Source organism: Sceloporus occidentalis, unplaced genomic scaffold (genome assembly GCF_023333645.1).
Source record: "Sceloporus occidentalis isolate IW3139 unplaced genomic scaffold, rSceOcc1.0.p SCAF_2, whole genome shotgun sequence".
Taxonomy (NCBI): Eukaryota; Metazoa; Chordata; class Lepidosauria; order Squamata; family Phrynosomatidae; genus Sceloporus; species Sceloporus occidentalis.
Window position 1 is genome coordinate 123,796,160 of NW_028316982.1, and position 288,358 is coordinate 124,084,517.

The 288,358-nt window shown below is 41.7% G+C and overlaps 1 protein-coding gene across 6 annotated transcripts; it reads right to left on the reverse strand.

The window, feature by feature from the left end:
- Positions 1-53,777: 53,777 nt before the first annotated feature.
- Positions 53,778-216,459, reverse strand: LOC149318974 (paired box protein Pax-2). 6 transcript variants are annotated; one of them, XM_089507932.1, is made up of 11 exons: positions 216,392-216,434; positions 212,959-213,127; positions 212,596-212,748; positions 211,772-211,969; positions 152,060-152,145; positions 137,078-137,197; positions 93,271-93,446; positions 89,640-89,766; positions 66,917-67,018; positions 61,823-61,909; positions 53,778-55,177 (listed from the first exon to the last, which is right to left on the reverse strand). In XM_089507932.1, the coding sequence occupies exons 1-11, from the start codon at positions 216,432-216,434 to the stop codon at positions 55,056-55,058; spliced, it is 1,383 nt and encodes a 460-aa protein (XP_089364058.1). In that variant the 3' UTR covers positions 53,778-55,055. The 6 variants fall into 6 exon arrangements, with proteins under 6 accessions (XP_089364058.1, XP_089364060.1, XP_089364061.1 ...); XM_089507933.1 differs by having other exon boundaries at positions 55,083-55,196; XM_089507934.1 differs by lacking the exon at positions 212,596-212,748 and having other exon boundaries at positions 212,959-213,124; positions 216,392-216,459.
- Between the last annotated feature and the right edge of the window lie 71,899 nt (positions 216,460-288,358).

Here is a 288,358-nt window from a genome sequence, read left to right on the forward strand (position 1 = left end):
AAACAAGGTTGTGCTCATTGATGGTGGGCACCCTTCTTTTTCCTTCCTTTTAGAAGTCGGCCCACTTGCATCTTCATCATATCAGTTACCACCACCATCATCACCACTTTTCCAATAGAAAAAGTCCTTCATGGTTCACCTTATTTACTGTATATATTGATTGGCACCCAGTCCCTGCTATACTGCTGTGAGACCATTGCATTTTTTTCTTTATTTTCTTTATTTTTAGAAAAATGGGTTTTAAGTTATTAAACTTGTGTTCAGGCCCAAACAGATTGTTCATGCTTGATTCTGCCTTTGGGCAGATGACCAGGGTTCATCATGAAGATTATTTTGCACAATCTTCAGATTCAAACAATATTCAGATGTTTTGGGCACCCATAGTCACCAACTAGTTGGCAACACTGGGCCAACCAGCTACCTTCAATGTCACTTTTTCTCACAGCACACTCTTTCTGTATGTTTCCAGGTTGTGTTCAACGTGGTGATTTTGAGTCTTATTTCCCTTAGCCGTTTGGGTATCTAAAGTACCTTCTTTCCCCAAATGAAACTGTTTGTCTATCAAGACCATCCCACAAGGCCACCACTATGTGCTACCACCTCCATATGTTAGGCAGGTGGCTACTGGAGACATTTCTGCATCCAGTCCTGTGCAGGGACCCAAAGCTCTGGAATTCTTTTCCTAGGCATATTCATCGACTATGTCCAATGTTGTCCATTAAGTGCTAAATGAAGTTCATCATGTTCTCAGAAAGTTTTTTTTAACTGGTTTTTAGCATATCCTGGTGACTGTAGCTGCTGTTTTTATCATGTTGCTTCTTTCAGCTTGCATCATGTAATTTGTGCATTTTGGTTGGATTAAAAAAGGTACCAGTGTTTTATAGACTGTAAATGTTATTGTATTTTGCTGTATGGCCAACATGACTACCCCCAGTGGTGTAACTAGGGGGGTGCAGGGGGTACAGATCACACCAGGTGACACCAAGAAGGGGAGTGACACCCAGTTGGACCCAATCAATGGTAGCCCCATGGTCAGATTTCTAGACTACAACTGTACAGGGCAAGAAAGCACTAGGGGAGCAACATTAGCTTTAGGGGATGTACAAGCAAAAGGCTATGAGGACTGGATGAATGCAAGAAATAGTTCAATGTCAATCAATATATTTGGCCAAGGAATGAAAATTAAGGGACATTGTGGATAAAGAAGGTAATTCTTCTTCCTTCTTTCCTCCTGTTGAAGGGGTTAATTGGGAATTATTTCCCCACAGAAGTTCCAATTATATGTCTCCTCCTTGCCAGCCTGCCACCCTCTACTGAGCTCAGGGAATCAAAAGCTGGTTATTGTGAATATTGAGCTGCTATAACCTCTGTCCCCTTTTATTAAAATGGTATTGCCATGAATTTCTCAGTTAATCAAACTTTGCTTGCAAAACTTTTTTAAATAACCACATCAGAAAGAAACAGGTAAAACAGTATTGTGCAAATAGATCCTGACTGAGTCAGACCCTCACCTGGTAAAATCTATGGCAGAAAACAGTTTAGACACAAGCTTTCCCAGCTCTGTGAAGTCTAAAGCTTTCATGGCTGGCATCCATAGTTTTTTGTGTTTTTTTTTTCAGGCTGTGTGGCCATGTTCTAGGATAGTTTATTCCTGACATTTTGCCAGCATCTGTGGCTGGCATCTTTGATGCCAGCCGCAGATGCTGGCGAAACGTCAGCAATAAACTCTTCTAGAACATGGCCACACAGCCCGAAAAAAACACAAAAAACCTTTCCAGCTCTTTCTGCTGGAAAGAGGAAAGTTGGGGGTACTGAGTTCTAATGGAAGCAGAAGAAAGACATCCAACAGCCACCTGGGGTTTCTGGATGTGCATTAGATTTCTCATCTGAGAGAACAGAACAGCAGGCAGATGCAGGATCCAGAGGCTGTACCCGTTGTTGCTAGAGTTCTCCTTTGTGGTTGGTAAAGCAGCTTCACGGAGGCTATGCCAACTGCAGCTTTGGTACTATAAACCATTGGTGTGATTGGTGACAGAGGAAATAATACCAAAGCTGCAGTTGGCATAGCCTCCATGAAGCTGCTTTACCAACCACAAAGGAGAACTCTAGCAACAACAGGTACAGCCTCTGGATCCTGCATCTGCCTGCTGTTCTGTTCTCTCAGATGAAAAATCTAATGTGACAGAGGAAATAATACTTTCCCTCATTCTCTTCAAAGGGGGGGACCCCTGTGGGACAAGGACAATTTTGATACCATCAGGAACTCACAGCATTTCCCATATTGGTGGCTATTGCTATTGTTAAATATGATCACTCACATTAGGCAGTGTTGCCACAGTTTTGGGTCTCTCTAGGCCATATTAGGCCCAGAAAGGTTTTTTTCTAACCAGTAAGTAAATTGGAAGTTGACTTCTAGTTCAGTTCCTGGTTTAAATACATATATATTTGTTTCAGTTTATTGTCATCTCACTTTTCTCCTGGCCTGGGAATCAAAGAAGCATATCTGAAGTTAAAAGAATGTATGTGATACAAAAGTTTTAAAAAACTTAAACAAACAGTTCTATTAATAACACTTAATTACAACAGTTAACCACCCCCCCCATTAAAATGCAGTAAACAGATAAAAACATAGTACACTCCATTAGAGTTCTTTCTGCCAAAGTAACATAAAACCTAAAAGCTCCCTAAATAAAAATAACTTTGCCTGCTGGTGGAAAGAAAGTAGACAAGCGAACAACCAAGCCTCCTATGAGAGGTAATTCCACAAGTTGGGACCAGCTTCTGAGAAGGTACATGAGCCAGCAATGTGCTGTTGCAGTAAAAAGAACTGAATGCTAGTTTAGCCTGGATTAATAGAAGTGTAGTTCCAAGGTGAGGGAAGTAATAGTCTCACTAGTCATCAGCCCTCATCTGGAGTACTGTGTCCTGTTCTAGGTGCCTCATTTTAAGGATATAGGCAAGGCTAAATATTCTCAACTCCCTAAGCCACCTCCCATACCCTATATGAGGTGTCTTGGGGAATTGGGTATGTTTAGCCTAGGAGAAGAGAAGGATAAGAGGGAACTTGATAATCCTGCATAAATATTTGAAAGGGTGTCATATTGAAGATGGAGCAAGCTTATTTTCTGCTGCTGCAGAGATTAGGACATGGAGCAATGGAGTCAAAATATGGGAAAAGAGATTCTATATAAACATTAAGAAGAACATGACAGTAAGATCTGAGAAACAATAGGAGAGGTATCCAATGACTCCGTGGACTGCATTAGAATAATAGAATCATAGAATCATAGAGTTGGAAGAGACCACAAGGGCCATCCAGTCAGACTTCAGAAAGAAACAGATTAGACAGATTAGACAGATTAAACTGGATCATTTTGAGTTTGAAAATACCAATGAAGTGGACAAGCTCCTGGGAAGTGTCAGGAAGACGATGTGCCCCCTTGATCCTTGCCCATCTTGGTTGACCGCCCAGGGTGGGGATGCTGTGATTATATTATTACAAACTATAATCAACGCATCCTTCAAGGATGGTAAATTTCCATCAAAGTTAAAACTGGCAGTGGTCAAACCGCTCCTTAAAAAATCCTCCCTGGATCACCTGGTGAGAAACAACTACAGACCAGTCTCCCTATTACCATTCTTGGGCAAAGTGATCGAGAGGGCAGCTGCCTTCCAACTCCAAGCTGTCTTGGATAAAACTAATTATCTGGACCAATTGCAAACCAGTTTTAGGGCAGGATATGGAGTGGAAACAGCCATGGTCGCCTTAGTCTATGGGGATCGATGGGGAAGTGTGAACCTGTTGGTGCTATTGGACATCTCAGCGGCTTTTGATACCATTGACCATAGTATCCTTCTGGAACGCCTGAGGGAGCTAGATATTGGGGGCACTGAACTCCAGTGGCTCCATTCCTACCTCTCGGGCAGATTCCAGATGGTGAAGCTGGGGGACAGTTGCTCTTCCAGGAGAGAGCTGACATCTGGTGTCCCCCAAGGCACCATTCTGTCCCCCATGCTGTTTAACATTTACATGAAACAGCTGGGAGAGAGATCATCCAGAGACATGGGGTGCGGTGTTATCGGTATGCTGATGACACCCAAATATGTTTCTCTGTGTCTCCGACTGTTACAGTGACTAAAGATGGCATCACTCCTCTGAATGCCTGCCTTAAGTAGGTAATGGGCTGGATAAGGGAAAGCAAACTCAGTCTGAATCCAGAGAAAATGGAGGTACTTGCAATAGGCACCTCAGGTCTGGGGAAGGAAATTTATCAAACAGTCCTGGATGGGATCACACTTCCCCTGAAGGACGAAGTTCGCAGTTTGGGAGTACTTCTGGATCAGTCTCTACAGTTATCATCTCAAATAGATGTGATGGCCAGAAGTGCTTGGTATCAACTTCGGTTGATATGCCAATTGTGTCCCTACCTAGAACGAAAGGATCTTGAAGCTGTGGTACATGCTCTGGTAATCTCTCATCTTGATTTCTGTAACATGCTCTAAATGGGACTACCCTTGTACCAAGTTCGGAAGCTTCAACTAGTGCAAAATATGGCAGCCAGACTGGTCACCAGTTCTTCAAGGTTTGACCACATAACACCAATTTTAAAAGACCTTCATTGGCCTGTTACAGACTGCCAAAATAAAGCTGCTTCGGGTCTCTTTGGAGGTATGCTATTTAAATGATGCATGCATCCTAAGAATCCGGAAGCTGCACCAAAGCCGCACTCCAGTGCTTAGGAATGGAGTGTGGCTTTGGCGCGACCTCCGGACTCTTAGGACCCATGCATCATTTAAATAGCATACCTCCAAAGAGACCCGAAGCAGCTTTATTTTGGCAGTCTGTAACAGGCCATTGGCTCCCAATTTGCTTCTGGGCGCATTACAAGGTGTTGGTTATCACCTTTAAAGGTCTACATGGCTCGGGCCCGAGTTACTGATGCCTGAGAACGCATCTCCCTATATAATCTGCCCACACTCTTAGAACAACGGGAAAGAATCTGCAGGAATTAACAACAACCAAATTTGTTTCAACTTCCCAAAGAGCCTTTACTATAGCTGCTCCAAGATTGTGGAACAGTCTCCCGGAAGAGCTCTGTCTTACTACCTCCCTGGAAACTTTCAGGAGGGCAGTTAAGACGGAGCTCTTCTGGCGATCATATCCACCCGGCTTCATGTAAGACATAGATCCACTTCTTTGAATAGGATGAGAACATCCTTGTTCCACTGTCGCTTTGTGTTACCCCTTTTTAATTGTTAATTTTCATGTATTTTATTGAATCGCTGTACTTCATTTTGTATTGTATTGTATACCAGGTTGTGATCCTGCCTCGATCCATCTGAGAGAGGTGGGAAAATATAAATAAATATGATGATGATGATGATGATGATGACAGTAAGATCTGTTTGACAGTGGAATACGTTGCCTTGGAGTGTGATGGAGTTTCCTTCTCTGGAGGTTTTTAAACAGACATTGGATTTCCATCATTCAGGAGTGCTTTGATAATATATTCCTGCATGGCAGGGGATTGTACTGGGTGGCCTTTGTAATATCTTCCAAGTGTAAGATTCTGTGATTATAAATTGGAGTAAGTTCAGAGGAAAGGCAACAAGGATGATAAGAGATATGGAAAACAAAATATATGAGGAGAATTTGAAGGAGGTGGGCAAGTTCAGCTTGGTGAAGGGAAGACTGAGGGTGACATGACTGTACTCTTTAAAGTACATCAAGGGTTTTCACAGAGAGGAGGGGGCAGGCCTGTTTTGTGCTGCCCCAGAAGGTAGGACAAGGTCTAATGGCTTGGAATTACAGGAGAGTAGATTTTGATTGAATATTAGAAGGAACATCTTGACATTGAGAGCAGATCTGCAATAGAAACAGTTGCCTAGATAGATGGTAGGTGGTCCTTCTCTGGGTGTTTTCAAAAAGAGGTTGGAATGCTCTTGTTGGATTTCTTGCATTTGCTGGAGATCCTGCACTGAGTTGGCATGTGGCGTGGGCTCAGTGGCTCAGGAGACACCCACCCTCTCTATGATTCTATAATACTCCCTCAACCTTACCAAATATACCTGTTATGGTGATAGTACAGAGAGAAAGCCTCCCCAAAATATCTTCAAAATAGTAGAAGATCCCTATCTCAAGCAGTATAAGAATTTAAAGGTCATAAACAGCATTTTAAATTGAGCCGAGAGATAGAAGAGTAGCCAGTGAGACTGTTGCAACAAGGGATTTTTGTGTTCCCTGTAACAAGCCCCAGTAAGAAGTCTGAGAGCTGCATTTTGGATCCACAATGACTTCTAAACAGTTTCCAAAGGCAGCCACACATAGAGTATATTACAGTAATCCAAATCTAATCATGGCATGCTCCACTGTGGCCAGATCTGACATCTCTAGGAATGATCACAGCTAGCATGTTTATGTTAGCTGTGCAAACACACTCGTGCCAAAACATGAACATCCAGACACAGATCCAAATCAAGTATGCTCAAGCTGCAAACCTAACCTTTCAGGGGGAGTGTAACTCCATCCAGTACATGATGAATCAATATTCCTTGATCTGCATTTTGACTGAACAGAAACATCTCTGTCTTGCCTGGACTAACGTTCAATTTGATTTCCCTCATCAAATCCATTACTGATGCCAGAAACTGGTTTAGCACTGAAACAGCTTCCTTGGAGTTAGATAGAGAGGAGACATTGTGTCGGTTGTCAGTGTACTGTTGACATTGAACCCCAAATCTACATACAACATCTCCCAATAGTTTCGTGTAGATATTTGGTCTGAAATGGTTGGAGAGCCAAAAAAATAGCTAATGGACTCCCTGTGCCCTCAAATGGTTTGGTTGTTAACTGCCACCAAGTCAACTTCAACCTATGGTGACCCTACGAATGAGGGACCTCCAAGTCACCCTATTCTCAACTGCCCTGCTCAGCTCTTGCAGATTCATGGCTGTGGCTATTCTGTTTGAATCTGTCCACTAGAATGTGGTCTTCCTCTTTTCCTGTTGTTCTCCAGTTTACCAAGCATTTGCTAGTGAGTCCTTTCTTCTCATGATATGTCCAAAATATGACAACCTCAGTTTAATCATCTTTGCTTCCAGGCAGAGTTTGTGCTTGAGCTGCTCTAGGAGGACCCATCCATTGGTCTTTTTTAGCAGTCCACAGTATTCTACTCATCTTCAGCACCACCATCTGTGGATGGGAGGCATCAGGGAACGCATTTTACTGCACAGCGAGAATACTGCCACTGCCGAGCGTCCCCATCCCCTTCCGGATGTGTTCCCCAGGGGGTGATTTCCGGGAATGCTTCTCAAGCGTTCCCGAAAATCGCCCCCTCTGGGACGCATCTGGAATGGGATGGGGATGTTTGGCAGCGGCGGCAGCATTCTCGCTGTGCAGTAAAATGTGTGCCTTGCCGCGTCCCGTCCCCAGAACGTTCCATTTGGGGACACTACAGGCCCATTCCAGGGCCAATGCAATAAAGTTCTAAGAGTGGCCTTTTGTCCTGAGTACAGATCCATTTCTCTAAGAGCAATCCATAATTTTTCATGGTCCATACATGTGGTATAGAGGAACATTTTGGTCACCTTTTTGGTTTTGTAAACAACAACAACCCAGTTTTACAAAACTGGGTCTTAGGGCTAGGGAATGTGTTTGGCATGCCTGGTAACTTTTGGTTTAGGGCCACATCAGAGTGGTGGATGAGTCTCTGGCATACACAAACAAGGCTCCCTGGACTTGTCTGCATTGGCAATTCAGATTTTGCCTCATCTTGGTCCATACTGATTCAAACCCAATTTGATCTGATCTGAATCTCAAAAATGAATGAAAATTCAGAAACCTGAATCTAATGGTCTTGAACCTCCCCTTGATCTACACTAAGTTCATCCAGCATCCATTGCTTTTTGTTTTTCACAGAAGTGCATGACATTGGAAAACTCAATAAAAATCCCTTTCACAGTAGATAATGATCAGTGACCACAGAAACAAGCTACTCAATGGCTGGAGTACAAATGGCACAAGACTCACTGTGAACCTGACAGAACACGTTAAAGCAGATAATTGAGCCTATTATATGGCAGTACGGACAGCAAAAATTGATTTCTTTTGCTGATTCTGTTGGATCCTCAAGTAGTCATCCAGCAGAACTTGACAGAGGATTATTCATAACCAAGAGGTTTGGACCATTTATTGGCCATTGTGTCCTTTTTTAAAAGCATTTTGAAGAGAGACCCACTTCCTCAATGGTCTCAACACCATTACTGCAGCCAACAACAACAATAATAAAAAGCTCAGCCAAAATGTCCAGTGCTGCATCTAGCCCAGTTGTTTAGGACTTGTCTCAGTTTATGTGTCCTGACAACAAAAACAAACACTTACATTAATGCATGCTGGGGTGGGCCCCAGGGGTAACAAATGCTTCTTTACATAATGGAGTGAGAGGCAGTGTTGTGACCAATGTTTAAAAAAAAGCAATCCTTCATCCTATGGATATTGGCAAGCTGGACAGTGAAGGAAACTAACAGGGGGAAAAATTAACCCATTTGAAAGATGATGCTGGAGAAGAGTCCTAGAGATACCATGGACTGCTAAAAAGACAAATAAATGGGTCCTGAAGCAAATCAAGCCTGGACTGCCAGTAAAAGTGAAGATCAATAAACTAGGGTGAAGCATTTGGCATATCATGAGATGTTGTGGCTCATTGTAAAAGACAATAATGCTTGGTAAAGTGGAGGGCAGTAGGAAAAGAGGGAGAGCATCACTTTGCATGTATGGAAAATTATGTGATCTTGGGGACTGGAACATATATTGAGTGTTTCCAATCTGTGCTATTATTTTGTTTTCCATATTTGTTGGGAGATTTTAGAACTGTATTTGTAGCTTGAAGCAGCTATATTGGTACATCATCTGTGCCTAGTGATTTATTTCATCCAAGGGCTCTGAGAATAGCTTCCACATTCCCCCCCCCCTAAAATTGTAGGTTCATCTTCAAATGGTTCTTCCTTCAACGATTCTGTCACTTTTTCATCTCTTTTATATAGTTATTTCATGTACTTTTTCCATCATCGTTTTAGTTCTACTTGGTCATGTAATATGTTCCCCATCTGGTCTGCTTTCTTCTAAGAAGGCAAGAGAGAATGCAATTTGACCAAGGTCACTCAGTGGGTTTCCATGGTTGAGCAGAGATTTGAACCCTGGTCTCCAGAGTTATAGTCTGATGCTCACTATACCACACTGGGTCACTTCCATAAAACCAAACTTTGTGGATTATCCAGATGATAGTTGACCAATGAACAGTCCCATCTCAGCTGCAGACTTATCTGGTTCCAATTGCCTTGTGATCACTTACCTAATTGTTTCCTTGTGTAGTCACAGAGTTTCAATTGATAGCCTTATCTAGAGAGAGTCGCAGCTGAATCATATTCAGTTTGTAATATAGGAGTTAGTGGTGCTGTGAGGGATGTTCAGAGACTGAGAGATCTATTTTAGAACTCAACTCTAATTGGTGCCTCTGCATAACCTTATCTCAGACTTGTCTGATAGTGCCTTAGTCTTCATTTTGCTTTTTGTTTAGATAAGAAAGCAAACAAACACTGAGGCCTTCCAAAAACAGGTGTCTGTTATCTGAATAGCATGTGGGTGGATTCCATTCAATGATTCTTGTGGCTTCTTAGGGGAAGTTATTTAGGCATGTTACAGCAAGGGGCAAATATTTATACAGCCAATAAATGCTAGTTTATCTTTGTTTACTTTACTTTTGTGCCCCAATAAATATATTTTGCACCCTCACGGTGTTGAGCAGCCACTTGTTCCTGGACTTCCTGGGCCTCTTTGTGCTCACAAATCTCACCATGCTATGTGAGCCTCAGTGGAGCTTCTCTCATGCTCCTCCTTGATATGATAGATGGTTAATTGACCTGTCTTTTTAAAAACCTAATCTCACCTTTCATGTTCTTTTGCTTTGATTTTGCTTCCTGCTGTTCCTAGCTCTCGGAACCAGCTACTTCTATATGGTGCTGGAAAAGGAAAATCTATTCTAACACTTGATCCTTATCGAGTGTTGCCTTAGACAACTGCCTACATTTGGTGACTGATGAGGCCAGATATTACTACTATTTAGCATTTATATAGCACTTTTAACTGACTTTGTGCTTTACCACCTCTATTAAGTTATGGTTGCTCCCAACCCTTTAACCCTAGGGAAGTGGAAAATGTAATGCAGATAGACCTTCACAGTGAGTGTAAAAAAGAAATGAGGAGCTGGCATAGTGCTCAGCCAGGTGGTCTGGTGGCATGCAGGAGAAGAAATGAGCACAGCAGGGCATTGTGGAACAGGGCATCTAATTAACTGCTTTCTCTCACTTTATTTCTCTCAATCTTTCCATTCTTGCATCATTTGTTCCCTTGCTTAAGTGAAACAGCAAGATACTATAAGGAGAGAGAGACAACAGACATTCTTGGGATTAAGCAAAATTCAACAGGTTTCAGAAGGGAAATAGGATACCTAAAGGCATCAAAAACAATGTTCCAAAAACTGCTGCTCCAGAGAACAGGACCTGGAACAATGGATGCAAGCTACAAGAAAAGAGATTCCACCTCAACATTAGGAGGAACTTCTTGACAGCAAGGGCTGTTCGACAGTGGAACACACTTCTTCAAAGAGTGGTGGAGTCTCCCTCCTTGGAGGTCTTTAAACAGAGGCTAGATGGCCATCTGTCGGGTATGCTTTGATTGGGATTTCCTGCATGGCAGGGAGTTGGACTGGATGGCCCTTGTAGTCTCTTCCAACTCTACGAGTCTATGATTCTGTGATCACCAGTAGAGGTGCTTCTGGTCAGTTGAAAAGCAGAACAGGGAATAGGTATTAGATCTTTGTTGGATGAAGTCATAGGCCTGATACAGACAGGCCAAAATAAAGCTGCTTTGAGTCACTTTGGAGGTATGCTGTTTAAATGATACATGCATCCTAAGAGTCCAGAAGTTGCACCAAAGCCTCGCTCCAGTCCTAAGGACTGGAGTGCAGCTTTGGTGCAGCTTCCAGACTCTTAGGGTGCATGCATCATTGAAACACCATACCTCCAAAGTGACCTGAAGCAGCTTTATTTTGGCCTGTCTGTATAGGGCCATACTCCCCTTAAAGTCTCAGGTTGCTATTATCGCTGTTCTAAGCAGACTGAACCCTATATGCTTGGTTTTGCAACTGTACCTATTGCAACTGTACCTATTCTGATGTTGTCAGATCCATCTCTAGTGACAGATGCCTTGCTTACATCCCATTTTGATAACTGCTCAGAAACTTCAGGTGATCCAGAACGCCATGGTCAGTCTATAGTCTTCCAACACAGCTCAAAATGATGCATACAACTTTTATCCAGGCTGTTTCAAAGACTGTGTTTTCCCTTGTGAGCCTGCCTGGATTTGGGGGAGGTCTTTCTCTCAGACTGCCACCATGTTTATTAGAGGTATATCCGAAAGACTACCCTAGTCCTGTTTCCTGCTCTGAAGTACATTATTTTTTGTGAATCTGGGAGACTTTAAGTGTGTACAAAGAAATGTAGGTGCTGGCTAGACGGGCCTTATGGGGTACCGTCGTGACATGCAAGGGGTGGCGTTTTCAGATACCTCTTGCCCCTCGCACGTGATGAGGGTGTCAAAATGGCGGCGCCTTGTACATACGGGTGCCGCCATTTTGACGTGATGGATGCCTAGCGTCCACACATCTCGGCGCCCTTGTGATGCCGCACGTGTGCCATTGGTGCCTTGCGGCGTCACAACCGCGCTGCAGAAAGAACCCACTTTTTGTGGGTTCTTTTTGCTGCGTGAGGGAGCTGCGTGGTTTTTTCGCTGTGGCTCCCTCGTGCAGCAAACCAGGGCAGTGGGAGACTGCCCTTTTGGGCGGTCTGTATCCCACTGTAGTTAGAGGTTATTTCAAGAGACTTAACAAAACTCAAATGCAAGAATCTTCTGGAAGTGATCTTATACATTATACATTGATATTGATCTTACCGGAGTCTTTGGGACAGAGTTGGCTACATATTATCCACACTTCATCAGTTTACACAAGAATGTTACTTTGTTCATTAAAACAATCAATGCTTTTTGGGAAAAATATATTTTCCCTCATTTCTGGTAATGTTGCATGTCCTAACCAAGCAAATCTAACATGTGCTACATAGTGATGTGATGCCATTGTGATGGCAGTGAAGATATATAGCAATGAGCATGTGGCATATGAAGACTTTGTGCATTGTTGATTCCTGAAAATACAAAAACTGAAGATAGAATTTGAAATTATAGCATTCGTATCACTGCAGTTAGGAGCATGGTCTGAAGTTGAATTGCTGTTTTCAGGAACTTTCACTGTGGTGCTCCTTCTGTATTACTTCCTCCTTGTTTCTACCCCTTCTTTTCTCCAATTCAATTTTGCCTGCCTTCTCTCTTTTCTTCTTTCTCCTCTTCTTTCTGAGCTTGCTGCTTCTTGATTAAAATGTTGACTTTAACTTGGAATTAACCTGATTAATGTAATTGAAAGTAAAAGTCTACTGCTCAGCACTTTGGGTGATGAGTGGAGATGGATTGAGAAAGAAAGCTTTCAGATTGAATATACTTCTCTCCCCTGGCTGTTAATTGCTCCGTTTACTGGTACCTGCCTCACTGACCATCACTGTTTAGTCCAGTTAATGATGATACACAGTCCATACTTTCAAGAGATAATTAAAAAACATTTCAGCACCTGTAGTACTGCAGGGAGTTTTCTTCTCAGTCACAGGCAAAAGGTCTCAGAGGAAAGCAGCGGGGCTGGGAGAAGACCCATACTTCCTTCTCTGTAGTGTTTCACTATCTTGGAAAGAAGTGAACTAAGTGCTGCAACCAGCTATCTCGGTGTAGATATCTCTCAGGAGGGAAAGTGAGTGGAAAACAACAATGTAAAAGGATGATGTCCATTGGCCTTACTGCTAATGAGAAAAGGGAGAGGTGACCACTCTCAGAATTACAGGATGAATCTGATGGACATTCATCCCTGCAAACATTTTACTCCAGGACCTCTGACTCACACCCGATAGTACAGGATGTAAGTAAAAGTCCTGGATTAAACTCTTTGGAAGCCCTACTGAGGTGTTTGCCGACAGACATTTACATGCCCTGGCTTGACATGCAGAGGAAACTGAAACTAGTACAAATAAGACATCAGTATGACACCAAAAATATATATTCAACATGTTACGGGTGGGGATGCACTGTTCATGAAGCAACGGGTTCACAGCTTATGAGTGCTCTTGGCTTTGATATTACCTTTAGATCAGGGGGTTTGAAACCCTTTTTTTCCCCAGTGCAGAATTTATTTAACTTTCCTTTTTATTGAATGTGTGTGTGTGTGTGTGTGTGTGTGTGTGTGTGCGCGTGCCTGTGCCTGTGTGTGTGTGTGTGTGTGTGTGTAAAAAACCAGACATAAACATATACACTGATATACATTTTGACAATTTGATATACATTTTGACATAGAACCCACTTACCCCACCCGTAGCATAAAAACATCATAGAAAAGAATTTGAAATCTTCTTCTGACTCTACCAACTCCTTCTAAACCAGTGGTTCCCAACCTGTGGGTCGGGACCCCTTTGGGGGTCGAACAACCCTTTCATAGGGGTCGCCTAAGACCACTGGAAAACACATATTTGCATGTAGCAATGAAAATAATTGTATGGTTGGGGGTCACCACAAGACAAGGAACAGTATTAAAGGGTCACAGCATTAGGAAGGTTGAGAATCACTGTTCTAAATTATGGGCCGTTACAAACGGGCAGAAAATGGCAGCACCCGTTCCACATGGCCGCCGCCATGAGGACATCACAACTGCGCCGCCTCTATACGGGGCGGCGCGGCCGTGACGTCCTTGCTCCGCGCCAGGGCGCTTAGTGCCCCCTTAGCGTGGAGCAGGAAGGAGCTCCGTTTTGGAGCTCCTTCCTGGTTTGGTCCGCTGGGTGCAGCCTTCACACAGCTGCGCCCAGCAGACCAAAGGAGAAAGGGGCCAAGTGGCCCCTTTCTCCTCCTCCTCCTCGCCGCCACGGGGTGTCCTTGGGGCTTGAAGCCCCAGGGACACCCCTTTTCAGGCTACGGGGAAGTGGCCTTTTGCCGCTTCCCCGCAGCCTGGAAAGCGGCAGATTGGGGCCTCCGCAGCTGCCGTTCTGGCCACTGATGCCCCGATACACCAGGGAAAGGGGCGGGTGCAGCCCACCCCAAACAGGCGGTCTGTAACTTGCTTATAAATTCTTCCCAACCACCTTCTGCTACCATCCAATCTTTACCCTAATTCTCTCTCTCTCTTTCTCACTTCTTCCCCCCTCCGTTTCTTCCTTCTGATTTCCTACTCCTACCTACAACTACTTACTCATCCCATCTACGACATGCTAAACCTTGTATCATAATCAGTCTTTCCTTTCTTCGTTCTAATAACAGTCACCCCAGATATTCAATCCTTAAAACTCATTCATTCTTACAATCATCCTAGTACATTCCTAATACAGCTTCTATTCACTTTATCTTTGGTTATTGCTTTATCTTCAACTTAGTCTACATATTGTGTACTTGGAATGCTCTGTTCATTACAGCAAAATATCATGTCAGTAGCTTTAGTTCCCTCTATTGCTTAAATTAAGATCATCATTATTTACCTGTCAATTATCAATCTATCAATTTCTAAATCCTATTGTTGAAATATGACCCCATTTGTTTCAAATATTTTTCAACCATTTCCCAGTCTTTTTCAATTTTTTTCACAATTCCTTTGGAAAGTGATCTCATTAATTTACCCAGTTCAGCAGTTTCATAAATTTTAAGAACCCAGTCTTCTAGTTCTAGGATTTTCTCTTCTTTCCACAATTGTGCGTAGATTATTCTTGCAGCTGTAATTAAATAAAATAGGACACTTCCACTTTCCCCCCCCTCAATATTGATATCCACTATAGTTAATAAGAATGTTTCTGGTTTTAATTCAATTTTTATCTGAAGCATTTCTTCTATTTCTTTATGGATATGAATCCAAAATTGTATTCCCAATTTCTTTTTCAAAAAAGGCTCCGTGGGGGCGATGCTTCAAGCAAGATTTTCCCTCTCAATGTATGGTGGTATCTTAGCCAAATCCTTAATAAAGATTTCCAAAGTGTATGATTATTAAAATCCTTGTTTACTTTGTCTTAATTGTAGTACAAGTAAGTGTGCCGATGGTACATTTTATTTATACCTTCCAGTTGAAGTAATATTTTGTTCGGTAAGGTGATCCATTCTTTCACTCACATTCGACAGCAAGTATCATGATATAGTTTTAGATTTAGCAGCGCCAGACCTCCTCTTTCATGTGAATCTTGAAGAGATTTAAACCTCACTCCAGGTTTTTTTCCAGTCCATATAAAATCAGAAATGTCTTTGTTCCAATTTTTGAAAGGTATTTCACTTACAATTAGCAGAACTCTTTGGAAAAGAAATACAGTCAGCCCTTCTTATACACGGCCTTTTATACACGGATTCAAGCATACACGGTTTGAAAATGTTACAAAAAAGTATAAATTTCAAATATCAAACCTTGATTTTCCATTTTTTATAAGGGACACCATTTTGCTATGTCATTATATTTAATGAGACTTGAGCATACACGGATTTTGTTATACACAGGGGATCTTGGAACCAAACCCCAGCGGATAACAAGGGTCCACTGTAGTATTTTTAGCAAAACTGTCATTTTAATGGCTGCAGTTCTGCCCAGTAGTGAAAGCTTTAAATTTTTCCAATTCTTTGGATCTTTTTAAATTTTTGACCAAATTTTTGTGTAATTGTTTTTGAAGAGATCTGTATTTTCCTGCTCATAATGAAGCCTGATTGTGTCTCCAATTCTCTTTCCTCTTCCCTTGTCATGTTTTTTTTGTTAGAACCTTTGTCTTGTCTCTATTAATCTTCAATCCTGATATTTTCTCAAAATCAAAAATCCTATTTAATAAATTGATATTACTTAGAGATTCTTTGATAAATATAACCAAATCATTGGCAAAATCCTGTAATTTACATTCAAATGCTTTATACTTGATCCCATTTATATGATCATCTATTTGTTTCTTCCTGATTAATATTTCCATAACTAATAGGATGAGGAGTGCAGCAGTGAATTAATTTATTAATTACTCACATTGTCCCCAGTTTGCAACTCAGAGTGGCTTACAACAGTTAAAAGACATAGGAGTTTATCACACTGCCCTTTTTCCTAAGCCAGGCTCAGGCTGAAACCTTTTTAAAGTAGGTGTTATCACACCTGGTGCCCAGGCAGGAGGCATCCTGTACTTAATCCAGACTTCAAAGTACAGGAGAAGTCTGGATCAGGTATGGGATGCCGCCTGCCTGAGCACAGAGGTGTGTGATTACATCCATTTTTAAAACATTTCAGCCAACCTCTGGCTTAGGGAAAAGGGCGATAAACTCCATAGCTAAAAATAACATATAGAAGAGTTAAAAATGTAATTAAACTAACCATAAAATTAAAACCAGCTTTTATAAACAACTATTAAAAAGGACAAATAAACAAAATAAGAGTTCAGAACAATTCAAGGCCCAGTACCCTTCACGAGGCAGTTTTCAAAGTCCTCCTGAAATAAAAATAAAACATAAAAAAGAGAGTCTTAACCTGCCTGTAGAACAATAGCAGGGACAATGCCAGTCTGACCTCTCTTGGAATGGAGTTCCAGAGCCTGAAAAAGTCACAGAGAAAGCCCTCTCACTTGTTCCCACCAGATGCACCTGTAAGGATAGTGGAACAGAGAAAAGACCCTCTGCAGAGGATCTCAATACACAGAGAGGTTCATATGGGAGAATATGGTTCTTCAGATAACTTAGCCCTTAACCATATAGGGTTGTAAAGGCCATAACCCCTCTGTAAAATGGGAAAGGCCATAATTGTGCCTGGAAATGAACCAGCAGCCAGTGGAGTTGTTGCAGCAAGGCAGTTATATGCTTCCTATAGACTGCCTCAGTTAACAATCTGGTTGCAGCTCTTTGGACAAGTTTGAAGTTTCAAAACATTCTTCAAAGGTAGCCCCACACAGAGCACATTACAGTAATACAAATGGGATAAAACTAAGGTGTGTGTCACAGTGGCCAGATTCAACATTTATGGGAAAGGGCTCGACTGGTGCATAAGTTTTAATATAATCTCTTTATACTGTTAATTTTTTGTTCTGGCAGACCTTCAGCAACCAACTTCCTGTTAGACTGAGATATTTTAAAATGCAAGTACTTTACTTTGCATGTGTGTGTGCACGCGTGCCTTCAAGTTGCCTCTCGACTACATGGATTTCATCGGGTTTTCTGAGACAAAGAATCCTTAGAGGTGGTTTGGCCAGTTTCTTCCTATGAAATACAGTCTACAGCACCTGGTATTTGTTGGCAGTCTCCCATCTAACCAGGGCTGACCTTGCTCAGCTTGTAATATCAGATGGGATCTGGTGCCTTTAGGGTATTTAGGCTTTAAATATCTTACCGTTTATTTATTATTAGTGTGTAGTGTTTAATTATTTAAAGTTGTGGTATAATGGTATAATTAATACTTAATTTAATATGCACAATCCATTGCTTTAAAAAATATTGTTTATATATTGAAATCTTTTTAAATATGTTGAAAAGTGGCTTTGCACCTCAACCCTGGGGAAAAGGTGACATGAAAAGAAATTTAATGAATTAATTAATTAGTTAATTAATTAATAATTTTGTGCTGCTCACTATTACATTATCACTTTTTGCATTCCTTGCATTCTTTTGTGAATTGGATCAAATATTGACCAGAATGGAGACTGTAGTCAAGAAATCAGAAGATTAGGAGTGGGAAAGAACTAGACAAAATCCTACAAAGCAAACAAAGGCCCTGTACAGATGGGCCAAAAAGCATGTATTCAGTACGTGCTAGGGTTGCCTGGGAGCATCCTTTTCAGACGCTCCCTAACCCTAGTATGTACTCAGTACATCAAAATGACGGCGCCCTGTCTACATGGGCGCCGCCATTTTGACGTAACGACAGCATTGTGTCCAAACGGCGCAGTGTGTCTGTTACGTACAGCGGCGCCTAAAGGAACTCCAAAATGGAGCTCCTTTTGCGCCACATATCGCTGGTGTGGCCTTTACATAACTGCGCCAGTGATACTGAAGAGAAAGGGGATGAGCGGCCCCTTTCTCTGTCTCCCCGCCGCTGTCGGGTGTCCTTGGAGCATGAAGCCCCAAGGACACCCCTTTCCAGGCTGTGGGGAAGTGGCGTTTTGCCGCTTCCCCAAGGCCTGGAAAAACGGCGGACTGGGGCCTCTGGGGCTGCCGCTGTGGCAGCTCAGGCCCCAATCCGTCGGGAAAAGGAGCGGTCTGTATCCCGCCATATACAGCTAAGCACTAAAGTTAAAATAGTTCAAGCCATTGTATTCCCCATCATCATGCATTGATGCAAGAGCTGGGCAGTGAAGTAAATGGCCAAAAAAAATTCAGATCATTTCAGATGTGGTCATGGAGAAGAGTGCTGATGATATTGTGGATATCCAAAAAGACAAACAAATTGGTCCTAGAACAAATCAAGCCATAATTATCCCTGGAAGCCAAGATGATGAAACTGAGGTGGTCATATTTTTGCCACATCATGAGAAGGCATGGCTCATTGGAAAAAAGAATAATGCTAGGAAAAGTGGAGGGAAGCAGAAAGAGAGGAAGGCCACATGCTATATGGATGGACTCTATTAGGGAGGTCACAGATATGAGTTTGCATTTACTTGGAAACCTTCCTGGTTTTTTTTCTCCTTCAGAAGCTAAATGATTGAATCTCAGAAACAATTTACTTTGCAATCCTGGAAAAGTATCAACTTTAGGATTCCTCTTCCCCTTTTTTCAGCTTCCCATGCAAAACATACTGGAAGATGAGCATGAATGTCCATTTGAAATCCCACCACTGTGCGGGAGATACACACAAAATGTAGTTTTGCTCACAGGAGATTAAAAAAAATAGGGTGGGATGGGGTGGGAATGAAAGATGTCAGTGAATAAATGGGGCCGTGTGCTGGATTGGGAGTCCATTTAGGACACGGGGGTGCTGCGAGCGATGCAGTGTTGCCATTGTGGGGGCAACATCGATACAGCGTCCCCCGTTGACAAGGAATAGAGATGCGATGATGCGCATATGTGGAGATGCAATCAATCGCATGATCGATTGTCAGAGCATGGGCGTTAACCGGTAATCCCTTGCCATCCCGAAGCTTGGCCAAGACCAAGCACTTTGGTTCATCCATTCAGTACTGGGCTGATGGATAACAGATCCAGACCTCATGCATCAGAGCCAACAACATGTCCAAGACGGAGCTTCTTGTCTTTCCTCCTAACCCCAACCTTCAACACTCCTTTTCTGTCTGTCTCTGTGGACAACATCTCCATTCAACCAGTCCAGCAAGCCCGCAGTCTTGGCTTTATCTTTGACTCTTCTCTGTCGTGTATCCCTCAGATCCAGACCACAGCCAAGGCTTGTAGATTCTTTTTGTACAATATTGCCAAAATCTGACCATATCTCTCCGCCTCTACTGCCAAGATCCTGGTCCATGCCCTAGTGGTCTCACGACTTGATTACTGTAATGTCCTCCTGGCTGGTCTTCCTTTTTCTCACCTCCGTCCCTTAATCTCTGTCCAGCATTCAGCTGCACGCATTATCACTTCCACCCACCGCTCTGACCACATCTCTCCTGTGTTGGCATCCCTTCACTGGCTCCCTCTCCCTTTCCGCATTCAGTATAAGCTCCTGCTGTCGACATTCAAAGCCCTCCATGGACTGGCCCCTCCTTACTTATCAGACCTTCTTTCTCCTCACCTTCCCACCAGGGCCCTCCGTTCTGGTAGTCAAGGGTTCCTGTCTCAGCCCAGGATTTCCTCTGCCCCATCTCGGATTCGCCCCTTTTCACTTGCTGCCCCTCACTCCTGGAACCTTCTTCCTCCACAAGCAAGAGCCATCACTTCTTTAACCAGCTTCAAAACGGAGCTGAAAACCATCCTGTTCAGAGAAGCCTTCCCAGGCATCGCATAATTGTCGCTTACTATCTGATGTTCTGTTGTTGGCTGTTTATCGATCCATTTCCTGTATTGCTATGTACTGTATATGTATTATCCTACTTGTGAGTATGTATTTTCCCTGGATAATGATTAACCTTCCATTTTGGAGCGAAGCCCTCCCTCCAGTCCATCTGCCTTGGTCCAGGCCTCGGAGGTAGAGAGGAACTGCTGGACCTCTTACCCTTTCCCGTCACCACTCCCTTCTCCTTCTGTGTCATGTCTTTTCAGATTGTAAGCCTGAGGGCAGGGAACCGTCTAACTAAAAAGATTGCATGTACAGCGCTGTGTAAATTTACAGCGCTTCATAAATAAAGGTTAATAATAATAATAATGGTTGCTGTTCTGTTTTGTTGTGTTAATAAAGTTGTGGCCTTTTTACTTCCAATCGTTGTGTATGGTATTTGTTCCGCGGCGGCTTTCCTCTCAGGCAATATTTAAGGAAGCTGACAAGTATTTTAAAATCCCAAGTAGGACAAGAAGAAAGTTTGAGTGTGTGGAACAAATAAAGAAGAGTGTAGAAGAGAGGAAAACAATGGATGGGTAAAGAGGGCAAATGGAAGTTGAAGAAGGTATGTGAAAGTAGTTGGATGGACTGAGGTGTATAAGTGGTGATGAAGTAAAAAGGGAAGGGAGGAAGAAACTAAGAAAAAAAATAGGAGAGAAATTTAGGAAGGAAAGGAAAGAAGTTTGATGTGACTCAAGGAGGGAATTCAAAGAAAATATCAATAAAGTATCCCATTGAAACACTCTTTTTCATTTGTGACTATGATTTGAGATGGAAAGGGATAGAGATGATAAGATGATAAGATCGTAAAGTAATAGAAGATTGAAGGGCAATATAGAGGATTTAATGTAGATGAATTAGTTGAGAAGACTGTATGATTGTTTGTATATTAACATGAATGAATGTTTATCGTAATTTTAATTAAATAGTCTTTTCAATAATTTTTTTTAAAAAAGCTGTCAGTGAATGACTATAGTAGTGTGGCTATATCCAAGGATATGCGATACATTGGCGATTCACAACTGTTGATGGCATATTTCTGATTAAGTCAGTTCACTGAAAGTGGAAAATAAACATATACCTGATCTTTCAAATTAAACAGCTGCATTTATTTGAGACTGGGGTACGGTTGCTTACTATGGTGCATTTCAGCCACAAACACAAACGTGTTATGACAGAAAAAATATATATACAAAATCTGTACACAGACAAACACAGTGGTTCAGGGTTCGTGTCAGGTAAGTTAGCTCAGTGGATTGAAGAGGCAATCTCACTGAGTAAGAATCTCAACTGCTGCCACATATAACTACATCAAGCTGAGTGGCTGGCCCATTGACTTTTAATGTGCCCACGGTACAGAATTGCAAGCTGACTTTGGTTCTGCCTCATACATTTTTAGCAAATGCATGGGTTAAGTTCTAGCAGTAAAGCCTTCATTGCTGATGATAATGGACAAAAGTGTTAAGAAGCCAGCTGGAGCTACTCATTTCAGGTGCATTGTTTTGTAACACTGCAAGCCAGTGGGAGGTAGTAGAGGAATTGCCTTTTCTGCTGATGACTGAGTAGCTCCATTGGAAGAGTTCTTGAGTGTACAGAATGGATGGCAACCCTTGTCCCAGCTTTCTCCATGACCATAATGACTGTCCATGTTCTCCAGGAGACTGGTCTCTTCATATTGTCTTGTAGGTCTTGAAATCATAAATTCCCTAATTTTAATTTCAGCAGAAAATAATTTATGCTCTGGTTTATTAGACTCAAAACTTATTTTTACTGACTGAGTCTACTTTCAATTCAGATATGTCAAAACTTTTTGGTTTTGTTAGCTAATTTCCTTGTAAATGAACTTCATGTTTATCACTAGGATCTTCAGATATTGCTAGCAATTCAGAGGAAACCTTAAATAGTTTCTCAAATAGTGAAATAAATGAAATTACTGTTGAGAAATCTACAAAGGATGCAAAAACCCCAAACTTTCTGTTTTACAGAACATGCATCTCTTAAAATATGAAGTAAGCTAGTGTCTTTACGCTTTCTTCAAAACATCCTTGATTAATCTTCTTGGGTTTAAAAGTGATAGGATGCTCATTTACATCATGTGCTGGTTAACTTTGTTTAGTACTTTATACTTTGAAAGCTGCTGCTCCACAAGATGTTGTTTATACAGTATAGGTCTGTGAAGAGGGAAGTGAATGAAGGTAGGGGAAAGATGTTATTGTTGGACCACACTGTCCAAATATTTGCTGGTGCAGTGATTAATATGTAAGGAAATCCTTAAATTTAGAAGATAAATGTCAAGAGTGAAGAAATAAAATTGCATTTATATGTGTACTCACTTGGAACCAGGAAATAAGCAAATGAATATAGGTACAAAAGAATATAGGTAAGAAGCTTGTGAAAAGTTAAAATTTCTTAAAACTGAGTATTTTTACAAAGAAGAAGAGGAAGAGATATGACCTTTTGGTTCTTCTGGATCTCTCAGTGACTTCTTAGTATAATCAACTATGATTTCCTTCTAGGCAAGCTGTTTTAATTGGGATTTTGGGTGAGAAGGGCCTGAGTTGCAATGTTTGTGTTGTTTACTTGGGTTGCTAATTCCAGAAGATGTGGGCATTTCTGCAAGAGGAAGAGTCAGCTGCAATGCTCTTGCCTGACACCTACCACTTGCAGATGCAATACATCATTTGGTTCAGCTTCCAGTTTCATATAAGCAGGGACGTAGCCAAGGGGGGGTTCATATAAGCAGGGACGTAGCCAAGGGGCCACACTCAAGCCCCATTATAATGGTGGCACTTAGTCTGGACCCCCCCCCCTTCCTAAAATCCTAGCTACGTCCCTGATATAAGACTGCAGCTAGACAGCTCCTCTGTTATTTTGGATGCCTTGATCCCTCTCTGCTAGACAGCTCCTTGGTATCACTAGTGTGATGTAAAACTGAGCCCCACAACCAGTGGTGGGAGGGGGTCTTATTCCTACCCTTAAGTATATGAACAATTCAATTCAAGAGCAGTAAAACTCTTCTGTTATAAGGATCAGAGATACACCCTTGACAGATTCCATTCTCTGTCTACCAGACTCTCCTATATATTTGTCATAGCTTGATTATGAACACTAAGGCATTAAAATGGGTAAAGCTGGCCAGAATCTGTCTCAGAGACCAGTACTCTAATTAATAGCTACTTTGTTTGTTGTAATGGGTTCAAGTCGTTTCTGACTTATGGTGACTCTAAAGGGACCCTATCATGAGCTTTTCTAGGCAAGATTTGTTCAGATTTGCCTTCCCCTTGAGGCTGAGAATGTGTGGCTTGCCCAAGGTCACCAGTGGGTTTCATGACTGAGCTAGGAATTGAACCTTGGTCTCCAGAGTTATAGTGCAACACTCAAACCACTATGCCATGCTGGCTTTCCCAGTTAAAAGCTAATAATTGTAACCCCCATTGCACCTGCTAGATGTAGTATATCAATAAAATATTTTGTTTGTTTAGTACGAGTGTTTTCATTTGTACATTCATGCATATTCATAGTTTAACATTTTATAAGGAAATGGTGTTTAAATTAGAACAGCTTTATTTAAATAAATTTTATACTTAAATATACACATATTTACACATGTGTAAATGTACGCATACTTTTCCACACACAGCCACACTCACATACACCAGGGCTCACAGATATCTACACAATCTTTCTTTTTTTCTCTCACACACATATTCATTTACTCTCTCACACAGAAACATTCATTCTGTTGTGTATATCAGAAAAAGAACATTACTGAGCGTGTGACAGAGAAGTAGTGTATGAGAGAAAGGCGGGATACAGACCGCCAAAATGTAGAATAGCGGCAGCGATTCTAGGGTTAGGAGCGGCACCATTCAGACGCTCCCTAACCCTAGTATGTCCTCCATATGTCAAAATGGCGGTGCCCTGTCTACATGGGCGCCGCCATTTTGACTTGATGGCCGCACCGTGTCCAAATGGCACGGTGTGGTCATGACGTGCTGGCACTGCTACAGGGCGCCCTTTCAGCGGCGCCGAAGGAGCTCTGAAATGGAGCTCCTTTCGCCACGCGTATTGCTGGCACAGCCTTTACATGGCCACACCAGCGATATGGAAGAGAAAGGGGCCGAGTGGCCCCTTTCTCTCTCTCCCCACCGCTGTCAGGGTGTCCTTGGGGCATGAAACCCCAAGGACACCCCTTTCCAGGCCGCGGGGAAGAAGTGTTTTGCCGCTTCCCCGAGGCCTGGAAAAGCGGCGGATTGGGGCCTGCGGGGTTGCCACTGTGGCCACTCAGGCCACGATCCGTCAGGGAAACAGGCAGGTGCAGGCCGCCCCAAAGGGGTGGTCTGTATCCCGCTGTCAATCACACATCAAGAGAGATACTGTGGGAGAAATAATGTGTGTGTGACTGTGTGAGAGATAGCTTGTCATAGTGTGCATGTGTGTGAGAGAATTAGCATGTGAAAGAGTCTGAGAATGTGTATGAATCAATGTCTGGGATGGAGGGAGAGAAACGATGACTCTGTGTGTGTGTGTGTGTGTGTGTGTGTGTGTGTGTGATTAATAATTAACTGGCTATAATGGTGTGAGAAGAACAGCACAGGAAAAAAAATCCAAAGGAATTTGGATTGAGAAGAAGCAAGAAAGCAAGGAAGTAATTGTGTGTGTGTGTGTGTGTGTGTGTGTGTGTGTGTGTGTACATGTGTGAGGGTGAGGGCAGAAGAGGCTTGTGCATTTCTTTTTGAGACTGAAAGAAATTCCCTTCAGAGGGGTCATTCACACTATGAAATAACACGGTGTGGAAACCAGGCTTTTTCAGGGTTGTTCACACTGGCACTGAGCAGACTCAGTGCAGTGGGAGGGGGGTGGCTGGCAAAAAACCCAACGTTTACCCAGTTCTAGTGGAACCAGGGGTTTTAGCACATCTTTTCTAAAGAACCAGTCTTTTTTTACCACCTGCAAATGGGAATTTACTGTCAGTCCAAATCAGACCATGGGAAGTGAGGAGTTGATGGCAATTGGCACTCCTTGCCACTGCAGCCACTTTGGCCTTTTTTCTCTTTTTCTTTTGACAGCCATACAGTCAGCCCTCCATTTTTATGGGGGATCTGTTCCGGACCCCTGCAAAAATGGATACTTGCACATATTCAAGCCCCATAGGCTTGAATGGGGTGTGCCTCATTGAGGATAATGGAGGTCACCCCTCCATGAATAATCAAGAACACAGATCTTAAGTCCATGTGAAAGGAGGGGCAACTGTAGTTTTATTAACACTTTCAAACTAAGAACTTTATCACATAGGCCCCGGAATGGGCCCGTTGCGTTCTAAAAAGGGTGCGTTCTGGGAATGTGATGGTCCCCAGAATGCATTTTGGAATGCTGCAGCTGGAATGCCGCAGCTGCCACCGGACGTTCCCATTGCGTCCCACATCTGTTCCAGGGGGAGCAATTTCAGAGAACGCTTTTGAACAGTTTTCAGACATCGCGCCTCTCTGGAACGGATGTGGGACGCGATGGGAACGTCCGGTGGCAGCTGTGGCGTTCCAGAATGTGTTAAAATGCATTCTGGGGACCATCACATTCCCAGAACGTACCCTTTTTAGAATGCAACAGGCCTGTTCCAGGGCCCGTGCTATAAAGTTCTAAGTAGCTAGCCTTTCACAGGAAGTGCAGTTCTGTCCAGAGCAGCCAAACTGCTGAATTTCAAGATTCAAAAGCATCCATACCTAAGACTTCCATCCTGCCAGGACTGAGTCTTGGTTTACTATACTTTATTCAGCTCCTACTCTGTGCAGAAATTGATCTATGACCTGCATAGTCTTTTCTTGACTCAGTTGTAACAGAAAAACAGAGCTGAGCAACATTGGCACACTAATGGCCCTGTGCTCCAAGTCTCCTGACAACTGTTTCCAGTGGCTTCATAAAGATGGGGAATTAACACTGGGAAGAAGACACTACCTTCTGACACTTTCTTTCAGGAGGCAAAAAAAAATATTAACCATTCTTTCCTATTCACTGCAGCTAACCCTACAAGCAGGAGTGAAACCACTGAAAATCAATCCCTCCTATCAACCTTTGGTGAGAGTCTAATACTATACCATCATGATCAATATTATCAAAAGCTGCTGAAAGGAGATTGCAATCCACTTTCCCCTGTACTGATTAATTAAGCTTATTCAATTCCAAGAATTCAAGGATATAGCCATGTTAGTCTGTAGAATCAGTACACATTTTTAAAATGTGTTTTATTCTTTTAATAACTATCTGTTTTAATATTGTAATAATTTAATTCCTTTTTAATGTACTTTTTCTATGTTTTTGATTGTGCTGTTTTTTAATGTTGTGACACCGCTCTGAGTCCCAGTTTTGGGAATAGAGCAGGATACAAATAATTATAATAAATAAATAAATAAATAAATAAATAAATTGTGGCACCTTTGAGACTAACTGAAAGAAAGAAATTGGCAGCATGAGCTTTTCTAGATTAAAGTCTACTTCCCCAGATGCAGTTGACTTTAGTCTATCAAAGCTCATGCTGCCAACTTCTTTCTTTCAGTTAGTATCAAAGGTGCTACAAGATCTTTATCCAATACCAAAACCAGATGTGAATCCAGTGCTTAGAAGTGGGCTACTACCATTCTCTCCCCCCCCCTCGCCCTGCCAAAAGGGGGCATTAAACAATTGTTATCAAATACTTCTGGGACCAGAGTGGTTTTCTCTCGGAGAAGCCACCCACCTCTTTTAGGGCAATCGTACCACCCTATTATGCAGTGATATATTTCCCACATTGTAGACCTACCCAAGCAACTCTGTCTCCAGACAGCTTTAATTAGACATGAAGCAAGTGGGGCAGTGTAGAGAGCCTTTATAGCTGCAAGCAACTTGCCCACATCTTTGGGCTGTACCTACTGAAACCAGCCCCTCCAACTTTAGGTGCCGCACTCCACTTGAAGTGGTTTGAAATCTGGCATCTAAGATGGCGTACAGTAAGGTGAGCGATTTTATTCTGAAAGTGCTCTGAGGGCTCATCACAACTGACCACCAATGCCTGAGGTACCCCATTTAGATGTAAACAACTCCCAAACTACATGGAATAATGATTGCCTCTGTACAATACCTTTTTGCTGTATTCGCTTCCAGACAATAGTTATACATAGTTACACATACAGTTGGCCCTTCTTATACACAGATTTTTTATACACAGATTCAAGTATCCACAGTTTCAAAATGTTCCAAAAAAGTATAAATTTCAAATATCAAACCTTGATTTTCCATTTTTTTAAATAAGGGACACCATTTTGCTATGCCATTATATTTAATAGTACTTGAGCATGCACAGATTTTGTTATCCACAGGGAATCTTGGAACCAAAGCCCAGCGTATAACAAGCGTCCACTGAAGTTCACTTTTCCCAAAGCAGTGCCAGTCAAAATGGTGGCCCTTTGTACAGGTCTGTGAGCCATCAGATGCTGTCCATGGTCAGTTTCAGAAAAGAAAGAAACAATTGTAGTCAAAATATGGTACTGGCCCTTGGCACATGAAGGAATATATTGAGAATCACCTGCATCAAATAATATGAGAGCCCCTCTCTGACCCAGGAAGCCTCCTTTTAACCATCCATTAAGAAGCCAAGCCCTTCCTTCAGTCGATCTGCCTTGGTCCAGGCCTCGGAGGTGGAGAAGAACTGCTGGACCTGATCCCATTCCCCACCACCACTCCCCTCTCCTTTTGTGTCGTGTCTTCTTAGATTGTAAGCCTGAGGGCAGGGAACCGTCTAACTAAAAGATTGTATGTACAGCGCTGTGTAAATTTACAGCGCTTTATAAATAAAGGTTAATAATAATAGTAATAATAATTGTCCTAAACATTTTTTATTGCTTTTGTGGCAAGTTCTCTGCCAACTACTCTGCAGCAACATCCAGCTTGTTTAATCATCTGCAAATTTCCTGAATAGCAGTATGAGTTCCACAAGGTCAGAAAAGGAGCCGAGTAAGGATTGATCATTTCAATGGCCCATCCATCAGATTCCCTAAATGTTCAGGGATGGACAATCCTTTTTTAAAAAATAATTTTTATTAAGACACATCAAATTCAAGACATATACAAAGTTACAAGCAAACAAACACAGACTTTACATACAGTCGAAAGTTACTGTAACTATTAACTAGAACAGGGGTAGGCAATCTTTTTGAGCCGGGGGCCGGGTTGCTGTCCCTCAGACAACTGGGGGGGCCGAAGCCAATAAATAAATAAATAATTTTTTAAAAAAAAAATTGAATAAATAAACCGGCACAAATGTAGGACAACATTTTCAAATGGTGGACACTTTTTAAAAAAAAGTGGAGGACACGCAAAATTTTTTGCTTATTTTTAAAAAATGTTAATATAAATGCATGTTTCTGAAGCGTCTATAGACAATTGCCCCCCTTGCCCCTGCACGCGAGAGGCCAAAGGCCCCGGCGGCAATCGGCGGCAGGACCGGGCTGGGGCCGGTCCCAAGGCCTTGCCGGGCCGCATCCGGCCCGCGGGCCGCAGGTTGCCTACCCCTGAACTAGAAGATCCCCACCCACCCCCACTCACCCTATTGTAATGATTGTTTCTTCCTGGGTTTCCCTTTATTTTCTCCATTCTTCTTGCCTTCACTAATATTTTCCTTCTTAACGCCCAGGGATGGACAATCCTAATTGGCCCCACTACACCTGCAATGAAGGGTGTGAGCCAGAGTGGGAAAGCTCTGGGGACGTCCTGCCCAAGACCCTCTGGAGGCAGCAGCAGACTCTGCAAACAAACAAATTAGGAAGAGCAAAAAGGTCTCTCTCTCTCTCTCTTTCTCTTTCTCAGAGCACTTCCAGTTTTTCTTGGATACAATGTTTAGTACAAAGTGCATAGGGCAGCACATCTTGCTTTAGAGGAGAATCACACCACCTAGAAATGTACTTGCTGTCTTTTAAACCCTGAACACTTTTTGGAGTAGAAAATATTTTTGGTCCTGGGGGCTGGGGGTTGAGGGAAATGGTCTTGAAAATTACATGTGGCCCCTGGGCCACTGGTTCCTAAGTCCATAGCTCATCAAAAATTGTCAGACTATAACAATGGGTCTCTACCTGTCTTAAACAATCCAGCTCCAATGCATGGATTCAGGGTTCACAGATTCTGCTAACTCCAAGCTGAAGTCACATCACATATTACTTTATTGCCTCTAGGAACTTCTGTGCAGTGGACGAAATGACATGGCCTACTTTAGAATATTAGTCGGGGAAGAAAACAAGAGTCAACCAATGTTAGCTATAATAATAATAATAATAATTTGTTTTATTTATATACCACTATTCCAAAGATCATAGCGGTGAACAGCAAGTAAGCTAATTAGCAAGTAAGCTAATTTGCCCCCAACAGTCTGGGTACTCATTTTAGCAACCTCGGAAGGATGCAAGCCTGAGTCGAGCTTGGGCCCTTTTGCTGGTCTTGAACTTGCAACCTTGTGGTTTTTGAGTAAATGGCTGCAGTACAGGCTTACTTTTTCTCTAGGAAGGCAGGGATATTAGGTGTTTGGGTTAAGCAAAGAGCAAGTACTACTGATTTTAAAAGCAGTACTTAATTTCTAGGGAGCTTATTGCTCGCCAAAAAACCCCTCAACTTACCCTTTCTGATTTACAGTCGATTATGGGATGCAGTTGGGTATTATCACAGAAAAATGCCACCGATTCCGCTTCCCAACTGCATCCTGCCAAAAACCTGGCTAGGAGCTGTGATCAGCTCGCCGATTTGGAAAGTTGGGAGCTTCCCAGCTTTGCAAATCTGCCAGCTGAGTGTCTCTTGTAGCTGGGTTTTAGGTGGGATGCAGTTGGATGGCAGAATTGGCAGCATTTTTCCTGTGATAAAACCTGGCTGCATCCTGTAATCAGCTGTAAATCAGAAGGGGTAAGTCAAGTTTTTTTGGTGAGTGATAAGCTCCTAGATCTGTTGTATCCCCTCCTAAAATTCCTGTGATACTATGCTTGATGAATGCTATGTGAAGCTCCTATATCAAAATAGCATGCATTGCTTGTAAGCTACAGTGAATATTATTTATGCAAACCCCTTCCAGCATCTAATTCTGTGCTTGTATCTCTGTTCTCTTAAAATATATAACAAACTTTTAGCTGGAAATATAACTTGGAGAGCCAGCGTGATGTAGCTGTTTGAGTGTTGAAACATGACTCTGGAGATCAGGGTTCGATTCCCTGCTCAGCAATGGAAACCCACTGGATGACTTTGGGTTAGTCACACACACTCTCAGCCCCAGAAAACCCCATGATAGGATCACCTGAGGGTTGCCATAAGTCAGAAATAGCTTGAAGGCATACAACAACAACAACAACAACAACCTCCTTAGCTCTTAACTGTGCCTGACTGTGCTAGTTGGTTTTATAATAGCTAAAGGAGTTTTCTGAGCTGCTCCAGGAACCAAATGGAAACATAGACTGCTCTAACCAGTGTAGTTAGCTAGTTCAGGATTCTGCCTCCCTTCTTCTATTTAAAATTTAAAATCTTTGGGAACGCTTCGAGGTTCATCAAAAAAATGACTAATAGAGGACTGATGATGGAGAGATGCCTGGAATGGACTTGAGAGTTGGTTAACATAACAGATTTACCCTCTAGCTAGCTGCCAGTCACCCACCATCCCAGTGCAAGACAGAAAGAACTCTTGTAGATGAGCCTGTGCTGCTGCAACACATAGCCTTCCAGTTTCCATTTAAATCTGGATTCTGATGCCTGCATTTCCTTTGCCTGCATGCTGTGGGACAAGGAGCAGGAAAGGTGATGAGTCCATACTGAGACAGTGACATGTCCCCCTTGCTGTTACATATAATTAATAAATAAAGCACAGGGGGAGTTCTTACCATGCTGGCTGCTATGACAGGGGCTGTCTACAGTGCACTTAAGCATTAAATGACCAATTTCTGTCAGACTAACTTCCCAAGCCTACCCTCTCTCTTCTTCCGTCTTCTTCTCTTCCTGTTTGCCTTTTCACTTTCAGAGCAGGCCTTCTCGCTCTCTGCACTTGGAGTTTTTTAGCAACTGATGGTTCCTGGTTCATTTCTGTGGAATTAATTGGTCCCTGAATGAATTGTTTTGACAGGGCAATTTATCATGTGTTTGGGTTGACAGTGCTGTGTACCAGAGGGGCTGGTGGGTGGGAGGAGGGGAGATGGACAAGGTGGTGTATGTGTGTGCAGAGAGTCTGCAGAGAAAAGACGGCAGAGAGGAGAAGAGAAATGGGACAGGAGAGGCAGTAAAAACAGAAAGGCAAGATTCTGTTCCTCTGTTCCTTATACCTGATGCTTTTAGACAAAGAAAAAGGGGGTCCTAGTTACTCCCCTGCAGATACCTCAGTACCTTGAACTTTCCACCAGAAGGGGGAAAAGAACCAGAAAAAACTCTTGATCCGTAGTAGGCCCAATGATTAAATGGGCACTTACAGCAGATTGCTCTGCAGATCTATCCAGTAGTAAGCTACACTGAATTCATTAGAATATACTTTTAGTTTAATACATATACAGTAGCAGGCTGTGATCTACAGTTTCTGATCTATTAGCCTCTTCTGCTTTTACCTGTGATCACTGATGTGAGATAAGAGGTTGTTTAAAGTCCAAGAGACTTTTGCATGGCAATGAACTTGGTTTGCACCTTGGGAAGGTTTGGCATGAAGTAGAAGCCCTGCATGAAACAGGGTAAACTTCTTTATGGAATAGGTGCTGTGCTTTGCCACCCAGAATGCTGTTGCATGGAACTGATCTGTTGTTTGTCATTCGCTGGCTGTTGTACTGGAGCAGTGTTTTGTAGATGGATGTTGTTGTGCAAAGAATTACTCCTGAGGAGACAAGCATAGATGTGAGCTCAGCCTAATGGGAAAATGTCCAAATAGATAACATTTACATATAGTCCTACTGTCAGATCCATGAAGGTATGGTTTCTGTCAAGGTTCTGAATATGTGATTAATGGAGGGAGGAGGGTTGGTGTTCAAACAATAAAATTATATGCTTGGTTGCTATTGGGGTTGATGGGTAGACTGATAGTTGCTGTGGCATAAGGGATAGTGAGTAGCTATGTGGCATAGAGAGGATGGGATGAGTGCAGCTGGCCAGGATAGTTTTGGGAACGATAGCTCTGGAATGTGTGTGTGAGGAGGTGGCATCGGTGTCTGGTACTGTAGGAATGGGGTGGATAGTGGAAATGCCTGAGACTGAAAGAGATAGTGTTGGTGACTATTCAGAAGGGAGACTAGGCTATGGGAATTGGAGGTGTGTATTAGTTTTGGCACCAACTGGAGTTGGGGTGGACTTTAGATTTTGGGGTTTTAATATACTGCTTGGCTATTGGGGGCGGGGGTAGTTTTGGCTTAAACGCTGACCGGTGAATTACTGATTATGTGTATTCAATAAAGTTTTTCCGATTTCAAAATCCTGGACTGATTGGTGCACATTGGGATTCCAGTCTTTGGGATCATATCACAGGTGCCAAGCACCAGTTCCCTCAATTTACTGAGACAGACTCAGATTAGTACAGCACTGTATTTGCTTATTTTATAAGAATTTGACAAACTTGACAGCTTTTTAAAATTACAGTATTTAAAAACCCATAAAAATTAGACATATACTTTTAGTATGCAATTTTATAAGATCCTCCATATTGGGGTTCCCATTACCCAACAAAGTCTTCTTCAACCTGCTACTTCCTAAAGCCTCTATCATTTCCAGCTAGGATGGCCAATGGTCACAGATAAGGAGGGCTAAGTTGGGGGAGACTGACCTAATATTTAGATTTTCAACATTTAGATTTCTCAGTTCTAGTTCTAGCAATGTCTAGAGATGTACAGACTATTTCTTCTTCCTGATGATTGACTTGCAAATTGACAAAGTAAATGTATGAGACTGGCTTGGTTTGTTTGTTTGCTTGTTTATTTATTTATTTGCCCCATGTGTTTTGTTGACTTTTGCTGCACTGATTTTGTCTTGCTTTGCTGTCTGCACTGATGTTCAACAGAATGTACTGTCACATGAAGCTAGGCTCCATCTTCATTCTCATTATGAAAAATAAAACTAAGAATGAAGCCATATGACTTTGATAAGGATTAAAGACAACGTTCAAGACACCATGCTTCAGTTTATCACCGTCATTTTAAAAATCTTTTATAGCAATCTGAAAAGCTACCCTGATCTTAAGGACCAAAGGTCTCACAAGATTGTAGCCTTGGCTGCCTGTTGGGAACTCAAGAGGGATAGAGCCACTCTGACTTGCTTTCAGAAAGTTTTCCAAACCTGAGGTGCCACTACAAAGAAATGCCCAGTCTTGTTTATTCTCACCAATCACTGGGCACAGAGTAGGTGGGGGTGGCATGCAACAAGATCCCCTCCAGACTGCAGAGCATCTACTCCTTTTGAATACTGACAATACTTTTTTCATTTAAAAGAAAGCAAGAAGAATCTTTTGATACCTGGTGCCATAATGGTAAGACTCTCTCCCCCTCCCCCGAAAACAAAATGGTTTTGCCATAGCTTGGAAGTAAGAAGTGTCTTCATAATGTGTTTTTGCTTTAACAAGGGAATACTGGCTTGGGTGCTTACAACCCTAGTGTTAATGTACAAACAGACTTTGGCACAGCAAAATCATTTGCTTATTATCCAAAAAATTACACCTATGTGGAATTTTTTGTCATTTTTTGCCACTGGTGTCCACTAATGTGACACCCCCTAAAGCCCCCCTCACTCAACCAAAACTGCCATCCCATGCAAAAAACTATGGCCTGTTACAGACTGCCAAAATAAAGCTGCTTGGGGTCTCTTTGGAGGTATGCTATTTAAATGATGCATGCACCCTAAGAATCCGGAAGCTGCACCAAAGCTGCACTCCAGTGCTTAGCAATGGAGTGTGGCTTTGGCGCGACCTCCGGACTCTTAGGACCCAGGCATCATTTAAATAGCATACCTCCAAAGAGACCCCAAGCAGCTTTATTTTGGCAGTCTGTAAATCACCTATATTTCCTTTCTGTTTTTAAAATCTCCTTTTTCTTTCTTAATCAACACAGGCTGTTTGGTGAGCTATATTAGCACTTTAGTAAGCCTCCCAGAAATGGGTGTACCCCCCTATGTCTTGGTACTGTTTCCACCCAACATCCTACAGCAGAGGCAGGTAAATTTTCAGACTTCTAGATGTTACTGAGCTGTAGGGCTGCGCAGTTTAGGGCTGCTGGAAGTTGTAGTTCGGCAACTACAATGGGAGAGCTGCCCGATTCTCACCCATAGCAATCTAGCTTTATAAGCTTCTGGGTGGAAGCAATTGCCATTACCAGGCCCACAAATTGTTGACTAGGTAGATGCTATATGGTCTGCTGGGGCAATAACTTTTAGGCCCAAGCAAGCATTCTAGAAAGTGAACACAGCAGGAGGTGTAGTCGGTGGGATGTTAAGGAATGAATGACAAATGGAACCTGGGACATGCACATCAGAGCCATGTCATGTTTCCCCTCACTTGGAGAAAATCCTCTCAGATTTACCTGATGACAGACACTATCAACACATGCATGTGAAACCTACAGTGTTCCACAGGAAATGGCATCTTGTGCAGTCTCATGTTCCTGGTATGTATGGGCAAGGTCTGTATTCTGGAGAATGATGACAAATGTTCTATAATGTGTCCTTTCTCCTGCTGTGTCTAGAGCTCTTTAACTTCTACCTCACCCTGTTCCCATTCTTTTTAATTCATTTCAATCTCCTTTTCTGCTGAGGCCCAATAGTTCATAGTGGGCTACACAGGATGTCCAGATACAAAAAAGGACAAGGCTCCTGTCTAGAAGAAAGAATTGCAGCAGGTGCAGATCCAATGAAAGGACATCCATCACTTCAAGGTGGTCTCTTCCACTGCCAAACAGCTTATTCTGTAGGAAGGTTTTTCCTAATACTTGAGGAAAACCAAATTTAATGCAATTTGTATATAATGGAGCTTATAATTTGACGCTCTGGAGCAACAAAATTCAAATTTTCTCCATGCAGCAGCCCTTTACATATTTAAAAATGTCCATCATATTTTCTATCAATCACTAGTACTCCAGCCACTAGTCCCTTACTTCTGATAGTACTGTCTTCTAGTTTTCTTGCCAAGGGGCCATTCAGACTACCTTTTACTCCGGATCAGGAACCGAATTATGCACATGAAGTTCGTATTTGCCCCGAATCTCCCACAACCGAATTTGAGTTTTGCACATCCGTTGCAAACAGGCACCCCATTTCCATGTCAGACATGGCTAATGGCCTGTGTCATTTACAGAGGAAGATGCATGGTTAGCAATACAAAGAGGTATTTCTTCTGAGATCCAGGATGTCTCCAATGTTTGTGAGGCCACAGCTCCCTCTGTTAGGCTCCCTCTGTTTTTTTAATTTCAAAAATTTAAATTGAATATATAAAAAACCTCTAGGACCTCTCCTTACCCCTCTCACATAATCTTTTTAGTGTTTTAAACAGATGCAAACACAACACCAAGTGCTGTGCATGAACTCTTTGATCCTTCTGAAGATAGTCAGTCATCAAAATGTTTTTCTTATCCCCCAAAAACTGTGACCATGACCTTTCCTGCTGACCTTTGAGTCCTGAATTTCTTTAGCCAGGGAGAACCCTAATGCCACCATTGCAAGGACTGTTGTTTGGTCTCTGGATCATAGTTACGTAACCAAGTTTCATCAACTGTGACAAGTAGTTCTAAAAATTATCACCTGATCATTCATGGTGCAAAATTGACTTGGAGCTATCCACTCGGTTAGTTTCTGGTCAGCATTAAAACATGTCAGCACCCACATGGCTGAGAACTTCTGTCAGAGTTGCTAGTCATAGCTCCCTATGCCATGTTAAAGTTAGGCCTGCTTAACCATGCTGTAGTCATTATGGGAGTATGAGTGTGAAAGGAGAGGATGAGCAGCTGTAGGGGATTGTTGTGTGTGAACCAATGTCACAGGACGTTATTAGACAAGGGAAATTGGGAGAATAATCCAATGGCAATCCAAACGTAATCATGGGATTTAACGTTATTGCGTGATAGACTACCACATGCTATTTCGGGCAATGGGAAGTCAGTCCAAACACAATCATGGGGTTTCACGTTATTGTGTGAGAGGTGATCACATGCAATTTTGAGCAATGGGAAGTCAGTTCGAACACAATTCGAATTCATGTAAATCTGCTGAACTAGCAAATTCATGTGAATGCGTTCTGGCCCCACTTTCTTCATTCGAAATTAAGAGAAATTCCTCCTGTGGGATTAACTCCACAGAGCTGTCTGGCACTCTGTGGGAAAGGAAGGTGGAAGGGAAGGACGAAGGTGAATCTGGAATGGGTATAGAAGTGAAATTTTAGGTCAGATCTGGCAAAGGATGTGCTGCTGTGCTGATCTTTCTAATAAACTCTTTCTAGTTTCATCCATGAAATGTGTTCATTGAGATAGAGACAGGGTATTTCAAGTTCACCACTTGAAAATACCACACTTTTTGTTGATATGGTTCTATCAATAATCTGAAAAAATCCAGAAATTAGAGCTATGATTCTGCAAATTGGCAGTTTACAACAGAAAATAACAACGTGAAGTCGAAGGCTTTCATGGCTGGCATCCATAGTTTTTTGTGGGTTTTTCGGGCTATGTGGCCATGTTCTAAAAGAGTTTATTCCTGACGTTTTGCCAGCATCTGGGACTGGCATCTTCAGAGAATGTTGGCATAGAAGAGAGCTGGATATACAGTGCGTCCTCGCCTTATGCGGGGGATCCGTTCCAGATCCCTCCGCGTAAGGTGAATTCCGCCTATGCTTGAGCCCCATTGGAAACAATGGGGCTCGTGCACGGTGGCGCGGGTGCGCGCAGGGCGCAACGGATGCGCACGCCCATTCAATTGAATGGGACGCGCCACCGTTCCACCCCGCGCGCGCGCCGCGGCTTAAACACGTATGCTCAAGGCCGCGTATGGCGCGCCCGCGTATGGCGCGGGCGCACTGTATATACAAGCCACAGTGACAAAATTATGGTCAGATTTTGGGAAATAGGTTGGGCTGAGAAAATTTCAGCACTGCCCCATGGGGAGAGTTTGCACCTGATTTGATCTAGGGCCCATCCATTTGTCTATTTAGCAGTTCATGGTATTCATAGAACTCTTTTCCAGTACTACATCACAAGTGAGTGTATTTGATCCTTATCAGCTTTTTTTCACTGTCTATCTTTTACAACCATACATAGAAATGGGGAATATTATAGTGTGGCTATCCTAGCTTTAGTATTCAGTGATATATTTGTACACTTCAGGATCTTGTCTAGCTCCTTCATAGTTGCCCTTCCAAGTCCAATCATAGAATCATAGAGTTGGAAGAGACCACAAGGGCCTAGTCTCTGCTCTGATTGATGATTGAGCTGAAGTATGGAAAATCTTAATTATTGCAATGTCTTCACCATCTGCTTTAAAATTATGTAGCTCCTCCGTAGACATTACTATTTTTTTTAATGTTCAGCTGTAAACCCACCTTTGCGCTTTCTGCCTGAACTTTCTTCAATAATCTTTCCAAATCTTTTATATTTTCTGCTAATAGTATGGAGTCATCTGTATATCTTAGATTGTTAATTTTAATGTCTCCTCTTCCGAGTCTGTTCGTGCTTTACATATGATATTTCTGCCCATTTGTTCCTGGTTACTTACTTTAGACATTCATGTATATGTCTAGACATTTTAGTAAAAAAATAAAATAAATCAGTTCCAAAACCCTGGATTGACATTCATGGGTCAATGTAAGTCCTATACCTTAACTCTTATCAAAATAGGAACAATCTGAAGTAGCATGGTGAAAGATGAGAGCTTACTCTATCCCAGGAGAACCAAAAAGAAGCACTGACCTCCTCTACTCTCTCGGCTGTGGTGCTGCTTCTAGCGTATCTTCCCCAAGCGGGAAAATAGCAACATGCTTTGGCATCTTTTTCCTTTGCTCCATCCTTTACATCATTTGTTACATGCCTCTATGTTTTACACTCGACTTACACACAGGTTATCAAAATCTATAATTTTGGCCCCAAAACCTGCCCTCAACTTATACCTGAGGTTGACTTATTGTTGAGTACATATGGTATTTCTTTCAAGTGATTTGAGTTAAGCTCCCAGTTCACTTTTTAAAACCGAAGATTTGTCCTCATATGAATTTTTCTTTAAATGATTCCATCATCCTTTCATCTGTGTTATATAGTTCTTCTCTGTATTGTTTCCATTGTCTTTTTATTTCTTTTTGGTCATGTAATGTACTCTCCTGCTGGTCATAGACCATTTCCACGCTTGGTTTAAATACATGTGTAAAATGAAACAGGTCAGGTAAGCCTTGCAGAGTTAAACAAAAACATGTTGAACCTTCTAGAGACTATCTGAAAACTTTTTCCAAAATGCATCCAGGGATACTTTTTTTTCTTCCACCAGCCTCCATTTTTCTGATGATTTTCATTTTGATGAGCAAACCTACAGATCTCTGCTTATTCTGGGAGTAGCTGGTACAGAAAACACATCTGCTCTTGCCTTTTCGCTCTGTCTTGCTGTTCACACATAATGAAAGATTCTGGAGGCAGCTACTGTTTATCTTGCTATTTGTAGGCAGGTATACACAGCTACAGTAGCATCAGTAGAAATCCATTCATTCTTAGCTCCAGCTTTAGTGCTTAGTTTATTGTAGACAAGTTGCTGCAATCAAGCAGTGAAATTCTGTGTTTCTCCAGTCCTCCTTCACTGCCCTCCCAATGCCAATCCAGCTAAAAAAGTCTAGCTGAACAGCAGACAAGAACAAAAGGAGGGGCTGGGCAGGCATAAAAAGACTTTGTAAAAAGAAGCTTCTTTGTCAGAGGTTTTGTCAAGTGAGATATTCTAAGATTATTTTCAATTGCTTTTACCTTTATGCTGCCCTTGGCTCTTGTGATATAATGCAGGATTGTCATAAATTAAATAAAATACTTTTTTGAACTGTGCTCTCCCATTCCATTATACCACTCCTTTCTGGGAAACCATTGTTGCTGTATGAGAAAAGCATGCTGCTCAACCATAGCTTTGTTATTGGCACTGTTGTGAGTTCAGCAGATCAAGTGTTGATTTTGAAAAGGAACTCAATGCATACAATTCTTTTCTCTTGTCTTACTACTTACAGGTGACAAGAGGAAAGTGATGTAATGAAACAGCTTTGCAGGTTCCTAGCATCTTTTCTTCCTTGAATCTTTTAATTTGGAGAGAACTCAGATTCCACTAAGATAGTCCATGTGAGCATCAGGCTTTATTGTGAGAGTGGCAGGTGCCCTCGGACATGCCTAAATGAGAAGAGCCAATCAGAAGAGCACATTCCACTATGCTTGTCATCTGCTTTTGCTTGCAAAAGATGCATTTGATTGGCAGTTATAACAAAGTTCACACTTTATTGGTTTTTGCAAAAGAGCCGGATCTGCCAGTTTAGACATGGGAGTGACAGAAAACTTTCCATCTAAATGAACTAATTTTACCATGGGGAATTCCCTAGCAGACCATGCCAAGGCGGATGCAGCGGCCCTGCGTTATTTTTTTTAAAGGAATGAATGACAAACACAAATGACAATTTGGGGTAGATGATACATCAGCATTTGACACTTTATAGGCGAGCATGAAATGAACAATAGGCATTAAAACTGAATTAGAGTCAGCTGAGCATAAGCCCTACTAAGGTCAGGCAGTGAGAGAAGGATAAAGGGGGAAGGGTGGGGAGAGGAGCATGGGCATGAGGAAAGGGTAATGGAAATCAGAAAAGGAGCCTCTGGGTGCTTCTTTCTGCATTTCTTTACCACAACAGAGTTAAGGGTGGCTTGGATTGTTGGAGGAAGTGTCTGCCACTTTGAGTTGTTGACTTTCCATGAATTTCAGTTCAAATTTTGGGAGTCCAGACTGTTTTGTGGGAGATATTTCTAGCCTTTAGAACTGTGTTTGGAAACTGGGTACGCTAGTCTTATCCTGCTGATCTTTTTATAATTCTTATTGTTCTGTCTTAAATATATCCCTAGCTCTATCAATATCAATATCTATTTCATCTGCTTGACTTGAGTTGTGGTAATGAAGTCTGGCAATAACACAAACAAGAAAGAATATATAAGACCAATGTGAAGTTGAAGGCTTTCATGGTTGGCATCCATAGTTTTTTGTGGGTTCTTTTGGGCTATGTGGCCATGTTCTAGAAGAGTTTCTTCCTGACCTTTCTCTGAAGGTGCCAGCCACAGATGCTGGAGAAACGTCAGGAAGAAACTCTTCTAGAACATGGCCACATAGCCCAAAAGACCCACAAAAAGCAATATATAAGACCAATTAAGGCATAATTACAATAAAAACCTTTGAATAAACCTGCAACAGAAGCAAAAATAAAATGAAGCCATAAGGACCCAGATTAACCACATAAATGTTTCCTAACAAGGAAGGCATTTACCAAACAACCAGTAAACAATTCTAAGAGGTAACCTGGGAATCCCTTCTAAAATGCCATTATTACCATTCCTAATAATATGCCAATTTACAAGGGCATAAAGGATATGCCCCTGTTCCAGGGAGCTTATTGACTGTTTCCATAACTACCTGTCATCTCCAGAACTAGCATAAAGGATTCACATTTTGTTTTCACAAAGGAGTTTATCACACTGGGGCTGATTTCAATATTAAAGAGAGATTAAAGCGTATTTAAAACATCCCACAAATAACGCAAAACTGGCGGGCAATTGCATGAATGAATATCACAATCAATTGTGCAATTAAAGCGCTATCAGAAATGAATTGTTGTTGAAATCCCGAAAGTAAGAACATGTGGGTTAATGCTTTTTGTGACCACTTTAATGGCGAGTTTTATGCAACATCATGTGAAACCATTACGCGTAATTACACAATTTTTCTGTAAATATTCACAGGATAACCCCCCGATCTTCTTTGTATGATAAACTCCAAAGTCCAGTTTATGCTATAACAATAAACCATGATTGCAGTGTGTGTGTTTTTTTCTATCTTCCTCAAGAGTAGCTTGCAAAATTCTACCTATTTTGTGACACATGAAAGAAAGAAAAACTTACCACGGTTACTGCAGAGCAGTGTAGAGCTATTCCTTCCTATTGCCTCTTATTTTAATTAATGATATTCATCTTATACCTTTCTTTCATTGAGTTCTATAACATACAATTTATCCCCACTCCATTTTATCCTCAGAAATACCCTGAGAAATAGGTTAGGCTGGGAAATAATCACTGGCCCAAGTGAACATCGAATGGAATAGCGGTATATAAAATAAATTTTTATTATTAACGTATCTCAGTAGAAATATGAGGTTTGGCATCAGGGTTTGGTGTTGGTGGCTCCCTGCTGAGATGTTATAGGGACTCCACTGCCACCACAAGAGCTGACTGGTCTTCTGTTGATGCAACTTCTCATCATCCCTTTCCTTGGTGATGCTCTCTCTTCATCTGCCTCCTTCTCCAGGCAAGTAAGCAAGCAAGCAATGTGAAGAGTGAGGAGATGGAACAACCTCTTTCCTTTATTTTGCGCTTTTTCTTCTGGATAGTGGTCAGGGTTAGCCCCGAAGGGGAAGAGCAATGACCTGGATATTAATGGCAATGATGGGGGAGAGTTGGTGACCTGAGGGTACACCCCCCTCCCAAATATGCCACCAATACTAGAAAAGGATTTAGGTGGCATGGGAACCTCACTTTCCAGTAAAGCCATCTGAAGACAGAGGTTGTGATGATAGCTGAAAAAAATTGAGAGGTGGTAATCTTGAGTAGGAATTATATAAAATAAAGGCAGGACAAGATAATGGGGATGTTTGTAGCTAAGTTTGTATCTGAGGCCTGTTACAGACAGCCAAAATAAAGCTGCTTCGAGTCACAGTGGAGGTATGGTGATTCAATGATGCATGCGTCCTAAGAGTCCAGAAGTCACACCAAAGCCACGCTCCAGCCCTAAGGACTGGAGCGTGGCTTTGGTGTGGCTTCTGGACTCTTAGGACGCATGCATCAGTGAAACACCATACCTCCACTGTGACTCGAAGCAGCTTTATTTTGGCTGTCTGTAACAGGCCTCAGATACATAATGAAAGGGGTTGGGAAGCTAACACAGAAATATATTGTTGGTATGGTTAGAATAACAAAAGAAACAATGAAATGAACTCTTTCCATAGGTGAGAGTTGGCTGCTTCCATAGGGACTACAGGGACTAACCACAGGGTGATCCAAATGCAGCTTGACCCACTGTGCTTTCCTGCATTTTTTTTTAAATGAAGGTGATCTCAGCAAGTTGCGGACATGTGAGCCATTCTACTATGTGGGCCCCTTTACAACATGAACCTTGGAGAGGGAGGAATTATTCTTTGTAGAAGCATGCTCCACTTTTGACAATATGCAATATGTGCACTTCTATGTGGTTACAGTGGAGCAGGCACTAATCGGATGTCTGGCCTAAACTGGGCATTGTGATAACCTGATAAGCAGAGAGGTTCTCTGGCTGCTTTGTTGATTTTTGGTACCTTGTTTATCCTTTTATGGGTCTCACAGTGGTCAGAGGACATTTTGGCTGCTGCAGAATTTTCCTGAGCAGAGCTGGCCTAAATCATTTTTATAAAAAAAAAATCACAATCTGAGTTTAGGATTGCTTCATAAGTCACATATGATGATCTTGAGACTGAGAGAATTGGATTCCATAAGCCTTGCCCTGATTCCATGTGTGGGACCCACATCCCATGGGCTTAATTTTTGGTTGGTTTGTTTATTTTTTCCAATGACTGACTCAATTGTGATTTTAATTAGTGAACATTTGTCCAGGTTAATTTATTTTGTATTTTTATATTGCACCACATGATCCTCGAGAGTAGCTTGCAAAATTCTGACACTGCTGTTTCCACTCCTTGCCATTCTGTGGGAATTTGGTGTTTTCGTGGGTACTCTACATATACCTTAATGGCACCTGAAAGGAAACAGTTAAAGCATACAAGAAAACCTGGGACCTCATCTTCCACCTGCTTTGAAACAGAAGACTAACAATGTGTATCAAAATCTGGCTAAAAGAAACCAAGGCTTAACAATGTTGCCACAGTTTTAATTAATAAGTGGAGACAGAAATGCTCCCCCCCCCAAAAAAAATAAACCAAGTGGAAATGCTTTAATGTTTAATAATTTAATGATAACATGCAGTCCATGGCAAGATTCATGTGAAACTTTGGTTAAACTGGTGAAATAGTGGGAGTTATGCCAACTATGTGTAGCCTTTCATGCCTTGTATGTTTAAAACAGCTTCTCAAACATCCCTCCTTTTTCCTGATATCAAACTGATGTCAAAAGAGATGTTGAGAGCTCATAGCTATGAGGGCACCCCAGTGCAGGAAACTAGCCTTACCATATAAAGAGATCTGGAAGGCTCAGCATGAGGGAGCTCAAGAGGACCTAGCCAGCACCGATAGATCAAGATCAGAATCTTCATAATTCCTTCACTGATAGGAGTGATGGCAGGAAATAGGCCTCAGGTTTACAAGTGAACAGAAATCCAAGTATGCTTCCCTCTGGGAGTGATATTCCTTTGTCGAAGGACATTTGCACTGCTTGTCCAGCCATTCACAACTTTCATTTCCATTCTTCCCTCTTGGAAGCTACCCCTTAATCCCAAATTCTGCCTCAGGACAGAGTTTTGCACTATAGGTATGTCCACTTGGGCAGTACCAATTTAATCGCGCTTGAGGTCAGACAGACACTCTGTGTGTATCTCATTTGACACCTCATCATTGCTGGCCATGCCACGATCCAAAGGCAGCTTGTTGAGCCACTTCTCTTCCCAGTATCCTGACTGGTGTTCTGCATCTGGAATCAGTACAGTATCTCCCTCTGCAACCCTACAAGTTGTTATCTGCGACGACATTTTATTTTGTTAGTCCTTGAACGTGTGTGAGAAAGAGTGCCTTTGTGTGGATGGTGATTATCTCTGACTCATAAATAAAAATACTTTTGAGTTCTAGAGTTCTGTCTCTTGGATCCTCTATACACAAGCTTGATCCCCAGGCCTGTTGGCTGATTTTAATTGAGATAATAAACCACCCACCCACCTCCACTGAATATTAATTGTGGGTGCTCTCCTGGAACTCTGGGATTTGGAGTAACACAAGGAAAGATTTGTGTCATGCACTCTAGAAAAAAGCATTAGCAAGCATCGGAAAGCTAGGGTGTCTCCTCTAAGATGTTAGATTATGGTAGAATCACATTGATAGCTATGGAAACTAATTTCCACCCTTCTACTAGTGGAACATTTGGATTTTTCACAACTACAGCTGTTATCACTTTAAATTGATGAGGATTACATAAATCAATCTTGACTTGGTGAAAGGAGGTATTGTCTGCAAAACATTCTTCTGCTTTTCTAGGTATCTATTACATATATGAGCTCCCCACATTATGATCCCAATAAATTTGTGAGATGTTCTGTTTTGAAGCATGTACCCAGTGTGTTTAGTGGCTGGGTAGAGATTTGGACCAGACTTTCCCCAGTCAAAGTTTAGCTTCTTTCTATTATATCACATTGCTTCTTTAAATCCTTGTGGCTCACATATTCCATGGGTTGGAGACTTCATTGGAATAGGGTGATCATGGAGAATCCTGGAATTAATCATTTATATGATATCGTTGCAGGAACTGGCCATTTATTTGTTGACTTTATATATCCCACCTTTCTCCCAAGACAGGATTCAGACTGAGCACACAAGCTTGCTTCACAGTCCTATCAGGGATAGCTCCTTGCCTCCTTATGATGTTTCTAGTGGAGAGGAAATTTATTATTATTTTTATTGAATTTATATCCTACCTTTTCTCCCAAATGGGATTCAAAGCAGCTTACAACAATTGATACAAAGGCCACTGCAATATAGTTTATGGCAGAAAACCTGAGTCCAGTTGACCAAACACTGCACAAAGGCCACCTCATGGACTGTGCTGTGGGGCATTAATCATGGCAAAATGGGTTTTCTTTTCTGCTGCCATTGTATTTGCACAGTGGCATCCAGCATAGCTGTCTTGGGTACTGAATTCTATGTTTTTCCTTACTTAACCGCTCAAGTACCACATCATCTATAGTCTTAAATATTTTTGCAATATACAGTCTTAATTAAACTGCTTGCATTTGATGACATGGATGGACCAAATCCAAGACTGTATGGCCACTAAAACCATGTGATATCATCACTTTAATCTGTTCTTTTTTTTGGGCGGGGTTAAATTTTCCTGGGGTAAAAGAAAGCTGAGATAAGCCCACAAAATAATGTATTGATACATTTGTCATGGCGTCTTTAGTTACTTGATTAATTTTCTGCTTCTGAGCCAAAGCTGCCAGTGTGGCCTGTAAGGGTTATAAAAGCCAAAAAGGGTTATGGAAGCCCCTTCATTTCTCGCTTAAAAAAGGAAATTTTCCATATACTCTCAAGATGGCAAAAATTATTCCTCTGTTGTAAAAGCCAGCTTTACTATTGGATGATTCATCTATTGCACAGTCTTTAATGTTCATCTGTTAAGAAAATGGATGGATTGTGTGGCTGAAGTTCTAACTCTAGTGTTCTGAATGACGCATGAGTCATTGAGCCTATTGATTTTGTTTTCAGTTTAGGACTAAGTCTGAGACTGCTTTGGGGGTCTCAGATGAATACTATTTTTCTGGAGATTGGCAGGGGCAATACTTCTCTGCTGGTTTTATCGGATCTAGCAGTGGCTTTTGTATCAATTGGCCACTGGATTCTGTTAAATTGGCTGAGGGATCTGATAGGATTTATGGGAAAGGCTGTGCTGCTTTGCAGAGACTGATGCTAAAGGACTATATAATTCTTGAAAGTTGTCACATGTCTGTATTATCATTATAGATGCTAGGTGACTACTGGGGGAGGCTATCTGGAGGTAAGGAGTTGTCATACAAATGTTGGTGATGACCTATTTTTCCCCATTTGCCATGGATTTAAGAATGGTGGGTCTCCATAAAGTAGGATCTGCACCTACACTGGAACATTTCAGAACATATTCACCTTTTCTAGTGCAAAAAAATAATAATAATCACAATTTTCAACTCAAAAGTTGGTTGTAAGACATAGATCCAAGGCCTGTTGCTTGCCTTTAATCCCTAACTGACTAAAACAGTGATAGCAAATGTTTTCGAAGCTGAGTGCCCCAACAAAATGTTTTTCTGGCATCAGGGGGCAGATCTTCTGATCTCTGGGGGCAGGACTTCCAGGGTGGGACATCTCTCCCAGCACTTTTCCTGGCCTCCAGCTGTTTAGAGAGCTGGAGGCCAGGAAAGGTCTGGGAAGAAGAGGGAGAGGCACATGCTTGTTCCTCCTTCCCCTTCTCGTGCCTTTCCCAGCCTCCAACTGGCTCTGCAGAGGCAGCAGGAGGCTGGGAAAGGTCTGGGAGGAGGAGGAACAGGCGAATGTACCTGTTCCACCTTCTCACCACTGGGTGCTGGGCCAAATGGCATCGCTTGCCATCTGTGGCACATGTGCCATAGGTTCGCCATCACGGAACTAAAACGTTGTACCATTTATAGAAAACACCTTGATTGCTATGATTTTAGTTCTCTTCCATCTATAAGTCATCAGCAAAGGACCTCCAAGCTAAAATGCATCCAACTGTGGGGAGGATGCAAAGAAATATTTTTTTTTATTTATAGCAGTTCCAAAGCTTTGGAAAGTTACCTCATAATTTCCAACTATTCTCCAAGCCTCTAATTTCCAGGCGTTACCTCAAAATTTTTTGATTGGGGCAAACATTTAGAGATCCAGTATCCAGCTGATTCAGCATAATTTAAGGCCAGTCTTATTAGTGCTGTATTCTGTTTTTATATCTGGCATGTGTTTGTGTGTGTGTTTGTACCCACTGATTTATTTGATACGAATCACAAACTTGGACGATGGAGGGAATGTTGTGGAATTAGCATATCTTGATTTCAGTAAGGGCTTTGACAAGACCACCAATTATATTCTTGCAAACAAGCTAGTAAAATGTGGGCTAGTCAATGCGACTGTTAGGTGGATTTGTAACTAGGTGACTGACTGAACCCAAAGGGTGCTCACCAATCCTGTAGAGAAGTGACTAGCAGGGTGTCACAGAGCTCTGTCTTCAGCCCAGTGCTATTCAAAATCTTTGTCACTGATCTGGATGATGAAACACAGGGCATGTTCATCAAATCTGCAGATGACACCAAATTAAGAGGCTAATACCCCAAAGGACAGGATCAAAATTCAAAATGATCATAACAGATTAGAGAGCTGGGCCAAAACTAACAAAAATTAATTTCATCAGGGAAAAATGTGAGGTACTTATTTAGGCAGGGAAAAAAAATGAAATGCACAAATATAAAATGGATGACACCTGGCTTGACACATGAAAGGGATCTGGGAGTCTTAGTAGACCACAAGCAGGACATGAGTAAACAGTGTGATGCAGCAGCTAAAAAAGGCAATGCATTTTAGGCTGCGTCAATAGAGGTATCATATATAAATTGAGGCAAACAATAGTACAACTCTATTATGTGTTGGCTGACCTCACCTGGAGTACTGTGTCCAGATCTGGGCACCACAATTCAAATGACCATCTGGATTGTATCTAAAGGAGCGTGACCAAACTGATAAAAGATCTGGAAACCATGCTCTATGGGGAACATCTTATGTAGCTGGATATGTAGCTTGGAGAAAAGAAAGTTAAGAGATGACATGATAGACATATTTACATTTTTACAAAGCTGCCATACTGAAGATGGAGCAAACCTTTTTGCTGCTGCTCCAGAGACTAGGACACAGAATAATGGTTTTCAAACAAGAAAAAAGATTCGACAAAAACATTAGGAAGAACTTTTGATAGTAAGAGCGGTTTCGACAATGGAATACACTGCCTTGGAGAGTGGTGGAGTCTCCTTCTTTGGAGGTTTTCAAGCAGAGGGTGGATGGCCATCTGTTGGAAGTTCTCTGATTGTGTATTCCTGCATGGCAGGGGGTTGGACTGAGCACTCTTTGAACTCTATGATTCTATCATTCTATTGTAAGGATAAAATGCAGGGGCCAAAGGACTTTGAAGAAAGGCTGGAATTTGTCTAAAAGGCAATCAGACTTGAAAAGATCTTTGAGATTGCAATATTTAGGAAATTACATCCTTTAAAATTTGTCACCAGAAGTTCTGATCTTGCATATGGCCCTACCTTCTGTCCCACCTTTTGTCCCCCTGCTGTTGTGCTGCACTGCAACTCATATGAAATACCCAACCAACCATTGAATCAATCAATGAAAATATCTAAAAGAACATGAATAACATGGCAGAAAAATAATAAAAAGAAGGATCATTCTGCCTTTTAGGGTTTGGGTCCCCCCCCCCCCCCCCAATATGTTGCTTGTTCAGGCTCTGCAAGTCTGAAATATTTTGCATGCCAATTCTAGAAGGGAGCAAAATCTTAAATTTCCTGGAATCTCTTGTCTAGATGCATTGTTAAAGACATGGCATGGGGCTAAATGTATTATAGTTCTTATTCTGTCAAGCAGTCCCTTCTCCTGGACCTCTCAAAGATGAATCTATAAACACAAGAAGCAAACAAAGAGAAAAACAAGCTATGAGTCTTTTTTTTTGTCATGGACTGAAATTTTAAAAAACCCTATTAATCAGAAAAATGAAATGCAATAGCTTTGTGGGTCATATGGATGAAATGTCCTCAAATCCATGGCCGCTTTTTAGTTAAGTTTCATAATGCCTTTCCCTGAATATATGCAAAATATATAAGGAAAGCCCAAGTTAGTTTAGTCGTATGTTACTATGTCCCATTTATTTTTCCTACCCCGTTCTCTAATTATGTTCACTGAGCTGCCATTAGAGCAAAGGAACTTATGACAATAATTATAATTGATTTCCGAAACGTCAACAAAGAGAAAGTAGTTTAAAAGTTTTCTTAAGAGGGAAATATTCTAAAAAACGGGAGACAAACCTGCAGTTTTGTTTTGTCTTGTCTGTGTAAGATCTTCATACTGGTCTGTAATTAGTGCAGAAACTTTCCTTTATTTTAGCTTCTACTATCCAAGGGTGAGAAACCAGGAAAGAACCTTGTCTCCACTCGGGTTCATCACCACTAAATATACTATTTTTAAAGGAAGATTTACAACTTGCAGAAGGTGCAAGTTGTTCTAACAGAAATCGTCTTTCAACTCCAGTCTTTTAAAAACATTTTAAGAAGCTTGGCATGGAAGAGCTTGGATACATCAGAGCACTTTAGCAACATACTGAATTCTGGGAGGGAATGATGTAGATGTCAGCAAAATATAGGAAAGAATAAGCAAGATAGAAAAATGTGAAAAACAGATAACCGCATGGTAAGAAGGAAAATTCCCTGCTAAGAGTTCTCCCCAAAGACATCAAAATACTCAGCCAATATCATCAAAAACAGAATGACAACACCCCACCAAGTAAGGGTGTGTGTTTGTTTTTATTATTCCCATTCCCACTGCACAGCTGGGGGTAACAGAAAGCACAATGAGGCAAGGCATGGCATGTCCAAAGAAAGACAAGGGAAAAACATCCCCAAACCTTGAATCCACCTATTTGTGTTGGACATCAGTCAGCCCTCTGTGGAAGGGGAGCAAAACCAAGGAAGGGCAATGGAGGAAGACATTGTGGTAGTTAAAGTAGCAGAATCCACAACACATGGGCAGAGCGGCAAAAAACACCAAAATCCTTTCACCCCTCCCTTTTGCATAGAGTTTTATTATTTTTTTTCCAGTATGTGTGTCTTTGTATTTCTTTCCCTGCATTTTTCTTTTGCTTTATTTCAAAAAGGAAAAGCAATAATGAACCACTTTGGGGGCTGCTGGAGGTTGCCAGGGAAAAGGCCCTGTCAGGAGTGGTTCTTCCCACAGATTCTGAATTTGTCCTGTGCTTTATTGAACACAGAGATTTGCTTTCAGTGAGCACAATGAGATTTGAACAGTACAGACAGTGTGTGCCTTATCTACATGATGAGGTGAGTCTGTTTCAATCACTAGCAAGATGAAGACGCAGAATGGGCTTATATACAAGAGGAATTGCCTTCACATTACACACATCATCTTCCTACAAAGCAGTAATTTCCCCCCGCAAATAACAAAATATTAAATAATTGATAGAATCTTTGTGTTTTTCTGCATAGTCCAAACCAATGGGATATATATGGATATTGATGGTTATCTTTTGTATAATATAATCTCATAAATCCCCATGTCAATTGCTAAACTCAACTATAATACTGTTTTATAATGCAATTCACCATCCATAACTCAAAACAACCTGGTGCCAACACTAGACATTCTTTGGCAAATGCACTACACACATTCACAGGTGGTTCTTCAGAAGAGGTGGTGGAAAAAACCAAGGCACAGCCTGGTCCTTTGCATAGGATGTTCTAGACAGAACTGCTTACTCTCCTTACAACCAAGGCAGGCCAAACCAAGTGACATTTTAATGGCCTTTAAATTAATCCAGCAGTAGTGAAGTGATGCACATTCTCCCTCACCAGTGTTAAGTGAAAGACCATGAATGGTAAAATTATTTTCTTTCCTTCACTTATGGTTTTCCGAACCAAAGAATTTTAAGCAACTGAGATATACCAGTATTTTTGTAATATTCCCTGTTTCAGGAATAAGATTAACAACAGCTGAACTTCAGGGGTATGTTACAATCTAACCGTAGGTGCTAATGGGCCCAACCAGCTATTCTGCTTCTAAAACATTTGAGGAATTGTCTTCAACACTACTCAATGAACAATTTTAAATGTTCCTTTTTTTAAAACAGGATTTTAAGTAAGCGCATGAACAGTGGCTTATGTTTTTAAACTTTAAACAAATCTGACTTTGAATAAGGTGAGGCTGAAATTCTTTTCGATCACCCCAATTGTGTGCTGTGAAAGAGATAAAACAGCAAATATATTGACAGAAGGATTTTTGTACTTCATCATTATAATTTGGAGGATGATAATGGCATACATAGCGCAAACATGAATATATAGACTAGTGTGGAACACAAAGTTTTGTTCTTGTGAGCATCCATGACTCAATCGGTGTTTGAATCCTATGAATTACAGTTAATTTTTGAAAAAAATTCTGAGACTACATAGAAAATTGGAATGGTGACATTGGGCTCCTGTTTATCAACATGCTCTGAGAATCATGTGGAATAGGCCTGTGAAGCAAACAGACTTTCCCCTCTATTCTGGGCACAATTATTTATTTCCACACAGTATTGGCAATTTGTAGAAGGGATGAAATGCAAAATCTCCTTTTTTTACTTGTTTGAAAATGAATTCACACTCTGTGTCTTGAAAATGTATTAACACTAGGGAGAGATGGCAAGGATTTTTTTTTTGTCTTCTCTGGAATGCTTACTTCTGCTTTACCTTTGGAAAACTACTGACCTAGAAGAATTCTCTTCAGTGGTCTTGACCTCAGAAATGTGAATACATTGCATACTGCCATGTTCTGCTCAAACCCCCTCCCCCCAACTCCTACATATCCTGCATGCAAAAAATTGGATTTCATTCAAAATCTGCATTATGTGGGTGGAAGGGGTTCTGTGTCCAGAAGGTTTCTGAACCAGTAGCATATGTCCACTGGTAGAATAAGGAACAGGGAAGGAATCTTATCTGGACTGATTGCACCTATCTCTGCAGTTTCTTATTTCTGCTCCGGAAAGATTGTTCCAGGTGCTTTTTGGGGATCCTCTAGAAGAATGCTGGAGATGGTGCTGAGGCTTCAAATGAGGAAATAGCAAAGATTGTTCATCCCCACTGGCTGGAGCATCTTGAGCATCAAGAACTTGGCTGGAGGCAAAAGTTTCTAAACCAATACAATCAATGCAGATATCCCTGTTTGCATAAAGTTGTCCTATCTGCATGTTTATTTTGATTCTGACATTTGAGAGTTTGCATAAATTATGATATTTTAGCAATAGTATGGTTGCAAAAGGAGATATAGACAAAGGAGACATAGAATATTAGGATGTATATTTCTGAAAAGCTATATTCAAAAAAGAAGAAGCCCATCAAGTTTTGGCTGTTAAGGTGGAACAATGAAGAAACTTTATTACAAATCATGAACTGAAATAAATAAAACAATACTTATATACAAATGCCATATATTAATGAATTAAAATGATTGATAAAGCAGCACCTGATTTGTTGTTCTTAGTATTCCTGAAAGAGTCCTTAATGTTTTGCCTATGTATAATTTATTGCAGGGACACTTAATAATATAAATCACAAAACAAGCACGGAGAGAAATTGTATTTGCACATTTGTGGGTTCCAGGGTTATGGGGTTTTTGGGGTTTCTTTTAGTATTTATAACCCACATACTCAGTCACCTTTGAGGTGTATCTATAGTACATACAGTGCTCATAGGGAAGATAACCTCTGATGAGAAGAGAAATAGATTGGATATTGAGGGCTGAAACTGCGTCTTGTAGGGCCGTTATTAAGATCTGGATTTTATATCTATGCTTTAGAGTTGATTTTTACACAATCTTCAAGTTCCTTCTCTTTGTCAAGTCACTAGTTTAAGATGGCTTTAATATTTTTAAAAATGTTATAAAACTATAATTACTCTGCCATCAAATCTTATAGAATCATAGAATCGTAGCATTTGCAGGATTGGAGGCCCACTTTTAGAAATCTCTGCAGATTGCCTTGCAAGTATGTCGAGTGCCTTCTTTTATATGCATGCAACTATTTTGTTTATTGTAATAATCTTCATAGATATCATTTCACATGGAGATTAATATAAGGCATATGTATACCTGTGACATTTTTAATCTATTCAGTTCATGTTTTATATTAATGTTTATATGTCTTCCTTCTTTTACTCTTTAACATCCTCTGAGGATAGTCATGTAAAATATTTATTGGCTTGAAAGCACTGGGTTTTTTTGGGGGGGTGCAGGGGGTGCTAGTATATGCTTGAATAATATCAATTGCATACATCTTAAGTTTCTGTCACTCCTTTACATCATATTCCATTGGATGTTTTCAGTCTCCTTTGCTTATGAAACTTGCATGAATACTATTATAAAAGAGCAAAGCAGAGGTACACATTCTGTGTCCCTCAGACATTACTTTTGCACACCCCGAAGTTGATAGAAGCCCACCCACATCTCCTCAATCCATTGAATGGTAGGGGAAAATACCATTCCTAGTTTTCAACGTAACTCTTTTCCGGCTGGTCGAAGCAAAAGCCTCTCCCATTCCCCAGTGAATCTGCTTCTCTATGTTTGTATGCAGACATGTGCCTCACATTCAACATTGGATATGGCCCTCCAGGCCAAAAAGTTTGTGTACCCCAGGATATAGAAAGATTTATCCCAATCCCTTTCACACAGCAACTTTCTGAAGAACACTAATTGTGTTTTCATCTGAGCCCACAAAGGTAAAAAATTTGTCTCTAGAAAAGCAAGTGACATTGTTAGGGATCCAAATTCTGACCAGTTGTTATTCACGAAGAAACAGGAAAACAAACAATCGTAAGAACAGGGAAAGTGCTGCACTGAGTAACTTAAGATTTGGTTAAAATATAAGAGTAAACTGAAGGTTCAGGGAGTGAAATATGTTTTTTCTTTCTTTCTTTCTGTGTGTCACTTATTTCAGAATATTACAGCTTCATTGAGAGAAGAGAATCCCATCTAGTCCCTATGTGTTAACATGTATGGCAGAAACTGGTAGCTAAAGAACCAAGAAATTGCCTCGGTTCAGTGCTATTTGCCGCAAAATGCTTCTGCAATATTTTTTTCAGTGATAACTTGTTAAAGAAATTTGTAGGGTACGGTAGCAAATTTAAGTTTTCCCCCTTCCTAATTCTTACTGGAGTTGTGGACGGTATGGCCAACTCCCCAGAGAATGCACTGACACTCTTCTCTAGCCCACATATACATTCCAGTGCATAACAGAAAAAGAATATATGAAAGGGGAGAATTATTGTTCAGAAGGAACAGCATATACCACTGAGGTTGGGATGGTATTCAGTTTAGTTCTGTGGGAACTTCTTGCTTTTAGAAAACTGGGGATTTGTTCATTTTTTCCTCCTTTTTACAGACCTTAAGGACAAAGCATTAAAAACAGTTATTTTTTATATATCTATTTATATAGTTCTTCATTTTGCCATTGGCTGGTTGACATCACTCCAGTCTCCTGTCTGATTTGGCTCTGTTATATTCATGTTATGTATGTGACTTTCCCCCAAACTTCAGCCTGTAAAATTACGACATACTGGATGGATACAGTCAGTCTTCAGATGAAACCATGAGGAAAGCAAGACCTAATTGTTTTAACCAACCTATGGAGAAATAGGAGTGAATGGGTCACAGAAAACATTGTGGAACTGAGAGAGAATGACACAGGGTCTTTCCTCCTTAGAATAAGAAAAGCCCTTGGTGGCTTCAGGAACCTGTTATCATTTTGAAGTGTTTTTCAAAGATGAGCCTTTCTTGAGGACACAATGAGTTGCAAGCAGTACTCCTTTGCTAGCTCCTGTCTGTATCGGTCCCAGAGGAGGACAGTGCAGACTATATTGCTCAGACTCCTCTCACAGTCAGAGGTTAGGGAAGCCTCATGTGGAAAGAATTGAAGGCCAGAGAATCAAAGGACAATTCGTGTAGGACAGTCTGAAGTATTGTTGTGGCATTAGCAACAACAGCAGCAGGAGCAATGGCCACAGGCTTGTGTTTGCCATCCTCTAATAAACTTGCTTGATTGAATCACAAAGGACATGAAGTTTTCAATCTGGTGGTAGCAAATGTATGACATTCCAGTATGTTCTGCAATCTTAAAGATGAGGGTGGGGTAGAAGGGGGTGGTTGATGGAAATGGAGAGAGTTTCTTCATCCTTCCAAGTGGTGCAGAACGTTCATCAGACAGGTACAATATGGAGGCCTAGGCTGTCACCCTGCAGTTTCATGTGGTTCCCATGGTAACTAGTGGCGGTCATAGGCAGCGGCAGCAGTGGGAGGTGCGGAGCCCCGGGATGTGGCACTATAATAATAAGGGGAACCTGAAAGTTAACACAGGAGAAGAATGGACTGATTGAAAGGACATACAGTAAAATAAAATAAGAAAGAGAGAGAGAGAGAGCATATTAAAAGAGACTAGAGGCAGAAATCTGAGGATGGGCACTTGTTAATGGTCTATATGGAGAACAGAGAAGAAAAGAAGACAGGCTATATTTGTATAACATGTTAGAACATGGGGAAACTATGTACACTGAATTACCTACTGCTGGGTACATAGAAGGAGTTCCAAAGTAGTGGGTTGCATCCTAGATTCCAATCTGATTGCGTACAATAGAAACATCTAGCTATACTGTATTACAAACTATCTGCCATGCATCTACAGGAGTACTGTATATATTCATGCATAAATCTAGAAATTAGGTTAAAAAAATTGACCCAAAAAACCTGATTTGATTTCTCCATGGGTCAATGTAAATACTGTAGTTTAACTCGTGTGTGTGTGTGTGTGATATATGTATATTTAACTATTCCCCTGGTGAACAACAACAAAAAAAGGTTTGATCTGCCCTGGAAGCACTGACCCGCTTCTACACTCTCATGAATCAGTCTTTAGTATGAGCACAAATAGTTATGCCTGCAGGTTTATGGTATTGTTTTCTTTTGCTTTGTCTTTAATATCCTTCATTACATGCCCTTAAGTTTTACCCTCGACTTACCCACGGGTCATATCAAAATCCATAATTTTGGCCCCAAAACTTATATATGAGGTTGACTTATAGTCGAGTATATGTGGAATTCCAAAGGCCATGCCACAGATGCAAAATATCACATAGGAAGTGACCCCTAGTTTATGTCTCTGCTGGTCCATCACACCTAAATTAGTACTGTTTTGTTGCTACATCAGTCTTATGGGTAGGTCCCATATTTTCTTCTGCCAGTAGGAATCCCCCTGAACAGAACTCTGCTACAGCTACCAGACCAGGGACATCTTTGCTGTTTCCCCCACCCACTGAAGTCACCAGTACTCCCTCTATTCCAAGAGCTCCTCTACACTCCATAACAGATCTTGGGGCACTGGAGGCTGCAGAAGGGCAAGGGAGACGGTGAAGATGGGTTTCTCCCTTGTTTCACCAGCTCCTCCATCCCCAGAAGGCAAATCGTGGACCCAACCCTTTAAACCTCTGGAATACCTAGGCTGCCGTTTTCATTCTGGGGGAGAAAGAGTTATAATTTGGGCTTTATTTTTAATATTTCTATATTGCACCAAATTTGTTGATAGCCATACCTATTAAGTGAAAACTGCTGATTAAGCCATCAGGATCCTTGAAGAAAAGCTTTTTGTTAGCAGTGCTGAGGACAAGATGGGCCTTTAAAGTTTCAATTTTGGCAAAAAAAATAGAAAAGCATAAACTGTGTAATATACAGTAGGAACAGCCTATTTAAGATAATAGTGCATGTACACAACACAAAGCTGTCCAAAGTATAAAAATACCCATCTAGTTTTAGGGAACGTGTAGGGAAGATGTGCTTAATTGTTTACATCAGTGATTCTCAAACTTATTCACCCTTTACATCTACATGCACATGTTGGGGAGCCCTCCCACTTGATACAGTATATGAATAAAAATATTTTGTTTTTTAGCGTGCATATATGTATACTCATATTTTAACATTTCATAAGGAAATAACATCATTAAAATCAGAACATTTTTTATCTCAATAAATTCAATATCCAACTCAACACAACGTTTATACCTGATGTGAGGCCTACATCATTAAGTATGAGAGAGAGAGAAGAGCCCTAATCTAACCTTCTCTCAGATGTCCTGAAATAGATTACTATGTGCAGTGTATTCATGTAAAGTAAAGAAATAAAGCACTGTCTCATGTACAATATGAACAAGACAGAAAGAGTTTGCAAGGTAATTCCAAATGCTGCTGATGCTGCACCGTATTAAAAAGAAAACCATCATTCCAGTTTCTTTAACTGATCATGGCCAGCTGTTTGTTCAGAGCAGAGTGAAGCAAAAAGGAATGCTTAAGATTTGGAAAGAACAACAGGAACATGCTTCTTCCAAAACCAGAAACTCTACCAGCTGTGGGATTTTGGCTTTGGAAAGAGCAAAGGAGAAGGAAAGGAGGAGCAGTGAACTTTGCTCCATCCCTTCCCAAACAGCGTCCTTGCACACACAAGCCCCTGCCTCCCTACCATACCCTGACATTCACTTTCTTCTTTTCCTCTCTCTTTCCCTGCCACATGGTCTGATGCTGAAGGGATACTGAAAAAGCGTTCCAAGCACCTTCCCTCTCTGGAGGGTCAGCTAATCAGTGCCTGTAGTCAGTGCTCCTCTTGAGATACTGTCATGCCTCCCTGGGGCTGCATCCAACGCGTGAGAACCTAGGACTTACACCTTTACAAGAAACCATGGTTCACAATAGAACTTGATCAACAGTTATCACAGTAACTTAATGAGTAAAAATTATTTTTACAGCACTTTAAGAGTAAAACATATTGCATAATCCAAAATGTCTGATTTTTGTAACAGCCCTGAGATTGAGATAATTAACTTTTACATGTTAAAGAAGGAAGAACTGAGGCAAGAGGAAATGTCTAACATCCCATGGAAATCCATATGCATCTCAATTTTAAACATGCTAACCACTTCATACAGTTTCCAATCAGTGTCATGGGGCCAATGTTCCATAGAATGTGGGAAGTGGAAATGGTAAGGACTGGTCAGGACTGGACTAGAGATAGGGAAAAGACACTGCATGGCAGCCTTATTAAGAGATGAAACACTGTGAGTTGATGAAGAAGCATCCATATAGGTGGACAATATCCTTCCTTCCTTTTGTTAAGCCTATTTTCCTAGGAACACAACTGCTTAATGAGGTTTTGATATGTTTACATGATCAAGGGGATAATTAGATGCAGAAAAGAGAAGAAACCAATGAAAAAGATTTATAGAAAATTAAAAGCTCTCAATTCAGATCTGTTTATATTAGGATAAATGCCTGCGTAAATAACTATGAAGCAAACCAGCATGGTGTAGCGGATTGAGAGCTAGACTATGACTCTGCAGACCAGGGTTTGAATCCTTGCTTGGCTATGGAAACCTACTAGGTGTCCTTGGGCAAGTCACACTCCCTCAGCTTCAGAAGGCAATGCCAAATCCCTTCTCAGAGAATCACAGAGTTGGAAGAGACCTCAAGGGCCATCCAGTCCAACTCCCTGCTATGCAAGAACTCACAATCAAAGCACCCCTGACAGATGGCAATCCAGCCTCTGTTTAAAGACCTCCAAAGGAGATTCCACCAAACTCCGAGGGAGTGTGTCACTGTCAAAGTGTTCTTACTGTCAGGAAGTTCCTCCTAATGTTTAATTGGAACCTCTTTTCTTATAACTTGCATCCACTGTTCCAGGTCTTATTCTCTGGACCAGCAGAAAACTAACTGGCTCCATCCTCAATGACACCCCTTCAAATATTTAAAGAGGACTATCATATCACGTCTTAACCCTCTCTTCTCCAGTCTAAGCATACCTAGCTCCCTAAGTCTCTCCTCATAAGACATGACTTCATGTATATGTTAAATCGCATGGAGAGACAAAACATAACCCTGAGGGTCCCCACAAGTCAACAACCAGGGGGTTGGAGTTCCTTAGCACCATCTTCAGGGTTTGCCCCTCCTGGAAGGAATTATTTTATTTTATTTATATCTTGCTTTCCCCCCTAAAATAAGCAGCTTACAATTTGAAAGAATACAATTAAAAACATAGAAAAGTGAGCATTAAAATAATAATAATAATAATAATAATAATAATAAATTTTATTTGTATCCCGCCCCTCTGAGAACAATCGGGGCGGCTAACAAAGTTAAAAATACAGAACATATAAAATCCCTACTACCCTCCCCTCCTTAAAAAAGTATTAAATCCAATACAGTATTAAAAAGGCACAAAACAAAAAATACACAAACAAACATACAAGTTAAAAACTGACCAAAAGGTCAGCAGCATCACACCCGCAAACAATCAGTGGGAACAGCAGTATCTTTCCCAGACATTCTTCTAAGGCCGGGTTCTCTATTCTGGGAAGGCTGCCGGAAGAGATCCGTCTTAACAGCCTTTTTAAAGCTGTCTAAGGATGTAAGTAGACGGACCTCATCTGGCAGGCCATTCCACAGTCTGGGGGCGATGATGAAATAGAATTAAACTGTTACAGTATTAAGATACATCACTGATTAGAAGAATAAAATTGAGTTAAAAAGATAAAAGTGCTTAAAAACAGTACATTTAAAACGGTACAACATCCCCAACCATTTTAAAAAAAAAACTTTCTGTTTTAAAAGCCTGTCTGAAGAAAAATGTCTTAGCCTGCTGACAAAAGGACAAGGAATGGGCCATTCCAACCTCCCTGGGAAGGGATTTCCAGAGTCTAGGGGTAGCCACTGAGAAGGCCTTCTCTCAAGTCTTTGCCAACCATGCTTGGAATGGTGGTAGAACTGAGAGAAGGGCCTGTCCTGATCTATATCTCAGAGTCCAGGCTGGTTCATACAGAGAGATATGGACTGCCAAATAGCCTGGCCCTGATCTATATCGAACACTGTAAATGTAGCCACAGTGCTTGCAAATCCCATCCCAGTGAGGTGGCCCAGAAAGATTCCATGGCTGATGGGATCAAAAGCCACTGAGATGTCCAGCAGAACCAATAGCGACACACTCTTCCTGTTGAGTTCCCTATGTAGGTCATCCACCGAGGTGATGCTGGACATCTGTCTCTATTCCATAGCCAAGCCTGAAACCAGATTGAAATACCATTTAGGTAATCCATTTCACCCAGAAATACCTGGAGATCACCAAACACTCCAATACACCATACCAAAAATCATATTTTTAACATTGGCTGATAATTATCCATTATAGATGGATTCAGGGATGTCTTTTTCAACAAAGGCCTCACAACTGCTTCCTTTAGGCAAGGCAGAACTCTGCCTGGTTATAAGAAGGTACTGACTACTCCATCATCCATTTGGCCAGTCCTCCTCTGGCCTGTTTGCCAGGAGAGGCAAGGGTCTAGCACACATATGGTGGCTTTGTTCTCGCCATAAATTCTGTCCACATCCTCAGGCAGTACAAATTGAAAAGTATCCAATAATACTGGATAAGCAGGAGCTAAGGCTACTGGAACTATATCAAATTGCAGCAATCTGAATAATTTTACCTACAAAATGTCATGCAAATCTTGTCTGTCGAGTTGTCAACATTTTCTGTTTGAGGACCAGTGTGTAGTAAACCTCTGAGCATGCGAAACAGCTCTATTTGTAGATGTCATGGTGGCAGCAAAATTTTTTTTCTTTGCAGCTTGTTCTGTAGGTCTTTAGGCTCTAGCCCTTGTTCAGACAGGCTTGCTCTAAATGTTCTACCAGCATCACTCTAGTCTCTGCCTCACTTGCTTCATTGCTGGTCTGACTTAAGATGCTCAGGTGTGATTATGCCCACCACCCTGGCCATTTCCCCATTCTAGAGTCAACCAGAGCTTCAACAGAATTGCCTGCCAGGAAAATCCTCAAGAGCTATCAGAAGTCAGTTCAGAAACATCAGCCTTCTGGGGTGGACAATCCTAAACAATCCCTCAGCCCTGTAGAGGTTCTGAGTCCCAGCAACCAGGTAATGATTTATCTATGACAATGGAACTGCAGAAAGTTCCTCCACACCAAGATCATTCTGACTCGACCCAGCACAGTAAACAAGGTCCAGAGCCTACCCAGCACCATGAGTAGCACCAGACATGACTTGTAACAGACCCATGGCTTTTATGGAGGCCATGAAGTCCCAAGCCATTCTCAACAGGGCAGTCTCAGCATGGAAAGACTTCAATACCAACCTAGAGACCAACCCAACTAGCTCATGAAGTTGAGCAGCACAATGGACAATACACCAACAGGATCTCTATTCTGTCCTGGAAGACTGGGGGAGAACAATGCTTCAGTGACATTTTTCCCTTCAGCACCCAACAAGCCACTTCGTTGTTGAGAGATCAAGTTCTTCAAGGCTCTATTTGTGTGTGTGTGTGTGTGTGTGTGTGTGTGTGTGTTTCATTGCTCCTCTCCGGAACATGGGATTCTAGGCAAAATTGTCCTGAACAGAGTCATACAGTCTGGCTGCATACAAAAATATGTCTATGATTGCTTGCAGCCAACCTCAGTTGATCTTAGGATCTTATGAAAGCAAAACAATGCCAAAAAAGTTATCTTCATGACATTCTAATCCTGGTCTATGTCAGACACACCCTGGGAAGACAGTTGTGCTATAACAAAACATTTTGATCATAGGAAGCCAGCATGAGAGCTGGCTGAAGAAAAGGCCCCTCTTATATATATAAATAAATCCTCCTCCCCACCCATTATTAACTGCCTGAAGAAATTAGGTTGGTTTGCCACTGCAGCCCTGGGGATAGTATCCTAGAATTAGTTCTGTGTATCTCTGGATGGGGAAATCAAGATATTCTTCCTCAAAATCTAGTTGAGAGTGGAGCTGGGAGGAATTCAGGAGGCTGAACCATCCTTCACCAGTTAGTAAGGAAAATAAGAAAAATAAAATAAAGACAAACAGAAGAGAGAGTGTGAGAGATGGAAGAAGAGGTGGTAGGTCAAAAGAAATACTCACTTAGTAGTGCAGGGTTGCTGAACCTCCAGGCCTCATTGTAGGTTGTGTACTGAGGGTGGCTGTAAGGATTTCCTGAGAATTCACTCCCTAGAATAAGCAAAAGAAGGCAAGTGATTCATAAAACAAGTCACACACTGAGGGAGGGAGGGAGGGAGGGAACACAACATTTTGGCATTTTCTGACAATCTATTCACTAGTCACATGAGTATCCTGTGAGGTAGAATGACTGGCCCAAAGTCTCCCAGTAGGTTTCATGGCTCATTGAATGTAACAGTTCTTCCACATTGGCTGTCAAAGATAATTGTGTGTGACACCACAGTAATTTGTTGCTTCTCTGATGCATGCATGAAGTTCAGAAATAGACAAACATAGGCCCTGTGTACACTGCATTTCCTATAAGGCCAAGTCAGTATGGTCAGTAGAGAATGGTGGAGGGTGCTGAGGTCCGATAACATCTGAAGAGTCACAGTCACTCCATATACAATTTAATGCTGCTTGATGTCAACAGCTACATTTTTGGGGGCTCCTTCCTCTCTTTTCACGTGAACTATAGTTTCACTTAATCTTCGTCTGTTTGATGTAACATAACACAAACATGAACAATGTTTGTTGCCAGAGTCATAGTATTCATAAGGATCTGAGTATCTGTATAGTACTGACAAACTGTGACTAGGAAGGAGTGATTTTACAAGGGATTTTATGGGGAGAGGATAGTTACATCTCAGCAGAGCTGCAGCAAGAAAGAAATATGCTGGTCCAGCAAATCAAATAGCACTTTCTTCATAAAACGTATGACTGTCTGTAAAAAAGAGGACTCTCTGGCTTCCTTTCCCCCATCTGTATTGTCACAATATTATAAGGCATGAGATCTTGTCTGATCATGGAAGCTAAGCTGGATCAGTTCTGGTTAATACTTGGCTGGGAGACTGTCAATGACTACCAGGTGCTGTAGGCTATATTTCTGAGGAAGGAACTGGCAAAACCACTTCTGAGTATTCCTTGCCTAAGAAAACCCTTCACTTGAAGCCACACACACAAGTTGTCATTCTAAATAGTTTACAGTGATTCTGAAGTGCAGGTTAAGTAGAGGAGAAAGAACTACTCTCTCTCCAGAGCAGTCAAGTGGAGCCTGGAGAGAAAGGGAGGGAGGAAGAAGCAGTGGGTGTGAAAGGTGTTTATTGAGGAGGAGTGAAAACGTGCCTGCAGGATAATGAGCTTTTGAGCTCAACTGTGACCAAGAGAAACGGAGCTATCTCCTTCCCAGATCACTAATGAAACACATGTAATTTCCTCATCAGAAGTGGATTCTGTTTAACTGCTCCCTTTACAACAGACCCTGGCTGTGACCTGTTCTCAGCTGGTCATGGAGCTTTGGTGCCAATGTCTAGGATGCTCCAGAAAAAAGTGCCAATGAGGAATGAAAAAAGGCCAACAGCAAACTGTGAGGCACAGTGAACTTCAAACCGTAAGCAATCCCTGGACATTTAAGACTTGTCCTCTAACCACCAGACACATCAAACACAGGGAATGTGCTGGGCAAGATAGTTCCCCATTCCTTAAGGTTGAGTTGGCAGGTAGGGTATCTTCAGGACCAAAAAAAAAAGACAGAAAGCCCTATTATGCTTTTCTTGACAAGTAACAGTCTGGCAAATTGGGCAGAAGTCAACCACATGGTCCTTGCCAAGACAGAAGAGAAAGCATGCATGATCTTTGCCCCACGTAAGTGGTATCTCTGTCTCACAAGCTAAATACTCCCTGAAGAAACCTTCAGGGCCATAAGACTCCACATAAGAAGTGATGAAGTAGAGAAATGCCAAAATACTTTGAGAACTTCCTAACAATCCAACCAATATGGTGGATGAAAAGGAACTGGGTTTCAGTGGTAATGCACAGCTTATATGCATGCAAGTGTCAGGGTTTGGAGGTGGGATTACCACCAAAATGCAGTTTTAGAAGCTTCCTTCTGAAGATCTTCACACAGACACAGAACAACCCATATGTGTGAGTCACAGAAACTACAAAGAAGAATCTGGGGTTAAGCATCTGTAAATGTTTGGTATCCATGAATACCAGGCCCTTATATTTGAGGAAGGAACTGACAAAACCATCTCTTGAGTATTCCTTGCCTAAGAAACCCTATGAAATTCATGGGATGGTCATAGGTCAAAGGAACACACAGGTGTGTGTGTGCGCACGCGCGCGTGCGTGCATGCCTAAGTTTAGCTCTAAGTTTAGGGGACATGGAGGGAGCATGAAAGTTCTCCAATCCCTGCTTACTAGGAAGTAGGTGCTGCAGTCAACAGAGGTTCATTCACCTGTCACTTGGGAAATAGCTGACTGGTTTCGACCTTACCTCGAGTGATCAATTCCCAGCACAAGGGGAATTGTGACAAGGACTCTGCTTATGCCTGTCACAATGGAGAGGAGGTGGAAATGTCAAGTCATCTGCTTCCTGAGGGACTGGGGAACAGATCCCCATTGATTCAGCAGCTGCTTCCCAGTAATTGAGAATGATAGTTATTATTGTAATTATGCATTTGTAAATGCCCAATAGGATTCTGGTCAAGATGTAGAGTAAAACATACAAATTCACTATATTCTTTAGACTCATGCTATAGCCCACCAGGTGGTTAAGGTAAAAAGCAATATGCAGACACATAATGGCCATCTTGGTTTATAGGTGTCTAAGCTAAAGGTCCGCAGAAGGCATGATGATGGAAAAATATGGCTGTGTCCTATTTCATAGAATCATAGAATCGTAGAGTTGGAAGAGAACGCAAGAGCCATCCAGTCCAACCCCCTGCCATGCAGGAAATCACAATCAAAGCATCCCCGACAGATGGCCATCCAGCCTCTGCTTAAAGACCTCCAAGGAAGGAGACTTCACCACATTCCGAGGCAGTGTGTTCCACTGTCGAACAGCCCTTACTATCAGGAAGTTCCTCCTAATGTTGAGGTGGAATCTCTTTTCCTGGAGCTTGCATCCATTGTTCTAGGTCCTAGTCTCTGGAGCAGCAGAAAACAATCTTGCTCTCTCCTCAAGATGACATCCCTTCAAATATTTAAACAGGGCTATTCTATCACCTCTTAATCTTCTCTTCTCCAGGCTAAACATCCCCAGCTCCCTAAGTCGTTCCTCATAGGACATGGTTTCCAGACCCTTCACCATTTTAGTCGCTCTCCTTTGGACATGCTCCAGTTTCTCAATGTCCTTTCTGAATTGGGGTGCCCAGAACTGGACACAATATTCCAGGTGGGGCCTGACCAAAGCAGAATATAGTGGCACTATTGCTTCTCTTGGTCTAGACCCTATACTTTTATTGATGCAGTCTAAAATTGCATTGGTCTTTTTAGCTGCAGCATCAAACTGTTGACTCATGTTCAACTTGTGGTCTACTTGGACTCCTAGATCCCTTTCACATGTAGTTTCATTCAGCCAGGTGTCCTCCATCCTATATTTGTGCATTTTATTTTTTTCACCCTAAGTGCAGTACCTTACATTTCTCCGTGTTGAATTTCATTTTGTTAGCTTTGGCACAGCTTTCTAGTCTATTCAGGTCATTTTGAATTTTGATCCTGTCCTTTGGAGTATTAGCTATTCCTCCTAATTTGGTGTCATCTGCAAATTTGATAAGTATGCTCCAAATTCTGTCATCCAAGTCATTGATAAAGATGTTGAATAACACTGGGCCCAGGGCAGAGCCCTGTGGGACCCCACTGGTCACTTTTCTCCAGGATGAAAAGGAGTCCAAGTTTTTTTTCCAAGTGAATGTTTCAAATCTCAAAAACTACCCCATGGAGATAACATTATTGTAATCAAACCTAAAAATGACTATGGCAGAAATGACTAGAATCAAGTCTGGTTCTTCCAAAAACTGACACAAGCTGAACTTAGTAAAAGGTGCTCCTCTGTTGGTAACCAAGAACAGGGATAGATCCAGCAGCACTCACAAGATGTAAACATGCAATAAGTACCCCACTCAGTACTAGTTGTCCACCTATGCACAGCATACCATATCATTCAATGGCCAGTGCCTTCAACTGTCTGGATTAAACTCCAGCTTTTCACCCATTCCAGGTCTTTCACTCCCTCTCTGGGATAAGAAGATGGAAATGGGAGAGCTGAGTGTCATTCACAAACTGATGATATCCCAACCAAAATCTTAAAGAACTAACTCAATTATTTAGGCAGATGCTGAATATAAGGATAGCAAGGTTGATTCATATGTCAAGGCCCACAGGGTTTAATGTAAGCTTCCTACATTCATCTTAGCAAGCTGATCCAGAACAAGATTAAGCTTTAGAAGATTATTGCACCGGCTGTTTTCTCACGATCTGGGCAAGGGCTGAGACCATGTATAAACAGATGTTATTGTACAACTCCATGCCCAGATCAGAGGCATCCCATACCTAATCGGGACTTCTCCCATACTTAACAAAAATGGTACTTTTCTGTTCATTGCAAAGTACAGGAGAGGTCCCAATAGGGTACGGGATGCCTCCGATCTGGACACGGAGCTGTGCAATAACATCCCTTTATACACAGTCTTAGCACATGCCCAGATCAGGGGGAAAAGCCATGCAATATCTTGTTAAAAATTGTTCATGAGTCCCAAAACAACAACAGGCTTACACTTTAGCCACCTACCAAAGTAAATATGGGATATCCCTTTCAGTTGTCGTGTTCAATTCATTCTCTAGGCCACATTCAAGTGGTGGGTAGGACCAAAGGAGGAAGCATGGGAGACAAAAGTACCAGCCTATTTTTGATCAAACCCTTTACTGTTCATAACTAAACCTTAAAAAGAGCTATGACCATCTGGGGAAACCAGAGGACTAAACTGGGACCCCACAACAGACAGATTCCTCATCCTTATACTAAAGCAATCAGTTCCAGTTTCAGTTCCATAACCACAGAAGAGGCAAGATAAGCAAGGCTTCAAATAATTAGTACCATCCATGATAATCTGGAGCTAGTTCATCACCAAATACAAACACTTTGCAAATGAGGCAGATTTGAACATTTCACATACTGTGTTATTGGCTGATAAAAGCTAATATGAACACAAGTGTGTCAAGTAAGAAATAACTTACCAGGCACCATTCCTGCAAGAGTTGAGGTTGGGTAGCTGCCCTGTCCAGTTGGTGGTACATGGGGTGGGTAACCAGGCAAAGTTGTACTTGCCATATCACGACCTGGCAAGGAAAAAGCGAGAGAGACTTGATTTCAGTGAGGCAAATAAAGATCCCTAATGTAAATCCTTAGTTCACACCTCAGCTGTGAATACACCTAGTGGCCTCAGGAAGAGCTCTTTCTCCCAACCTCAGTTCCCCATCTCTAATACAACAGCCTTCCGCTGGCCAATTCCCAGACCACAACTTCTGTCAACATTTGAAGGTTCTCCTTGGATTACTCAGATATCCAAAAGATGTTGGAAATTTTAATGAAATGTTTATGCCCACCCTCATCTGTCAAAGCAACATGGCTCCCAATACAAAATAACTGAGGAGTTTGCAAGGGGGGAGGCAAGATAGTCTCCACACAGGAACCATAGGAAAGTGGTCTCAAGTTCTAAGATCTTGCTCCCACAGCTCCTTTCCCTCATCCCCAAGTTAACCTCTACACTGTTAAGAAACTCCCATTCATCATGTGTACCTTCTTTTCTAGTATTCCTGACAATGGGATCATATTCAGTAAAAACTAGGGGCTCATTCCCATGGACTGCCCGATTCAAGCATGGCAGGGGGGGAGAGACCCCCATGAGTCGCATCCAGACCCCTGCCATCCCTGGATCGCCCGATCCAAGCATGGCAGGGGTCTTTTTATCTTTGCAGAATCCCACAAATCTCATCTGTCTTTTAAAATGATGTTCGTGAAGATAACACTAAAGAGAGGCTAGAGAACAGTAAGACAGAAACCACTGAAAATTAGTATAAATTAATGCTGAAGGTTAAAGGAGACTTTAAAGTCTATGATAAACATCTGCTTTTTTGTTTTGTTTTGTTTTTTAGCAAAAGGCAGCCCGTATATATTTTGAAAACCATTAATTCCACTTTATTCTTTAAGTAAAGACAATTCTCCAATCTTTCTTTGTGCACAGGATGTTTTCCAAACATTATCTTGGTTATCTCAACTATATACATTTTTGTTTTTCCTTAAAGAACAAAATGAAAAACAGGAAGGATCACAAAATAGCTCTTGAAATTCTCTCAGCTGAACTGAGCAGAAGTTTGGGTTAAGATGGGGAAAACAAGGTCAGAATCTACTGAACTCCCAAATAACATGCTTATAATGTACTGGACAAGTTTGTGTTGTTCAAGGTATCTTGGTTTAATTTTAGACAGAATTTTACTTAAGTAAGAGCATGTTGTTTGAGAGATGAAACGATGAAACAGAAAATATGTGGAGAACCAGGAGACAGCAACAATTTGGTATAGACCAAAAAATAAATAAAAATAAAACACAATCCTTAAGCTTACTAGCTTCCAGTTCCTTCCTTCCTTCCTTCCTTCCTTCCTTCCTTCCTTCCTTCCTTCCTACCTTCCTTCCTTTCTTTTTTAAAGCATTGAATTTTTTTATCTCTAATTCCTTGTAAACCACAGCATTTTTCAGGTGCTCTGTGTAAGTGAAACTATAATCTTTAGTAAAACACACTGCTTAAAGTGCTGTAGCATTAGGCCAATCCAGTCCAGGCTCTGGATTTCCTCTCTGCCTAGCCACTATTCAGAGGATTTCAGTCTGAAAGGCTTGCTAAAGCCCCAGCAATGGGAACAGCAGGACCAAGTGTTGCTTTGCAAAGCCAGGGAGGGTTAAGAGACCAAAAGCTATTTGTCTTAGTATTTTGGAACTACTTGCAGCTGATCTCCTTTTGTCAAGTTTTCAGGAAAGATCAACCCATCCCACCCTTTTTCTCCTTGACTATTTATGGAGTATTTGTGGAGCCAGCTTGGTATAGTGGTTTGAGTATTGGACTATAACACTGGGAGACCAGTGTTGGAATCCCTGCTCAACCATGGAATCCTATTGGGTGTCCTTGGGCAAGTCACACTCTCTCAGTCACAGAGGAAGGCCAAAGCAAACCCCCTTAAACAAATTCTGCCAAAAAAACAAAACAAAACAAAACAAACCCTGTGATGGGGTCACCTTAGAATCAACATAAGTAATAAATTACTTGAAGGCACACAACAACAACAACAACAACAACAACAAGTGGGGGAAGATGGGGGGAACAAAGATGATTCACACTTCTCAACAGCTTAGAGACAAATGTGTGAGATGACAGGGGATACCAGCAAATCAGGGGAAAAGAATATGACAAGCTATCATGAACAACTCATGAGATGATACATACATGCCTGTTTTTGATCAGACAAATATTGTAGGATATTATATATATATATATATATATATATATATATATATATATATAGAGAGAGAGAGAGAGAGAGAGAGAGCTATATGCACTAGTCCTGTTGTTGGAAGCACCTTGGAAATGGCAATAGGGCCTTTTGCTTGCCAATGGCTTCCTGTAAAATCAATCATAGCACTGGGTAGCTGCAAGATGGCTTTGTTTCTACAAATTGTCAGCTTTTTTTTAAAGCATATTGTAATACATTTATTGACACTGCAGTAAGAACCCATACAATACTCAGCCACTCCTGGTGGATGTAATAACAGTTCACGTTTTTACATAAAATCCTTCCACTCCATCAACTTAATTTCCCAAATTCTAACTAAGCACTCCAAAGACACTGATAATGAGGAAAAAGAGAAGCCGTGATGTCCTGCTTCATCCCCTCCACCCCTGCATGACCGAAGCAATAAATCAGATAAGACAGAACTTTTGTTCTTCACTTCCTTGTCAATCATACCAGTTGCTTTGTTCCAGTTCACCACTGCTGCCAGAGCAATGGACATTGGACTCATGGATGCATCTGTGTTCATTGCTGCTTGTGCAGTCAAATTTTCCTAGCCCAAGGATAAACTGATAGGTACACAATATTTTACTTATTTTATTTTCAGAACTCTTTGGTGGGCACTTTGCTCAGATACAACATTTAATTTTAGAAAATTTAATACACTTTACTCACCCCACCCCCATAATTTTGGGGCATGCTTATATTTATAGCTATGGGCCTGAGTTTTCCTGACATGTACATACAATGGCGACACCCTCTTTCTCCAAATTAATCTGTCAACCAAGTCCACCAGCTCTGCCTTTTTTTTAAAAAAATTGTTATTAATATTGATAAACCACAACAACAACAACAAGTCTACTTTGCCCATCTTGCCAGGATGCTACAAAGGCAGTGAACAACAATCCTAAAATAAAACTATAAAGAAAAAAAAATCTTTACAACAACCACCGAAACAAAACAAAACTTTAAATAATGTCAAATGTGAACTTAAAAGGATACCTCAGAAGAGTTTTTTCTGAAAGCCCAAAACAATCATGATTTTGGAGGAGTGCATTCCACAGTCTGGGAGCTGGACAAGAGAAAGCCCTTTCCTGTGTGCCTGACAAAGGGCCTCTGTGGCAGCGGTATCTTGAAGGAACTGTCTCCTAACGTCTTAATAACTAGGCAGGTTCATAATAAGGTCCCTGAACAGTTATGGGTACTCATTTACTGCTTGTTTTAATGGCTTCCCCAGTGTGGTTCATTAATGTGAGGGTACGGAAGAAATGGAAAGACATGCAACTTACAGTGGATCCTAGCTGAGCAAAATTGGATCTTAGATCCTCCAAAGCTAACTTCCTTTTAGTTTGGTCTGATGCGTATACTGGTCATCTTGAGTTTTTTCTCCAGTCCTCTGGCATTTTAGTATTATCCTTCCTGTTTCATCACCAAATTCATAAATTAACACATAAGCAGAACTTGGGAATGTTACTAATGAAACTACAGTTCCCACTATCGCCTGCTAATGTGGCCATGCTGACCAAGTGATTCCTGGTGTTATAGTCCAAAAAACTACATTTTTATTTTGTTCAAACAGAAATTTACTTTGAAACACACTCCAGGGATTCTTGACTGGAAGCGCCAGGATCTGTAGTTTGTGCAATTCAGAGAAATGCTAACTTGCATCTAGCATTTAGGCCCTGCCTTAACAACAGAAAGTGGAACTTCTCTAACACAAAAATTCCCACACCTTCAGCCTCTCTTTGCTGCTGCTTCAACTAAGTTATGGTCTGCTTTCCTTTCCATCTTCTGCTTTTGAACAGTGGGAATGGATTTTGATCACATAAAGACAAAACAAAATTCATACCAACTGGGGGTGTCACTGAAGTGTGTAGGGGTAGAAGCCACACTGGGTGACAACTCACCATCTGTCACAAGAGTCCCCAGCTGCCCCACTCTGTCAGCCACAGACAACTGGTGTTAGGGGTTAGTTGCTGCTGTTGCTGCCTGGAAGCCCCTTCTGGGTCTGGCAGGGCTGCTGGCTGGGTTGGGAAAGGGAGGTGGCAGCAGCAGCAGCCACCACAGCCACCTCCCCTACCTGCTACCGTTGTCTCCGTTGACTAGCAAGCCAGCAGCTCCCCACTCCACCAGCACCTGCAGCGGACCACCTTGCCTTCCATTTTCTTCTCCTCCCTTTCCCACCCAGAATTGGACACAGTATTCCAGGTGGGGCCTGAACAAAGCAGAATATATTGGTACTATGACTAGTGTTGCCAATTTCCGGGATTTCCCCCGCAAATCTGGAATTTTAAAGTTTTTTCGTGTCATTTCCAGGATTGCCAAACTTCTAGGAAGCTTCGGAGAAATTCAGTCTTCTGGGAAATTCAAGCTTCCCGCCCAAAAAAACTGGCCAAAAAATACCTTCCCGCTCCCCCCAAAACCTCCCAACATACCTCCCATCCTGGAAGTCCCGCCCCCTTTTGCCTTTCCATGGTGCCTTGCGCCCCCTCGACCCATTAAGCCCCACCCCGACCCAGAATCTCCAACCCTGACATGGAAGCCCTGCCCCTATTCTGGGAAATTTGGGGGCATTCTGGGAAGCCAATCAGGGCTTCAAGGTTGATTGGCAACACTGACTATGACTTGCCTTGATCTGGACACTGTGCTCTTGTTGATGAAGCCTAGCATTGCATCAGCTTTCTGATGCACCACATCACACTGTTGAATCATGTTTAACTTGAGGTCTACTAAGAACCTTCACATGTGCTGTTTTCTCACCCATCCTGCTTTTGTGTATAGTTTTCCTGCCTAAATAAAGTACTGATTTTATTTATCCTTGTTAAAATTCATTTTATTAGTTTTGGCCCAGCTCTCCAATCTGCCAAGGTTATTTCTGAATCTTTTCCTGTGGGAAGTTAGCCACCCCACCTTATTTGGTGCCTTCTGATCAGCATGCTTTCTATTATATCATCCAAGTCTTTTATAAAGATGTTGACCAACACCAGGTCTAAGACAGCACCCTATGGTACCCCACTAGTTATCTCTCTCCAGGATAAAAAGCAACCAGTGTGGGTATTCTCTGGGTTTGGTCCCTGAAGTAATTAAAGTAATTACAAATCCACCTATCAATAACATTGTCTAGCCTACATTTTACCAGCTTATCTGCAAAAATGTCATAGAGAACCTTTTCAAAAGCCATATTGATATCAAGATAGACTACATCCACAGCATTCCCCTAATCCACCAATATAGAAGTTTGTAATTCTATATAAAAAGGATACTATTAGTTTGGTATGACTTGTTTTTCAGAAATTAATGCTAGTTTAGTAACCATTTAGTAATCACAGCATTCCTTTCTAAATGTGAACAGAATGACTGTTTAATGTTCTGTTCTAAATCCTTCCAAGTATCAGTATCAAGCTGACCGATCTGTGGTTATATGGGTCTTCCCCCCTCCCTTTTTGAAAACAGGGACAACACTTACACGCCTCAGTTTGCCAGGACCTCTTAAGTTCTCCAAGAATTTTTAAAGATAATCAGTAGTGACTCTGGCCTGTTACAGACTGCCAAAATAAAGCTGCTTCAGGTCTCTTTGGAGGTATGCTATTTAAATGATGCATGGGTCCTAAGAGTCCGGAGGTCGCGCCAAAGCCACACTCCACTCCTAAGCACTGGAGTGCAGCTTTGGTGCAGCTTCCGGATTCTTAGGATGCATGCATTATTTAAATAGCATACCTCCAAAGAGACCCAAAGCAGCTTTATTTTGGCAGTCTGTAACAGGCCTCTGAGATTACATCTGCAAGTTCCTGTAATAACACTGGATGCAGTTCATCAAGCCCTTCAGACTTGAATTCTTTTAGAGTGGCTACATATACCTGTAATACCTATTTATCCATTGTGGGTACACATCCTTTGTCCAGTTTTAATGAGGCAAAATACCTTTGGGAGAACAATGAGGCAAAGAAAGTTTTGATCAGTTCCATCTTTTCTCTGCCCCATTAGTATTTCACCATTTATTTGTTTGAGTATTTATACTCACTCTTCAGCCACAAAAGCTTTCACATAAGTTTACAAATTGTTAATTTGACAGTTCCCTGCCCTCAGGCTTACAGTCTAAATATCTTCTCCATCAAGTGGCCCTTCAATGTCCTTGTTCTTCATGTTGTTTAAAACATAGTCAAAAATAACTTTTTTTATTATTTTTAACTTCTCTAGCAATACCAAACTCATTCTGTCCATTAGCTTTCTGACTTTCTCCCTAAAGTACTAGATATTTATTTGTATTGCTTTTTAGAGATGTTCACAGAATCATAGAGTTGGAAGAGACCACAAGGCCATCCAGTCCAACCCCCTGCCATGCATTTCTCCTTACATTTCTTGGACATGTGACTTAACCTGTCTGAAAATTCTTTGTACATCCATCTTGATTTCTTTATACACCTGCCAATTTTTCCCGTATTGGAGTTTTTTGAAATTGTGCCTTTAAAAACATGTATTTAGAAGTAGCCACGTTGACCATGTTGCAAAATAAAACAAAATCCAAAACCCACAAAATTGGTCCAGTTCCAAAGGATAAAATACACCATGTAAGTTTTCAGAGCTTCAGTGGCTTATTCATCAGGCAAGGATGCTAAAAAGAATGTTATTTTTATCTTGCTAATAGAGTTGAAATTTTATTACTTGTCTTTTAGTGCTCTTTGTTTCTGTTCCCCACAAGGCTAAGATGGGACATAGGCCTGTGACTCTAACATCATTACTTTTCTTCACTTTATGATGTTTAACATCTTTGTCTAATGAAGAAACCAGTGAAGCTTTGAAAGCGTGCATCATGCATTTTATGCTTTGGAGTTGGCCCAATGAAGGTATCGCTGCTTTGTAGGTTTTATATTTTATTGTATTGTGACTTCAAAAGTTCACTTTTAATAATTTTCCATGCATCATCTCCTTTCCACAGCATTTCTGAGCATGGGCGCACAACAGTACTCCTCTAAACTTACAGAAATCTGCTTTCACAAAGTTCAGAGTGCATGTCTGACTATGTTTAGCTTTCCCTTTCTCCTGTATAACAAATTCCAGGAGACCAAAGTCACTCCCATTCAAGAAACCCATCACTTCCACCCCATTGACTAATTCATCCCTTTTGGTTGGGATCAAATCCAAAATAGATTATCCCCTTATAGAACTGGAGGCTGCTGCCACACTGCAGAATTAATGCACTTTGACACCACTTTAACTGACATGTCTCCATCCTATGGAATCCTGGGATTTGTTGTTTGCTGTGTCACCAGAGTTCTCTGACAGAGAAGGCTAAATATCTCACAGAATTACAAATCCCAGAATTCTATAGCAATGAGCCAAGTCAGTTAAAGCAGTGTTAAACTGCATTAGTTCTGCAGTGTAGATGCAGCCATAAAATCATAGAGTTTGAAGAAGCCCCACAGTACATCGAGTCCAACCCCAGACAATGCAGGGAATCCAGCTATACAAATATCTCCAGCAGATAGCTGTCCAGCCTCTTTCTGAAGACTGCAGCAGGAGGAGACTCCATCATTTCTCAAGGTAATTGGTTGGCAGCTCATATTCCTTTCACAGTTATGACTATCAAGCCAGGTCTCCCCCATTCAATACTTATGTTGTTGCTATATCTTTGGCCTGTTACAGACTGCCAAAATAAAGCTGCTTTGGGTCTCTTTGGAGGTATGCTATTTAAATGATGCATGAGTCCTAAGAGTCCGGAGGTCGCGCCAAAGCCACACTCCTTTCCTAAGCACTGGAGTGCAGCTTTGGTGCAGCTTCCGGATTCTTAGGATGCATGCATTATTTAAACAGCATACCTCCAAAGAGACCTGAAGCAGCTTTATTTTGGCAGTCTGTAACAGGCCTTTGAATCTTATTTTATAAGTTTTGACCCAATATTCTAGACTGTTCAGATCATTCTGAAGCTTGACCTTTTCTGTTGTGGTGTTGGTCAGTCTTAGGTTTGTGTCATCTGCAGATTTAACAGAACTCTCCACTTACAGCATCCCTCCAAGAAGATGCTAATAATCAATTAACAGTCATTGAGCATGATTGCTCAATGAGTTGTGGATGCATTTAACTGCAGTATTGTCCTTCTCAGTAATCTCTGTGTGTGTGTGTGTGTGTGTGTGTGTGTGTGTGAGAGAGAGAGAGAGAGAGAGAGAGAGAGAATAGATAGATATTCTCTGTCTTCTGTCTGTCTGACTGACTGACTCTCTGTCTCCTCAGCATTCTCAGAATCTGCCAGACTAGAAACTGTAAAAAAAAAAAAAAAAAAAAAAAAAAAAAAAGGGGGGGGGAAGGAGAAAGTGTTGAGCTGGCATGAGTTAATTCCTTGCAAATCTATGTTGATGTCAAGTAATCAAAGCATCATTTTCTAGATGTTGGAAGAATGACTAATCTGTTCCAGAATTTTGCTCTATATTGCTGTTAGGGTCACTAGTTTGTAGTTTCCTGGATTCCCCTTCCAAAGATAGGGGACATTTTCTGTTCCCAGCCACTTCTTCTCCAGCTACAGACAGAAGGTATGAAATGCTTGCTAGCTCCAGGGATGTTATTAATCTGGAACATGAGACAAGAACTCATTTAAAGCAGATAAGTGTTCTCCAATCACATATACTGGATTGCAACTCCCTCTTTACATAATTCGTTCTATTCAGATTTTCAGTATTTTCCTTTCTCCACCAATGTCCTGGTGTTTGATGAGATGAATTGATGAAAACACCAATTATGCTCCCAGTTCCTTTAAATATTTTGTGTCTGTTTCCACCTGAAAAGGCAGGTGAGGATAGTGGTCATTTGGTTTGATGACTCTTTGAAGCCTTCTTGTCACCACTTGAGTCCAAGTTCCGGAAAGCAATCTACTTCCTTGGAATGTATCTCATGTGTGCACACTTATATCTCTGACCTTCTCAATAGGAAGTTGCCAGCCACTGTTATATGTCTCCTTCTCCTTTGTGGTTAAATCCCATCCTTCACTTATGGCCCGTGGTGTTTTCCTCAGTTTCTGTGGAGTATAGCGTACTGTCCCAACTTCTGGTAACACAGGGTCAGCTTCCTTGGGAAGACCTTAGTATCATTCATGTAGTTTCAATGGCACAGAATATATTCTAATTATCTTGTGGCCCCAAATCTTGCTCTTTGTTTTCCTCCACTTTCATGGAAACCTCCATCTTCTGTTGTTTGTTGAAGAGCCTCCTGCCTCTTATCTAAAAAATATTTTTCCTGCCTAACAATCTGATATGTCCAAAGGAATGCCTCAAGCACTGTCACCTTCTCCTCCTCCATTTTGAAAGAGAGAGAAAAGTAATTTGAAAGCAGGGGGAGCATTTCAGAAAACAACAGATGATCTTCAGTTGTCTCCTTTGGTGTTTATCACACGGAGGTTTTTGCAGCTCAGATTCGGGGTGACTCCTGGTTCAGCTATGTGAATTCATGTTGTAACATGAATGTTTTATCACACCTAGTTGCCCTTCTATTGCCCTTCTGAATCGAAGAGGAATCAAATCCAAGGCAAGTCACGTGATACGGATTCAAGCAAAGCGGAGTGAGTATAAATTGTATTACCACACTGGTGGGATTCAACGATAAGAATTGGCACCCTTGTGCATGCTCAGTGGGGGTCTGAACACACCGTGACCTTGTATGTTTCCGGGGTTCACTTTTCCCCTGAATTCATCAAAATGAAGAGTCTGGATTAACTGCGGAAGTGCCACGGAATTCATATCACATGAATTCACATTGCTGGACCCGCAGTCACGTCAGATCTGAGCTGCAAAAATCTGCAAAAACCTCCGTGTGATAAAGCTCGTTGAATGCTTATGCTTATGACATGCAATGGCCTAGACCCTTTCCAGCACCAGTGTGCCACAACTGTCTCATTTCTTGGGGGGATTTTTCAAGTTATACACAGTACTCTGCATACAAAGCATTCAGGGTTTGGAGTATCACATATGAAGATCTAAGAACTGGAAACCCTATTTGAAGAGTTACTTTCTTCACAGTCCTGGCACTATTCTTTTTAATGCTTATTCCTATGATCTTTTCTTCTTCTTCATTTTTTTTTAGCTCTTGGCCTTGGTAGATCTGGATATTACATATATTGCCCTGACTTGTCAGTCCTTCCTCAGAAAACCTCTGCCCATCCACATAATAAACACATTATGAATCGTTCATCTTTAACAAATTATGCAAATTGGGAGGACATAAAATCAATAATAATCAATTGCTGGAGCCATTTAGTTGCCAGTAAAGTCATTTTTAAGAATGAGCATTATCAGCAGCCCTTTCTTGTATAATGGTACCATTAATCCAAACACTGGATTCCAGCCTGAACGTAGCAAAATCATCCTCCATCCTTTCTTTCCCCATCGTTCTCGACACCTCTGAGTATGCGTTCTTAATTTCCACTCTCTGCATTTCCTCTCATTACTGCTGGCACACAACTCCAAATGTTAATGGTTCCTGCTTTTTTGTTACTCTGTGCTTGATTGAAAAGTCGCATACAGATTGAAATGTTAGTGTTAAAGTGCCACCTGGGAACATCAAGCTGGGTCTGAAATGAACTTTTCTTACTCATGGAACCAGATAGATCAGCCAGGAGTGTTCCCATGTGGGGCTGGGACTGTTCCAGGGCAGTGGGGTGGGAGGAAAAGAGAAGTGGTTCTGCTGTATGTTAGAGATTCTTTGGCAAGAAACAACATCCTCATCTTTCCTCATCCCTCCATGGCTCAGTCTCTGCAGCCCAAACCATTGGTGCTTGCAAGAATCCATGAAGCTAGTCTGTTTTGTCATCCTGTCTCTGAATCAGCACTTCTTTAATGCACACATGCAAACCCTTTATGGGTTGGGCAAGTTTGCAAGTAACTCTTGTGACTGAAATATGACACTGTATATAACTAACTTAAATAACAAAAGCAAATACCTGTAATACACATGTATTGTCCCACCACTGCTTTAACACATCTGACTGATTTGTTGGAAATTTCTAGAGAATGGGAAGAACTTCCCTAAATCTAAATCTCACCTACAAAGGAGACATATAAAAACATGTCATTCATTCTGAGGAAGATATCAGAGTGATATCTCTTTGCTATTTCTGCCATCAGATGATTCAGCCTTAGGGGAGGTCCACTAAGTTATTTAGTCCAATTAGCATTGCTGTTAGATGCCCTTGCAGCTTTTTGTTTGCAACTTTAAAAGTAAAAGGGGGAAAAAAGAATGATTGTGATTCCACAGCTGCTCCACATCTCAAATTATATATAGTTGTGACTTAAGTCACATGCTTAATAACACTAGCCATTTAATACTGTGCTATCACACTTCCAACTCATGCTTAGGGAACTCTTCATTAGAATCACACAGAAAGCTGTTCCTTAAAAAAAGGTGATTTCCTTGTTCCTTGGATAGGCCTGATAGTGACTTCCTCAAGACTGAATACGCAGTGGAGGTAGAGCTTGGGAAAACCCACATGGCCCATTATTATGATCAGTGAATCAGGCTGGGTCACCTGACAGTAATCACAATGTATCTGAAAATAAGAAATGAATTGTGGCCCTTCCCTCCCATCACTGTTGCCCTTCTACTCACATATTTATTTAAAAGTGCCACCCCGTGCATGTCTAATCAGAAGCAAGCCCTATTGAGTGCAATGGGAGTGCATCCCTTTGCAGTTGAAGTCAAAGTGTAGTCTGTAACCCCGCTTTGATCCTTTGGGAGAGGTGGGGAAACACAAATATATTATTATTATTATTATTATTATTATTATTATTATTAAATATCAAGTTTGATTTGTAAAATCAGGGAGTGAGCAGACAGAAACAGATGAAAGCAAATTACTTCATATATTTGATAAAGTCCCTTATACTCTCTGAAACTTAAGCTTAGGTTCCCTGGCCTTTTCTCCAGATGTTTTAAGTATCCATTATTTGTTGTAAGGACTGATATATGATTTTGGCTTTTTCTGGGGATGTTCGGTGGTTTTACAAGCCCAACGAAGGAAGTTCTAAATTATAATATGGGTCACATCCCTGACCCTTTATTTCAGGAACCTTCTCCATGGTAGCCTCAACAACACACTATGTAATCCCTATAAAGGCAGAGGCTTATTCGAATGAATTCGGAATAGCTTCTGAATCAGTACAAATTTTCCCATTTTTATATTTTTGCCTTGTAAAAAAATGAGATATAGCTATGATCACCATAAGGCCAAAACAGCACAACATTTTATAAAACAATCATGTTGCGCTTCTTAGAAGCTGCACTCTGTATGAATAGCTACACTCTGTGGCCAAATCCCAAGTAATTAAATTCCAGGTTTTGTCTGTAAAATGATAGTGATTGACACCAGTTAATTTCTACTTAGCGTCAGCAAATGGAAACTCGGTAACTAAACCCCTATCTTTCAGTGTTTCAATGAACTTCAGTGTACAAATTCCCCCGTCCTAAAATGAAACATGTTGTCAAATAAAATTGTAGCCTTTGTTTACTAAAATTTTCTATTTTAGTTCATGTTAATTTTTAGGTAATATACTTAAGACCTTAACAAGAAAAACCTGACATAAATAACAGCTGCCAGGCAAAGGCTGTAAAAATGGTTATTCTTAAAACAAAAGGTTTCTAATAAATTACACTTGTCCCTCCATATTCACTGGGGTTAGGTACATAGGATCCCTGTGAATGTGGAAAAACCACAAATAACAAAAACACTATGTTTTTCAACCTAAGAGAACACCTCTCTGTTAATCTCTAAGTCCTCCAGTGCAACTCTGTGGTCAGCAGTTGCCAGAAATTGTGCTGGAGGAGTAACAAATGCCTAGTGGAGTGTTCTCTCTAGGAATCTCTAGGTCCTTCAGTGTGACTTTTGGTTAAAGTTGACCATAGAGTTGTGCTGGAGGGCCTAGTTATTCCTAGAGAGAACATATTAATAACTTCTGTGAATAATCGAATCCACAAAAGTCAAAGTCACCAATGTGGAGGGACAAGTGTATTTCCTTTTCATAGCAGCAGGACAGTAGAAGGGAGGGGGCTACTGTTGCTGGATCAAATAATAATCCAGTCCTAGAAAGATGAGTATTGGGACTGGGTAAAAAAAATTCCTCTAGTACTGCTCCTTTTCCAATGGGTGCTCAAAGCTGGAGGTGGCTAATTATAAATAGTTAGAAACAACTCAGAACTAGCACAAAAATTGTTGTAGCTCATAAGTAACTTGTACTCAATTCCCCTTTGCAATAGCTAAGGTAAAATCACATTATGATTATAAATTCATTATGCACACTTTCTTTCATGGTAAAAATTGTAACCTTAATTACTTTTATCATTGCAGGAGTGGGGCTTCAATGAACAGTGGAGGAGGAATATCATAAGGTTCCAGTGCTAGCTCATGCTGTTGAAAGGAAAACATCCAGATTTTTTAAAATAATATACACAAAAATAATAATCTTAAAAATAAGTAAAGGATTATTTTTTGAAGAGGCAACTATAAGGGTCATTATTATAGAATCATAGGCAATAAGGGCCATCCAGTCCATGCCTCTGCAATCAAAGTACCCCTGACAGATGGCCATCCCGCCTCTGTTTAAAGACCTCCAAGGAAGGAGACTCTACTACACTCTGAGGGAGTGTGTTCCATTGTCGAACAACCCTTACTGTCAGGAGGTTCCTCTTAATGCTGAGGTGGAATCTCTTTTCCTATAGCTTGCATCCATTGCTCCAGGTCCTATTCTCTGGAGCAGCAGAAAAGAAGCTTACTCCATCCTCAATACCACACTCCATTAAATACTTAAACAGGACTCTTAACCAGCTCTTCTCCAGGCTAAACATACCCAGCTCCCTAAGTTTCTCCTCATAGGGCATGGTTTCCAGACCCTTCACTATTTTAGTTGCTCCCCTCTGGACATGTTCCAGCTTGTCAACATCCTTTTTGAATTGTGGTGCCCAGACCTGGACATAGTATTCCAGGTGAGGCCTGACCAAAGCAGAAAACAGTGGCACTGGCTGTGTGGGGGAAGTTGTAGCATGGGCTTTTGTAGATTTGGTATACTTCCTCAGATGCAAGTGGACCACGTCTATGGGGGTTTATGCTGTAAATTCTTTTGCACAGTTGGTCTCAAGGGTGCTACAGGATCACTTTGCATACTGATATTCCAGACTAACAAGACTATGTCTTTGAGTTGATATCTTTAATTTGTGTATGATACTGGTAGACTATCTTCTGCCACTCCGAAGTTATGGAATGGTCTGCCGGGGGAGACCCATCATATTACCAATCTTGACAGCTTTAAAATGGCAGTCAAAATGGATCTCTTCGAACAGGCCTTCCCAGATTAACATCTCAGTCGCCCACACTGACTACCCTGTCTTGTCCATTTTAATAATTTTAATGGTATTGTTTTATTGTTATTGTTTACAATTATGATTTATTGGTTATGGTAGGTGGGTGGGTTTATGGGACAATGTATTTTATTGTATTTTAATGTTTTAATGTTGTTAGCTGCCTCAATCTTAATGGAGAGGCAGGGTATAAATAATAATAATAATAATAATAATAATAATTATTACTTCACTTCATCTAGAGACACTATACTTAGAATCATAGAATCATAGAATCGTAGAGTTGGAAGAGACCACTAGGGCCATCCAGTCTATTGATGCAGCCTAGAATCGCATTGGCCTTTTTAGCTGCTGCATCATACTGTTGACTCATGTTCAACTTGTGGTCTACTAAGACACTTAGGCGCGTTATAAACGGCCATTTAGTACAGCCACAGATGCTGGCGAAACGTCAGGAAGAGACTTTTCTGGAACATGGCCACATAGCCCGAAAAACCCACAAAAAACTACAAATTTAGTTACTTGGACATTGTTGCAAAAACTCTAAACATATGATGAAAGGTCTTATGAAATTGTCAGTAGGCTGTAAAGTAAAGAGTTAACTTTTTCATATGTTGAATGTATTTTTAAAAGCAAATTAATCAGAATAGATAGATAGATAGATAGATAGATAGATAGATAGATAGACAGACAGACATTCCTAATAGGAATGTCATGAACTCTACTCATTCAAACTGGTTCAAATGATACTGTGAGAGGACAGAAGAATAACCCTTGCTGACACCATTCCTATCTACTTATTCTCCTGAACCTGTGATCACTCTATATGCACACAAATTGCATGGGATGTATACTCTGTATGGAGACTGGACAATCAGCAAAATGAGGATGTGGCACACATACCGTGTCTCCATTGTTGTGCCAGAACCCTCCACATATTACCTATCTACAAATAAATGGATGAATAATACTATTTGCATATTACACAAGAATTTATGAATTGCATTTTCTGTCCCACTTTTGACACAGGTGTTGTCTTGTAAAGTGGTTTTCAATAATCACGCATTCATCAGTTGAAAATCTGCTCCCCATGCTACACTTTAGTGTGCATTTATCTAAAGCTTCAAATATTTTTGAGGCAGAATGCTGACATCCACAGTCCATTCAGAGTACCAACTATCTTTCTGAGCTTCCAAATCCTAAGCAAGTAGAAAAACATTGATGAAAGAAAACTGTGGCCTTTTTCTAGCATAATGTAAAATATGTGCCTTTTTTTTTGGTCACTGGACCTGTTGCCTCTTCTAACCTCTCAAGGATGTTTCCTATGTGGCAGCACTACAATTCATACCCTACTTGTGACTGTTTTACCTGACTAGTGTAATGTGAATTAACTGGCTGTACTATTTTGCTTATTATTGTTTTATTTACTACCTATTCTACTTTGCTTCTTGCTTCTTGTATTTTGTGGTGTATAAGACTACTTTTTAACCCAGGAAACTCTTCTCAAAAGTCGAGGGTCGTCTTATACGCCAGGTGTCATCTTATAGGGCAGGTGGTGAAACTTCAGAGCCAGATTGGAGAATCTGCGGTCGCTGCATATGGTGGGGGAACTTTAAAAAGGCACTTTCTTCTTTGACCTTCTTTAATAATTGCTCCAAGTCTATTAGTACCTTCCTCTTGCTAGCAGTATGGTGTCATCCGCATATCTCAGATTATTTATATTCCTTACGCCTATCTTTATTTGTCTTCTTTCCAAGTCTAAGCCTGCTCTTCTTATGATATTTTCTGCATACAAGTTGAACAAATACAGTTATAGAATGCAGCTTTGACTGATCCCTTTGCTAAACAGAACTATTCTGTTTCTTCATATTCTGTTCTAAACACAGCCTCTTGTACAGATTTCTCATCAGGGCTAGGTGAGAAGATGCTAGGTGGAAGAAAATGTGCTACAGACAAGACACAGTGATAGTCTTGATGAAGAGATTGAAGCTTGGTGTTAATGAAATCATAACTTTCAAGTGCTACTCCACAGTTCCAACAACTCCAAAAGGTGGAAGAGGCAACAAGGGGGTCAGCTATTTTAGATCTGATCCTAACCAACAAGGATGATTTGGTTAATGGGGAGCAAGTGGTGGGATCATTAGGTAGAAGTGACCATGTTCTCCTGGAGTTTGTTATACAATGGAAAGGAGAAGCCAGGCATAGTCAAACATGCATTCTAGACTTTAGGAGAGCGGATTTCAGTAAACTTAGGGAAGTATTGATGGTGGTCAGAAATACTAAAAGATAAGGGAGTTCAGGACGGATGGGAGTTTCTCAAAAGGGAGATACGGAAGGCACAATTTCAAACAGTTCCAGTGAGAAAGAAAAACAGGAGGTGTCTCAAGAAACCAGGATGGATGACTAAGGAACTTTCAACTGAGCTAAGTTTTAAATGGAACATGTATAAGAAATGGAAAAATGGGGAAATCACCAAAGAGGAATTCAAACAAATAGCAAGCACCTGTAGGGGTAAAGTCAGAAAAGCTAAAGCGCAGAATAAACTCAGGTTTCCTAGAGAGGTTAAAAACAACAAAAAGGGCTTTTTAGATATGTCCGCAGCAAAAGGAAGAAGAAGGAAACGGTAGGGCCACTGCGTGGAGAAGATGGCAAAATGCTAACAGAAGACAGAGAAAAGGCAGAATTACTCAACACCTTCTTTGCCTCAGTCTTCTCAGAAAAGGCAAAGGGTGCTCAACCTGAGGATAATGGAGCAGAGGACAGAATACGGGAATTACAGCACAGAATAAAGAGATAGTAGAGGAATACCTTGTTAATCTAAATGAATTTAAGTCTCCCGGACCAGGTGAACTACATCCAAGGGTACTAAAAGAACTGGCAAATGTAATATCGGAGCCACTGGCAATCATATTTGAAAACTCCTGGAAAACAGGAGAAGTCCCAGCAGACTGGAGGAGGGCAAACGTTGTCCCCATCTTCAAAAAGGGGAAAAAAGAGGATCCCAACAATTATCGTCCAGTTAGTCTGACATCAGTTGTAGGAAAGATTCTGGAGCAGATCATTAAACAGAGAGTCTGTGAACATCTAGAAGGCAATGCCATAATCACAAAAAGTCAACATGGGTTTCAGAGAAACAAGTCATGCCAGACAAATCTAATATCTTTCTTTGATAAAATTACCAGCTTGATAGATGAAGGGAATGCTGTGGATATAGTATATCTTGATTTCAGTAAGGCCTTTGACAAGGTTTCCCATGACATACTTGCAAACAAGCTTATAAAATGTGGGCTAGACAAAGTAACTGTTACATGGATGTGTAACTGGTTGACCGGCCGAACCCAAAGGATGCTCAACAATGGCACCTTTTCATCCTGGAGAGAAGTGACCAGTGGGTTCCCACAGGGCTCTGTCCTGGGCCCAGTGTTATTCAACATCTTTATCAATGACCTGGATGACAGAATTGGGGGCATACTTATCAAATTTGCAGATGACACCAAATTAGGAGGAATAGCTAATACTCCAGAGGACAGGATCAACATTCAAAATGACCTGAATAGACTAGAAAGCTGGGCCAAAGCTAACAAAGTGAAATTCAACATGGCGAAATGTAAGGTACTGCACTTAGGGCAGAAAAATGAAATGCACAGATATAGGATGGGGGACACCTGGCTGAATGAAACTACATGTGAAAGGGATCTGGGAGTCCAAATAGACCACAAGTTGAACATGAGTCAACAGTGTGATGCAGCAGCTAAAAAGGCCAATGCAATTTTAGGCTGCATCAATAAAAGTATAGTGTCTAGATCAAGAGAAGTAATAGTGCCACTCTATTCTGCTCTGGTCAAGCCCCACCTGGAATATTGTGTCCAGTTCTGGGCACCACAATTCAAAAAGGACATTGAGAAACTGGAGCGTGTCCAGAGGAGGGTGACTAAAATGGTGAAAGGTCTGGAATCCTTGTCCTATGAGGAATGACTCAGGGAGCTGGGGATGTTTAGCCTGGAGAAGAGAAGATTAAGAGGTGATATGATAGCCCTGTTTAAATATTTGAATGGATGTCATATTGAGGAGGGAGCAAGCTTGTTTTCTGCTGCTCCAGAGAACAGGACCCAGAACAATGGATGCAAGCTACAGGAAAAGAGATTCCACCTCAACATTAGGAGGAATTTCCTGACAGTAAGGGCTGTTCGACAGTGGAACAAACTCCCTCGGAGTGTAGTGGAGTCTCCTTCCTTGGAGGTCTTTAAGCAGAGGCTAGATGGCCATCTGTCGGGAACGCTTTGATTTGGATTTCCTGCATGGTAGAGGGTTGGACTGGATGGCCCGTGTGGTCTCTTCCAACTCTATGATTCTATGAACTCTGCCTCCTCAATATACCAAAGATTAATTATAGTCACTTTAGAAATGGTCATGTTTCTGTGTAATGACATGGGATACACCTGTAATAGACAAACCAAATCTGAACTTGAATGCAAATCCAACATCCAATTTAAGAAGCTTTTTTTAAAAAAACACAAATTGGAGTGCTCACTCACTTGCTCATAGTGTGTGTGTGTTTTGATTGCTCTGAACATGAATTGAAATCAAGCCTTTAAAATTAAATAATAGTACCAAAAAATATACAGACTCACAAGAGATTGTACTAAGGATTGTGAGAAAAACTTTAAGCCCAAGAGAGCCATAAGAGTCTACTTCCCAGGAAGCTATCAAAGAAGAAGTGGGGAAGATACTCCTTATGCCTATCTTGGTACCACTGCAAACTCCTTCAGTAAAGACAAAAACAGACCAAAGTAACAAAAATGTGACCTAATTTAAAACTTCTAAGGACTTATGATATTCAATCGCAAATTATTGATTTTTCAGTCAGATATATCATGTTAGTTCAGGTGATGAGTTTCATCCCCTACGTGAAAGCTTCCCCAACTGACATGTCTTATGCCTGTCCCTGCTAATGTGTGGACATTGCTGGTGGATCCAAGGGAAGCTTCTCAATCTTGCAGATGAGGCTCTTTAACTGCTCAATGACTGAGTTCCTGCATGGCAGGGGGTTGTACTAGATTGCCCTTGTGGTCTCTTCCAACTCTATGATTCTATGGCTCTATGATTTTTCACAGGAAGGAGCCTCTCCAATGAGCTAATTCTAAGGAATGTCTACTCAAAGTCAAGTCCACAAATGGCCTGTCTCTTGTTCAATTCATTACTGACATTTATCCCAACAGAACACAAAAACTGCTCGGCTGATAAGGGCTAAAGGTTGCTCTAGTATAGTATACTGTTTTAAGGGAAAGTTAACAAGCAAATACCTGGTATTCAGAGATTTACCATCTTTGAACATAATAGTAGACATCAATAGACTGGTGGACAATTTTTGTAACTTTTGTAAGTTTTATCTCAGTGTAAGTGGCCTTCACTCTATGCTGTGGTGCTGAATGCAATTATGGCTCTTCTAAAATCAGTATGTTGTCTTTTTTTTTAGTGGTGGTACTGCAGTGATAAAGGGGCTGGTGTGATAATACCCTTTGTTCATGAATCACAGTACAATCCCATCTACATGTATTTGGGATTTAATCCCATTTAACACAGCACTGTTTACTTCTGAATTATTTTCACAGCCCTGTTCTAGGGAAATCTCTTCCCATCTTTCTTACCCAACCCCTCATTTTACATTTCTCCAAGACTGAAGCTGAAGTGAACCACAGGTATTATAAATCACCTGCTCAATCAATGTGTATATATAGCTCCGGACTGTTAATATCAAAAGTTATGCTGCTGCAAAAGCCAAAAAGTTTCACACAGCCAATAATTATCCAATCACAGGCAAATAAATAAACTGGTAAAATGCATTATTTTAAATTACTTGCTGATTTCCTTCCTCACAGAGATGTGCAAATTTTTAGCACTTTGCTTTTAGGGAGCAGGCTGCATCCACACTGCAGAAACAATCCAATATCTTTAACTGCCATGGCTCAATACTATGAAATTCAGGGAACTGTAGTTTGTTTTGTTACCAGAGTGCTCTCACAAAACTACAGATCCCAGGATTCCATAGCTTTGACCCATGGAAGTTAAAGCAATATCAACCAATGATCAGAAAAGTAACTGCTGGTCTCCAAATGGCAACACCCAACTTCATGGAAACTAGGTCGTTTTGTAGTACCAATGGAAAATAGAGAAGACGGAGGCAGATGAAGGAGTAGAGCCCTTTGGGTAGGATGATGTCAGCCTCTCCTCTAGAACTGAGGTAGGGGGAGGGATACAGCCCCCGAACTTGGATTGCATGGTTATCAAGAACTATAAGGGAGTGGGAAATGAGGGATAGGTGAAAAAATTATTTCCTAGTTATTTCTAAGCTGAGAAGAACATAAGCCAAGTGGACAATGTCCAGAAGACAACAACTAAAATGAGGGTTTCGAAATCAAGTCCTACATTTGACAGAATTTATAATTATTCCTGGGAAGCTTAAGGAATGATTCTATTTGTTCTAGAGCAAAGAATTAGAACCAACTGCACAGAAGGAAATTCTGGTTCTTAGCCAGAAATGTTTTAAGGATATGAATTGTTTGACCAGTAATAAATACATAGCAAACTCATCCCACAATACACAATCTAAGATGATTTCAGACATGCCACAGTGTCATTTTTCTATGAAGGCAGGAAAGCACTATCTTCCTGCTATGTGAAGTCAGAGTGATCACCTCACAGTCACTCAGTGGGTTTCATGGCTCACTGTTGACATTAACCTGGATTTCTCAAAGTCCTGATTCAATATTCCAACAAATACTGATGACAGGTTACCTGTGGCATTGGCCTGTTAGAGCAGAAGGCTTCCGTATGTTTTCCACCATTATATCAGTTAGTGTTTACCAAGAGATACTGAGTCTTGTAGTTCCTTGTCTAAAGGAAAGGGTCTTTAGCTAGAAAGGTCTGTGGCTTCAGATCTCAAAAGCCAAGCTTATCTTTAATGTGCATAATATAAAAGCTCTAGTTCTTATGCATCTGGTATGATCTTTCGTTCCTATCTTTTCACATAAGCACCAATATGCAAAACTTTGGCATACCAATTCACCATTAGGAGAAATTGTCACAGGGTTTACAATGAGGTGCAGTCACCATGCTGATGAGAATGAAATATAATTCCTTGAGTCAAAGGGTAATTAGAAACAATACACCTCAAAAGACATGGTACATCTTTTCCTCATCAACAGATATTTTGTATAAAGAAAAAGAATGGAAGAGGTGGTGGGAAAGCACAGGCTTCTTACAAGAGGAAAAATAATTATATCTTGACCTTCTGTAATTCTATGAACAAGGCAGGGTGACTATGCCTAACATCCAGAATAGTGGTGCACAGAGTAAGCAGGTGAGCAAATTTAACTCAGTTCTGTCAAGACAGATGTGCTGATGGCGGGTGGTTCTCTTGACATGTGAATGGGTGACTTGAATGGTCTGGGTAGGGTCATACTCCCTCTTGAAAAAAGCAGCTGATATTTGAATATACAAGTGAAATCCATGAACCCCCCCCCCCCCCCCCAGAGACTTAGGTGGGCAAATGAGCAGCTGCTCTAAATGCCCTGCCCGTTTAAAACAAGGCTACAAAGAGCAGAGCTTCTTCTGCCACAGTACACATCCTTGAATATTTTCCTGAGAGTGCCTTGGATGTTTTTTTTGTAAGAGCTGTGGTTTGGGCAAGTTTTAGCTGTGTATTGTTCCTTTGATTTTATTACTGATTTCATTGTGGGGTTGTGGTGGTTTTAAAATAGTTTCTCAAGTGTTCAACTATTTAATATGGTATTTAATGATTATGTATTTATTCTGTGAACTAGAACATGGACTTGGCACAAGCCAAAAGGCAGGGCAAGAATGAATCAAATACATAAATCTGTCACTTGATTAATCCTGGAAGTCACTGATGCTAGTGTTGCCTGTATCAGTGTTTCACACCCATTCTCTCTTTAAGAGTTCTTTCTTGTGCTCTGTATTTGGGGATATGCTATGGTTTCAATATAAAACAAAACGGTTGACCAAAAAAAGAGGAAAGGTTTCGCCTCTGGCCTCTGGGTATGTAACTTACCAGTCACTACAGGGTATGTCTGGGGTCCTGACACGTTGTTCCCCAGGTCTGGGTTAGCAGAAGTGGATAGACTCGACTTGACTTCATCTAGACCAGGGGTCAGAGCTGGGAGGGAGTACTCATTGCCCTAGGGAGGAGAGAAAAGAAAGCTCTCTAATTGATGGAGTGGAAGAAAGGGAACAGTGGGCAGATGGGGTGGTGGTGAAGGTTAGGAAAAGGTGCAATGCAGCCCCTGCACAGATGGAAGCAAAGAAGAAGGAAACAGAGAGGATGAACAGTATGGCTTCTGCCCCCCCCCCCTTTTCCCCCCTATGTATAATATAATTTCCTTCCCTCATTGGTCACATTGTACTGGATTTCCCAATAGATGTGCAAAATTGAAGTTTTTCAGTATCCAGGGATACAAAGGGAAGAAAGTGTTGGTGGTTTGATTGCGGGGGGTGGGGGTGGGGGGAGGCTGTCTAATTCTTTCAGAAAATGATGCCACAAGCTTAATCATTCTTTCTGCAGATTGAAAGGCGACTACAGATTGTGCCCAAAGTTTCTGCCACAACAGATTCTCTGGGGTGTTTGCTTTGTAAAAAGAAGGGTGTCTGACTTCTGGCTAGTTTTTTTCCTCCACTGCTCATATTTGGGCTCTTTTTCTTTAAAGCCTGCTCCTCATGCTTTCCCCAACTCTTGTGCACTGGGGTATGAAATTGGGGTGGGGGCGGGCCACATGGTTAACAGAAGGGTGGGAGGGGAAAAACTCACTGCATCTGAAAGGGTGTCCTGTCCAAGAGGCATTAGTAATTGCCTTTTTATTGTGGCAGCCTCCAAACCAGACACAGGAATCAGAGAGACTACCAAAAAAGCAGGAAAAGTTGTTCTGATTAATATTACATTAAATTAAAACTGATTTTCTGCTCTTTTTACTTTGCTTTTTTTCTGTCCCTGCTTCCCATGCCAGCTCCCTGGGAGCTGCCTTCCTCCTGCCGCCTTCCTTGGCCAGCCACAATTGCCTAGTCATTTCCAATTCCTTCTTGTATTGATCTTCCTGTAGAAATCAGTTTTGTAATTAGCTGCAAATTAGGCTTTCTGCTGGGGGTGAGGCTGCCCCCTGATTTATCACCAGAGTAATTCGCTGTGATCGGAGAGAAATTAAAATGAACTCAATTAGGCTTTGGATTTGCTTTATGGGCCCCATTCAGAGTTTCTGGGGGAAGAATGACTGTGCTAGTGTTTAATAGTCTAATGAAAGTAAATAAAGGTTATTCATTGTAATAAACTCAGGGACTCAGGGATAGCAGAATCCCAAAGCCAACTTCTCCTTCACTTATGTTGTTGGCTTACTGCTTGGGGTGGTTTTAAAAGACTTTTGATCTTTCTGTTAAGACAAAAACCTCTCAGGATAAAAGGAAAGCCAGGGGGTGTAGGTGGCTTTTCAGAGCATAGTCTAGGCTTGACATCAAGCAGAAAGAAAACACCCAGTTCATTCTAGAACTGCCTCTGCTGAAGGGGTGAATGGTTCTGCTTAAGTAAGCTAGGCTTATTTCCTCCCTGGTCTATATGCCATCTGTGACATGATTAATAATACCCAACACTTTGAAGAAAGCACAAGAAATTCTGATCAGTATGGCCTACTGTTAGAAAAGAATCCCCTGTAAATTGTTGTATTTGTTATATCATAGGAACCTACCAAGTTGATGAGTTACAATCCTATGTTTATTTCCCATGTTTATTAATCCTATGTTTATTAAGGAGTAATTCCCAATATGATTAATGGGCTTTACTTCTACATAAGTATGCACAGGATTGTAGACCACAGCCCCTCGGCCCTTTTTGTCTAACATTTGTTTTTAAATATGTACTGTTGCTGGCAACTTATAACTAGAACGATAATATTCTTTATTATAGGCAGGAACATTTTGAGAATTTAGAGTAAATATTATATAATATCTACTTGGAAGGCAATATTTGATTGAAAGGTAGAACAAAAAAAAAATAAGAAATAGATCATTCTTTTTAGTATAGGATAATTTTGACCACATGCTCACTGATTTGTGTGTTGGTTCATAATAAATAATTTAATATTCATTTATTGCTTTGCATCTTTTGTATGTTGAGTGTTATAGAAATATCTACTGAAAGTCTGCTGGTTTATGACCATAATATTCTATTCCATTGAAAGCTATTAAATGTATTCAAAAATTAATAAAACCCACTTAAAGGACCAGCGTCTAGACCAGCTGTTCACAAAGTTCTGTAGAAGAGGCACCATTAGAAATTAACTGTGAAAATGACTGTTGGAGCTCTTGTTTGGTGAAACTGTAGTCACATGAACTAAGGTTTATCATGTGTCTTGTAGTTCATGCTAACCAGGTCTGGTCAATTAACTCTTTAAAAATATCCTTCACTAGAGATCCCGGATAAAGAACAGACTCGTACTTGTTGTGGTCCATGTTCTGCATTTTGGGACATTTTCAAGTAATTAAATAAACAAAGTGTATGTGTATGAGTATGTGTGCAAAAATACTCAATTTTGTATAGGTTGGTGAGTTTGCAGTACTTTAAAACTATTTTAAATGTTATTTTTAATATGATAATTTAATTGGTTTTTAATATATTATGATGGATATTAGAATTATTCTGTTTTAAACCATCTTCTAAGCTGCCTTTGTGTCCCATATCAGGAAAAAGTAGGATGTTGCGTGTATATATGTATATATATATATATATGGTTGCATTAAGTTTATGTATACTTCCAAGTAGTGCTTGTGTGTGTGTGCATTTAAATTGTATGCTGCTTCCAACATTATTAGTAAAAGCACCTTCATGTATAGTACTTACAGTATGAAAAACGAAAAACAGCATACATGTTTGTGTTCAACCAGAGGCATTGATTAAGAGACCTGATCTTCAAAAATAAAGCTACAGAATGGAAAAGGGACCTCTAGGAAATTGGTACGCCTAATTACCCTTCCTATGTTATGTTTTCATGTCTTTTTAAGCACCGTGCAGGTGTGCACACCAGTAGCCTCTAAAAGTAACATGGGAATGTGTTTTATCCAAAAAACCTCTTCATGGATGTGTCTTTGAATGAATGAACAAACAGATAGACTTTCACATGTGTATGGGGACAATCAAGGAAACTAATGGTTTATAAACTTATATGGCCTTGCTCAGATGTGGATGCTGGTGTCTCACAGGAATGTTTCCCAGTCTATCTGTTTTTTGTACATTTGAGGTAGAATTAGATAAAAATGTCTGAATTAATTTTCAGAGTTTCTGAGTTTGTGTCCACCCATGGTGACATCTAAGAATGGGCATCTAAAACTGAGTATGTTTTTGCACACACCTTGCACAACAAAATGCCCATTTACACTACGAATTTATGTCTTTTTAACAGTCATAACTTCCCCAAAAGGATCCTGGAAACTATAGTTTTGCTGGTATAAGTTAGTCCCCTTCACACACCTACAGTGCACTGGAAAGAAGAATTAATTATTTGACCAGTTTAAAGTCTGTAGTGTACTGTAGATCTTACAAGAAAGAAAGTAGGGCAAGTACAAGAGGGTGGAAGTAAACTATCTGCTGTCTTCTGGAGCTGCATATATCCCACAAATTTCTTTTCCCCAAGCTGGGTCCACACCTGCTCAGATTTGATGTGCTCTGATGCCTGAAAGACATCTGGGTAAGAAGGACGCTCGAAGACTCGATCTAAAGCTTCCAGCTGCTGTTGTGTGAAAGTGTCGGCACGAAGGTGCTTCCGCAAACTATCCACACTGCTCTGGGAATCACCGTTGGGGACTGAGCCCTCGGATACTTCTGTCAGACACAGGAAGAGACAACAGGGCATTAGTAAGGTTTCCTGCTTGCTGTAAGCATGTGATGTCTCCTCTCAGGCTCCTTCACAAGAGGGTCTGGTCTTTTTACACTTCTTCCCCTAACAAGCCCACCTCCCAAAGAGATTGTGCTGTTTTCAACTTTTCAGCAGAAGAAACATTGAGGCTTGAAAAACCACAGTCTTGTAGTCTGTTCTGGGGTCAATGCTTTGTTTAAAGTTCAGGATATCATCAGGTAGGCATGATGTGGGGTGGCTAGAGTAATGAGTGTCTGTTTGATTCCTACTCTTAAAAAGTACAAAAACATCACCACCTAGGAAAATGGGGGTGGGGTGGTAGTGAGACCTGAATACAAGCAATTTGTACTTTCTCATAGAAATCCAGCATTGTATGTTTGCTTGGGATGACCTTTGAAAGAGATGCCTGCCACCAGAAAGTATAAAAGCAGCTTTTGTAGAATACATAGCATGTTATCACCTGACAAAATACAAATGTGCTGAAGTTCAGGTGTGAGGAAACTCCATGTACCGTACACATGCTTATACAATCTAGTTAACTCATAGGTCAGGTTCAACTCTGTGTGCAACCAAGACATAAACACACATCTTGTGTCAGATAAGAGTCATGAACTGACCCTTCTTTAGTAACTCCTCGAAGAACGCACAAGGCTAAACAATCTGAATTAATCTGTTTTATTATAAATCCCATTTCCACTTGTACTATAATTCACAAGGTTCTCAGGATGTTAGAATATCATCCATTCCCCTGTATCAGAGAAATATATGGTAGCCCTACTCGGGGGGCAGGAGCAATCTATTTTGTTACACAAGTAGATGTATATTTATGTAGTTTTACATTGACAACAACATACCTGGACAGAAAAATTTAAAAATTAGTGGCACATTCATAATCAGGAGATGTGCAAGTCACCAAATAATTACATCTGTTCAGTTTACTGAGAAATATGCTGTTCTTTTCCAAAGAAGGAAGGCTTGGAAACTTACCCATTCTGAGAAAATGGTTAGGAACCACTTTGGGATCCAAACTAGAGCCCCTCCTTCAAGCTTACTTCTCTTACTTCACTTCCTTTCTGACTGTTCTATATACCATCTGATATGTGATTATGTAATATGATATAATCAATACTGCATTATATACAGTAACCTAATACAATATTACTTGTAAGAGCATGAACGATATTACATATTGATTAGTACAAGTCTGCAGTCTCCTGCTTATTTTCCTCTCTGATTTCCTTATGGAGGTGAAGGAGAAGGGTTTTGTGAGGAGAAGGGAAAGCTGTTTGCTGGAATTAAACTTCTGTGTGTGTATGTGCTTTCAAGTCACCTGTTGACTTATGGCAACCCCATTAATTTCATAGGTTTTTCTTTGGCAAGGAATACTCAGAGGTGGTTTTACCAGTTCCTTCCTCTGAAATCTAATTTACAACACCTGGTATTCCTTGGTGGTCTCCCATCCCAGTACTAACCAAGGCTGACCCTGCTTAGCTTCCAAAATCAGACAAGATCTTGTGGTGCCTTCATCTTATTTCCCTAGGATCAATTTGCAAGCTGTTGGGATCACTGACCATTCAAATGCTCAAATCCACAAGTTTCACTGATGTTTTGAAAACTCTGCACTGCACAGGAAAAAAACACAATCTGCCCACATTTAATTAAGATTATTTTGAAGCTGTAAAGAAAATTTTGCAAGCTCTGCTTTGGACAGAAAAAAAGCAAACTTTTTCAAACTCTGTTTTTAATCTTTGTAAGCACTGGTTTTAACATAAGAAACCTGTAGTCCAACCAAACAAACTTTTCTAAACAGAAAGAAACTTTTCCAAACTCAGCTTCTAATGGGGGTTTGTATCTGTGTATGTGCATGTGCACCTTCAAGTTGCCTATTGACTTATGATTTTGATAAGGTTTTTTTAGACAAGGAATACTCAAAGGTAGTTTTGTCAGTTTCTTCCTATGAAATATAGCGCACAGCACCTGGTATTCATTGGCCGTCTCCCATCCAAGTACTAACTGGAGCTTACCCTGCTTAACTTCCATGATCAGACAGGGTCTGGTGCCTTTAGGATTTTTAAGCTGTCCTACAAGGGAGTTTTGTTTCCTTGGTTAACTATGTGGCTATTGCATTTCAGACCCACTGAACTAAGGAATGAGAACGTGAGAGATGGAACAAATGAGAAGACAGGGTATTTTGGCTCGGAACAAGAAAAAAAAGTGCACTTTCAAATATTTAGGTTACTGTGAGAAAAATGGGAACAGAACTAGGGAAGTTAACAATAAGAAGGGAAAAACACAATGCAGCAAGCTTATAGTACACTATTTAGCAACTCCTGAGCGAGCAAATAGTGAGACAGCAAATATGCTATATATCCCTACATCAACTACTCTCTCTTGTTGACTTCTGGTGGTGGATGTGGTTTGAGAAGCTTTGGGACCTGGAGCCGGGGAGTAGGGTCTGGCATTGGCCCTGGAGGTTCTACAGCAGCTGCTCCAAACTCTCATCCTGAGATCGTTTCTCTTCAACTGCTTGAAGGAACTGGGTCCATTTTAAGATTAAGAGGCTTGCGGCGACCTCCCAGAGGGCGTTCTCTGCTGTCGCCCCCAAACTCTGGAACGACCTGCCGAATGAGATCCGTCAGATAACATCATTAGACAGCTTTAAAAAAGCGGTCAAGACGGATCTCTTCCGGCAGGCCTTTCCAGACTAACCATCCCGGCCCAGGTTCCCTGATTCCCTGATTCCTCCAGTGGCCCCATCTTAGTGATGGTCGAGGATCAACAGAGGGATATCAGGGGTTTTAGTTTTAATTGCTGTTTTTATGCTTGATATTGTGTTTTTAATATGTTATACTGTTTAATATTGTCTTAAGGGGGGAGGGATAAAGTGTTTTTAATTGTTATATTTTATATTTTACTGTTGTCAACCGCCCGGATTGGTTTGCCATAGGGCGGTATATAAATAATAATAATAATAATAATAATAATAATAATAATAATAATAATTAAGATTGCTTTTGGTGTGGTTTGTAGTCAGCCCTCAGGATCCATGGATTCTTTATCCACGGATTCCAGCATCCACAATTTGAAAATATTCAAATATATATATATATATTTCCAACAAACAAACCTGGATTTTGCCATTTTATATATGGGTCACCAATTTACTCTCTATTGTATTTAATGGCACTTGAACATCCACAGATTTTGGTATCCATGGAAGGTCCTGGAGCCAAACCCCAGTAGATAACATTTTTTTAAAAAAAAGGTTTTTAAAGTTTAAAAAAAACCCTTGAAATTAACGACATGTATATATAACAGATAAAAATTAGCTAAAATTAATTAATTTTTCAATAAATATCAAATTCATTAACATTCTCCCCATTCATTATGAATAAATGACTTGACTGTTATTACATTAACATTTAAATGTACTTTAATTGATTTTAGTTAACATGATATTAAGTATAATATTGACTATTGATGATAAAGTAAAAAGAACTGAATTCTCTATTATATTGACTACCATATTGGCTCTCATGTCGGCTATAATGCATTTCACTATCAGTTGACAAAGTTTTGTGGCAAAACATTATGTATTTTACAAAAAACATGGGGAGAGCAACAGGGGGCTGTTATATGGAGCCCACATTCTACTCACCCTTGCTAATGGTGTTTAGGAATATATTTACGGACATACTCTTATTCTTTAATATCATCCGATTTTTATTTCTTTTATTTTCCTGGAGTGGCCGCGGAGCACCTGGGAAGTACATGCAGAGCCCTCAGAGTACAGGTTGGGAACTTCTGCTCTAGACAATACAAATGGCTTCGGGGTGATAAAAGCAGCAACAGACAAGTAAAATGACACTGCAAATCAACAAGCCCTGGGGTGGAAATATATAGTGCCAGAGGTGACTCATAGCCAGTCAGGTGCCAGCACCAGGTGCCTGCCCAAGGCTGAGCTGAAGGAAAAACAGAGGAAAGGCAAGGACAATACAGTGGGCCCTTTGTATATGTGGGGATCCGTTCGCCCTCCGCTCCTTGCATATGGGAAAAACCGCAGGACCTCAAGTCTCATTGATTTCAAGTCACTGTACGGCAAGCCCACTTATGGGGTGAGCGGACTTTATTCCCAAAGTACTACGATAGTATTCTCCACAAGATAGTATTCTTAAAATAAACTGCAGCCTGTGAAAACAGGTTAAAATATCTACTGGGTAAACATGAATTTCATTCTACATTCTGTGTATATTTGATTATAAGGCGACCTCATATATAAGTCAAATTCCAGCAGGTATAACTGTTTGTGCTCACGCTAAAGGCCGGATGGATGAGGGGGGAACTACTGTAAATCATGGCTATGCGATGTGTGTGGGAGGCGACAAGGTGCAGGCAAGGCTAAGAAAATGCACACATGTTTAAAATGATGAAAAAACAAAGCAAATAAAATGGAAACTATGGGACTCAACAGATGGCCCCAATAGGGTGGCTTGCCCCCCCTCCATTTGAGCTCTGGATCAGGGCTGCAGCATCCACATGCCACGGCCCTGATCTGGCGTTTTTCCACCCTGAAAAGAAGCAGCAAAATGCCTCTCATTTTTGAGAGTGGAAAAAGCCGCCCTTACCACTGCGGTGGCATTTTGAATGCGTTTGTTTGGCACAGCTTGTCTAAATGCCACGCCAAAGAAACACTGTGGATCTGCTTGCCATCTGGTTGACCAGGCAGCTTCCCAGCAGCTTGGGAGTGGAGTTGGGGAATACAGCAAGGGTAATTTCAAGCAAACTGAGTGAAAGATACATACAAATATGAAGTCGAAGGCTTTCATGGCCGGCATCCATAGTTTTTTGTGGTTTTTTCGGGCTATGTGGCCATGTTCTATAGGAGTTTCTTCCTGACGTTTCGCCATTTCTGAAGATGCCAGCCACAGATGCTGGCAAAACATCAGGAAGAAACTCCTCTAGAACATGGCCCCATAGCCTGAAAAACCCACAAAAAACTATACATACAAATATTTAGGCAAGACCAACATGACCGGGGGGGGGGGGGGTCTTCTGAAGAGCTGCCTGGAGACCATGGAAACAAAAGGAGGGAAATAGTGAGTGTAAGAGAGGATTGGTTTAGCCTAGCTGAGAAAGAAGTCACCACCTCATTCAATAGGTAGCAATTAAGGATAAAATCAAATAAAAGAGAAGAGAAGGGAGGGGGGCAGGCCAGCTCTATTAGGCCTAGCCTAGAATAAGAAGACCCTCCCTCCTGACAGCCCATCTGCCATGGTCCAGGCCTCAGAAGATCTGCTGGACTTGATTCCCTTCCACACTGCCATTCCCTTCTCCTTTTGGTTGTGTCTTTTGTAGATTGTAAGCCTGCGGGCAGGGAACTGTCTAATTAATCATTTGTAAGCCGTTCTGAGACCCTTTTTGGCTGAAGAGCAGGGTATAAATACTCCAAATAAATACATAAATATTATGTAAAGATTCCCCCTCACTAGGAGATCTTTTCCATTCACATTCTAACACACTGGCGGATCACAAAGCTGGTGACATTAACCAATATGTGAAATGTATTTATTTTCATGTCTGTGCATCCTCACTGAATAGATCAAGCTATTGTGCCATTAATAATTTTTAGTCTACTTCTTCAGGAGTGCAAGTAAATTAGAGCAAAACAGAAAATGGCTGAAAAGCCTACTTCTTTCATATCTATTCTTGACCTTTTTCTTCTTACACTTCCAACCATCCAGTTCTTCACATTAGTATCTATCTATCTCCCAGTCTTCCTTTTGGTCTGTCTTTTAAAATCCTAGTTAAGGCTCCATTCATGTCTTACAGACACTCCCATATCATATTTTTTAAATATGAAAAATTTAAATTACTGTTATCTAGTAGGCTGGAATTGGAATTCCAATATAGCAAAGAGATGCAGTTAAGTAGAATGAACTGGTCGTTTGTTTTTGCCAAATAACACTTTATTCACCACTGCATGTTTTGTGTAAGTGTGGTTTAGGAGAATTATGTCCAAATAGCACTTGATCACACATGTGTGATGTTATCTATTTACTTACTATCCTTCCTTTTCCTAGAACAAAGACTCATGGTTACAGGGACGTAGCCAGGATTTTAGGAGGGGGGGTGTCCAGACTAAGTGCCACCATTATAATGGGGCTTGGGTGTGGCGGCGCAGCTGCACACACCATTCATTTTTCTAATGGAAGGGGGGGTCCGGACCCTAAAGACACCCCCCCTTGCCTACGTCCCTGATGGTTAGCTGGGTACATATACTGGGAAGCTGACACCACTCATACAGAAAAATCTATGAATGAGCAATCTTCCAACATGAAGTAGTTTTCAAAGAAATAGCCATGTTAGTCTCTTGCAGCATAAAAAAGAAGGAAGGAGGGGGATTTTTCCTCCCACTTTTTCCTCCCATTACTCTTTGATTCATTTAACTTGCTTTTCTCTGCACTGAAGCACTATCCATATATGACATTAACCATGTTTGAGCATCTGATAGTGACTCCAGGCTAGTGACTGCATCCACACATTTTTTCTTTCTTTCTGTTAAGTCCCTGTTATGTCTTATCCTTTCCTATATATTGTGGGTTCTGTGCAATTCAAATGGTACTGGAGGTAGAGAAATAACACATAAAATGCATATTCTTTCTTTGTAATATTGTCCCTAAAAGCTTTGAAGCCTGAGTCCCAAATCATCTCCATTCTGAGCAGCACAAACTGTAATCTAATTAATGCAATCTGTCCAGTAGCCACCTTTGTAGCTACAATTCCACACAGTGCATTCATGCCTGTGTAGAAATGTGCATGTGTACACTGTGACTTTGTTTGCAGGAGCTGAAACCTGAGCTATCTCAAGCCACTGTAAGCTTCTCTTTCCCTTCATTTATTCAGGTCCCTTCAGATCTTGACAAATCTGTCACTCTAAATTTGCGAGAGATTATGGTGCTCTCCCTAGTACGGAGAGAGGTGATATATGATATCTGCTGCCCCTATTGATTGCCTGATCTGGTGGCAGAGGGCCGGCAAAATGAACTTGAAATGAACATCATGCCTCAACTCATTGTGCGTATAATACACTACTTAATCCCACATTTTTCAGCCACTATGGAATTCAATTGATCAATCATGTCCCACTGATAGTTCTGGGGGTTACTGCTGCTCTGCACACAACCTCAGGACATCAAATACGACAGTCTCCATGTAGGGACAGATGGTGAAAGAAGTGAAGGGAGAAGTGGGAAAAACTAAGGCTGTAGTATTGTGCACAATTATCTGGGAATAAGCATCAACGAACTTGATAGAGCTTACTTCTGAGTAGCTATACATAAGATTGTAATGTAGAGATCTAAAAATTGCAGTCAGCAGTAAAGACAAGGATTTGTGTTTATAGCCCGTGAACAAAGAAATTCATATTCGCTACCAAGTAATTTTCTGTGTTAGGATGTTGTTGTTGTTGTTGTTGTTGTTGTTGTTGTTGTTAGCTGCCCTTAAGTCACCTTCAACTCATGACAATCCTGAGAATGAGACCCCCTGTCCTCTACCTCTCTGCTCAGGCCCTGCAGTCTCAGGCGTGTGACCTCCCTGAGTCTATCTATCTAGCATGCTGTCTTCCTCTCTTTCTGCTACCCTCTACCTTTCCTAGCACTATTTTCTCCTCCAATGAGTCATGCATTCTCATGATGTGGCCAAAGTATGATATCGTCAATTTGATCATCTTGGCTTCCAAGGAGATTTCTGGTTCAAGGACCCATTTGTTTGTCTTTTTGGCTGTCCAGAGTATTCTTAGCACTCTTCTCAATTTTGTACTGAAAATAAATTATGCTAACAAAATATAGACAGTCTCATTCCTCTTATGCCACCTCCAAGAAGCAATGTATTAACCACTAGAGGCAGATCTGTTAGGAATAGGTTCACATGCTTGACCACCAATGACTTCAAGGCAAGATTCCCACCTGTATGTCAGAGTGTGCATCACTGGAAATTGGCACCTTCCAATAGAGATGGACATTATGAATTCCTGGAGTCCCAGATATGATGAACAGTCAGATTCTGAATACTCATAATTAGATTTTGCTGATATAAATCTAAACTATTCTCTATTATGTCCTAGAAGGAGGGCAATGAGACTGGTTTTAGAGAACAAAATAACAGGCAGAGATGGGCTCACTAATTACACATTTTTAAATTAACAGATTTAAAACTATCTTTTTTTCCAGGAACAATGTTAGACATGTAGGTCCAAAGACAAGTGTTGAGCTAATTGGACCAGCTGTCTGCAACAATGTACAAAATACAGCATGTCTGTGTGTGCACATGCTCACATGTGTGCATGCACCTTCAGGTCACTTGGTGACTTATGGCAGCCCCGTGAGCTCAAAGGGTTTTCTTAGGCAAGGAAAGGTGAGAGGTGGTTTTGCCAGTTCCTTCCTCTGAAATATAGCCCACAGCACTTGATATTTGTTGTTAGCCTCCCATCTAAGTGCTAACCAGGGTTGGCCCTGCTTAATTTCCAAGTTCAGACAGGATCTGTAGGCCTTAAGGTATCTAGGCAGATGTATGCCACATAAGAGGATGCTATAATTGAAGTGGTCTGCTCCCCCTCTCCATGTCTGTGAGACAGTAACCAACCAGATTCCATGCCCTAGATCCTCACCATGCCAAGCTGCTATTCTGGAGTAAAGAAAAAAGCTCTTGAGGGGGAAAGAAAGCCACGACCCTAACAATTGGCAAGCCAGCAGATAGACATTCTTATTTGGTCTTAAGCCACAACAAAATGTCTGGCAAGATTCCCACAAAGAGAGACCTTTTACATTTCACAGATCTTTTTGCAGAAATCACAGCTCCAAAGTATTCCTTATTTTTGAAAAAATGAGAGCAATGTAGCACCCGTTATCCCAAACTTTGGCTCTTTCTTGCTCCCATTCTTTTTCAACCTGCACCCCTTTCCCCCACAGATGTGTTCCTGTGTCCCACAGCAACCAGGGCCAGTCAGCTTCATTCTGAGATATCCCCCTTGGGGAGCTTTCACATCACTGCCAGTTGTTGCCGTTTCAAACTCAATTGTTCTGCTTGGTACTGAGGCAAATGGAGTCATTAATTACCTTCTATCGGCTGGGACGAGTTTAGAAAACGATCAATACACACCGCTTGTCATTCACAGCAGCTAGTCCCAGCCTGTGCAGACAGGCCATGTTTCCCACTGCACTCCTACCATCCCTTGGGCCTAACAAGCGGCTGAACAATGCTGGCAACTCAAATTCTAGGAATCCCTATTTCAGGCAAATTGCCCAAGGTGCATGTAAAAAGAAAGAGAAGACCCTGCCACAATTTGCCACGTGACTAGTCCCAAAAAACCCCCTGGGTAAGCTATATCTCAGAAGAAGGAACTGGCAAAATCACCTCTGAGTATTCCTTGCCTAATGAAATTCATGAGGACACTATAAGTTGACAGGCAACCTGAAGGCACATACAGATACGTACACAGAGGCTTCTCACCAGGACTGATCATCACTTCAGTAACAACCTATAACAAGCATCTGTACCTTAGCACCAATACCACAGTAGGTGCTGAAGCACCATTTTCATACAACAGACATCTCTCAAATGCATGACTCTCAAACTATAAGGGGCATATGAACTATATACTGTGCCCTACATGATGGTTTTTTTTTTTTTTTGCTTGCCTGGATATACAAAAACAGAAGTTCTTTAATATAGCCCTGATTCCGTCCATGCAACCTGGTAGCTATTTTAATCTTCAGTGACCTGGATAACCAACTAGCTTGTTTGCTTGCTTTTGAACAGATGACTCTACCCTTTATAGAAACACAGATACAAAACAAAAATATGTGGGCATTATTTAAAGTATATATGGAGAAACAAGCCTGCTACATCCTTCTGTTATTGGAGCCAAGGAGGACAGTCACATCTTTGATGGACACCTTAAGGAGAATGGTTATAAGGTTGTCAGCATATGCTCATGCAGAAAGAAAAAGAAATGAATGGCAACTCAAGAGACTAACTATGGAGGTTCTTGCTTACTGAAACTAGATCAAAAAGTAGAGCTGTTCCTAGAAATAATGGATATATTATTAAGGACTTTAGCGAGGCTGTGACTGGGCAAAAATCTTGTCCACATTCACCCTAATACCCAAAGGAAAAGAAAATAACACTAAAGAGTGGGAATTCCTTTCCCTTCAAATTTTATTTTATGTCAAGATTGCATTTACTTTTAGTTTTTAAATGTTTAAAGAGTTGCTCAAATATTAACACAATCTATGGATTGTGTTAATCTACAGTACAAGCTGGAGAGAGAGGCTATGGCTATGGCTACAAGTGCTATTTCAAAATTAGTCCTCCAATGATGTCATCATTTTTGGTTACAACTTTTTATTATTGCTTTTTGTTTTTCTCTAGTATATTATTCCAATATATAAAGCTTCCAATATGGCATTTTCTGATGCATATATATATGTATATATAAATATGGCATGTGAATCCATAACACCGGACCATGTTCATTGCACAGCCCTTATCCCCTATTACCAATATCAAAATACTAATGTCAAAATAATCCCTTATTCCCAAAATAAAATATCATGTCAGCAAATCTGTCTGTTCCAATAATAAGTGTTTGTTTTTTCTGCAATATCTGAATTGAAGTTATTGTTCTCATTCATAACAGCTTTAGTAAATTTTATTTATAAGTGCAGCAAGCTATACTTTCTTTTCCCATTGATCAGCTGATGGTATTTGAACTGATCCCCAGGATTCTGCCAATAGAATGTACACGGCAATCATCATGGATGTCACCATTACCTTGGTTTACAGTATGACCCAGCATTATAGTGGTAGAAATCAAGTAAAAATTTGGTAAGATGTGATGTTTTGAAAGAAAAATTTAAAAGAGTAAAAAAATGTAATTTTTAAAATTTAAAATTTTAAAACAACTTTAATTTAAAAACCTAGGGCCCATCCTTTCTCTTCCCACTGAGCCTCGCCCCACTCACACCATGTCTGCAGCATTTTAAAGATCACAGGTGAACGCCACAGCCCATTTCTGCCCAAAGGCAGATGTTTAAGGTGCAATAGTGTCAAAGACCCCTTAGGGTATCACCTGGTGTGATGTAAACCCTACACACACACACCTAATGATGCCTCTACCAAGAAACAAAATCCTTACATTTGATTCAGTTCAAATCCAGTAGAGTAACTCCCTTCTTCTCTTTCTGAAAACCGACTCCCTGGTAAAGAAGTGATACACCAGAAGCCAAAATAAGCCTCTGCATCCTCCAATTTTTTACAACACTATCACTAATCAAATGTTGTGTACCCCTCTTTTTGAATTAGTAAACCCTAACTAGTCCACTAATGGGGCACTGCCTGTGTTCTCTAGGATTTTAAATGTTTGAAACAATTATTGTATCATTGCAACCAACAAAACAGCATGATACTAATATAAAGTATAGAGTATCAAGAATCCAATTTTACGTCTCTCTTGTAACATTTGTGCCTTACTGCTTGCAGCTTTCTATTTCTTTATACACTGGTTAACTTCTGACTGAATCTTGTTAGGTTGAGTGGGAAAACCAAGTTTTGTACTGTAAGAAAGAGAAATAATATTTTAGGAAGTGTTTTAATTTTAATGCCAGCAACTCTTCCCAACTAGGAAATGGTTGGTTTAACCCATTTGTCTGGGCTCTGCAAGTGATTAGTTTCAATTATATTGCAGATATTATCTGGAAAAGTGTTCCATAATGTACCTTTATTTTTTACATTTTGATCATTTTTAAGTTCAGTTTTCCTTTTCTGTTCCTCATCAGCATCCAACGTAACATTACTAATTTCCCCAAATTACCGCAATACCTAGACAATTTACCAAACGCCTCTAATTTAGATTAAGAATAACAATCATCATTTCAGGATTCTACAGTGCAAACACAGCAATGTCCTTCTGTATAGAACATAATTTTAAATTCATGCTGACCCATGCTGACCCTCTTGATATGTCTATCTTGTCTAATCTGCTGTACCAAGGTTTCAATACATAAATTAAACAATAATGGGGATAATGGACAGCCTTGTCTAACTACTCTTTGTAGTTTAATTATAGATGACAGCATAACTAGAATCTTGGCTACAGGACGTAGTTCATGTTAATACTGCAGATTAGAAAAGGAGCTAAGGCTTGTTTGGATTTCCAGCCAAAAATATCCCATTCAAAACATGCCTCAGGTTGCAACAAAAGCGAATCCACTTAAATTGTTTGGTCAGACCTCTCCCGGTCCAATTGAGCAGCCAGTTGCATGTAGAAGAGCTGTGATCTAGTGACTTGCACACAAACTAATTGTACTTTTACACATATAACTTCCCTATGTCTGTTTCCTTTCATTTGGAATAGGGAACATGATGCTGCCAAATTACAAATAAAATAAAATTCATGATTTCTCTGGTCTTTTCTATGAATAGCTGTTACTACTGCCCTTGAAAAGATTAAAAACTAACATGTCAAGTGAATGTAGGTGCTGCATAGTATCTGGAGTCTTCTTGATACAACTGTACATGTACAATAAGAAAACATATAGTTTCTGTTAATAAAAGGATCTTTAGGAAGTCTCTCATTAATAGGATCACCATATACTGGACTAGTGACGGGAGCTCACTCTGTCATGTGGCACTTGGGCCTCGAACTGCCAGCCTGCAAATTTTGCAATCACCGGAATAGCATCTTAACAGCTGAGCCACCATGGGTCTCATACTATACATACCCAACTTGAGGGCACACAACAAAAACAAGTATGCTGAAAATACCACTGAACTTAGTGAATCTTACTTCTAAGTAACATACCTACACATAATTTGCATGATTCTTTTAACCTAAACTAACAGATCTCAGGCCATACGGATTAATAAGAAAGCAATACATCAACTCAGTCTGCAGGTAGGTTAAGGTTTATCTTTCTATATCCGTGTGTGTGTGTGTATTGCAAATAGGAAACTAGGACAAAAGGCTCGACTAGGTTCTGAAGTGCTAGTGTTCTCATTTCAGGATTTCCTTATTTGCATAAGGAAGCATTCAGAAGTGATATCTCCCACTTGCAGGCTCAGTTAATTGTACTACCACATTCTGTTGCATATATTAATTCAGACTAGCAATTAAGTGTGGCAATGCTCAACTGTCCTCAAGTCCAAAGTCGGGTACACATTAGTCCACATTTCTATTTTATAAGAAATAAGGAATCTAAGTGATTCCATCAACTAGCTGCAAGGTAGAAAAAGATCTTCCCTTTGTCCTTAGGCTCAAATGGCAACACTTTGTAGCTTCTGAAGGGACTTTGTCTTCCAAAAAGAATTTCCCAATAATTAATGAAGTAAAGTTTAAGTTAAGGGTATGCGTAGTATACATACAGGCAGTTATGGGTAGGTATAGTATGAGACACATGGTGGCTCAGTGGTTAAGATGCTACTCCGGTGATTGCAAAATTTGCAGGCTGGCAGTTCGAGGCCCAAGTGCCACATGACAGAGTGAGCTCCCGTCACTAGTCCAAGCTTCTGCCAACCTAGCAGTTCGAAAGCATGTAAAAGTGCATGTAGATAAATAAGTACCACTTTGGTGGGAAGGTGACAGTGTTCTGTGCAGTCATACTGGCCACATAACCATGTAGTCATCTTTGACAATGCTGTCTCTTCAGCTTAGAGATGAGCACCACCCCTACAGTCGGACATGACAGGACAATCTTGTCATGGGAAAACCTTTACTTTTTATGCACAGGATGACTGGTGGCATTCACAGAATCATAGAGTTGGAAGAGACCACAAGGGCCTTCCAGTCCAACCCCCCTACCATGCAGAAACTCACAATAAAAGCATCCCCGACAGATGGCCATCCAGCCTAAGCTTAAGGATCTCTAAAGAAGGAAATTTCCTGGTCTTAGTTTGAACTTTAAAGAAGCTATCAAAGGTGCTGAATCTGTTTGGGAGACAGGATTCCACACCTTGGATAGCTCCTTCAAAGTCTGCACTAAACCTTGCACTAAAACCCAGAGTAAATTCACTATCTGAGTGACATGGAAGCCACCAGTGGTTTCTGATACATCATGAGAAAATTAATCCAAATTCAAACTGAATTTATCTGAAGTAAAGCAAGCATCCTCTGAATCATTCTGAAATTAATTTGTTTCCTCCTAAAGCTTCACAGGTGATTTAGAGGAACTCAGGCCCTGTACACACCAACCATTAAGGCTGGCATGGGGGTGGAGTCAGGGCATAGCGTACTCATGACACACGCCTGACTCCACCTCCCAGGGCACCCTGACGCCACGTGCCGCCCTGACACAGTGCCAGAGGAGCACCATATAACTGTGGCAACATAGCTATGGCGCCCTTTTGAGGGTGCAAAAAGGAGCCGCTTTTTGCAACTCCTTTTTGCGCCCTCAAAAGGCTGGATCAGGGCTGTGGAGTGAGGTTGCCACAGCCCAAATCCAACTAGGAAAGGGGTGGTGTCCCACTGCCCCTTAGGGGCTGTATGTACAGCCCCTCAGAGACACAGTGGTACTCCAAACTGTATCCAGCTTGGGAGAAAGTATATTTTCTTCCAAGCTAAGGAAAATAGAGCTTAGAAAAAGCACTTTTTGGACTACAACTCCCAGTAGCCACACTGGCAACAGTGGAGTTGTAGTATAAAAATAACTTTCCCATGGTCTGGGAAGCTAACTGTCAGGGCAGGGGTGTATTTTGTGAGTGACTGTTTTTGCCACCTGCCACAGCACTGACTCAGGGCTTCCAGGAATGGTTTTACTTCTGAGCCATGACTAACAATGAAAATGTTTGTACACATTGTTGCCTGTTCATTTTCTAACTGCTGCTGACAACAATTACCAAGCAGCTGTGTGCGGTCCCATTAAATCACCAAAACATGAGCAAAACTCTCCTAGCAATGCCAAGACAGGGAGGCCAGGACATCACCTTCCTGCTATTCTTAAAGTCTCTTGTTCTTAATAAAGAGCAAAAAGGGTAACCATCACACCCACCTGAAAAACAAATAAAAGGAGATGCACTCTGAAGATTTTGCAAGTTGATAGTGTAATGCATTTTGTTCTGTGTGTGTTTCTGTGCATAAAACATGGTTATGCAAGAAAGAACACAGCAAAATTAGGCAGCAATGGAGGGGAGAAGTAACCAGAAAGTCCTGCACAAATGCTGCAGTTTTGAAGAATACACATGATACGTTTCGTGATCATGATACGTATCCCACAAAGGGGGATAAGGGTCCCTTTTAAGAATACCTGAGACTTTTAACATTCACATTAGACTGTACAGAACCACATAACTGCCACAGAATACATGTCCTTATATTTTTGAAATTCTAGGGGTATATTTTCTTTGAGCACATCTGTCACGTGTGCCATTTTTGTTCAGATTCCCCTCTGCAAAAAATAAATAGAAAACAAAATACAAATACAAAAGAAAACACATAAGTGGGAAATGAACCCCTCTTTGAAACCACCAAAGCCAAAATGGCTCCAGCAAACAAACAAACAAACAAAACCCAAAACCAGGAAATCTCCTCCATCGATCTATCTGAAATTTGACAGTCTTTATCTCATCCAATAATGCCAATAAATTTAAATGGTATTAAAATTAAACAGTGCCTCCAAAGAAAACAGAGTCAGAATCAAAATTTAAAAGAACCTAACAAAAAACCGAAAAGCAAGACCTCCACCTATTTTGTTGGACCACGGGAGTCTACCATACCTGTTAATGTCATCCAGTTCTGTCAAAAAGCAAACATTATATAGTGTTTTGCCAATTTTCAATGTTAGTCAGAGCTTCAAATACTTGGTAAGATTTGTTCCTGAGCTTAATCAGTCAGCCTCCAAAGAAGCCTGAGTTGAATCAGGCTTTTCAAACCTGTGAGTCACACTTTGACCTTGTGGGCCATGCAGACTTCTACTAAAAATGCAAGTAACGCTTTTGCAGAATAATATTGGGAAACATTTTCATGATTTCCTCCCCCCCCCAGAACAAATGGCTGAGATTCCTCCCAACCAACCAACCAACCAACCAACCAACCAACCAACCAACCAACCATCCACCCACCACCAGCAACAACAACAAACATAATCAATACCTTGGTAAAGAATTTTAAAAAATATTTTGAAATTAAAACTCACATATAACGATAATGCCAGTACATGCAATAATGGCAGGATTACTAACCAAAAAAAAGGTCCCAAGCATGACATGATGTAAATTTTGAGTCTTATATGAAGATACAATGCACAATCTAGTCTTGATATACAATATCAATACCAGATTGGATATATAAACACCTCTATCAGCTCAGGAGGTTTCACTTTCATTTTCTTCCATACTGACCTTAACCTATCCCACAAACCTATCCCCAACTTAAGATATAGCAAAGAGGAGACCCCTGCACATTGCCTTGCACTTACTGGCAGCATGTCAAGATATAAATGTAACTAATAAATAAAATACTTCATAAATATTGAAACAAATAAATTAATACATAATGAAACACATGGATAAATCTGCCTCATTTATTCCTGAATGGATGAATAATTGTTTACATGTGCGTTTAAAATTAGAGTAGCATCATATAATGAAGAGTACAAGGATTTCATTGAAAATTGCTTCTCAGTAATATACAAGTTACCTGCCTACTATAATTGCAGCATGCACATGCAAATTCAGTCCAAGGAGTGCAGAACAGCCAAAGAAAGGGATATATGTTTGGCTGGCTAGCAGAACAAGTTGCTCTGATAGAGGTGGGTCACAACAGACTCAGCAATTATATAATGCTGCCACAAAGCTCTTCACCTCTAACATCATTTGGTGCCAGTGAGGCCGAAGCAAGCAGTACCTCCACCAAATATTAGATGACCACAGGTTTCTCGCTAGTAATTCCCTTTGTTGACAAGCTACCTTAATGGCACATGGTGTTACTATATGTAGCATCAAATTATAATAGATGATGGTAAAGGTTTAAACTGAATTCCTTATTTGCTCAATGGGTTACAGAATTTGAGTCCACAGTTGTCAGATTTTCACTTAAAATAAATTAAAAAATGAAACGAAATCCAACTGACAATACTTTATTGATTTTGCTGAGCAGGGCAAGACTAACATGGTTGGGCCCTCAAGCATTTCCAAAAGCAGGCCTCTTTTAAAAAACAACAGGTAATATAGCATAAGGCATTTGAATGCTATTCCTAATGTTGTTGTTAACTACTGTCAAGTTGACTTTGATTTATGGTGATCCTATGAATGAAAGACCTCCAAGTCACCTGAAAGACCATCAACAGCTCAGGTCCCACAGACTCAGGGCCATGGCTTCCTTGACACTTTGGAGGTATGCTGTTTAAATGATGCATGCGTCCTAAGAGGATGGAAGCTGCGCCAAAGCTGCGCTTCTGGACTCTTAAGATGGATGTGTCATTTAAACAGCATAAGTGGTCCTAAGCAGCTTTATTTTGGCCTGTATGTATGGGCTCTGAATCTATCCATCTGTAATGCGGTCTTATTCTTTTTTCTATGTAATCCAGACAAGACAGAGGTGTTTCTAGTCAGCCACAAGGCAGAACAGGATGGGGTTACACTCTCCTTGAAATCTCATGTTTACAGCTGAGGTATGCTTGGATCTGAGCTGTGATGCTCTGATTTCAGCTGAGGCCAAGAATACATTTGTACAGTTAAAACTAGTGTACCAATTATACTAAAAAGAAGTCAGATCTAGCTACTGTGACACATGTCTCGATTACATCCCATTCAGAATACTGTAACACACTCTATGTGAGGCTGCCTTTGGAAACTGTTTGGACAGGGGCTGGGTACAGGGAATATGTATTCCAGATAGTATGCAAACTACACAGTTTGAGTCCAGACTACCTGAAAGAACTTATCTCCAAAGTCAAGGTGTGCTTTGAGATCTGCAGGGAAGGGCTATCTCTCAGTCCCACCACCTTTGCAGGTTATGTTGATGAGGACTTGTTGCTGCTTCCAGGCTGTGGAATTCTCTTCCATGGAAGATCCAGTTGCTCCCTCCCTGCTCACTTTCTGAACCACAAGCCAAGGTTCAAATGTAGGCAAAAGGAGGATCCTCTTTTCTCCTACATTTGAACCTTGGTTTGTAGTTGACTTAATATCTGTTTCTTGAACCCACAGTCATGCAATTAGATAGAAATGAGGACTGCTCATTTATTTAACTGTTCCCCACATCTATGGCTAGACCTCCTATGAAACACACGTCATAAGAAGCCTTCCAGTCCATGGCTTGACATACAGTGAATAAGGATAATGTGTCCATAACACTGTTTGAAGCCTTTTGTATAACATATTATAAGATCTATTTTAATGTGTGCAAACTTTTGTAAGTAAATAAACAAATAACTCATTCAAGTCCTAGCATATTGATTTGGCAGCAGCCCCGCTAAAGCTTCCCCAAAGTACAGTCTTCCCTCCATATTTGTGGACTTGGAACTTGCAAATTTGGTTATTCACAATTTCACCCTGAGCCCCCCCCACCTCCCCCCCCTCGCTTGGGACAGCTGGCAGCAGCTATCCTAGATACGGAGAAGATGGGCAGAGCCAGTATGTGGCTGCCCTGGCCCCTTCTCTGCTGCTTGGAACAGCTGCTTACAGCTATCCCAGGCAGGGAAAAGGTGGGCAGAGCCAGCGCTATGCACACATTTTCCGTATTCACAGGGGTTTTGTTCCCCTAACCCCCGTGAATATGGAGGGATGACTCTATGGCTTTGGGAGGGTAAAAACAGATATACTGTATTCAGTACAACAGGATACTGAGAAATATTCTACTCAGTTGATAGACATTTCCATCCACTTTCCTTGACACCCTTCCAAAAATATACAGAGAGTGAAGCCAGCAAGAAGAAGGTGAAATGCTAGTGGAAGGAACAGAGTAGGCAGAACTGCTCAACACCCAGTGTGTCTCAGTCTTCATCCAAAAGAAAGAGCAGATAATGCTTCCTTTCACCCCATACGGAAGAATGTGGTGGTGTGGTGTGTCCTATTAACCGGATGAGTACATACCCCTTTGCCAGCTGCTCTCCTTGGTGACAGCAGAACCTATTCAACCCTACTGACACCTAAACATTTCTGATTCCACCCACAGGGGTCCCTGAAAAATGAGACAGTGAATCATCCCGTGGGGCAATCTCCCTATAGGCCTTGCAGTTCCATCCAGCTCTCCCACCCCATGTGTCTCAGCAGGGATAGGCTCTACCAGCCTTCATTAGCTCTCGCACCAAAAGACGTTGTTTGTTCCAGGGGTACAGGAAACGAAGGAAATAAATAAATAAATAAATAAATAAATAAATAAATAAATAAATAAAATTACCTTGCATGTAGTTTCTAACTATGCTTGTTTAGAGAAACTGCTTGCATTTATGATGCCTTTGGTGCGGAAAGCTGGGTTGCAAATGACTGCATCAAAGCGACAGTAGAAGCCATTAATTTTCTGTTATGTTTTCTGGTGTTGGGGGCTTTATTAATTTAATTTTACACTGTCGAACAACAGTGAGGGCTGACACCATCACAGAGGGCTTTCCCCCCTTCATAGCAGCAATTGCCTCACATGCAAATCAATGCCATTACAGGGACCAATGAAGTCTAAGGGGACTGGCAAAACTCAACCACCCCTCCTCCCATGAAATTCATTGCTTGTTTATACACATACAGACAAGCAGCAGCCATAATGCACTCAGCCAGTCCTTGTTTTGTCACACCATTGCTGCCGCTTCTCTCGATTCTTAATTCTGCTTAGTCTGTGGTCATTTATTTCTCTCTCATCCCCCTTGATTGGTTTTTTAAATAACCCATCCACTCTTGACTCCGTTTCTTCTGGACATAGCTTTTAGCTGGGGCCTCAGATATGTTGGTTCTTCCTTTTATGTTCATCTGCATAAAAGTTGTTAAGTGGGACTGGCTGCAGGGAGCAAACAATTCCCTTGTGTCTGTTGCAACAGCTGCATTTACAGCCTGTCCCTTTCTGGGCAAAGGTGCTCCTTATAAAGCCCTATACAGCTCACGTCCATGTTATTAGAAGCACCATATTCTCCCATATAAACTCAACTGTGTTTTGGAATATTCTGGGGAGGCGGTGAGGGAACACACACAGTGGAGTGCCTTCTTGGTGCTTGCTTCCATGCTCTGGAACTCCCTTCCCAGAGAGGTTAGACAGGCACCCTCCTTGCTATCTTTCCTCAGGCAGATAAAGACTCTTTCCACAGGTCCTGGAAGAATGACTGCTCAGTGCCTTGCATCATGAACTGGATTTTCTATTTGCTGCTTTCTTGTTAATGGTTTGTGTATTGGACAGGTTTTAATTTTTTGACAGATTAATCATATTTTTAACTTTTGTATGTTGTAATTTTTAGCTATGTTTGTTTTCACTTTTATAGGCTGCTCTGAGTCCCAAACTGGGAAAAGGGAAGGATAACAACAACAACAACAACAACAACAACAACAACAACAACAGATTGAATCATCAATGACTTAGCAGAAGAAAGCTGGCAGCAGTTGCCATTTTGATAGGGGTGATGGAGTTTTTAATATATATAAGATCTGAATTAAAAAGTCCTCTATAAATGCAATAATATTATTGTTTTATAGTTGCACTATTAATGTATCTGGCATTTTGAAGAAAGACTTATGAATTAATGGATATGCAGTTATGAAACTTAAGGTCACTGCATAAACTGCTTAGTAACAACCAGACAAAAGGGCAAAAAAGTATCAGAACGACGATGTTTGCTTGTAATTATGCAGCCTTTGATATTTCTCAGAAAATTCTCATGACTGACAATCATATCCAACTGCATTATGTCACACACACTGGCTGCTGCCCCACTGCAAAGCTAATGCAATTTTACACTACTTTATTTGTTGTGCCTCCATTCTATAGTATCCTGGGATTTGTAGTTTGTCATGGCACCAGAGCTCTCGGACAGAGAAGGCTAAATCTCTCGCAAAACTACAAATCCCAGAATTCTATAGTAGTGAACTATAGTAGATAAAGTGGCGTCAAACTGCATTAATTCCACTGTATAGATGTAGCCTCTATTTTCACTGGCTATTCAATGAACAGGATAATTCCAGAATTTTATTAATTCAAGGAGCAACAGATAAGTTGCATATGATCTCACCTGTTTCAAAGCTGGTGGCAGATGCATTCAGCCCTGTGAATTAATTTGGGAGCCATGCTCCATATGAAAAACAAATTGGTAAACAAGCTCTTGAGAAAACACCCCTTGCTCTTTCCTTGGAGATTCAGGCATTAAATGAATTCCTGTCTAGCTACATCCTGTCCTGCAACATATTTGCCTTTCTGCTGCCAGCTGTGCTCCCTCTACAGGGACCTGGCTTATCTTTTGGGTTGGTGATGCCTGTATGCACTTCAGCATCACAACTATAGCTTGTGTAACATAACAGACGGCGGATCACATTGTTATTCTTTCCATTAATTTATCAAAACAACTACCGCTCTTGCATCCATTGTGTATAAATCAGCATTACATATAATAATTCATCTTCATGTGTATAATGAATTAAAACAGGTTCTTCTTGAACCAGTTTGCAATACCCAAGAGTCAGTTAAAGGCTAGGAAAAGGCAACGAGCAATTGAGGGACTGGATTATTTATTCCAGACAAATTAACACTGCAAATATGTACTCCTGTATGCACCTAACATTCTTAAAGCATGCATTGTCAATGAACAAACCTGTCCATTTTATTTGGCTAGTCTGTACTATCTAACACTGGCCTGTTACAGACTGCCAAAATAAAGCTGCTTCGGGTCTCTTTGGAGGTATGCTATTTAAATGATGCCTGGGTCCTAAGAGTCCGGAGGTTGCGCCAAAGCCACACTCCATTCCTAAGCACTGGAGTGCAGCTTTGGTGCAGCTTCCAGATTCTTAGGATGCATGCATCATTTAAACAGCATACCTCCAAAGAGACCCGAAGCAGCTTTATTTTGGCAGTGTGTAACAGGCCACTGATTCTGTTTAAAGTATTCTATTTAGCTATTTTCATTTTAACATGATCAAGACAATTCTGCAAACCAAAAGGTCCTACACAGACACAGACACTACAACACAGTGTAATAAAAGTACCCCAGTTCATTAGTGTTAAGCAGTTGCTTCCCACTCAAAGTATGCCATTTTCAACTAACAGGCTTCTAATATGAATCATTTCTTGTTGATTTTAAATATATAGGATTCAAAAGTCAAAGAGCTAGAACAATGTTATATAAGCCAGTTATCTCTAGACATATTCTTCTCATGCAGGATCCATCTTTTTAAAAGTATACATCTGTTCCCAGACGGAGTGGGAATGTGAGCTTGACAGACAGTAATGCCATTAAAAATAAGTTCTTGACTGAGGATTCCATATAATTGATCCCATTTTTGAAAGGGATATATAAGATTTTCTCCAGCTTCTTCTGGCTTCCTAATCATTTTGCAAACATTCCCATTTCTTCCCTTACACCAAAACAAAGAAATCATCTTCCCACTTGCACTGATTTCAAAAGAGCAATAAAAATTACAGTGCAACAGCTTTTAGGGTCAGGTCATCAGAGTACCTCCTCATTTATGAAATTCAAATGGACATGTAAATTTGAGAGTACAAATGGAACTTTTATGATGACAGAGAAGTAGAAGCAATGCATAATTCTTCATCTGAACTCAGTAATATAATGTCTGTTAACATGGAGACAGGGGAAGGGTTGCCTTTTCTTTACTTTCAGATGGGAAGGATTAAAAAAATGTGCCCCTTAACCAGGCCAAAATCCAAGGGTGAGACACACAATATGGGACCAAGTTAATACAAATCCTGAATGATGCTAAAGAAGAAGAACCGCAAGTAGAGATGCCATGAAACTCATCTGGACTCATCATGTTCATCTTTTTTCCCTATAATGACCAACTCAAGATACAACCTTTAAACATCAATTAAAATCTGAGTCAAACAAAATTCCCATCTTCCTTCCTTCCACTCAACTAATTAATCAGCCCCGAACTGCCCCTTCAATCCTTCTATTTAAACCCCACTTGCCAGCTGGACTTGTGGGAGAAGCAGCATTGACAATGTTCCCCCAGGAAGAAAAAAGAAAAAGGCCTCCCCTCCTATCCATCCAGCTTCTTGCAGTACCATCATGTACATAAATGGGTGGAGGACTCCCATTTTGCATCTCTTGAAAATTAGATCACCACTTCTCTTTCTACCAGCAGCTGGCTACCAGATCAATGTAAAAATAAGGAAACAAGAGTGCAGGGGATTAGGGGACTGGATATTTGGGAAGGGAAACAAGGCTTAGAAAACTAACTTTTTGACTATGCTCCCAGATTCCCCAAACCAGCATGCCCACTGGCACCACTGATTCAGGTTGTGTTGTGTTGCTATGTCCCAGTCATTCATCATAACCAAACCTTCCAACAATTATGAAACAAGCAAATGTTATTTTTCTACATTGAACCTGAGAGGATAAGACATCTGCAAGATGTAAACAAGGGCAGCCAAAGTGGATCCATTTCCAAGTTTAGTCTCAAAATTTACACAGACAAATTTGGACATCCACACATACTTTGATGCTGCTATCCCAGTATGACTTTGACTTTTTTTATATATCTCATGGCTGGTTTTTAATAGCATTTGATAGATGACAAACATTTATGCTAAATATTTAATTACTGAAACACAATGGAATATCATGGCAATTTTAACATTCCTTTTTTATAGACTATGTTTCACACTGCTATTTGTCAAGGAACCTCATTGTAGTCCTATTTACTTGTTAGAATAGGGTAAATCATAGAATCATAGTTGGAAGAGGCCTCAAGTCCAACCCCCTGCCACGCAGGAATACACAAACAAAGTAACTCCGGCAGATGGCCATCCAGCCTCTGTTTAAAAACGTCAAAAGAAGGAGATACCCGTCACACTCAAAAGGGGTGTGTTCCACTGTCAGAAAGTTCTTCCTAATGTTGAGGGGGAATCTCTTTTCCCGTACTTTAAACACATTGGTCCGGGTCCTGTTCTCTGCAGCTGCAGAAAGAAATGTGCTCAATCTTTTGTATGGCATCCTTTCAAATATTTAAACAGGGCTATCATATCACCTCTTAACCTTATCCAGGCTAAATATACCCAGCTCCCTCAGTCACTCCTCAAAGGGCATAGTTTTCAGACCTTTCACCATTTTGGTTGCCCTCCTCTGTACATGCTCTAGCTTGTCAGCATCCTTTTTGATTTGTGGTGCCCAGACCTGGACACAGTATTCCATGTGAGGCCTGACCAAAGCAGAATAGAGTGGTACTATTACTTCCTCAGTTTAGATACTATACTTTCATTAATGCAACCTAGAATTGCATTGTTTTTTTCAGTTGCTGTATCACACTGTTGACTCATGTTCAACTTGTGATCTACTAGGACTCCTAGATCCCGTACTATTGTCAAGCCAGGTGTCACCAATCCTATGTTTCTGCAATTCATTTTTGTGCCTTATATTTCCCCTATTGAAATTCATTTTGTTAGTTTTGACTCAGTTTTCTAATCTATTAAGATCATTTTGAATTTTGATCCTGCCCTCTAGGATATTAGTTATCTCTCCTAATGTGGTGTCATCTGCAAATTTGATAAACATGCCCTCTGTTCCATCATGCAAGTCATCTATAAATATGTTGCATGGTACTCCACTGGTCACTTCTCTCCAGGATGAAGAGGAGCTATTGTTGAGCACCCTTTGGGTTTGGTCCATCAACCAATTACAAATCCCCTTAACAGTTGCATTGCCTAGCCCACATTTTGCTAACTTCAGTGCTAGAATATCATGGGAGCCATGCCAAAGGCCTTACTGAAATTAAGGCATGCTACATCCACAGCATTACCTTCATTAAATTATTAAACTGATAATTTAATCAAAAAGAGAGATAAAATTAGTCTGGCATGAAAATTCTCAGTGTGGTGGTGGTGAAAGGGACAGAGGGGACCTCACTCCTGGAGCCACACTGCTCCTTCTTATCTTCCTGTTTTTAGTATAACAGGAAAACAAAACAAAACAAAAAACCCAGAATTTTTAAAAAGTAAGTTCATTTCAAATTATATTCTGAATAAATGGTACTTTGAATATATCATGCTTTATAATTTTAGTTATATACTGCATAATTAATGTTTATGTTCCTAAAATAACAAATTGGTTTTCAATTTGCAGAGTAGGGCAGGGTTAATATTGCTTTTTTTTTTTTTTTGCATTTTTCCTGAAAAATTATTTATCCCAAAACACCAATAAAAATGTTTACATGACTTTAACATTTCAAGAAATTTCAAGAAATTAACAATTTTAAGAAATGGTAAATCTCTAGCCAAAATTAATACAATTAATTTCAACAGAGATAAATGTAAGGTACTTCCTTTAGGCACGAAAAAATGAAATATAGGGTAGGCAACTCCTGCATTAATAACAGCACATGTAGACAAAAGACATGAAACATTTACAGTTGACAACAATACATGCGAAAAAGATCTGGCAATCCTAGCAAATCACAAGCTAAACATGGGTCAAAGATGTGATGTGGCAGCCAGAAAGCCTTTGTTCAAACCTCACCTAGAGTATTTCTGGGCACCACCGTTCAAGAAGGATATTGACAACCTGGAAGAGGTAAGAGGAGGGTGACCAAGACAGAACAAAGACCAGAATCCAAGCCTTTAATAAGGAATGACTTAGAGAGCTGGGTATGTTTAGCCTGGAAAAGAAAAGACTGAGAGAGTGAATCATAGTATCGTAGTGTTGGAAGAGACCACAAGAGCCATCCAGTCCAACCCACTGCCATGCAGTAACTCTCAATCAAAGCATACCCAGTGACATTAAATGTTGGAAGGTCATGTAGAAGACGGAGCAAAGTTGTTTTCTGTTTTTCCAGATACTACAACACAAACTAATCAATTCAAATTACAAGAAAAGAAATCCCAACTAAACATTGGTAAGAACTTATTTACTGTAAGAACTATGCAACGTTGGAATAGACTGCCTCAGAGAAGAGTGGATTCTTTAGAGGTCTTTAAAGAGAGGTTAAACAGTTTTCAGGAATGCTTTATTTCCTGCCTGCCACAGGGTTGGACTAGACTACCCTTAGGCAGTCTTTACCAAATACATAACAAATTCACAAGTGGGACTTTTCAATGGAAGCTGTCTGCCATGAAGCTAAAATGAATTGGATCTCAAAAGAAAAAGAAAAATCTCCCTATACGTTGTCATGCTGTATATACTTGGGATATTGTCGGACTAGTTAAATATATGCTGAGTTGACTAAACAGTTGACTGTTTAGTATCTGTATTTGGCACCCATTTATATTTTATTTCAATTTTAGCTATATGACAGTGATAAATCATAAACTGGTATTTGATCTTTCATGTGCACTTAGGAGTTTTCCTTGCCATTATTGAAAGTGACCAGGGCCTGTCAACAAGATTAAAGTATTCAAATTCTATATTTTGAAAGTACATTTCTATATTCAAAATACAAGCTTGAAACTGAAATGTATTCAGAATCTGAATGGTAAAATTAGGATTTATATACTTGTGAACATTCATTTCAGCACTATTTTCTCATCCTTATTACTCATAAAGACTTCATTTCTCCTCCCCATTACTACACAGCCTCTAGTTTCTACTGAGTTCCTGTATCTCCTATGGAGGGCAGGATCAAGCTCTTTAGAAGTATCTGGTAGATTGGATGCCATAGGCAAAACAAACAAACAAACAAACAAACAAACAAACAAACAACTTTTGCTCCCTGCCTCCTCACCAAGAGCAGCCATTTGACTTTCTAAACCAGTGGATCTTACATAGACTCCAGCTTGATTCCCAGGGAGTGCTGTTTACAAAAGCAAGTCTGTCTTGCCTGCCTGCCTGCCTGCCTGCCTGCCTGCCTGCAGTATTGTTGATTTGTTCTTCAATCACCAAGTTACACTAAAAGCTGCCTCATCGTTGTGGTGGGACTGGACCATACAGAACACTGGGGATAACTGATGGGCCCTAGAGCTATTGAGCTGCCACTGCAGAGGAAACCCACAAGGCATCCCTACTGCCTTGATTGGGATTTCTGAGCCCGCAGTTGTACAATGCTGTCAAGGTCAGCAGGTTTGGGTTCACTGAACGGTCAGGATGGTTTGAATTACTAGTGCTGTCTGCCGATTCCTCCTCTGATTGCTTTGTGCTTTGGAGCACCAGCAGTGAGGAGATGCTGTTCTTGCCATATGCTATACAGCAGCGTGACCCTTAAGGGAATTGGTTTTTTGGTTTGGAGGTGAGAGCTCTAGAGGAAAAAGAGTAGGGTGCCAAAGATAGAAAATGGCACACTGTGTACACAAAACTTTCTTTGGGTTTGCCTATGAAGGCAGCCCTAAATTAGAAACTGAACTGCCGCTATGCAAAGATATACAGTTCTCAGAAATGAGAAAAAGTTTGTCCCTTTCCAATGTGGCACTGTCTCTTCAGTTTCTACCTTCAGCAGAAATTACAAAGATTGTTTATTGCATATCGTCCAAAGAGGAGAAAACAGGTGAAATAATTCCTGGAGGATACCACATGATTCTATGTCTGTCCACTCCTGACACAGGCTACCTAGCTCCCGCCAACAGTGTCATCTCTTTTCATAGAACCATAGAATCATAGAGTTGGAAGAGACCGCAAGGGCCATCCAGTCCAACCCCTGCCATGCAGGAACTCTCAATCAAAGCATCCCCGACAGATGGCCATCTAGCCTCTGTTTAAAAACGTCCAAGGAAGGAGACCCCACCACACTACGAGAGAGTGTGTTCCACTGTCTAACAGCCCTAACTGTCAGGAAGTTCCTCCTCATGTCAAGGCAGAATCTCTTTTCCCGTAGCTTGCATGCAGTGTTCCAAGTCCTGTTGTCTGGAGCAGCAGAAAACAAACTTGCTCCTCTTCAATATGACATCACTTCAAATATTTAAACAGGGCTATCATATCCCTTCTTAACCTTCTCTTCCCCAGGCTAAACATCCCCAGCTACATAGGTTGCTCCTCATAGGGCATGGTTTCCAGACCCTTCACCATTTGGTTGCCCTCGCTCCAGTTTCTCAACATCCTTTTTAAATTGTGGTGCCCAGAACTGGACACAATATTCCAGGTGGGGCCTGACCAGAGCAGCATAGAATGGCACTATTACTTCCCTTGATCTAGACACTATACTTCTATTGATGCAGCCTAAAATTGCATTTTCCTTGTTAGTTGCCGCATCACACTGTTGACTCATGTTCAATTTGTGGTCTACTCAGACTCCCAGATCCCTTTCACATGTAGTCTCATTCAGCCAGGTGTCCCCCATCCTATATCTGTTCATTTCATTTTTTCTGCCCTACGTGCAGTAGGTTACATTTCTCCATGTTGGAATTCATTTTGTTAGCTTTGGCCCAGCTTTTTAATCTATTAAGGTCATTCTGATGTCTTCTAGAACAGTGCCCTTCACCCTTTCCAGATCATCAATGTACATTCAATTCCTGTCTTCCTTTTACGTTGATTTAATCATTCTTTTCTTCCTACTCTTTCTGATTTTCTGCTGCTTTCACACTAGTTGTGCCCAGTAATGGCATTTTACATGTCTTCTGTTTACATTATGGTGTAGCGATTTGAGTGTTGAAGTAGGATACTGGAAGACCAGGGTTCAAATCCCTGCTTGCTATGGAAATCAACTGGGTGGCCTTGGTAAAATAACACTCTCAGCCTCAGAGGAGAGCAAAGGCAAACCCCCTCTGAACAAATTCTGGCAAGGGCTCACCTTAGGGACACCACAAGTCAGAGATTACTTGAAGGAACACAACCATAACAAATCAAGCAATATGCTATAATGTGCCATAGTATAAAGAGTATGTTGCAGCTGTGAAAACCTGGTTCCATGATCCATGCAGCAATATAGTGTGTCCCTATTATACAGGAAGTCTCCATAACAGTAGTAAACATCGATTCTTTCACATGAAAAAAATCTCCATGTAGTGCCCGTGGCCTCCAGAAAGATGTGGCATAGGTATAGATACTTCATAGCATAGGACTGATCCATACAGTAAATTGCTAACATTTATTATGGAAGTTGTGTGGAGCAAGGACATGTGGAAGTAGTTTTACATGCAAACAGTACCTCCTAGTACATAGAGCAGGTCTCATGGAATCATTAGCCATGTTACCATCCTTAGGGCTAATAAAGGGCTGCACACTTGTTAAACTGGTGTACAGCTGAAACCCATACAAGGGACCAATAGGATTGTGCCTATAGATAGCATAATATATAACTAGAGATCTCACCCATGCAAACATAGTGTATCCTTGTAGAGCCAGTGCAGATACAGTTTTTATCTGTGCATATATGGTGGGGGGAGAGCAAGCAGATACAATCCCACTCCTCTTATGAATGTATGAACTGAACATCAATGCAATGTGTGCACACTTCTCAGATCAATTATATATAGTCTAATATGTAAGTTTTATATATATATATATTCTTTCTTTAACAAAAGGAAACCTCGAAGTGGTACAGAATTTATAAGGCAAAGTTCAGAAACTTGGAAAGGTTGGAAACCAGTAATGTCAAATATCAAATATTTAATGCGAAAGTTTCTTCTGCAAAGTCTAAAAACCTGGAAAACACAGAATGCCCATATATGTTCTTGCCACCAAAAGATGTAAGACAAGGGCTAGACTAATCCTGAACTGGATGAAAGACATAATTGAACTGCTATCTGGTTTCATATGGACTCTTAACACCAGATATTGTTGGGGCAGTGAACATAACAAAGGATGTTGTGACTATGGTGAGTAGGCACTTGAGAAAGGGATCTACTTTCTCTCCATGTGGTCTTGCTGTAAAAGATCAACCTATGAATTCTAGCAATGGCTTGAGAATACAATGTTGTTGAGACCTAGGCCCACTTATCAGCATTTCTGCTGACTGCTTTGCCCTGGGTATCATAGGGCCCAAACAGATGGGCCAAAATTAAGCTGCTTTGGGTCACTTTGGAAATATGCTGTTTAAATGGCGCATACATCCTAAGAGGCCGGAAGCCATGCCAAAGCCATGCTCCAGTTCTAAAGAGTGGAGCACAGCTTTGGCACAGATTCTGGCCTCTTAAGATGTTTGTGTCATTTAAACAGCATACCTCCAAAGTGACCTGAAGCAGATTTATTTTGGCCTGTCTGTTCGGGCCCATAGAATGGGTGTTGTGCTTCCTTCTAGAGAGGAAAGGTGAGGGAAGTATGTACAGGTGGCTGTCCCTGTCTCTCTCACACACAAACAAACACATGAACATACACTTTTCCTGTTGCTGCCTCACATTGTACATTGCTAGCTGCACAAGCAATGGAAATGTTTATTTTACAATTATATAGGATGAGTATATTAACTCAAGTTGCATGGAAACTCTGGGGTCTGCTTCTAACTCATTTGTAGTTTTGAATACAGATGGTCAGCTCCACAGGCTCCATGAGGCCAGCATTACACCAGTGGCACAGCCATTGGGATGACTGTACAAGAGCTTTAGCAAATGCATGAAACCAAAGAACGCATGGAAGGAGGGGGAGCTATCTTCCTTCCATTCTTCAGCCCCACTTTTTCCACCACATACCCCTTCCTTTCCTCCCTCCCTCTCTTCAAAAACAGGCTGGATGAAGGAGCCTGCCGCCTACCTCCCAGAGTCTTGCTGACTTACATTAATGAGATACATAAAGCTTAATCCAGTGGTGGCCTGAGCAGTTCTACAAAAGGAGGTAATAGCAGGCTGCCATGAGCAGTGTCGCTCAGGTAATTGGTTTATCTATCTGGAAGCAGGAGTAGCAATCTCCACCCAGACAGACTAGTAGTAAAGTCTCTTCCTTAAGGCTATTTCCTTTGTCTTTTTCAATTGCTTTGCACATCCATGTGAGAGGGAGAGAGAGAAAGAAAGAGGGGGGAATGTTAATTTGTGAATTAATGGCTTTTCTCAGCGGAATTGTAAATTCAAATGTCATCTCACATGGTGATACTGCACTTGAGCTTTCTGAGGAAGAAATTATAACCCCCCCCCCCCCGTCTTCCACCTCCCCAACATACACACAGAGACACATATTTGGCTCCTCTTCTCAAGAGAGAATCATGGAGGGCAAACACGCTACTTTTAATTTGCAGTAACAACACAACAGAGAATGCAATGATGGCTGCTTTCCATTCCTCCTCCCTCGTACAACCTGGATGGCTCTCTCATCATTGTCCCTCCACTTGCCCACTTCAAACGTGTATGAAACACAGATTGTCTCAGCTGTTTCCTTTTCCTGCCTTCTTTCCTCTCTTACCCAGCTACTACTGCAGAATCTCTTTGGGGACTGGAAAAAGAGGGTCTCTTTCAAAAGAGGTGCTCCTGCATCCTTCTCTTTTAGTAATCAGGTGAATTAATGACTCTGAATTTCAAGTGAGTGCTGTTAGTCTGGTCCTCTTGCCTGCCTTGCAATGAGAAGGAAGCCTTCATTGTTTCTGAGCAGGAGGCGGGCAGTGGTGAAGGAGATTCATGGATGGAGATTGAATATGCAATTTTCTTTCACCTTGCCAAGAGCTGCCCCTGGGCTGTGCCTGGCCTAAATTTTTTCTGTTTTCCCATCTCTGCCTTATCTGGCCCTCCTACCTCCCTTTCATTCTTTCCAGAAAATTACCTTCAAAATTGATTTCCACTTTTACAAACAAATATAATGGGAACATGAAAGAAAAAATTGGGAAGCCTGTGCTATGATGAATTAAGGCTGTCAGTGGTTCTTCAAGTTATCTTTGCTTTGTTTTACGAGCCTGTTGAGTCTTTTTTTTTTTGGTCAATGGTTGGTTATTGTGCCATTTCTTGCTCCACACCTTCACTCAGCAACCAAAGAATTTTTACTGTTAGAAAGGGATCATTAGTGGACATCTAGTCTACTATATCCAAAGTCAGGTTTTCCCGTCTCTAAAGCATCCCTGACTTTTTCCTGGCAACTTCACAAAATTATTGTTGTAATCCGCTTGGATTCCAAGTGATTAAGCGGAATATAAATAAATATTATTAAAAGGATGTTCTTCAGAATCTAGGATGTGCATTTTGACTTTTGAGCATGATCTTCTGAAGCATTCTCTTCAAGCCATCTACAGTGCTTCTTCTCCAAATCACCACTTCTCATTCCCTGCCTCCAATTCTTCTTAAGAAATTCCCTTTTTTAGTTTCACCTTTGCCTTATGTCAGTATCACACCAGCTGCCATCTTCAACTCGTGGTGGACAACTTCAGATCACCTCTCCAATCTAAACAAAATGTTTGCTCCTTCAGAGACCAAATTTGCATTTATCACTAACAGCAGGGGAGCCACTTGCTTGAGATATTCATTTGATTCACATTTTAATTCAAATTTGTTTAATTTACTGTTTTGAACCAATATGCAATCTGAAACTTCATTATTCTTTAATACTTTACACCTCTGAATTTTGCAATGTAGTCTTCCAAGTGAAAAAAGCCATGCAAAATAAATATAAGGGAAAGTGCACACAAAAATGTACATGTTACTAGAAATTATGTCTAGAATGCATTATATAAGAAGAATTGCTTGCAAAATTGTGTATACAGACAAAATTGAGTAGAAAAATGCACATATTAGAATAAATTCACATTAAATATTTACGATTTTTCATGCAGACAACATATGAAATTACTTCCTTGTGATAAAAGGGTGTATCTACACTACAATCATAACTAAGTTTACCAGGTCAAAACATCTTGTTCAGAAATTTATTTCATGAAATCAGTTTTTGAGATTTTAGGTCCAAACCCTGGGTCCTTTACACAGGGAGGAGGGTATTATGATGAGATAGTAGTTGGTTACTAATGATGTTACAGAGGCAATGCAGGTACAGACTCAGACTGGGAGACAGGCCAGATTTACTGCTGGACCATTTGATTGTGGAACTAGGCATGAAGGCTATGGGCCCAGAACGGATAAACTCCAGCTGATTTAATAAAAAACAGAGGAAGGGTGGGACACTTTTTGACAAACAGGGAAGTGGAAAAACCATGTTCAGTAGTTATAGCAGTTTCTATCATTCTTCTAGGATTTGCACCTTCCCTGGCCTTGCCTCACGAGTGTAATTATGGTGGGTGGGATCATGGCAGCACTCCTCCAAATGAAAATTCTGCCCCCCATGAAATTTTCCTGAAGTCCTCAAAGTTCTACCATTGGCAAAAGTGAGAAGCTGAAAATCTCCTGTATTTGCTGTGTTCTCAATCCATTTGAAACTTTGCCTGCCTCTTTTCTCTGGATACCTAAATTATATTTCTATATGTTTAACTGAGGTTTTGAGTTACAGCAATGCTAGAAAGTTGGGTCCTCCTGAAGGAAAATGTCATGAGAGAGGCAGAATTCTTAAAAGGGGGGGGGGGGGCAGTGCCCTCATTTTCTTTCTCCTCCCCAGCCTACAGCATGACCAATTGGAAGTTTTTCCAGGTCTTGTACTGCTTCTGGGGCTTATGGAAAGAACACCTGCCCCTGCTCTTGAAGATATCTGATCTGGCCACCTCAACATACGCCTTGGTTACATCCCCTTTAGATTACTGTAATGTGCTTTATAAGGGGCTGCCTCTAAAGAATGCTCAGGAACTTTAGTTGGTCCAAAGGAGTTCAGTCAGACTATTAAACTGGGGCTGGCATACAACTCTCTCTAACTTTTTGTTGTTATTATTATTATTATTATTATTATTAATCTTTATATAGCGCTGTAAATTTACACAGCACTGTACATACAATCTTTTTGTGTGTGTTGGTTTTAATAATTTCTAAGTAGCCATGCATTCCATTATTGGGAAAAAGTGGTTTATAAATGTCTAAAATATATACCCGTATATACGGTACTTGACTATAAGTCAACCTCATGTATAGGTCAAAGGCAAGTTTGGGGGACAAAATTATGGATTTTTATATGACTTGTGCATAAGTCGAGGATAAAACTTAGGGGCGTGTAATAAAGGGTGCAAAAGATGAAATTTACTCTCTTCATACCTAAATATCTCATTCAGGTCTTTCTAAGCCCAGTTTCTCTTGGAATTCTTTTGTGGAGAAGCACCAAAGAGGCGCCACCACTGCCATTTTTCTACACAAGCAATCAAAAAGGCATCATGGTGGAAAGAATAGAGGGGTGTGTCACTTCTTGGGTGCTCCTGGGATGAATTAACGCTTACCTTTCACCACTCTACTCAGAAAGGAGAAGAGTTAAAATATAGTACTTACATTAACCCATGCATAAGTCGACCCAATTTTATGGGGTCCATTTTCTGACTAAAATTTCTAGACTTATACATAAATACATACAGTAATGATCATGACTGCTAACCCTGGGGAACTTTTTCCCCTAGGCCCTGCACTACTGTTGCTAGGCCTGAACTATAAGAAGGCCCATGAGTCACATTAGCATTCTCTCTTTGCCTTGCCCCAAATGATATGATGAGCCCAAATGCATACATCTACAATCTCTGTCCCTATACCAGCCCTCTTGTTCCTGGCTCTTGGTGCACATTCACTTCAAGCACAACATGTGTGCAAACACCATAGATCCCTGGTGCCACCTACGAATCCTGGAAAGGCCCAGGTTTTAAGGCCACCTCATATGCAAATATCAAACATCCTTCTCCAGTGCTGCTCATGGTGAGATTTCTCTTCCAACCTGGAGATCCAGAAAAGCACAGTAATCTCCTGAGACTTCAGTGAGTGCCCTGAAGTCCACTGTCTACAGATGAACCACTCTTTTCCTATGTCTGGGGAATACTGTGAAATATAATTTTGTGTACAGAGGGAGACCTCATTCAACCATAATTCCCAATAATTCATTGTGGAAGTTAAACTGATAAACAGGAAACATACTAATTATTCTATCCAGATTGTCCTGTAAATAGTTATCTCAGGTTTGCCAAGCATCCAGGCCAGTAGCCAAAATCCTGAGGCTGTCACAAAGGTCCTGGAAAAGACATGCCACCTGTCACACTGTGCATTTATAAAATTCAAAATGAAAAAGGCAGCAATTATTCTATATGGATTATTGTTTTGTTTTTATTGTGTTTGCATTTTTAGATATTACTAGTCTTTCACTGTCCTGACACTAGAAGGGCAGAATATAAGCTCTTACATAAATACATATACAGAAATATTTGAGTGTGTACTGAGTGTGACAGGAACGAAAGAATGGAGGTGGGAGATAGAAAAGAAGTTAAAGTTGCATGCCAAAACACACACCATAATATTCAGTGAAATTTATCTCCTGGTCAACATGCAGACAATTGAAGCGTCACACATAAAGAAGAAGCAGGCAAGAGAAAGAGCAGAGAAGAGAAGCAAAAGGTAAACAGAAAGAAGGTAAGATTTGGAAGAAAAGGAAGAGTATGCAGGACAGGTTGCTCTCTCTCTCTCTCTTCCTCTGTGTAGAACACTGTGTAAGTATATATGTACATGCAGGAGAGTTTGCCTTCTTGATGGTAATCCACTTTGCACAGATTTTTAAATTATCTGTGAATTCTCACAATCTACATCATATGGCATGTCTCCATTCTTTGCTGATCTACTTTGTCTGACAAATGAATATCCCACTCTTCAGAAGTAAATTAAATCAGTAACACTACAACAGGAACAAATTAATGCAGATTTAAGACAGAAAGTACTGGTGGACAAATAAAGAGGTTACCATGGCATGCATGTGTAACCCCACTACTTGATGGTTTGGCCTAAGGAAAACCTAAGGAAAGGGCTGTTCTTTAGTTTGAGGAGAGAAGGTGGGGAGAGCAGCTATGCCAGGTTTGCCAGGGATAAAAGGACAGATTGATTTATTGATATCCCACCTTTCACTTAAAATTTGGACTCAAGGCAGTCAAGAATTAGGCTGTTATCTCCTTGAATTAAGCAGTATGATTTCCACCCAACTTAGGGCTGCTTGTCATGAATACGTTTGTCTTATGTAGATCAAGTTTTGTTGTGTTTGTACTCCTCCAGGCGACTACTGATCCCCCCCCCCCCATCACAGGCCCTCAGGAAAAATGGGTTTGATGGAAAATCCTAGTTTGGTAGAAAAAAAGAAACAAAAAGGTATGTTATCTTCATACTGATGAAGCTCACCTATTTCATGTTGATTTTTATGAATAAATTTAAAAAAGTTAAAATAGGAAGCAGCACAGACTCTTTAGGCTCTGCAAGTTATTGAATACGAGCTGCCAAATATAACTTTCTGGAACCTCTCAGCAAAGTAGGAGTGCAACTAGCAGTATACAGTGCCCCAGCCCTGTTAGCCATTTTGAGCTGACAGACATGGATTCACTTGGTCTGGATCTGTTGTGTTTAACCACCTACTTTATATAGATTTTGCATTTTCTCCATGATTCATATGATCTGAAGAATGTGACTTTGACTTCTTTCCTTTAGTGATTTGTTTTGCATAGGTTTTCCCTGCCATGGATTCACTGCCTGTCCTTGGACTGGCTTCTTTTCTATGCTTTATGCTAAATTCTCTGCTTGTGAGGAAGAGGGGCTTTGTGATTGTCACAATAGCTAGTACTTGGCACAGCAGGCTTCCACTGGAAAACGGAAGGACTAATTGATCTCAAGATTGCTTTTCTGAGGAAGGTTTTACATCTACCCAAAAATGGGTGAACGTGAATTCATGATGATGGTACCATTCAGTCTATGGACATTTAGATGCATCCTGAGAGACAGGGAGCCATCTCTGAAGCAGGTGGTTCTTGCTTCTTCATAGACTCACAAGTTAAGGCAAGCTACTCACTCTCTAATAATACATAATCTTTTCAATACTTGAGATGATTTGCAACAATAATAAAACTATAAAAATACATTAATTTAGGTCTATGTTAGTCATTTTTGCTTTTTGCTTTTCAAACATATAATTTGATCCTATAAGGTCTGATTTAGATTTCCTGCATGGCAGGGGATTGGACTGGATGGCCCTTGCGGTCTCTTCCAACTCTATGATTCTAATCTTTCAGAATCTCACTGTTAAATTTTCTTGATTCTAACAAGATTCACTCTGTAAGCATCCAAAGAAAAGTCCATGAAAGCTCATGCAAAAATAAAGGCCATTTAGTCTCAAAGGTGCTGCCACATTCCTTCCCCCCCCCCTCTCTTCCTCCTTTTTAAGAAATTGTGAATTATGCTAAGACACTATCCATCCAAGCATCCCATGTTGCTCACCCTTAATTATCATGCCACTGCATTAAGAGGATGCCACTAATTTCTTTAGTAAAACACAGAGCATTCTTTTGTTTTCCCAAAGTGAGGTGAGAGGTGAAAGCATATTGTGCCATTAATATTAGCCTCAGTGGTATCATAGAGTTTAGAATAAAGTGGGGACCAAGAGAGGCATGCTTATTGGAAAAATACAGGATATAAATGTAATGAATAAATTAAATGAAAACATTGATGTGATCCCATTGTGGGTGTAAGAAATGGTGCTTGGACTAAGGGCTCTTACCCTGTGGTCTGTGGATCCTAAGGGGATTCATGGATAGGCTCCAAGGCATCCATGAACCAGGCACAAACAAAAATGTGATTTTTCTTCTTTGCAATACTTCTTGTTATACATTGGCTTAGAAGTTTTTATTAAAGCTTTTTAATAGTGAATGTGAGGAAATATACTTATCGTCTACTGACTAAAGGGGCACAGCAACTGGCCACTATATCTCTCTATTGCTGCAATAGAGTTATGGGTACACTATAAATGAATAATAATAAATAAATAAACTTTATTCTTATACCCCACCTTTCTGCTGCAGCAATCAAGGCGGCTTATATGACTAGAATATATTGGAATAATACATACTCTCAATAAATAAATTGACCAACCCCCCTCCCCTTTTAAAACAGAATTAATTCAATACAGTTTAAAAATTCAACCTGATAAAATGACAGCAATTTTCTAGTAGAGGCAGTGGTTACATAAAGTAGGGAGAGTACAGAAATTAGATTGAACTATATGGGATATGATGGCAAATTTGCCTGTTGCCCAGCGAGGAGAGAAAGTTGACATTGATTCTGGCATCATTCAGGACAAAGGGACAAAAATACCTAAGATAGATTTAAGTTTCCCTCAAAATGAAAAAAACAGCCATTCTTGGGGGTCTTTGCACAGATACTAATGTCCCCAAATGTTGTATGTATCTGGGGTCCAAATATATATTATAACTGAAGAATAGAAGCCCTTCCTCTTTGGGTAGATCACATTTTTCATTAGCAACACTGGATGAAGGAATCTTATGGTGAGACAAATAAGTTAACTGCATTGGTATCATCACTTGCAGGCAGATGAACTATTAATGTGATTACTTATCATGCAGCCATTCCCTGAGAATTATGATATGAGGTGGAAATGAGCCACAGAAAAAGTGTCTCTCAATAAATTTTGCCATAAGAAGCTGTTTTTTTGGCCCTAAGGTCCTCCAGATTTTTAAAAATTATCTTTCACAAACAATTGCCCCAAAATGCTGCCCAACACCTCCTAGGTCATATTTGCCAACAGCCTTTAGAGGCATAGAAGGAATTTTTGTCTCTCCAAACCATTATAGCCCAGGAAATCAATGGAAACTATTGTCCATTGATACATTCCTGGTGCCTGACAACATCACCGGTATGTGTGGTCCAGCATAATCCGCCCCGCACACTCAGGTCAGCCGGGAAGAATTTGCTGATGGTCCCAAATGCGCAATATGTGGTGACCTCAAAAAGGGCCTTTTCCATCTCGGCCCCGAAAATCTGTAACAACATTCCCGACGGGCTCCGTTCCACCACCTCTCTAGATCTTTTCAAAAAGAACCTTAAGACCTTTTTCTTTCTCCAAGCTTTCCCCCCATGAGATGTGATTTTATGCCCTTCTCCCCTACTGGTAACGACTTTTGCAATGTTTTTTGGACTTTCACCTCAGCCAGCCTTGTAATAGTTTTAATATGATATTTTAATTGTTTTATTGACATGTTTGTATTTTTGTGTTGAAATTTTAATCTGTACGCCGTTTTGATCATTGCGGAAAAGCGGGATAAAAATAAAGTTTTATTATATTATTATTATTATTATTGGCATGAATGGTGTGAGCAAAAGTCACCACTACACAGGGAAAGATGTGGAAATCCACATAAAAATACAGTGGACCCTTCCAATTCATGGGAGTTCGGTTCCAGGCACCATGGCAGATGGAAGAAAACATGGATGCTCAAGCCACATATGTGCACTCATCCCCATTAGTGCATCTGCAAGCATGCACTACCATTGAATAATATGAGGCATTGGATAGCCAGCCCACCAATGCAGCAGGCTCACCATACATTGTTCATTGAATGAAAAATGTATTTTTATCTCTTGAAAAAATCACATAAACATCCTGTCTTTAACTATAAAGAAACTATAAATCCAGTCCTTTCAAAAAGATTTCTGATTGGCAATGTTGAACCAAGGACATATATTTCTAAAGGCAAATAGTCTGATGATCACAAAGTTTGCCCACTCACATTCTCCTTGGGTTTCATCTACAAATTAATGGGTAAGGTCTGTATCCTTGGAAATATATCTCTTTTGGAATTCTACCCTTTGCAGAGCCTCAGCTCTTTATATAGGACTCCTCCAGATGGGGCAAATGTATCAAGACACTGTTTCTGTAGATTTTAAAATGTTCAAACAATCTTTCTGGAAAACATCTATTTTCTGGTCACTACTGGTAAAAGCGGCTATGTTTTATCCCTACTCTCAAGTAGTTGTCTTTTTTTGCTTCTGACACAAAGGCCTGTTAAAGACTGCCAAAATAAAGCTGCTTCAGGTCTCTTTGGAGGTATGCTGTTTAAATGATGCATGGGTCCTAAGAGTCCGGAGGTCGCGCCAAAGCCACACTCCATTCCTAAGCACTGGAGGGCAGCTTTTGGTGCAGCTTCTGGATTCTTCGGATGCATGCATCATTTAAACAGCATACCTCCAAAGAGACCCGAAGCAGCTTTATTTTGGCAGTCTGTAACAGGCCTTATTGAAAGAAACAAGTCTGCTTCAGTTCTCCTCTATCTTTCCCTCCCCCTTAGAATTATAGGGTAAAATAGTATATTTGCATTATAACACTAAAAAGTGGTTTTAAAAAAAGAAGAGAAACTTTGTCCTTCAAACCATAGTACCACCTCAGCCAACCATGCTCCAAGTTTTGAAAAAGCCTTTGGAAGAGCTCTAAGCCAGATCCATGAAATTGCTGCTAATAGCATTCTCCAGGAATGGAAAGAATGTACCCAGAGGTGAAAAACCCAGCAAAACCCAAGGAGCTGTACTGCAAGAACTCATGATCTTTAGACCAAGGTAGAAGAGTCCTTAGTCTCTGACGGTGTATCCCTATTTTTGCCTCCCCATGTTCCAAAGCAATACAGAGACAAAGGAAGAAAAATAGAGAGAAGAACTTGGTAGGTGCAGACCTCTTTGGGCCTAAACACTCTAAAGGCACACTTAGAAGTTAAGCAGGGTCAGCCTGGTTAGAATTTGGATATGAGACCACTAGTTAATACCATGTGTGATGGGTTATATTTCAGAGGGAGGAAGTGGCAAAATGACCTCTGAGTATTCCTTGCCTAAGAAAATCCTATGAAATATAAGGAATAACCATAAGTTGACAGGTGACTTGAAGGCATGTGCCTTCAAAAACACAGGCCCTTTTCAAGGGTCCTTTCCAATGTCAATGCATTATTATATATCTGGCCCTTTCCACACCACAATCATCTGTGCTTTGAGGCACAATGAGCTTTCACAATGAGCTCATGCTGAATTAAAACTTTGTTTCAACATGTCATTGAAACAAACAAAAGCCCAAGCATCTTCCAGTTTCCTCTCTCTAACTCTTTTTCTTCCTCTGTGTTGCTTGAGAAAACGAGGAAAGGCAAAAATAGAAATAAGCACGCAGAGATTTAACAGCACATTCCCTGTAACAATCCTGTACTGCATTTGTCAGTGATCAAGATCCTAAACTTTGTTTACTCAGAAATAAAAGTCTTTTTTTCATTCAGTGCAATGGGACTGGCTCGCTAACAGCATGCTTAAGATTGCAACCATAAAACGTCTTGCCATTTACTGGAAGTAATTTTTCCTCTTTAACTACTGGCCCTTTTACTAGTTGTTTACTCTTTGTTTTGCTCACAGTATTACTGAATTGGCCCTTTATTAATAATATCCTATTGCCTGCTGGTGAGCCCCTAAGTTCCACATTTTTTCACTGCAGTTTGAGTGCTAACTCATCCATTTATTAATTTTTACTATTACAGCTAAGAGTGCATAGTATAGAATGTCCATAATAACTAAATGGCTTAAGGTAAACCTGGAGAAAACAACTAGTAGTGGAGCAACCTTTGCCAACCATTCTTTCATTCTTTCCCCATGGATCGAGGCGGGAGCACAACAGCTAAAATCAGCATTACAATGCGTAAATTTCACAATTTCATACATATATTAATTACCAGTCAATAATAAAACAATATAAAATTATTATTACAATCTATATGCACATCATCCCTAGGAGGTAAACATGTTCTGGGTTCAATCATAATAGATCAGGTGGGTAAGCCCGCCGGAAGAGATCCGTCTTAAGTGCTTTCTTAAAGGCATCTAGAGTGTTAATAAGACAGATCTCTTCCAGTAGGCCATTCCAGAGTCTTGGGGCAGCAGTCTAACTTTAGGATGTTCCAATAGTTTCTTTCCAGAAGTCCTGAGAGTGCGGGGAGGATTGTCTAGGTAGAGGCGTTCCCTCAAGTAACTCAGGCCCAAGCCATTTAGGGCTTTAAAGGTAATCACCAATACTTTATATTGGGCCTGGAAGCTAATTGGTAGCCAGTGCAGAGATTCCAATATCGGTGTTATGTGCTCTGATCCAGATGTTCTAGTGAGCAATTTGCAGGATTTTGGATCAGCTGAAGCTTCCGGACTTGGTATAAAGGTAGCCCCATGTAGAGCACATTGCAGAAATCTAAATGAGAAGTTACCAGCGCATGTACCACAGTTTCAAGGTCTCCCTGGTTCAGATATGCCAGTAACCTTGTACTGTTGGGACTGTTATTATTATAAGTTAGTTGGTACCTTCATCTTATTCTCTCTCTCTCTCTCTCTCTCTCTCTTTTTTTTTTCCAAATATGTAGGTTGGCTCCCTTCCTGAAGCTAACATGTGTTTACTTTCATAATACACAATTCTACAATATATCCCTACATCTCCAAAAGCTTAAATGAAGCAAACAGAAATCTGAAAAGCAGCCCATACAAGGCTATTTTCTGCCTGTCATATTAACACTATATTCTGAAATGGCTTCAGATGTGACAGAATCATAGGAAAAAGCTGGATCATAGGAGAAAGCATTGCATGCTTCCTCTCTCTGTACTTCTCTATCACAGATATGAAATGCTGATCTTGTACTTTTTCGTTAATAGAAGGGCAGCATTAATGTGGCATCTGCTGTAGCTAGATATGGGGAAATGCTCTACAATCCTCCATTGTACAAGTATGAAAAGACCTATGCATGCAGAGTAGACTCTGATCCATGTCAGTATGAAAAGCCCTCACATACACATACATACATCTATTTAAAAACTTAGAAGATTATGACTAGGTAAGTTACTCTGTGGAATGATTGCTTGCCTTTACATTACTACATTTTCAAGATTACATGATTAGTAACACTGAAACTTATATCTGCAATCACTGAACAAAAGAATAATAAATAGCTATTTCCCCATTTCTCACTGAATGCATGTTTATTTGTAGGGTTAAGCTAAGCCCCCATTTTAATTCTCATAACCCTAAACCTTGTTTCCTCTGAACTCTTCTACAGGAAACTAGATTTTCTGTCAAACACAATGAGAAAGCAACGACCAAAGTTAAAACTGAACTTGTCACATCATCACCATCCCGACAAGTATAGTCTGATTATAAGGGTCCTTCTTGGGCACCAGTTCACTCCATGCAAGTCTACAAAAGCTTATGCTACAATTTCTTTTACACAGTCTTGAAGGTACTACAAGATTCCCTTGCATACTGATATTCCAGACTAACACATCTACATCTCTAAATTCTGCAATGAGTAACAGTGAGGAAAAAAGCACCCTGTTTACATGCTTTCTGTACAAGTGGACCTTCCTAGAACCACCCTTTTCTGGTTTTGATTGGAAAGCCAGGGTGAATCAACTTGATGCCAGGACAGTGCTCAAACTGCATCTCAGCAATAGAGAATGGAACTTGCTGCAGAAACAGAAGAGGTTACTCTACCTGCCAGGTACCTGAAGAGTGTAGCCTTTCATTAAAGGTTTTCTGGTCCAGCAGGCTTGTTCTTGGAAACCCTCCCTAGTCTTAACCTCATCTAACATTCAAAGGTACCTGTAAGCCCTGATCTACAAACAGAATTTAGAAGTGGAGGGGAGGGGGAAAGACATAAAGAATGAGAATGAGAGGACAGAATAAGAGGGAGAAGAAAAGGAAAGAAAAAGGGAGGATGAGCCCCTCCCTCCCCCTACCTTCATCACGTTTCCTCTTCTCACCATTCGACCGAGGAATCCCCAGAATCCCGTTAATGGAGTAGGAGCCCACTGGATCATTGGAGGCACTGGAGACGGGAGGGGATGCTGTACTGGGAACTGGACAAAATGAAAAGGGAGAAAGGCCCATGAGGAGAGGAGCAGCCAGAAGGTAGAAGGCAACATACACACCCTGCCTCTCCGGAGAGGGCTGTGTTCACTGTGAGAGTTTCTGATCAGTCCCCAGCTAAGGTTAGAGCCCAAGAATGCCTTTCTAAAAGTATCTTTACAATTTGTGAATCTTCTGCAGGGGAGGAGGAGACCCTACTTTTGTCACACAACCAATCACACGATGTTCAAGACTGACTAGAATAATTTTTAATTACAAATCTCTACATTTTAAGACTAAATGCTCTAGATCTGCAGGCATGGATTCAAAAGCATTGATTTTGGCTGGGGTTTTTTTGGCAGTATTTAGAGAATTTCCTTTTTTTTACTCCAGTTTTCAGAATCTTGCATTCATTATGGCCAATGGAAATGCAGTCCCCAAAAATAAATACTCCAAACTCTGCTTTTGGTTACAAGATTGTGCTGGGTACATGTTACTGAAATAAATAAACACAGAAAGGGCAACAACCTTTAAAACTTTTGCCTCGTGCCAAAGAAGACACAACAGTATACTATTATTGTGAAGTTAAAGGCTTTCACGACCGACGTCCATAGTTTTCTGTGGGTTTTCTGGGCTATGTGGCTGCGTTCTGGAAGAATTTATCCCTGATGTTTTGCCTGCATCTGTAGTTGGCATCTTCAGAGGGTTAATACTATTATTATTTACCACTAGTGCTTGAATGGCAAGAGTTTGTAACTGCATAATGGGAACCTTTTTCCACAAGCTATATGATTTCATTAAAATTGAGGGAAGTGGGGATGGAGCTTATAGTTTTCCTCAAGATTCTATTACCATTTCTCTCAATATTCATTCATTTATTCATTTAAATGTATATACCCTTCCAATATCAATAGATCTCACGATAGCTCACAATAACATTAAAAATAGGCTTAACAGGCTAAAATAGTAAAATAGTTTAAATAAGCTAAAGATATTAAATTTAATGATTTAAAAACAGATTTTAAAAGTTTTAAAGACTAGATAAAAAACTAGATATAGCAGTTTTTGAGTTGAATTAATGAATCCTAAAGGGCTTTGGTGAACAACAGAGTTTTAAGTTGGCACATAAATGATAAGAGTGTTGGTACTGGTTGGGCCTCCAAGGGGACAATATTACACAGTTGGAGTGCCATAGGTGAGAAGACCCTCTCCCATGTCCTGACACAGTGGGGAACCTCACTGGTGGGCCATGGAGGAGCCCCTCCCAGCAGATCTTAATACTTTGAGCAGACACATAGTAATTAGTGCACTGCTGATAATTCTCTTGTGTCTTGCTCAGCTTTTAAATACTGGTGTCACTGATACTTTTAGACACTGAAGCTGTATCAAGATAGTGATACACTGCTACGCTTTATCTCAACAGATGGCTTCATAATCACAAATGAGGGGGAAGCATATGGAGAAGTGAACTTTCAGATGGGATGATGAAGCTGCCATAACTTCCAGTCTACCCACCCACTTATTTTCTTACAACTATAGGTTCCAGTTGAGATTAAATGTCAATGGTTTAACACTACTGGCAAAGGGGAGCTGTACATATATATGAATCTTCTCATTTGCCTGCTAGGTCTTCCTTTTTAAATTTCCCCTCCAGTCTGAACTTGAATTTTCAACATAATATGTGTCTGTTGGAAAATTCCAGCATTCTGTCTCTTTAATACTGTTAAAACATCCGCAATGTGAATCAGAGAATGAGAAAGGGACTGTGGAACATTCTAGCATTTTCTCTCAAACACCCCCCCCCCCAAATCTTGCTGTTAGAGCAATTAGGGTTTAAATAGGGTAGAATTTCCTGCACATGAAATCCTTCTGTTTTTCCCCCTCCCAATTTGCATTTCCTATATTATGAAATACATAGTCATAAATACCTTTGTTACTGGGAAACTTCCTACATCATTTGTCAATGAGACTGTTGCTGTAATAGTCACACACACACACACACACACACAACCATCAGAACTCACCAAGAAAATGCAGGTTAAACATCTAGATGTTAAAACAGCTTTTCTGTACAGTGAAGTTTGTGAGGAATTATATGTGGAACTTTAGATGGATCAGCCTCCAGGATTTCAAGTTCCTGGGAAAGAGCATCTTATATGAAAACTGGAAAAGAGCATTTATGATTTGAAACAGGCTGTGAGTCAGAAACTAAATCAGCATCTCATCTCAGGTTCACTACAGGCACTGCTGACAAATGTGTATACAAGAGGTTCAGAAATAATAAAGAGATTATTATGAGTTATGTTGATGATCTGATCCTGTGTAGTCAAGACAAAGCATTGTGAAGAGATAATCTAGATTCTCAAAATTGGGAGACATCCCATCATGCAAGCTACAGGAAAAGAGATTCCACCTCAACATTAGGAGGAACTTCCTGACAGTAAGGGCTGTTCAACAGTGGAACACACTCCCTCAGAGTGTAGTGGAGTCTCCTTCCTTGGAGGTCTTTAAACAGAGGCTGGATGCCCATCTGTCAGGGATGCTTTGATTGAGAGTTCCTGCATGGTAGGCCCTTGCAGTCTCTTCCAACTCTATGATTCTATGATTCTATCTTGGAGTGTGTCTCCTTTGGAGGTTTTTAAACAGAGCTGGATGGCCATCTGTCAGGAGTATTTTAATTGTGTCTTTCTGCATGATAGGGTTTGGACTGGATGGCCCTTGTAATCCCTTCCAGTTCTACTATGCTATGACAAATAGAGAAAAGCAGTGTTGAATTTTTCATTCTTAATCAATGTATCTTCTGGATTGTCTTGGCCTAGAGGCCTCTTAAAGGACAATGTGAGATCTGAACCTTTGATAAATGAAGACAAGTATAGGACTGCAGCTGGAAAGCTCCTACACACAGCTAATTTTACCATACCTGGTATTGCTAATACTGTTGGAAACTTGCAAACTGTTCGATCTCACTGCAGTGAAGAGAGTTGCCAGATATTTGAAAGGAACTGCAGATTAAAAACTAATGCTCCCAGCCTGTGCCAACCATGACTGATTGCCTATGCAGATGCAGACTGGGCTGCAGACCTGACAGACAGAAAATCAACCAGTGTAAACCTGATCTTTTATGGTGGAGAAGCTATAAGTTGGGCAAATAAGAAACTACCCAAAATAGCAGATTCTTCCAATGCCCTGAGTGTGTTTCTGCAAAGATTAAATAAAATTATGGCTGAATAACTTACTTCTGGACTTTGGGATAGTAGAGTCCAAGCCAACCCTTTTGATGCAAGACAACCAGAGCCACATCAAGATTTCTGAAAGTGAGAAGCCACTCAGAAAGAATATTGACATTGCCTTCCATAAACTGCAAGAGTATAAAGAATACTGCAATGCTGAAATTATGATTGTGATAATCTGACCAAGCTTCTATCAAGAGATAATTTCCTGAGACTACAAGAAGAGATGAAAATTCTCAGTGTGAGGTTTCTGGGCTCACTTTAACGGTTGTTCCCTTTAAGCTTTTTGCTTTAGTGGCAATGCTAGATGCTATGTTTGCCAGCCAGAGGAGACCCTGGAGTGGCAGAAAGTGTGCCCTTGGTAAAGGGAGACTAGAAGATTATGTACTTTTGGTCTAGAATCTCTCATTTTATTGTCTTAGTCATCATGGAATCATAATGAAGGGATGCAGAGGAAACAGAAAAGACTGAAATAACATCTTTGCCCCATTGCATCATTAGCCTGCTTGACTAAATGGGCACAAGCATTGAGAAACAAACTTTCTTACACTAATTAAGTATGTGTGCCAGAGTGTGCTGTAAGAAAACATTCTGGTTCGAACAGAAGGATTTAACTCTCTTTAATTTTGCTTCTCTATACATGTAAGACACTGTGAGTGATCTGATTCAAGAATTCAAAAAACTTCATTTCCCCCCTCTTTAAACATAAAATGTGAATAAAGGGTTCAAATCAACTGGCAAATTGACATATGAAAGATTAGAAAAATAAAGTGATTTTAAGAATTAAGAATATTAAGAAGAATGAATTAAGAATTGAAAGAATTATCAGATAGATCAAACAAGTTGAAGAATGAATTAAGAACTGAAAGAATTTTCAGATAGATCAAACAAGAATTCAATGGTACATGATTCTTTTACAGAGAGATGGCTTCCATTCATAGACTATATTAACAATAACTCTCAAATTGTGATCCTACTGGCCCATCTAGAACTTTGGAATGACATTGTGTAAGAAATTTTAACACAGCTTGGCTTACCAATGCGGTCTGCTGTCGTTAATTCCACCCTTTTAACCATCTCCATCTGCATCCTCATTCATTCTTTTATTTTTATCTCAACTTATTTAATTCTTGCTTATATTCACTTGTTACTTGTCATATGCTGTATATGTATAATTATATGAAATTAATTTTAAAAAGAATTATGAACCGAAATATGTGAGAACTGGGAAAGAGACTGCTTATCGGTAAGAGTGGAGCATTCAAGAACAGTCTGTACAGTTGGCCCTGTATACCCCAGATTCCTTATCCACAGCTTCAACTATCCATGGCTTGAAAATATTTCCAATATATATAAATTCCAAAAAGCAAACCTTGATTTTGCCATTTTATATAAGGGATACCATTTTACTGTCCCATTTTATATAATGGGATTTGAGCATCCACAGATTTTAGTATCCATGGGGGTCCTGGATGACAAGGGCCTATTGTAGTTGCCAAAACAGAGGCTATCGAAGAAACTGTAATGGATGGCTGAACACTCAAAGTTAAAAATGATATGTCTGTTCATGTTCATGTTTGAAAGAAATAGGAAGACATCTCTAGGAGAATCATCAGAAAGTGTGGAAAAACAAGTAGCCTTGTTGTAATTTTATCAGTTCATTTGATAAGAGTTAGCAAAGAAATATCCAGTTAGGGCAGTGGTTCTCAACCTTCCTAATGCCACAACCCTTTCATACAGTTCCTCATGTTGTGGTGACCCCCAACCATACAATTATTTTCATTGCTACATGCAAATATGTGTTGTCTGATGGTCTTAGGCGACCCCTGTGAAAGGGTCGTTCGACCCCCAAAGGGGTCCCGACCCACAGGTTGGGAACCACTGAGTTAGGGCAACAAATCAAATGTATACAGATGGTATGTATAAGAAAGTTCAGGAGGAATAAAACATGGATGATTAGTTTTTGAGATGGAGAATGATGGCACTAACAATTATGAGATGGATCCTAGAAAATCTGCTGGGATAAGAAGAGTCAATACATAATGGAAGAATGGGGGGTGGGCTGGAGAAACTTACAGAAAGATTTTTCTTTTCTGAGAAGTGGGGATGAGCTTGGAGGAAGAGTAAAATATAAAAGGGAGGCAGTTTGGATAACAAAATCCGTGGATGCTCAAGTCCCATTAAATATAATGGCTTAACAAAATGGTGCCCCTTCTATCAAATGGCAAAATCAAAGTTGATCCTGGCTCCTTTTTGCCCTGGTCCAAAAAACCAGAGTTCACATTAGAGCGGCATCGGGCCTATTTGGGATTGTGTGGCCTATAAATGCCACACCCCTGAAACAGCCGGAAGCCACTTCATTTGGCCCATCTCTTCCAGCACTGTGGAACATCATGCAAATGGTGGGTACAATAAGTCACTTTAGCAAAAATCAAAGAGATTACAAATAAGCTATATCTCATACGTATACATATTTGCCTTCAATCTGGGAATGTTGAAGCTCAATAAAAAGTGTAAACACTCATGTGACAGGCTAATTTTATTATGTCAGCAGACAATTACATGGTATATCCTCCCTGAGAATACCGGTATATAGGAGACCCAATACTTGTCTATAACCCATCCTCAGTCCTTTCACAAAAGAAAGTACACCTCTACAGGAACACAATTATTATCGATGATTCTCCTCATGGCCTCACCTGAGACAGCTTAAAGAAATACTCTAACAGTGAAATCATTACAGAAATTTACACACAATTATTAGAAAACCCATGTTTTATTAAGTATTGAGCTATAAAGAACAACACTGCTGAGAAAGCTTTTTCTGTTCATAGCAGACACAAACCCACCTCACCAACAGTTTTCTACTCTTTTAGAAATTATTAAGCCTATATAATACCAAATGTAAATTAAAAGGAAGGAAGGAGGGAAGGAAGGAAGGAAGGTGTTCAGAGTTCAGAGGTACTATTTTTGAAACACTGATCTATCTCATCCAGGCCCTTCTGGTTTAAACACATTTTACCCTACATTTTTTCCATGAACTTGAGAGCTAAAAACATCCTTTTTATAAAAGCACATGAGTGTGCACACTCATACCTTAAATATTAGATTACTTCCTGAAACCATCATATCCATTCATCTCTACCTGTAGTACAATTGGTTACTGGAGCAGAAGGGTCCTAACATTTGTAACCTCCTGCCATTTGAAACAATATGCTCTCCAAACTCAATAGTTTGTGACTAAACAGTGACATTTCATTCCCCTTCCTGAATATCCACCTGTATTCCCCCAAAAGCTAAATGCCGTCTAGTGCATCCCATTTAATTGTCTATTTTATTGTTCTGATGGTTTCACAGAAAGTGTACCATATAGCACCATCAACCATTACTCTGCAGAAATTAGAGATTTCTCTGCAAAATCTTGAATCTGGACCTTTTTAAAAATCAGCATTGATAAAACAACTAGTCTAAGGTCAAGTGTTATCCCACACTTTCTCTATAGTGTAGCTTACACGTTTCACTGCAATATACAGTGGATCCTTGTTATACGCTGGGGTTTGGTTCCAAGATCCCCCGTGTATAACAAAATCCGTGTATGCTCAAGTCCCATTAAGTATAATGACATAGCAAAATGGTGTCCCTAATAAAAAATGGAACATCAAGGTAAATTTATGCTTTTTTGGAACATTTTCAAACCGTGTATGCTTAAATCCGTGTATAAAAAATCCGTGTATAAGAAAGGCCGACTGTATTATACAAATATAGATTTTGTGTGCACTATATCTCTGAACCTCTTTACTAATATATATACCATGACAGACCTAGGTATAATCCTAATTAAAGTAAACCAATTGATTTAAGGGGTCTAGGCCATCAAACCAGTGGGATATCTTTGGGCAAGTCACACACTCTCAGCCTCAGAAAACCCATTCGGGGGGGGGGGGAAGGTACACAACAACAACAACAATTCTAATTGGGGGTAGCTATAGAACAGGAGTAGGAAATATCTGGCCTTCTACATGCTGCTGGACTGCAAGTTCCATCATTCCTCACAATTGGCTATGCTGTTTAGGACTCCTGGAAGTTACAGTCCAGTATATGAAGTTCTGCATTATTTGCACTCCTACCATAGAAAAGAGTATATTTTTAATATAGCATAATGATTTGAAAGTAATTATTAGCTCCATCTGCCTTCTGTAGGACAAGTCCTTATTTTTTTTTTCTCAGCCCAGCTTCCTAAATGTCTTTACTTGGCCAGGGTCTATCTATTATTTGTTGGAAGCCCAATACAAATGGGCAAAATGGGCAGCTTCCCCTCAGGCATAATAAACTTATGAACTTATGAAGCCTCCGTCAGGATTAAGCAGGTTCTTATTAGTCCGCATGCCAGGCACCATTGTTACACCATTGGTGCCATCACATGCACTGATGATGCACACATGGCATGGCAATCTTTGGACGCTGTGCCGTGTGTGTGGCATTATGGCAGCCCCCATGTGGATGGGGCCGAGCCATGATGGCGCCAGCGATGTGCGGTAGGGCTTAAGAGCATGCAGACATTCTGCACTGCCGAGTCCTAAAATCGGTCCCAGACTGCCACTTTCCAGCGGTCTGTACCTGGCCATAAACCCTTGAGGCACAAAACAAATGCTTCTCTTTTTAATTCTGAACACTATTTACATTCCTAAAACGGTATAAAACACCCTGCTGGTGGTTTTGTATAGCATACCACGCATCACGAAAAAGAATCCTGTAACTTTTCCATTGGTCCTAGTAAAATTATTATCCACTTGATGGTTTTCCTCTAAGGAATCAACACACCTACACATTTTATAAATAAGCCAATTCACTTTGAAACAAAGACCTTTGATCCTTTATACAAATACTGTTGTCAAACAATATATGTGAACCTGATTTTTTCCCCCTCCTTATATGAAGAATCTTTCATTTATCCCTGATGAAATACATTCTGTAAATTTTGGCATAGTTCTCCAGTCTGTTAAGATAATGCTGCATCCTTATTCCTCTAAGATATTAGGTAACACTTCCTGTTTGGAGACATTTGCAAAATTGATGGGCCTGCCCTCTGTTCTTTTCTCCAAGTAATTTATAAAGAGGATGAGTAAAAGTGGACCCAAGACAATTCTCTATAGCAACATAAATTTAATTTCTCTCCAATCAATAAGCATCGCTGATTTCAGCTAATCACATATTCATCTAACAGGAGCATCCCATAATCCACATTACCAAAGTATCTGCAATAATATCCAGACAGGGTAGGCACTTGCCAGCAGCCTTACTTAAAATCAAGATACACTACATCCCCAGCATTCCCCCGGTCTACCAAGCTAGAAAGACTCTCATTTTTGTTTTTTTAAGTGGTAGGAATGATCTCTTTTCAGAACTCCATTTTGGCTCTCAGTGATCACATTATTCTGTTCTAAGTATTCAAAGGACTAAGTGTTTAGTAGTCTACTCTGGCCATTTTTCTGGCATTGGCATCAAGCTGACTGGTCCATCATTGCCCCTTGCTAGCTGTCCATACCTCCTGCACATTGCTGAGATAGCATGTCACAAAGGGAAATCACATATTGGTCTTAAAATACAAATCTTAGTTTAACAGCACAAACACATTTTAACTGATCAAGAGAAAGTCCTTGGCCAGCAACCAACTGTTCAGAATAAGTATTATTAATGCCACTTCTATTGGCTCCAGCCAGTCTCACAAGAAGTGGACAATATGCACATGGAAATAATTGTCCATAACTATTCTCAAGCATGTCATAAAATGTAACTTAATTTCCACCCTTTTTGGTTTCAGGGTTAAAGCCTGAACTGTGTCCACCTGCACCTCTAAGCCATAGGGAAGTGTGTTCTTTTGCTTTACTATTGAGACCAGCAGCTAATAAATAAACTTACATTAATAAATAAAATACATCCGGTGCTGATTAGTATTATGAGGAATTATCTTAAAAAGCTTTGAAGTGATTAAAATATGGTCTTGATTAATCAAGTAGTAAACCGTTTAAAAAATTAAACGTATGTTTAGTAATGATGCATACCCAAATTGCAAGCTAAGAGAAACATTTTTACAAAAAGACAAGGTGTGGAATGAAACAGGGACCTAATTTTTAAAGAAAAAAGTAGACATTCAGCAGATGCAGGAGACAAATGTCTCCAATATTAATCCAAGTAGTATAAATCCCAGTGTCTAAAAAGAGCAATTAGCTCTTTATCAAGGAAGTGACAGAAAAAGAAATAGTCCATATCTATTTCAATTTCTTAGATGACTCACTCCAAAATGAGCCACTGACCTAGTGATTCCTACAGTGGTTGCTGAACCTGCAATAGATGTGTGTTAATTCTTTTTCTGACAGTTCTCTGATGAAGAGCTAATTGCGTAAAATGTGTTGGGATTTATACCACTTACTTGAACTAATGTCGTCGTTTCCTGAGCTTACTGGATTTCTTTGCGTCGCTGTCATTTTGGTGAGTTCTACCATTTTAAAAGAGGCCTTCTCCCATACAAAAGGAGAAGGCCTCTTCTAAAATGACAGCTGTTGTCACAGTTCTAAGAAAAACATTTTTAAAAGAAAATATTTTTCTACATGATGTTTTTAGTTTTGACTTTGACAGCCTCAACTCATAGCAACCCAGTGGATGAGACATCTCCAAGACCTCCTGTCCTCCATTGTTCTGCTCAGGTTCTGTCTTTGGTTATTCATATACAAATCTAAGCAAATTGCTGGATTAGGCCATGAGTACCCACTGCTGATGAAAGACACACTGCTAAGGATGGTCTGTCCACTGGCCAAGGGACTGCCACTGGTTTCAGTGGGTGCAAAAATTTAACCAGAATCCCTTTTGTGTGACACAGTGTGAACAGATCTGCACTTTTGTGGAGTTTCTCTTGCTGTATATGTAGACTGCTCTATCAAGATGTTTCTTGTAATATTCAATCGAAACCTACCTAGCTGTAATTTCAAACCATTACACCTAGTCTTACACTCTGAGGCAGCCCTTGAGATAGTGCAATATTGTCATCTATCAGTCTTCTCTTCAGCAAGCTAAACATGTCAAGCCACCTTCCTATATATGTTTCATTCTTTGTACCTCTTATCATCCTCATTGACTTAATCTGCTCCAATTTGTCTATATCCAGATCATTAAAATGAGGCATCCAAAACTGAATGCAGATGATACCTGATCAGCACAGGATAAAGTGGGAGTATTACCTCCTTCAGCTTGGAAACTATGGGGTATACAGACCACCCCAAAGGCGGTCTGCAGCTGCCCCTTTACTGGCCAGATTGTTGCCACAACAACTGCATGCCGTGGCACCAATCCAGCCTCTGTAGAGCACAAAAAGGTCTTTTTGTGTCCCGGAGGGGCGCCATAGCCACCACCACGTGGTGTGATGATGCCCCTTTAGCGCTACACCATTTGGGCACTGTGCCAGAGGCGCATCATTGTGGTGCATGCCATATAGGCCGGCTTGCGCCACAATGACACCCTGGGCTTGAAGCATACGGATGCTTAGCCCTTGCCCTGCCCACAGGCCGGCATTTTTCGCCAGTTTGTACAGGGCTCATGTTTCTATTAATGCAGGGTAAAAGAGCATTTGCTTTTTACTTTTTTGTTTGTTTTTTGCTGCAGCATCACACTGCTGTCTCATGTTTACCTTATGATGAGCAATAATCCCCAGATCCTTTTCACAGGTAGTACTGCTGAACCATGTACCCACTATCCTATATCTGTGCATTTAGTTTTTGTGGCCTAACTGTAGAGCTTTGTATACATCTCCACTGAATTTCATTTTATTAATTTTTGCCCAATTTTTAGTTTTTCAAGGTCATTTTGATTCTGTTCCTATCTTCCAACGTGTTAGCTACTTTCCCCATTTCTATGTAATCAACAAACTTGAAAATGATTCCCTACACCTTATTCTCCAAGTTACTGGTAAAAATGTTGAAGCGTAATGGTCCTAGGACAGAACCAAGGTCTCCTTCCAGTTTGTATTTCATCCACTGATGATGGCTCTCTAAGCATGTTTTTCCCGCCAATTATTGATCCATCTGACAGAGTTTCAATCTATTCCATTAGGGGAGACCTTATCAAATGCTTTTCTGAAATCCAGATAAATGTCATCCACATTATTCTCAACATCTACTAAACTAGTGATCTGATTTTTAAAAAGATAGAAAATTTGGCAGGATTTGTTCTTGACAACTCCATGCTGGCTCCTACTGATCATTGCATTGTCATCAAGATAGTTGCAAACAGAATTATATATAATCTGTTCTAATATTTTTCCTGGTTGAAGTTAGCCTGTCTGGCCTATAGTTTCCTGGATCTTCTCCATTCCTTAGACACTTTGCTACACTCCAAAATTTCTGTGAAAATTATGGCAAGAGGTCCAGGGAGTACATCAGCAAGTTCCTTCAAAACTTTAGAATGCAGTTCATCCGGCTCTGAAAATGTGAACTTGCTTAGAATATTTTTATGATTCCTAACCCCCTGCCAATCTTGATTTGCAATTCAGATTCCTTTCCAAACTCTCTGCTGCTGCAGAGGGGGAAACAAAGCAAAATGTGTATTGAGTAGTTCTGCTTTTTCATTGTGCAATTAACATTCTGGCGGGTTACAGATGGCCCTCTAGGGGCCGTTTTCCCGCCGCCGCCATTCGCTGTGGAGGGAAGTCCCAGCAGCCAGACCGCGAGGCTTCCCTCCGCAGCGAAAAAGGAACGCCGAAATGGCGCTCCTTTTCAGAACGCGGAAGTGGTGCCACAAGGGGCGGAGCGCGCCCTCGCGGCGTCACTTCCGCCGCGACACGTCTGGACGCACAGCATCCAAGACATCAAAATGGCGGTGCCCATGTGGATGGGCGCCACCATTTACGATGTGCTCCGCGCGTGTTGGGGCTGGGGCAGGTTAGGAAGGGGCAACTCTTCCTAACCCTAGGACGCCCCTTCGTAACCCTAGCACGCATGGAGTGCGTCGGAAGTGGCGGTGTGTAACCCGCCCATGTCATCCTTACTGAACAGCAATTCCACTCTTGTATCTGAAAAGGCCCCTTAGTGTCCTTTGCTTGCCTAGGCCCGTTACAATCGGGCCTATAGTACGGACTGAGTCCATATTAGGTTTAGAAAGGAGCCGGATGCCCCTAACCCTAATACGGACCGAGTCCGTACAAAATGGTGATGCCCGTTCCACACAGGGGCCGCCATCTTTACGTAGTGGACGCGCTGCGTCCACACGTCGCACAGCTTATATGATGCTGTGAGTACGCCATTGGCGCCTCGCAGCGTTATATCTGCGCTGCAAAGAGAAGCACCATTTTGGCGCTTCTTATTTGCAGAGCGGAGGAGTTGTGCGGTTTGGCTGCTACAACTCCTCCATGCTGCAACCAGCAGCGGCGCGAGACCACCCCTTCTGGGCGGTCTGTAACACAGCCTAGTTAATCTGCTCATTTTGAGCTTTAGCTTTAGCTTTCCTTATACTATTCTTTCAAGCTTGGGATACACATCTCTACTCTTCCTTGGTGATTTGCCTGTCCTTCCATTCTGTATACATACTCCTTTTTCTTTTTATTTCCTCTTTGAATTAGCTGTGCAGCCACATTGGCTTCTTCAGATGTCATCAACTATGACTAAGCAACAAAGTATGTATACACAAGTATATTGTTATGTTGTAATGACACATGCTAAGAATATGAATTATAATTCATTTTCTTAGCATATGCTGTTACAGCTTATGCAGTTCCAAAGCTTCCTTTTGAAAGTTCTGGTATGCTGTTAGTTAACAGAACTCCTACAGAAATAAAATTAATACTGTGGAACTCTACAGGATGTTGTGGTGAAGCCACATGAGAGCTATATGGTCTGACTAAAGACGAAAAATCAACCTTCCTTCTGCATTACTGCTGTGACCTAATCAATCCAAAGATTTGAATCACAGAATATAAGCTGATCCTTAAATAACCAGCTATGATGAACATATAAACACTGGTTTTGAAAAAAATAATTTGTTTTTCTGCCTCAAATATGCTTTTGTTTAAACAAAAAATACAATTTCCCTGTAATATTGAAACTACACAATAATTGTTACCTAGAAAATGCTTTTCCCTTAGCAAAGCTGAGTGCAACAGCAGTCTAGTCACTGATGCACTGACTACTGTTAGGAGCTGATAGTATCATTACCATGGCCCAGAATGCTCTTCCAGCTAGAAGACTGCATCCTGTTAATGAGAAAGGAAGGACCTAGTTGCAAATGAGAGTCTATTTGTGTACTTGAAGGTTGAGGTGGAAGAGAAATAGAAAGCTACCGTTATAATGTAGAAGGGTGAAGCCAAGGATCCTGGAAACAGTTTTGTGTGTTTTGATGAAAAAAAGAGTGTTGATAACATTTCTACAGAGGCCTTAGGAACTAGTTTAGGTGGCTGGCAGAAACAGTCTATATGGTGCATGAAAGATGCATCTTTTCCCACCTCGGAGAACTTACTGTATTCCTCTTCCTCTAGTACCCTTCAAGAACCCTTCAAATGCATGGTTTTCTATGGAACACTTGAAAAAAGACAACTATTGCTGCATAATAGCAATTGTCTTCTCCTTAGCAATGGCCATAATTCCTTTTCTTAAAGAGTTAAAAGTGGTACCCATGGGGACTCTCAGGCATGCTACCTCATTTTCCCTCATTATTCCTCAATTTGGGGGTTATGAGTCATACTTCCAGAAACTTTTGGGTTTATGATTCTTCCCTAAAACAAGGGATCTCCCATCACACCTTGTTTTGTCAACATGAACAAAAAGATCCAGTCTTTTACAAATTAGAACTTATTGGAAAAGTAGAAATGCTCTTCTGGGTCTTTCCAGTTTCACCGTGTGTGTGTGTGTGTGTGTGTGTGTGTGTGTGTGTGTGTGTGTAAGGGACAGAGAGAGAGAGAGAGAGAGCGCTATCCTTCCTGGACCCTGCCAAACTATGTAACCCATTTAATTCTCTGTGAACTGTCCTTCTCTACTACAACTGTGTTTTCTTCCCTCTTTCTAAATGAAAAATGGCAGCAGAAAGGCTATTTCCTGCCCTCTCTAAGCATTATTTAGGGTAGGAAACTATGCTAATGGAGCCACCGTTGTTCTAAGGCGAGGTGAGCAAAGTTTGTTATATGTGTTTCTCTGCAATCACACTCTTGCATCAGAAATTTTTTTTGAGACCAGCATCTTATCTGCACTGCAGTCAAGCTCTGTTCAGGATATTCTCATTCCAATGAATGCTGGAAATATGGAAAGAGGAAGACATTGCATGGGATTATTCACACTGTTACAGAACAACTTGCTAGTAGCTACTGACTTCCCTAACAGAGATATGTTGTCACAGAAATGCACCAAGCAATAGAACTGCAAGCAGACATATAAAAATGGGGAAAAAAACATGTCACGAAAGCAGCTACAAGATGACACTATAGTACATGTCTGCTGTGAACAAGATCTAACCTTGAGCTTCTTGCCTCTTTGGCCTTTGAGGCTCATCCCTGGGAGTTGCTTTACCTCATCTAGTACTGTCCTTTTGTTTCACTGTATTGAATCTTTGATCACTCAAATCCCAACTTTTCTTCTCCTGCTGCACTACCTCATTTTTTCTCCTTACCTATAGTGTGTCCAGGTGCACTCACTCCTGTCCCGGTCCCATCTGGTGTCGGGTGGAAAGGCTGCTGCACTTTGGTTCTGATGATCCTGCCATAACAACAACAACAACAAATACATTAATCTGAACCACTATGATGGACTCTGCAGATTGAAAATCAGATTTAATGAGTGGACTGATCCATAAAAATCAGATATATAATGTGTTTGGAGGAAGAGAAGGATGGCAGACTTGTGTTAAGATTTCTGTCTCCATGATCAAACGACTCTCTCTTCATCAAAGAGAATAAATCTACTACTCACTACCTACTGCTTAACCATCTAGGACCAAATTTCCCTTCCTATAAAGGAGAGAAGGGTAATGTCATGGTTTCATTCTCAAAAAGAGTTTGACAAACTGGCCATTAATACTGACTAACAATGGTAGCAAAATATATTTAAAAAAATTAAAAGACACATAGACCTTTGGATGCAATTAGATGTCAGGAGACCCAAGACGTTTACAGAATGCAATGCAGTATCTGTTGGGAAACCATGGTATTGTGGCCAGTTTAAGCTCTTCCCATGGTTTTTCCCCAATCATAACTGTTTTACCAAAGCACACAAGGAAGGAAAATATACAGGTACCACTCTGAACAAATCTTGTCAAGAAAACCCTGTGAAAGGTTCACTTTACGGTTGTCATAAGTCAAAAATAACTTCAAGGCACACAACAACATATCACATGAACTGGAAAAATCAACTCTAGAGTATTCTTTGCCTAAGAAAACCCTATGAAATTCATGGGGTTACCATAAGTCAGCAGGTGACTTAAAGACTCATACATGTACACCACAAAAGATATGGTTTAACCTAGTGCCCCTTTTCCCAAGGCCTAGTGTTAAGAGCTTCACAGTGTCCCAAGAGTTATCCTTTGTGGTTTTTTGTTCTGTGGGTGGGTTCAGGTTTTCAACAAGGCAATCCTCCTTGTTTTTGTTTGATTTGCCTGCCTAGCCATGAAATGCTTTCCCTCACTACAATCAAAACCTGTGAGGCTACAGTTCAACTCCAGGATGCTTTTTAAAGGGAGAAGGAAAAGTCTTCTCATTCCTTGCACCCATTTCTTAGACTAATTATTTTCTTATTAGATCCTAGTAAAACACTAAAGAGATAACAGTAGAAGTGAAATTTGTTGGGACATTTAAAAAGGAAAGGGAAGGAAATCAATACCAGGAAAGATTCTAGAGCAGATCATAGAGTTGGAAAAGAGCACAAGGGCCATCCAGTCCAACCCCCTGCCATTCAGAAAATCCCAATCAAAGCATCCCCAACAGATGACCATCCAGCCTCTGTTTAAAGACTTCCAAGAGAGGAAACTCCAATATTCTCCAAGGGAATGTGTTCCACTGTCGAACAGCCCTTACTATCAGGAAGTTCCTACTAATGTTGTGGTGGAATCTCTTTTCCTGCAGCTTGCATCCATTGTTTTGGGTCCTGTTCTCTGAAGCAGCAGAAAACAAGCTTGTTCCCTCCTCAATATGACATTCCTTCAAATATTTAAACAGGGCTATCATATCACCTTTTAACCTTCTTTTCTCCAGGCTAAACGTCCCCAGCTCCCTAAGTCATTTTGCTGTTGCTCTGTATATTAAAACAACACAAAATAGCTAAATGTGGAGGATTCTTTAGCTACCTTCAAAGGAGGGCTAAGCCATAAACAAGAGGCTCCTTGTCAAAATGGTAACTGCAGGGCTGCACACTCTCATGCCCACCCTCTGCTGCATTCAGCATTGTTAATATCTTGATTCTCTCCATTATGTAAGATTCCAATATTATGATTTTCAGCAGGTACTCACACACAGGGAGAGAGAGAGTATTTACCACACGCCTCTGAATCCACCTCAACTTGTTCAAGTCCACCAAATTGAGGGAAAGTAGAAAAATGTATCTTTTCTTCTTGCCTTCTTTCCAGCTAAATATCTATGAGTCCTTGGCTGCATCTACATTACAGAAATAATGCAATTTAACACTGCTTTAACTGTCATGGCTCAATGCAAGGAATGATGACAGTGATGCTTCAGAAAAAACCTATAAATATCAAAATAATCCAAGTATATGCACCAACCACAGAGGCAGAGGCAGTGGCAGAAGAAATTCAGAGTTTCTATGAAGGAGTCCAGAAAGAAATTGACAACACAGCAACACATTCTTGCAGGTTAATCATAGAAGACTGGTATGCTAAAGTTGGTAGCAAAGAAGAATAAAAAACTCCAAGAAGATTCAGACTAGGTACAAGAAATGAAGCAGGAGATAAACTAATAGAATTTTGTGAGGCCAACAATCTATTCATTGCAAATACCTTCTTCATACAACCAGAGGAGACAATACACATTGACATCACAGATGGCCAATACAAAAATCAGATAATTATATAACTGGAAGAAAAAGATGGAGAAGCTCCATTTTTGCAGCAAAAACTAGACCAGGCACTGACAGTGGAACAGATCGTGAACTACTTATAACAAAAATTAGAGTAAAGCTAAGGGAAAAAAATCATCATACTAAAATATAATATGAACAATATATCAACAAAATTTACAAACAATGTAAGAAATAGATTTGCACTATTAAGCATAATCGACTAGGAACCAGAAGCAGGGACGTAGCCAGGATTTTAGGAAGGGGGGGTCCAGACTAAGTGCCACCATTATAATGGGGCCTGGGTGTGGCGGCGCAGCAGCACACACTATTCATTTTTCTAATGGAAGGGGGGTCCGGACCGCAAGGACCCTCCCTTGGCTACGTCCCTGCCAGAAGAACTATGGTCAGAAGCCAAGGACATACAGTAGTCAAGAAAAAATGCAGAAAGATACTAACAGTGTCCAAAAAGAAAGAGAAGAAACAATGGATAACAAATGAAGCAATTCAATCAATAAAAGAAAGAAGAGAAGCAAACGAAAAGAGGGATAGGAACAAAGCCATGTAACTCTTCAATGATTAGTGTGCAGCATAAAGAAAACTATTGCAATAACCAATGCAGAGACACAGAAGACAACAACAAAAAAGGAAGAAGGAGATACCTCTTCCTCAAGATGTGGGAACTCAAAGGAAAGTTCAATCCAAGGGCAGGAATGTTATACGATCAGAAGAAGAACATGTTACAAGATCAAGAAGAAATAAAGATGATAGAAACAATACATAGAAGAGTTACATAAAAGAGAAGGGGAAAAAATGAATAACGCATGGAATGAAGAACCATACGAAAGTGAACCCCAAATCCTAGAGAGTGAGATAGAAGTTGCAGTGAAGATATTGGGGAAAATATATCACCAAGAACAGATGATAATTCCAACAGAATTGCTACAATTCACACAGACAGAATCAACTCTAGTGATATACAAACAAATATGGAAAACAAAACAGTTGCCATCAGACTGGAAATTATCAATATACATCCTCATCCACAAAAAAGGACACACAAAAGACTGCAGCAATTATAGTGCCATAGCATTAATTTCCCTCATAAGGAAAATTATGCTTAAAATGCTGCAGCATAAACTTCAATCATATATGGAGAGAGAAATCCCAGAGGGGCAGGCAGGGTTCAGAAAAGGAAGAGGCACTAGGAACCTTCATTAACCACATATGATGGTTAATGAAGTGCACCAAGGAATTCCAGGGAGAAAAAATCAGCATGTGCTTTATATACAGTGCACCCACCTTATATGCGGGCGCATTTTACACGGCTTCCAACATATGCCGGAAGCTGTGGTGGAAGCGAGGGAGCTGCACGCTGGAAGGAGATAATGGTGCATATGCTGTAAGCCATGATGGAAGCAAGGGAGCCGCATGCCGGAAGGAAATAACGGTGTTGCGCCGCCATGGGCACAAGCCCCATTCATTTGAATGGGGCTTGAGCATTCACGTTTTTTCTCTTACGCCGGTGTGTGTGTGTGTGTGCGGAACGGATCCTCCACGTAAGAGAAGGGCACACTGTACTATAGAAAAGCTTTTGACTGCATAGATTACAAAAAGCTATGGGACACTCTTAAAGACATGGGGGTTCCACTACATTTGACAGTCCTAATGAGAAATCTGAACCTAGGACAAGAGGCTATTGTTAGAACAGAATATAGAGAAACAGAATGGTTCCCAGTTGGCAAAGGGGTCAGGCAAAGCTGCATCCTATCACCCCACCTGTTTAACTTGTATGCTGAAAAATATCATAAGAAGAGCAGGTCTAGACAAAGAAGAAGGAAGAGTGAAGATAGGAAGAAGGAACAATCTTAAGTTAAGATATGTGACTGACACTATACTACTAGCAGAAAACTTTATAGACTTGGAACAATTATTTTCCTTTTTTCTTTTTCTTTTTATTAAGTTTGTACAATATAAAGCTTCCAATAAACATTTATCAATCACCACACATATCAAAGCATCACTCCTGCCAAAGTTTTCCTATTTCTCCCCATTGTTTTTCATATTGTTGGGTTGCTTTTCCTGCGATGTACATGGACAGTCTGTCCATGATTGCAAACTCATTCACTTTAATCTTCCATTCTTCTAAAGTGGGTATTATATTGGTTTTCCAATGTTTCGCAAATGTCATGCGGACTTGGAACAATTACTGAAGAAAGTCAAAGAAGAAAGTGCAAAAGCTGAACATAAATAATAATAATAACAACAACAACAACAACAACAACAACAACTACAAAGGATCTACCTAAATTCAACCTAGATAATGAGGGAATCATGATATGTAGTTAAGGAGTTCCCATATCTTGGATCAAACATTGATCAGAATGGAGACTGCAGTCAACAAATAAGAAGACTTAGAATGGGAAGGGCAGCCATAAAAGAACTAGATAAGATCCTAAGTGTAAAGAAATAAAGTCAGAATGATCAAAGCCATTATATTCTCCATCACCATGTACAGATGTGAAGGCTGGACAGTGAAAAAAGCTGACAGAAAGAAAATCAATTCATTTGAGACATGGTGCTAGAGAAGAGTCTTGAGAATACCATGGACAGCCAAAAAGACAATGAGATCAAGTCTGAACTATCCCCGGGAGCCAAGGGCCTGTTACAGACAGCCAAAATAAAGCTGCTTCGAGTCACAGTGGAGGTATGGTGTTTCAATGATGCATGCGTCCTAAAAGTCCAGAAGTTGCACCAAAGCCACACTCCAGCCCTAAGGACTGGAGTGTGGCTTTGGTGTGGCTTCTGGATTCTTAGGACGCATGCATCATTGAAACACCATACCTCCACTGTGACTCGAAGCAGCTTTATTTTGGCTGTCTGTAACAGGCCAAGATGATGAAACTGAGGCTGTCATACTTTGGCTACATTATGAGAAGGCATGATTCACTAGAATAATAATGCTAGGGAAGGTAGAAGGCAGCAGAAAGAGAGGAAGATGCCATGCCAGATAGATGAACTCAATCAAGTAGGTTACGGGACTGAATTTACAAGATCAAAGAATAGCAGTGAAAGAGAATGAAGATGCCAGCCACAGATGCTGGCGAATCGTCAGGAATAAATTCTTCTATAACATGGCCACATAGCCCAAAAACCCGACAAAAAACTATGGATACTGGCCATGAAAGTCTTCGACTTCACAGTTTTCCAGGTGCTTTTCATTTATTGGAAAGTCCTGTGAATGAAAGGCAGCTGGAAAACTCCTCTTTATTCATGGAATATTAACAGGATTATCATGATGTCACACAACTTCATCTGAAAATCTTCACCCGCTCACGTAACACTGATGGGAGCATCCCACTATGCTTCCATCTCTTTTGCCCACCTGAAAAAGTCCTTAGAAAAAGTGCACATGGTTATTTAATACACATAAGTGGAAAACTGCCCAGAAATCATAATGCACTTCCATTGAATTTCATATTAGGAATGTTTTATTAAAAGATTAGTTAAAAGACAAATTCAAGCAAGCCATATGATAGCTCCCTGGATGAATTTTAAACAACTATAATAAAGGCTGTAACAACAATAAAATGTTTTTCAACATATCAAAACAAGAAACAAACCATGATGTAGGAATCTGGATCAGTTAAGAGAAGATGAGAAGACAGCAAAGAGGCTAAACGGATTATTTGTATCATGAGAAAACACACATCTGAATCACTGCTCTTGAGGAGAGCACTAAAAAAATCCTTGACCAACAGAAAAGAGACGTGATAATATTTTTAAATTAAATGGGAATGAATAAGTAACAAGTCTATGGGCTCAAATGACATTAAACCAAAAGTACTACTGTTTGACAGTAGGAAGCTATGGAATTATCTCAAAGAAATGGGAGTGTCACTATGTTTGATTGTCCTGATGGTCCTGCCACACCATTTGGGAACCACTCTTGTAAAGGATTAGTAAATAAAATGAACATGCTTAGGAAGTGTGCTTTTGTACTGATATCAGTTGCCATTGCCTTTGTATTGATATCAGTTGTCCACAGGCACCTGCATAGAATCATAGAATCATAGAGTTCGAAGAGACCACAAAGGCCATACAGTCCAACCCCCTGCCATGCAGGAAATCTAAATCAAAGCATCCTAGATAGACGGCCATCCAGCCTCTGCTTAAAGACCTCCAAGGAAGGAGACTCCACTACACTCCGAGGAAGGAGTGTGTTCCACTGTTGAACAGCCCTTACTGTCAGGAAGTTCTTCCTAATGTTGACGTGGAATCTCTTTTCCTGTAGCTTGCATCCATTGCTCTGGGTCCTGTTCTCTGGAGCAGCAGAAAACAAGCTTGCTCCCTCCTCAATATGACATCCCTTCAAATATTTAAACAGGGCTATCATATCACCTTTTAACCTTCTCTTCTCCAGACTAAACTTCCCCAGCTCCCCGAGTCTTTCCTCATAGGGCATTGTTTCTAGACCCTTCACCATTTTAGTCACTCTCCTTTGGACACGCTCCAGTTTCTCAATGTCCTTTTTGAATTGTGGCGCCCAGAACTGGACACAATATTCCAGGTCGGGGCCTGACCAAAGCAGAATAAAGTGGCACTATTACTTCCCTTGATCTAGACACTATACATTTATTGATGCAGCCTAAAGTTTCACTGGCCTTTTTAGCTGCCGCATCACACTGTTGACTCATGTTCTACTTGTGGTCTACTTGGACTCCTAGATCCCTTTCACATGTACTCTCGTTCAGTCAGGTGTCCCCCATCCTATATCTGTGCATTTCATTTTTCCGCCCTAAGTGCAGTACCTTACACTTCTCCCTGTTGAAGTTCATTTTGTTAGCTGTGGCCCAGCTTTCTAGTCTATTCAGGTCATTTTGAATTTTAATCCTGTCCTCTGGTGTGTTAGCTACTCCTCCTAATTTGGTGTCATCTGCAAATTTGATAAGTATCCCAATTCTGTCATCCAAATCATTAATAAAGATGTTGAATACCACTGGCCTTGTCAAAGACCTTACTGAAATCAAGATATACTATATCCACAGCATTCCTTTCATCTACCAACCTGGTAATTTTATCAAAGAAAGAGATTAGGTTTGTCTGGCATGACTTCTTTCTCTGAAACCCATGTTGACTTTTTGTGATTATGGAATTGCTTTCTAGATGTTCACAGACTCTCTGTTTAATGATCAGCTCTGGAATCTTTCCTGGTATTGATGTCAGACTAACTGGACGATAATTGTTGGGATCCTCTTTCTTCCTCTTTTTGAAGATGGGGACAACGTTTGCCCTTCTCCAGTCTCCTGGGACTTCTCCTGTTCTCCAGGAGTTCTCAAAGATTATTGCCAATGGCTCTGATATTACATTTGCCAGTTCTTTTAATACCCTTGGATGTAGTTCATCAGGTCCTGGAGACTTATATTCATTTAGATTAACCAGGTATTCCTGTACTATCTCTTTGCTTATTCTGTGCTGAAATTCCCCTGTTCTGTCCTCTGCTCCATTATCCTCACATTGAGCACCCTTTGCTTTTTCTGAGAAGACTGAAGCAAAGAAGATGTTGAGTAATTCTGCTTTTTCTCTGTCCCCTGTTAGCATTTTGCCATCTTCTCCATGCAGTGGCCCTACCGTTTCCTTCTTCTTCCTTTTCTTGCAGACATATCCAAAAAAGTCCTTTTTTTTTGTTCTTAACCTCTCTAGCAAGCCTGAGTTCATTCTGCGCTTTAGCTTTTCTGACTTTACCCCTACACGCGCTCGCTATTTGTTTGAATTCCTCTTTGGTAATTTCCCCATTTTTCCATTTCTTATACATGTTCCGTTTAAAACTTAGCTCAGTTGAATGTTCCTTAGTCATCCATCCTGGTTTCTTGAGACATCTCTCGTTTTTCTTCCTCACTGGAACTGTTTGAAATTGTGCCTTCAATATCCCCCTTTTGAGAAACTCCCATCCATCCTGAACTCCTTCTCTTTTAGTATTTCTGACCATGGAATCACCCCCAGTATTTCTCTAAGTTTACTAAAATCAGCTTTCCTAAAGTCTAGGATGCGTGTCTGACTATGCCTGGCTTCTCATTTCCACTGTATAACAAACTCCAGGAGAACATGGTCACTTCCACCTAAGGATCCCAGCACTTGCACTCCATTAACCAAGTCATCCTTGTTGGTTAGGATCAGATCTAAAATAGCTGACCCCATTGTTGCCTCTTCCACCTTTTGGAAAATGAAATTGTCTTTGAGGCAAGTGAGGAATTTGCTAGACCTTGAGGATTTAGCTGAGTTTGACTTCCAGCAAATGTCAGGATAGTTGAAGTCACTACATCTCTCTTTCCTGAATGATTTGTTCGAGGAAGGCATCATCCAATTCCTCCGTCTGACCTGGGGTCTTTAGTAGACTCCCACAATAAAATCCTTGTAGTTTCCCTCCCCTTTAATTTTTATCCAGACGCTCTCCACCTGGCTTCCAGTACTGATGTCCTGGATCTCATGTTTGTCCATGGAAACCAAAGATTAGATGGACTTTTAGCTGGAGCTTGCAGTTCAGTTACAGTGTTCCATATTGTTTGTTCTGAAACACCATAATGTCTGTACTGAAGGAAATAAGTTCTAGAGCTGCCCTACACTTGAAAGCAGGAAGGAGCAGTTATTATAATTGTTCCTTACTTGCTCCCACAAAGCACCCTGAAGTTTTGCTTGTGTTACTATATTGATCCTACCTCCATACTCATACCCCGCCCCCCGCTGCAGTAGCCCCAGGAAGCAATGGTGGGGTGCAGGCAAAGGGATGGAAATAGAAAGCTATAAATTATTTGTGACAGGAAAGCAATAGTGCCGGAGAGCTATGTACAAGTCCTGTGTCACTATTAGATTCCTTTTAGCCTGACGACACTCTAAAAGAGGTTAAGTGTCTGATGGAATCCTATATGTGGGGGGCAGGGGCAGCCTGAGAGCAGAACAATCCACGGAGAAGGGTTATATCAATTCTGCAGGCCAATAATATTCCTTTCATTGATCACAGCCCAAAGTTCAAAAATCTCATTACAGCTTGGCAGACCTGGAACTTTTCAAAAATCAATAGAGTGATATAATGTATGTATACATAGTATAAATGTATCTATTCATCAGTCCATCCTTCCAAAATCTGCCTGAGGGGTTCTGCATTAAACCTACACATTGCATCTTGTTATGTTACATAGTAATGTACTCATTATAATGAATGAGAACTGAAATCTTATTGGCAACCTTAGGTGACACATAATTAAAAAGATTTCCTGGTATCAGCAACACGGCAGGGCCTGTGCATGCTGTGGTCACCCTGCTAAGCAACAGATGTAACCTCATTTGGCTTTTATTCCTGCTGGGCTGCCACCATACATAAACTAATCTTATGAACTACTACTTTTCAGTTGATTACCAGTTTGATTTTCTGAACTATTTTGAGAAAAAGAATATCTGACACAATCAAACAGTGGGAACAAACAAAAGAGCATCCAAAATCCCCTTCACATCCTGTAAATATCTGTAGGTATTTTGTCTAGCTACTGTTTCAGAAGGTGTTATTAATTGGATAGACCTTTGGACCAGTTCTTATATGCATGTATAAATAAATATTTGGCCTCCCATTTCCCCGAGCTCTTATTGTGCCCCCAATGGAGTGCTGGACAGGGGGAAATGCACACCACACTACTGCTGCTGAGCCAACTGCTGCTGTTTGACTCTGCAAAAGGCAACCTATTCCCTCTGCTCCCACCCAGTCAGGAGGCACCCAGGAATGAGGAGGCAAAGACAACCTACAGAGACAAGATGGAGAACTATCTCTCTCTCTCTGGCACTCCAGGAATACCAGGACCTTGCCACTGTGCTTGCTAGCTTGTCTGGTGTTACCAGCACCCTGCTTTCTGCTCTGAGAAAACATATACTGTAGCTTTGAGAAAATGTATAACTATATAGAAAGGGGGAGGGAAAGAGACAGTGTGGTATAGTGGTTTCAACATTGGTCTATGACTCTTCAAACAAGAGGTCAGATCGCTCCTCGGCCATGGAAACCCATTGGGTGACCTTCGGCAAGTCACACTCTCCCAGCCTCAGAGGAAGACAAAGGCAACCCCCCTCTGAACAGCTCTTGCCAAGAAAACTCCATGACAGGTACACTTTAGAGTCGCTGTAGAATCATAGAATCGTAGAGTTGGAAGAGACCACAAGGGCCAGCTAGTCCAACCCCTTGCCATGCAGCAACTCTCAGTCAAAGCATCCCCTCCAGATGGCCATCCAGCCTCTGTTTAGAGACCTCTAAGGAAGGAGACTCCTTAGGGAGACTCTGAGGGAGTGTCTTCCACTGTTGAACAGCCCTTACTGTCAGGAAGTTCCTCCTAATGTTGAGGTGGAATCTCTTTTCCTGTAGCTTGCATCCATTGTTCCAGGTCCTGTTCTCTGGAGCAGCAGAAAACAAGCTAGCTCTCTCATTATGACATCCCTTCAAGTATTTAAACAGGGCTATCATATCACCTCTTAACCTTCTCTTCTCCAGGCTAAACATCCACATCTCCCTAAGGCGTTCCTCATAGGGCATGGTTTCCAGACCCTGGCCTTCACCCTCCTCCTGTAAATCAGAAATGACTTGAAGGCACACAATAACAACAGCTCTCTCCCTTCCCCATTCTCATTCTTGCTTTCTCTCTCTCAGTAGATATATTAAATGAGGGATCTATTACTGATTGTTTTTGTTTCTCAGCTACCCTTGTAATTACCCTTGTATTGTTATCTGAACAGCTGGATATGTGCACTCTCAGGTTACATGTGGCTCTGTCTATGGCCCTTGACCCTCTCCTCAATCTCCCCCCACTCCCAGGAATTATCTCTCCTGAAAGCCAACTTACCTGAAAGCATACTTTAATAGGTAAGGGCACCTATTAAATAGATTTACCTCTTAAATAAGTCATGGAGCTCCTGCACTGTTTAACATCAAAATACAGTTGGCCCTCCATAGTTACAGATTCCTTATCCACAGATTCAATCATCCACAGCTTGAAAATATTTTTAAATATATATAAATTCCAAAAAGAAAACATTGATTTTGTGATTTTATATAAGGGACACCATTTTACTGCATTATTTTATTTAATGGGATGAACATCCACAAATTTTGATAGCCACACGAATCTCAAAACCAAACCCCAGGGGATAGCAAGGGCTCTACTTCTGATTATGTCTTGATATTTTTGTTACATTTTTGACCATCTATGTGCCCCCTCTAAAAGGTCCCAGGAGCAAAAAATTGGATGCAGACTTTCTAAAGCTGATCACATCTTTGGTAGAGCCAGAAGGTCCCTTCCACTTTCTGTAGATGTAGGTCGCATGCCTTGAACATTGCTTCTTTTTACTCGGCCCATTGGATGCTTAGCCTGAAGAAGCCGTCATCTGAAGAACTCAAAAATGTGTACAGTATTTTTGCGACCTCCGAACTGTAGCATTTTAGCATTTTTATTTTGTTTTGTTTTTTTTCTTTTGGCTAATGATGCAACTTATAATAATGGGGAAGGGGGGTTGTAATTAACATACTAGTCCAGATTGCTGTGAAGTTGCTGTGGGAGATGGCCACCAATCTGGATGGGGCTGGGATGGTATTTTACTCAAGATCACAGCTAGCTACACTGCTACAGTATTTATAGTTTATTTTTTTGCCTCTCCAAGGCCAGTATTACTTTAGTTAAAACTCTGACACAGACCCTAGAACCAACCATCCAACACCTGCATTTTCCACTCTTCAAGGCAGTCCTCTCAGGGAACTTCTTGTGCATAATATAGGCAGAAGAAGACTATATTGTCAATTAATATGTTATGCATATGCCTTTAGTTTCTGCAAAACATAAATTTTATTTAGGTTCTGTAGTCATAGGGATAGCCTGATCAGAAGCAGTTTTTAGCTGGGACAAACTCCTAACAGTTAGGCTGCTGACACACTGCAGAAATAAAGTAGTTTGATATCTCTTTAATTGCCATGACTCAATGGTATGGAATTGTGAGATTTGTAATATTGTGAGATACAGTATTTAGCCTTTCCCATAAGAGCTCTGATGCCACATCAAACTACAAATCCCCGAATTCCATTGCATTGAGCCATGGAAGTTAAATTGCTGTCAAACTGCTTTATTTCTGCAATATGGCAGCAGCCTGACTGTTACTGTTAGCAATTTGTCTCACCAAAAACTGCTTCTGTGGTAATAGATCAAGCTATCATTATGTATACAGAACTGCTTTATTTTTGCAGTGTGACAGTAGCAGAATTGAAAGGGTTACAAGAAAGTCCAGATGTATATTAACAAAGAACCCAGCTATAGAGGTGTCCCCCCACTTTCTTGAGCATTTTCTTTTGTTTTAGTTACGATGTTTAGGATCTCAGATGTTCATGTTTTGCTGGTTAATGCCCTAGACAAGGAAAGGGTCCACATTCCTCCCAAAGTTTTGTTTCTGCATAACCTACATTTTTCTATATTTCTGATATTTCAATTTAGTTTTAAGAGTTCTTTTAGAACCTAGAATTTTCCCAGTTCTTCAACATTTGAGCTGATGTAGAAACCTAAGAAGAACCATGCTGTATATAACTATGAACTATCTAGTCCAACCTTCTGTTTGGATCCTTACCCACAGTAGCCAGACAGTTGTCTATGGGAAGCCTACTAGCAAAACCTAAGTGCAATTGCACCCTTTATCTTGCACTTTCCAGTAAATGATATACACAAGCATACTGCCTCTGATATGAAAGATGATATATAGAGCCATCCCCCTAATAGCTACCGATGGGTGCATCCTCCATGAATTTATCTACCAGTAGTCCCCTTCCAAAATCCTCCAAATAGGCAATTGATCTTGTGGCACTGGATTCCACATTTTAACTATGTTCAGTTAAACTATGCCACACACAGTTGGCCTGAATCTCTCACCATGCAGTTTCAGTGGATGATCTTGGGTTCTCAGATTACAATGGATGCATGATTTTATACAGCTCTATCATGTCTCCCTTTACTTGCCTTTTCCTAACATTTCAAACTGACTTCATATCTATGTGATCCCACACCTTCTAACATATATCCACTGCCTTTGCCTTTAAAGCAATGTAACAGAGGAGAGAATGTGTGGGAGATGTTATAGGCACTTTTGCATTTGCCTGTTACAGTCTTACTTATTTTTCCCTTTGCTGGATGTAGTGTGTGTGTGTGTGTGTGTGTGTGTATATATTCAGTTTTCTAATGTTTTGTTTATTATTTTGTCATTGTTATTTTGCAAGTTATCATGAGGCATTTCCCAGAGTCTGAAGTTTTATTGCTGTTATGGCTTCATTTTGTATATTTTGTACATTTTAATTCTTATGGGTAAATTCAGTCATATTATAAATGGTATTTGAAATTTTATGTTAACTTTGCTATTTGACATTGGTATAATCAGTGGCATCACTAGGGCGGGCATTGCCCAGTATGATAACTCAAGGTATCACAGACCCCATTCGCATCCTCCCATATCACACCTATACAGAATCTTTAGTCATGTTTTTGTACTAATGTTACTCATTACTGTAATCGTAATTTCTGCATATCACTGAATGTCATGGTAATAATTGTGGCATAAACAACTAGCAAAACTAAAATGATATTTGATTTAAATGTATAAATTACAATATCATATGCATAGAATGCAATTACATATACATAGTTTCATGTCATTGAAGTGAAAATTTGGTAAAATGTGACATTTTATAAAAAATAATTCAATTTTTAAACAATTTTACAATTTAGAATTTAAAATGTGGGCCTCTCTTTTCTCCTCCCAATGAGCTTCACCCCCCTCACACAATCTCTTACAGCATTTTAAAGGGACGCAGGTAAAACCCCAGCCCATTTCTGCCCAAAAGCAGATGTTTGAGGAGCAGTGGTGTCAATCCTCCCCTTTGAGTGTCACCTGGTGCAGTTTGCAACCCCTGCACCTCTTCGAGACACTACTGTGTAAAATCTCTTTTTATATTGTGATGACCTATGATTATAAACAATTAAATTCTGAACTTTCACTCTTTTGCCATTGTATTTAGATTGCTACCTGCTTCAGTTAGCTGTTGTTGTTGTTGTTATTTTAATATAATTTGTTCTGTATTTTCATTGTTTTGTAAAATGTAAAAATAAATTAAATTTATTTTTACATTTTACAAAATGCCCTGGTGGCACAGTGGTTAAATGCCTGTACTGCAGCCATTCACTCGAAACCACAAGGTTGCGAGTTCAAGACCAGCAAAAGGGCCCAAGCTCGACTCAGGCTTGCATCCTTCTGAGGTTGCTAAAATGAGTACCCAGACTGTTGGGGGGAAATTAGCTTACTTAATTAGCTTACTTGCTGTTCACCGCTATGATCTTTGGAATAGTGGTATATAAATAAAACAAATTATTATTATTATTATTATTATTATTATTATTTAAAAAAGATCTTCCTGCCAATGTTGAGCCTATCTTAAAAATAGTCCCAGGTTCTCTGAACTTTGGGGTAATCAATAGAAGTTGCTAGAAACATCAAGTAGGATTCTTTGCTAAGGGGGACCATGTACAGCAAGAAGTTCAGGTACTTATCTAAGGGGTATAATTTGGTCCAGCCCTTCTCAAGGGTTGATATTATCACTGTGTCTTCAGACAAGTCATTGGTATAGCATATGCTTGCCTTCAGCAGGCAAACTGACAGAAAATGGATTCTTGCCCATTAAATCATCCCTTATTGCCTCTGTTAAGTTGTATCCAATTAAAGATGGGACCTGTGCTAACTCAAGACTATTGTGTGTGGCATGTTCTTTCTCAAAACACAGTACTTCTCTCTGCCACAGGCACAAAGCATTCTTATATGTTGACTAATTCAGTTATATAAGTAACAATTTATTGATCATGATGATTGATGTACAAATGTAAATAGGTTGCAAATAAGGAAAAATGCCATAGAGACTCTTTAAAGGCTGCCATTTGCTTCTGGAAAAAAAAATCTTAATAAAATTGACAAACCAACACCACAGTCCTATGCATATTTACTCAAAAGTAATGCTGAACTGAATTGAAAAGGACAGATTGACACATAAGCAACCTTGTGTCAAGATGTTTTCAGATCCTAGGTCTAGTTGGAATTAAGCAGGAGTATAGAAAGGGAGAAGCAGGAATATACTCTGTGCTGTACACTGCAACAGGTTTAAGGATACTATGGCCTGTTACAGACAGCCAAAATAAAGCTGCTTCGAGTCACAGTGGAGGTATGGTGTTTCAATGATGCATGTGTCCTAAGAGTCCAGAAGTCGCACCAAAGCCACGCTCCAGACTGGAGCATGGCTTTGGTGTGGCTTCTGGACTTTTAGGACGCATGCATCATTGAAACACCATACCTCCACTGTGACTCGAAGCAGCTTTATTTTGGCTGTCTGTAACAGGCCTTTGTATTGCAGAAACAAAAGTCACCAGGAATGTGAGGGGAAACTGCATCTTCCAGATCATCATTGTAACCGGGGAAAAACTCAGTATAATTCAGGTCTGAAGCAAGAGGCCTTTCCACTTGAACAGTCAAGGAAGCTCATTATTGATCCTACAAATCTCTTTCCAATGCCAGTTGTGAAATACCATGCATTGCAAACAGGGGGATGACAATCCTGTTTTAACTTCAGACAAAGCAGTTTTTTTAAAAAAAAACCTGTGGTTGCATGGATGCACTTTTATGTGCATGCTTTATACTTTCATCCATCTTATATAGGTTGCTGCCACACTGCAGAATTAATGCAGATTGACACAGCTTTAACTGTCATGTCTCCAGCCTATGGAATCCTGGGATTTGTAGTTTGTTCTAGGACTAGAGCTCTCTGACAGGGATGGCTAAATATCTCACAAAACTCCAAATCTCAGAATTCCACAGCACTGAGCCATGACTGTTAAAGCAGTGTCAAACTGCATTAATTCTGCAGTGTAGATTCAGCCCAAGGCATCAGAAAGATAGGTATAAGCCAGTTTTTACAGTACTGTGGAATAGTGCTGTCAAACTGGAGAAAGCACTCAAGATATAGCCGAGAAAGTTTCTCAGGTTTGGGAATGAGGTCAAAAATGTTGAGCCATGCAGAGCTTATCTGGTTGACTCCAGGGGAGCTCTACAACCAGCCAAACCAAAAGCTAAGCTTGGATTGTTTTATTTACTCTCTGTAAAAAGGTGACTGGTAAAATAGCCCCACTCCCAGCTCACCACAGACAATTGGCAAAGGGGGATGAGGTGGAGGCTTTCAGAAAATATGAAAGGGGTTTCTCTAAGGTTTCCTTTGATGGAGTTGGGAAGGTTCACAGGTTTGGTTTGACAAGCTTAAGGGTTTTATAGCTCCTTTGTTCTCAAGCATAATGAACTTCCTTGGGCTATATCCTGGCCTTGCTCAGGTAGCAGAGCTATCAGAGTCTTAAATAAGTCTTTGGAAGCTTTTAAACAAGTCAGTGTGAGCTGTGATTACAGGACCTGTGGTTTCCTTATCAGTTAGTCTGGGCTCTCCTTCTCATGAAAATCTGTCTCTTCCCTGTCTGAGTTGAGTAGGGATCATTATTCTGCTGCTACCTTTCTTCAAAATCTTTTAAGGTTTGTTTAGCAGAAACAGTGAAGTGCTCATCCTTATTGGAATTAAAAGTAGAATAAGGTTCTACAAACAAAATATCTCTTAAAAGTAAGGGATATTGCTCTGAACTTTGTTGTCATCCCCTCTTTTCAAAAGTAAGCTGCATGACCGATATGCTCTTTGCAGTCTATAACATCTGCACAAATCTCCAAAGTCAATAAAGCAAACAAAAAAAAAGTTTCGCAGAATAATGCAGACAGTGAAAAGGTACTGATGATGGAGGAACTGTATTACTCACTTGTGTGAGATTCCCATCATAGCTGATTCCACCAGTAGCTGGTTGTAGAATTTCCTCTTTTACCAATTAGACATACTATATAGGGTGGGCTGTGTGACTAGGCTTTGTCTGCACTGGCTAGTTAATCCATGGCCAGTCCAGAACGTTATAATTGAGAATTGACCATGGACTGGTAACGACGGCAGCTGCACACACCTGGCCAAACCCAGTGCATAGTGTTGTCTGCATGAGCCAGCCACACCAACACGACATTGGCACAACTGGCCTGTTCAGAGGAGTTCCCAGAGGATCCCACTGCCACATCCCTTACTTGCAGGAGATCCATGGACAGGCCTGACATGTGAATAGCTGGCTAGCCTGAATTGGGCCTGATCCAGCTGTTTGCATTTCATAAAAACCTGTGCTAACACCAGGGCTTCCCATGACAAGGCCCCATTCCCACTCGCCCACTTGCCCTGGATAGAAGTCCCCTCCTCTTGAATCTGCTCGGAAACAAGTGCCCACTATCTTTTACCTCGATCAGGGCAATTTACCCCTCTGAGGTTCACATTTACGGTATCGGTTTAAAATGAAGCCGCCTTTGCTGTCAATCAAATTTACTTCCGCTTTCATCAAAGGTGACATATCCTGCAGCCATTGGCCAACTGAATGGATGCTTTCCCCACTCCTTTTAAAAAAAAAAAACTGGCGGCAATGTGTGCATATTCTTTAAACTTGTCAGATTTAAAAACCTCCAGGTGTGTGTGTGTGTGTTGTGTGTATTGGGTCATTACAGATTATGGCAACCCTAAAACGACCTCATCCTGGGGTTTTCTTGGCAAGATTTGTTCCGAGGAGATTTGCCATTGCCTTTCCCCTGAGGCTGAGAGAGTGTGACTCCCCCAAAGTCATGGGTTTCCACATGCCAGCCTCTAGCCTCCCCTTCGCTTCCAGCCCAGTGCTACCTCCGAAGCCCTTGCCTCCCGCCCAAGCCATCCTCTTCCCATCACAATAATAATAATAATAATAATAATAATAATAATAATAATTCCTTACCCTAGAATGCCATCTCTGCATTCACATATTGTATCAGTTTGACAAATTGAAAGGGAAACATTTGTAACATTTGCATTGTAGCATTCACATATTCTGTCACACACACAAAAAAATATTTTTTTAAAAAAGCCTCTTGCAAAGTGAGGTGCTGTGTCAGCAGCAAGCAGAAAGGGAAATGTAGCACAAGTACACACATTCTATCAATATGTATATGTATCAATCTGTAGAACTATTTGCATAGTCTGTCAAAAATAAACATTCAGAGAGAGAGAGAGAGAGAGAGAGAGCTGCCTGCGAGAGGAGAGGCATGTTCCACACTCTGCCCTCCCTCTGACCTAATCCCTCCCCTGAACTTGACCCTTCCTCCTCCTCCTCCTCCTCCTCCTTTGCCCCAATTCTGTCCTCCGTGGCACCCTTCCTCCTGCTCCTTCCTCCTCCTCCTCCGCCCCGATGAAGGGGAGGCATGTTCCGCCCTCTGCCCTCCCTCTGACCTAATCCCTCCCCTGAACTTGACCCTTCCTCCTCCTCCTCCTCCTTTGCCCCAATTCTGTCCTCCGTGGCACCCTTCCTCCTCCTCCGCCCCGATGAAGGGGAGGCATGTTCCGCCCTCTGCCCTCCCTCTGACCTAATCCCTCCCCTGAACTTGACCCTTCCTCCTCCTCCTCCTCCTTTGCCCCAATTCTGTCCTACGTGGCACCCTTCCTCCTGCTCCTTCCTCCTCCTCCTCCGCCCCAATGAAGGGGAGGCATGTTCCGCCCTCTGCCCTCCCTCTGACCTAATCCCTCCCCTGAACTTGACCCTTCCTCCTCCTCCTCCTCCTTTGCCCCAATTCTGTCCTACGTGGCACCCTTCCTCCTGCTCCTTCCTCCTCCTCCTCCGCCCCAATGAAGGGGAGGCATGTTCCGCCCTCTGCCCTCCCTCTGACCTAATCCCTCCCCTGAACTTGACCCTTCCTCCTCCTCCTCCTCCTTTGCCCCAATTCTGTCCTACGTGGCACCCTTCCTCCTGCTCCTTCCTCCTCCTCCTCCGCCCCAATGAAGGGGAGGCATGTTCCGCCCTCTGCCCTCCCTCTGACCTAATTCCCTCCCCTGAACTTGACCCGAATATGACCGGGGCCACATTCACATTTTCCAGGAACCGTTTTTCTTAAAGATACAGGTAAAACTCCGCTTTCAAAAGACCCGTGCCAAGGGGCATTTGCTCCTCAGCGGGTGTGCAAATCTCGGATTCGGGTGTTAAAGAATCGGGGCCAATATGAACTTCCTGCTTTAATCTGGTTTCTGAACCGGGGTAAAAGGTAGTCTGAATGGCCCCTTTGTTAACTTCAGAAGCCACTGTTTGTTCCAGAAACAGATATGTAGCACTAGCATCAAGTGAGCACTGGATTTTTCGCCCATGCAGGACAGTCTAAGTGGCAGAAATAAACTGGTGTAATCATTTTATTCATTTAATGGAAGTAAATAATCCATCAAAAATATTGCATATTGATACAGAACCTTTCATTAATTTACTGTGGACAACTTCTTTTTGATTTTTCACACAAAACAAATTATTGTCAGATAGTACAAAGTTCTAATTTTAGAAAAAGAGAAAAGGAAGAAGAGAGAGAGTGCAAATATGTGTGTGTGTGTCATTTTAAAATCCAAATAAGCTGCTTAACAGACAACAACTAATAATCACTACTGGTCTGTATGTTTCACATAAACAATAAAATCAAATAGCAACTATTTACATTTACAGCAGACCAAAATTTCAACTAATTCAACTAATTCATACAATAACATTTATTTTAAAATATTACAATTATGTCTCCTCCATTTAAACACACATGTTTTCTCACTGCATTAAAATTCCAACTTCTCAAGATACCTTTTCAACCCATTCCAAATCTCAATGTAACTTTTTCATATGTAATATAACTACAGTGGGCCGTTCCTGATCCAAGTATGCTTGTGCCCCATTGCAAACAATGGGGTGCATGCTCACGGCTCAGGGCAGTGCGTGTGCCACAGGCACACGTGACATTTCTTTAATTGTCATGTGGCTTCTGCGTAAGCTGGAAGCCACGTATAGTGCACTCGCGTATGGCACAGGCACATTGTACTATGTACATTGAAACCAATCCTTTGCTCTTTTATGTTTATTATCTCAGTCTGAGTAGTTATTTATTATACACTAATTCCTGACTATTCTGTGGCATAACCATCACTCCTTCAATGTACAGGTGGAGTCTCTCTTATCCAAAATACTTGGGACTAGAATTGTTTTGGATTTCAGATTTTATTGTATTTTTATTTTTACTTTTATTTTTTATTTATTTTATTGGATTTTGGAAAATGCATAATGAGATATCTTGTAGATGGAACTCAAATCTAAACATGAAAATCATTTGTTTCATACATTATTTTACACATTGCCTGAAAGTAATTTTATACATAATATGTTAAATAGTTTTGTCCATGAAATAAAGTTTGTGTACATTGAACCAGCAGAAAACAAAGCTGTGAATATCTCAATCGCCCAGGAAAAAAATCTTGAATTTTGGTGTATTTTGGATTTTGGAATTCTGGATAAGAGAGATTCAACTTGTATACTTAAAGGAGACATATTATGACAGCAGAATATAAAGGAAGTCATTTAATGTACAACAAATGTAATATTTTTCTAGAGATCTTGAACCTTAAGTCTAGCATATAAATCCATTTAAATTTGGATGATTGCAGTGCCAACATATATCAGGGACAGTTTTATTACATTTACTTAGCATTTCCCTGAACAAAATTCTCTGGCTATAAAAATATTAAAGCTTTCAAGTTGCTCAAAACTGCACCGAGCAAAAGCAACATGATGCAGAAATTCTATATAATTTGGAATATTGTATATTTAATCTCTACACCAACAGAGGGATGTGGTGGCTTAATAGTTAAAATGCCAATTCTAACAAGTGGAAGATTGGAAGGTTGGCAATTCAAGGCCCGAGCGCCGCATGATGGGGTGAGCTCTTGTCACTAGTCCCAGCTTCTGCCAACCTAGCAGTCTGAAAGCATGCAAATGCAAGTAGATAAATAGGTACCACTTGGGTGGGACAGTAACAACATTCGGTGCAATCATGCTGGCCATATGACCACCGGAATAGTCCTCAGACAACGCTGGCTCTTCGGCTTAGTAATGGAGATGAGCACTGCCCCCTACAGTTGGTTACTACTAGACATTCATGTCAAGGGACTTTAGTTTTAGCAACAGAAGAGGATCAATTGGAACATAAGAAGTGGAACACAAGACAGTAAGGGCTGTTCGACAGTGGAACAAACTCCCTCGGAATGTAGTGGAGTCTCCTTCCCTGGAGGTCTTTAAACAGAGGCTTGATGGCCATCTGTCGGGGATGCTTTGATTGAGAGTTCCTGCATGGCAGGGAGTTGGACTGGATGGCCCTTGTGGTCTCTTCCAACTCTATGATTCTATGATTCTAAGTTGCTAATACTCTCTCAGACTCTGTCCATCTAGCTTGTTCACACAGCTCTTAGGCACAGGTCTTTCCCCTCACTTGCCACATCATCCATTTTAACTGGAAGCAGCAAGGCAGATTCTTCATGCAAAGCAGGCAGCTCTCCTACTGAGCTACAATCACAACCTGTTTCTGCTCCCTAGGAGTGTTGTGCTATCCCCATTGTCTCAAAAAGCAAAATATTCACTATTGTGTATCTTTTATGGAGCAGCAAGTCTCTAGCAAAAAGAAAGACCCACTTTTCTCTTGTAAGTAACAGAAATAAATAACATAAATAACATAAAAACACTGGTGCATAAGAGAGAACATTGGCTCATGGGCACAACATTGGCCAAAAAGAAAAGGAACCTGGTTTAAAATTCTGGATTTTCATGTTATTGGTAATCTCTGCATTTAACCTATCCACTCATTATATACTCTAGTGGCTGGAGAAAAATAACGTCTTATTTGGCCCTAGTTGATGTTTATCTTTATTCTTCGTTGTTCACACTCAGTACTGTGCTGCATTTCTACATGTTTCTATATAACCATTGGAAGGTATATCTCTTTATTTCTATGCATGTGCAAGATGCTGTGTGTGAAAGAAAGAATTATGAAATACTAAGTGAACAAGCCATATGTCCCATTGATTTTTCAGACTCCAACTTGTCTTCCATCTCTTTCCTTTTGTTATCCTGGGGGCATGGCAGCAAACCCCTGTTTTAAATACCTTTGCTTCCTTCCCCCTCCTTCCCCCACTCCTCCAAAAAAGTGTCAATATTTTATTTGGATTTTTAACTTCACTCCATAACAGTTGCTTGACCTCCTGACTCATACGAGTCACATAAATTCTAAGACTTTATTCAGGAGCCATGTTCATGCTATTGAATAAGCAATTTGGGAGGATGAATTAATGACTTGTGCTGTTGCTGGAAAGTCCCTGAAGAAATATTAAAATTGCTTGCAGACTGAATCAATACTCACTGAACACCAAGCATGAAGTCTTGGAGGTTTTTTAATGGCACAACAAACAGAAGCATTTCAGAAAGGAAGGGGGATTCCTGAACATACCAGTAGCATCTACACATTCAATTCTTCCTCCCCATCCCAGCATCTGCTTCATACTGAGGTCAAAAGCTTAATACAGTTGTAACTTAAATGTGAAACTCAGGACAATGGATATTCCTTTCTATTTGTTTTTATTTGGCTAGTGTTAGTGGCAAGCTATATAGCTACAGTCTTATGCCTCTGAAGGGGTCAATTCTGACAGGTTATTCTTCACAGAGAGAAACTGGAAAAGATCTAACAGCAGTGAGGCTCCACATCAACCACTCATTTCAGCAAACTCACTTGTATTCAAATGCATTGATGATGCATATCTATATAGGCAGATTCCATGTATGTTTTTCTAACAGTATATAGATGTCAACAATGCAGAATCAGGCATCTTTTCAAGTACAGAATGTAACTTATCCAGAGGCTGGGGCCAGGGGGAATATGAAAAACAAAAGTGGAATATTTAAAATGCATAACATTTATATAGCTGCTGGAAGCAAAGGGGCCTGCAAGTGGAAAGTCTGAGTTCGATTGTGACACGGGAATAGGATTACCTTGGGCTACTTGAAAGCAGGGCAGAAGCAGTAGATTCTGGAAGATGCTTTTGATCTGGGCTACCCCATTAAACTATGACAGGGAGAGGAAGTTGAGAGGGGATGTGTAAGAGGTACAACCAAGGCACTTGTGGGAAATGATAGCCATGTGGTCAGAGCATGGGAATATCACACTCTGCTCAGGCAAACTGTTATCTGGGAAACATTAAGTCACAGCTGGCTGAATCAGTACAGCTTATATACTTAGTGGTGATGTATTGTAGTGGTGCTCTGCACAAATCTTTGGGAGCAACAAGATTTATTCTTATCCAAAAATGTGTTGCCTATAACAAAAGAAATGATGGGGAAATTGGGAAATAAAATGGCAGCCTTCACGGAGTAGCAGTAGGTTAAAGGAGGGGCCTGAAGTGGACTTGCTTCATGGACAAGTTTGATAAGCTCCATTTTGTAATAGTTAAGGCAATGCCATCACAGCAGTTTGGAATTTTAATCAGGCATATGACCAATTCTGAAATAAATATCTAATTTTCTTATAGTTCCATCAAACAGGCTAATAGGCATGCATTTTCAGCAAAATGAAATTAAGAAATACAAGGCAGAAAAGCTCTCATAAATGTATCGTGTGCATGCCTAGCCCACCAATCCCATTTGTTTCTACAAAGCTTGCAGAGAGCATATTCATGATGAAATAAGACCAAGCAGCAAAAAACACCATAAGAAGAAAGTCAGTTAGGTTGCCTTGAGCAATCATTCTGTCTCAATCAGTACTCCCATGAAAATAGCAATGGCCTACTCCACAGGGCTGTTCTGAGAATAAGGATAGCAGTACAGTTTATACTGAAGAAAATAAATAAATAAATAAATAAATAAATAAATAAATAAATACAGTGGTACCTCGGGATACGAAATGATCGCGTTACGAAATTTCCGGGATACGAAAAAGTTAGATTGGAAAAAACTGTTCCGGGTTACGAAATATTTTTCGGGTTACGAAATTCATTTCGGCGCGAAATTCAAATGCAAAGCGCAGCTATCGGCTTTCCAGCGTTTTCGGGTTGCGAAATTATCGGGTTACGAACGGAATGGCGGAACGAATTAATTTCGTAACCCGAGGTAGCACTGTAAATGTATGTAGTGCTGGAGAAGAGTGCTGAGAATCCTGTGGATGGCCAAGAAGACAAACAAATGGCTCCTAGAGCAGACCAAGCCAAAGATCTCCCTGGAATTCAGGATGACAAAACTGAGGCTGTCATACTTCATGAGAGAGAAGGGAGAACTCACTAGAAAAAACAATAATGCTATGAAAGGTGGAGGGAAGTAGAAAAAGAGTAAGGCCACATGCTAGGTGGTTGGACTCTATTAAGGAGAACACGGGTATGAGTTTACAGGAGCCAAGCAAAGCAGTAGAGGAAATGGAGTCTTGTCTCATCCACAAGGTCACCTTGAGTTGAGATCAACTCGAGGGCAGTTAACAGCAACAAACAGTTTAAAAAGAATAGACAGAACCCTCTATCACAATGTAGCTTATATAACTTTATGTATACTTAGCTACATAGCAGAGATACTAAGAAATCCTATTATTGAATTACGAAGATGTGTAACAGAATACCAGCAACAGTGTCCAGATACATGTTGGGCTCTACCATTGTGCATCGATACTCCCTTACCCATTTCCTGATGCACAACAGGACTGATACACATGGGTCCAGATGCGTATCAGTCCTAATGTGCATTGTTCACTTTGCTAGCTCCCCTATTCAGTAACATAACAGCAACCCTTTACGGGGTATGGACATTACAGACCTAATTCTAATTCTCACAGACATAATTCAACTTATGAAGACGTAAGTCCCCAATAGAATTCTAGCCATAAATGTGTGTGTGTGAGTTTATGTATGCATGTATACTAATCAATGTATTGACCTGGTGCTCACTTTATCATGACAAAATGGCTGATGCTTCACCCTGAATTCCTTAGGTGCTGAGATCACTTTCCAGTCAGCTGGCAAATTAGAATAGACTATCCATAGTCCTAATGCATGTTTTGTGGACTATTGTTCTGGGATTCTTCAACAAATTTGTATCACTTTGTGCTGTGAAATGTATTTTGATAGTTTTGTCCTCCTAAGCATTACTGTTGGGGTTGCACTTCTGTATGTCTGTTTAATTGATCCTACAAATATTATTTTCTAATTCCCTGTCTCCTACATAGGCTTTGCAGGTAGTCCCGGGGCTCTAGTATCCTGAATAATGATGTAAGAATTTTGTGATAGCCTCTTGTCAGCACAGAGAGTTCATTTGCTTTTCTTGTACCTATAGGTGAAATAATTTTATTTCTTGATGTCCATTGTGTTCAGGGAACTGTAATACCTATTCTGTCCTTATAACTCACACTATTGACTGTGTTTGGGTGTAAAGCCATACTGAAAAGTGACCTATGTGCATTCAGAGAGAACAAGAACGAAGAGAGACATACGACTTTTTTTTCTGATTTCACACACATGAAAATTTTAACCAAGTATGCCACAAAAGATATGCTGCTAACTGCAAAATATGTGCTTTTAAAATATATCTGTTTCTGTATGTATCCTGATGGGTATTCTTCATACATGAAAATATGGATGTCTGAGTTTACAATGAGAGATCCAGGTTCAGATCCAGCTATATCACCTTGGGAGAGTCACAGCTGGACCTACATCACTGGTTTGTTGTGAAAATAACATGAAGAGGGGGCTTCATCTCAGAAGCTTCATCTCATCGAAAATAAATTTATTGCAACATTAGAACAATGAATAAAACACTATTCCAGTAACTCATAGCCTCTGTGATGTGTAGAGTTTATTCCCTCATGCATATAATATTGTGGTGTGGACTTAAGATTATGCAAGCAAAAAATGTTGTATGTGAGTTTTTAGAAAGACTGTAAATAGAAACCAGAGAACAATAGACATATGTGGGGATCAATTAATGAGTAATTACTTATCACTATATACCTCAGGAGGTTTGTTGTGTATCAACTGATGCATAGTAGCCTGTGCACATATATACATTCCTAGATATTATCATTTTGTAGTAAGTATACACACCTGGAAAGGTAAGCCTTCATAGGAAGTACACTTGCTGGACTTGGATGTCTACCAAAGCTTAGGCTCGTTACAAACGGGCATTAAGTACGGACTGGGTCCGTATTAGGATTGGAAAGGGGCGTCACTTCCCGACGCCCCTAACCCTAATATGGACCGAGTCCGTACAAAATGGTGGCGCCCGTTCCACATGGGGGCCGCCATGTTTATGTAGCGGACGCACTGTGTCTGCACGTCGAGCGGCACATATGACACTGCGAGTGCGGCATTGGTGCCTCGCGGCATCATATACACACCACAGAGAAGCGCCATTTTGGCGCTTCTTATTTGCAGCGTGGAGGAGCCTTGCGGTTTGGACACTGGGGCTCCTCTGCACTGCAAATGAAGGCGGCGGCAGACTGCCCCTTCTGGGCGGTCTGTAACGCGCCCTAGCAAGAAAACCCAACACAGATTCATAGAGCTGGAAGAGATCCCAGGGTTAATCTATCCCAATGCCCTGCTAGGGCAGGACTTATTTGCTCATGTGTCTATCCTATTCACATATAAAGCAAGAGATGGAAGGGAATCTAACATGACCATTAAAAGAAATGAACCCTCTCTCCTTCCCTCCTATAGCTTGGTTGTCCCAGCCACATTTCTCCTAGTCTGACTCACAGAACTAAGATAATAGAGTAAAGAGACTAGACAGTAAGCTGTAAAGTGGAGGGGAATGGAAGAGTTTGGCCAAACAATCCTTTGGCCACCCAAGGAAGTCACTCAAATGTTCCTTTTGGTGTTTAAAATAAGAAAACTTCCTTCATCCAGAAGATCTGCATGATGTTCTAAAGATGTTCTTTTGATAGCAAAAGATCTTAACAACAACAGTTCTGGCCATCTTTGTAGGCTCACTATTTTCCATTATTTCTCTTCCTACTTCATATTCACAACTAAATCTGTTTTGTGTTTGACCTTGAATTGTAAGCCGCTCTAATAGCCTTTAGGGCTGAAGAGCGGGTTATAAATACCATCATAAATAAATACACACAATTATAGCTTTACCATGAAGGCTGCAGAAGGCCCTTTCCATGCCTCTCTTGCTGCTGACCTTCCACTTAAGTGTGGGGACCTTTAAGGGAAAACCTAATAGAAGAAGGAAAAAGCAGGCTGGCTTTCAAATAATTGGAGGCTGTTAAACAGAGGATCCCAGCATATCTCTCTGGTAATGGAAATAAATTCTGTTGTATTTGCATTTTAATTTTCCACATAAACAAAGGCTCAGAGTGTGCCTTCTTCAGCAGAATTGGTAGTTGGAATTTAATTAGAAATGAAAAGTTTATAGGGTCCTCTTTAATGCGATTAATGCACAGTTAACATTTATCACATAATATGCTGGAGTTGCCTTTCCTAAGCAGCTATAGGCCATGAAATGAATTTCTTTGCAATATTTTGAGAACTTGTGAGAGGCTATGTAACCTCCTGTGCAGCATTTCAGGGCACACAACCTGCCAGGTTGGCAAACTGTACAAACTCTTACAAAAATCATAGCCCTTCATTGTGTTTTAGAGCCTGGGAGTTTAGATGAGTTACAATGATCCAGAAAGCCGGATAGTCACAACCTATGAGTCAAAAAGCCTTTGGGGAAAACATTTGCTTTAAATCAACTTGATTTTTTTTGTGTCTGTAGGCTTCAATATAATTAGACGTTTCATATTCTAAAATGTACACACAAATACATTTGTTATATTAACAAGCAATGGCTTATCCACAAGGCAGCCAACATGATTTGATTATTGTGGAATGAAGATTTGGATTCTGACCTGTCCCTGTCATACTGGATGCCTCTGGGGTGCCTACCAGCCCTCTGTGTCTGTTAACCTAGAGGGCCAGGGCCAACTCTCCAACTAAAATTAAAGATGAAATAAAATATGTAACTAAAATTAACAATGAAATAAATATTTTAAAAACTTGCACAGATTTTCTCCTCTTTAGAAGAACTTACCTGAATAATAAAGTATTCATTAAATATTAGATTTCTACATTTGTCAATCAGTGATATTTTATTTTAATAGGTGCTGTCTTGCATATTTGTGAGTATTTGATAGTTGACATGAAATTATAGTTAGACTCCCCACCACCATACTGAAAAGACATGATATATCGCAGTTATTTTAAAAAATCTTTCTATTGTAATAATAATAATAATAATAATAATAAGTCATATGTATCTTTGAAACCATACTCCATGGCAAAAGATTGTAGAGAATCCTACCATGCACAGTCTGTCTGCATGGGGCACTATTCAGCTTCGTGCATTGCAAACTGAGAGAGTCCCATTCATTGTCCCCTTCTGAGTGTACACCACAATAAAGTTAGTACTTTCTTCTGTGTGCTGGTGGTAGTATGTTGTTGTTGTTATGCCTTCTAAGAAAATGGCAAATCGAAGAGGTTCCTTTAAGTTCTGGATATTGTAGCTCAATTAGTAATTTTAAAAAATAAACATTTTTAAAAAGGAAATTGATTATTTATTAATTGATTGAATAAACTGTGCTATTAGTTTACCAAACATGATAATTTTATGGTAAACAAAGTTGTATATTTGTATTACATTAGAGTTATGATATATTTTATGTTACTAAAGTAACCAAGTACTTTAGTCAGTCTGTAAAGGTACTAATATATTCTTTATGTTTTAAAAAAAAAAAAACGGTTTTCCACAAAGAAAACAGAACAGACATTTTTCCCATGGCTTCAAAATTGTTTATCTTAAACTAAAAAGGGGTTGGGGCACCTTCACTTTTATGCACTAGGATAGGGCTTTCTAAACCTGTGGAGTCATGCTTAATTTCAGAATTTGCATAGAACAAGACCTACAATGTAGACTTTCCATGATACTGTCACATGAATAGTTGTAAACGTTTCCTTAAACTTCAGCCACTTCTCCAGAATGGGAGGAGGGGATAACTAAAAATCTGTGAGGACAAAAAGGTCCCCAACAAATCTATTGGTTTTTCCCCTAGTGTGATGTGTCGCAAGAAATATTATCCCAAAACATTGGGGGGGGGGGGTTTGAACCATGATGTGGCAAAGCAAATGTTATGGATTTTAGTTGCCTGCAGGTTGAAACCTTTCGGAAGAAATCAACATTTCTTCCATTTTAAAGAAACAGACATTCTAATTTGGGTTAGGAAATACCCTGTACAATAAGAAGTTTATGTTAGACCTTAACCTACAATGCGCTGGAATTCTGATTGGCATCAGAAAATACCATGAACTCGCAAAATGCAAGATGGTGTTACTTTTTAAGCCCTAGAACAGCATGTTTTGTTATACCATGTGTAGACATCCTGCGACTAGGACTATTGTCAGATGCTCCTCCAGTATCTGATCTGGTGAGTTCAAGTCCACAAAAGCTTCTGCCACAATACTTCCAGGTTCTGCAAGACTCTTTATTGTTTTTACTACTACACACCAACACAGCTATATCTTTAGTATTCCACAACTGATAGCTTTAAAATTTTATGTACGACATGTATGCCACAATAAAATAACAAATATATGCCAAAAAGCCTAACTCCAACAGAAGCTGAGAGATATTATCCATAGGAATGAAGGTGAAATTGTTTTTAATTGACCCAATAAGGACATGATAAAAATTGTCCATGAGCTTGGGGGCTGAATGGATACAGAAGAAAATAATGATTGTACACTAGAAACATTGCTACCCATGGTCTAAGCCAAGATGGCAAAATTGAAGTACTTGTTTTTAAATCAGAACATGAATATATTATGCATAATGCAAACATGGTGAAATGAAGAGCACCAGTGGGATATGATCAGTTCTGACTACAAACTCTATAGCAAAGGCACGGATCAGTGTACCAAGAGTGATGTTGCTTTGAACATCAATGACACGCAAAGTGGCAACCTTAAAAGATGCAGACTATTCCATAGAATCACTGTCGGTGACAATATTGTCCCCATAAAGTAATAGAGGGGACATCTATTGTTCACCTGACTAAGATGCTCAGAGTGGTCTTAAAATGAAGAATGAGATGACAGAGGCTTCTTAAGGAGAAAATGCTTGCAGTAATGCCAGGGTGAGAATCCTACTGCATGGAGAAATAGGGTATTTTGTGGTCCTATGTGCCCTTATGGTCTTCCAGATCCCAATAAGCTCCCACACACTATAACCCACCCACCCCATTTTGGGGGGGAAACCCACTAAAATTGGCACCAAATTGCCCTATGATGAAAAACAGCAACCATGCTCTTGAAGGTGATTGGGAGTGACAAAACTTCACTTCCATTTGCCCAAAATGATGGCTGTAGTGGTGCAGTGTAGATATCCAGGATGGCTCTCTGAGCCCAAAAGCATGCCCCCTCCTCTAGTAATGGATGTCTTTAGTTACTTCCATATACACTTGATAAAATGTTCTGGCCACAACATGAGGTAAAAATTCAATAGATGCTAAATAACAGTGACATTGAATGATTGGTCTAGGAGATCCTCTAGAAGTTTAAGTGGATGTGATCCCAGACTAAATCATAAGTGACATCCAGGACCTGATGGACACTGTGGGAAAAAGCATCCTCAGTGTTATCAAATGTGTGTGTCTATGTGTATACACACATATACATATACATACACTTACATACACACACATACATACGTACATACATACATACAATTGTGAAAGACACCCAATACATCCAATGCACACACTCACTTGAGTTGAGGCAACTTCCCAAAAGTGAGGAGACTAGCAAAATAAAGTAAAAAATGTTAGCTAGATCAGAACATGTACCAACAAGTCCAAGTGTGGTTAACAAGCAGTGTTAATGAATCGATTAAAGATAATGGGGGACTTGCTTCATAAAATGAAAATATTTCCCAAAACAGAATGCAAACTTCCACAAAATAAATGAAAGAAGAAAGCAAGGGATGCAAAAAAGCAGGTACTACTGATAACACTGAGGCCAACAATAAACCAAAAATAAATACCTCAGAAGCAGAAAATCAGCAAGGAGGTAGTAGGATGACAGAGTAATTACAGATGTATAAAAAGGATGATTACAGAGGAATTGCATGAACCATTTCTGTCTATGTGACTGCAGATGAAACTGGGCAGACTGCACAACCTGAACTTAGGAACAGAATATGAGGATCTGAGGCAACGGTGGTGATAAAAAGATGAAGTTTTAGGCCACAGCATCCATCTGACATGGTGACTGGGCTGATGGGGACAGGATTCTACCATCTAGCGGGCCACAGATATATCGTTTTGTGCTAGATTGTACTGATAAATCAAAATGAAACAAATCACTGAGTCCAGGTTGCAACTCTTCAAGAGTTCCTAACTCAAATTATTGGTCTCTAATTAAAGTATGTAGCATGTCTCTAAGACTGGCCTTTGTACCAGAACTCTATGAAAATGGAATAACATCCAAAATCCACAAAATAGTTATGCTTTTATTGGGCCAACCAAAATGCACAAAATACATGATGCAAACTTTTGAAGCTGTATTGGCTTCTTCATCAGGTAAAGGTGTTAAAAATCATACACAAGAAAGAAAATATATGGTGATGTTAGAGTCACAGGCCTACATTTTGTCAAGATGTTGTTGTTCTCAGTTAAGACAGTATGAAAGGATAAACATGTAGGCAGATGTCCTTTTGGCCATGTGAGCTCTGGGAGACAAAGGGGCAAAACAGACCGCCCCAAAAACATGGATTGGGGCTGCCCTGGAGCTGTTCACTCCGGAGCTGCAATTCACCTTGCCACTGTGGTCTCAGACGGTGCTCTGAAAAGAAGCAGTTTTTGGCCCCATTCCCCCTGGGCAAAAAAAGCGGCTTGTATTGCTGCGATTCTGACTCGGATTTTTTTTTCTGAGTTGTATTTTAATCTGCTCCCTCGTTCCCATTACAAAAGGGTGCAAATGGACTTGGGGTTTTTTGACCCATGTTCTCGTTCCCATTGAAATTTTCTCAGTTGTAATTTGAAATGGACTTTTTTTCTCCCCATTCCCATTGCCCTTCCGGAACCTCTATTTTTTAAAGCAGCTGTCAATCAAGTGCCTAGGCGCTTGACGTCACAGCCAATCAATCACTTAGGCACTTTTCCCCTCTGGGAAAGAGAGAAGGGAGCTTCTATTCCCCCAAGTCCCTTTCCCTCCCAGGCTCTCCTGTGTCTTCCCAGAGTCCCTCTGGGAAAGGGGTGAGGAGCCTCTATCCCCCCAAGGGGGAAAATAGTTAAAAATGGTGTTCAATGGCTCTCCTCACAAGTCGATCTATGAATGTCGAGCAGGGAGAAGGTTGCAGGGGGGGGCGTAATGTGTTTACTGCATTTGGAGGTCAGTGTAGCAATTTGCAATGATGAGACACCCGACAGAGCACCTAAGCCAGGGGTAGGCAACCCTTTTGAGCCGGGGGCCGGGTTGCTGTCCCTCAGAGAACTGGGGGGCCGAAGCCAAAAAATAAATAATTAAATAATTTTTAAAAAATTAAATACATAAATAAACCGGGACAAATGTAGGACAAAATTTTCAAATGGAGGGCACTTTTTAAATAAAAAATGGAGGACACGCGAAAAAATTTGCTGATGTTTAAAAAAATGTTAAGATAAATGCATGTTTATGAGGCTTCTATAGACAATTGCCCCACCATGCCCCTCGCGCGAGACGCCAAAGGCCCCGGCGGCAATCGGCGGCAGGACCGGGCTGGGGCCGGTCCCAAGGCCTCGCTGGGCCGCATCCGGCCCGCGGGCCGCAGGTTGCCTACCCCTGACCTAAGCGATTGAAAGGTTAATTTTTTAAAAAAATGTCTACACATGCGATCGCCTTACCCTGCTTCCCACTCCACTGGGGGAAAGGCTACATGAATGGGGGGAAATGGCGCCAATAATGCAGGAAAGAGAACAAAGTGGATGACACCCCTAGGCCAGCCCCTTGAGCACTGCTCCTCCCATCCCCAAGTTCTCATTCCCATTCATTTGCCCTGAATCAGACTCGGGAGGTGCAGGAAAAACCTCCACAATTACATTAATCTGGTTTATCCACCACTGATTTGGGTTTTTCCAGAAAAAATCGATTACATGGGGATAAGATCTGAATTCCTATGGGAACGAAATCAGTGCAATGAGGATCGAATGCATGCTCAAATGGGAACAATGCCCCCATAATTCACGTCTTGATCCGCGTTATAAGCCAGTGGGAATGAGGCCTTTTACAACTCCTTTTCAGACTGGCTTTTCCAGATTAGGACAGCTTCCACATGGCTTATGCACAGCTTTGGGATGTGTGTCATGTAATTGCCATGCCCCCAAGCCACCTGGAAAGTAGGCTTATTATGCCAATCTGTTTGCTTCAAAGAGTCTTAAAGTCCAGGAAGAAAAATTAAATGCCATTAGCAACACAAAAATATAATTCTTTTGAGATCCAGACTGTCTCCAACCTTTGCGAGGCTACCTGCCCCTTTATTAAGCAGAGGACCCCGAACTTCTCAAAAAGCCTCTGCTGTTGCATTTGAAAAACTTTTAGGTGCTTTTTAGGTAAAACATGCCAAATGCAGTCTCAATTTTTAAAATAGCTTTACTTTATTGGAGGTAGAAATCTCAAAGAGTTAAATCCCAGTCCCTTGGCTCCCTCTTTAGGATTCCCCTGTTGTGACTAAAATGTGGTATCCTCAAATTTAGAGAATGTATTCAGGTGTAGCCATGTTGACCAAGTGCAAAAAGCAAAGTACAGTAACATCTAAAATCCACAAAATTACAATACTTTTTTTTTTGGGGGGGGGGGGGGGCAAACAAAACGCACAAAATGCATGATGCAAGTGGGCAATAGAAGGACATATCCAGGAAGTTATAGGATGTTTAGCTTAACATGTATCCTGAGCTAATTGCTGTAGTGTAAAACAGCAAGGAAGAGAAAAATTAGCAAGCATACAGAAGAAAAGGTCTGGCTGAGAAAGAATCAACATCACTTTCTGCAGAATTAAATCTTATGTAACTAGCCTTTTAGAGGCCTTACAGAATGTCAACAAACAATTGCACAGAGGTGATCTGTCAAACATTGTTCACTTGGACTTTCAGAGGTCTGGCAAACTTTGTTGCAAAAATGGCATAAAAGAAGAAGCCTTCTTATGGATCAACAAATGGTTGAAGAACAGAGAACAAAGATTAGGTATGATGATGATGATTACTACTACTTACCCACCTCTCCCTATAGATCAAGACGAAGAACAAAAGATTAAAATACAGCAACAAACAAACACACAACAAGTTTAAAACACAAACACCAATTAAAAATACATAATCAGTTAAAAGAGCATAATATCAGTTAAAAAACATATATATTAAAATCAATTAATAACTTAAAAACTGATATATAAAAACTATCTGGATAGGCCTGCCAGAGGAAATTGGCCTTAAATGCACTGATCTCTTAAGTCAGACAGAATATCTTATCTGTCCAATCTCTTCCAGCAAATTATTTCACAATTTGGGGCCCCTAGCCGTGTCCTGTCTACTGGAGTAAATATCCCTCAGAGAACCTGAGTATACATGACAGATTATATGGGAGAAGGCAGTCCTATAGGTAACATGGATGCAAATCATGTGGGGCTTTAAAGGTAACAAACAACACTTTGTACTTTGTTTGGAAACTAATTGGCAGCCAGAAGAGTGATTTCAATGGAGATATACAGTGTTACCTCGGGATACGAAATACCCAGGTTACGAAATTTTCGGGATACGAAAAAATCCCATAGGGAATTATTGTTCCGGGTTACGAATGTTTTTTCGGGTTACGAAAAAACTTTTGGTGCTTTTTTCGGCTTTTTCGCACGGAATCGCGGCTTTTCCCCATTAGCGCCTATGGCAATTCGGCTTACGAAGGCTTTTCGGGTTACGAAAGCGGCCGCGGAACGAATTACTTTCGTAACCCGAGGCACCACTGTAATATGATCACTCCTAGATGCAGCAGTAACCAACTTAGCTGCTACATTTTGCACTAACTGAAGTTTCTGAACTTGGTACAGAGGTAGCCCAGGGCACTGCAGACATCCAACCTTGGGGTTACTAGTATGTGCACCACCAACAACTTTAAGTCCTTCAGCTCTAGGAAGGGTACAACTGGCAATTTTGTGGAAACTGGTAATAAGCACTCCTGGCTGTCATATCTATCTGGGCTGCCATTTGAAGTGATGGATCCAGGGACATGCCCAAGTTGTGTTCACAGTCTTTCAGAAGGACTGTAACCCCATCCAGGACTGGTTGGCACACCTCCAACCATAGGTTAGGATGTTTAACATTAAGCATCTTTGTCTTGTCTGGATTCAGTTTTCAGTTTCTTTTTCCTCATCCAACCCATTAGCTCCCCCAGGTATTAATTCAGAAAAGACTCACTATCTTTAGCTGACGTTATTCTTGAAAACATGGAGAAGTGCACTTGGATATTATTGGCATACTGATAGTACCTTACCCCATGCCTCTGGATGATCTCTCCCAGTGGTTTCTTGTAAATATTAAACAGCATTGGAAACAAAATGGCACCTTGTGGTATGCCATATAACAGCTTCTTTTTTGAGAAGCAGCTATCCCCAGGCTATAGAGTAAATCTAAAGGAGAACACTAAACCAACCATTGTGCCAAAATACAACATAAAGAACATCCCAGTAGAATTTAAAGATAATGTAAGAAAACAGATTTGCACTATTAAGCCTAATTGACCAGGAGCCAGAAGAACTCTGGATTGAAGTCAGGGACATTGTCAGGGAGAAATGCAAAAAAATACAATCTGCAGCCAAAAAGAAAGAGAAGCTGCAGTAAATTACAGATGAAACTCTTCAAGCAGTTAAGGACAAATAAGAAGTAAAAGTAAAAGATGACAAAAATAGAGTCAGAATCCTGAGTGCAACTGTTCAGTGATTTGTGTGCAAGGAAAATACATAATTATAAATGTAAAAAATAGAAATAGAAATAGAAAATAAAAAAACAAAGGAAAATTTGAACATAGGAGACAATCACATAGGGGGAAATCAAAAATTCAAAAGCCATTTTTCTGGCAAAGTTGTGTGGCTGCTGTGCAAATTTTCAGATGATGTTGCGATCAGAGAGGACTTATCCTGGAAAGAACCAAGAATGCTCCAGCAACTAATCATTCACGGGACTTCCCCATGAATAGTTTGTTGCTGAAGCATTTCTGGTTCTTCCTGGGATAAGTCCTCTCAGATCATGATGCGTGTGAAAATCTTTGCCGCAGTCACATGACTTTGCCGGGAGTATGCTTTTTACTCCTGGCTCTCCCCCCACCCCACCCCATGTGATAGTCTCCTAAGAGTAGGCATGTTCTATGACCAGCAGGGGAACACATTTCATGACCAAGTAGACATAAAAAGATGTTGGAATCAATACACAGTATGACTAAATAAAAGAGACGACAGATTCATTCAAGGAAGAACCAATTTGAAGATGAACCTACAATTTTAGAAAGTGAAATGGAAGCTGTACTCCGATCACTTGGAAGAAACAAATCACCCGGAACAGATGCCATACCAATACGATTGCTACAGAATCTAGTGTAGTGCTAACAAAAATCTTTCAACAAATATGGAAAACAAAAGAACGATCCACAGATTGTAAATACTTAATATACAATCCAATTCCCAAGAAAGGGGATACCAAGGCTTGCAGTAGCAACAGGATCATTGCATTAATTTCCCATGCAAGCAAAAAGATGCTCAAAATTCTGCAACAAAGGTCCAAAACACTCTGCAGAAACTGCTTTAACTGCCCTAGCTCAGTGCTAGGGAATCCTGGGAATTGTAGTTTATTGTGGTACCAGGACTCTCTGAAAAAGAAGGCGAAATGTTTTACAAAACTACAGTTCCTAGAATTCCCCAGCATTGAGCCAGGTCAGTTAAAGCGATCTCAAACTGGATTATTTCTGCAGTGTATTTTGGACCAAAGAGAGCCATATATGGAGTGAGAAGAGCCCAATGTCCAAGCTAGGTTCAGGAAACAAATAAGCACTAGGGATCATATTGCAAACATATGGTGGATAATGGAGCACACGAAAGAATTTCGGAAGAAAACCAGCCCATAGATTATAGTAAAACCTTTGATTGTGTAGAAACTATGGATCACTCTTAAAGAAACGGGTGTGGCATGATATTTGATTATCTTCATGTGTAACCTGTACTTCAGACAAGAGGCTACTGTCAGGACATAATATAGAGAAATTGAGTAGCTTCCAGTTGGCACGGTGGGCAGGCAAACCTGCATTTCATCACTCTAAGGGGCAAAACAAACAGGCAAGAAAAAGTGACTTGAAGCTGTGTTTTCTGAAGCCACACTGAGACCCCGAAAACTGCACCACCTGCTCCCAAGGTGGCTGCACTGCTCATGCTATGACCACATGGCGCGACTTCAAGCTGCACAGCTGAGTACTTTTATTTTTTTACTGTTCTTCCATCATCCCTGCGAACATTCACAGGAGCACTCTGGTGACTGCCATCCCATTGCATGGCCGTCCCTGTGAACCTGCACACTTTTGGATTTGCATCACTTCACCAGGACAGGACATCGGAGCAGAGGTGTGCTTATGCAGATGCTAGCAAGGTACAATCATACCCCCTTCACCCCACTTTACCCCATGTCCTGTCTTTGTCTGGTTTGTAAAGGTTGTATTTATCTCCATGAGAGGTGTCACAGTTTCTCTTTTGAGCCACCCTCACCGCTTGGTTATAGCAGCTCCATCCCTTTTTAATGAGCTCCTGCCATGGGGTATTTACATGCACAATTACGGTTAGGGTTTGGAAAGAGTGCCCCTTTAGAGCCACCATGGTGTTGATGCATTATACGTACATGCGAAGGTGTGCACTTTTTGGGAAGAAGCAGAAAGATCCATCCGGAGTAAAAAGAACCCTGTTTCCACCGCCACACACACACAAAGCCTTATTTTCCCAGGATGAATAAAATATTTAAGAAAAGGGGTTAAAATATTTATTTTCTCCCCCTCTCCCATTATTTTTTAAAAAAATATGACAGGTAAACTTTTGTATAAGACTATGCTTTTTACATCTAATAAGCGCCACTATTTCTCCTCATCCTCTGTCTAGCTGAATTTCTTTTAGCACCAGCATTGGGATGATGGTGAAAGAGTTCTAGCATGTTTTGGTGCTGGATTACCACAGTGCATTTTCAGTAAACATTGCAATAAAAACTTGAGCTGGGAAAGAATCGGATTATTGGCTAACCAATCCTAATGTAGTTGTGTGTACCTGCCTACAATATACAAGATAAATGGTAGTTGTCTCCAGAACCCCTTACTGAGTATGCATGCAGAAAGAAAAGAGGAAAGCAGATCAGCCTGCCTCACAAGCTATGCCCAGTATGTTAAAGAAAAGCAAAGGCCTTATACATTTGGCCATCAAAATGAAAATCTTAAGAAAAGTGGAGGCTGCTGAAAGAAAATTTTGCATTGTGGTAAAAGTCTTCAAGTAGTCTCTAGAAAATTAAACACATTTTTGTTTACTTATGCAAAGCTTACCTGGCCTGGTTGCTTTATTTATTCATTTGTTTATTTTAAAAACGATACTGTTAGTTTGTCATAAAAACTTTGTTAAAACATGTTGAACTGCTCCTCTTTGTTGTGATGCAGGAACCTAGCCCTATTATTTCAGTGTTATTTCCGTCTCTGGTACCAAATTTTCTGTTAAAGAAGTAATGTCCAGGAAGACATCTACTTTGTAAACTGGGACATACTTGTACAATATCAGACCATGATAATTCCCTGTTCTGGTTCCTGTTTCTCCATCCTTACATGAATGAGTGCTTTAGATCTGCTTGACACTGAGAAGCTCTACAGGAAACAAAATTATTTTCTTTGTTTTTACTAGAGTTGATGGTTTATTCTGTTCTTACTGCTTTGCACTTCATTTTCCTAAACTTGCAAAACTTAAGTGATTCCTTACAGTTCAGGCATTCCTTACAAGTTAGAATGTTATAGACCCATTTGTAAGAATTTTTTTTAAGTACATGTAATTTGTTTTGTACTTTTAAAACATCACTACATGACTAATTCACTACATCACTAATTATTGTTGTTGTGGGCCTTCAAGTACTTTCTGATTTTTGGAGACCCTAAGGTGAACCTATCATGGGATTTTCTGGGGCTGAGAGTGTGTGACACACTCAAGGTCACCCTGAGGGTTTCCATGGCTAAACAGGGAATCTAACCCTGGTTTCCAGCATTGTTGTCCAAATCACTATATCATGCTGTTTAAAGAGACCTAATATGTATTTCTTTTTTGCTTTTTTTCTGGGGGGAAATAGTTTTTCCCCATGGCTTTAAAATTTCTGAAAATTTGGATGTCTAGATGTGCTGGTCAAAAAAACTAATGCAATTCTAGGCTCCATCAACAAGAGTATAGTGTCCAACACAAGGTAAGTAATAGTACCATTCTATTCTGCTGTAATCACCTGGAATACTGTGTCCGGTTCTGAGTATCAAAGTTCATGAAGGATATTGTAAAACTGGAACATGTCCAGAGTAGGACAACCAACCGGGTAAAGTTTTATCTTCACAGCATGTTTCCAGACAGTGAAAAAAATATATTTCTTCTTGGTGCTATATCTGTATTATCTCTACCCATGTACTAGTAATGTTACCCTCATTAAATGTGACAGATGTCGCAGCCAGATCGCCCTCACATCCAGTGGCCCTCTCAAGGGCAGGACACCACAAAAAAAACCACTCTGAAGGTGCAGTTATATGCATCCAAGCACAAACATACAGTATCTGAGTGTCACATACTTGTTGTATTCTCACAGTCTGAGTCATGGCAGGCCTTTTTGCACAAGGAACAGTGATTTTGCATATTGGTTTGTTATAATAGTGTAACCCATCTTTTTAAATGCTGGCAATTAATATACTGTATTTTCCCAACTTTTACTAAAAAGACTTTTGAAATTGCAACTGCTTCAAACATGAAATGTCACTATACTATTTGGGATGCTGAGGCTGTATATGTGCTCACTCTGCTCGCCACTCTTTCTCCTGCTACCATCATAGGACAAAAATGGGTACTGTTCTCCCTTTTCTTGTGCATGCAAGTCTGGCGTTCCTTGCTCTGTCATGCCTTCCAGCAGTGAATATCCTCCATGGTCCACCAGTATCAAACTATCATGTTGTCCATTTCCCAGCAACAAGAGCTCTTGTTACAAAGTTATTGATTGGTTTTCATGCAGACAGATGGGCTTGTCAAGCTCCTTTTCCCCCTCCCCGTGGAATCCACCTCTGTATGGGCTGATTGTTGCCTCTCGAGGGGATAGGATTGCATAGGGAGACCACCCTCTGCGCAACATCCTTCACACAGGCCACCGACTGTAATAAATAGAGCTGGGCTGAGCAATAATAAAAGCAATTGAGTGGGTTACCTGTGCAGGCATTAGATTTATAACTCCTCATATTTGAAGTGATTGTTTTATTGAGTTCTCAGTATGGTTAGGATGCTATTTATTTATTTATTTATTTATTTATGGAATTTTATAGTATTGCCTTGCATCTTTTCACCTCCCCAGATGGGACTCAAGGAATGCCTGTGAAAAGAAGTGGCATCCTTTCAAAATGGGCCCTTTAAGGAGGTCTCTTCATGCACATTGACCACTCTCTCCTCTCCCCATCGTGCTACTTGTAATGGTGGAACTAGTTATGATGCCAGAAGCAAGAACTGTGTGATCTTTAAAGAAACATATAAATTGTGTGCACAGGAGATGATGCCTTGCAGCTTAAAGAAATATCCTGTTTGCTTTATTGTTGTTTTTAAAAAACCAAAGCAAAGCTAAAGAGAAGAAATGTATATACATGGGGAAAAGTGAAAGTTGTTGAATGAAAGGGTATTGCTGCAGATGAATCTGTGCTATATGAACATCTATATGATAAAGTTGATAAGCTTTCCCTCTCCCCAAATTAACAGATACATTAAAAATGGTGGAATGCAAATATCCCAGTCATTTTTGTACTCACTTGGGAAAGTGCAAGTCTGCAATCACCACAATGACATTAGCTAAAACAACATTCCACAACAGGTCCTGGAACACAAGCAGCAAGAACTAACTTTTGGTGGACAGAAAAGTCTGGTACCTCAAAAGAATCATCATGGAGGATTATTATATGTTAACTGCTTTATATGCTTTGATTATGCACTTGTTCATGCTGGTCCTGAACCTACTGGCAATCAGGTGAGCTTCAACTGCACTGTTTTACATACACAGACTTTTTTGCTATCTGCACACTATCCATCATTTTTAAACATCCATCATGCCCCCTCCACTCCACTCTTCGTTTCTTTTCTTTTTCTAAATTATGGCCCGAAACAGACGGGCCAAAGCGCCATGCTGCTGCCAATATTAGGGTTCCAGATCACGCAGCATGCGCATGCTCCAGAACCCTAACACGTATGGACAGCACTGTCCATATGTGGTGCACATGCATGATGCAAGTGCAGTGCCGCGTCCGCACCACCAAGTGCTGCACTTGCATCTTGGACACATCACAGTGAGCCAGTGGTGCACTGATGACGTCGTCCCCGCATGCCAAAAAGAACCCAGTTTTTCTGGGTTCTTTTTTATTCGAAGGGACACCACACAATTTAATTGCTGCAGCGTCCCTCCAGAGGGAACCAGGTCACATCCAGTCTGGCCTTTTTCACAGGTATGTACTGGGGCTAAGTCTCCAAAAGCATCTCTTCTCCCATAAAAAGATCACTCTGGGTGTCTTTTACCAGTTCTATGCTGTCCTTCTAACGATATTAGGTGTTCTAAAGATGGTTGTTGTTGTTGTTGTTGTTAACTGCCCTTGAGTCAGTCTCAGCTCATGGAGAATCCATGGATGAGACTATCCATCTGTCTACCACTGCTCTATTCAAGTCCTACAGTCTCAGGCCCATGGCCTCTCTGACTGAGTCCAGCCATTTGCCATGTGGTTTCCCTCTCTTTCTGCTGCCCTCTTACCTTTCCTAGCATCACTGTCTTTTATAATGAATCATGCCTTCTTATGATGTGGCCAAAGTACAATAGCCTAGTTTTGTCATCCTAGCTTCCAGGGAGAGTTCAGGTTTGATTCTACTCTAGAATCCATTTATTTTTCTTCTTGGCTGTCCATGGTATTCTCAGCACTTTTTTCCAGCACCACATCTCAAATGAGTTTATTTCCTTTCTGTCAGCTTTCTTCGCTTTCCAGCTCTTATATCCATACATAGTGATGGGAATATGATGGCTTGAATGATCCCTACTTTAGTGTTCAAAGTTATAGCTTTACACAAATAAATGGCATTATAACACAGGAAGGAACCGTATTAGTGGCAGGCTTGGTATGCAGAAGTCCCTGGGTCATCCCCAGCATCACTGGGTATGGTTAGGAACAATCTGCTCCCAATCTAAACCAACAGTACTGAACTAGATGGTCCAAGGGTCTTGACCCTGTGTTAGGCAGCTTCCTATGTTCCCCTTTTACTTTCAGTTTCTTCCTAAACGGAAATAGCTAGATGTCAAAAGTCAATATAATTATCATATATACCTGACTATAAGTTGACCTTATGTATAAATCGAGTACAGGTTTTGGGGTTAAATTTATGGATTTTGATATGACCCGTGGATAAGTCAAGGATAAAACTTAGGGACATGTAACAAAGGATTTAAAGGATGATGCAAAGGAAAATGATGCCAAAGAACTTAGAAAATTCCGGCAGGGATAATTGTTTGTGCTCATCCTATGGATGGATGAGAGAGGAGGGGATCCATGCTTCTTTTGGTGCTTCCAGGATGGACTAAGCTCTTGCCTTTTATCATTCAGAGAAAGGGGGTGGTTCTTTTTTAATATATATAAGAGTTAAAGTACAGTACTTATATCAATCCGTGGATAAGTCAACCCAGATTTTTTGGGTCAATTTTTTTGACTAAAATTTCTAGGCTTATACATGAGTATATACAGTATCTACAGAGAAGCTGACTTGAATACTTTGGGAACAGAAGTAAGAAATAAAAAGGGAAGACCAGTGACATCACTAGAATTGGTGTCATGCTGTGTGGGTGGACAAACTGCCTTGCCTCCCCCCTGCCACCGGCCAGCCAGACTGCTTCCCCCAGCCTTCAGAGTTCCACATGGCTGTTACCACATGGGACTCTGAAGGCTCTCCCAGCTGCCACCCCCGCCCCCAGCCTTCAGAGTCCCAGAGGACTCAGAAGGCAGCCACATCCCCCCCCCCAACAGCCTTCTGATTTTGGTGCAGTGACAGCCTCCTCAGGCATACCACCCCACTGGGTGACATCCCCCTGAACCCCCCCCCCTAGTGATGCCACTGGGTAAGACATGTGAGGGTTAGGTTTTTTGTTGGAATTATTATTGTTGATTATAATTGTATTGTTTATTGGTAGTGATGACTGTATTTCATCTGGTTGTAATCCTGCCTCGATCCACAGGGAGTGGCGGGAAATATAAATAATTTTTAAATAATTCTTATTATTATAAATGAATTTTGTGTTTAGACTTGAGTCCCACCTCCAAGATCCCTCCAAGATCAAAATAAATAAATAAATAAATAAATAAAAATTAAAAATCCAAAATACTTCTGGTATCAAAATTTCGAATAAGGGAGACTCAACATGTATAGGGCACTAAACAATCAGCTACTACTTGTATTTCACATTTTTATTCACCTGGGTTGGTTCCTGATGTTAAGGAGGAGTAGAAATTCTGCAGGAGGGTTGCCAGACATCTACCCTGCAACAACTATCTCAACCCAGTATACCTAGGTCTGGAACTCAGAGTCAGAATCCAGGGTTCCACAACTAAGCCTCACCATCAATGACCACTCAGAGAGTGGCAGGTGAGGGGCAGAAATAAACAGGCCTGGAACTTGTAAATGGATTAGCATAGGGCCCGAACAGACAGACCAAAATGAAGCTGCTTTGGTCACTTTGGAGATATATTATTTAAATGATGCATATGTCCTGAGAGGCCAGAAGTCACGCTAAAGCTGTGTTTCAGTCCTTAGGACTGGAGCATGGCATTGGACGCATGCATCATTTAAACAGCTTACTTCAAAAATGGCTTGAAGCAGCTTTATTTTGGCCTGTCTGTTCAGGCCCATAGACATGTAAAGGCACATTGGAGTTGACATTGTTTGCCACAGTATCTTCTCCACCCCTTTATACTTACTTTGAAAAACATTTTAGGTTCAGGCAGCTGGAAATATACCTAAGTTACAGATAGTAACTTTGTCATTTTTATTTTGAAATTAATACCGTTTTTATATTTTTTGGTGGGTTTTTCGGGCTATGTGGCCATGTTCTAGAAGAGTTTATTCCTGATGTTTCGCCAGCATCTGTGGCTGACTTTTTCAGAAAATGCATTCTCTGATTATGCCAGCCAGAGATGCTGGCAAAACGTTAGGAATAAACTCTTCTAGAACATGGCCACATAGCCGAAAAACCCACAAAAAACTATGGATGCTGGCCTTGAAAGTCTTCGACTTCACAATACTGTTTTTGTTTTTTTGTTTGTTTTTTTCTGTAACAGATAGCACTTATTCCCAGGTATGCATCAATAGCATTTGGGCCATAGAAGCAACTCTCCAATTTACTCCTGAGGTCATGATGTCTCTATGATTTAAGAAAGCTTTAAAAACTAATATGTTGTGAGCCGCTTTGATTGTCTTCTAACAGAAAAGCGGGATATAAATAAAAGTTTTATTTATTATTTATTTAAACTGTTTATGTTTGGAGATATTCAGCATACTGGAGAGCTCCTTTGAAACAAAACCCAAACTGAAACTCAAACACCAAAAAGTAGTGATTCACAGCCCACATCGTGTGAACCACCAACTACTAGTGTTGCCATTCATTTTCTCCAGACCATAAATGGAATCTTCACACTGGGTTTTCTCTTACCACATACTCAGAGCTTTATTTCTTGGGTGCCTTCTGGCTCTTACCATCTAGGTTTCCTGTGTCTAGTCTTAATAGTAAAGCATGATGAAACTAAGCACACATGAAATGAAGTACAATCACCCCTCCATTTTCGCAGGGGATCTAGTCTGGAACCCACCCACTCCTGTGAAAATGGAAATTCACATATATTCAAGCCCCACTGGCTTGAATGGCAGCGTGTGCACGCCATTTTAGCCTTCCCTGCTTGCCAGTCCACAAAGGACCGAGACCATAGACTCGAAGTCTGCGAAAATGGAAGGACGACTGTAAATGTTTATGTCTGGTCTGGATGGGTAAGCTGCCTTTCTTCAATATTACCTGAGTAGATGGAACCTAAGACTATAGCCCTCAGGTTTTCGAACTCAGGACCTATGTTTTATCCCAATCTATTCACTTTACATTTCCTTCACACTACTCACACATTCTCTCTCTCTCTCTCTCTCTCTCTCCCCTCATCTGTGTCTGTTTGTCTCTCTATATAGATATATGTGTATTCCATTCTTTCTAGAAACAAAACCCAGACATTTAAAATTTTAAAAGTAATGGAAAATTGTGGCTTTAGTATGACCTGCACCCTGGTGGCACAGTGGCTAAATGCCTGTATTGCAGCCACTCACTCAAAACCACAAGGTTGCGAGTTCAAGACCAGCAAAAGGGCTCAAGCTTGACTCAGGCTTGCATCCTTCTGAACCCGCTAAAATGAGTACCCAGATTGTTGGGGGCAAATTAGCTTGCAGTTGTAAAACCGCTTAGACACTACTTAGGTGGTATGAAGCAGTATATAAATGAAGCTTGTTTTGTTTAAATTTGTCCACAATCCAGTTTTAGATGCTGACCCACTAGTTGAAGGTAAGATACGTACTATATATATGGTCACTTGAAATTTAGCATACTAATTCCATCACAAGTTGATTGATTATTGTATTGACTATAAGTCCCTCCACCAAACCGGAAATGCTGCTTCTGCTGTTGATTTGATATTTTCTATTCATCATTCAAATTCTGTTCCTTTTTTCTTTTTTGTAGAGTTTTCTTCACTGACTTCCCTTTCAGCTTTTGAACTCTCACTCTTCCAGGAAGGACGAGCTTCACATCTGGTGAGAACACGCGAGAGGGTGGGGGGGGGCGTTCTGTGGGGTCCGTTAGACACAATGAATGGTGCGTGCCGCTGCACCACTGTGCCCAAGCTCCATTATAATGGTGGCACTTAGTCTGGAAACCCTTCCCAAAATCATGGCTACGTCCCTGGTGGCTCCCCTTGGACTAAGGAACTCTCTTCCCAGGTAAGGGCCTGAAGAGACAGGCCAAAATAAAGCTGTTTCTGGTCACTTTGGAGGTATGCTGTATAAATGACGCATGCATCTTAAGAGGCCCAAAACAGTCCAAAGAGGTCCAAAATCCTTAGAACTGGAGCCGGGATTTAGTGTGGCTTCCGGCCTCTTAGGATGCATGCTTCATTTAAACAGCATACCTCCAAAGTGACCAGAAACCAGAAACAAAGTGACCAGAAACAGCTTTATTTTGGCCTGTCTGTTTGGCCCTTAATTTAGAATGGCAGCCTCCGTACTTTCTTTTTGCAGACATGTAAAAAAAATTCTATTCTGACAGGCATAGAAAGAGCAATATCCAGTCCATCTTACACAGTGCATTGGATATTGCTAATCACTGTGCTGATGCATGCATGTGTCTGTTCTAATGTATGTTTTAAATTTGTTTTAATTTTATCTGATTGTTGAATTGGTGTTTCTTTAACTTTTGTGTTTTGTGGATTTTTAGCAATGTTTTTTAATTGTCATAAACCACTTTGAGTTCAATCTGTGAAAAAGGCAGGGTAAAAATAATAATAATAATAATAATTATTATTATTATTATTACATTAGGAGGAACTTCCTGACAGTAAGGGCTGTTCGACAGTGGAATGCACTCCCTCAGAGGGTGATAGAGTCTCCTTCCTTGGAAGGGATGCTTTGATTTGGATTTCCTGCATGGCAGGGGGTTGGACTGGATGGCCCTAGTGGTCTCTTCCAACTCTACGATTCTATGATTCTATGATTCTATCATTATTATTATTATTATTATTATTATTGTTATTATTATTCAGTGCCTAGTGATTCCAGTTTCCTCAATTTTTTTTTACATTTATTACTATTGTAATGGTTAAGGTAAGAATGCTCTTCCTTTAAAGTACAGTATTAAGAGGTCAGAAAGTATATTGAGAGAATTTTTCCCCAGTTATTTTCCAGTTTTATTCCATTTTGTACATGAATATAGTCTTGTTAAGAAATTGTTCAACCAGGGTTTTAAAGTAGATAAAGTATGTTTGGCCTCTGAACATTACATGTTTCTGTTAAAGTGTATAACTGTAGTAAAACATAAGAATCTAAGAAGGATTCTCTTAAGGTGATTTTATTCGCTATCTTCTGTGTGTCTTTAGTCTTGCCTATGAACACAACACTTTTTAAAATACTCTCTTTCTTATCCTGAATTCTTATATCCAGGTAATGAAGAGATCAGCCTACTATGCACTGAGGACAAGCCCCCTGCTGGGTAAAGCATAGTAAAGCATCTGAGATCCTTAAAAATATTTGATACCTTCTGAATGTTGTGGTTATTTAACCCCCTGCATGTAGAAAGCACTGCCAAAATATAGTCCATGTGTATTTTAAGAATATGAATCAGTGCTTGGTGGGAGAAATGGCAAGACAATCCAGACCAAACTTTTTTTTTCTTGCCTCCTTTTTTTATCCTTGATCCTCTCATCTAACCACATTGTATTCAAGTGTGTTCCAACTCTGGCATATATCCATTTAATAATTTCTGCCACATTGTTATTTCTCACACAGGACCCAACTCCAGGATGCCTCCATATAGTCACTTCTGGCATATAGTCTTAAAGACGGAAAAGCTACAGTCTTTTTACAGCCTAATCCAATGTATGTTTACTCAGCCATCAGTCCTATTCAGTTTAGTGGAACTAACAGCATAATTCTGCACATGCCAACTCTGAAATGTCATGTTAAGCTCAATGGGAAATACATCCATATAAGTAGGCATAGGATTGCATCCTTCGTCCCAAGTAAATATGATTATCATAGGATTAGGCAAATTTACCTGGAAGTAAGCCCCATTCATATGATTATCATCATTATTATTATCATTATCATTTGTATGCTGCCTTTCTCCCAAGAAGGACCCAAAGTGGCTCACAGATTTTTTTTTTAAAAAAATTAATTCAATAACATTCAAAACAATTAAAAACATCTATAAACAATAAGGAACCACATAAAAATATGCAAAGGTTAAAAGCATTTAAACCTGCTTACTATTGCTTTACTTGACTCCCATTGCATGGCAGAAGGTCTACATCACCGACTTGTTCAGTTCTTGCTGTTACGTGGCATATGTTACTTCCATTTTTTCACTGACAGATATACAAGTGTAAAAAGTCCAAAGCACTTACAAAAATTACACTAAATTACTTCTTTTTAAAAAAAGAGACCAGAATGTAGAAGAACCCTTTTCCCAACAAAATTGTAATGTACTGTTCAGAGCATTTCCCCCGGACACAACCTAGTGGGTCATATTTTTATTTCATGTTTTCCAGTTGTGATCTCTCCTGCCGCCTTTGCCAGAATTTTTTCACTTTCTAGTAAACGGTGGCTGGATATTGGCACAAAGTACATGAAGAAGAACATGAAGAGGAAGCCTGTGGTGTTCTGCTTTGTGTGTGTGTGTGTGTGTTGGGGGGGCATGTGTAAGAAAAGAAAGCCTGCAGAAAAGGGAGGGCTACAGAAAAAGAGGATTCTGTGTGTATGCATTTATTTTTAATCTCACTCACTCCCTTTCCACGGGTGGCTTGGTAAGAAATGGGATTTGCCAAAGTCCTTTCTCTCCAAAGCTCAAAAAGGCTTGAGGAGAAATAAAATCACGGACAGAATTTTTCATTTTGGCAAGATTTTTAGTGCAATGATATAATGTAAATATCGAGAATCAACACAAGTATAATAAATGTCCTCTTCCAATTTAAATGTAATGAAGGAGGGTTAGCTCTTTAGTTTAAATGTAATGTTGTACTACTTTCCTGCTAACTTCTTTTTTCTGTTAACTGTCTGGCATAAGACGGCTCCCACAGTTACCCACAGTTTCTCAAAGTACCAGTGCCTTCCTCTGAACTAGTTATGAATATTTTATGGTGCTCATTTCAGATGTAACAGTGATCCTAAGAGCCTGTTTAAGCCATCAACATATAATCTGCAGGAACAGAAAAGAAAAAAAATATGCCTCATGAATTTACATATATCCTTATGTACAAATTACTTACTCCTGTTCTAACCAGATAGCACAACCAAAGCCAACTCAGATATCCCAGCCTGGCTATTACTACAATCCGCCATCACCTTTATGTGATTTAGGATTTATGGACCTCCCCCTCACTAGATATGTCATCTTTCACTCAAAATGATTTTTGAATCAGATTACATCATCCATGGGTCAAAAAAAAATTACGTTTTAAAAATACTGATATAATGCAACATAAAACCAATAGTTAAACCTGCAACCAAGAAAAGCCACAGAAACAACAGCATCTGTTCAGACACCAAAAGGTAATATAAATCTAGGCAAAAGCATTTATGGCAGTTAAAGCTCAGTGAACTAGATGTCACATGAGCTGCCCAACAGAGTGTTTGTGAGTTAAAACTTGATAGCCCAAGTAAAGTCATCATCCACCTAAAGTCCAGTATCACAACACCTAGACAAATACACTGCTGATGACCTAAATATCTAAGCATATTTATGTTGCAGAAGATAACCAAACCATAGACTTTATAGCTGGACATATTGCTATCTAAATCAGGGGAAAGAAACATATCTCTTTTATTTCTCAGTTATCAAGGCATTCTCTGAAGATGCCTGCCACAGATGCTGGCGAAACGTCAGAAAGAAACTCTGCTAGAACATGGCCACATCGCCCAAAAAACCCACAAAAAACTATCAAACGTCCGTATCTAAACTTCACATTTTATGGTTTCCCACTATAGTACATCATGGGACACTAGGAACATCCAGAGCTCCCTTGCCAATGATCCAGTAGTTTGAATTCATACAATTACTAGCAGCTTAATTTATATTGATGCTTTCCTTGGCTAATACAGAATCTCGATCACCCATAGGCTATTTTCTCCTCTGCCTCAAAGCCTCCCACCTGCTCTACACAGCAAACTGAAGTCTCTGGCAACTGCGCCTGCTCAGTTTACTGAATCATGAAGGCCAGCACTCTTCTGTATGCTGATATTAATGAATCCATGTGCTAATATTAAAAAACAAACAAAAAATGCGGGAGGGAACACTGATGTTAACTAAAAATGTCCAAAACAACATAATTTCATCTTCTCGCCATTTCCAAACCTTTACTAGAAGTTGGATTAAAGAATTAGGAATTATGAAAACTACCCAACGGCTCTGTGATTTTTAGTTGCTCCTAATAAAAGTGTTATATTACTACTATGTGGATTTTTGTTTAATACAAGCTCTGTCATCAAAATAGTATCTATGATTCGTTACAGACTGCCAAAATAAAGCTGCTTGGGGTCTCTTTGGAGGTATGCTGTTTAAATGATGCATGCATCCTAAGAATCCTGAAGCTGCACCAAAGCTGCCCTCCAGCGCTTAGGAATGGAGTGTGGCTTTGGCGCGACCTCCGGACTCTTAGGACCCATGCATCATTTAAATAGCATACCTCCAAAGAGACCCCAAGCAGCTTTATTTTGGCAGTATGTAACAGGCCTATGTGAGTAACTCTGGCCGCAATGCAGTAGTTACTTACTTGGGAGTAAATCCCACTGAATTTAGCAAGGTTTACTTATGAATAGAGATTTATAAGACTTCACTATAAGACACTAAATACCCTAAAGGCACCAGATCCTGTCCGATCTATGAAGTTAAGAAGGTCAGTCCTGGTTATTACTTGGATAAGGCACTGCCAATGAATACTAAATGCTGTACACTATATTTCAGAGAAAGGAACAAGCAAAACCACCTCTGAGTATTCCTTGCCTAAGAAATCCCAATGAAATTCATGCGATCGCCATAAGTCGACAGGCAACTTGAAGGCACATAGACACACACAAAGACACTTTGCCAATTGTTGGACAATGTAATGAAAAACATTATCTAAAGCCAATAGCCATTCCCAGTACTGCACTTATATAAGATTAGGAAATAACACATCTGCAATCTATCACACCTAGTAAACAGCAAACCTTGCCATGTGTTCAGACTTTTCTAGCTACATCTGTACTGCAATCTAAAGAGTAATCAGTTGGCCCTTGAATTCTCCTGTATGCTGCACAGGTAGCAAACACTGGGGGTCTTTTTCCCCTCATGTGCTGACATAATAAGCAGCACAATGCAGCATTATGGGGAATACTATGAAAAAACAATGTTAACAATAATTATTATTTATTATTATTAACTTTTATTTATAAAGCGCTGTAAATTTACACAGCGCTGTACATACAATCTTTTAGTTAGACGGTTCCCTGCCCTCAGGCTTACAATCTAAGAAAACAACAGTCAGTTTCAGTACAGTCAGCCCTTCTTATACATGTATTTTTTATCCATGGATTAAAGCATCCACGGTTTGAAAATGTTCAAAAAAAGTATAAATTTCAAATATCAAACCTTGATTTTCCATTTTTTAAAAGGGACACCATTTTGCTGTGTCATTATATTTAATGAGACTTGAGCATCCACGGATTTTGTTATCCAAGGGGGATCTTGGAACCAAACCCCAGCATATAACAAGGCTCCACTGTATATGTTTGTCTACCAATTGGTTAATGGTTAACAATGCATTATTATTATTATTATTATTATTATTATTATTAATATAGTGCTGTAGATTTGCACAGCACTGTACATAAAAACAATAACTATAAAAGAGTAAACCTGCCTATGGCGTACAATCTATTATATTAGAACTGTCACCTTTAGAAACTGTTAACTCTGCTTAGCCTTTGTGATGTTCCTTACAGTACTTTGTATCATTAATAAACTTAACAAAATAATTCTGTTTTAAAAAGTTGCTTGGCATAAGTTTTCATAGGCCCCATACAGACAGGCCAAAATAAAGCTGCTTCGAGTCACTTTGGAGGTATGCTATGTCAATGATACATGCGTCCCAAGAATCCAGATGCTGCACCAAAGCTGCGCTATAGTCTTTAGGACTGGATCGTGGCTTTGGTATGGCTTCCAAACTCTTAGGACTCATGAATCATTGGCCTGTTACAGACTGCCAAAATAAAGCTGCTTCGGGTCTCTTTGGAGGTATGCTGTTTAAATGATGCATGCATCCTAAGAATCCGGAAGCTGCACCAAAGCTGCACTCCAGTGCTTAGGAATGGAGTGTGGCTTTGGCGCGACCTCCGGACTCTTAGGACCCATGCATCATTTAAACAGCATACCTCCAAAGAGACCCCAAGCAGCTTTATTTTGGCAGTATGTAACAGGCCATTGAAACAGCATACCTCCAAAGTGACTCAAAGCAGCTTTATTTTGGCCTGTCTGTATGGGGCCATAGATTCTCTGTGGACAACTGTGATACATGTGGTAACTGGCTGAAAAACAAGTAACAGAAAGAGGAGGACCATAGTTACAATAAAAAAAAAAAAAGCTATCTCCAGCCTTGGATTTGGAGGTATGATTCAAGTGAGTACCATCCATTTCCAACAAAGGTCACTCAGGTAGGTGGCACAGACTGACAGGGTCCAAGAACAAGTTTGGTAACCATGCCATGCAGGATTGTTAAAGTATCCAAAAAATGATCTTGTCTGCTACTGTGATTTTTCCCAATGATCTGATATACAAAAAGCATCAGGTAAAGCGCTTCGTGGTATGGAGGACAACGTTTTTCTGTGCTAACTACTGCAAATGAAACTGCTGTTAAAAGCGCAGCCACAAAAGTTGGTAAACCTACTCACATCAGAGCCAGCCCAAGAGCAATCAACAGCATGCGGGAACACACAACACACACACACACACACAGTTAAATTAAGAGCACAGCACCCACATTCTGTTGCCACTTGAGGCAGAAAATCTGACAAGAACCTCCCTCTCCTTGGCAGTAAAAAAATGACAAGAATAACTTAAATCACCATCAATATGCCCAAATGAGCTGCCTGGATCTGCTACCTCTCTCTCTCTCCCCAATGGCAGGGCAAACTCTCCTTTCATGCATCATCATCCAGCCTTTAGAAATTGCTGACAAATTCCAAACCAACATAGTCGCTGAGGGAAGGCATACAGGGGAGTGCCAAGTATTTTAAATAAAGGCCTGTTACAGACTGCCAAAATAAAGCTGCTTCAGGTCTCTTTGGAGGTATGCTGTTTAAATGATGCATGCATCCTAAGAATCCGGAAGCTGCACCAAAGCTGCACTTCAGTGCTTAGGAATGGAGTGTGGCTTTGGTGCGACCTCCAGACTCTTAGGACCCATGCATCGTTTAAATAGCATACCTCCAAAGAGACCCGAAGCAGCTTTATTTTGGCAGTCTGTAACAGACCAAAGGGACTCAGTACAATCGTATGAAATGAAGAAAGCACAACTGAGATAAATTCAACTGAACCAAAAGCAACACAAAATTAGCTAGCTGTGATAGGAGGACAGGACTTGTAGTTGTCAGGAAAGTTCTATCCATTTCTAATACCGAGGGCACTATACTTCTCCGTCATTGTGCTGCTTCAAGTCTGTAGGACTGGAATTCACTCAAGAACATCTAAATACCGTGTTACATGTATACACTGTGCTACAATTTGTCTTCTCATGCATTTAACATCCATAACCTTATTTCCTCACTGACTGTTCCATGGACATATTTTTGCTGTTTGCTTATAGGAAACTGTTTTAAACTGCCTCCCCATCTAGTATCTTTAAATACCTTTTCACAGCCACTTGCCCCATTACATGCTCATGTCATGAGAGTACTTCCCCAAGTCTATTTTACAACTACAGTTATGTTATCAGAATACCTGAATATCTTCCTCGCTATATATAATCCGTCCCATAGAGAGGAGTAAAAAAGGCAGAGAAAGAAAAAGGCATGTACAAAGCAAAATAAAGTAAATTACCAGGTATTTTTCAGCATTGATATGAAATAAATTTATAATATATAGGCAAACAGTAATGTAATGGGGGGATCAGGGGGGCATTACTGGTGCGTGTGAGTATAAGCAATAGGCCAATTTAGTTGTATAACAAAATGCTTGTAATTGTACCACAGTGTGCCCCAGACATTTCTTTTCCTTAAAACATACAGTTTAAAACATACAGATTAAGACACTAATCACTGACACAAACAACGAAGTTGTAGTTTAAAGACCAGCGCCTTTTGTTCTTCAACGTGAAAAGAGAACCAAAGTTCTCAGTGATTCTGCACAAAATGCCACACTGTTTCTAGTTTCAAGATACTTTATATGAATTCAGATACACAATATTAACATCTGCAAACCGAATCTGTGCGATGATCTAAAATAAATTTGCAAACCATGTGGGCAAAAGGAAAATCGGAATGAGAGAATTGTTTTTGTTTATTCTCAGATGCATGGATTTTAAACTTAACCTTTATTCTCTCTCTCTCTCTCTCTCTCTCTCTCTCTGTCTCTGTTCTTCCCAGTGTTTCTTCACAGACGCGAACGGATGAAAATTGCAATCAAAAGAACAAGTAACAGAATTTCCTTCATTCCTCTTCCCATATTTTTCAACGGTGTAGACAGAAGAATCCCTCAAGATTTTCTATCATTAGTCATGTCATGGCCTTAAACTGGTTCATTTCTTACATACCTCAGATTCTAGGAAGCAGTGCCTGGAATGAACTAGTCAATGAAAAGAAGGCACAAAGATGTGGAGACTCTGGCATTTTCAAATCTGCTCCACGGTAGCTATTAATTATTAGAAGAACTGTCCTCTTACTCAAAGCAGAAAGTTCATATATGTTTTCAGAATGTACTTCGTATATAATATTTATACTGTTTCCTGGGAACATTTGGCCAAAAGGTTCGATCAGATTTAACAACAAAAATGGTGGTCATGCAAATATATTTCACTTATTTGCAAGATCAGATTGAGTTAAAGGCAAACGAAACAAAGTTTCTGAGCCAAATTAATAAGCACCTGATTTTCAGTTGTAACTATTTGAGGAATGTACTCATTATAGTTTTTGTGGTTTTTTCAGGCTATGTGGCCATGTTTTAGAAGAGTTGGCCACATAGCCCAAAAAACCCCCACAAAAAACTATGGATGCCGGCTATGAAAGCCTTCGACTTCACATTGTACTCATTATATCTTCACATGCCTGGTGTCTGCTACAACTACCCTTGGAAGATTCTTAAACTGCTATCTATGCAACACTGAAAGGTAAACTAACAGCTGCCTAGAAGTAAACTCAGAACTCTTGATGCAACAACCAAGGGTGAAATATTATGGCCCTGATCAGAAAACCAATCATAGCAGAAGACTACATAAATGCTGTGCCCATGGATAAATATTATGGAAACATGGGATTTTTGCGGGAATCAGAATGGTTAAGGAACTGGGTTCTGCGTGTTGCAGTAGACATGGTTTTTAACATACGCACACGGCTTTCACACTCCCCATGCGGCGGACTGTATGCCTCTTCTCTAATGGAAGCCCCCCAGCTAGGATGGGTACTTGATGATGCCTTGGTTTGCCAGGCTTTCTGCGCCAGCCAAGGAAACTTTGCTGCACTCAGGAGGAACCCCCTGCTCCTCCTCAAATCCTGAATAAAACCAACTGGTGCACTTTTGCGGCAGTGTCTTTTTCCATCCCCTGAGTGTCCTTCCAGAGCTACCTTCAAAGATCTTCTAATGTCAAACTGTTATTATTTCAGTAGCTAGCTGAGACAGTAGAATTTGGGCGTTGTTGTTGCTTTTTAGGAGGATGTATAATTAGCTAATCAGTATTATGTTAGTCTCTTCATAACTTAATAACCATTTTAATACAGATGGCACACATAGGGATAATTTCCTGGGATAGGCTAGCAATGCATTACAGAGAGAGACTGAGGGGGGGGGGGATGTGTCTTTTTTTAAGCCAAGGTACATTCTCCTAGTTAATTTTACCTGCTGTTTTGAAATGATTTGGGATAATTCCACATCCATTTGAAAAATATTAAAAGCCATTGCTAGAAGACGCCAGTTAGAAAAATTAGAACTAATTGTCAGCATATTCAAAATAAAAATCTTCTACTGCAACCCCATGAATCAAAACAAAGCATTGTTTCTATGCCTTGTAATGCAAATTGCTCCTTTTCACACACAAAAAAGGCTAAAATTTGTATGTATTGCATGATTAACTATTTAGCCAAGCAGCTGTAGAGATAGATGCTATAGACTGTTATGTCCATCTGGATACAAGTGTCTCTATGGGGCCACATTCTATATTACTTTTTTCTACATGGAGATTCATAATCTTTAATACTCGCAGCAGCTGCCCTGTTCTGCAATTTAGATCGGAAAACACATGTGTGCCTCAGTTGGTGTATTCCAAAATAGACCCATGCAGACAGTTATCTATAACACGAGCTTTTTACTTGAATTCTTGGATAAACATGCAGCCCCAAAACTATGTTAGGTAGCCATGAAAATGGATAGATTTTAAAATCTGCACCAACATGTTTGTGTTGGTGATTGGCGACAAGTGAATGTTTGTGTGCTGACATTACTGCCACATAGCAAACTAATTGTGCATCGCCCTAAAGAACAATTGCCGCCCTAAAGAACAATTGCCGTATCACCTCACAGGACCTTTTTCTACATCCGCACAAAGAAAAGTGGACAGTGGCATATTTCACTTTCAACATGCCATTTGTGTTTCCGTGTTTGTTCCGCCTTTTGTGGGTATGGAAACTAACCCTCCCAGTGCTGTGTTTCACACTCCTATCAGTGTGATTCTGATACAGTTGTCTCAGCACAGGCACAGTTTATAACTGCAATTTATGTGTGTGAGAGAAAAGGAGAGGGGTAGTAGGAGTGAGAAGTCTATCTAGAAATCATGGGGGACATTCATAGAATCGTAGAGTTGGAAGAGACCCTAAGGGCCATCCAGTCCAAACCCCTGCCATGCAGGAACTCTCAATCAAAGCATCCCTAACAGATGGCCATCCAGCCTCTGCTTAAAGACCTCTAAGGAAGGAGACTCCACTACACTCTGAGGGAGTTTGTTCCACTGTCGAACAGCCCTCTCTGTCAGGAAGTTCCTCCTAATGTTGAGGTGGAATCTCTTTTCCTGTAGCTTGCATCCATTGTTCCGGGTCCTAGTCTCTGGAGTAGCAGAAAACAAGTTTGCTCCCTCCTTAATGTGACATCCCTTCAAGTATTTAAAGAGGGCTATCATATCACCTCTTAACCTTCTCTTCTCCAGCCTAAACATCCCCAGCTCCCTGAGTCTTTCCTCACAGGGCATGGTTTCCAGACCCTTCACCATTTTAGTCACCCTGTTCAATTTTCGACGGCTACTGTATGTATAACACTGCCATTCCACGCCAAACATTTTCACATTTGGACTTGATAATAAATAAATAAATAAATAAATAAATAAATAAAAGCTTTACTTTTTTTTACCCCACCCCTCTGTCAAAAGACAACTTATACACATTTAGATCTCATATCCCCCCAAAACTTGGAAAGAAACGAAAGGCAGCACAAGGCATGAGGGAACATGAAATAGAAAGTGCTATCAGAAAATCTAGCTGGTGAGAAAAATATAAAAAGCACAGCAGGTGTGTGTTTGTGCATACAAAAACACAAAGAGCGAAAGAGACACACTTCTTTGTAAAGAGATTATCTCTTTCAGGTTTATTTTTTCTGTTTCATATTTATTTATTTATTCATTTATTTTAATTGGGTTCAGTCAGGTGCCTCTCTCTCTCTCTCTCTCTCTCTCTCTCTCTTCCTTCAGGAAGAAGCTCCATTGCTCTGAGGGCAAAGAAGGGCCCTCAGAGAGCAACGAAGGGGGCGAGGGAACCCTTCTTTGTTTTTAAGGCGAACAACAACCAATTGGTGTTGGAAGGGCTCAGCAATGTGGGGCCGCCGGGAAAGAGTGAGCCTTTCGGCTTTGCTGTGGTTTAGTTGCCAAGAAGGTTTTCATTTCCAGAGGGGCCAATAATGTTAATAATGTGAATTCCTCAACTCCTCAGCCACTTTCCGGCCACCTCAGGAACCGAATTGGTTTGGGGTTTTTTGGCGGGAGGGGAGGCGAGCGACGCTTTCCCTCTTAGGCTGCATCCACATAAACCTGGTTCGTCACTGCTTTAACTCTTTGTCTGGCTCTTTGCTATGGAATTCTGGGAGTTGGAGTATGTTGTGGGGTTCAACTCCCAGAATTCCATAGCAAAGAGCCAGACAAAGAGTAAAAGTGGTGCCAAACTTGTTTTTTCCTCCAATATGTGGATGCAGCCCCTGTTGTTCTTAATAAGCACTCCTTGGGAAGTCTGGCAGAGCGAAGTAAGGAAAGCCGGGCCCTGGGCAAGTCTGGCCAAAGGGGAAAGCCCAGCAGGAGTGTCATGGCGGCGGGGACTGAAGGGGACGAGGGGGGCACCTTCCCGCCCTTTTCAGGCCCTCCGTGGAAAAGACTCGGAGGCTGGGGGACGAAGGTCCAAAACACACACTGCCGAAATAACCCCGTTTGAGACCGCTTGAACTGCCCTGGCTCAGTGCTAGGAAATTCTGGGGATTGTTGTTTTGTGAGACATTCAGCCTTCTCTGTCAGAGAGCTCTGGCTGCCACAATCAACCACAATTCCCAACTAGGGAAGTCTGGGAACTATAGTTTTCTAAGGCATTTAGCCTTGAGGGCAGGGAAATGTCTAATTTTAAAAAAGGAAAATGTAAGCCGCTCTGATAGCGGGGTATAAATACATTATTATTATTATTATTATTATTATTATTATTATTATTATTCTCTGGCAGAAAGCTCAGGCGCCGCATAAACGGCAATTCCCAGGATTCCTGAGCCAAGGCAGTTAAAGCGTCCTCAAACTGGATTATTTCTGCAGTGTGTTTGGGACCGAAGAGGGCAGCCAGGGCTTGCCAAGGAGGAAGGGGGGGGGGATAAGACTCGGTCCTCGAGGGTGCTGCCTTTCCCGCTTGGTTGTGGGGGGGGGGCTGTTGTGAACAAGGGGAAGGTGTGTGTTTGTGTGTATGTGTGTGCAAAAGAGAGATGGAGGGAGCCTTACCGGTTGATGGAGGAGACGCTGGGGACGGTGTCGTTGTCGCAGATCCCTTCGGCCAGTAGCCGGTCCCGGATCTCCCAGGCGAACATGGTGGGGTTCTGCCTCTTGTACTCGGCGATTTTATCCACGACTTTCGGGGTGGCGACTTTGGGCTTGGAGCCGCCGATCACCCCGGGCTTGATGCTGCCGGTTTCGTAGTACCTGCCAGGGGGAGGGAAGAGAGGAGAAGGCAAAGTCAGCTGCGGCCCAAGGAGGCCTTTCTACCCGCCTCGGAAGCCCCTCGCCCCAGGGGACCCTCAGGCAGGGCAGGCAGGCAGGCAGGGGTGGGTGGGATAGAGAGATAGGTAGGTAGATATAGATAGCTTTGATTGAGAGTTCCTGCATGGCAGAATGGGGTTGGACTGGATGGCCCTTGTGGTCTCTTCCAACTCTATGATTCTGATTCTAAATGTCTCTCTCTTTCTGTCTCTCTCTCTTTTTTAGGCTGAGCCAAGAGCGACGGAAGGGAAGCTCCAGGAAGGGCCCAAAAAGCCAGGCCTGGTTGGGCTGGACTAGGGACCCCAACTCCCCTGCCTGCCCCCTTGACCCCCATGGAAGGCAAGGGGGAGAAAGAAGCAGCCCCCCCCCTTTTCCCCCTGCTTCGGTTTCCTCCCCAGCCTTTGGTTTTAGGTGTCTCCCCCTCCCCTGCTAAAGACTAAAAGGGGGGACTCTCCCTCTCCCTTTTCCCGGGGCCCCTTCCCGCATGCCTCTCCTCCCGACCCCCCACCGGGGCCAGGCCCTGGGCCACCACCACCGCCACCACCTCGTCCGGCTGTTTTCCCGCTGACCTGGGGGCGGCGAGGAAGTAGGGCCCGGCCTGGCTTAGCTGGGAGGCGGGGAGGGGAGACTTGCAGGTTGGTCTCACAGCAAAAGGGCTGGCAATCGGTTTGTTGCTTGGCTGGGTGGCCTTGTCCCCCTCTTTCCGAACCCACAGCAGGTCCCTGTTTGCGGAGCGTGCCAGACAAAAGAAAGCAAAAGGAGAAGAAGGAGGAGGTGGGTGGGTGGGTGGGGGGCTAGCATCGCGACCCTCTCTGTGCCCCAGGGAGCCGGGAAAGAGGTCGGCCGCCCTGCCTGCCCTCCCGCCCCCTCTTCTTCTTTTTCCTTTCCTTCCTTCCTTCCTTCCCTGCCCGGATCCCCTTCCCGAGCCTCACCTGCCGAGGATCTTGCTGACGCAGCCGTGGCTGACCCGGAGCTGGCGGGAGATGTCGCAGGGCCGGACCCCTTGGTGGGCCAGCTCCACGATCCTTTGCCTCACCACGTCCGGCAGGGGCCTCCCGTTGACGAACACCCCCCCGAGCTGGTTGACACCCCCGTGCCCTGCTGGGGAGAGAGAAGGAAAAGACAAGGACCCACGCAGGACACGGGGAAAGGAGGGGGGAAAGGGACGTTAGTCGGGGCCCTTCAAGACCGACACAGGCTTAGGAAAAAAGAGAGGGTCTGGGGCCAGTTTGGGCTGCATCCACACTGGAGAGATAACTCGGTTTGGCAACGCTTTAAGTCTTTGTCTGCTATGGAATTCTGGGAGCTGGAGTTTATTGTGGAGCCCAGAGCGGAGCCCATAGCAAACTCCAACTCCCAGAATCCCATAGCCTTGAGCTAGGGCAGTTAAAGCGTTACCAAACCGGGTTATCTCTCCAGTGTGGATGCAGCCGAGGAGACCTCCTTCCAAAAAAGCCCAGAGTTCCTCTGGTCGGGACCAAAGCCTTTCTTCCCGCTGGGGCTCCTTATCGCTTTTTATTTCCCTTCTCCAGCTTTGGAAGGCTGCTGTGCTAACCAGTCTGCCACCAACGCTTCCTTCTCCAGCTTTGGGCTCAAATGCTCCAGCCTCCCGGTGCCGATTCTTGGCTGTATTACACTGGCGTAATCCTACTCATTCCTATGGGACTGCCCAGTTAGACCCCAATCCGCCTTCCCGTCGTGAAAGGTTATGGTTCTATTTCTTCCTGGTATTACGACAAACAGTTCAACCAAAACAATCACAGTTCCTCCAATACGTTATATTTTTCCTTTCTGCTGTCACTATCGTCCCACGGAATAATTTTCAGCCGAAAGAAATGTAAACTCAACCTGCCTTGTACTTTGTTTCATTTTGAAAGGACTCCTAAGACATTAATTTTCGGTGGAAAGACATTTAAACTCAGCCTCACTTGTGGTTTGTTTCATTTTGGAAGAGACTCTTAATATGTTTTTTAACAATCCCTTTTATTCCCTCCCGTTCGGAAAGACTTCAAGATGCGGATTTGCCTTTGTAACATCAGTGTACTATTTGCGATTTAAGTTAAAACAAAACAACAACATGGAAACAAATAATAATAATAATAATAATAATAATAGAAACGTGAGCTAGGAATTTCAAGGAGGCGGTTTGAATCCTGCGTTCAGAGCACGCTTTCCACGGGGCTTTCTTGTCTCTGTGCGGTTTTCATATTATATTCATATTCATATTATTTTAATTCGAGGTCCCCTTTCCCCCGTGAAGCCTGAAAATTCCCCTCTGGGACCATCGATTTCAAAGGCAACCTGCAGTGAAATTGCGCCTTCTCTGCGGCGGCGGTTTTGCCTTTCCAGGTGCCTAGAAAGGACTGGGACCTGTGCGAAGAAAGGGTCAGGGATCCCTGGAGGGATGAAACCCACCAGGGCAACCCAGAGTAGCTGATACACAGGGATCACACACACACACAAACACACATGCTGCGGCTTCCCTCGAGGTGGAAGGAGAGAGGAAAAACCGACATGGCTTTTGCGGCTTGCTGAAAAACGATCTGTTTGTATTTTTGCCGGGTGCCTTCCTTCCTCCCCCCCCCCCCCCCCGACCTCCTCTGTGTTTGTGACACTGACTTATTGGCTCTGAACTTAGTGGGAATTCTCCTTGCCCTGTGATCGATCCCGATCCTGCCAGCAAATAGGTTTGGTCCCTTCCTCCCGCAGCTAAGCCCAGCATTTCGGTGGGGATCGGCTTTGGGTTCGGAGTCACAAAATCGGCGGAGGAGGAAAGAGATTTGAGGACCTCTTTCTGACACCTCCGTTCCCTTTTCCAGGAGGCCTTCTTTCTCCTTCTCCCTCTCTGTCTGTTTTTGTTTTCTTCGTGTGTCTGGTGGGTCACCTTTTGCAGATGTTGCCTCTAAAGTTACAAGCAGGCAATTGCTCCGGCACCTCGTTCTTGAATAATTCAGGGCGCCTTTGATAACTCGCATTACAGAGTATTAAAAGGCAACAGATGCAAAAAAGATTAAGGAATTAATAATTCAGTTTATTTGCACCTGCGTCTTCCCAGGCACACCGACCCAAGTTGTATTTAGACCCTTTTATTTCGGTCCCCCGTCCTTCTTTTATAGCGAATGCGGTTTATGTGTCACTCTCTCTGTGTTTGTAGCTAGTAGGTGGAATTCCTCCGTTTCAAAAGAGAGACTAGGAAATCATTCAGCCTCCCAATGCATCTCCTTATTTTGGCTTTAAATGGTTCAAGACCTCTCTAAGCAGAAACTCGGCCTCTTAGACCATTTCAAATCCAACGGAGGCTTTGACCATTTTGTTGTAACGGAGGCTGGAACCGTTTTAGATTCATTTAAATAAAAGGCCCGTGATTGACGGACGACAAAAAGCCGCCTCTAAATGCTGACACTATTTTCTTTAAAAATAAATAAATCCATAGACAACTGGATAGCAAACATTTTCCAGTCGGGGTAAGCAGTATGAAATGTACTTTGCTCCTTCTCTCTCGGCCTTCCAGTCTCAAAAATATCCTTCCATTTCAACACATTTTTTAATTTGTTTTTCCTGGAAGTAGTGGTGTGTGTGTGTGTGTGTATATATATATATGTATATGTATGTGTATGTATGTATGTGTGTATGTGTGTATATATAGTTGGACTTATTATCCTTCCAAGGTAAAGCTGTCAAAAGTTAGGACTTGCTCTTAGGGATTCGTTTAATGCAATCGTTACATTTTCGGGGGGTCCCCGACCAGCGCTGCCCTGTTTCCTCCGGCACAGCTTTACTAAGGCTTCCCTTAGTAAATTGGGGGGGGGGGATTCTTGGGGGTGATGGTGGTTATCCTACACATTGCTTGCGAGATGTCTTTGTTACACATGGCCAGGGGATGAGGGGGGGGGGATCCAAAGGAAAGATTCACAAGCACCACCCAAGCTCCCGAAAAGGCAGGAGAATTGCCTGCAATTCTAATAAATAATAATAATAATAATAATAGTAGTAGATAAATCGGGGCTCCTCTTAGGGATGCAATTTTTTGCTCCGTCTAGCCGTGTCTAAACCAATTAAAAGAAACTCTGAAGCGGAATGGAAATGGTAGAGGTTGATACGGGCGTTTTTATATCGGATCGCGCAGGTGGATCCAATATTTGAAACCCGAGGTTTTGTAAATTTCTTCCCCCCCCTCCATCCCCCCCTGGTTCAAGTAACTCTTCAGAATTCATTTTATCCAGGGAGGTCCGCAAGCGAGGGAAGAAGCCGGGAGGAAGGAAGGAAGGAAGGAAGGAAGGAAGGAAGGAAGGAAGGAAGGGGCTCGGCGGGGCTTGCTGGCGGAGGATCGGGGGCCGGGGCCGGGGTCCCGCGCCCGGTACTCACGGTGCATGGCGGAGAAGGGATCTGCTTTGCAGTGCATATCCATGGGAAGGCAGAGGAAGGGGAAGAAGTCGGCTGAGGCCGCCGCCGTCGTGGTGTCGCCGCCGGGGTGCAACTTCTGGACTTGGGAGAGAATCGGGCTGCCGAGGCCGCTGCTCCCGCCGGACGGAGCCCTCTTCCTCCTCCGCCTGGGCGGCGCTCAGCTCGGGGAGACGCCGGGCATGGCCGCCGGGGCTGCTCTTGCTCTCCTTGGGCGCCGGGGGTCCGGGCAAGTTGGGCCAATCCGGGATCGGTGGGGCAGGCGCTTCCCGAGGGGCCCGGAGCCGGTGGAGGAGGAAGAGGAGGAAGAGGAAGAGGCGGCTCAGGCTGTGCCTGTTCCTGACAGCCTTGGCTCTCTTCTCTTCTCTTCCCCCCTTCTCCCCTTTCCCTCGATCCCCCCCCCGTCCGCCCCACGCCGCCTCTTTCCCCGCGGAAGGTGGGGATGTGCTTGCCACGAGCTTTGCCCGGAGAATGGGGCCGCCGCCGCCAGTGTGTGCCTCTCTAAAAGCAGCAAAGCCCCCTCCAGATCGCACCCCCCCCGCGCCTCCTCCTCCTCCTCCTCCTCCTCCTCCTGAAGCAAAGGCACATCCACATACACACACACACACCTCCACCCTCCCCTCCCTCCCCTCCCCTCCCCCTCCCTCCCGGCCGAGAGATGGATGACTTGTCAGACAAAGGCAATAGATTCCAACACTCTCGGATTCGCCAACGCCACCGAAGCCCCCGCTCTTCTGTCAGTCCCAAAGAGGGGGAAAAGACAAAAAGGAAAGAGGAAGGAGGAGGAGGAGGAGGGAGGGAGGGAGGGAGGGAAGAGAGCAGTTCGGGGGGGGGGAGGCAAGGAGCAGAAGGCGGAGGACCCAAAGAACAGCGTGTGTGTGTGTGTGTGTGTGTGTGTGTGTGTGTGTGTGTGTGAAACTAGCCAAAGGGAGCAACTCCAAGCCCACCTGGACCAGGATCTCTTTCTCCGGGGGGATAGGAAAAAGCAGAGGGGTACTTTCCTCTTTATTCCACCTTAGCTTTCGGGGCTAAACTCCATCTCCCTGTCGCCATGCTTTGTTCCAAAGCAGGAGGCCTTCTTCACCTGATCTGCCCCACACAAAAGTGGGAATGTAAGAACCCCCACCCACCCAAATGGAAGCCAAGCAGGCAGGCAGCTAAGCGCTCCTCCGCCTGGATCTGGACTTTGGGTCAAGGGAGCCGACCTGGGGGCCTCGAATTGGTGGCCTCTCATGGGGGGCTTTGGTGGAGTCCTTGCCGAGGAGGGGAATGGGGAGATCGAGGCCTTGGCAGCCCCGGAAGGGCTTCCTTCTGGGGCTTTGGAAGGGAAAGCCGGCTCACTTCGCCTCTTTTAAAGAAAACCACCTTTCTTTGATCTGCCTCGGGTGTTTGGTTTTGTTTGTTTGTTTTTCCGTTATGATGTTGCCGCTTTTCTTCTCACCCTATTATTATTGTTTTTATAATTATGATGACTATTATTATTTTGCCGGATCAACTTTTATCCACCTGCGTTTCTATTCCAGGTTCGTGTTTTTAGAAAAGCGACTTTAGAAAAGCCGGGGCAATGACCCGGTTTGGCACCGCTTTAACTCTTTGTCTGGCTCAAGGCTATGGAATTCTGGGAGTTGGGAGTTTGTTGTGGGGCCCAGAGCAGAGCTTCCCCACCTTCCGCAGAGCTCTGGGCCCCCACAACAAACTCCAACTCCCAGAATTCCATAGCCTTGAGCCAGGGCAGTTAAAGCAGTGCCAAAGCGGGTTATTGCTCCAGCGTGAATGCAGCCCAAAAATCACTTTTCTAAAAACACGAACCTGGGATAGAAACGATATCTATCTATATCTATATCTATGTCTATATCTATATCTATATCTATATCTATGGGATAGAAACGATATCTGCTAAGCGATACGATATCTATCTATATCTATATCTATGTCTATATCTATATCTATATCTATATCTATGGGATAGAAACGATATCTGCTAAGCGATACATTTACACAGTATACTTTCCCTTCCCTGGCAAACATTTTTGCCATTGAATTTTTATATCGATCGTAGCCCTTCTCTTTTATTTCACGCTGGATCTCCTTGGTGCCCACCTCCGCTTGGCATGCGACGATTGCCTGATCCCCGGCTTCCAAGGGGCCTTCTCCTCTTTCCCCGTCCGGATTTTCCCGGACCCTGCTCTGGAAAGGAGGAGGGCTTCTTCCCTGGGCTCAGGCCAAGCCAGGGATGGAGTCGGGGGAAGGGGGGGCTTCGCAGGTGGATTCAGAAGGAAAAACCTGGTTTCCTCGCAGCCAAAAGGCAAAAGCGAGCAAGCCCTGTGCCCGAGCTCTGCCTGTAGATGGCGCTGTGAGGTTTGCTTTCTGCCAGCCTTCCCTGGCCAGACCCAGGGAAAAGAAGTTACAGTCCAACGGGGTTTTAACTTAATCTACCATCCACTGGAGCTGGAGCCCTTTCACCAGGAGTCATATACTGCCTGACATATACAAACACCTGTCTTGGAGTAGGCCACAGAAAACGCACCAAGAGTTTTGTTTGTTTGTTTATTTATTTATTTGGCTCTATCGAACTATTATATCCAACGGCATCTGAGGAAGTAGACTGAAGTCTACGAAATCTCCTGCTGCCAAGTTCTTTCTTTCATTGAGTGTCAAAGATACTACAAGAGCTATCTATATTGATATTAATATTAATAATAATAATGTATCCAACTGCATCTGAGGAAGAAGACTGAAGTCTAAGAAAGCCCATGCTGCCAAATTCTTTCCCTCAGTGAGTCTCAAAGGTGGTACAAGAGCTCTCTTTATATTATTATTATTATTATCATTATTATCATTATTATTATATCCAGGTGCATCTGAGGAAGTAGACTGAGATCTAGGAAAGCTCGTGCTGCCACCTTCTTTCTTTCAGTCTCAAAGGTGCTACAAGATGTCTTTCTCCATTATTATTATTGTTATTATTATATCCAATTGCATCTGAGGAAGTAGACTGAAGTCTACGAAATCTCCTGCTGCCAAGTTCTTTCTTTCATTGAGTGTCAAAGATACTACAAGAGCTATCTATATTGATATTAATATTAATAATGATAATGTATCCAACTGCATCTGAGGAAGAAGACTGAAGTCTAAGAAAGCACATGCTGCCAAGTTCTTTCTTTCATTGAGTGTCAAAGATACTACAAGAGCTATCTATATTAATAATAATATTATTAATAATAATATATCCAACTGCATCTGAGGAAGAAGACTGAAGTCTAAGAAAGCACATGCTGCCAAATTCTTTCCCTCAGTGAGTCTCAAAGGTGGTACAAGAGCTCTCTTTATATTATTATTATCATTATTATCATTATTATCATTATTATCATTTTTATTATATCCAGGTGCATCTGAGGAAGTAGACTGAGATCTAGGAAAGCTCGTGCTGCCACCTTCTTTCTTTCAGTCTCAAAGGTGCTACAAGATGTCTTTCTCCATTATTATTATTATTGTTATTATTATATCCAATTGCATCTGAGGAAGTAGACTGAAGTCTAGCAAAGCTGCTTCTGCTGCCAACTTCTTTCTTTCAGTTAGTCGCAAAGGTGCTACAATACCTCTACGATTGATTCTACAGACGGATATATCATTGAATTCTCTTGCATCTTCTAACTGGATATAAACCAAAGCTGTTCCTGGAATATCATCTCATTTCTTCAACTGGGGCAGAACTTTGGGGGTCTGTAAGGAACTGCGACTGGAAAGGATTATACTTCCACAGTTCCTCTTAATTTCGATCCTTGTACCTTCCTCGGATATTAGCTGAGCTGAGTAAGATTTAGGCCCAAGAAGCCAGGGTTGTCTTCTTCTTCCTCTCTCTCTCTGGGGGGAAGAGTTTGCTATGAGGCCCACGTTCATTTCATCCTTGAAGCGGTTTATATGAGGATCCGATATGTAGAAGACAATGCGTTTGATTTTAGGGACTGGCAGTATTGGCGGAGAAAACCCGTTCTCACAAACAGGATACACTGTTTGAATGAAAACGGTAGGGGAAAAATGGCCACCACTGGAGGCCCAAATCTGATACCGCTTTAACTGCCGTCTATTTATTTATTTTATTTCTATCTCGCCTTTCTCCCAAAAAAGGGACCCGAGGCGGTTGGCAACATAAAACACTTTTTGTATGTTTTAAATTTTAACCCTTTTGCATGTTTTAAATTTTAACCTGCTGGTGTTTCATTTAGGTTAATTATGTTTTAGACACGTCGAAGAACAAATAATAATAACAAAATCACCAAATTAAAACACGATAAGGTTAAAATTTAAAACATGCAAAAGTTAAAAACGTAATTTAAACTAAACTCTCTCTCTCTCTCTCTCTCACACACACACACACACACGCACTACGCTCTGGGGCCACAACGAAGTACAATACCTAGAATTCCCTAGCAGGGAGCCAGGGCAGTTAAAGCGGTATCAGAACGGGTTATTTCTGCAGTGTGAAAACAGCCTCTTCTCCTCGAGCAAGACTTCCAAAAGGGATTGTTTTATCGACAAGCCAAGCCACCTCGCAGTTCCTATCATCCTGGGGGCAAGAGGTGGAGTAATTCCTCAAAAAAAAAAAAAAAGGGGGGGTCCTCCTGAAATCCTTTCTCCGGATTTCCCCCCCCCCAGGAAAAAACAGATGGAAGGGCCGGATTTCAATAACTGGAAAGCATCCCCCCCTTTCCCTCTGTTATCTTTGGGCAACCTCTCCCCAAGCCCAGGCCTGTCAAGCTTGGCTGCTTCTCCCCCCCCCCCCCGGTTTTCCTTTAAATGAATCTTCTTTCTCCTCCCCCCCCCTCTTTTTTTTCTAAATCAAAGCAGGTCTCCTCCTGTCCCGGCTATTCATCCCTCACCTCCCAACTCGGAGCATTTGCACTTCAAAAGGGGCCACCGCTTCTCTGCGGAAATTTGGACGGGGAAAAATAAACTTGGGCGGTGGGCGGCGGGGGGGGGAGAGAGGGCGGAGATAGGGATCTTTGCACCTTCCATCCCCCCACTGAGCAAACCGACCCCCTTGCTCCTCTCTGATCCTCCGTCAGAAGCTGAAACCAAGGAGGGCTGGATTTACACCTCGGTCCCTTTTGTGCCACCTTGCTGCAAACCCAGAATCATAGAATCCTAGAGTTGGGAGAGTCCCCAAGGGCCATCCAGTCCAACCCCATTCTGTCATGCAGGAACTCTCAATCAAAGCATCCCCCTTTGACAGATGGCCATCCAGCCTCTGCTTAAAGACCTCCAAAGAAGGAGACTCCACTACTCTCTGAGGGAGTGGGTTCCACTGTCGAACAGCCCTTACTCTCAGGAAGTTCCTCCTAATGTTGAGGTGGAATCTCTTTTCCTGCAGTTTGCATCCATTTCTGAAAAGGCCCTGAGGGCGAGACTGCCTGCCTTATTCTTCCTCCGCTACCGCCTCCTCTTCCTCTACTCCTCCTGCTCCTCCTCCTCCTCCTCCTCCTCTCTCGGTTCTTCTCATGCTGATCTTCTCCTTGCCGGCCTTTCCGAACTCTTCTCTCCCACTCTCCTCTCCCACTTTATCCCCCATGTTTAGCTGGGGAACCAGCCCAGAGGGTTTGCTGGTTGGTTGGTTGGTTGGTTGGTTGTTGTTGTTGGGGCCTTCCAGTCGTTTCCCGACTTAGGGAGACCCTCAGTCATGGGGAATGTCTCATCCTAGGGTTTAGAGGTGAGGGAGTTACTCTCCCCAGAAGCCAAGATGACAAAACTCAGGTTGTCCGACTTTGGGCCACATACTGAGAAGGCATAATATTAGGGGGGCAGTAATGTTAGGAAGTAGAAAGAGAGGAAGGCCGCATGCAAGATGGATGGACTCTTATCAAAGAGATCAGTTTGCAGGAGCTGGGCAGAGCAGTGGAGGACGGAAGGTCTTGGAGATGTCGCTTCAGCAAGGTCGCCAAGGATCGAGATCGACTCGAGGCAGTGAACAACAACAGTTATGGGATTTTTTTTCCTGGGCAAATGTCTTCCAAGGGCGGTTGCCATGGCCATCCTCTGAGGCGGAGAGAGTGTGGCTTGCCCATGGCTGAGCAGGGATTCGAACCCTGGTCTGCAGCGTCCTAGTCCAACACTGAACACCTCCTAGTCCTGTACATATCGGTCCATATGTAAGGGAAGTGTCACCCTCCAAGTGTCAGAAGAAAAGGCTAAGAGGGCCTGCCAGACAGTGGACACCCTGCGGGACAGATCTTTTCTGGTGGTGGTGGTAATGGGGAGAAATCTCGAAGGGAGATGCCCGCAGGCTCCGGCTTTGGAAAGGGCTCCGGGTGGCTTTGGGTTTCCCAACAGGCGTGCGGGGGGGGGGGGGGGAGAGGCCTCGAGAAACCCCCGACGAGCCCCTTTGCCTCCTTATCCTGGAGATGCTGCAAGGGGTCTCGACTTGCTGTGCCCTCGCCTTCCTGCCGAAGTCACACGCTCCTGCTCCTGGGCGGAGGGGGCTTTGGCTTGGCAGAGGAGGGGGGCCCTCCGAAGAGTTCCTCCCTTCTGCCCCCTTCTGCCCCCCCCCCCTCAATGTCCAGATCCAACTCCCTGCCCCCCTGCCCCCCCCCCCCGGAGGCCTTTTGGAGAGCTTCTGGTAAAAGAAGAAGCCCCCTGGGCTGCAATTTCACACTCGGTTGCACAGGGCCCCCTCCAGCCCCCTTGGCGCTTCCCCAGCCCAGGCCCCTTTGCCTCCCTCTCTCCCTGTTGTGACTCCTGGGTGGGGGATCCGTGTCAGAGGCCTGGGCACTGAACAGGCCGCCCCCCCTTTCACCTCCCAGGCCGACAAGCGCAGAGCCAGGCAAAGCGGAGGGAAGGGATCTTTGGCTCAAGCTGGGGGGGAGCGGGGGATAGGAGAGGGTGCTTAGGGCCCAGGATCAGGACCCAAACCCACCGCTAGCATCACTCCTCGGAGGCTGGGGGAGAGATGGCGAGATAACTGCAAAGGTGGCCCTCCTCTTGCCCTTTGTGGGCGTTAGGGAAGCAGAGGGGGGCATTCAGAGGGAGCGGCGGACCTTGGCTTCTCAGCCAGCGACATGGCCAGCAGGAGGAGGAGGAGGAGGAGGAGGAAGAGGAGGAAGGGAAGCTGGCAGGGAAACGGTGGCCCTTTGCAAACCTGGAGGTGCCTTCTGTGCCAGGAGGAAGGCATCCTCCGTGTCCGCAAATTGCTCAGGGTAAAACGGGCATTTGTCCCGGGAGGAGCTGTTTGTGCCCTTGTCACTCCTTTGGAGGCTCGGCTGATGGCATGAGCTGGACCTCTGCGGTGTCCGAGATTAGGATCTGTTGTTGTTGTTGTTGCTGACCGCCTTGGCGTGGATCCCGATTCCTGACGCCTCCAAGAACCAAAGGTCCAGCCCTGCCAACGTATCCCCACACTTCCATGGCGATTTCCCCGTTTCTCTGGCTTGTGGGGCACAAAGGTCGTTCAGGTCTGTCTGGCTCTGGCTGCCTTTCCCCGGAGTAGGGTTTCTAGGGACCCCCCCAGCCCACCCGATCCCCCGCTGGAGATAGGTTTGTCTTCTCTAATTTCTCCATAAAACGCCCGATGAGTGAATTAGACGCTTATTAAAGTCTCCTTTTAATCAGCAGTAATGGGAGATCCTCCCTCTCCCCCTTCTCTCCCCAGCCCCCCACCCAGCCCCCTTCCTCCAAGGTTGGCTTGCCTTGGGGCTCTTGGCTAACGTTAGGATTTACAGTTAACACAGACAAAAAAACATTTATATAACCCCTAGCTGTAATGCACCCATAAAAACGGGGACAGAGGTGGAAAGTGCTGCGGATCAGCGAAAACTCCGCCGCGTCCCCATTAAACTCCCTGAAAAGGGTAATGCGAAGAGTCCCAGGGCCAAAGGGACTGATGGGAGCTTGGGATTCATCAAGGGAAGATTCAAGAAGAAGAGGGGGGCTCCCCCCCCCCAAACAAACACACACCGACTTAGCAACTCCCAGAAGGCCAAGGGGGCATGAAGTTTCTTTGCAAATTTGATAGTTCCTTTATTCCTTCCTTCCTTGTGATGACTGTTGTGTCAGCTTTCGGCTGAGACTGTAAATTGTATCAGTAGAATAAAGGCCTCTGCTCCATCATTCTTTGCTTGCCGTGACTATGACGTTATTTTGATTTAATTGCTATATTATTATTATTATTATTATTATTATTATTATTATTATTATTATTTAGATCACTGATGATGACTTTGAATAGCCCTCCGTCCTTCCAAAATATTTGTAGTAATTTAGAATAACGAAATAAGGGCGCTTTCATTCCTGACAAACGAAAGGCGGGTAACAAAAGTTACCTTTGTAAGGCAATATTTGCCAACACAGAATTCTAGGGGCTGCCTCCTTCATTCACTGAGCGCTTGAACTGGGAAGTTAGGAAGCGACTGTCCAGGTTTTTTGGGGAGAAGGGAGCCTCCTTTGGCTGCGGCCTTTTCCTCACCAGCAACTCCCCTCGTTCCTCTCCTTCCTCCAGCAGATGAGAACCCGATCTCAGGCGGGAGGATCGAGAACTTTATGCCTTTCCTATAGATCAATGCCGGGATTTGGTACAAGGCGATTCCTCCAGTCCTTTCCATTTTATAAGAAAGCCGACTTCGAGAGAGAGAAACCTCGGTCCCCAAGTCTAATTTAAAAAGTGTGTCACTCCAAGTCACTTGACTTGGGCACGAATCGGTAATGGAGGATGTGTGTGTGTGTGTGTGTGTGTGTGTGTGTGTGTATATATATATATATATATATATATATATATATTTGTGTGTGTATCAAAGAAAGAGAGATTGAGAGGAATCGGGGAGGACAGAAGGATGGAGTGAAAGGGCGAATGTAGACTACAAAAAGGACAAGCCGACAAGGGAAGGGGAAAGGAAATCCAAGTACCTTAAACAAAACTGGTTCCTAAGACTTTTAAACTTAGCCCAAGACAATTATCCCATTAAAAACAAATACTATTGATGAGGGAAGCTTTGGTTTTGACAGAGATATAAACCCAAGACTAAAATATAAGTAATCATAATGATATAAAAAAGAGAAAAGAACGGGAAAGAATGTGTGAATGTGTGTGTGTGTGTGTGTGTGTATATTGAAGAGTAAATTAAGTGGATGTTGTGTGTGTGCATTTAAGCGCTGCACAACTGGAAGGAAAGCAGCCAAATTCTCTTCGTGGGAGAGGATACCAAAGCCCCTTTCTGACAACTTCTGTTTTGAACAACATTATTATTATTATTATTATTATTATTATTATTATTTCTAAAAAGCGCTTCCAACAAAGCATGGAGCGACTGCGGGGGTGGAGAGAACCGGGCAGAAAGAAAGAAGGCTCCGAGCTGCTCCCCGATTCCTTCAGCGGCAGGGAGGAGAAAAGAAGGAAAGAAAGAAAGAAAGAGAGATCGCAAGGGCCAGAAAGCAGAGAGGAGGGCTGGGAAGCAGGGAGGAGGCAGGAAGGCCGAGGGTCTCCCCTGCCATTGAACCCCTGGGGCCCGGTCGGGCTGGATCAGGACTTGTCGGGGCTCCTGGCCCCCCTGTCTCCGCCGGTCCTCTTCCCTTCAGCGCCTTCCAGGCTCCCGATCTTCGGCTGGACAGGCGCCTGGGACTCCTGAGCTACCTGACTTCGTCCCTCGGTGCCTGTAAGTGCCCCTGCCAACTTTTCTCAAGCCTCCTCTCCTTGTGGGTTGTAGGAAAAGCCGGTGGTGGGGACCCCTTGTCCCCTCCAACTTTTATGCCAAAACGATGCCTAACTTTTTAGGAAACGAAAGCCAGCGGAGGCTTCCTATCTTCCTCGGGGATTCATTGCAGGCCAGGAAAAGAGAGCCAGGAGGAAGGTCCTTGCTTGGTCCAGTCTCTCCGGTTCCGATTCGGAACCCTGTTTCCCCACCAGGATTTCCTAGTTGTCTACCTTGTCAGTCCCGGCCTTCTCTGAAGGTCCCCTTTCGCCCTCCAGGATTTCGGAGAGGCGGGGCGGTGGCAAAGCAAAAGGAGCAGCGCCGTTTCCATTCGGAAACAACAATCCCCTCTTTGGAAGACTTCATTTAACAAAAGGGATGAAGATGGCTTTGCGGGGGGGGGGGGCTGTGAGTGGGTGCACAAAGGGCAGAAAGGGTCTTCAGAAGTAATACCTGTCGGAGATTTGCTCTGGGCCTGAACTGAGATCAGGACCCTAATCTGGACAAGGAAAGTCTAGGCTGGAATGAAAAGAGTTTTTCTCCCCAGAAATGTGGAGCTTTGTAGGAAAGAAGGCAAGAGAGGCAGGGGGAGAGTCTAGTGAGAAGGAAAGAGCCAAAAAAAGAGTTCCTTTGGGTTCTAGCTGCCACCTCCCTGCAGCAAATGCCCCCCATTAAATCCCCTCCTTGCAAAGCTGTGAATGCTCCTCAAAGGAGCCCCCGGCTTTTGCGATTCCAAGACATCCCCCCTCGACCTCCCAGCTCGCTCCCGTTCCCTGTAATTCTTACCGGGGAAATCAACCTTCTTTCTAATTTTGTTAAATTTCAGAGCATTCTGTGTTTCCCCAGCCACAACGGATGCTTTCATTTTTCATTCCTAAAGGATGGGGCCGGGCTGTGTATGTGTGTGTGTGCATGTGTGTGTTTTTGTTGTATCACCAGCGCTGCCCCCCCCCCCCGCCTGCCTTAGGGCTCCCTTTCTCCTTTGCCCATCCTCCCTCCGGTGCCTTGGATGGAGGAGACCGGAGGGGGGTTGCTGGGAAGATCACCTGCCCGGCTTAGTCCTTTGGAGGTCCGGACTGGCGATTGTGGCTGATGGCCAAAGCCTCGCCGTCCTCTTCGGGCCCAGCTGTCCGAAGCGGCGGGTCGGATACGCTCCTCTGGTGTAGACGCTCGTGACGGAAGAGAAACCAAGGCCGGCCGAAGCTGCCTTGGCACCGGGGAAGGCCTACCCAGGTGGCACCACAGCGGCTCTCATGGAGAAGGGTAGGAATGGGGGGGGGATAAGTGAGGTGGAGGAGGAGAGCAGGGGGCCACTGACACACACACACCCGATCGCGACCTTCTTTGGGAAAAACTCTGGCCGAAAGCGGTGGCACTGCCCGAGCTTTGCCTTGGCCTGACCCCCCCCCCCCCAGAGTTGGGCAAAAAGTCTGGGAAGGCACGTGTTTGGCGTGCCCACCCTCTCCAGTCCCAGCCTGCCCGAGGCCGGACACTTCCCTGCACTGGAGACCTTAAACCAATATTAGGATTTTTTAGGCCGACTTGTACGTGGCCAGTTCCCCCAGAGAAGCCGAGCAAAGTGGAGGTGCAAGTCATGACACGGATTCAAACTTCTCTTCTTCAGTCAATCAATCCATTTTATTTGCGGTCTTTGAGCAAAGTATCTCAAAAATATATTAATATTAACCAGTAAAAGCAAACTTACAAATATGCCAGTACATCTACATAAAATCAGTTTAAACACAAATGTGCACATAGACAGGCAGCACCTCACACCAGGATGGAGGGACTTATCTTCTAGCATCCCATTTCCAACTTTTAACAGCAATTCTGGTCCGTAGTGATTTGTCTTCCCATAAAGAGAGTTGAGGATGGGGAGGGGGGCTAAGTTCTAATAGGCATCCCTTTCCCAAAAAAGGCCTCTGAGCCCCATCGGTTGTACTGAGAAAGACTTTGGCGGAGCGGGGGGGGGGGGGGCACTACTACTATTTCTCCTGAACCCCGGCCTCTTATAGATGGCTATGGTCCGAATACACGGTTCCAAAAAGGAGGGTCAATTGAAGCCCATGGGATCTCAGCCGGGAGTGTGTGTGTGTGTGTGTGTGTGTGTGTCAGAATGGACAGGACTTTTCCGGAGCCACCTTTTGAGTGGTCATTTCTTTGGCCCCCACTCGGCCGCAGAAATGACTAACATATATGTGTGGCCCCTTTGAGACTCACTGAAAGAAAGAAGGTGGCAGGAGGAGCTTTCCTAGACTTCAGTCTACTTCCTCAGATGCAGTTGAATATCATAATAATAATAATAATAATAATAATAATAATGATGTAGAGAGAGCTCTCTTAGCGCCTTTGAGACTCACTGAGAGAAAGAACTTGGGCAGCATAAGATTTCCTAGACTTCAGTCCACTTCCTCAGATGCATTTGACTGAAGTCTAGGAAAGCTCCTGCTGCCAATTTCTTTCAGTGAGTCTCAAAGGTGCAACAAGATCTCTCTCTAAGTACTGGTTCTACAGACTAACACGGCATTATATCGTTGAATTCAAACATATATTTGCTTTCCACGACTATCCCTTGCTGGGACGAGTCAACCCAGAGTTGAGGAGAAGGAATCGTGGCAGGGTTTTGCAAGTTTGAACTTCAAGAAGCGGCGGGGGTGGGGGGGTGGGAGAGGGAGAGGGAAGAGGGAAGAGGAGGAGATTCCCAGCAGCCTGATCCCATTAGCTCCGTCCTTGGGTTGCAAATTTATACGGTCTAGGAGGTGAACAGATGGACTATCAATTTAATTCCATCTTCAAACACCATCAGAGATTGATTTTCTACTCGCTTTTAATTTTGCTATAATTAATTAGATCATTACAACTGTTTTCTATTGATCTTCCTATTTAAACCTCAGATGCAAAGGGACTTGGGCAGATCTTTTAGAGACACAGAAGGGAAATGGAACAGAGGGGACCGCAGCCCCCGGGGCGGGAGTTGGAGGGGAGGGGGTCGAGGCTTGCCTCCAAAAGCCTCGCGTGGGGCTGAGATATAGCCCAGGAGGGCTAGCCAACCTGGCCAGGATGCCTCACTGTCTTCAAAGGGGCCCTGGGTGCGTTTTATCTGGCTGAGGCGCAGTGGAATCAGAGGAAAACCAAACCTAACCAAAAAACAAATCAACCTTACATTTATTCGCACTCACAAGCCACCGGGTTCTATTCTCTGGAGCAGCAGAAAACAAGTTGCTCCCTCCTCAATATGACATCCCTTCAACTATCCCTTCAGTCAAAGATCCCTTCACGTGTGCTATACTTCACATTCCTTGCGTCCAAAGGCGCATTACAGCAGGTGGCTTGTTGGTGCACATCTGTAAACAGATATGCACCTTACTATAGATTGAGACTTGTGCTTCCCTAGAAGAAGATACTGTATTTAAAATAAATCAATCCATCTCTAATTTTAGAAACGGATTACTTACTTTACCTCTCTTAGTGACGGTTTTAAACCCACAGGGTTGGTCCTCTGGAGTCCCGTGAGGATTGCAGCCCTGGCACTTGGCTTTCTTAGAGGAGCGGACAGTAGCGTCCCCTCCGTCCCAGGGCCCAGGGATCCCCACAGCCCCCATATGGTTCTGGGCCTTCCCCTTGTGCCCAGTTTAGGGGCCTTGTGGCATCCCCTTTAGCAGCCCTCGCCATCAGAACCATCTGCCCCCTTCACCAAGCTCTCCAAAGCTTCCCAGCCCCCCTAAAGCATTCTAAACTCGGTCCCCTTAACCCCCCTCCGTCGCCCCTTCTGGCTCCCCCTTATTACGCCAGCCCCATCTGCACAACAGGGAGAACAGAAGTCGAATTCAAAGCTATAGTCGCGTTAGTCTGTCAAATCAGTCTGTAGAGAACTCTTGCAGCAGCTTTGAGACTGACTGAAAGAAAGAAGGTGGCAGCAGGAGCTTTCCTAGACTTCAGTCTACTTCCTCGGATGCAGTTGGATATAATGATAATGATAATAACAATGATAATAATAATCATGATGATGATACAGAGAGAGCTCTTGCAGCACCTTTGAGACTAAACTAAAAGAAAGAACTTGGCAGCAACTTAGGTGTACTTCCTCAGATGCAGTTGGATATAATGATAATGATAATAATGATAATGTAGAGAGAGCTCTTGAGGCTCACTGAAAGTGGCAGCAGCAGATTTCCTAGACTTAGGTCTACTTCCTCAGATCCAGTTGACTATAATAATAATGATAGTAGTAGTAATAATAATAATAATAATAATGTAGAGAGAGCTCTTGCAATACCTTTAAGACTAACTAAAAGAAAGAACTTGGCAGCAGGAGCTTTCCTAGACTTCGATCTACTTCCATAGATGCATTTGAACTCGCAGAGAGGGCTTCGAGTGTGTGCCTTGCCACTTGTGTTTCTGTCCGATGGGAGAGGGAGGTTTTGATTATTATTATTATTATTATCATTATTATTATATTCAGTTGCATCTGAGGAAGTAGACCTAAGTCTAAGAAATCTGCTGCGGCCCACCTTCTTTCTTTCCTAGAGGGAAACTTGGCTTAACCAGGCGGGCGGGTTAGAGTTTGAAGCATCCGACACTTTGGTCCAGGCTTCCCTTCCGGAGTATGGCCTGGGGAAGGAGGCAGGCAGTGGGCGCGGGAGGAGGGTGGCAAGGCCTCTGGGCGGATCCGAAGGACAAGGTGCCAGAGAAGAAGGGGCCACCGGGGAGAAGGCTCTGCAGGCTCTGGCTGTCTGCCTGGCGCTGATGGAGGGATGCTCAAGGCGCGCGTGTGGGGGGGGATATGGTCCCCTTCAGCCCTCCTCTCCTTCCACTTTGCCTAATGGTGCATCCTCCTGCCTCCCTGCCTGCCTGGCTGGCTCTGGGCTCTGCTCTGGTCCCGGGCGCGGCCTTTGGCTGGCTGCTCCTCTACGTCTCGCTGCCTCCCTCCCCCCCCCCCCCCGCTGCCTTTGGAGAGCGAGGCGCAACCACACACAACTAAACGGTTTAGATAACGAGCGAGGAGAGAGCAGGGAGGAGGGAGCTCCTTCTCCTTCTTCTCCTTCTTCTTCCTCCCTGCTCCCCCGCTGGGAAGAGAAGAGAAAGTTCACAGGTGATGTGATAGCCCTGTTTAAATATTTGAATGAATGTCATATTGAGGAGGGAGCAAGCTTGTTTTCTGCTGCTCCAGAGAACAGGACCCGGAGCAATGGATGCAAGCTACAGAAAAGAGATTCCACTCAACATTAGGAGAACTTCCTGACAGGGCTGTTCGACATTGGAACACATTCCTCAGAGTGTAGTAGTCTCCTTCCTTGGAGGTCTTTAAACAGAGTCTGGATGGCCATCTGTCGGGGATGCTTTGATTGAGAGTTCTGCATGGCAGAACGGGGTTGGACTGGATGGCTCTTGTGGTCTCTTCCAACTCTACCATTCCTTGATTCTAAAAAGGCAAGCGCCCTAGAAAGAAGGCGAGGCCACTCCGCGGGACTGGGCTGCCTTTCCAAAGGAGGGGAAAGAAATGTCAGGCTTTTGCTTCTTCTCCAGGGGAGGCCTCCACCTGCCCCCATGAAAGTCAGGTCTGGCCGCAGGTGGGGTCTTCTCGGGAGCCCTGCCAAAAGCCCTCCTGCCCTAGAGGCCTGGGCCCAGCCTTCGGATGGTGGAGTCCCTGGGACGTCCCCACCAAGTACGCTGGGCGCAGCAAAGGCAGCACCCGCCTTTCCGAATGGCTGCCCTCTTTGTTAGGTTCTGTAAGAATGTTGTTATTGGTTGAGATATTTTGGTCAAAGACCGTAAATAAAATGATGATGATGATGATGGCTGCCATTCTTTTGCTGGAAGATCCCCAACTTCCCCTGGTTTAGGTAAAAGGGAATCAGGACAGGACCCAAGGCAAAGGCCACAGGAGCTGGCAGGGCCCGATTCCCCAGGCGACGGGTCCTGCGTTCAAGTCCTGAGAGCCAGTTCCAGACGCAGGACTGCCGGAGCCTCTTGGACAGCGCAGGGAGACCAGAGGTCCTCCTTTTCCAGGACATGACAGATATGGAATATATATGTGTCCTACATAAAAGTGTCCTCCCTTTGGACCAGGACTAAGCAACATGAATTCATCTTGATATGAGCGGGTTTTAGCCTTTATGCTGCAATGCCCCTACATTTTTCTGGAGCCTTCTCCCCTTTGTGGCGAAGAGATCTGGTGGCCCTGGGCCAGTCGGGACTCGCCTTTCCTGGCAGCCCCCAAGCCTTGCAGCCCAGGCCCATTTTCAGACAAATCTCACAGGTTTTTGCTGGATCCTTGGCTCCGGCCTTTTCTGCCCAGCTTTCGGGCCACTAGGGTCTTGCTCTTCCTCCCCAGCTGCGGGCTTTTGGAAGCCGGGCTTTTCTGGCCCCACTAAAGGGCTTCTTCTCCTGGTTCCCAGCAGACTGAGGCTCCTTCCGTCCCCAACCACCCACTTATTGAAGGTCTCTCCGCTTGAGGAAAAATAAGCCATTTGCCCCATCGATTCTTCATTAAAATTGCATTTCTGCATTTGTGAGATCGGTTTTAAAAGGCTCCCTCGGTTATTAGTGTCTTGTCAAGAGCGAGGCGGGGATCGTGGGCAAAACCGTCCTGGAACACCCAGGGGCTTCTCCCCAGCCCCAGGGCCCATCTCTGGGGAAGGGAGGGAAGGAGGCAGGGCTGGGAGGGGGGGGCATTGCACCAAACCTGTTTGGGCTGCCCTTCTTTCTTCCCAGGGCAGCTTCTCAAGTTCACCAAAGAGAAGGCAAGGAAGAGGGGGAAGAATTCTGAGAAAAGTTAATGATTATGAGAATGCTTCCCTTGGGTAGCTCAGCCTCGCCACAGTCCCTGGCAAACGAGCCCAGGCCTGCCCTGGCACTTGGGCACCTGAGCGACGGTGGAGGGGCTCCCCTCCTGAGGGGTAGAATTCTCCTATCATCCCCCCTCCCCGGCCGTCCTCGAGAGAAGCCCCTGGAGGGCGTAAGGGTGCCCCTTTTGCCAGGGAGTGGCAGTGCCCCCTGCCCCCCTGCCGCCCGGTGGGTGGGCATCGGTGGGGAGGAAGGGCGGCTCCTCGCGCCGGCCTGGAGCGGAGCAGCAGCAGCAGCCACGTCTCCCTGATTATGTTTATCCCCTAATCAGTTCATTAGTTATAAACAACATGACATTAGAAGTTAGGAAGCAGTTGATATTAATTTTATTTAACTAGTTGATGTTTAATCCGTCACGCCAGGCTGCCTAGGAGAGAGAGAAAAAAAACACACAGAGAGAGAGATGCCTGCCACCATCCAGTTAGGCTCAAGAGGACTTGCTGTCCTGGCTCTGAGAAAGGGAGGCAGAGGGGTCCCAGGGACAGCTGGGTAACGAGGAGGGTGGGGTATTTGGGGGGGGGGGGTAGAGAGAGGCTTTCCAGAGCTAAGAAGGCGAAGAACTTGGGCTGCATCCACACTAGAGAAATAGCCCGGTTTTGCACCGCTTGAACTCTTTCTGGCTCAAGGCTATGGAATTCTGGACCCCACAACAAACTCCAACTCCCAGAATTCCATAGCCTTGAGCCAGAAAGAGTGCAAGCGGACCAAAACGGGCTATAAAGATCATTCGGGATGGTTTCCAGTGTGTATTTTTTTGCAGGGGATCCTCTCGAAGGATGAGGCATCTTGCTTCCCTCTCCTTTCTTTGACCCCCCCCGCCCCGATCGCCCGTTAAACATAAAACAGAAGCGATCCCTTTGAAATATATATCCAGGATTAATCACTGGCCCCTTTCTATCTGCAGTAGAAAGGAAATAGTTCACATTCCCAAGAAAATTGCCCGTTCTGCCTCGGTTAATAGTTAACTCTCGGGGAGAAAGGTTCCCAGGGAAATGAGGGACGCGGGGCAAAGTGGCCGGAGCGGGGGGGGGGTGCACCTTTAAACGGGGGAGGATTCCCGCCAAGGGCTCCCGGCCGGGCGGACCCCTCTGTGCCACCGAATCGCCCTCTTACTGAACTTGGCACCGGGTCCACGTCTAAGAAGAAGCTAGGCTTTTAAAATAGAATAGAGTTGGAAGAGATCCCAAGGGCCATCCAGTCCAACCCCAATCTGCCATGCAGGAATTCACAATCAAAGCATTCCCGACAGATGGCCACCCTGCCTCTGTTTAAATACCCGCAACGGACCTCCACTACTTTCCGAGGGAGTGTGTTCCACTGTCAAATAGCTCTTAATGTCAGGAAGTTCCTCCTAATGTTGAGGTGGAATCTCTTTTCCTTTAGCTTGCATCAATTACTCTGTTTCCTATTCCCTAGAGCAGCAGAAAACAATCTTGCTCCCTCCTCAATATAACATCCCTTCAAATATTCCGACAGGGCTATTGTATCACCTTCTCCGGTCGCTTCCCAGGACAGATCCTGGGGTGCTTCCAGCGGGAAAAACGATGGGTCTTTCCCTTTTGGGTCGGGAGATAAGGGGGATAGATCCGTAAGGGGTGGGGGGTCCGAAGAGGCCGGGTTCCTTTTCCGCTGTTGTCAAGCACCTTGAGATAACAAGCACGTGGGATGAGGATATTGAATGAAAGGTTCACAGATATAAATTGAGTACATAGAGAGATCTTGTAGCACCTTTGAGACTAACTGAAAGAAAGTAATTGGCAGAATGAGCTTTTCTACTTCCTCAGATGCATTTGATGGAGTGGAAACCAGGCACAGACATATATATGACATTGGTAGATGTCCGTCTGTACCAGGGCACACACCACAGGCTAGTCCCATTGCAAAACTGGACTGATCCTACAGACTAACACGGCTATATCTTTGAATTCTTCCAGGTATAAATTGAATGAGTTCGTGCTAAAGACTCATCTTTCCCTATATATATTTGACTAGTACACTAAGATCATTATACCCCCCTTCTTCTGGGCTCAGAGGACTTTTCCGCGGTGGCGCCTTGAATCCCTTGAACTCAACCTTTCCAGGCCAGGCCTTTTAAAAAAAACTCCCCGCGCTGTTTTACAAAACAATAAACCGGTCGAATTCAGTTTTATTCTCTCTCCGTGTTGACTGGCTGCTTTTTATCTTTGCTATAATTGTGTTGTATTTTGCGTGGCATTTTCGCCGACCTGTGTGTCAGCTGCCCAGATAGCTTTATTTTTTACTTGTATTTTACTTTTCACCGAAAGAAAGAGCGTGTGTGGGCAGAAATGAAATGAATACATTCAATGAGAGCCGCTGCTGGCCAAGAGTTAGCAAAGTTAAGGAGAAGATCAATGAGTACGAATAGCTCTGAGGGGATGAAGGGAAGAAATACAAGTTTGAGATTAAAACGGATCTCTTGATTTTCAGAATCTCTCCAAGGCCTTTTCTTTCCTTCCTTTCTCCCTCGATTTAACTGACGAATTTCATGAACTGTATGGAGACTTGCAGCTGAAATTCTACTTTCACTCTGTGTGCCGGTGTTCCTCTTTGGAGAAGCTACGCACGCTGTTACTTTCTACATCGTGATCGGAGTTCCCTCGTCCTTTACTGCTTATATTTTATATTATGTTATATACAGGGTGAAATATAAAACTGTGACATGCTTCCTTCTCTCAGTGTGCTTATGATAACCCAGGAGACAGGCTAGCTAGGCTCAGGCCAGTCTCTGCCCAAGTCCAGGGCACTAACCCAACGCTGCCCCGTCGGCAATTCACTGTTGCAGGGTCATCAAGAGACTCTAACCAAATGGGCATCATGCTGGCATGTGTGGGCACACAGGATCCAACTACTTTTTAAAACACTCCTTCTGTAGCTACAGTGGTGGGGCTGCCATAAGAAGGCTCTGGACTTCAGAATAACCACTGCCCACCATTAGAAGTGAGTGGGTGGGTAGGTGGGCTGGAGGGCAGACCTCCCCCGCCTTTGGTCATCAGCTTCTTTTCCACCTTTCAGTTGCCCGGTGCCAGCTGCCTCGAGGATTGGAGGAGATAACAAAAAGGGCCCCAGCAAAATCCCCTTTAGGAGCCTCTCCACAGGTCTTGTTTTTCGGGCCGTGAGTCCACCCGGTGCCCGGAGACACGCAAGAAAAGCTCGATCTTCTCCTGCCAAGTGGCTTTGTCTGTGGGTGGGTCAGATAAGGAAGGAAAGCAGACCTAGAGGAAAAGCAGGCAGCCGGATCCTTTGCCCCTTGGTTTGGCCTCCTCGTGATCAGTGGCAGCTCTTGCCAGATCGGATTGGAACCACACAAACTAGAAAATATAATCCTCCCTTTCCCTCCTCGCCCCTGGAAGTGCCCAGGAAATGGATGCATAATATACCGAAACCCTCATATGAAGATCCCGCGGGGGAGTGGGGTTTTGATGCTTAAAATGTCCCACGCGTTTGACTTTTTCAACATTTCGCAAGAGAAAACAGGTTACAGACTTCCTGATCAAACCATTCCCCAAATTCTTGCCGTCTCTTTTCTAGGAGTAGCCATTTCCCCGCATATTTAGAGTCTGGAAAGAGTCGGGTATTTTAATATTTTAATATTAAGACAAGACTCCCTCCTCAGATGGAGCTTCTTCCCGACAGTCTTCGGCTTGTACATTTGCGGCCATGTAAAAGAAGCCTGGTTCCTACTTTCTGGTCTTTAACTTGTGTTTTTCTAACCTGCAGGTAAAGCTGCCTATTGGCCTCTGGGATCCGCCGGGGCTCTGCATTCTCTGTCGGCGGTAAAAGCTCGGAGTCGGGTTTGGCATAAAGGCAGCCAACAGGAGCCGAAGAGGAGTAGCCATCATACTTCAGAAACCTGAAGTCACAAAGGAGGAAATTCGGGAAGAGGACTGAATTGGCAAAAGGCGACACAGGCGGAGGGCAGAGAAGAAGTGGCTTGGCTTCGGTCTTCCAATCCTTTTTAAAATAAGTAATACAGTATAGACATCATCACGAAATTGAAATAATATGTGTTTCTCCACAAAGTTGAGAAAAGCTGAGGCTGTGGAAAGCACAGACACTTTCCAATACTCCCAAGAACCATGCCAGGATAAGTTAACAGTGGATTTGAAGAGTGGTTTCTGGGGTGAAAACTGATGGATCCAAGAGGGGATCCTCTGATTTGCGATTCTGGAGAGAATAAGTTTGGCTCAGAATAAAAACATGGACCTCCCTCCATTTCACTTGTGGAGGAGGCCAGGTTTAAAGGAGATGCAACAGGACCTCTCTGCCGTGGAATCCTAAACAGGCTCAAGCGGAAGGTCTAATTAACCGGCTAATGATCAATTAACGTTGCAATCCTTTGCACACTTAGTTGGGAGTCAGTCTAATTGAAATTAGCGGAACGCATTTCCCAAAAGGTTCAGGTTCGGGTATTTTTTTAAAGCCATGCCGTCCATAGATTGGCGCAAACCTAGCCATAAACCCGATTTGGGACTTAAATTAGGTCTACAGTGGAGAAGCCTGTTTGTGAACCTGCATAAAGGGCAGGAGGCCTCTGGCTGGCAGCCAGGTTGTGTAAAAGTGAAAGAAGTGGGCAGGCTGGCACATGTAAATGCGTCTACATTGGTGGAAAGCGAAGAGGGAGTTTCGTTGTAGTAAACGGAAATGAGACTTATGAGCAGAATGGGTAGATCAGTTGAGAAAGAAGTTGCTTCATCCAAGAGACTCAGCCGTCCTCTTTGAAACAACAACTTTTCCAAGGTCAATTTTGTGCAGTAGCGGCACGTTTTCCCTTCCCTGCCTCATGTTCACAGTCAGTAATCCAGAATGGATTCCTTGCATTTGTAAAGAAATCCACACAAGTCCTCATGTAACAAGATGAAGTCTTTGGCAGCCACGTTTCGAAACCCTGCAACCTTACTACTTCGACTAAATGTTAATAATCTTCATTCGAAACTAAACGTGGTTAAGAATGGTGCGAAACTGCTCTTTGCTTAGGCGACACTGGAAATACTGAAGTGTTCCACGCAAAAAAGAAAAGCTCCTGTCTAGAATCTGATGGGAATTTCAGTCTATTCCTACAGATTGAAGACTTGCATAAACCTGTTGCTGTGCTTCGGAGAAGTGGAAGGTGGAGAACAAAGTGGGGACCAAAGTGTGGCAAACACTTTTGAGGAGCAGGTTTCCAGCAGATGCAAGGGGTGACTGTGGATGATGAGAAATGTTCTTCTCGGAGTGGCGTGTTATGTTTGGAAGGGTCCCTGGATTCGGTCGCATGGAAAGGTTGTCAGGGCCAGATTTTCGATTCAGTTCATTGCTTGTGAAAGCAGAGTTCTACCACTCGTGAACTACTTAGCTTTCCTTTTCCGACTATTTGCATGCCAGGCGCTGCTTAGTTATGGAAAGGCGCTTTCTAGTAAAAGGAGAGCAAGAACTTTTAAAATAACAACAACGAAATAAAATAATAAAATAACAACAATGAAGATGTTGATAAGAAAAGGGGGAGCGGAGAAGAATCCTGGAGTCTTCTTCTTTTCAATAGCTCTCCCTAGGATGGAAGTACTGTACTACTCAGGGGCTACTATCAGAGCGTTTCCTTTACCTCCCTGCCTGCTTCTTCTTCCTCCGCAAAGATCGGCCGACTCTTCACTGAGGCTGCATCCACGCTGCAGAAATAATCCGCTCTGACACCGCTTTAACTGCCCTGGCTCAATGCTATAGGATTCTGATACCAGAATTCCACTCCCAAAGCGGAGCCACAACTACAGTTCCCAGAATTCCATACTATTGAGCCAGGGAAGTTAAAGCGGTGTCAATCCGGATTATTTCTGCAGTGTAGATGCAGCCTGACCCTCCTTTTCACAAAAATACGGATCCTCGGACTCCTCTGACCCACTGGAGGGCCCTCGGATCTCGTTCATGTATGGCTCTGCCCCAAGCTTTCGTCTATATAAATAAATCCTATTGTTGTTGTTGTTGTTATTGTTGTTGCTATTATTGTTATTATTATTATTATTATTCTGACGCCCCTCCAGCCTGGAGGTAGCTACCTTTCCTTTAATGTCGAAACTCCGAGGTGTCCAGGTTTCACCGGGAAAATCTACTGTGTTCTTGTGAAATCTTTCCACTTCTCACGCCAGAAATTGGAGCTTGGCAGTAGAGAAATGGTACTTTGCACATGCTCAGGGACATGGCGTTCTGGACTGCCTGACCGACCGGTGCGTGACGCTGAACGCGGTTCCTTCTGGGACGAAAGCCAACCCTGCCCCGGGGAGAAAAGCCGAAGCCCAGCGGCTTTTGGTGGGACTTGTGTCGGCTCTTGCTCAAAGCTCGAGCTGCCGCCGCTGAGACTTGAAAAACTTATCCAGCCCTTTTTTGGGAACGCGGGAAAGAAAAATAAAAGATTGCTTAAAAATTGGATGTGACCATAAACCTCTAAAGATGGACCTTTGAGCAGATCGGAGGGGGGCTCCTAAAGTCTTGTGGAAAAGGAAACACTCAAACAGAGACATATTGGATTGCAAAGGAAGTATCTTTGTGTTTTGCAAACAGAAGTTACATTTCCTGGACTTTGAAAATCTCTCAGTAGCCCCATGGCCAGAAGGTCAGCCTTCAAGAAATAACCCCCCCCCCCAAAAAAAAACCCACCTGAACTGAGAACAAAAATAGCAAAAACTCAGGGCTATGGCTCACATCTTCAATCCCACCATCCTGTATTTGTAACACTTTGCCTGATGACGAAACCATTGGAGTTTCGAAAGCTTGCAACATGTATTTTGTGCATTTTGGTTGTTCCAATAAAGGTATCACTGTCTGGTGGATTTTTTTTTTATGTTACTGGATTTAGGCTTGGAAGCGATTTATGCTTTTCATAACCTACCCCTCCCCTAGTTAAAAACCAAAACAAAACCCAAACTCTTTCTGAGTAGGAACACAATCCTCCATCCCTCAAGGCGATATTTCAGGTTGGGAGTCCAGGCAAAGAGTGCTAACCGTCCCCAGCGGGGGGTGTGTGGGGTGTGTGGGGTGAGGGGGAAGGCAAAGCCGAAGAACTCTGCTGCATCCACACTGGGGAAATAATCCGGTTCGACACCGCTTTAACTACTATGGGTCCATGCTGTGAAATTCTGGGAATTGTCCTTTGTTGTTCCACCAGAGCGAGGCGACAAACGACAATGCCAAGAATTCCATAGCCTGGACCCACAGCAGCTAAAGTGGTGGCGAACCGGATTATTTCCCCAGTGTGGACACTCGTGGCGGGGATGAAATAAGTCAAGCCAGGCAGCCAAGTGAGTGGGGCGAGTCAGAGAAGTGTAAAAAGGGGGGTGGGGCCAAGAAGAAGCCCCTGGCACTTGCGGAAATGCTGGGAAGGAACTTTTTCAAAGGCACAAAAGAAGGATCCTGAACCATAGTGGATCAAAAGCAAAGGAAAAGGTCCTGAAGCTGGATACTTTCTCTTAGCATCTTGGTTGCCTTTTGGCCTTCCTGCGTCCCAGCAACTGCTGAGGGCGAGGGAGCTCCTTCCTTCCTTCCTTCCTTCCTTCCTTCCTTCCTTCCTTCCTTCCTTCTTTCTTTTCTTGGCTACGACCAAAACGAAGCTCAATCTTACCAGTGATCATACCAGATCATACCGCAGCCCGATACCAGCCACCATCCAGCAGCAGAAAGAGAAATTTGAAAGCAGTCTTTTCAAACATTCTCTCTCTCCCCCCCCCCCGCCCCCCCAACTGCCTGGCTGTTTTCATTAGCTTTTGCAAGTGCCAGAGACCATTGAGATGGTTCCACCGACATTGTCGCCTTCCACTTTTTGAAGGAACAGGCGAAGCAGGGCGTTGCGAGGCCACCAAGACCACAGGCAGCCTTCCTCCTCGGTGGGAGGTCTGCTTCGGTCAGCAGCCCGGGGATCCCCAAGGCCGGCCGGCTGGGAAAGAGGGGGTCCCTCCCCTCGTCCAGGTTGTGTGTCGGCCGTGGAAGAAAAACTGGAGGAAAAACATTCATAGATTTAAAAAAAAGGAGGAAAAATCATTCCAGGCCGCTTAAGCAGCTCCTCAAGAAGCTGTAGGTAAAGCCCCCCAGCACGCAATCCCCCCTCAGTCTGAATGTATCCCCCATAAGTGAGCTCTTTAATATGTAAGAAGTACAGTATATATGTATCTATGTATGCATATGTATGTGTGTATATCTGCACACACACACACACACACTCACAGGCACACATACACACAAGCATTGTTATTGTATGCCCCTAAGCCATTTTTTAATTCATGGCGACCCGATCCGAGGTGTTTCCTAGGAATGAAGCCTTCCCCGAGTGCAAAAGGACCCGGTAAGACTGTGATCCTAGAAAGGAGAAGTACATACATACTGTATTTCTTACACATTCCCTGTACACTTAGTTCCCTGCGAGGTGAAAAATAGCCTTACACACCCAGTTGCTATCCTGGTAGCTTTCTTGCAAGTGGTTTTTTGGTGGCGATGGTGCTGTTGGGGAAAGAGGACAGCACATGGAGGTGGCTCTTTCTTGGAGACATCCCCGAAAAGCCTCCTCAAAAGAGGAGAGAAGGGCACCTCACTTCTTGCTTCCTTTTACCTTTTCCTTTTACCTTCTAACGTGTCCTGCTACTGGCCCCATTTTCCTTTCTTTTGGGATGGAGACACATTTCTCATCGAGTGATAAAGTCATAGTGCCTAGTGGTTCCAAGAGTGACACCCGACATTTGTCCCTGCTCCTGCCAGGGCCTTGGTCCTGCCCGGTCCTCCTTTTGTACCTATAAAGCTCAATGCGATCCCGGCGGCGGCGTAGGATCCCGCTCTTACACACGCGGAATTGCATCAGCATTTCCCTCTCTCAGAATTCAATCCTCTTTCTTGGAAAGCTGTGTGCCTTGAACTCGTCTCCGACCCTAAGGCGAGCCTATCAAAGCGTTTTCTTGGCTAGATTTGTTCAGAAGGGGTTTTGCCAGGGTTTGTTATTGTTGTTGTGTGGCCTCAAGTCGCTTCCAACTTATAGCAAACCGAAGGAGAAACCTATCCTGGGGTTTTCTTGGCAAGATCTGTTCACAAGAGTGTTGTTGTTGTTGTTGTTGTTGTGTGCCTTCAAGTCATTTCCAGTTTATAGCTAAACTGAGATCGCTAAAATGAGTACCCAGCTTGTTGGGGCCAAACAGCTTTCAGTTGTAAACCGCTTAGAGTGGTATGAAGCGGTATATTAATGAAACTGCTATTGCTCCTATAGCGGCCCTAAGATAAACTTATCCTGGGGTTTTCTTGGCAAGCTTGTTCACAGGAGGTTTGCCATCGCCTTTCCCTGAGGCTGAGAGTGTGTCACTTGCCCAAGGTCACCCAGGGGGCTTCCTGTCCGAGCTGGGAACCGACCCCTGGTCTCCAGAGTCCAACACTCAAGCCACTACTGGTGCCTGCCTCCCTCCTTATCCTGAAGTATTTCGAGGATCGCAGTCTTACCGGGTCCCCTGACTTAATTCCTTAATTTGTCAAGAAAAACAATAAGCAGCAGAGCCTCCAAGGCACTGAATGCGAGCAAACGGGTCGGCCGAGGCTGCTTCCCGTTTGCGTCTCCGACACGTGTCTTACGATCGTGTGAATAGGAGGGAGATTGCGGGTGTTTGTAAAACACAAGCATTTTGGGGTTCTTCCAGGCCTGGGCAGGGGGTCCCATCCTGGACCCAAAGCCGCCTCCCAGCCCAGGATATTAAGGATCCCGCCCTCGGTTTCGTAGACTCATAAAATTATAGAATCATAGATTTTTTTTGTGGGGTTTTCGGGCTATGTGGCCATGTTCTCGAAGAGTTTCTTCCTGACGTTTTGCCAGCAACTTCTCAGAAGATGCCAGCCACAGATGCTGGCGAAACGTCAGGAAGAAACTCTTCGAGAACATGGCCACATAAACCCCACAAAAAACTATGGATGCCGGCCATGAAAGCCTTCTACTCCACAAAGAATCATAGAGTTGCAAGAGACCCAAGGGCCATCCAGTCCAACCCCCTGCCATGCAGGAACTCTCAGTCAAAGCATCACCGACAGATGGCTATCCAGCCTCTGCTTAAGGACCTCCAAAGAAGGAGACTCCACTACACTCCGAGGGAGTGTGTTTCACCGTCGAAAAGCCCTTACTGTCAGGAAGTTCCTCCTAATGTTTTCCTGCAGCTTGCATCCATTGTTCGGGGTCCTTGTCTCTGGGGCAGCAGAAAAAAGCTTGCTCCCTCCTCAATATGACATCCCTTTAAATATTTAAACAGGGCTATTATATCACCGCGTAACCTTCTTTTCTCCAGGTTAAACATCCCCAGCTCCCTAAATCGTTCCTCATAGGTCATAGTTTCCAGACCCTTCACCATTTTAGTCGCCCTCCTTTGGACACGCTCCAGTTTCGGTGTGTAAGAACTGTCCAAACCTCTTTGGTTCTGGAATAAGAGTGGGGTCTCTCCTGCGCCGCTTGTGCCCTTTTGGGTTTCGGTGGTTCCGACTGGCAGCTCGGATCCAGGCAGTGAAGGAAGTCGGCCCCGGGCTTTACTTCCCAGGGCTAGGCTATGGGAGCTCTATTAATAATCATAAAAACCCCTGCTCACCCTCTTTTTAAAATTAATAACTCTGTAATTATAATAATTTTATGTGCTTTTTTTTAATCCGAAGAGGTTAATGTTGTCACCGTGCGGGGACAGGAAGGGGGAAGCCAAGCGCGGTGCCGCTGCTTCCACTGACACCTTCCTATTTTATTAGGAGACATTATTATTATTATTAGACATCTTGCAGGTAGAGAATTAAAATTAAAATCGCTTTCAACAATTCGATACACTTTTTTTTTTATCCGCCATCTATCTGAAAATCAGGGACATTCATCATCGGAGGCATTCTCCCTGAAAACAAGAAACCCATTCAAATTTTATACAAATTATCATATTTATCATCGTCTGAGAATCTGGAGTAACGTCGCCACAAACTGTCTGCCAACTCCCGGGGGAACGGAATCACACTTCGGAGCAGCTAAAAGAGATTCGCTTTCTCTTTCCCTCCCTCCCCTCCCGCCCCTTTCCTCCCTTCCTCCCTTTTTCCTAAGACAGAAAACCAGAAAAAGAGAGAAAGCGATTGAAAGAAAGGAGGAAAGCAGCGGGAGGGAAGAGTCGGGCGGAGGGGAGGCTCTTAAAACAAAAGGGCCAGGAGCAGAAAGCCAGTCGTGGGCCCGCGCCGCGCGCTCTCGCCCTTCAGCGCGCTCCCGCCCCTCGTTCACGTGCACGCGCCTGCTCCCGAAAAAAGTTTGTCCTCTGCGCGCTTCCCCCTAAAAGCGGGATCGGAACGGTGCTTCACCACTTTGCTGTATGGTTTTTCAGAATTGTCGGGGTTTCTTTTTTTGGGAAGCCAATTCTGCTCCTATCTTCCATCCCCAGGCTGCATCTGCACTGGAGAAATAACCTGGTTTGGCACCGCTTTAACTGCCGTGGCTTAAGGCTATGGAATTCTGAGAGTTGGAGTTTGTTGTGGGTCCCAGAGCGAAGCCGAGCCTTGAGCCTTGAGCCAGAAAAGAGTCAAAGCGGTGCCAAACCGGGTTATTTCTCCAGTGTGGATGCAGCTCCAAATAAGTATTTATTTATTTAGGGGTTCTAGGTTGCTCTCAGCCTCAGAGGATGGCAAACGCACTTTGAAGAAACTTGCCAGGAAAGCCCCATGCTAGCTTCGCTTTAGGGTCGCCACAAGTCAGGAAGGACTTGAAGGCACACAACAACAACAACAACAACAACAACAACAACAACGGCTCCAGATCCCGTCCGATCTTGGCAGCCTAAACCCTGGTTAGGACTTAGATGAATATCAGTTGTGGACTATATTTGAGAGGGAAGAAAGGGCAAGACCATCTCTGCGTATTCTTTGCCTCAGAAAAACCTATGACATCCATGGGGTCGCCATAAGTCTTCAGGCGACTTGGAGGCACGTGTGCACACAGGGTAAAGCCGATTGTTAAAAAGACGGTTATTGTTTGCTTCCTGCGGAGGGTGAAAAATGGACCCATGAACCCATACATTTGCAGGTCCAGGTTCGACAGGAAGCCCTTTGCCCGATACGAGCTTTCTTGGCTTTCTCCTTGGACTGACTTTTATTCCTAACAACTGAATCAGCACACACACACACACACACACACAAACACAGAGGGAGAGGGAAGGAGGGGGAAATCAGAGCCAGTGTGGTGTAACTTTAAGTGCTGGACTAGGACTCTTGAGCCCAGGGTTCGAATCCCCGCTGAACCATGGAAACCCATTGTGTGGCCTTGGGCAAGTCACACTCTCTCAGCCTCAGAGAAAGGCAAAGGCAACCTGCTTCAGAAAAAAAAATCTTCAAAAAGAACCCTGTGATATGGTCGTCATAAATCAGAAATGTCTCCAGTGCACATAACAACGAGAGAGAGAGAGAGAGAGAGAGAGAGAGAGAGAGAAGTATGTATGTAGATGCCTATATAGGATGGATATGGGCAAGCCATATATAGAGTGACACCTAAATATATGAATATTTAATCCAGACATTTATCTGCCAGTAGATTAAGCACTATGCGCGGAGTATAACTTTAGGAATATTACCGTGACAGCGACGCCAACAAATATTATAAAAGTGTACGCATAAAAAACTCGAACCCACAGCCAAACATCCACAAAACAAAAACTACCAACACTTAGGCTGTGATAGGATCCCCCACGCAAACAATGTCGGGGGCCAGTTGGTGGCTTCCACAAGGAGCCTCGGGAGTTCTGATCTCCCTTCTGGAGTTAAGAACGTGAGAAGGAGCACAGAGAACCGTGCAAACGGAGACACGTGAAGAGGAGTGCCCCCTTTTTCTCTTGAACCCCCAAAGCACAAGGGATGGGAACTGGCCCAAGTTTGCGTCGGGAGGGAGGTCAGGTCGAGGCGCTGACGAAGAGGTCTGTCCTCCTTTCGCCTCCCGGACTCCTGCCTTGGAAGATCTACTCCAAAACGTGAAGAACAGTACTAGGAATCAGCATGCTCGCCATCCTGGTATTAGAAGAAATCACATCCAGGGGTTTGAGAGGGAAGAAAGGGCAAGACCATCTCTGGGTATTCCTTGGAAGATTTACAAATTCAGCCAACAATAACAGGATTCTCATACCTGGGATCAAGCATTGATAGGAATGGGAATTGCAGCCAGGGAATAAGAAGATTAAATAAATAAATAAATAAATAAATAAATAAATAATAACACTTTTTATTTATACCCCGCTTTTCTGCTACAGAGGCAATCAAAGCAACTTACATATTTAAAACAGAACCCATATGCAATATATACTACACATACAAAGCTATGTCTTACCTGCCCCCCCCCCCACTCTTAAAAAGAATTAAGAATGGGGAGAGCAGCTATGAAAGAACTAGAAAAGTTCCTAAAATGTCAAGATATACAACTGAGCATGAAAGCTGGACTCATACAAGCCATTGTATTCCCTGTTACCATGCATGGATGTGAGAGCTGGACAGTTAGGAACGAAGATAGGAAGACATGCAATTTATTTTCTTGGGTGCTGGAGAAGAGTGCTGAGGATCCTGTGGTCAGCCAAAAAGACAAATAAATGAGCCAGAAATCGCCCTGGAAGCCAAGATGACAAAAGTGAGGCTTCTAAGGTTAGCCTTGTTAGCCATATAGCAAACCCAGTAACATCCAAACGATGGCCTGTTACATACAGCCAAAATAAAGCTGCTTCGAGTCACATTGGAGGTATGGTATTTCAATGATGCATGAATCCTAAGAGTCTGGAAGCTTCACCAAAGCTGCACTCCAGTCCTTAGGACTGGAGTGTGGCTTTGGTGCGGCCTTTGGACTCTTAGGACACATGTATCATTGAAATACCATACCTCCAAAGTGACTCGAAGCAGCTTTATTTTGGCTGTCTGTAACAGGCCAATGATATCTTTATGGTGTCAACCAAATTGCACAATATACATGTTGCAAGCGTCCCAAGGGCCACTGGCTTCTTCATCAGGCAATGTGTTAAAAACCATACAGCAGAGGAAAAAAACTTGAAGATGTTAGTCATAGGCCTGCATTTGGCTGTCTTTGTTCTCAGGTGGCATGGAGGGGTATTTCTTGCAGGCTGGAGCCTCCTCCTTCTGGCCATGTGGTTACAAAGTCTAAGTTAACATCCATTTGTAACACACACACACAAAAGGATATTTCCTCAGTAAGCCAAAAACCGAGGCTGTTGTACTTTGACCACATCATGAGAAGACATGACCCATTAGAAAAGACAATAATGCCTGCAAAGGTGGAGGGAAGCAGAAAGAGAGGAAGGGTGTGTGATACTGTAAATGGATGGACTCAACCTAGGAGGCCACAAGTATCACAGAATCATAGAGTTGGAAGAGACCACAAGTGACATCCAGTCCAACCCCATTCTGCCATGCAGGAACTCTCAATCAAAGTAAGTATGGCTTTGCAAGAACTGAGCAGCAGTGGAGGATAAGGAGTCTTGGAGATGTCTCATCCATAGGGTCATCATGACTCGAGGGCAGTTAACAACATATAGCAAATGGCCATATAGCAAAGTACAAAAACACCCCAAATCCACAAAAGAGGGATAATTTTATGTGGCTAACCAAAACTGCACAAAATAAACGTTTCAAGCTTTCGAAGCTCCCCTGGCTTCTTCATCAGGCCTGCAGGCCTGCGACTAACAATGTCATATTTCTTTTTCTCCTGCATGGCTTTTAAACACGATGAAGAAACCAGGGGAGCTTCGAAAGCTTGCATCACCAATTGGCACATTCGGTTGGTCGAATAAAATCATCACTGTTTTGGGGATTTGGGATGTTATTGTCCTTGGAAGAAAACCGAGAGGAAGGCCAAGTCTTCCTCCTTCCCTCCCTCCGGCTTCCCCTTGGGGTTGCTCTGGGGGTGCCGCCTTAGTGTGGCCAGAGGCTTAATCCACACGGGAGAAATAATCCGGCTTGGCACCACTTTCACTGCCATAGCTCCATGCTGTGGGGAGCTCCGTTCTGGTGCAGCAACAAACGACCATTCCCAGAATTCCACAGCATGGAGCCATGGCAGTGTAAGTGGTGCCAAACCGGATTATTTCTCCAGCGTGGACGGGGGACCCAACACCGTTAATGGGAAACTACCACAACAGAAAGGACCTACTAAAACAAGTGACAGTGCTTGCCCTTCGGGACACTATAATTGCCCATAGAGAATCATTTATAGATTCCTTTTTTGGTGTTGACTGTTTTAGCAACCCATCTTCTATATTCTCTATGGGTAAGTCTTCTCCAATGATTCTCTATGGGCAAGTATTCCCCAATGTATCCCTATGGGCAAGTCTTCTCCAATGATTCTCTATGGGCAAGTATTCCCCAATGTATCCCTATAGGCAAGTCTTCTCCAATGATTCCCTATGAGCAAATATTCTCCCATTATTTTCTATGGGCAAGTCTTCTCCAATGATTCCCTGTGAGCAAGTATTCTCCCATTATTCTCTATGGGCAAGTCTTCTCCAATGATTCTCTATGGGCAAGTATTCCTCAATGTATCCCTATGGGCAAGTCTTCTCCAATGATTCTCTATGGGCAAGTATTCCCCAATGTATCCCTATGGGCAAGTCTTCTCCAATGATTCCCTATGAGCAAATATTCTCCCATTATTTTCTATGGGCAAGTCTTCTCCAATGATTCCCTGTGAGCAAGTATTCTCCCATTATTCTCTATGGGCAAGTCTTCTCCAATGATTCTCTATGGGCAAGTATTCCCCAATGTATCCCTATGGGCAAGTCTTCTCCAATGATTCCCTATGAGCAAATATTCTCCCATTATTTTCTATGGGCAAGTCTTCTCCAATGATTCTCTATGGGCAAGTATTCCCCAATGTATCCCTATGGGCAAGTCTTCTCCAATGATTCCCTGTGAGCAAGTATTCTCCCATTATTCTCTATGGGCAAGTCTTCTCCAATGATTCTCTATGGGCAAGTATTCCCCAATGTATCCCTATGGGCAAGTCTTCTCCAATGATTCTCTATGAGCAAATATTCTCCCATTATTTTCTATGGGCAAGTCTTCTCCAATGATTCTCTATGGGCAAGTATTCCCCAATGTATCCCTATGGGCAAGTCTTCTCCAATGATTCTCTATGGGCAAGTATTCCCCAATGTATCCCTATGGGCAAGTCTTCTCCAATGATTCTCTATGGGCAAGTATTCCCCAATGTATCCCTATGGGCAAGTCTTCTCCAATGATTCTCTATGGGCAAGTATTCCCCAATGTATCCCTATGGGCAAGTCTTCTCCAATGATTCTCTATGGGCAAGTATTCCCCAATGAATCCCTATGGGCAAGTCTTCTCCAATGATTCTCTATGGGCAAGTATTCCCCAATGTATCCCTATGGGCAAGTCTTCTCCAATGATTCCCTATGAGCAAATATTCTCCCATTATTTTCTATGGGCAAGTCTTCTCCAATGATTCTCTATGGGCAAGTATTCCCCAATGTATCCCTATGGGCAAGTCTTCTCCAATGATTCCCTGTGAGCAAGTATTCTCCCATTATTCTCTATGGGCAAGTCTTCTCCAATGATTCTCTATGGGCAAGTATTCCCCAATGTATCCCTATGGGCAAGTCTTCTCCAATGATTCTCTATGAGCAAATATTCTCCCATTATTTTCTATGGGCAAGTCTTCTCCAATGATTCTCTATGGGCAAGTATTCCCCAATGTATCCCTATGGGAAAGTCTTCTCCAATGATTCCCTGTGAGCAAGTATTCTCCCATTATTCTCTATGGGCAAGTATTCCCCAATGATTCTCTATGGACAAATCTTCTCCGTTCTGGGCCCCATAACAAACTCCAACTCCCAGAATTCCACAGCCTTGAGCCAGGGCACTTACAGCGGTGCCAAACCGGGTTATTTCTCCAGTGTGGATGCAGAGGCTGCCCCTGAGGGTCCTCAGGAGCTGCCCACCGGGGCCCAGGCCCCAGAGAGACTGTGCCCCTCTCCTTACAGCCCCTTGGCTCTTTTTCTGGGGGGTGGGGGTCCCCCCATTTGGCTCTCTCCCGAGAGGGGGCACCCCCAACCCTGGCAAAAAAGAGAGAAATAGTTCCAATCCAATGTTTGTTAACTAGGTTATCTCGGCCGTAGAAGCTTTTAATGTTTGAATTTTTATAGCTTTACCACGCTCTGCCGTCCTTGTGAATATTGTAATATTGCATTTTTTACAAGTTACTCTTCTGTTAATGTTCCAGCTAGTAACTTTTATAATCCTCCTCAATGAAATTTTTTTGTATTCTTCCGCACCGTTAACCTCAATGGCGGCACCTCGAGCCCCTGGCAGGAGGCACAGAGAGAGAGAGAGAGAGAGAGAGAGAGATAGATGAAATGAAATTCCTCTTTAATCAGAAATAATAATAATAATAATAAAAACACACACATACAAATCTCCCTCGGCCTCTTCTCCCCCTCTTCCACTCTTCCCTTGGCTGTCCCTCGACAACTGGGGAATGGAAGAGGTACCCCCCTTATTTCCCTCACAGAAAGGGGCATTTTGTGGAAGGGGAGAGCCCCCATTTTGGGCGCGCTTTTTGGCTCCTTCTGAAACTGTGGCCTGTTACAGACTGCCAAAATAAAGCTGCTTCGGGTCTCTTTGGAGGTATGCTATTTAAATGATGCGTGGGTCCTAAGAGTCCGGAGGTTGTGCCAAAGCCACACTCCATTCCTAAGCACTGGGGTGCAGCTTTGGTGCAGCTTCTGGATTCTTAGGGTGCATGCATCATTTAAACAACATACCTCCAAAGAGACCCAAAGCAGCTTTATTTTGGCAGTCTGTAACAGGCCTGTGGCTGGTTTCTCAGGCACTTCTCACATGGCAAGGAAGAAGGGCCCGAGGCTGGCCACTGTGGCTGCAGGAGGAAAGCAAAGGACAGTGCTTGCCCATAGAGAAACCATACTTGCCCACAGACAGTCACTGGAGAATACTTGAATCATGTGGAATACTTGCCTATAGAAAAATATTGGGAATGACTGGCCCATAGGGAATCATTGGGAAATGCTTGCCCCTTCTCTATGGGCAAGTATAGTTTCCCTATGGGCAAGTACACATGTCCCTCTAATTTGCTAGGGGTAGGGGCACAGGACCCTTGTGAATATGGAAAAACTGCAAATCACAAAAACACTGTGTTTTTACCTGAGAGGACACCTCTCTAGGAATCTCTAGGTCCTCCAGTGCAACTCTGTGGTCAACATCCAAAAGATATTGACCACAGAGTTGCACTGGAGGACCTAGATATTCTTAGCGAGAACATATTAAATCCGTGAATTGTAAGCCTGAGGGCAGGGAACCGTCCAATTAAAAAGATTGTATGTACAGCGCTGTGTAAATTTACAGCGCTTTATAAATAAAGGTTAATAATAATAATAATAATAATCAAATCCACAAATATCGAATCCACAGATATAGAGGGATAAGTGTACTGTCATTTCCTTTAGTATGTCCACCTGGGACTCTGGTGGCCCAAGGCATGTTGGTTGGTTTTAGACGTCGTAGACCATGAGGTGCCAGAGGCCAAACACTGGAATGGCTGCTCTTGGCTGCAATGGGGGGCACCTCCCTCCACCTCCCTTCAGCCAAAGTCTTGAGTTCTCTCATATTTTCTTTTTTTTGGGTGGGTTTTTTTAAGGCTATGTGGCCATGTTCTGGAAGAGCTTATTCCTCACGTTTCACCAGCAGCTGTGGCTGGCATCTGCAGATGAATAAAAAGTCTTCCACAACACCACATAGCCCAAAACCCCCACAAAAAACACTAAGGGCCTGAACAGACAGGCCAAAATAAAGCTGCTTCGGATCATTTTGGAGGTATGCTGTTTAAATGACAACAAGGGAGCTGGGGATGTTGGGGATGTTTAGCTTGGAGAAAAGAAGGTTAAGAGGTGATATGATAGCCCTGTTTAAATATTTGAAGGGATGTCATATTGAGGAGGGAGTAAGCTTGTTTTCTACTGCTCCAAAGAACAGGACCTGGAGTAATGGATGCAAGCTACAGGAAAAGAGATTCCACCTCAACATTAGGAGGAACTTCCTGACAGTAAGGGCTGTTCGACAGTGGAACACACTCCCTTGGAGTGTAGTGGAGTCTCCTTCCTTGGAGGTCTTTAAGCAGAGGCTGGATGGCCATCTGTTGGGGATGCTTTGATTGAGATTTCCTGCATGGCAGGGGGTTGGACTGGATGGCCCATGTGGTCTCTTCCAATTTTACGATTCTATGATTCTATGAAGTTTCTTAAGATGCCGGAGGCCTGCACCAAAGCTGTGCTCCAGTCCTTAGGACTGGAGAATGGCTTTAGCAGGGCTAACAGTCTCTTAGGACTTATGCAGCATTTTAACAGCATACCTCCAAAGTGATCTGAAGCAGCTTCATTTTGGCCTGTCTGTTTGGGTCCTAAGAATTTTGGCCATCAAAGTCTTCCACTTCACATGCTGAGTTCTCCTTTCTGAGATTTGCAATACTATTCGTTCACCACCATCACCTCAGAGTTACAATGTTATCGTGCAAAAATGCCATTTCACTATTGCATGGAGGCACTATGGTGGCACTATAAGGCTAAAATGTGTGGTTTTTTTCTTCCTCAGGATGCTCCATTGAGAAGCCTTTCCCTCCCGTCCAGATTTTGCCCTCCCTTGGTCAGCCTGGGATCAGTTGTCCTTTTCCCAGTCTAATCCAATCCAGAAGCACATACAGACCTCAACCAGAATACTGTGTTCCATTCTGGGTGCTACAATTCAGTCCACCCCCCTGCCTTGCAGGAACTCTCAATCAAAAGCATCCCCGATAGATGACCATCCAGTCTCTGCTTAAAGATCTCTGAGGAAGGAGACTCCATTACACTCCAAGGAAGGAGTGTGTTTCACTCTCAAACAGCCCTTACTGTCAGGAAGTTCCTCCTAAGGTTGAGCTGGAACAGGTCCTGTTCTGGGTCCTGTTCTCTGGAGCAGCAGAAAATAAGCTTGCTTCTCCCTCAGTATGACAGCCCTTCAAATATTTAAACAGGGCTATCATATCACCATCAGTTGTGATTGTCCTTGCTGTGTGCCTCCATAACCCTAAAGCGACCCTGTCATGGGGTTTTCTTGGCAGGATTTGTTCAGAGAAGGTTTGGCATCGCCTCCCTCTGAGAGTGAGAACACGTGCCTTGCCAAAGATCAAATATTCTGAGCCAGGATTCAAACCCTGGTCTCCAGCGTCATACTCCAGCACTCAAACCACTATACTACACTGACTCATTCCACCAAAGGGCAGAACATCAAACATATATAATGGAAAACCGAGGACAGGGCCAGGGAAAGGGAAAGGAGCAGAACAACAGGAGGGCTGATCTTCCACAGCAAGTGCAGGGGCATCTTGCTCCACTTTTCTCCTTGTTGCTTCAGCAGTTCCCAACAGCTCTGGCTTACTGAATTTTTTAAAGATGCGCTTTAGAAGTGCAGTCTAATTTGGGGTCAGCATTGGGAGCTGGAAAAAAGCACAACCTTCCTGCAACCATCAGTCAGTTGCAGCGTCTCTTACTGTCTTCCCAATGCCAAGCTGAGGCCTCTTTCAGACTGGTCTAAAGCAGTGTCAACTCTGGCAATATACAGTAGCTTCCTGGATTTATTGTTGCATCCACCCTAGTCCTTCTTTTTCCGTGTGCTCTTTTCCATTCTTTTCTGTGTGTTTGTGGTGCACTTTGTCAGTTTTTTGGATCTGGACTAAGGCTTGTCAGAGATTTGAAGGATGCAATTTGCTGAGGTTGGGATGTCATCCTATGGTTTGAAGGGGAACATTTCTCCTTTCTGAGATTTGCATTTTTATTTTTGGCACTATAATGCTAAAATGTGTGTGTGTGTGTGTGTGTGTGTGTGTGTGTGTGTGTGCGCTTTAAGGAGAAAAAGGCAGAGAATAGAAGTGGATTAAAGAAAAATCAGAGCAGAAGCTCCACCAGCAAGCAAGCACTGTAGCTCCATATACATCATTAAGGAAAGTGTCCCCCAAACCTGATATAAACACATATGTGCACATTCCTCTCAGAACTTTGCTGCCTTATATGTTTTGCAAGAACAAGAAGCATCAGCAACAGCGGCAACAACAGCAACATTCAAGAGTGGGAATAAAAAGTTGCATCTGCTGCCAGGAATTGCTAGAAAATACTCTGTGACAACAAATAGATTCTGTGGATATTCTATCCCCCACAAGCTAGGGTTACATCTACACAGCAGGATTAATGCAGTTTGACACTGCTTTAACTGCCGTGGCTCCATCCTATGGAATCCTGGGATTGGTAGTTTGCTGTGGGTCTCTGAAAGAGAAGGCTAAATACCTCATATAACTACAAATTCCAGAACTCCATAGGATTGAGCCATGACAGTTAAAGCTGTGCCAAACTGCATTAATTCTGCAATGCAGATGCAGCTTACAAAAACAAATACTGCAATATCTAAGACCCATCTAAAGGAGTCCTAAGAGTAGGGAATTAGAGCAGATTGAAATTCTCGGCTTCAAGATAACTACTCTGAACTAATTTTTCTACCATTAATTCTTTTGCATATTTTGTCACCTTTAACAGACTTTTCCCCAGAAAGGAGGCGAATAATGATCAAAATGAAAACAACAAAAATAAAACAATATAAAAGATCATCTATTTACAAACCTGACAATCAGGTTTGCATGACATAAAACATGCATTTGCTTTTCATCTGTTGCACACAGACTATGAGTGAATTTCCCTTCAAGGCCAAGCCTTTCCAGTGTTCAGATCCCTACATTTTGTTCACAGGAAAGAGAAAAAGCTGAGACAGCTCATTCGTTGTGCTTGCGACTGCAATCTGGAAAGCTTAGTATTATACATATGCAATACTAACACATATCATTTGTGACATGTATCTTCTCTTCCCCTGCTCCACACTATTTTTTTTTTAGTTTAGGTTAGTTTCGTTTTGCATTAGCGCTATAGCATTCCCCAGTGGTAGGAAATACCATGGCAATCTTACAGAGTGAATTTAGTTATGATGAGTGAATCAAAAGCAAGCGGCAACATAGGCGGGGCACTACTCTTAAAGCAGCATCAGTCCCATAAGCAATGGAATATATTTACAGTTGCCCACTCCAACCCACCCAAAGCTTCCTCTTGCCAGCCAGCTTTCAAAAGCTGAAATTTAGGCCTGTTACAGACTGCCAAAATAAAGCTGCTTGGGGTCTCTTTGGAGGTATGCTATTTAAATGATGCATGCATCCTAAGAATCTGGAAGCTGCACCAAAAGCTGCACTCCGGTGCTTAGGAATGGAGTGTGGCTTTGGCGCGACCTCCGGACTCTTAGGACCCATGCATCATTTAAATAGCATGCCTCCAAAGAGACCCGAAGCAGCTTTATTTTGGCAGTCTGTAACAGGCCTTAGTCTCTCTATTCAAAATGAAAATTGCCTCCTTTCCCTTTGCAATTTTTCACACACTTGTCTAGGCAAAACACTGTTTTCAGACCTCATCCTGGCAAGTAGGTGAGACAAGGACTCCACACATGTGAAGGAAAGGATGTTTAGTGAGCCACCAGGACTGTTTGTGGATGTTCAAACCACATCAAGCCTATGGGGAGAACTGTTTTGAATAAAACATTTATGCCTGATCCAGGCTATGTCATTCTCATAAGCTTACTATTATTATTTTTTGGGAAGTACAGAGCAAGCTTCCTTCTATGTTGGATCATTGTAATGAATCAGATTTTGTTTTGAATGAGGTGGGAATATGTGCTGTCCCTCACATATTTCGCTGGTGTCGAGGGTCTCAGTGTGTTCCTGATGATCCTGAAAGAGAACTGGGAGGATTGTATGATGGCCACAAAGGGTTTTGGGTTCAAGCAGAGAGACCCTTAATCCCAGAAATGGATTCAACTCCTCTTCCTCTTTATACAAGGTTCTCATTTTATTTATCACTGGTTGTGAGTTCAAAAAAGTTGGTTAAAGGGTGATGAGACAAGGGACACATTAATTTGGATTAGAGGATACTGAGTATGCAGCCTTCAACATAGTTTTTTTTTTTAAACTGGGAAGTTTAAGAAAGTTATGATCAGAATACATGAAGTTTAAAAGGATAATGAGAAAACTGGTTACTGAAGGGAAAACAAGAGCAGCATTCCCACTTCATTAGGTAAGTACTTGCCATTGGACTAAAAATGTTGTATGTGATAGATAGATAGATAGATAGATAGATAGATAGGCAGATAGGCAGACAATGCTCACAGATAGGTGATTTAGGGATCTTTTGAGATTTGAGATTGGCCCTGAGCAATGGTGAAAGGAGGATTTCCTCCCTCTTCCAAAGCATATTGGTGGCTTTAATGCAATAAAATATATTTTAGTGAAGTGGAGGTTTATTCCTCTAGTCTAGACAAAAGACGGCTGTATTATAGGGCTGTAGCTTGGAAGCTTTGTTAATCATTTTTGTCTTGTCCTGATCTGGTAGCAAATAGTTCCCAAGTAAAACACAAGTAATGCCGCAAAACAGTTTATTTGTCTTTAACTGAGAGGCAGAGTACAGTCTCTGACTCCAACTATATTATAGGTTTTCAGAATGACTATTTTGGTTTAATATAATGCAGTTTATCATGATATACTTGTCATTGTATGCTTACTTTTTTTACACTTTTTTACATTGAGTTAATTTGACGTACAATGCTGTGTTTTATTGCCATATTATTTTTAAGGATCTCAACCAGCTAAAAAATTGTACTTGATCAATCATTTACATGTTAGCCAATTTATTGACTAGTTAATCCATTACAATTAAATCTGACAGCACATAATGGAAAGGCTGCATTTTGAAATATTGCAGTAAATGTAAGACTACTTACTAAACTTTTTTTTGCTGGGCAGGGAAGGGTTTCTCAAGGTTTTGGGATCTCTCTACAGCAGTGGTTCCCAACCTGTGGGCCGGGACCCCTTTGGAGGTCGAATGACCCTTTCATGGGGGTCGCCTAAGACCATTGGAAAGCACCTATTTAATTATAGTTATGAAGTAGCAATGAAAATAATTTCATGGGTTTGGGTCACCACAACATGAGGAACTGTATTAAGGGGTCACGGCATTAGGAAGGTTGGGAACCACTGCTCTACAGGATCTTCCTAGGGGGACTCATTAAATGCCATGCATTTCAAAACCACCTGTACATTGATGATCCCTAACTGTATGTCTCTTTTCATTTTCATCCAATTCCACCTCTCCAGCTGTGTGTCCATTTATTGCTACTTGAACAGTTGCATAACGTTTTCAGACTCAGTATCAGTGCAAAACTGAAACAACTGATTGAATCTCACAGGCATCTGTGTAGTTCTCAAAAAAGCATGATTCCGTTTTCAATGGGGAGCACTTAAAATGCCTACAGATGTTTATGGAGATTTCTATGTTGTTTTTCTTTAAAGCACAGCAACACATAACAACAGGACATCAAATGTCTTTTAATGCACATTGATGCACAACTGCGGGCTTAAAGAAAAGAGCTTTTAACATTAATGCCTATTACTTAACGTGCTTAAAACGTATAGTTGTTTTCTAAAAGCAATTGTTTATGCACATTACCACATTGGAAGTCCCCTAACCCTTTGATCTTTTCTTATGCATTAGCAGATAATTCAGCTCATAGTATTAGGACTGAAGAAAAGAGTGCTCAATCTTTCAAGTATAAAAGGTAAGACTGAAGTAAAAGTATCTCATTTATTTAATATTACATTTTTATCTTGTCTTTCTTCCAAACCTATATCAGCTAGTGGCTGGCTGCAGGCGAGTTGTAATGGTTGAGGAGCAATGGCTATGAACATGCATGATGAAAAGAATGGAGTGGGAGGTAGTAAGAAAATTTCATGAACTTTTTGACTCAATCACACGAGTCTGAGCTTCCATATTTATTAAACAATTATTTATTGTGATTTTAGATTGTATGCCATTAACAGGTTTTATGTTGTTTTATGATTTTGTAAAGTGCCGTGCAAAACGTACAGCACTATATAAATAAAAACTAATAATAATAATAATAATAATAATAATAAACATTTTCATCTCGCCCTCTATTGTGAGATCAATATAATTAGTTTACAAACAATTATAGATAAAAACACAATAATTAAAATAGGACAGAAACATTAAACCACCAGATTCAAACATTTGAAAGGGCTAAAGCAGTTAAGACCTTGTGCATGGGCACTTAAAAAAAACACAACTAAGGCCTGTTACAGACAGCCAAAATAAAGCTGCTTCGAGTCACAGTGGAGGTATGGTGTTTCAATGATGCATGCGTCCTAAGAGTCCAGAAGTTGCACCAAAGCCATGCTCCAGCCCTAAGGACTGGAGTGTGGCTTTGGTGTGGCTTCTGGACTCTTAAGACACATGCATCATTGAAACACCATACCTCCACTGTGACTCGAAGCAGCTTTATTTTGGCTGTCTGTAACAGGCCTAAGATTATCCAGGCTTTCACTTGGTGCCTAAAAGAGACCAATGTTGGCACCGACTGGGTCTCTAAGGGGAATGCATTCCACAAATGGGGTGCCACAACAAAGAAGGCCCTCTCCTATGTCCCTGCATGGCATATTGTTCTCACTAGTGGGACACAGAGCAGGATCCCACCAGAAGATCACAATTCTTGTGTAATATATACAGGGAAAGAGGATCCTTCAAGTATCAAGGTCCCAAGCCATTTAGGGCTCTAAATGCCATCACCAGCACTTTGAATATAGACCAGAGGTGGTTTGGCAGCTGGTGAAGCTTCTTTAAAAGTGGTGCTATGTGTTGGGTAGATGATAATCCCAATCCATGACCTTTTTCACCTCATCAGGAAGTCCAATGTCATTTCATATCCTACCTTGCCAAAACTGCCAACAGTCTGCAACTAGTGAACAGTGACCATGTACAACACCAGATGAAGAGAATGTTTTTGAGTTGCACACTTCAAACAAACAGTAGGATTCAAGAGGAAAAAAAGGGATTTGATCTCCCTTTGGTATTCATGGGAACTCTCCTTCATTTCCCCAAATTCAGTCTTATTTCAGGGTCTAGCCTCCCACAGAACATCTCTGTTCACCAGGTGCCCTGTCCTTTCCTCCTTGTCACCTGTCTCTTGCTGGCACTCCAGCTGCTCCCCTGCCCACTACTGTTAGGGCCACATAGCATCAGTGCCACTCTCTTGGCTTTCAGAAGAAAGCTTCGCTCCATCTTTAATTCCTCTCTCTCATTTGTTCCATCTGCTCAGTTCATTTTCAGTCTTATTGTTTGTCCTTTTCAATATTACAAAATTCTGTTGTTGTTTTTTTAGTCCTTTTAGTCCCCCTTTTTTTGTCACCACCACATTCTCTTTATTATTTCCTCCACTGTCAAAATCCCAATTGGTAGCTTCAGGCCTGTCTTTTTATTTATCTGTATTATCTTATCAATTGTCCTGTGGAAACCTGGTTCCTGAACTCCAGAAGCAGAAGCCACCTTTTTACCTAATTTAAGAGAATTAAAATTTGTCTGTTTGGGTGAATTATTGTCATTCATTCCCTGTAAAAAAAAGGTAAAGTGAGCAGCCTGCCTGACATTGATACTAGGCCAGCTGACCGCTCCTGATATTTTTCTTTGGTTCATCAGTGGCTCAAGGCTTTATACAGTGAATGCTGTTTAAAGGACTCTGCGCACCCTTTCATTATGCCCACGAAGCAAGGGAAAACGCCTTGGGTCAGGTTTGTCCCATGAGTTCACTCTAGAGGCTGCAAAATTAAAAGAGCTTCCTTCTCCTTTGCAAACACAAACAGGCCATTTCCTCCGCTCAGGTGATAAAGATCTGGTTCCTCATTTAAAGACCTTGTTAGCTGATAGTCATGAATAATGTGCCTGAGTCTCAGAGCTCAAAGGTTAATTTAATAAAAGGATCAGCTCACACATTCTGAGTCAAGATAGATAGATACATAGACAGATTCATTGTTCTTTAGCTCATCAGCCAATGAAGTTCACAGGTCTCTCTTTTAGCTCATTTATTTACTGGATAAATAAATGTGACACATCAAATGTAAATATGTACTGCATTTATGAAAACCAATTCAAATTACAGTCAGATTTTTAAACTAACTAACAACAACAACAACAACAATAAATAAATAAATCACCACCACCACCACCACCACCACCACCACCACCACCACCACATAGATTATAATAATAATTAATAATAATAATTTGTTTTATTTATATACCGCTATTCCAAAGATCATAGCGGTGAACAGCAAGTAAGCTAATTAGCAAGTAAGCTAATTTGCCCCCAACAGTCTGGGTACTCATTTTAGCGACCTCGGAAGGATGCAAGCCTGAGTTGAGCTTGGGCCCTTTTGCTGGTCTTGAACTCGCAACCTTGTGGTTTTGAGTGAATGGCTGCAGTACAGGCATTTAACCACTGCAATATCATCAGTGATGTTGTTGCTGGGGAGGTTTTCTCCAAATTGCATGTTCTGTGCTTTTCAGAAATGCACTAGCAACTTATTTTTACCATGAAAGAACTGCGGCCAGATTGGGGATCTTATATGGTAGAAGGTGCTGGCTGCAGTCCCACTGTAAAACTGTCTGTAGAACAACCTTCTGTCCTTGAACTGTTTCCATCCCCTCAGACTGAGCATGGCTTCTTCTGGGGAGGACAGAGCTTCTGTCTTAATGGTGTTTTGTTTGAGCAACAGTCTATCTGACCTTTGGCTCAGTCTATCTGTACCTTGTAGTTCTGACCATACATGTGTTCTCTGATCCTGCCTCCTGGTTTGTCTTCTGATCCTTGGTCCCTCCTCAGTCTTGACTCTGGGTTCCTTACTCCCAGCTTGCTCCACACTGCTGCCTGTGGACCAGCACTAATAGCTTGGCAATTCTCTACCGAATGTATCTCTGTTGCCTGATGTATGCCTGATGTTTCTATATAATCCAAACATTACTTCCAGGGGCAATTGCAGCAGAAACAGGAGAGGCTAGGTGGGTATCTAACATGGCCCCCTTGCAATGACTTTCCTCTCAAAACAAAAGGGGTCAGCTTAAATAGGCTTTACCTCCTTCCCCCCATGTATTTTGTGCAGCATGTGATCTTCTGGGCATTTGATTTATTATTATTTTTAAAAACCCCACATCATATCTGTACTTTATGGTAAGTTATCAGATTTGTTCCATCTTCCTCATTTGTTGTTGTCACTGCTGCTTATTTTTTTTTAAAATTAGGAATGCTTCTTCTTGTAGTCATTTATATTCAAGGTGGCTAACAACAAGTTTAAAACAATACATTTTGAAAATGCTACGAAAGTATGAAAAAGCATAAATATAAGATTTAAACAACAAGCAACTTATGAAGCTAAAAACATTAAGTGTTAAAAATATTAAAATGTATTAAAAACTATATCCATAACCATAAAATCCAAATCACACAGCCGAATCCTCATCAGTTTGCAAAAGCCTGACAGTACAAAAATGCTTTTACTTGCTGGTGGAAAGAGAGCAAGGATAGGGCCATTCTGGCCTCTCTAGGAAGGGAGTTCCAAAGTTTGGGAGCAGACACCAAGAAGGCCCTCTCCTTTGCTCCCACCAAATGAGTGGTGGGCCAGAGAGAAGAGCCTCACAGCCGAACTTAACTTGTTTTCTACATGGTTGCCATTACATGAATTCGAAAGCAAAATGGACGTGCAAATCAGGTAGTTTTGCAAATTTACTCATTTCTTGATTCATCCCACATTCTCCCTGGATTCTGTCTGGATTGTGTGCAGCATCATGTGGAAAGCAGCTGTGAAGTTGTCCCTAATAACCTGGATGACCCTGCATAGCTCCCACTTTAACCTTCCAATTTTCCCTGTGTGAAAAAATCCAATGTCTAGTTTGACTAAGCCAAGATAGCCCATTGAATGAATTTAAAACAGCAAATGTTGCCACAGAGCTGATGTGCATCTCACCCTGAACATTTGCGAGACAATGTTATTCCTTAAATGATGACATCAAATATTTTTGCAATATTTTCTTGAATGCCTCTATGTTTTCTGGATCCAATAATTTTTATTACTATTGTTTGATACCTGATGTTATATGACTTCTGTATTTCAATGTATTATGGCATTTTCCTTTAAAAATGTTTTGATAGCTGACATCTTTTGCCATGTCATATGTGATGAGTGGCAAAATTATAACAATCAAGAATAGCCAAAATAAATAAATAAATAAATAAATAAATAAATAAATAAATAAATGTTTAAAATTTATATCCTGCCTCTCTGTCTGGGACAACCAGATATAAGATAACAAAAGCAGTCAAATTATAACTTGAAATATGTTATAATAAATATAACTTGAAATAAGTTAAAATAAAATGCTAATTTGAATCATGAATTACACATTCAAATTGTAAATGATAAAATGGGACATATTGGTGAATACTGAATATTTGTAAATATTTGCTTGAACTGAAGCCAGTCAGTTCATTGAAAAACTCTGCTCATGGCAACCTGCAACAGTTTCAAGGATACTGTCTTGCGCTTGCTCAACAAAAACCTGAATTAGCCTTTGGAATATGACTGGAATTGCAATTTACTGGTGCCAAACTGGATGTTACCAGGTCATGGATCTAACATCTGTGAAACATGCACGGAATTGGGATATTTCAAGTTCAATAGAATTTCATATCTGGCCAAAATTTGTTTCAGCCTCAGTTTATATAATAACGCGCATATCTAGGTTCTTGTTTGAGAGAAGATGCCTCTTGATGAAAAAAGTGAAATACAATGTGTAAAATAATGGCCTGTTACAGACAGCCAAAATAAAGCTGCTTCAAGTCACAGTGGAGGTATGGTGATTCAATGATGCATGCGTCCTAAGAGTCCAGAAGTTGCACCAAAGCCACTCTTCAGCCCTAAGGACTGGAGCGTGGCTTTGGTGTGGCTTCTGGACTCTTAGGGCGCATGCATCATTGAAACACCATACCTCCACTGTGACCCAAAGCAGCTTTATTCTGGCTGTCTGTAACAGGCCAATGTTTTCCTTTCATGTCCCTTCTACAGCTAGCCCTGAACAAGTCTGTAACATATGAAGCAGAATGGGTGACAGACAAACATTTTTTGCTTTTGTCCCCTGTTGGTTTCTTTTCTAGAGTGGAAGAAGTTAAGTTTTTACTGAAAAATGGTTAATCTCCATTTCTGAAGAAGTTTTACAAAATGCAGGAGCAGCCACTGACCGTAAGATGAATACAGTGATAATAACATGGTGACAATAATATCTTCTGAATTGGAAATGACTGAAAAATAGAAAAAAACCCAGATCAATAAATATGTGTGTATATACATACAGCATGATTAACAATACATATATCATATTTAATATATAATATACGAATTAATATAAATATAATATTATACAATACATTACTGTATATTATTGAAAAATCAAAATGCCATTATTGTATTTTGCTCAAAATTACATTTTTCTTAGCTCCGTGATTTCTACATGAGTAAAAGCATTTACATTTTTCCAGGGTGGTGGAGAGAGGAAACCCAGTAAAAACAAGCCTTAAAATAAGTCTTAGGCCTGTTACAGACTGCCAAAATAAAGCTGCTTCAGGGTCTCTTTGGAGGTATGCTGTTTAAATGATGCATGCATCCTAAGAATCCAGAAGCTGCACCAAAGCTGCACTCCAGTGCTTAGGAATGGAGTGTGGCTTTGGCGCGACCTCCGGACTCTTAGGACCCATGCATCATTTAAATAGCATACCTCCAAAGAGACCCCAAGCAGCTTTATTTTGGCAGTCTGTAACAGGCCTTTGATTATGCAAATTTCAAAAAGAAACATCTACAGAACTGAAGGGCGGAGAAAAATATTTTCAGACCAGGAATTCTTCTCTGCAACATTGATCTTTTCATATATAAGAGCTATTTCTTGCCTTATCCTATCTCACAGCTAAGGAGAAGCTGAGGTATGCCTGGTATTTGTGCATGTGGTCATACTTCCAATGGGCATATTATAACATTAATACTTTAAATCTGTAATTGTTCCTCCAAACGAAACCAAACTTGGGAAAGTGCTGCTCCGGAAACTTCTCACCGTCTGGGTAAGTGAAACATATGCATCTATGAGAAGGGATCTTGTAGTACCTTTGAGACTATCTGAGAAAAAGAAGTTGGTATCTGAAGTAGAAGAGTTGATCCAGCCGTTTTCTCATTTTTAAAATGAATGATTTATTATTTATTTAAATAACCGCAATAATCCTGATACATACAATAATTCCTTCTTCCTATACAAATACTGTATCTATCCCTCCCTTCCACCCTCCATTCCCCGCAGCATGGAGTTATAAGCCTGTCAATCACTATAAATATAAATATAAATTGTCTTCAAATAATTACATGTTCTTTACATATTAATCATAACATTCATTAATCATTTTTCCAAAATCTCTCTTGATCTAAAGGATGTTTAAGTCCAGTATTACATTGATCAGTATAAACAAGAAATGGCTTCCAAATAATCTCAAATGTATCTTCTTTCATGTCTCCTTTTGCTCCTCTTACTATGAATGTTAATTTTTATGAAAGAGATACAGACCATATCCTATTTGTACTGAGATATTTCTAAAGTTTTCCGTGTTTTATCTATTTCTAGTCCTTCAGCAATAAACATAAGTGCTATAAAGTCCTTATTTGGCAGGTTTTCATGTTTCCTTTCAAATATAGAAACTAACAATAGTGCCTCTCTATAGTGGAATTTTTGGTCCAACGTTTGACGTATCCATTCTCATAATCCTCCCAGAATCTATATATTTTTGTTACATTAGCCACATATGATTCCAGTCACCTATTTTGCCACAACATCTCCAACATAGCTTTGACACTTCATTATTAATCTTATGGAATTTGAGTTGATAGTAATACCATTTAGGAATAATTTAAATGCATTTTCTCTAATCTGAGCAGATATTGATTTATAGGATGGCATTTTCCAAATTGAGTCTCATTGTTTTTCTTATATTTTTAACCCCCAAATCTGACTCCCAAACAAGTCTCATCCTTGTAGAGTTGCCACATTTTGCATCTTGTATTTTTTGATAAAGTTTTGAAGCTTATCCTGTCATTGCAATATGTTACAATGTGCTGTCAATACAATATGTTTCAAACAGAGTTAAAAGTCAAGGTGTGTGTGTATGTCTGTTCTGTTTAGTTTTGGATTATTTCTGCAGTATGTTATGAACCCAGGAAGAGAAAACTATAAGGTGGTTCACATACATATGCTCCCTGTCACTACTATTTTGTTTGCCCACGTGTGTGTGATACCAATCCAATGTGGATTCATCTACACAATCACTGTTGACTCAAACATAATACTTTTCATGGGAGACAATTTACGCAAACTATGGTCCAATCCACATCGCATAAATAACCCAGTTTGACACTACTTTAACTGCCCTGGTTCAGTGCTAGGGATTTCTGGCAACTTTAGTTTATTGTGGCACCAGAGCTCTCTGACAGAGGAGGCTAAATGTGTCACAAAACTACAGTTCCCAGAATTCCCTAGCACTGAGCCAGGACAGTTAAAGCAGTCTCAAACTGGATTATTTCTGCAGTGTGGATTGGACCTGTGAGAGCCATTGTGTGTTTAGCACTGAAAAGATAAAGAAGAATCTATAACCAGTCCTACACTGGCAGACCTGGAGTAGTAAATGCTACCTGCGTTTGTCCAGTTCTCATTCATTTCAATATACCTTAATGAGAAGATTTTCCTGCAGGATTTTACTTACAGGATCTTCTTCTATCTACTAACCTGGATTCGGGTAGTTTCCTTGCAAATTGAAAAGATACATCACATTATTTTGTTGTTTTACACTGGAGTTGTGCTCTTTCTTTTCTTTTTTGGGGGGAGAAGTGTGTCCTGCCAGATGAGTGTGACATTATGGTACACCTGTGTAGTTGGTGGTGGGACAAACTACTGGGGGGCATTCTCCATGAAACATGTTGTTGCCATTTTTTAAACGGATCAGGTGGCATTGGAGCGATGGGCAGTGACGTCTGTCAGTACTGGCTGGTTGTGGTGGTGGTTTGATGGCACTGCTGCTACCGTTCCCCATGTAACAGTCTCTAAAGTCCCACTCCTTTTGCAACTGGTAGGCAGCCAGGCTGCTGCTATGGGCTCACCGTGTAATCTGGCAGCATGGGCTTGAGGTAGGCACTGCTGCATAAACAGAGGCAGTTGCAGAGTCAGGGCACGCACCCTTGCCCCTGATGTGCAAACATGACTGTGAAACCAAAGTGAACTGGGGGCTGTGTCAGTGGCAAAGCAATGGCAACGGGGGACATTCTTGCAAACAAGCTTGTAAAATGTGGGCTAGACAAAGGAACTGTTAAATGGATCTGTAATTGGTTGACCGGCCGAACCCAAAGGGTGCTCAACAATGGCTCCTTTTCATCCTGGAGAGAAGTGACCAGTGGGGTCCCACAGGGCTCTGTCCTGGGCCCAGTGCTATTCAACATCTTTATCAATGACCTGGATGACAGAATTGGGAGCATACTTATCAAATTTGCAGATGACACCAAATTAAGGGGAATAGCTAATACCCCAGAGGACAGGATCAAGATTCAAAATGACCTGAATAGACTAGAAAGCTGGGCCAAAGCTAACAAAATGAAATTCAACACAGAGAAATGTAAGGTATTGCACTTAGGGCGGAAAAATAAAATGCACAGATATAGGATGGGTGACACCTGGCTGAATGAAACTATGTGTGAAAGGGATCTAGGAGTCCAAGTAGACCACAAGTTGAACATGAGTGAACAGTGTGATGCGGCAGCTAAAAAGGCCAATGCTATTTTAGGCTGCATCAATAGAAGCATAGTGTCTAGATCAAGAGAAGTAATAGTGCCACTGTATTCTGCTTTGGTCAGGCCCCACCTAGAATATTGTGTCCAGTTCTGGGCGCCACAATTCAGAAAGGACATTGAGAAACTGGAGCGTGTCCAAAGGAGGGCGACAAAAATGGTGAAGGGTCTGGAAACCATGCCCTATGAGGAAAGACTTAGGGAGCTGGGGATGTTTAGCCTGGAGAAAAGAAGGTTAAGAGGTGATATGATAGCCCTGTTTAAATATTTGAAAGGATGTCATATTGAGGAGGGAGCAAGCTTGTTTTCTGCTGCTCCAGAGAACAGGACCCGGAACAATGGATGCAAGCTACAGGAAAAGAGATTCCACCTCAACATTAGGAGGAACTTCCTGACAGTAAGGGCTGTTCGACAGTGGAATGCACTTCCTCGGAAGGTGATAGAGTCTCCTTCCTTGGAGGTCTTTAAACAGAGGCTGGATGGCCATCTGTCAGGGATGCTTTGATTTGGATTTCCTGCATGGCAGGGGGTTGGACTGGATGGCCCTAGTGGTCTCTTCCAACTCTACGATTCTATGATTCTATGACTGGCCACAGCACCTCCTTGCTTGCCTGCTGGTCTAGGCAGCCCCCCCCTCACCCTCCAGGAGACCTCAGTTACTGCCTGAGTGACCTCTTGCAGAACAGGGAGTCAGAAAGTGCCAGACTTTTAAAGGTATTTAAAGGCAGATCTCAGTTGCTCAATCTCTCTCTCTCTCTCCCTCTTTCACAAACACACACACACACACACACACACACACACAGAGAGAGAGAGAGAGAGAGAGAGAGAGAGAGAGAGAGAGAGAGAGAGTAGCATGAACCAAGAGACTCCTACCCAAAAGTAGAGGCTTTGGAAATAGAGCTGTGTCTGAGGTTTGTAAACTTTGACAGAAATTAGTCAAACATAAATTTTATTGTAAACTACTGTGATAATAGTAATTCTGTACATTAGCACCCATGCATTTTGGCAATCTGTTTTTTTTTATATGGTGGTAGTGGTGGTTGCAGCAATGGAGACTCACCATAAGTTATAAATTCCTGCAGTTTGATATATTTGGTTGCAGAATGAACAGCAAATGCATAAAAAGTAATCATTTCTGTAGGTAATTTTTCTGTTCCATAAATGATACAGGTGTTCCTACAGTGTTATCACATATAGGATGAATCAGTCTCTCCCACACTCCAATGGCAGGCCTGCCTGAGAATCAATACTGTGAGGAAGGCAAGTAACCAACTTTGGTACGGACCATCTTTTTCTCCTTCTCCCTGGCTCTTACTTCCAGGGCCCTCACTTTCATTCTTCATCATGAAACATATGAATTTTTAAAAAATGAAACCTGGAGCTGAGGCATGTATGGGTGTTGAAAGAGGACAGGAAGAAAGTCACTGGGGAATGCTTATTTTCAAGCACTCTAGTTCCTTTATTACTTCTGCCACCAGTTCTACTACTAGCTTGCCATCACAGTGATGTAGTACTGTACTTATTATCCCTACTTGACACTGACCTGGTTAGTGTGGCAAAAGTCTTTGGCAGATTTCTGAGCAAAGGTCAGCGATACTCTCAGAAAGAAACTGCAGTCAAAGGTTCGTATTTTGCAGGCTTTAGCAGAACAGTCACACCTGATAGGGGGGGAAAAAGGTCAGAAATACTGGAGGGGGTGGGCAGATTCATAAGGAATAACATATTTTGAAACAGATGATGCCCTCGCACACCAAAAGCAATTGACATCTGAACTTAGAAGCCTTAATTATTTTGTCAGGTTTGTTTACATATGGCATAGAAGCACATTTGGATAGGTGTATGTGTTGCCAACAATGCACGGGCAGTATATAAACAAGATTTTATACTCAAAATTCACTCCAGTGGAAATGCTTTTGAAATCCACCAAGGAATCCAGCTGTGAGCGTTTCCAAACTGACATTGACATATTCTTCTTTGCCATAATAGCCATGCTGATATTACTCTATCAATGCTTCTTCATTGACACCATCATTCCTCCTTTGTAAACCACTTGCAGATCTTCCAAGAGGCCTTCCAGTTTTGATTCTGAAGATACAGTGCTAATACAAAGGGGTTGTGTTTTTGGGAGCAATTCTCCATTCAGTGCTATGGTGATCCTGCAACATTTTTTCACTGTATAAATAAATGTAATTGATGGTAGGGAATTCCAGCAGTTTGGACAACTATGAACAAGATCCAGGACTGGAGGGATAGGAGGACTGCACTAGAGAGGATGAGTATAAGGAGTTTATCACATGTGAGGAATTTCTCTTAATTTCGAATGAAAAGAAAGTGGGGCCAGAAAGCATTCATGTAAAGTCACTAGTTTAGCGAAATTATGTGAATGCTCATTGCATTCAAACTGGCTCCCCGTTGCCCAAAAATAGCATGCCATTGCCCGAATTTGTGTATGGCAGTCCATCACATAATAACGTGAAACCCAATGATTGCGCTGGACTGACTTCCCATTGCCCAAATTTGTGTGTGGTGGTTTATCCTGCAGTAATGTTAAACCCCATGATTGCGTTCAGATTGCCATTGGATTATACTTCCAATTTCCCTTGTCTGATAAACTTCTAAGTTTGAGACCAAGCAGTCTTGTCACCTTGCTGAAATGGAAGTGCAACCCTAAAACACATAGAAAATGCTTTTTTAAATACAACATCTTAGAATAATAAGGGGAAGCATCACAGAGATCTCAATGAATAATTAAAAATGAAAATAAAGAATCAAATAATAAATAAAAATGAAGTACTGGAGATGAAAAATAAGAATGAAAGACATATAATAATATGGCTTACTACACACTGCTAAGTACTAATATGGCTTACTACACACTGCTAAGTACAGATTAAGAAATTTGGTGAGACAAGTGCTTATTTCAAGTCATGTTCAAAACTGTCCAAAATGGCATTGGTGGAATATTTTCTTAATTATGCCTGTCCTTGCCCAGTTTCATCAACTTCACACAGCTCTTGAATATGCAGTAGATCCACTGATGACAAACTCTACACATATCAGCACCACACAGCCCCTTTTAAGTAAACCTCCCAGTGGTGTAATAAGATCTTCTCATGTTGTTAGAACTGTGTAAAACACATCTTTTCTAGGTAACAGTGGCCATCAAATTTTAATAAACAAATAGGCCCAAATAAAAGAGTGATGGGGAATATTTTTCTCACCCTGGGAGATTTACTTTGGTGCTTACCAGTCGTACTGGCTGATCAACTTGAGAAGATGTGGTGGCTTCCTTGGGGTCATCTTTAACTAGGGTCTCAGCAGAGTGAACATGAGTTCCTTTTGCAAACAAACAAACAAACAAACTCAAAACCAAAACCCCTTGGTGTATTCCTCATCTGGCTTCCTTTGGTGGAGTTATGAACAAACAGTTTAGCATTATGTACAAAAGCAAGGGCACTGGAAGATGGAAGCTCCATGTGGTGTCTGCTTCTTTGGGTTTTTCCCCCATGGCCCCCATCCCAATTTCCATATGTACATTCATACATAGTACAACATGAAAGGGTTAAATGCTTTTTCATAGCTGTCTCCCCAGCCAGCTTTGTGTATTTAAAGTGAATAAAGGTTTAATTACTAAATGATGACAGTGTCATATGGTTTTGGTGATGGTGCGTAGCATCCGTTGCATGCAGAAGAGGGGAAGGCTGTGAGTAGCAGTGGAGAAGCTTAAAATGCCAGAGACAGTAAAACATCTGTAATTTGCAATTCACTGGTGTTCACTGATTGCTCATGGATTAAAGATTAAAATCTATTCTCTGGCAGATGGATGGAAGAGAGGAGATTCTTACGAGCACATTTTGCATCTGTATTTCATTCTGCTCTCTTTGCAAGAATTGTGGATGAGGAGGAAATAAAGCCAGAGGAGGGGCTGGCAAGCATCAGGGAAAAGACAGGGTGGGCAAAGCTTGGCAAGCTCTTTCTCCTGGCTGAGAGAAAGCTGATCTAGATGGAGAGCTCTGAGTGACTCACCCAGGTGAGGCTCAGGAAGACTGACCGATCACATCTGATGAATGCTTCCTTAGTGGCAGAGGCAAATGAAGATATAAGGGCTTCCCTATTTTTAAAAAGCTTTAAAGCTTCACAGAGGAGTGAGAAGGACCACAAATGGAGGATAACTACCCACTTCTCATTGGAGAACAAGACATTCATAAGAGCCAGAAGTGGGAGGAACCCTAAGGGGAAGTTATGTGGACATGTGTGGGATCTTTTGTGAGGAATGGATAAAGCCAGAATGGAATGGATGGGGGCAAGATGGGCCATTATTATTTTTTTGAGAGAGGAGGATGACAAAATCACTAGGATGTGATCAATACATATGAGAATCATATTTTAGAACTCCAAATATTTTTTCTTTTAAAATAGACTAGAGAGGAGTGATTCTACAAACCAAAAAGACTTGGTTTTATGATTCTACGACTTCAGCAAAATCCATATTCAACCACCTCTTCTGAACAAAACATCTACAGACAATGTGAAGCTGAAGACTTTCATGGCTGGCATCCATAGTTTTTTGTGTGTTTTTCGGGCTATGTGGCCATGTTGACATTCTCTGAAGATGCCAGCCACAGATGCTGGTGAAATGTCAGGAGTAAACCCTTCTAGAATATGGCTATATAGCCTGAAAAACCCACAAAAAACTATCTACATCCAACTTTCTAGATAATCATACCCAACAAATTCACCAGTTATCAATGAGTAGAAATGCTACCTGCATCCTACCCCAAAATCCATAGACACAAAAACCATATTTTGGTACCCATTCCATGCAAAACGTTTCCATTGTCAAAAACACATCCCTGAATGCCACCTAGATAGCCACATCTACCAAATTCACCAGCCACACAAGGGGAGATGAGCATGATGCAACTACCTTCCCCAGACCCCAAATGAACACAGAAATCACATTTCTCATACACTTTACAGGCAAATGCATTTGTATTTTGGAAAAAAGACCAGAATGCCAGTACTTTCTGAATAACCACACCTATAAAATCTACCATTCACACAGGAGCAGATAGGAATGATGTCACATGTAAAAGATAAATCTCAGCAGAAACAACATTAAAATCTACTGTCTAAAAAATTACCTCGGAAATATTTATGGATGTTTGGAAAGGTCCATTTCAAGCCTGGAGGGTCTTGGAGCAACAAATTGTTCACCAGCCTCAAATGCAACTGCCCATCAAAATTTCCTATCTTTAGTGTAATTGTATGACAATGGTTGTAAGTATTTTGATTTGTTGTACAGTATTGTTATTTTCTTTTTAAAAACTGGCATATATTGATGCCTTAGTGTTCTTTCTGAAGACAGAAAAATTGACTACAGATATACCTCAGTTAGCAAAGTAGTTGTGTTCTTGGACATTACTTCTTTACAGGAATGTTGGTACCAGAGGCTGAAATAACATGGAAAGTCTAGGGATACGTTCCTGCACCACAAAAAAAGAAGAGCATTCCAACATGCTACAGCAAACTTTTTATCCAAACCTAACAATATGCACATGTGAAATGAAGGAAACAAGCTTTCTAGAGACCGTTTAAAAGCTGTAACAAGTAATGGTTTCTAGTTACTTTCAAAGGTTACATTTAGGGGAATTTAAAAAAGGTTTTACACAAGAATTAGCATTCCTCTTCATTTATATCCTGCCTTACCCTCAAAATCAGGACTCACTCAAGGCGGTTTATAAATTGAAACAAATACAATGTAGTTTAAGCATATTAAGGTTCACATTAAAATGAAATTAAACTATAATGTTAATTTAACATTAGCAATAACATTATTTTTATTAAATTTATGGCTAAAAATAATAAAAACCTGTTTAAAAATAGCACAGTTAAAATTGTACAGCATCCTATTCAAAGTCTTTCATTTAAAAACATTCAGTTCTCAACAGTGAATTTTTCTTAACACCAGGGTTGGCATCACCAAGTGTGGTAATTCATAGTGCCACCCACCACCACCATTGACCTCCTTCCATACATGCCATGCCATATAGAATCTTTAATAATATATTTATGTTAATTTTACTCATAAATTGTAATTCCTATTTATCAATGAATGTAACGGCAATAGGTGTGACATAAACAACTAGCAAAATTAAAATAAACATCTAAATTATAATATCATATGCACAGCCAAAATGTATTTGCATGTACACAGTTCCATGTGGTTAAAGTGACAATTTGGTATAATGTGATGTTTTTAAAGAAAATTTCTGTCTCATGTCTCTGCCTCAATAATTCTAAATCTTTTCTCTTAAAAAGAGAATAAAGAAAAGAAAGAGAAATGTAACAAGCAGTTCCACAAGCTACACCACAAGCTACCCGCCAACCATTAGTTAAGGGCAATAGGTTAGTTAAGGGCAATATATTACTGTATATGCTCGACTATAAGTTGACTTCATGTATAAGACGAGGGCAAGTTTTGGGGCCAAAATTATGGATTTTGATAAGACCCGTGCATGTTGAGGGTAAAATTTAGGGCCATGTAGCAAAGGATCTAAAGGATGAAGCAAAGGAAAACAATGTCAAAGAATGTAAAAATCCCAACAGCCCTAACTCTTTGTGCCCACTCTTAAAGCTGATGGATGAGAGAGAAGGGGGGAGGTCAGTGCTTTCAGGACAGATTATACTCTTGCTTTTCGCAAGGGGATGGTTCCTTCTTTTAAATAAGAGTTAAGATACAGTACTTATATTGTATCTTACATTGGATATACATTGGATAAATTGACTTAAGTTTTTGGGAGTCAATTTTTTGAGCTAAATTTCTAGACTTATACACAAATATATCTTCTAGATGCCAGCCACAGATGCTGGTGAAACATCAGGAATAAACACTTCTAGAACATGGCCACATAGCTCCAAAAATCCACAAAAACTATGGATGCCGGCCATGAAAGCCTTCAACTTCACATTATGTGTGCAATTGTTTGCTTATTTAAAAGATCCTCAGCCAGGATCGCTTTCTGAGAATGTTGGCCTGGAAGGCTCCCCATTCTTGTGGAAGTTGGTAGTATTTTTCTGAGATGGAAATGTAGGGCTCTTTTTGGCCCATTTCTATTCCTGTGTTGATGTTATTCTAGTTTATATTATTTATTATCATATAAGAGACAATGCAAACTGCAATGAGCACCATTATGCTAAGTTGGTGCATTTATTATTACTCACATAGTGCTAGGTGAATGGATAATTGAAGCACTTTCCTCACGTGGACATCCCTTCCCATTTCCTCCTCTTTTGGCTTCTCTCTTTTTCTCTCTCTGCCCTCCTTTCAAATTTGTACCCCCTTTTAAGGAGAGATGTGTTTTGAGGAATTTTCTTACAGCAATTAAGCCATTTTTCTTAGCCACCAAGGCCAGGCTGCCAGATTTAATATTTTGGGCTGTTTTAGTAATCATGTAGACCAGTCTCTGACCCCTTTGTTGCAAACATAGCATATGCATCATGTGCAACGTAAATAGACAACAACATTAATGAGTGCATACATCACTCTATTTCATTAGCATTACTGTACAAGCGATTTAAACATAACAGTATTAAAGCAAGATGCTTGCAGAGAACAGTGGGCTTGCTTTATACAGTACTTGGGCTCTTTTAAACCGGAGATCACGCAGAATGAGCATGGGATCCTGTACATACCATACTACTCATCTTTGCATATCACACTTCTTGATTGAGAGGATGCAGTGACTGAGTTGTGTAGAATGTTTTGTATCTGCTCAGAGGCACTCAAAACATTTCTAATTAAAATTGTCCATTCTTGATTCACTGACTGTTTTTTGTAACCAGCCATTTACTGCTGCACTTTCAGTGAATCAAGGTCTTCAAGCTAAAATAAGCACATTGGCCTGTTACAGACAGCCAAAATAAAGCTGCTTCGAGTCACAGTGGAGGTATGGTATTTGAATGATGCATGCGTCCTAAGAGTCCAGAAGTCACATCAAAGCCATGCTCCAGCCCTAAGGACTGGAGCGTGGCTTTGGTGTGGCTTCTGGACTCTTAGGACGCATGCATCATTGAAACACCATACCTCCACTGTAACTTGAAGCAGCTTTATTTTGGCTGTCTGTGGCCCTATACAGACAGGCCAAAATAAAGCTGCTTCGGGTCACTTTTGAGGTATGGTGTTTCAATTATGCATGTGTCCTAAGAGTCTGGAAGCTACACCAAAGCTGCATACCAGTCCTTAGGACTGGAGTGTGGCTTTGGTGTGGCTTCTGGACTCTTAGGAGGCATGTATCATTTAAACAGCATACTTGCAAAGTGACTCGAAGCAGCTTTATTTTGGCCTGTCTGTATCAGGCCTGTAACAGGCCATTATTCCTTACTACTCTTCAACTTCACTCCTTAATCTTTAACAAAATGGAGTTTGTGTGAATGGTACTGAGAGTAAGATGGGTAGAAAGAAGAGGTGCAGATCATTAATTGAATAAGTTGTAAAATGAAATCCCATACTTTATGACAGCTTTTTCAAACTGAAAATTTTCAGATATTTTAGACTCCTATCACCCTCACTAGCACTATGGACTTTATAGTCCAAATAAGGGGGAATCCACATTCATGGATTTAAAATGACAAGAACACTTTTGAAGGAGCCAGTAACAAAATATCCATAGTGACAAATGGTTTAAACCTATATGCATTATCTGTAAATCCCAGGATGCACCTACACAATAATGTAGTTTGACACCACTTTAAGTGCTCTAGTTCATCCCAAAGATCCTGGCATTTGTAGTTTTACAAGGTTTTAGCCTTCTTTGTCAAAGAGTGCTAGTACCTCACAAAACTACAGAGTTCTGTAGGATGGAGCCATGACAGTTTAAGTGGTATTGAACTGAATTATTTCTAAAGTGTAGATGCACCCTTGTTCTGACCAGACACATTTTAAATGTTGAGCCAATTAATGCTAAATCAGGGATTTCAATTATCAGTGCTGGTAGCAGTGAATTAATCAACTTATTTTAAAATGTGAATGTTCAAACCTTACATCCCAAGCCTTGATCCTTGCCATAATGGATATGACAAAAAATTGCTTTCCTTTCCCTTGCCCCAACAATACTTCGTTCATTTGAAAAGTATGTGGCTGCTTCCCCAGCCATCTTTTTATCTTTGTTAAACAAATCCAGTGTCTCTGTAAGATGACGTAAGCCACACAGGCAAACAATACAAGTAGAAATAATGTTTTCAAGCATCAATCATTTTTATATCTTCAGCTAATCAGACTTCATCCCTTTAATGCCCACAATGAGCTCTCTCTTTCCCCCTCTCTCTCCTCTCTCATTCTGTTGATCTCAATGAGAGCTTCTCAAGTGTGTAAAACATTAAAAGAGAAATGGATAATAAAACTGCAGATGGACAGCCTAATCCTGATCAGGGCTGAGCCACTGCAGTTCTGCTGACTGTGTTTCTCTCGCTCATTCTTCCTCTCTCCTGCCTCCACTTTCTGCCTAATGTGTCCAGGATCAGGGTCAACAGCATGAGATATATATCACACATCTCAGAGGTCAACTGGGAACAAGGCTGACCATACCATCTTGTGGTATTGAGTTGGGGATAAGGGATGATGAGGGGCACAGTGACCAACTGCTTGGTTCAACTATCAGCACACCTTGCATACAAGGTAACTTTCTGGTGCAACTAACCCATCATTTGTACTACAATTGACCATCTGTTTTGGCCAGCGGAAAAGGAAACACTTGACTACTGCCTCCTGTGTCACAAGTGCGCTTCCCATCTCTTTTGAGTTTGGGGACATATCAGACACTTTCCTGTTATGTCCCCACACTCCAAAAAGATGGGAAGTGCATTTGTGACACAGGAGGCAGTAGTCAAGTGCTTCCTTTTCCGCTGGACAAAACAGATGGTCAATTGTAGTACAAATCAAATGATTCATTTCCCTATCAGACACTTTCCTGTTAGGTGTGTGGTCAGTTCTCCTTGACCACAAAGAAAGTAGCAGCCAGGGTGGCCATGGGGAGCAGTTGTAGTTCTCAGAACCATGAGTCTTATTCCCATGACCAGTGGGGTGTGAGACAAGCAAGATCAGCACAAGAGATGTGGGCCATCTTTGACCTTGTTGAATCATGGAAGAGCAGCTTCAGTCAAAATTAGCAGGACCTGTTGCAGATAGTTCAGACAAATGGAAGGAGTGCTGTTAATTTTATGTTACCAATAGTGCTATTTCTTTTTCTCACTTAAGTACTTCTGGCTGTCCACCACAGCATTCTAGTTATAATTATACTAGTTATAATTATAGCTAGTCTTATAAGCACATTTTTTGCATGAGAACATAATGTACAGAAGTACTTTTATCCCCTTTCCTGTTTGCCCATGACCATTGCCATGTAATTCCTTTGCCACTTAACTTGGTCCATTGCTTGGTTTCCTTTCTAGTTTCTCCACTGTCTCCCAGCTTTCCCTTTCAGATAACCACTGAAGGATATTCAGAACAGAGGATCCCACCAACTGGAAGTGCAAAAGGCTGCTCTCACTACATAATTCTAGCACTGCAATTCCAACTACAATGATTCTATCCTATGAAATTCTGGAATTTGCAATTTAGGGCACTTAGAATTGTTCAGAGAGCTCTTGTAGTGACTCCTAAACTACAAATCCCAGGACTCAGTAGGATGCAGTTATGGCAGTGGAGTCATACTGCAATACTACTTAAAGTGGAATCTTACTGCTATAATGTTGTGACAGGGCCCTAGGACTCTTTTGGGATTGTGCTAGGTTCTGCTACATTGTACCAGTGGCAGTGCATGGAGAATGGTCTTGTGCCTGAGAATTGGCTTGCAGGGCACTGTTGTGGTAATGAGTAGTGGGATTATAGTCTCAGGGACAAAGAATGGGGCCAAATGGATGAGGCAACCCATAGAGCATGGCCTGATCATACATGGATGAGGGAAAGAGTGCTTCTTCTAATTCCTGTGCACCATCTCTCACTTATCTATGTCCACCTATGGACTAAATATGTTCTGCTTGTGTTTAGCAAGGAAAGGGAGACAACAGAGGCTTACCAAACAAGGTCCTAGATTGACACGGACACCTTGAAGCACAGGCCTCTATCTCACATATTCAGTGTCACAGCAAACTACCTCCAAATAATCTCTAAAGTTATGTAGTGCTTTCATATGAGTTAAGAAGTAAAACATGTAGAAAAGCAGAGGGAAAAAATGTGGAGAAAGGGATATTGAGGGAGGGAGGAGGACAGAGAAAGACACTGGCAGATTAAGACAAGTGAGGTGTCCCCCGTCAACTGCATTTTCTTTAGAGCTGGGGAACAAGTCTATCTCCCTGCATGTTTCACCAAGCAAAAAAGGAGGGGAAAAAAAGATGAGACAGAGCAGGAGAAAGATCAATGGGAAGAAGGGGACAGTGTGGCAGATTTAATTAATTACTGTATATTAAAATGTTTGTTTACAGAAATGAACAGCTACAAGAGGTCTGGTGTTAATTAATTTACAGCATTTTTCTCCTGGTCCCTGTGCTGTGCCAGCAATTGTGGAGATAGCACAGTGGCAGGTAAGCTGGCATCACTTTGGATTTTTAGCAGATTCTTTGTTAGAGAAAAGCTGGCAAGTTGGCCAAGTTCAGACTCAATGCTTTCTAAAGGAGAGTGAACTATACACCAATACAGCAGACTCTGCAGAAAATGGGAGAAGGGGAATGACTTATGAGCCTGACATTTTATGAGTGGCAACGGTTGGGAAGGAGGTCCTATTTCCATCAACCCACCTCCCTGATGTTTTTTGCCTCTTCCATCAACAACCAGGATGGGGCCATGTCAACACTGATAAGCAGTACTGTTTATGATAATATATTTCAGGGAGCAGATTTGATTCTGCTTTTGCTTCTAAGGACAGTAAAACAGATAGATGGAAATGCACAGATATAGGATGGGGGACATCTGGCTGAATGAGACTACATGTGAAAGGGATCCAGGAGTCCAAGTAGAACACAAGTTGAACATGAGTCAACAATGCGATGCGGCAGCTAAAAAGGCCAATGTGATTTTGGGCTGCATCAATAGAAGTATAGTGTCTAGATCAAAGGAACTAATAGTGCCACTCTATTCTGCTTTGGTCAGGCCTCACCTGGAATACATTGTCCAGTTCTGGGCATGACAATTCAAAAAGGATGTTGAGAAACTGGAGCGTGCCAAAGGAGGGTGACCAAAATGGTGAAGGGTCTGGAAACCATGTCCTATGAGGAACGACTTAGGGAACTGGGGATGTTTAACCTGGAGAAGAGAAGGTTAAGAGGTGATATGATGGCCCTGTTTAAATACTTGAAGGGATGTCATGTTGAGGAGGGATCAACCTTGTTTTCTGCTGCTCCAGAAACTAGAACGCGGAACAATGGATGCAAACTGCAGGAAGAGATCCCACCTCAACATTAGGAGGAACTTCCTGACAGTAAGGGCTGTTCAACAGTGGAACACACTCCCTCGGAGTGTAGTGGAGTCTCCTTTCTTAGAGATCTTTAAATAGAGGCTGGATGGCCATCTGTCGGGTATGCTTTGATTGAGATTTCCTGCATGGCAGGGGATTGGAGTGCATGGCCCTTGTGGTCTCTTCCAACTCTATGATTCTCTGATCCTATGACGCTGTATAGATGGGCCCTATGGGGTGTCGTTGTTATGTGTGAGGAGTGGGGCTTCCAGATGCGACTCACCCCTCGCACATGACGAGGGCGTCAAAATGGTGGTGCCCTGTACATACGGGCGCCGCCATTTTGACATGATGGACGTATAGTGTCCACACGCCCCGGCGCCTTTGTAATGCCGCAAGTGTGCCATTGGCACCTTGCGGCGTCACAAAGGCACCACAAGAAGAACCTTCTTTTTGCAGGTTCTTTTTGCTCTGTGACGGAGCCGCGCGGTGTGTCCACTGTGGCTCCCTCGCGGAGCAAACCAGGGTGGCAGGAGACCGCCCTTTTTGGGTGGTCTGTATCCCGCCTTTGATTCTATGAAATGTAACCTCTGAATTGAGGAAAATTTCAGCAGTGTGAGTTTGACCTCCACAATACTAACTGAGCCACTGGGTTTCAGTCAAGTCATTAATGTTCCTCTTGTCTTCAGCACTCTGGGCAGATCAGTAGGTTGGCTGACAGGTTGTAGAAACAATGACTGCAACCAACAGGAGTAGGGAATACTTACTGGTTTCTCCACAAATGTTGATGCTTTACATGATATTTCTTAAGAAATGCCAAAAAATACCCGGAGGGAAAAAGGCATATTTTACATGTGAATCCAATAAGGGTCATATTTGAGAGGAGGGAGCATATTTCCCTTTTCAAGACATAACAACATAATATAGTGCCAAATCAAGTTCTTCTGAAGTAGAATATTGATTTTCTGGGGATTAGATCATATACATTTAATCTGTTTTCTGAGGAACAAACATTATGGCAGAGGAAATAAAATAAAGCACACATGGAGCCTCCAGAACTTCATAAAGGCATTGCCCTAACACAGTACATCCTCACTTCTTGTTCTGCGTTTTTCACATGATAGTGGAAGTTGGCCTCTGGTAGCTTCAGTTTTGGTTAACCTCCTTTTCTCATCTCACAAATGAAGGTGGTCTAAGAGACATCTGGCTTCATGGGCAGCAAATGTATGGTTGTTCTGAGCATCCAGTGTGGCATTTTGGCCAGAACTGGAAGCCAAAGCAATTGTTTCCATGTTTTGAACTGGGCTTCTTACCAGCTGTTTAAAAATAGTAACAAAATAAAGTCCCTTTTAATGAAAATTTAGTCTATTAACTGCCTGTTGAAAAGACAAACAAAATCCACTCATCTGCCCACAATTCTTTAACATCTCTCTTCTGACCCAGAGACCTTAGTGACCCTTAATCTTTATATATATTTTGATGTTAGCACTTGTTTTTACAACACTAGCAAATACTGGTGTAGAGCAGCATTCTAGCGTCTGCATGAAACTCTATATTTCCAGGATAACATTTCTAGCACCTGCTACCATAGACTTTAATGAGGTAGGAAAACTAATACTGTTTGAACATCTATTCAAAACTTTACTATATAAATGAATAATTGTCCTCCTGGACAGGCCTCAATAAAGTGCATCAATAATTTTCACCAATCTTTGACAGAAATATATCTGTTCAAAAACTGAATTTAAAAATATTATGACAATAGTTTTTTGTGGGTTTTTCAGGCTATGTGGCCATGTTCTAGAAGAGTTTCTTCCTGGCGTTTCACCAGCATCTGTGGCTGGTATCTTCAGAGAAAGCTGTTATGTCAGGTTTCATCATTTTTCATCTTAATCTACATATGGCAATTTTGATCAGGTTACTTTGAAATTTGGTATAGTTGTAAACCTCATCAAGAAGACCATGAACACCAAAGTTTGATTTATTGATTCAACATAAAGAGCCCTTTGTATCTGCTGGGGTTTGTATCTGAAAGGACCTGTTACCCTAAAAGCCGCATGTGGGGAGAATGATGGTGATCCCCACAAGCAGTGTCAGCATCTCTTTGAAATTGTGAGGAAATTATAGCTCAAAAGGAGGCCTTGAGAGGTAACTTCAGGGCTTTTTTCACCTATGTGTACCAGCACTAACTGCAGAGAGCACTCTCGTTTCAATGAATGGAAGGGCTTTATTTAGAAATGTGCAAGTGTGAATGCAAACATACAAAAGTCAATGCAACCTTAGGAATTATACAAGGCTGTAAAAGGTGTGAAAGGTTGGACAGAGAGGAATTGAGAGTTCAAAAGGACAATAATTACCAGTCCTATAGAGAGATCCATGGAAAACAGAGAGTGGCTCAGAGCATCTGAGGGTTACACACAGAGAGTGGAATGGAGCCCTGGTATATGAATAAAGTTGTTAAGGCTGGGTCATATATTTATATCCCATTTCAACCCCTTGGGGGATGTTTGGTGTGATATTCGGTGTGACAAAGACCTTGATGGTTTTCTCATGGAAGTGACAAAAAGCTATGGGTTCTGGCTATAAAGCCTCAGAATAGATTATCTTTTATAATCTTCCTTGTGTGAGATACAAGGAAGTGAGTTTGCTGAGCACCTCACACACACACACAGGCTCTTTGCATTTCCTCGAGCAATGGAGACAAAGTGAGTCCCATTGCAAAGCAATCGGAGACCATACCCTTCACCTCACTCATGTTGTGTTCTTATTCACCCTTCCTGCCTGAACATCAGGGATTGTCTCAGGTCTAATGAATATGTTGTCACTCCAGAGCTAAAGCCATCACCCATTCCAGATTCCTTTTGGTGGGAAAGAACTGATTTGCAATGCTCACGACTAATCTCCCACTCAAAATAATTTCAACATCGTTTTATAGATAGGAAACAAAAAGTTGTTGTTTTTTCTGGTGTTCCTCAACTGTCCTCACTTTCATGTGATTCTCTTTATTTACTGCCTTTTAATTACTTTTTCTCCTCTCAGTTTTCAACAGCTGTAAGAGATGCAGATAGTCAGTAGGTACAGCTATGTCAGGAAGGATATTCAACAGTATTTGTGATTCCTCTTGAACTGTCAAAATCAACATTTGGTATAATTGCAACAGCAGCCAGCCAAAGAGTTGGAAATGCCCTTGGAGTACAATGAAATTTGTTAAATACAGGCCATTTCAGACCTGAATTCCCCCCCCCCCCCAGATCTCTACACATGCGGCATGGCTAAGGCACAGACACACACACTGTTCCATCAAGTGAACCACCACCACCACCTGTAAACAGCCCATTTTAGAGCAAGGAAACATTCAGAACCCACACTGCTATAACCTGCTCCAGGTACACAGAGTGTGCAACCAGATTAGCCATGAAAAAGGAACCAACCCTCCCCCCCCCCACAAAAAAACACCCCATATTGAAGTGAGTGAAATAATATACTGTATGCTAACAATGATAGATGACCATTATGTAGATGGTCTAAAATTATTTACTTATACCTTTGCTCAACTTCATGCTCACATCCTCTTTGCAAAATAAGGATGATCGTAAAGACCTGATTGAGGTTTGCTACAAGGCCTACTGAGCTAAGGTAGGAGAAATGCTTCATACCCTTAAAATCCCACTTTTAAAACAGTATTATTAATAGTAATAATACTGTATAACAATAGCGATGAGAGCAGTGGCATCCCTGACAGGGGAGTCACACAGTGTGAGGGGCGGAGCTTTCGGTGGGGGGGGGCCTCTGGGGGGCAAGACCAAAAGGGCACTGCCCACCTCACTGCCACATGTCACTCTACATGTAAGGAGAATGGTGCATGCCAGGGAGAGGGGGTTGGGCATGCTCCTTCCCTGCTATGCGCTGTTCTTCTTATGTATAGAGCAGCACATGGCAGTGGGGGAGCATACGTAGTCTCCTTCCCTCCTACGTGCCATTCTACCTGTATATGGGGCAGCACACAGCAGGGAGGAAGCAGTTCCAGCCCCCCTCCCTGATGTGCACTGTTCTACATATGTGTAGAGTGGTATGAGGTAGGGTGGTGTGTCACCCAGTGCAATCTGCACCCCTCACACACACCTCCCCAGCAAGAGGTGAATGAAAGGATTAAATAATGCCTCTGAATATGATCTGCCCTGAGAAAGGAATTCGCTTCTGTTTTCAAAAATGGATTAAAGATAAGTTGTCTTTGAAAATATGCTGCCTTCCCACCTTTGAAATGAAAGTGTTATTATTTGCTTTTGCTTTTACAAATATATTAACAGTCCAAGCCTATATTTGACAACTCAGAAGTAAGTATCCTCAAGTTCCATGGAGCTTTTAAGGGAGCAATACGTTAGTACTTAAGCTCACACTTTGTAAACTGCTTAGGGAGTGTTTAAATGCACTGGTAAGTGGTTTAAAAATGTACTTGCTATTGCTAATAATGAATTACTTATATGTAACTAACACTTTACTTATAAAGTTATAAATAAGAAAATAAAGTACCCAAATATTTATTTGAAACCAGACCCTAAATTTTCAAAGATATCCCAAGCTGTCTTTGTTTCTGGAGTGGAAAGGATGTTTTTTGGATTAATACCGTATGCAAATTTAAATGAACATAAGCCCCACTGAATTCAGCAAGATGTAACCAAGTAATTGTGTTGAGAAATCATAAGACTGACTCAGAGGCAGGGACAGAACTGGGAGTGGTTTATGATGGATGCAGAGAGAGGTTGTGGGCTGCGCCAAGTAGCATCCTAAGGGGAATTGATATCACTGCTCCCCAAACATTTACCTTTGGACAGAAATAGGCTGTAGCATTTGCATGTGTCCCTTTAAGCTGCTGAAGAGATGGTGTGAGTCAGTGAGGCTCAGAGGAGAAAAGAGAGGCCCCAGTTTTTATTTAAAATCAAATTTTAAATGTTGAAATTGAAATTGAATTTTTTTCTTTAAAAACATCACATCTTACCAAATTTTCATTTTAGCCTTATGAAGCTATATACATATAAATACACTTAGACTGTGCATATGATATTGTAATTTAAAGGTGCAATTTTAATAGTGCTAGTTGTTTACGTCACAACTACAGTGTGCCTGCATCATACACGGGCACACTTTCAGCGTATGCTGAAAGCAGCACCAGAAGAAGCAATGCCGCACGCCAGAAGGAACAATGGCACGTGTGCCACCGTGAGCATGCGCCGCATTACTTCTAATGGGGCTCAAGCATACGTGCAATTTCTTTTATGCAGGGGGTCCGGAATGGATCCCTCATGTAAAAGAAGGGACCACTGTATTACCGTGACATTCAGCGATATTTGGGAATTATGATTTATGAGTAACATTACAACAAAAAGCATTACTAAGCATTCTGAATGGTATGATGGTATGAGAGGAAGTCAGTGGGATACCATGGGCCCTGGGTGACACCAACCCTCGTGATGGCACTGCAGAAGAAGAAAATTCTGAGTGAGGAGGGGAATGGAACTAATTTTCACAATTTCTTAACCAAATTATTGTTTAGCCTTGGTGGCAGGATGGCCACAGAGTGCTATTGGCCCTCCTTATTCATCAGGCTTTGAAGGGTGAGAAATTTTTCAGGTAGATGGGCACATGGAAGGAGGTTCTGCTTTTCTGACTCTTCTTTCCCAGTTGCTACCTGTCCTGGAACTGTAGTTTCAGTCTAATCTCTGTAGCTGCCAACCGCTAAATATACAGTATTTATGAAAATGTTCTTGAGTAACATCTGATAAATACAATTCATAACCTGCAGTGACCTTTCTTTGTTTTGGCTTGATGTTTGTGTGGAATGACCTGAGCACACAAGGAAATCCATATATTGTGGGTATATTGTTTCTTTCAATACACATTTGGATGATTAATGTCTGATAAAATCGTTTATATCTCAGTGGGAATGTTCAAATTCCTTTCCATATCTAAAGTATTTTTTCTGTTTATTATAGAGAAGTACTTCAGATTTCGGAGAATGAGGTGAACAGGAAACCTGAGTGTACATTCTTAATGGAAATCTTAAAAGTAAGGTCTAATAGATAAAAACAAAACCCCCTGCTCCACAGATCCTGACTTCTTGGCCAAGCCTCTGTTAATCTGGTTTTACACAGCCATTTTCAATTTCTACAATTAATTTTCAATCTTCAGGTAGATGGATAGCTGAAGGTAAATGGGCACATTCTCTTTTGGTCAATTACAATTAGAAGTAGACTGAGAGCTGGGCATGGATGTTTGGTTCATATTCTGCTCAGGCACAAATGGACTGAAACTTTTAAAAAGTTGAAGCAAGGAATTCAAAGCATTTTGCACAATTTATCTCTGATTTCAACTGAAGATTTTTCCAGAGGCCCCTGCACTTGTACCTCTATTATCCAGAAGTGTTTCCAAATTCATTTCAGAAGAAGGGCCTAATCCATGTGTACATTCTTGATGGGTAAGGATTAACTTCTAATTTAATTAATGGGAATCACCATGTATTATTAGTTTCACGTATGCATATGAACATACAGGGATCACTGTACTGAAATAAGGATCAAGGTGAAGAAATAGCTGTCTGTATTCATAACAGATTTCTCGATGGTCTGTTTATGTAAATCTGTTATATGTCTATATTATTATTATTGGGAGGAAGTACTTCAAATATTGCAATGTTCTATTTGAAAATCAATCTTGGTAGATAAGAAAGTGTATCAGGAGAGTTCTTTTCATCACAAGTACATGAGCTTGTTGCTACTGCCAGATCAGCATAACAGTGATGCAAAGAACACTGAGGAACAATACAATGTATTTGTTTTCCCTGTTCTGTAGGAACATTAGGAACACAGAGAGCTGGTCATACTGAGTCAGACCCTTTACACTGACAGCAGCAATCCAACATTTCAGGTAGGGTGCTTTGCCAGCCCTACCTGAAGATGCCAGGGACTGAACTTGGGACCTTCTGCCTACAAATGTATGCTATTTGAAAGAACTCTAGCCCTCTTGCATTACTTCTCTCTGACATGAATATTAGAGAGTGAGAAATATCCTGCATGTATGGTTGATCTGCAGTGCGGCTTTGACAATTTTACCCTGAGCAGCTGAAGCAAGAGGGCCAGAGGAGATGGGACAGCCTTCTATGGCAGGGCCATGTGGGGAAAATAAAATCAGAGCAAGAGCACCCAGTGGGAAGACTGTTGTCTGAAATCCTGGCCAACTACTGCCATTAGTAGCAGAGGTGACTTTAAGGTGACTGGGAGTTCCTGAGACTTCTATTCAGTGTTGTGAGACCTGAGGTGACTTAAGGATCTTCTCTGGGGTCATCTGAGCTGACCAGTGTTGCCAACAAGTCTCAAAGATATTCCTTGGAATGTTTTATCAAAATCCCAAATCCCTGGAATTCCCCAATATTTACCGGAATATTCAGTCAAAATCCCCGGAAAGAAATTAATTAAATTCCCTGGATTCCAGGGAATTCCCTGGAAATTGGCAACGCTGGAGCTGACCCAGCCAGAATCATTGGATGCAGGAGGAATAAGACAGGAAAGCTTGCCTCAACACTTAATAATAATAAATAAAATCTTTATTTATATCCCGCCCTTCCAAGAAGATCAGGGCGGCTTACAATTGCAAACGGTGCACAAATACAGATTAAAACATAACAACAACATCAATATTAATACAAGAAAAACAGTAAAAACAATAAAAAGCCCCGTTAGCCCATCCTCATGGCCACGGAAGAGGAGGGAGGCCCGCAGGATGTTTAGTCGGGGAATGCCTGCTTAAATAGGAAGGTCTTGAGGTCCTTCCTAAATTGGGCCAGGGTAGTAGATGAGCGGAGCTCAGTGGGCAGCGTGTTCCAGAGGGCAGGGGCAGCTGTGGAAAAGGCTCTTCTAGAGGTAGAAGCTAGCCTAGCCCCTGGCACCTTCAGCAATTGCTGCCCAGATGTTCTGAGGGTGCGAGGCGGATTGTATGGACTTGAATGGACATTACTAAGGATAAGGTGATAGGAAGCTAGCTACCAGAGGGGTCAGGTTTGGTTTGTCCTTTATGAGCTTCGATGGCCACCAGATAGTTCTTCTACTAATATCTCCACACAGAGCTTGGTTACAGCACATCTTGAACAAACTTTTATACAGCAGTGGGCATAGGAGCCCTGGTGGCGCAGTGGTTAAATGCCTGTACTGCAGCCATTTACTTGAAACCACAAGGTTGCAAGTTCAAGACCAGCAAAAGGGCCCAAGCTCGACTCAGGCTTGCATCCTTCCGAGGTCGCTAAAATGAGTACCCAGACTGTTGGGGGCAAATTAGCTTACTTGCTAATTAGCTTACTTGCTGTTCACCGCTATGATCTTTGGAATAGCGTTATATAAATAAATAAATAAAACAAATTATTATTATTATTATTAGGTGATTGAATAAAATTCCTGGGTGTGGCTGCAACCCCAAAACCTCTAAGCTGAAATGGTAGAATTTTACTTTTAAAAAGAGTGGATATACGGACAAATTGATCCAAAGCATCACCCTAATACTGTTCAGTTACTGATGGTTTCAACATTCTTCATTCTTTTTAAAAATAAATTTCTAACCTTCTTTTAAAAAATAAATTTCTAACATTCTTTTATTTCACTAAAAACCTGAAGTTTCTCATTACAGAATTAGAAATGTTACAATTATAAATCTTTTTTCTACATGTAAAATAAATTAGAATTAATGGCAAATATAACCTATCAAATGTAACCTATTGACCCTCTTGGTGTATTTTAAAAAAAAGAAATGAAAAGGAAAAAAAGAATTAAATATGACTACAAACACAGTTCTAGCTGTTTTTAATGCAAATAAAACAAAAACCTATTGAACACTGAAAAAAAATTGTTCACTTATCCTGAGTGCAGTTTTGTCAGTATGATAAATTCTAGTACAGGTGGGAGTTCTGGAGAGCAGTAACTATTGAAATAAATTACCTATTTAGGGAAACTGATTCTTAAATTTTGGGAAACTGTTCTTAAGATCTATTTCAATTCAGCTCCCAGCCTGACTTATGTTTCTGAAATGGTATCATTTACTTCATTGCTGAAATGAAATGGCTTTC

Coding starts and splice junctions, on each gene's coding strand:
- LOC149318974 (XM_089507932.1), bottom strand. CDS start 216,434: ATGGATATGCACTGCAAAGCAGATCCCTTCTCCGCCATGCACC. Junction 89,767..93,270: donor AGCACATCAAATCTGAGCAG/GTGTGGACCCAG, acceptor TCTCCTCCCTAG/GGCAATGAGTACTCCCTCCC. Junction 55,178..61,822: donor CAGCAACCCTGCACTACTAA/GTGAGTATTTCT, acceptor TTATTATTATAG/TGCCACATCCCGGGGCTCCG.